The sequence below is a fragment of the Pan paniscus genome, chromosome 9 (assembly GCF_029289425.2).
Source record: "Pan paniscus chromosome 9, NHGRI_mPanPan1-v2.0_pri, whole genome shotgun sequence".
In the NCBI taxonomy this organism is placed as follows: domain Eukaryota; kingdom Metazoa; phylum Chordata; class Mammalia; order Primates; family Hominidae; genus Pan; species Pan paniscus.
The window spans coordinates 7931182-8215366 of record NC_073258.2 but is presented as its reverse complement, the minus strand read 5'-3'; the positions used below and the strand labels follow the sequence as shown (position 1 = coordinate 8215366).

General features: G+C 39.7%; 13 protein-coding genes and 2 pseudogenes across 42 annotated transcripts; 5 read left to right on the top strand and 10 right to left on the bottom strand.

Moving 5' to 3' along the window:
• Window positions 1-10874: 10874 nt before the first annotated feature.
• LOC100984329 (putative olfactory receptor 56B2) lies at window positions 10875-11962 on the bottom strand. Its single transcript, XM_055093873.2, has 2 exons — window positions 11950-11962; window positions 10875-11824 (listed from the first exon to the last, which is right to left on the bottom strand). The coding sequence occupies exons 1-2, from the start codon at window positions 11960-11962 to the stop codon at window positions 10875-10877; spliced, it is 963 nt and encodes a 320-aa protein (XP_054949848.1).
• An 8965-nt stretch (window positions 11963-20927) lies between these two features.
• LOC100985441 (olfactory receptor 52N4) lies at window positions 20928-25558 on the bottom strand. Its single transcript, XM_003819049.6, has 2 exons — window positions 22577-25558; window positions 20928-22193 (listed from the first exon to the last, which is right to left on the bottom strand). Exon 2 carries the CDS (start codon window positions 22143-22145, stop codon window positions 21180-21182), a length of 966 nt encoding a protein of 321 aa, XP_003819097.2. The 5' UTR covers window positions 22146-22193; window positions 22577-25558; the 3' UTR covers window positions 20928-21179.
• A 5687-nt stretch (window positions 25559-31245) lies between these two features.
• On the bottom strand, window positions 31246-40794 carry LOC100987113 (olfactory receptor 56B1). Its single transcript, XM_057299078.2, has one exon. The coding sequence runs from the start codon at window positions 40723-40725 to the stop codon at window positions 39751-39753; it is 975 nt and encodes a 324-aa protein (XP_057155061.1). The 5' UTR covers window positions 40726-40794; the 3' UTR covers window positions 31246-39750.
• An 8993-nt stretch (window positions 40795-49787) lies between these two features.
• LOC100986442 (olfactory receptor 52P1) lies at window positions 49788-50777 on the bottom strand. Its single transcript, XM_003819052.3, has one exon. It carries the CDS (start codon window positions 50775-50777, stop codon window positions 49788-49790), a length of 990 nt encoding a protein of 329 aa, XP_003819100.3.
• Window positions 50778-57010: 6233 nt separating this feature from the next.
• On the bottom strand, window positions 57011-57955 carry LOC100983988 (olfactory receptor 52P1-like; annotated as a pseudogene).
• Window positions 57956-66329: 8374 nt separating this feature from the next.
• Window positions 66330-87330, bottom strand: TRIM22 (tripartite motif containing 22). The gene is made up of 8 exons (XM_003819047.4): window positions 87017-87330; window positions 80255-80743; window positions 79567-79662; window positions 78357-78587; window positions 70584-70606; window positions 68931-69031; window positions 68601-68627; window positions 66330-68148 (listed from the first exon to the last, which is right to left on the bottom strand). Exons 2-8 carry the CDS (start codon window positions 80675-80677, stop codon window positions 67553-67555), a joined length of 1497 nt encoding a protein of 498 aa, XP_003819095.3. The 5' UTR covers window positions 80678-80743; window positions 87017-87330; the 3' UTR covers window positions 66330-67552.
• Window positions 87331-91453: 4123 nt separating this feature from the next.
• On the top strand, window positions 91454-131756 carry TRIM5 (tripartite motif containing 5). Of its 22 annotated transcripts, none has more exons than XM_063608335.1 (9): window positions 91458-91548; window positions 92055-92143; window positions 96330-96807; window positions 97399-97494; window positions 98134-98364; window positions 108838-108860; window positions 110478-110578; window positions 110877-110903; window positions 112389-113005. In XM_063608335.1, exons 3-9 carry the CDS (start codon window positions 96391-96393, stop codon window positions 112472-112474), a joined length of 981 nt encoding a protein of 326 aa, XP_063464405.1. In that variant the 5' UTR covers window positions 91458-91548; window positions 92055-92143; window positions 96330-96390; the 3' UTR covers window positions 112475-113005. The 22 variants fall into 22 exon arrangements, 20 of the variants coding, with proteins under 20 accessions (XP_057155058.1, XP_008970682.1, XP_063464408.1 ...); XM_008972436.5 differs by having other exon boundaries at window positions 111164-113005; XM_063608334.1 differs by having other exon boundaries at window positions 91460-91696.
• A 123-nt stretch (window positions 131757-131879) lies between these two features.
• On the bottom strand, window positions 131880-156504 carry TRIM34 (tripartite motif containing 34). Of its 3 annotated transcripts, XM_057299076.2 has the most exons (9): window positions 154627-156504; window positions 151163-151293; window positions 143487-143986; window positions 142351-142446; window positions 141402-141632; window positions 135091-135113; window positions 133769-133869; window positions 133433-133459; window positions 131880-133134 (listed from the first exon to the last, which is right to left on the bottom strand). In XM_057299076.2, the coding sequence occupies exons 3-9, from the start codon at window positions 143907-143909 to the stop codon at window positions 132569-132571; spliced, it is 1467 nt and encodes a 488-aa protein (XP_057155059.1). In that variant the 5' UTR covers window positions 143910-143986; window positions 151163-151293; window positions 154627-156504; the 3' UTR covers window positions 131880-132568. The 3 variants fall into 3 exon arrangements, with proteins under 3 accessions (XP_057155059.1, XP_034787921.1, XP_057155060.1); XM_034932030.4 differs by having other exon boundaries at window positions 151163-156504; XM_057299077.2 differs by having other exon boundaries at window positions 143739-143986; window positions 151163-156504.
• A 6763-nt stretch (window positions 156505-163267) lies between these two features.
• Window positions 163268-180547, bottom strand: TRIM6 (tripartite motif containing 6). 5 transcript variants are annotated; one of them, XM_008972428.4, is made up of 8 exons: window positions 179975-180547; window positions 172475-172964; window positions 171578-171673; window positions 170640-170870; window positions 167822-167844; window positions 165977-166077; window positions 165661-165687; window positions 163268-165445 (listed from the first exon to the last, which is right to left on the bottom strand). In XM_008972428.4, the coding sequence occupies exons 1-8, from the start codon at window positions 180118-180120 to the stop codon at window positions 164880-164882; spliced, it is 1680 nt and encodes a 559-aa protein (XP_008970676.2). In that variant the 5' UTR covers window positions 180121-180547; the 3' UTR covers window positions 163268-164879. The 5 variants fall into 5 exon arrangements, with proteins under 5 accessions (XP_008970676.2, XP_008970675.1, XP_008970677.1 ...); XM_008972427.3 differs by lacking the exon at window positions 179975-180547 and adding an exon at window positions 179257-179931; XM_008972429.3 differs by lacking the exon at window positions 172475-172964 and having other exon boundaries at window positions 179975-180042.
• On the top strand, window positions 179407-222400 carry LOC100983089 (olfactory receptor 52H1). Its single transcript, XM_003819043.6, has 4 exons — window positions 179407-179495; window positions 185135-185201; window positions 218449-218501; window positions 221426-222400. The coding sequence occupies exons 2-4, from the start codon at window positions 185135-185137 to the stop codon at window positions 222398-222400; spliced, it is 1095 nt and encodes a 364-aa protein (XP_003819091.4). The 5' UTR covers window positions 179407-179495.
• Window positions 194282-197645, bottom strand: LOC100983779 (olfactory receptor 52B6). Its single transcript, XM_003819044.4, has one exon. The coding sequence runs from the start codon at window positions 195287-195289 to the stop codon at window positions 194282-194284; it is 1008 nt and encodes a 335-aa protein (XP_003819092.2). The 5' UTR covers window positions 195290-197645.
• Window positions 214340-215279, top strand: LOC100983424 (olfactory receptor 52H1-like; annotated as a pseudogene).
• A 28045-nt stretch (window positions 222401-250445) lies between the features above and the next one.
• Window positions 250446-251873, top strand: UBQLNL (ubiquilin like). Its single transcript, XM_003845943.5, is given in 1 exon segment — window positions 250446-251873. A coding segment is annotated over 1 exon segment (1428 nt).
• A 3776-nt stretch (window positions 251874-255649) lies between these two features.
• Window positions 255650-278847, top strand: UBQLN3 (ubiquilin 3). Of its 3 annotated transcripts, none has more exons than XR_008620140.2 (3): window positions 255650-257009; window positions 257289-259881; window positions 276943-278847. XR_008620140.2 is itself a non-coding variant. In XM_003819042.4 (2 exons), the coding sequence occupies exon 2, from the start codon at window positions 257325-257327 to the stop codon at window positions 259290-259292; it is 1968 nt and encodes a 655-aa protein (XP_003819090.4). In that variant the 5' UTR covers window positions 255650-257009; window positions 257289-257324; the 3' UTR covers window positions 259293-261739. The 3 variants fall into 3 exon arrangements, 1 of the variants encoding a protein (XP_003819090.4); XR_008620141.2 differs by having other exon boundaries at window positions 257289-259720; window positions 276943-278320; XM_003819042.4 differs by lacking the exon at window positions 276943-278847 and having other exon boundaries at window positions 257289-261739.
• LOC100978488 (olfactory receptor 52D1) lies at window positions 277140-280765 on the bottom strand. Its single transcript, XM_063608332.1, has one exon. It carries the CDS (start codon window positions 278217-278219, stop codon window positions 277263-277265), a length of 957 nt encoding a protein of 318 aa, XP_063464402.1. The 5' UTR covers window positions 278220-280765; the 3' UTR covers window positions 277140-277262.
• Between the last annotated feature and the right edge of the window lie 3420 nt (window positions 280766-284185).

Below are 284185 nucleotides of genomic sequence, written 5' to 3'. Positions count from 1 at the left end.
ATATCCAAAAAAGAAAAACAATATGTTGAAGAGATACCAGATACCTGCACTCCCATGTTTGTTGCAACATTGTTCACAATAGCCAAGACATGAAATCAACCTGTGTCCATCAACAGAGAAGTGGATAAGGAAAATGTGGCATCATAAAAAATGATGAAATTCTGTAATTTGCAGCATCATGGATGAAGCTGGAAATTAGCATGTTAAATGAAATAAGCCAGCCACAGAAAGACAAAAGTTACATTGCCCGTTTTAATCAAGTCATTGGTATGAATTCACACAACTTTTATCTAATATATTCATCTTGGATATATTCTTAAACTTTGAAAGAGTCCTTAAGTGTCTTGTCTACATTGATAATCTTTCCTATAGAACATTTTCCAGCCCAGTCAGTCTTTGAAGCTAAAATTAGGTTTATGAATTAATTTTGAGAAATATTTTTATGTATATATTAGAATGGACAGACAAGTCTTATTTACCTCAAGGCTTGCGTACACCAGAAGTCAATGCAGGAGCTAGTTGGTATATGGTATGGCTTTCCCAGTTAAATGTCAACCAATTGTTGAAATGATTGATTAAATCATTGATTCATTGATTCATTCATTCATGCTTCATTTGTTAGTTATTTCATTTCCCATATTTCTGAATATTTTTATCAACTCAGCTAAATCTTAAAATAGAACTTATCATTACCTCTTCCTGGTTGTCACACACACTATATTATCACAACACTCTTATAATAAGTTTATTTATTTACACATCTGTTCATTGTATACTACAACATGTTGTATTTGAAAGCACTAGGTATGTATTTGTCTTTGTATTTCAGGCTCTGACAAAATGCAACTCAAAGGTATAAATAAAACAAATATTCATTAAATGACTAGATGAATGAGTCTACATTAGTTAGGCCTTATGTTAGATATTAACCATTAGAAAAATATAAACATTCTCCTTGTTACAAAGAAGCCCACAGTCTAGCTAAGGGGTGAAATATTAATTAAAATGTGTTGAATTCAGTGCTATGCTAATCATCTTAACGGAAAGCAGGGTGATAGAGTCAAATAGTCTATTCAAACTAAAAAAGAAAAGGAGTGATCATGTTAACTGGAACATTTTAGTAGGAGATGAATAAAAGAGTAAATGAAAATTTAATCTCTCAAGTAAACATATACATTCAATTAAACTATAGTTTAGAGGAGCATTATAATAGAGTTTGCACAAGTGCTGAAACAGCACAGAAAATGATCCTCTAACCTTGAGAGAATAAGAGAGTCACAGAGAGATGGTATTTAAACCAGAATATAAATCTTGAAAAAAAAAACCCTATACTAGGGAGACAAAGAGTTCTGTTTTTTTCTTCACCAAGGCTATTTCTTGCCTGGTGGTATAATTCCTTCCAGCTAAATGTATTCCATTTATAAAAACCTTTATAATGAAATATTTATGTACCTATTATCTTAAAAATTTTGTAAATCAGCAAATATAACAGAAGAGGTATTAAAAGCAGGTACATATTTGCTCATGGTTGAATAAAAGATTATGCTGGGCTGGGCACAGTGGCTCATGCCTGTAATCCCAGCACTTTGGGAGGGCGAGGCAGGTGGATCACCTGAGGTCAGGAGTTCGAGACCAGCCTGACCAACATGATGAAACCCCGTCTCTACTAAAAATACAAAAACTTAGCTGGGCATGGTGGTGGGCGCATGCAATCCCAGTTACTTGGGAGGCTTAAGCAGGAGAATTGCTTGAATCCAGGAAGTGGAGGTTGCAGTGAGCCAAGATTGTGACACCACACTCCAGCCTAGGCAACAAGAGTGAAACTCCTTCTCAAAAAAAAAAAAAGAAAAAGAATTATGCTGATAATATACAGGTAAAAATAGCATTCATGGATTTATTGAAAATGGCCTTTAGTAAATGTCATACTGTAAAACGGTCTGCAGGCCAATTTACTCAGGGAATAAGGAATACATATAATATACATGTTAGGCCTCAAAAATAATAAATGCAGAATATGACTCAAAACACATACTGTTTTTAAATATTGATTTATTTTTGATCAGTCATTTACTAATTTTATGACATTTTCTCTATTGAATAAAATAGCCTATTAAGAATATTCATACCTTAATACATAAAGCTCACAACTACCGGATGTGTAAAAAAGTCTTGAATATACTTTCTCCACTATAATCTCTAAGTTGTATATCTCTTTCCTGGCTCATTGCTCATTAGTGATTTATCACCTGTTCCCTCCACTTTTACCTCTGGAATATCTAATGCAACAGTTGTTGAGGTGTTATCCATGGATTGTTGAGGGCTTCATGTTCATTTGTGTAGACATATGCAGTCACAACAATTTTCATAGTAATACTAAGGCATTATTTGCCTTTTTCAGTTTCATTCTCTTACCAATATATAAAAAATACACCAATATATTTACATGATTTATGTAACCACTTTCCTATTCTTAGACATCTGTGGATTTTTATTTTACAAGAAGTGATGCAGCAAATGTATATGTAGAGAACATTTTAAATACAACTTTTTCTTTTTTGTGATAGAAGCTACATAACATAAAATTAACCTTTCTAACCATTTTAAAAATATACAGTTGACACTTAGGTTGCTTCCAAATCTTAGCTGTTGTCAACGGTGCTGCAACAAACATAAGAGTGCAGATATCCCTTCAATATATACTGATTTACTTTCTTTTGATCATCAATAGATGAATGGATAAATAAAATAAAATGTGTTACATATGCACAGTGGGGTACTATTCTACCATAAAAAAAAGTGATACTGTCATTTGCAACAACATAGATGGAACTGGAGATCATTATGTTAAGTGATATAAGCCCGGCACAGAAAGACAAACATCTCATATTCTTACTTATTAGTGGGATCTAAAATCAAAGCAGTTGAACTCATGGACACAGTAGAAGGACGGTTACCAGAGGCTGGCAAGTGTAGCGAAGGTCTGGGCATGGGAGGTGGAGACAGTACAAAAAATAGTTAGAAAGAATGAATTAAAAAATAGAAAGAATGGGTACAAAAATAGAAAGAATGAATAAAAGTTACTATTTGATAGCACAACACAGTGACTATTATCAATAATAATTGTACATTTTTTAATAACTTAAATAGTGAATTGGATTGTCACTCAAAGGATAAATACTTGAAGGAATGGATACCCCATTCTCCATGATGTGCTTATCTCACACTGCATGTCTAGAGCAAAACATCTCATTTATCAAATAATAAATACCTACTATGCATCCACAAAATTTAAAAATAATAAAATTAAGTGTACAATTGAGTGGCTTTAAATATGGTTACAATGCTGTGCAACCATCACCTGTATGTAAGCCCAGAATACTTTCATCATCTCAAAAGGAAACTCCGTAACCATTAGTCAGTCTGTCCTTATCATCCTGTCCCCCTTGGCTCTGACAGCAATTCATTTGCTTTCTGTTTCTATGGACTATTGTAGGTATTCATATAAATGGAATCACACAAGAGATGGGCAACTGAGTCTAACTTTTTCACTTAATATGTTTTCAATAGTTATATATGTTGCAACATGTACCATACTTCACTTCTTCTGGTGACAGAATAATAATTCCATAATAATTCCTTTTATGGGTATACTTTATTTTGCTTATCCTTTCAGCAATCAATGGATATATACGTCATTTCTACTTTTTGATTAATAATGATGTAAAAAATATTCCTGGAAAAATCCTAGGGAAAACAAAGGATAACCCCAAAAGGTAAAATAAATAAATAAGTAAATAAGGTGGCAAACCAAACAAATATTTTGGTTTGGGAGGTAAAGGTTAATTATTTAATCTCTACCACAAGTTGATCCTATTTCACAGGGCTAGGATATATATATATATATATATATATATATATACACACACATACACACACACATATACATACATACACATACATACATACATATGCAATAAAAAAGTACAAAGGCAAAACTATATACAATATATGCACAAAGAGTTTCATAGAAATAGAAACTAAACATACTAAAAACCTTCCCCAAAATTTTTTGAGGAAATATTAAAGTCAAAGTAGAAACCAAAGAAAGTAAGTACTGGGTAGAGACAACTTTCGATAAACAATAGATGAAATGCATGACACCATGCAATTAAAGCTGATTGCAGCACTGTTCAGAATAGCCAAGATTTGGAAGCAACCTGTGTCCATCAACAGATGAATGGATAAAGAAAATGTGGTACATATACACGGTGGAGTACTATTCAGCCACAGTAAAGAATGAGATCCTGTCATTTGCAACAACAGGGATGGAACTGGAGATTATTATGTGAAGTAAAATACCATAATAATTATGTTCAGGCAAGAAAGACAAACATCACATGTTCTCACTTATTTGTGGTATCTAAAAACCAAAACAATTGAACTTATGATCATTGAGAATAGAAGGATAATTACTAGAGGCCAGGAAGGGTAGTGGGTTGGGGTGGGAGCTGGCGGGGAAGGTGGTGATGGTTAATGAGTACAAAAAAAAAAGTTATAAAGAATGAATAAGACCTAGTATTTGATAGCACAACAGGGTGACTATAGTCAATAATAACTTAATTGTACATTTAAGAGTAAGTAGTATAATTAGATTGTTTGTAACACCAAAGATAAATGCTTGTAGGAATGGATAACCCATCCTCCATGATGTGATTATTATGCATTGTATGCCTGTATAAAAACATCTCATATACCCCATAAATATATACATGTAATATGTACCCACAAAAAATTGAAAATAAAAAAAAAATCAAACTGATTGAACCAAATTGTTTCATTTTCCTGTCTGACACAGTTTCCCTCAAGCAAAATAATGGAAAACACTGAAGTTATTTTTCTCACATTATTAGTACACAATGAAAATTTTAAAATGGGGAATCCACTTACATTAACACAACTTCTTGGCTGATCTTCAATTTTCGACTTAGCAACACTGGTATGGATTTACACAAATAATTTCAAGGCTAAGAAAAGCTTTGTAATTAGTATTCTGGTTATAAGAAAAATATGTGCTTACAAAATGAGAAAGTGTTTCCTTGTATAACACAATTATCAGTTTTCTTTCTGTGAAGCTTGTAAATTTGTTCTTCATGTTTGTGTATTATATTTTTCAAATTTCCTTTACAATTTATTATTAAGGAAACAAAATTAATAATTTATACACATACATACATAATTGTATAGATTACTGTGAAAATAAGCTAGATTTTCTAATGTAGTTTGATAAATATTTGACTAATATATGCCAAGTTCTCATAAATATTTGAAAAATATTGAATTATTGCTTGCTTTTCCTTATCGATTCATTTAAGCAGTCAACTCTTAACTCTATATGTCTGTAACAGAAGCAAGTAGAGAAATTAGAGAACGTAAAGATACCTCTAGGTTGAAAATAAAAAATATATCTTTAGGATGAGTTATGCTGTCTTTATCTCACATTGCATATTTATCTTATGTTACATATATAATATCTCACATTATATATTTAATATATATTACATTATATCTCACATTATATATATTTAATATACATTATATTAATATATATTAAAACTGTAACTATAAAAGGGAAACACATAAATATCCTATTTATGTCTCTTGTGTTTCCTTTTTATATAGTTTTAATTACTAAAACTGGCTTTATTGTTACATGAGAAGTTTAGTTCTCATCTCAATTACATTTATAAGCATCTCAGTTAAAGATCTTGCTGATACAAAATAATATAGCACTAAGCACAAGTTATATAATACTTTCTCCAAAACAAATTAAAAACGCTTTTTTTAAAGTTAGCAAAAATTTATTTTACTTTGTTAATTCTCTCTTCTTTTAATACAGCAGCTACATTTTAATTTTATCTTACATGCCGCTTTCTGTATTTCTCTAATTTGTGCTTCCCGAGAGTCAAAGGGAAAGAGATTTCGGTTGAGAAAGATGTCTGTTTGAACTGTACTATAAATTGCCTCTGAGAATGATATTTATACTTGCTGGAAACTCAGCTGGGCAATGTGACTGCTGTGGCAATGTAAATTTACACAAATCTATATAATTGCTGGTGATGAAAGAAAGATAATTCAGCTTTATATTTTATGAAAAAGGGAAATTATAATACCTTCTAGTCCCCAATACGCTGAGTTCCCAGTTATCAGGATTTGAAGCTGAGGGCCACAACTTTTTTAAAAAAGTGATGAGTCTCATCATGAAATATAAGCTTATAAAATGCTTTTAATGCTATATTACCTTATAATTCTGCAAGAATAATAGATTTGTATTATGCTGTGAGTGAGTAGGTCTATTAAGTGATAACATTAAAAACAAATACCACCATTTATAAAGTATGATTTTGATATCATCGGTTGTGTATTTTCACCCCAAACTCTGTAAATAGTAACTTTGTTTCCTCACTGGAGCATGCTCAATCTTTACAGACCATGCTCTTCTCTCAAAATGACTGTAGGTTCATCCAAGTATGTTTGCTATCCAAAATCAATGAAACACAGTCACAACTATGTCTGTCTAGGAATAAAGCCAGTTAATTAGATTCTTATTTTAAGGAATAAGAGGAGGGCAGGTAAGAACTTGATTATGGAAGAATTCTGACCATAATCAAGAATTGTTTTCTATTTTTTCTCCATGTTGTTGGGTGGTTCATACCTGACTTTCATCATTTCCAATGATTCCTGTTTGCTTTGTTTATAAATATTCAAAATCATCATAAAAATTTCACTGAATGAAAACCTGAAAATTGGGGAAATAAACATTCTGCAAAACAAATGTCTGCAACACTTCTACCTTCAAACTAAGTGGATGAAATCAAGTCTGAATTTCTGAGAATAATCAATAGTATACACTCAAAGATTCTGTACACTTTGGCAAAACATCTCTCCAATTTATCTACTATGAACTACAACAAGAAAAATCCTGTCACTACCCCTGTCTCCTTTTTATGTCCTTTAATACCTAATTTCCGGATGCCAATAGAATGAGCTGAATGCGGTTTGGCCCAGATGTTCAGAATCTTGGTCAAAGAACACATGAGAATCCTACAATATATGTACATGTACTCCCCTCAACATTAAAATCCCTTGATACCTTTACTACTGATATGAGCCTTTAAAGAAAATTATGTGTTATATGTCCCAAGGGGATATTTCATATAATTAGGGTCACACTGTTGGAATTAAGACAATGCTCACAGGAGATGAAAGGGTGGAAACACTCCATGCTCATCACCTATATGATGCCACATAAGTAACTAGTGAATACTTTCCTATGAATGTATCTGTACATGTGCTTATGTGTGGCCATGTATATGTGGGGGGAAGCGAGAAAGAAGACAGGATGTTATTATTTTTTAAATTATGTTATTAATAAGATTGCAGAGTTGTTTCTTTTTGCTTAAGGCCTTGTGGCATACAAATTGGAAGCAAGCACAGAATGTGTTAATTGCTCACACAGACACCTTTGCATCTTCCTTTTTTTATGTTTTCATGTGTTAAGTAACATCACTGAGTGCTTCATACTCTCAGAGTTAGTCTAGGAACTTTGAAAAAAGCATCAGAAAACATGGGCCTCGGTTTTCAAGCAATTTGTTTCCAAGGAAGATTGGTGATGAATATTATGGAATTGTAAAAATTAATCAAAAGTTCAGACTTATTACATATAAATATTAAACTAGCAATGAATAGATGCCTTAACTTTGAGGTAATAATAGTGATGCAAATAAATGCAATAATAAAAGACAATAATTAATCTAATTTTATGTATTTTTATTTAGAAGAAAAATGTTTATTTTTATTAAGTGTAAAAATAAAAATGAGCACATCACAGAGATAATTAGAACCTAATTCTATAATGTAGAGGTAACTTCTGATACTTTTTCTTTTATATACAATTGCTATATATGCTTTTGACAAACGTTTGGATAACATCAAATTTTAAACAAAAATTCTATCATTTTCAGTTAATGTTTATATTAAGCACATTCAAAAAAGGATTGTTCAGTATTATGATTAAATAAAGGCACATTATGTGTTTTGCACACTTCCTTAAGTATTTTCCTGTTCTCAGACATCTATGTTCTTTTATTTTACAGAAAGTTATATAACAAATATACATGTAGAGAATAATTTTTGCAGTTTTTTTATATTGTTTTATATTGAATGTGAGTTAGTACAACCTCTATGGAAAACAGTACGGAAATATTCAAGAAACTAAAACTAGAACTACCATTCCATCCAGCAATGCCAATCCTAGGTATCTACCCAAAAGAAGATAATTGCATTTAAAATAATTACACTTAAAAATATTGGCACTAGTATGTTTATCACAGGGAAAGATATGGAATCAACCTGTGTCCATCAACAGATGACTGGATAAAGAAAATGTGGTATGATATACAATGGAATACTCCTCAGTCATGAAAACAAATGAAATAATGTTTTTTGCAGCAACGTGCGTAGATTATGAGGCCATTATTTTAAGTGAAATAACTCAGAAACAGAAAAGCAAATACCACATTTTCTCACTTTTAAGTGGGAACTACCTAATATGTACACATAGGCATAGAGTGTGAAATAGATAAATATTGGAGATTTGGGGGATGGGCGGATGGAAGGGGAATGAGGAATGAGAAATTCCTTAGTAGGTACAATATACACTATGCTGGTGGTACCCACTATGGTGGGTACACTACAAGCCCAGACTTCACCACAGCCAGGCTATACATGGATATACATCCATGTATCAAAAAGCAGTTGTACCCCTTAATTTTATATAAAATGAAAAAAGAAAACGTACAATTGGGTGACTTTCACTACATTCATTATGCTATGCAACCATTGCCACTATCTAATTTCACAATATTTCCATTACCTCAAAAGGAAACTTCATAACTATTAGTTAGTCTCTCATTATTGCCTGGAGTCTCCATTCCCTACTAACAACTAATTTGCTTTTTTTTTCTATAGACTTAACCTATTCTGGATATTCATACAAATGGAATCAGATACTAGGTAGCCTTTTGTGTTTGGCTTTCTTCACTAACCTCAGCATAATGTTTTCAAAGTTCATGTATGCTGCAGATTGTACGAGTACTTTATTTACTTTTGTTTGTTTGTTGTTGGGAGAATTTATTCTTTTTATATTTTTCCTCTTTACTATACAAAATTTTCCATATCATTTTGTTAAATTTAGCAATTTTTAATTCAATCAAGTTGAATTTTTGTAAGATAAGTTTTATTCTATACATATTTGAGGTTTACAGCATAAAATTATGGGATAGGGACAGCAAAATAATTATTATAGTGAAGCTGATTAGTATATCTATCATCTCATATAGGTACTTTTTATTAAATAATAATTCCTAGTATAGATACACTTAATTTTGTTTATCCAGTAGCTGCTATGGTGGGGATAGGGTTTGCTTGTCTCCACCAAAAATCAGGTTGAAATTTGATCCCCATTGTAGTGGTATTGGGAAGTGGGGCCCAGTAAGAGATGTTTGGGTCCTGGGGATGGATTCCTCATGAATGACTTGGTGCTATTCTTGTGGCAGTTACTGAGTTTTCTCCGTTACATAACTGGATCAGTTCTCTGGGAGATGGAGTAGTCATGACAGTGAGTTGTTATAAAGCTGGGAAGCCCGTTGGGTTTTGTCTCTTTGCACATGTCTGTTTTCCCTTTGACCTTGTCTGCCATGTTATGAGGCAACACCAAAGTCCTCACGTGAAGCCAGGGACATGTCCTTGAAGTACCCTGCCTGCAGAACTATGAGCTAAATAAACCTATATTTCTAACTCAGTATTAGGTATTCTGTTGTAACAACACAAAACAGAACAAGACACAGCTTATAGATATATAGGTTGTTTCTACTTTTTGGCTAATAATGCTACTGTAAACATTTGTGTACAGGTTTTTGTATTACTATTTTTTTCAATTATGTTGGGTGTATTATTAAAAGTTGGGTCCTGGGTCATATGTTAATGGCACTGAAGTTTCTGAGTAATTGCCAAACTCTTCCACAGCCACTGTGCCATTTTTACTTCCCAACAATGTATTGAGATTTCAGTGTATCCATATACTTGCAAACACTAATCTCTTATTGCAAAAAATAAATTTGTAGTACATTTATACGTATAATATAGGGGGTAAAGGGGTGTGTTATTGTGGTGTTGTATAATATAGGGGGTAAAGGGGTGTGTTATTGTGGTGTATAATATAGGGGTAAAAGGGTGTGTTATTGTGGTTTTGATTGAATTTGCCTAATGATTAATGACTAGTTATGTTGAGCATCTTTTCATGTATTTTTTGGACATTTGCATATAATCTTAGAGAAATGTCTATTCAAGTCCTTTGCAAATTAAAAATATAAGACACATAATAAAGCAAATCATGAAAATGCAGAAGTATCTCCTATTTTATCAATTATTACATCAAATGTAAAATATTAAGCTCTTCAATTAAAAGGAATAGATTGACACAATATCTGCTCTCACTACTTCTATTCAACACTGTCTGGAAGGTTTAGCTAAGACAAGTGGGTAAGAACATGAAATGTAGATTACATTAGTCTTTTCTTTGAATTCCTTGAGACAAATAGCATCACTGTTACCCTTTGTGATGAAGATTTTTGCTTGACTCCCAAATATTTCAAATATTACTTTTATCTCCTTTGTTCTAAAGTGTCAGTTGTTGCCACCAATTCTTTATGCTATTTCTTTGTTGTTCTGCCATTTGCAGCAATTGGAGACTATGATATAAAAACATGTGAAGAAAATTTTCAAAAAATGAATATCTTTTCCATATCAGTTGCCCTTCACTCCAGTCTAAGTACCTTGTATAAGCCTTGCCTGAGTTCCTTGTTCTTGAGTGCATACACCATGGGGTTCAGGGCAGGGGGAATGACATTGTGTAGCACATTGAGTAGAACTGGAATAAGGGGAACTCTCATTCCTGTACTATGAGTAATGGAAATCACAATGATGACTGTGTAGAAGAAAAGGATTAAGATGAGGTGGGAGGTGCAGGTACTTAAGGCCTTGGATGCAGCTTCTGGAGAGTTCAGCTTCAGGACAGAGTGAAGTATTAAAGCATATGATAAAATAATCAAACCCAGGTCACTTCCCATGAGTGTCCAAGCCAGAAGGACCTGGTTAATGCTATTGATTTTTCGATCATCACAAGATAGGCTAGTGACTCCAAGGTTAGAACAAAGACAGTGCTCAATTTGATTCTGGGAGCAGTAATGCCTCTGGGCAGCCAACACAGGCACTGAGATGAGACACAGGCTGTTTCTCAGTGCCATGAACCCAGTTGCTTTGAAAACAAAAGATTCAGTGACGATTGATGGATATCGTAGCGGTTGACAAATGGCTACATATCTATCAATAGCCATGCAGACAAAGGTACTTGATTCCATGGCCACAAAGCAATGTATGGCATACATCTGAGCAAAGCACTCCAGGAGACTGATGGTCTTAGCATTGAACCATAAGATGGCCAAAATCTTAGGCATGATGGTGGTAGCCAGGCCTATGTCTGCTACAGCCAAGATGCCCAGGAAATAGTACATAGGCTGGTGCAGTGCTGCCTCTTTGTTGATGATGATCAGGATAAGGATGTTGGCACTGAGAGCTAAGAGGTAGAGCAGAGCCAGGGGCAGGGAGAGCCAGTGCTGCCAACTGTGAATGCCAGGGAATCCCATCAGGATAAACTCAGAGACCTGGAACTTAGAGCTGTTGGAATCTCTGAGCTCCTGGAGCACCACTAAGGGGAAAAATATTTGATATTAGTATTTCTAATAATCTCTATGAAACTATTGAGAAAATAATTACCTAGCATCATGATACTGAGGTGTGACTGAGCCTCGTTAATCTCATGTTGTCACTTACATCTATTGGACATGTATTATCCTATGTGATATTAGGTATATTCTCTGCGATAACTCAGTTAATCATCTGTAATACTCTATAAGGTAGGTCATATTTTTTCCATTTTCTCATATCTAAGGTATACGACATTATAAAATCAGGACCTTGTTTAAGAGCTTCCATACAGTAAGTCACAGGAGCAGGACAAGTTGAAAGTGATCTGGTATTGCAGCCCAGTTTCCTAAGTTTGTCTTTGTTAACGAGTTGGTTTCTTTAGAGACCTAATGTATAAACTCAGAGTAGTGGTTTTTTATGCATGGAGGCCTTTTAGGTAAGATATTTGATGATAGAGTATATAGAAGTGAACTATTTTTTGTTCACGTACTTAAACATTTATGAAGTATTGATGTATATTATTTACTTTTTATTAAAATGTATGAGCTAAGTTAGTATACCCATTTTATAGTCATGTAATTGATGTGTAAGCATTCTAATAACGTGTATAAATCCATGCAAATATGAAAGAGTTTAATGTGGTTTGGAAATACCAGTGTTCTGTAAATTCAGTTGGTTGTAGTTTTGTGTTACTTATTTCTACTTGCGTATATTTTTGGTTTTTGGAGCATTCTAATGGCCATATGGCCATGATGACTGGCGTAGAAGTTAAAAACATGCACGCACATGCACACACAAACATAGACATGCATGCAAATCAGTGATTTTGAGAGCAATGCTTTGGCATAAGGCCTCCTAATATCTAATCTCTCTGTATCTGACACCTCCTTTCTATATTCTTTTGTTAATATTTGAATTAAAATATTCAGAACAAATTTTCATGAAATGTTTTACTTGTGCTACTCTGCACTATTTATTTCTTCTTTCCTTTTAAGTATTGAAAATATTAAGGATACAATATAAAGGCAAAAAATTATTTTTAAAATTTGTGCGCTAAAATTATAGAGTCTACAGAGGAGGCAATGTTATGTTGACTTGGTCGATATATTCACTTTACTCTAGGTAATAACATCTTATACTACTTGTAACAAAATAAGGTTAATTGATGAAATTGTTTCTACAAATTTTAATGCTTAATTAAAATGTGGCTTGGGGAATACCGTATTGTGTCTAACTGCCCAAAGAAGGAAAAATATATATCAGTGTGTAGGTCATTGAGTTGATATACGTATCTCCCATAGAAACCTAAAGGCGTGGGATATTCGTTATTTATGTCACTGTTTTTCCCCAAGAGACAGACACTTAAGAAGCACTCAATTTATATTATGTGAATGAATACTGAAGCAGAAATAAGCAGTTTTATGTCCATGAGTCTTGTATTGTTGATGAGGAGGTTAGGGCTATTGACATATTAGCACGTTAAAAATATAATGGAGGCCAGGCGCAGTGGCTCACGCCTGTAATCCCAGCACTTTGGGAGGCCAGGCAGGCGGATCAGGAGGTCAAGAGATTGAGACCATCCTGGCCAACATGGTGAAACTCCTTCCCTACTGAAAATACAAAAATTAGCCGGGCATGGTGGCACGTGCCTGTAGTCCCAGTTACTCAGGAGGCTGAGGTAGGAGAATCGCTTGAACCCAGGAGGCGGAGGTTGCGGTGAGCTGAGATGGTACCACTGCACTCCAGCCTGGGCAACATGAGTGAAACTCCGTCTCAAAAATAAATAAATAAATATAATGGAATGGAAGGAGACAGGGATTGAAAGGAGAATCATGTTGAAACAATCAAGGGGTAGAAGAGTATAGCGGATATCTCATCAAGACAAGATGAAAACTAAAAATAAAATTATACATATTATAAAACATGAAAGAGGTAATTCATATGCATCTGTAAACATACTGATTCTTATAGATTATAATTGCTAATTAAAAAAGAGACTCTCAGGTTACATTTTTTAAAACTGTACTATTTTTGAAAGAAACTTTAATACAAAATTTGAAAGCAGAATAAATCGGATATTCTTAGGTAAGAAAACCAGTGCAACAATGTCATATATAAAATTAGTAATTCAGTTAAAATAATAATTATGAAATGATAATAACATTATAATAAACATTAACAGGATAATATAGTATTTGTGACTAGCCTGACCCCAAACACATAACCTAAACTTGAAATTCTAGTAGAAAATGACAAAGTATGGTTATGGTAAAGTATATTTAAATATATTTCTTTAAATAAATATGTAAACAAAAACTGGCAGTGATATAGATTTTTTCTTGAATTATTTGTTTTTGTCTTTTTTTATTAATACATAAATGTACAGATGTTCAGTGTACATGTGATACTTTGATGCTAGGAACATTTAAATTATTCTCTCCCAGCTATTTTGAAATGTACAATAGATTATTGTTAACTTTAATCAGTCTACTGATCTATCAGATACTAGGTTTTATTTATTCTGTATAACTGTATGTTTGTACCAAAGGAGTTAAATGTAAATCTCTTGCAAAAAGTAAGAGATTACCGATCATAAATACATAAAGAAGATGCATGAATATGAGTGATGCTTTGGGTAATGAGTGAGAAGTAACAAAGAATATCATAAATTTCATAAAACAACATGTAAAATTATCAAAAGCCATAAAAAACAAATGACATTCATATATTTAGAAAAATTTAGCAAGGGTATTAAACGATAAATGAATCAAATATAAAATAGTATTGGACATGGCCTCCAGAGAAAAATTGTTTAAATTGCCAGAGAGTATAGTAAATCAATTATTTTTCTTCAATGAAGTAAGGGTCCACTGTTCAATAGATTAGTAAAGAAAAAATAATACATGTGGCATCTATCTTAGAAAATACAGTGATCTAGCTTGAAATACCAGGAAAACTTAAGATAAATCTTTTATAATGAAAAACTGCTTAGAAGAAAACTGTACAATTTATTCTTACAGTGGATTATATTTATATATTGATGATTGCTAAACATTAATATTACTTCTTGGCAGGTGTATGTGAGACTCTGTCTTTCCAATTCTAGTATTTCCAATTGAAAGACACACATGTAAATATATTATTCTCACAGTTCAGCAAAAATTCTAATACTTTGGGTGAAAATGAAATTCTGTGTGGCCCTATGAACTTCAACAAAAGTCTTAGCCTCTAGGATTCTTGATTCTATTCTATGAAATATAATAATTCATTTCTAGATTCTGGAGTGTGTTAAGAATTCTATTAAAATGCCTAATTAAAATTCTTGCAAGATGGGATAATTAATATTTATGTGGTAAATTTAAATGAGGGCCTTTGATGCCTAATACCATGAAACTGGTACCAGGTATTATGTGTCAGCAAGCTAAGAAAGACATGTGCAGGAATATGCATAAAAACTCAATGGAGCTGGAGAGTTACAGTGTCTAATACAAAAGCTCAATATTGAGCTTGAAAAAATTTTGTGAAGAATTACAAAGCTCCAAAGTATCTAATAAAATAAAATATGCCTAAACAATAAATAAACAAGAAATATCATTCTAAAAATGCTGGTGGTAATATACTTTTATTTTTACATATTAAGACATAATGGTTATGAAATATCTAACATTTTGTTGTATTAGGTTCCATAAAGTTTTCCAATATTCAGATTAATTTGACATGAAGTGTATTTCATGGTTTCTACACAGTCATTAAAGAAGCATTATGTAGATGCCTCCATCATAGCTGAGGCTTACTCTTCTATATGACATTCCCAAATCTCCGCAAAGATTAAAAAGACTGACTCTGGCCCCAGCTATGTACTTACTGTGGCGTCCTGTGAAAGACTTGTCATATGTAGTGATCTTCAGTATACCCAGAGCTGGTTTACAGCCACTGAAGATGGACTAGGATATTATGACCAGTGCAGAGAAACTCAGGGACCTGCTTAAGTGGAGGAAAAGTCTATTCCCTAGGGTTGTAAAACCCAATTAGCCTGAAGCAAGTCAAATCTAGGGCGTGGATGTAATTAGGAACAAGTCACATCATTTTGCTAAAAATCTTAATTTGGTATGGTAGAGCTAGCTTTTATTAAATATAGGCATAAAAGGGTTAAATATCTAAATTTTATGATAATTTTCTCTTTGAGGAAGGCTTTGGGAAAGTTTTTTTTTTTTTTTTAAGGAAAAGCACAATACAAAACCTCTTCCTACATTTTTAAGTTTTATACATACAGAAATTTCAGAGGGATTTTCTGTCAATTTGTATCTCTAGGACTTGTACAATATTGAGGAAAGCACTCCAGAAATAATTCCGGTAGTGAGATCTAGAGGTCAAATAATACTAAGTAATTGATGAACAACCATAGGATAGAGGCTTAAAATTCTTGCATCCTCTTGTATTCAGCTTAGGTAGTCTGAGCTTCATTACACAAAAGGAAGGGAAGATGAGGTGCTTAGCTCTCTGATAGGATGTAGAATAGCCTGATTCTCTCTGGGTAACCCTAGAAATAGTTTGCAGAAGAATTCAATTTGTCAACTCCATCCTACCTGTCCCCTCTTCTAACCTCACACAAACATATGCAAATAAGAAATCCATATGATTTTATAATATTCCATAGTCTAAGCTTATCAGTGCATATGCATAGTGTACACAGCACGCCTTCCCCAACCATGTCACACAATTAACAGAAAACTTTCCCTTAATGCAAGGTAGATTCAGAACTACTTTATCTATTTCATAACAAAAATAGCAAACACTTATATAGTACTTCTTATATGACAGAAATCATTCCTTGTGCCTTACATATTTTAAAAATTATCATTCATAATAACCTCCATTGTGTTAGGCATCAGTATCTTAACATCTTATAGATAAAGAAACTGATGCACATAAATTGTAAGAAACTTGCCTGATATCACACAGTATATGTTATAGCGGAACTTGGAATTCTCACGCTCCCATTGATCCTATCTACACAATTCCGAGGCTTTTTCATATCTCTAAATGAATCAGACAGATGACTGTATTGTGAGAAATTATAAATTTTATTGATTTTTTCAGGGAAGCAGCTCCATGCCTTATTGATTTTTTCTATTATTTTTCTGTTTTCAGTTTTATTGATTTCACTCTTATCTTTGTTGTTTTCTTTTTTCTACTTGCTTTGGATTTATAGTCTGACTTTTTCTGTACTCTTGAAGTGGTAGCTGAGCTTATTGATCTGAGACTTTTAATTCTGCTAATATAATTATTTAATTTTATGAATTTCCCTCTTGGTAATACTTTCGCAGTGTCCCACACATTTTGATATGTTGAATTGTCATTTTTCTTCAATATAATTTTTTTTTGAGACACAGTCTTACTCTGCTGCCCCGGCTGACGTGCAGTGGCATGATCTCGGATCACTGCAAACTCTGCCTCCCGGGTTCAAGGGATTCTCCTGCCTCAGCCTCACAAGTAGCTGGGATTACAGGCAGGGGCCACTATGCCCGGCTAATTTTTTTTTTTTTTTAATTTTTAGTAGCGGGTTTCACCATGTCAGTTAGGCTGGTCTCGAACTTCTGACCTCAGGTGATCCACCTGCCTCGGCCTCCCAAAGTGCTGGGATTACAGGCATGGGCCACTGTGACCGGCAATATATTTTTTAAAATATCCCTGACACTTCCTTTTTGACCCAAAGATTATTTAGAAATGTGCTGTTTAGTTTTCTACTGTTTGGAGATTTTCATTACATATATATGCTACCGTTATATATATATTATATATATACTACCATTATATACATATTATATATATAATGAATAATTATTTATTTCCAGTTTTACTTCATTTTATGTGGAAAATACACTCTGTATGCTTGAAATTATTTTTAAAAGTTTGGGTTTCTTTCATTATTCAGTACAATTTAGGGGTATGTTCTATGAGCACTTGAAAAAAAAATGTATTCTCCTCTTGTTGAGTAGCATGTTCTTGAAGTGTTTTTCAGATTATGTTGATTGATTGTGTTATAAGTTCTTATATATCATTGCTAACTTTCTGTATAATTTTTTTTATTGTTAAGAGAAGTGAGTTAAAGTCTGTCCCTGAAGTTGCAGATTTTATATTCTTACTGTCATACAGAACGTACTGTGGGAATGTACTGTGGGAATGTACCAAAATTCATTTAACCCATCTGATGGTGATGGACATTTAGATATTTCCAGTTTTAAGTTTTATTCTACAAATCATCTTGCAGTAAGCATTCTAATTGATGGGTTCTGGTAATTATATATTTACAGTTTTGTGTGAAATGGACCTGATGGTTATGCGTATCTTTATCATTACAAGATATGCAAAAAATAATTAGTTAAATTTACATACCTGCCAGTAGTGTGACAGATATACTACAGAACAGGTAGAACAATTTTAAAAGAGTAATAAAAAAGAGAAAACAATCTTTCCAATACTCATAGTCTCACCAATTTTTTGCTGTTGATTTTTGGAAGTTCTTTATATGTTTTAGATTTTAATCTTTTATCAGATATATGGTTTGCAAATATTATTTCCCATTCTGTAAGTTGCTCTTTTACTCTATTGATTGTTTTCTTTGCTGTGCAAAAGCTTTTCAGTTTGATATAGTCCCATTTGCCTATTTTTCCTATTTTTCCTTGTGTTTTTAATGTCCTAACTAAGAAATCATAGCCAAGACCAATGTTATGAAATATTTCTATTTTGTTTTCTTCTAGGAGTTTTGTGGTTTTAGTTCTTTGGTTTAAGTCTTTGATCTACTTTGAATCTATTTTTGTATGTGGTGTAAGATAAGAGTCCAATTTCATTCTTTTGCATATGGATATTCAGTTTTCCCAAATTCATTTGTTGACAAGAATGTCTTTCCCCATTGTGTTTTCTTGCCACCCTTGTTGAACATCCATTAACCGTATGTGCATGGGTTTATTTCTGAGCTCTCTATTCCATTGGTCTATGTGTCTTAATACTGTGCTGTTTTAATTTATTACACTTATTTATACATACTGTTTCAATTGTTGTCGTTTTATAATATGTTTTTAAATAATGAGGTGCGAGGCCTTCCACTTTGTTCTTTCTTAAGATTGTTTTGGTTATTTATAGTCCTTTGTGGTTCCACATGAATATTAGCACTGCTTTTTTATTTCTATAAAAATTTTCATTGGGAATTAAATAAGGATTGCACTAAGTTCATAGTTACCTCATGCAGTATGAGAATTTTAACAGTAGCAAGTCTTCTAAAATGTGAACATAAAATATCTTTCCATTTATTTGCATCTTCTTTAAAAAAAAAGTTTTGTAGTTTTCAGTGCATAAATGTTTGCCTTCTTGGTTAAATTTATTCCAAAGTGTTATATTCTTTTTTATATTATCACTGTAAAAAAGATTGTTTTCTTAATTTCCATTTCACATTGTTCAAGATAGTGTATGGAAGCACAAGTGATTTTTGTGTGTTGTGAAGTTAGTAGATGCAAATTTTTTATCAAAACTGTATCTAGCCAACTGAACAATTTTGAAATAAGTAATATACATTACATTGACAAGTATAAAATATAAATACATGTTCCAAGATAAATATTTAAGATAAATACATCTTAAAGTATTGAGTGAGAAATTAGCAGATTAAGTTGTTTAGCACAATAAAATGTATTTAAATTAAAACACATAAAATCACTGAATAATAACATCTATTTTTAAGGAAACTAAAATATAACAAACGTTATGCCAAAATCACTGGGAGATAAACTGGAGGAGCAGGACATGGAAAATTGGAGTAGACCTGGAGAATGCAGGGGGAAAAAGGAGATATTGACCTGTCTAAGAAAGATAGTATGCCATGAAGAATAAGTACGTGGAAAACAGTTCTCTGAACCTTAGCTTCGTTTGGGGAATCATTAGTTTTATAGCCAATACTTAAGACCATGACACTAAAGGAGAACACCTAGGAAGAGAATGTAGAAAACAAATCAAAGTTAAACAAAGTGTGTTACATAAATGAAATATGTAGTGTCTCTGAAGTAAATAAAAATGATATAGTGTTTCAAGATATTGGAAATACTGAGTTGAAATCAATATTCCTGAGAGAGTGTGAGATGAGCAAAGAAGGAGGACTATTTAGTTTGTTAACATGGAAAAAAGCATTGGTGAAGTTGACAATAGCAATTTCAGATAACAACTGGGATAAGAGAAAGACAAACTAGGAGAAGAGTGATGTCAGGTTGAGGAAGTAAAGAGAATCCTGACGACTTTTAGCTTTAGGGTAGCAAATATTGAAATAGGGCGATACATGGAGGATAATAATATTTTAGTGGGTACTGCTGTTTGGCCAGCTTGTAAAATGCAACATAGTCAAGAAGGATTCACTAAGTGAATAAATGCAATTTGATGACTATAGTTAACTAAATTTCAGGGAAGTACATGTTTTCTTGTCAGTTGGACACAGAAAAATAACAGTAAAAGTTGAGTTTATATTCCTTATATAATTGACTTAGTTTATGAGACATTAATATGAAAGTACTATGTTCTATAGTTTCTCACTTGTTTTTTAATTTAGATAAATCTTAAATATTAGAAATATATACCTAATTTTCCTTATTAGATTCACAATTAGAGATAAAATGAAACAAGTAGATTTTGATCCCCTTTCATACAGGTCTTAGAAAAAAATTATACTGTTTTTTATTTTTGGTTAAGATCTCTACCTCTCTTTCCAGGCTCTGTGCTTTTTAAAAAGCCCCTTTAAAGAAAATGAAATATCCAATTATTCTGTTGTGAAATAATTATGTGACCTATTCAGCCTAATAATATTTTAGCTAGATGCTTAGAGACTTAAAACTCATTTTAGACTTTATGGCATACACTCTAGATTCTCCTTCAGGAAAATGTCATTGAAGAAACAGGTTTTTGGTAGTTATGAGAAATATATAGCACATGTTTTCTAGACAAAAGTAATAACTGGCTATTAATCTGAAATATTAATCTGAAAATTGTGATCATTGAAAAGAGGACTCACATCATCTCCTTCTACTTAGATTTGTCTTTTCATAAAAAATGGACTCATTAGGTTTTGTCGAATAAAATATGGTTTAATTATTAGACTGGTCCTTCACATGAGTGAGAAGGTAAAAAATTTATAGAAATGTTGGTGGGCCTTCCAGTGATGTTGAGATTCCCAAGGTACTTATTGAGAATGCACCAGTAAACAAACTCCATTTTGTGATCAATACAGTACTTCCAGAAAGATTTTATGAACTCCTGCATAAGAGGCAAATAGAAGTAATTCTTTCCTTCTCTTCTCACTCCTGGCAAGTGTTCATTCACATGCTGTAGGATTTGGTATCCTTAGAACCTGAAAGGATCCTTATGACACAGTCTCGTATCTGTTTGGTTTTCACCCCATAGACAATAGGGTTCATAGTGGGTGGTAGGAGCAGATAAATATTGGCTACAATGATGTGGCAAGAAGGGGGGATTATGTGTTCCCCAAAGCGGTGGGAAAAGAAGGAGAAGAAAGCTGGAGTATAGGAGAAAACAATGGCACAAATGTGGGCAATGCAGGTATTAAAGGCCTTCTGCCGAGCATCTGCTGAGGAGAGGCTGACCACTGCCTGGAGAATCATGGTATAGGAGATGGTGATACACAGTATGTCAAAGCCCCCAATCAGGAGGGCAACCATCAGACCATAGATGGCATTGACCTTGACATTACCACAGGACAATTTGGCTACAGACATGTGGTCACAGTAGGTATGGGGAAGTATATTGCCTCTGCAGTAGGGCAGGCGCTTGGTGAGGAAAGTAAAGGGAATAATGAGTAATACCCCTCTCAGGAAGGTGGCAGTCCCAACCTTTGCAATTACAGGATTGGTGAGGATAGTTGAATAGCGTAAGGGGTAGCAGATGGCCACATAGCGATCCAGGGCCATAAGCATAAGCACCCCAGACTCCATCCCTGTGAAGGTGTGGATGAAGAACATCTGGACAAGGCATTCATCAAATCCAATGTCCTTGAGATGAAACCAGAAGATGCAGAGGGCTTTAGGGATTGTACTAGAGCACATAACAAGGTCAGTAAAGGAAAGCATGGCCAAGAAGTAGTACATGGGTTTGTGCAGGGCATCCTCATAGTGAATGAGGTAGAGGAGTCCACAATTCCCTACCATAGCCACAACATACATAGAGCAGAATGGGAAGGAAATCCAGAGTTGTGTGTCTTCCAGTCCTGGGACTCCATTCAGAATAAATGAAGCTGGTATTAGTTCTGTTTTATTCAGTGTTAGCATGATAAGTCTGGTAGGTTATGAAATAGCTCAAAATTTGTCTGGGCTTTCCTAGAGTTAAAAAAAAAAACAAGAGAAAATATAGGTTATTTTTACTGTCTCCCTCTCCCCCAACTTTTAAAAATTCCATAATGCATTTTAATGGTCCAACAACCAAATTTCTGAGTGCCAAGAAATAATTTTGTCTGTCTGTTTAGTTTTATTGATTAATTTATTGATTCAGTAAAAAATTCTTATTGGGCAGTCTAAGTTTTCAACACAGATGCCAATCAAACATCAATTATTTTATAAAAAGACATATTCCCAATCTCATAGATTTATAATCAAGTATAATTCTGACTTTTCAAATGGTATTTTTATTAGAATATCTTATTTAACTATAACTATACTCATCTCAATATAGATATAATTTTAAAGAAGAGTCATTTGATTACCTCACTGATGATCTGAGAGATGAGATGTTGACTTTTTAATTTTTATTCTTAATGACTGACTGATATTTATTCTTGGGTACTCAGGCACTGTTCAAAGAATTTTGAAATTTTAATTAAATTATTACTCAATGAAGCTTGGGGTCTCAAAAATTAGTAAATTTATTGGGTGTCTATAGTCAATAATAATTTAATTGTATATTTTAAAATAACTAAAATAATATAATTCGGTTGTCTGTAACACAAAGGATAAATGTTTGAGATGATGGATACCCCTATTTACTTTACTGGGATTTTTTTTTTTTTTTGAGACAGAGTCTTGCTTTGTTGCCCAGGCTGGAGTGCAGTGGCGCAATCTTGGCTGCAACCTCCACCTCCCGGATTCAAGCAATTCTCCTGTCTTAGCCTCCCGAGTAGCTGGGACTACAGGCACATGCCACCACGCCCAGCTAATTTTTGTATTTTTAGCAGAGATGGGGTTTCACTATATTGGTCAGGTTGGTCTCCAACTCCTGACCTCAGGTAATCCACCCACATCAGGCTCCCAAAGTGCTGGGATTACAGGCATGAGCCACTGTGCCCGGCCCTTTAAAGGGATTATTACACATTGTATGCTTCTATCAAAATATCTCATCCACCCATAAATATATACACCTACTATGTGCCCACAAAGATTTAAAATTTAAAAAGTCAATGAAGTTTTGATTCAATATTTTCACTTTTCAAGATATCTTTCTTGTTCTTTATGTATCTAGTCAACACAAACTAGAAGATATCCAAATGCATACATACACAAAATATATAAAGTACTTCAACAACATCAGTAAGAAAAAGTTGCAGGAAGAAACATACACTTCAAAAGAGAAATAAAAGTGCCAATGAACAGGTAAATAGGCACAAACTTTTATATTAATCAGAAAAATAAGTAAAAATTGTACCTCTCATGACAAAGCACCTTTTTTTGGTATGTAGTGACATACCAAACAGGACAGCTAAAATGAAAAGAACTAAAAATACCAAGCATTGGCAAAGATGTAGAACAACTGGAACTCTCATTTACTGCTGGTAGACATGTAAATTAGAACAACTGTTTATTAGATATCTCATAATGATAAACATACACATGACCACCATTGCCATTTCCAACAAAACTATGTATATATATTTACTAGAATACATCAATTAGAATGCTTATTGAAACATGATTTGTAGTATAGCCTAAAACTGGAAAAAACCTAAACGTTCATCAACATCAAATGGGTAAATAAATTTTGGTACATTCCCACAATGAAATACCACGTAACAGTAAGAGTAAACAATCTATGACTATATGCATAATATAGACGAATCTCACAATATGTGTTAATTTTTTTTAGAAAGACTTAAAATAGATGTAACATCTTGTGATCTTTAAATGAAATACAAAAACGGATCAAATTATTCTGTGCTATTAGAAATAGAAAAATCTTTTTAAAAAGTGAGAGAGAGTGATAACTGAAAGGCAGTATGTGGTAGAAGGGTCCTGTTAGTTGCTGGTCATATTCTCTTACTTGATTTGGTTGTGAGATATACAAGACTCAGGTTGTAAAAATCAATCAACATGTAATTGGATTAATTGTAAAATTGCATATGTATGTTAGAATTTATAATAACAAAAGTTAAATTGCCAAGAGGATTAAAGGACGCAATATGTTAAAACATGCTACCACATTTTAAGGGCTCAATACCCATATTTGTAGTTTCTTCTCAGGCTGGCAGCCATTTTGGCAATGCTTACAAAAATTAACACCGTAGGAATCATGAGTGCCACCAAATGAACTCTCTTTTGTGCCCCATCAGAGGAGGTATTCATCCTAACCTCCATTAATAAAATACACTGTTTTAAGATTAGCATCTGATAGGAAGTACAGTCACATGTTCTGCCTTATTGGGTAAGATGAAGAGGACAGATCAGATTTATCAAAAGGCAACTTGTTTTGAAAATAGTAGAAAAACACAGGTTAAACTTGTTAATAGGCATGCTCCTCAAAGATATGTCCTCAAGTCATTACAAAATGTTAGAGTTATACTGGGTGTCACAGGAGCACCTGTGTGTCTAACCTAGCCTCAGGAGATGCTCCTAGAGAAGAGGACAGATGCTTCCAGACCTGGAGCATCATTAGAATTCTGACAGGTCAAAGTGGTAGGAACAGCATTTTCTTCTGTTGCTGTTTGCTGTTTCCTACTCATATCGCACTGACATTCTCAGCTTTGTGATAGGCAAACCTCTATCGCCTTGGTGCTCCCTTTGCCCACTCCCCTCAAATGTAGCTAATCCCTATACATTCTTCAAGCAGAACCATCATCAGGAGATCTCAAATGTCCTTTGGACATGATAGCGACCCATCCTTTAAATTATTTTAAGATAATGTAGCTACCAGTAGCCTTGACTATGGGTAAGAAATTGATTGGTTCAAACAATTATTCTCTTTAATTATATTTCCCTCATGATATTATGAAAATCAACTTATATTTAGGAATTCTCCAAAATTCAGTGAAATCACCGATGTAAGGACAGTGTCTGGTAAAGCATCCTCAGAGCCGAGCAAATCAAATCTCTCATATTAGATACTCAATAAATGTCAATTTTAAAATAAATAAATAAACAAATAAGTAAATGAAAAAGTGAATGACTCACCTGAAACACTTTATTCTGATAATTATTAAATTATAATCTAAGTATTATTAGATTGGTGCAAACATAATTGCGGTTTTTACCATTAAAAGTAATGGCAAAGCCACAATTACTTTTGCACCAACCTAATATTAATTGGAATGTATAAAAGAAACCACTAGAAGGAAAAAAAAGAGAAAGTTTTACTTAAGATTACTAGAAAAGATAAACAACATAAGGCATCTCTCTCATAAAGTAGAGAAACAGAGAATACAAAGTGGAAAAAAAATAAGATGACAAAGGCAGAGCAAACATTGGTTTTGGATATAAAAATAATTTAAACTTCCCATCAAGTTGAAATAATTCCAACTAATTTTTAAAAATTATATATGCAGTATAAGATTTCATCAGAATGAAAATTATACACAAAGGTTTAAAAATATATACAAACATAATATTTTTAGATGAACAGTATACCTCATACTTAGGATATACTAATACTAGAAAAAAGAATTCAAAGCTGAAACACTCAAGTCAAGATCACTGTGAGAAGACAAAACGCTTAGCATTGTGTAATTAAAGGTAATTGTACCACATTGTTTTTTTTCCCAAGTTTGATAAGGTTTTTCTATAACACAAATAACGAAAAGCACTTAAATTCACATTCTCACTCTGTTGATATGGAGGGACAATGTTAATATGAGGACCTCCCAAAGTTACACCTACATTACATAGCAGCTTATAAACTCATTTTAAAATTTTTAATTAAGGTAAGTGAATGGTTCAAAAATTGAAATTTTAGCTTTGGAATTTTCAGAAGTATGTTAATTATTATTTTGTAAAAGCATAAAAGATAGTCTTCAATACATGAAATGTTTTTCTGTGAACATCAAAATTACAGGATTCTGCCTTTCAGACAGAATTTATAAACTATGAATTTATATTTTATATTTGTAGTCACCATTATATTTTTCAGATTTTTTACACATACCTCATTTTTCAGATGTTTTACAATATATTATTAAGCAAAATAACTGACAGTGACAGTGGCAATAATCCATTTATAAAACTACTCTTTCAATAATTTATAAAAATTTAGTATAAACTATTCAATAGTGTCACGATTCTTTTCTCCATCTCACTTTAATATATTGAACAGTGTCTTATTAAATGTGATGCTCAGTGCTTGTTTTGGGCTATACATTGCTTTGTAAATAGCAGCTCAGGATGCACTTTTGCAGCTTTTCTTGGAGTTAAAGTGACCATTTTAAGTAATGGAAAATGCTATTTTTAATGTCTTAATGAATTATGTGCGGAAAGAACAATTACCTGGGTGGAGAAAAATATACTTGTAGATCTATATTGAACCTGCACATATCCAAGTACGTGTTCATGGTTCCACTGCATGTGAAATAAGTATCCATGTGTTAGAAGTAGGTAGAGAAATTAGGGGAAGCATAAATATCTCCTAAACCGAAAATAGAATAATTTGCTTCTGAGATTACATGCACACTTGTATCTAAATACTAGATAAATATTTTATTAGTATTTCCTATATTTTCTTGTTTTCGGCATACCTTTAGTCACTAAAACTAGCTTTATGCTTACACAACAATTTAGGTCCCATCTTCAACACATTTACAAAGCTCTCCAAGAACTACATAACTATCTAAGTATTATTAATAAGTACAAACGTATGCAATTTTCTTTCTAAAACATTTAAAATAGTTTGTACACATCAAAGTTTAATTTCTTCTGCAAAGAAATTTGACTTTGCTATGCTGGGGTGTGGAAAGAGTCATTGGAAAAGTAATATTGATACATGTTATCTTCTATTTAACCTCATTCTTAAACTCTGTAGGCCAATAAATTTGTTTTGTTTTGTTTTTGATCAACCATCTCCAATCTAGTAGACCCAGCTTCTCATATGAGGGTTGCTTGCTCCATGTAGATTAGATTTTGCTACTGCAAACACATGAAACAAAAGTCCTATCTCCGTCTTTCCAGGAAATAACCAAGGAAAATTAGACTATGATTTGGGGGAAGTAAAGGAGAGCAAGTAAGAAGCAAGAGTAATGGGTAAATATTCTCTAGCTAGTCTTTCATTTCTCCTTGTTGTGGGGGTAATCCACACTTGACTTCCACCACTAGTAAAAAAGGATTCCCATTTAAATAGAGAAATACACAGATAATCATAATCATTATAATTCACACTGAATTTTAATGCTTGATTTGGGAAAATAAATGTTTTCCAAAAGAACTCAACCTCACACAATGCTTCTTCCTTCCAACTACGTGATTGGAATCAATGACTTAGCTGGATAAATGATAAACAACTGAGATATACCCAAAGCTCCTCTTCACTTTATCTTGCCAACTACAGAAAATAAATTTTGTCACTATCCCCTCTTTTGCATAATTTTAGTACCTTCATTTCTGGATAGCAGAACAGTGATCTGTAAACGCAATCTACTCCAGGTGTTAACAATCTTGGTCAAAAAAAAATCACAATCCTAGAATTAATATATATATCCACAGTCATCAGCCTATAAATTCCTTTATGTCTGAACTATTGAACTGAGCCTTAAAGAGAAATACATGTTATGTGTCCCAAGGGGATATTTAAGAATCTCAGAGACACAGATGTTGGTGTGAGAATCAAGATAACCTCTATGGGAAGAGGAGAAAGAACAAGAACTTTCCATTCTGTGTCCAAATAATGATACGTATATAAGCAAATAATCCCATATGTGTGTGTTTGTGTATTAGAGTGTATATATGAGTCAGGGAGAGAATGAAAATGAACATAAGTTATTTTAATAAAGACTGGGATTTAATACTTACTGCAGATTAATGTTTTCTTCTTCTCGACTGCCCTGTGGGAAAGATATCAAAAGCACAGAAGTAGAGAATGTTTTGTTCATTCATAAACTAATCTATTTTTAAATTTTTTTTATATTAATGTATCATTTTACTTCTTTCAATTAACGTTTATTTAGAACTTTCTGCTTTCCAAAGCAGGCTGGGAACTATGCAAATATGGCCCCTGGTTCAAAAAGTTTATTTTATTATTATTTTTTTTTCTTTTTTTTTATTATACTTTAAGTTTTAGGGTACATGTGCACATTGTGCAGGTTAGTTACATATGTATACATGTGCCATGCTGGTGCGCTGCACCCACTAACTCGTCATCTAGCATTAGGTATATCTCCCAATGCTATCCCTCCCTCCTCCCCCCACCCCACCACAGTCCCCAGAGTGTGATAAAATGACCATAAATCATGCTGCTATAAAGACACATGCACACGTATGTTTATTGCGGCATTATTCACAATAGCAAAGACTTGGAACCAACCCAAATGTCCAACAATGATAGACTGGATTAAGAAAATGTGGCACATATACACCATGGAATACTATGCAGCCGTAAAAAAGTTTATTTTTTAAATAAAATTTTTACTTTTTCAAGTGAGAGAAATGAATTATGTATAGTTGGGTGTTCTAAAATGTAATCAAAAGTTTAAACTTATTACACTTATATATTAAAGTAGGAAAAATTAGAGGAATATACAAACCTTGAAATAATCATCATGATACAATAATTAAAAATAATTATTATTGCTAAAAATAACTGATTATAAATTATATCCATTTTATGAAAATAAAAATAATATATGCTAACTTGAAAAAACATAACGGTATTTATAAGGAAATTAAAAAGCACTCATAGTTCTAACACTTGAAGTTATGGTATAGATTTACCTTAATTAAAATCCTATATATGTATTGCCATGCATTAACTATATATGTTTTAACAAAAATCATCATGTTGCATTATAGCATAAATATTACAATTTTAATTTAACATTATAAAACTAGTCCATTTCAAAACAGAATTACTATAGCTGATTAAAAGTTCATGTTAGATGTGTGTAATTTATGTAACATAGCTTGATCTTATATATGTAGATCCTTTCAAAAGAAAAATATGATAAATGAACATGGGTATGAAATTGCTGTGACATTTCTTACCTGATATTTTCCTCAAAATAGATTTTTATTATGTATTAGGGTCCCCATTTATTCATGACAATAGTTATGTGCCAAGTTGATAAGATACAGTTGTCTAATTGTCATTTAACTATGCTACCTTAGTAAGTACACTGTATTTAAAAATTTTATATTATTGGTTTTAATGCATTGTGACAGTAGTTACTTGTAGTATTTTCCTTTATTTTTCTTTACAGAACTTGTTGATGGTATTGAGTGATCTCATTAACAAGAATAAGATCTGGATTGGTTTAATGTTTTACACGTGATTGAGAAGAATAAATATTGTCTACGACTGGGGTATAGGCTCAGTATATATTCACAAGAAATGCCTCATTTATTAGGTTTACCGATTTTTTGTATTCCTTTTTTAATTGTTGTATAAATTGTAGATGTTTATCATGTACAACACGATGTTTTGAAATATAATATATATATACTATATATACACATACATTGTGGAAAGGCTAAATCAAACTAATTAACATATATGTTAACTCAATTGTCATTTTTGTGGTGAGGACATTTGAAATCTCCCTTATTGCCCAAGAATACACTACATTTCTATTACCTGTAGATATGATGCTGTACAATAAATTTCTTGAACTTATTCCTCCTATATAACTGCATTTTTGTTTTATTTTATTTTATTTATTTTTTTAGATAGGAGGTCTGTCTATTTTGCAAAGGCTGGTTGGCCTTGAAGTCCTGGTCACAAGCGATTCCTTCCCCTCGGAATTCCAAATAGCTGGAACTAATTTTGTTACCTTTGACCGGTGTATTTCAAATCCTCTCTCTCACCACTAACTCAGCTTCCCCAGTAGCTGGGACTACAGGCTTAGCACCACCATGCCCCATATTTTTTTTTTTTTTTTTTTTTGGTATTTTTACTAGAGACAGGTTTCACCATGTTGACCAGGCTGGTCTCCAACTCCTGGTTTCAAGTGATCCTCCCATCTCGGCCTCCCAAAGTGCTGGCATTATAGGCATGAGCCACTGTGCCCAGCCTATCTCACATTTTCTTTATCCTGTCATCCATTGGTGTACATTTAGTCTGATTCGCTATCTTTGCTATTATGAATAGTGCTGAGATAATCATACAAATGCAGATATCTTTTTTATGTAATGATTCATTTCCCTTATGGTAAATACAGAGTAGTGCAATTGCTGGTGGTTCTAATGGTTCAAATTGTGGTTCTAATTTTATTTATTTGAAAAATCTCCATACTGTTTTCCATAAAGGTTTCCTAATTTACATTCCCGCTCACAGTATATAAGTTTTCTGCATGACAAAATCTGTTGTTTATACACATTTTAATGACAGATATTCTGACTGGTGTAAGACAATATCTCACTGTGGTTTTAATTTGCATTTCTCTGATGATAAGCAGTATTCAGTATTTTTTCATATGTTTGTTGGCCACTTGCATATTTTCTTTTGAAAAGAAAGAACATATACATATGTTTGTGTCCTTTGCCCACTTTGGAATGGTGTTATTTGTGTTCTTGTTGAGTTGCTTGAGTTCCTTGTAGATGATGGATTTACTCCTTTGTTAGATGCATACTTTGCCAATATTTTCTCCCATTCTGTAGGTTGTCAGCTTACTCTCTTGATTGTTTCTTTTGCTTTGCAGAAGCTTTTTAGTTTAATTATGCCTCATTCATCTATTTTTGTTTTGATTGCATTTCCTTTCAACAACTTACTCATAAATTCTTTGCCTAAATATCCAGAAGAATTTTTCCTAGGTTTTCTTCTAGGATATTTATAGTTTTAGATCTCATGATTAAGTCTTTAACCTATCTTAAATTAGTTTTGGCATATAATGAGAGATAGAGGTTCAGGCTCATTCTTCTACCTACAGCTATCCAATTGTTCAGCACCATTTATTGAATAGTGTGACCTTTCCCTAGTGTTTATTTTAGTGACTTTGTCGAAGATCAGTTGGTCATAAGTGTGTGGCTTCATTTCTGAGTACTCTATTCTGTTTTACTGATCTATGTGTCTTTATTTATACCAAAGCTGGGTAAGGACACAACAAAAAAGAAAATGTTGTTACCATGCATTTTGGTTACTATGCTGTTTTGGTTAATATAGCATTGTAGTTGAAGTCAAGTAATGTGATGTTACCTGATACCATGCTGTTTTGGTTACTATAGCATTTTAGTTGCGGTCAGGTAATGTGATGCTTCCAGATTTTTTTCTTTTTACTTAAGATTGCTTTGATTATTTGGCTCTTTTTTGGTTCCATGTGAATTTTAGAATTGCTTATTCTAATTCTGTGAAAAATGATATTGGTAATTTGATAGGGATCACATTGACTGTGTAGATTGCTTTGGGTAGTATGGTCATTATAACAATATTGATTCTTCCAATTCATGAGCATGAGGTGATTTTTCATATTTGCATCATCTAAAATTACTTTCATCAGTGTATCATAGTTCTCCTTGTAGAGATCTTTCACCAGCATAGTTACATGTATTCCTAGGTATTGTATATTTTTTTCTAGATATTGTTAATGAAACTGAGTTCTTGATTTTGTTCTCTGCTTGATTGTTATTGGTGTATAACAATGCTACTGATCTTTGTACTTTGATTTTATATCCTGAAATGCTACCGATGTCACTTTTCAAGTCTAGGAGCCTTTTGGATGAGTCTTTAGGGTTTTCTACATATAAGATCATATCATCAGCAAATAGAGATAGTTTGACTTTCTGTTGTTAAATTTGGATGCCTTTTATTTATTTCTTTTCCCTGATTGCTCTAGAGAGAGCTTCCAATATCATGTTGAATAGGAGTGGTGAACATGGGCATCTTTGGCTTGTTCCAGTTGCTGGGAGAAATGATTTCAACTTTTGCCCATTCAATATGATGTTGACTGTTGGTTTGATGTATATGGCTTTTACTATTTTTTAAGTATGTTCCCTCAGTGCCTAGTTTGTTAACAGTTTTTATCATGAAGAGATGATGAGTTTTGTCAAAAGCTTTTTCCACGTGTATTAAAATGATTATATGTTTTTTGTTTGTTTCTTTGTTTTTGAGATGGAGTCTCACTCTGTTGCCCAGGTTGGAGTGCAGTGGCACAATCTTGACTCACTGCAACTTCTGCCTCCCAGGTTCAAGAGATCCTCCAATCCTCCTGTCTCAGCTCCCCTAGTAGCTGGGATTACAGGCATGTGCCACCATGCCCAGCTAATTTTTGTATTTTTAGTAGAGACGGGGTTTCGTCATGGTGGCCAGGCTGGTCTCGAACTCCTGACCTCAGGTAATTCACCCGCCTCAGCCTCTCAAAGTGCTGGGATTACAGGCGTGAACCACCACGCCCAGCCTTTTGTTTTTAATTGTGTTATGCCCGTATGTTAGGCCTCAGGGGCATATGGGCATGCATTTGTTGAACCACTTTTGCATTTGTTGAACTACCTTTGCACCACTGGAATATGACCCACTTGATTGTGGTGCATTATCTTTTTAATATCCTGTTGGATTGTCTTGTAGTATTTCGCTGAAGATTTTTGTATCAATTCTCATCAGGAAGATTGACCTGTAATTTTCTTTTTTGTTGCGTCCTTACCCAGCTTTGGAATCAGGGTGAAACAAGCATCATAGAACCAGTTAAGGAGGATTCCCTCCTCTTCAATTTTTTGAAACAGTGTCAGTATGATTATGACTAAATCTTCTTTATATGTCTGGTAGAATTTGATTGTGAATGCCTCTGGTCCTAGGCATTTTTTGTTAGAAGATTCAGTTGCACTACTTGTTATTGGTCTGGTCAGTATTTCTACTTTTTCTTGATTGAATCTTAGGAGGTTGTATGTTAACCAGAATTTATCCGTCTTTTTTAGGCTTGCTAGTTTGTACCCTCAGAGATGTTCATTATAGTCTCTAATAATCTTTTATATTTCTGTGGCATCATTTGTCATATCATTTTTATTGTTTCTGATTTTGTTTGTTCAAATTTTCTTTTTCCTTCATTAATCTTGCTGTGGTCTATCAATTTTGTTTATCTTTTCAAAGAACCAACTTTCCATTTTCTTTATCTTTGTATTTTTCTGTTTCAATTTCATTTATCTCTTCTCTGATATTTGTTCTTTATTTTCTTATCCTAGCTTTTGGTTTTAGTTGTTCTTATTTGTCTGGTTCCTTGAGGTACAATGTTAGAGTTTTAAATTAAAATATTTCTATATTTTTAATGTCTGCATTTAATGCTATAGACTTCCCACTTAAAACAGCTTTTGCCATTTCCCAAATGATTTAGTATATTGTGTCTCTATTTCATGTGTTTCAATGTTTAAAAAATTTCTGCCTTGATTTTGTTGTTTATCCAAAGATTATTCAGAAGCAGGTTGTTTGATTTCCAAGTATTCGTATATTTTTGAGACTTCCTTTTGGTATTCATTTTTAGTTTAATCCACTGTGGTCTAAGAATATGCTTGATATTATTTAAGTTTTTAAAAGTTTATGGAGACTGGCCTAGCATTTGAGCAATTTTTGAGACTGTTTCATGTGCCAATAGAAATATACAGAAATGTATGTTCTGTGGTTGTTGGGTAGAATGTTCTGTATATGTCTGTTTAGCATTTAATCTAGAGGGCAATTTAAGTTCAGAAGGTTTTTTTGGTTGATTTTTTTGCCACAGTGATCTGTCTAGGGTGGTCACTGGTGTATTGTAGTCCCCTCCTGTTATTGTGTTGTTTCTACCACTTTACTTAGGTCCAATAGTATTTGTTTTATGAAACTGGTTGCTCTGATGTTGGATGCATATATGTTCAGAATTGTCACATTTTATTCTTGAATTGATTTCTTTAACATTGCACAATGTCTTTCTTTGTCTTATTTCACTGTTGTTTATATAAAGTCTGGCTTATATAAGTGTAGCTAACTACTCCTGCTTGCTATTGTTTTCCATTTGTGTGAAACATCTTTTTATACCTTTTTGCTTTGAGCCTGTGAATGTCTGTGCTCATTGGGTGCATTTTAATAGGCAGCACATGGTTGAATATTGTTTTTAATCCATTTTCTCAGTTTACATGTTTTAAGTGGAGCATTTAGTACATTCATGTTCAAGCTTAATATTAATACATGAGATTTTGTTCTTGTCATGATGTTCATTGTTACCTAATTGCTTTGTAGTCCCATTTTTGTGGTTGCTTTAGAAGATCTATGAGTTTTTTACTTTCACTTGTTTTTTTATTGTGGCAAGTATCACCCTTTTATTTTCTTGTTTAGAACTCCTTTGTGAATTTCTTGTAGGGCCAGTAGAGTGGTGACACATTTCCTTAGTGTTTGCTTACCTGGGAAAGACTTATTTCTCCTTCATTTACAAAGCTCAATTTAGCAGAACACAAAATGTTTAGCTGGTAGTACTTCTGTTAAAGAAGACTAAAAATAGGACCCCAGTCCCTTCTGGCTTGTAAGATTTCTGTTGAGGAGTACTTTGTTACTCTGACGAGGTTTATTTTATAGGTGTTTTGATGTGCCTCTTTTGCTGCTTTCAGGATCTTTTCCTTCATATTGGCTTTAGATAGTCTGATGCCTATATGCCTTGGTGATATTCATCTTGCAAAGAATTTTTCAGGTGTTCTCTGAGTTTCTTGTGTCTGGATATCTACACCTCTAGCAAGACTAGAGAAATTTTCCTAATTATTTCCTCAAATAAGTTTTCCGAACTTTTTATTTATTTCTCTTCTCCCTCAGGAATGCCTATACCTCAGAGGTTTTATCATTTTACATAAACCTGTTTCTCAAAGGCTTTGTTCATTTTTTAAATTTTCCTTCCTTCCTTTTTTCTTTTTTTCTTTCTTCCTCTCTTTCTTTTCTTTCTTTCTTTCTCTTTCTCTCTCTCTTTCTCTTTCTCTCTCTTTCGTTCTTGTTTGCTTGCTTTCTTCTAGGTTAATTTAAAAACCCGACTTCAGTCTCTGAAATGTACTATTCTGCTTGGTCTCATTTAAAGCTTTCAACTGTATTTTGTAATTCCTTCAGTGAATTTTTGGTTTCAGAAATTCTGTATTTTTAAAAATATCATCTACCTGTTTTTCAGCTCCTCCATTCCTGCTTTCTTGTGATTGCAGATGTTAGGCATCACCCTTGTTGGCTGCCTATTAATTTGCTCTTAAGGACACCATTTCCATCACTCCCTACAAGTGAAGCCTCTTTGGCAGCTAGTTTACCCTTGCTGGTTTTTAAGTAATTGCTGTCCCCTGGCTTCTGGCAGTTATTTGCCTCAACTTGCTATCTGTTACTTCAAAGTTCTATCACCCCCACAACTACTAGACAATCCAGCTCTTTGACTGTCTCTCCTATCCTCACACCTGCTCTGAAAAGGAGAGCCATAGCTGAACATTTTAGTAATACTGGTGCCCCCACTCATTTGTGCATTCATTGGTGAATGCTGTGTTTTCTGGGGCGTTCCATAGAACATACTTCTCTGGTGACTCTTTTGGCCTCATATAATATGTCGATTTCAGCATCCCCAGCTGCTTCATGTTTGCATTGCCCAAGTGCAATGCAATGCCCAACTGCCAGGGCAACTCAGGCATTACCACTTGACTCATCATCGTCCATCACATTCTCCAGGCTTCTAAGAGTCACTGTCACAGTGAGTCTGACCCATCTCCAGGAATTCTGACCAGGGTGTTCAATACAGTGTCCACAATAATTTTCCCAAGTCAAAAAATTATTGCTTATTCTCTATGTTCTTATGTCCTAAGATCTTATCCTCTTGATTAAGCTCCCTTAATTTTCAGTCCCCTGGATTCTTGCAGCTTGTTCATGCTGTAATCATACTGGAATTTAACCTTAGTTACCAGCCTGACAATCTAGAGAGGGCAGTAACCATAGTCTTGTATGAGAGAAACTTCTTTATTATCTTCCTGCATAAACTCCTTTATTATCTTCCTGCATAAACTTCTTTATTATCTTCCTGCATGAGAGTGTTAGCTCTCATGTTATAAATAAAGGGGTGAGCTAGTTTGCAAAATACATCTTCAAGGCCATCCATTCAGATATCCACATCCCGTGTTTCATTGCCCCAGATTTTCTCAACCAGAATGCACACCTTGGTATAATAGTTCTGCCTTGTTAAGCATTAAACAGTCATGGAGTTCTGAGACGCAATTTTCTTTTTCTTCTTTTCTTTCCTTTTATTTCTTTCTTTTAATACAGTGGTTCCATCTTGGCTCACTGTACGCTCCACTAGGCTGGAGTGCAGTGGCACTGTCTTGGCTCACTGCAAGCTCCACCTCCCATGCTCAAGCGATTCTCCCACCTCAGCCTCCTGAGTAGCTGGAACTATAGGCACGCGCCACCACACCTGGCTAATTTTTGTATTTTTTGTAGAGACGGGGTTTCCCTCGCTGCCCAGGCTGGTCTCAATCCTGGGCTCAAGAGACCTCCCTTCCTCAACCTCCCAGAATACTAGGATTAGAGGCATGAGCCACTGCACCCAGCTGAGACTCAAATTTCATGCCCAAGTGTACTCCCCAGCTGTTGTTACCGTTTTTACTTCAGGAGATAAGAGCACCTTTTCAAGCTTTGCAATCTATCACACTTCATTTTTACTATTTGTTAACTGCCTTCATTTTGTCATTATTACTCTACGTGGTTTCCATATAGCATAGCAGTAATCAGTCGACTCCACTATCTTTCCTGCCATTGTCCACCCCTCCACATACCTTTCAAATGCCTTAAAGAGTTGAACCAGCCAGGGCATTTCCCTCCACAAGGGTGTTTTGTCACATTACGATTGGTAAAATTTTCAACAATTGAGTCAATTCCTTGTACTACGGGATTAAATGTGTCCCGTATTGTATCATTTCACTCCTATTATGATCTGTGTTGGGTTTAGTCCTCTACAAAGCAGACAACTAGATAGGACTAGTCATCAGATAGGTTTATTGGGGGGAAAATGTGAAATGTAAAGGATAAGAAGGGAGGAAAAGATTAAGAGAATCTTTAAACCATGATGCAGCTCTGACAACCAAGAAAAGAGAAAGAGAAGGAAAGATTGCCTAAGAAAAGTATCCGCCCTCAGTGCAGCTCTGAGAAAGTCTTAGCCGGGCCAGTTCAGAGTCCTCATGCAAAAGTTGACCATTAAAGGAGTTTCATTTCTGGCCAGAATGGCCTAGCTCTCGTCCTCTTACTGTGTCTGGTCATTGTCTGGGAGCAGCCAAGGGAAGCATGAGCTTTGTGTGAAGGTGCAGATGCATCTAATGGTGTAGAAGCCAGAGGATGTCAGTCAACAATGCTACTTATATCAGGTTCCCTTGAAGGGACGTGTGAAAGGTGCACACACATTTTTAAATTTTTTAATTTTTCTTGGCTGTAATATGTAAGTTATTCCTGCTGGAATAACATGTCATCTCATTTAATTTCATTGAACTGCCCACTTATCATGGTTTTTTTTTTTTTTTTTGAGTCAGAGTCTCACTCTTTCACCTAGGTTGGAGTGCAATGGTGTGATCACAGCTCACTGCAGCCTCAAATTCCTGGGATCAGGCAGTCCTCCCACCTCAGCCTCCCGAGATCTGGGACTGTCAGCATGAGCCACCATGCCTGCCTAATTTTATTTTTATTTATTTGTATTTTTTATAGAGATAGGTTCTCACTATGTTGCCCAGGCTGGTCTCAAACTCCTGGCCTCAAGTGATCCTCCTACTTTGGCCTCCCAAAGTGCTAGGATTACAAGTGTAAGCCACTGTGCCCAGCTGATGATTCTTATTTAATATGAACACTATCTTCTTGTAACTTTATAGAAAATGTCAAACATAAATTTTCTTAAATTATCTTAATGTTCTCAACTATATTGTTAGTAAAAAAAAGGAGTCTTATGAATACAAAGGGCATGGAGTCTTTTCTCTTTATTAATTTTTAAATGAAAAAAATTGAAGTTTGTGTGAAAGGCCAGACTAATAAGAAAGATACATTATATTATTTTCATTTTACCTGAAAACTGATAGGATTTACTTTTGAAATCTAACTGGAAGAGGAGTTGACATTATATAATGTATAACAGACTTTCTAGCAACTGGTATTCCTGCACCCAAAATTAATACTCATATTTCAAGGAATGTCCTAACTATTTAATGGCATTAATCTGAGCATGTGTTTAATGGAAAGTAGCCTGGAAAAGATTGAAATACAAGACAATAATAGATTAAGCCTTATTTTGCCCATTCATTGTTTAGGACTATTTAAAAAAAAAGAAAGAAAAGAAAACTCTCAAAGTAAAAATTTCACAGGGAAAAATTTCTATATCGACCTCCTGCCTGCAGTGTCTTTATATCTGATCATCTGAAGATTTTGCTGAAGCTGCCTACATTCTTATGTGGGTGTGGTAGTAGTAGTGGATGAGTAGCTATGGTAGAGATAGATGCTGGTGATATAAATAAAGCCAGTGAGTCAGTCAGGGTCTCAGAAAGGGGAAAAAAAAAAGGCACAAAGAAATGTGAGTTTGAAGACAATTTAATGAAGTTGGTATTGAGTAGTAGGTTGTTTTAAGAAAACAAGTGGATATTAAAAAATAATGGATGCTGGGCACTCAGAGACTACTATCAGGAAGCCTTTATCAGCCCCTTGGCCTGAAGAAAGAAGGCAAGACAAGCCTGTTACTATATTTCCATAAAAGCTGTAGCTGTAGCAGGTGGGTGGCCAGAGAAGGGACATATCCAGTGAAAACCCTAATGTCAAAGCAGGCTGGGAGTAGAACAATAAATAGCCCAAATGCTGTCTCCTCTTGAACTATAATCTGTCACGCATCACATTGGCTCAATTCAACTGAACACCGAAAGACAAAGGAGTCTGGGCTTACAATATGTGAAAGTCAGCCCTCCAGTTTACAGAGCAGTGCACAAAGGGCAGAGAGCAAATCTGGGGAGGCAAACGGCGTAAGCACCAGATCCTTCTAGCTAGATGAATCTTTTGGGTTCTGTCTGTCCAAGCTGAGTCGTCTCATATTCCACCTAAATCCTCATCATTGACTGATTTGGCTTTATCTGAATTATTTTCTTTTCCGACCTCTGTATTTCATATTACTGGAGTAATGCTTGTTTAGGCAGACTGACTTTGCTCCCAAGTTACAGCTCCCAAGTTACAGCTAACAATGCGCAAGCATGACCTGTGATTCATGTCCCAATCACTCATTTGTCTGATTGAATGTATGTGTGTCTGTGTGTGTATTTGTGGGTGTGTGATTATATTCATTTTTATTTTAAGAGATAGATATCAATCATTAAGTTCTTTAAATCCAATTTGATTTGGCAGAAATTTCTTCCATATTCTCAAATATATTTAAATATTTAGCTTTTGTCAATATTTTAGGCTACTGTGATTTTTTGTATCTTTTCTGAAGCTTTCACAATTATTTACATACAAATATAAAAAGGGAATCCCAGAGGTATTCACTTACTCATTTATCCTCTTTGAAATTTTACTTTCCAGTTTAGGAGAAGCTGAGGTTCATGTACATCACAGAGAAGGTCTCTAAGATCTTATTTCTTTTGTAAGGGCAAACAGCACCTTTTGGAAGGCTGCCCTAAGTTCTTTGGTCTGAAGTGCATAAACTATAGGGTTGAGGGATGGGGGGATGATGTTGTGCAACACATTAAGTAGAACTGGAATCAAAGTAGCCTTCATCTCTGTCAGATGAGTCACTGAAATCACTACAACAATAGTGTAAAAGAAAAGGATGAGGGTGAGATGTGAACTACAAGTGCTCAGGGCCTTGGCTGCAGCTTCAGCTGAGTTCAGTCTAAGTACAGAGTACAGAATCAAAATATATGACAGTATAATAAGACTTAGATCACTCCCCATTCCAAGCCATGCCAGAACCAACTGGCAAATGCTGTTTGGCCTCCTGTCATCACAAGCCAGGCTTGTGACCCCAAGGTTAGAGCACAGGCAGTGTTCAATTTCATTCCTGGAGCAATAATCACGCTGTGCTGCAAGCACAGGCACTGGCGTGACAAATAAGCCATTTCTCAGCACCATGAACAGGGTAGCTTTTAAGATTAAGGAACTGGTGACAATTGATGGATAGCGAAGAGGGTGACAAATAGCCACATATCTATCAAAAGCCATGCAGAGGAGGATACCAGACTCCATGCCCACAAAGAAGTGAATGGCATAAATCTGAGCAAAGCACTCAGGGAGGCTAATAACCTTGGCATCAAACCAGAAGATGGCCAGGATCTTAGGGACGATAGTAGTGGCCAGACCCATGTCTACCATACAGAGGATGCCAAGGAAAATATACATGGGCTGCTGTAAAGAAGGGTTCTGCCAGATGATGATGAGGATGAGGGTGTTTGCAGCAAGTGCTGAGAGATACAGTAGTGCCAGGGGCAGAGATAACCAGTGTTGCCAGCTGTGAATGCCCGGGAATCCCAGCAGGATGAACTCAGAGACCTGGAATTTGGAGCTATTGGAGATTTTGAGAGATGCAGACATATGATTCATGATTCAACATGAATTTCAAATCTCTATTTGTATTGTTCTCAGTTATCACAGGTTGGAACCACCACAGAAATAAAATTGTAGTATTTTTCTAAGCCTTTCTTCATCTCTTTAGAAATTATATAGATTAAATGGATGTGCTTGTTTTCTTCATATTTATCTCAGTGTTACTTGACTTGATGCAGAGGTTTATTAACTAATAATAACTAGATTTTTTAAATGAAGAATTATGGGAGATGAAATTTATAGCTACATCATTTCAAGTTGATATAGATGTCCATTAACGTCTTACATAGCCTTTCAAAATTTTGATATCATGGACTTGTAAAGGTTTCCAGAAATAAATCATATTGAGGATTTGGGGATAGTTTTCTTTCATGTTCTACTTTGTATGCACTTCTGAGGAGGTTGCAAAAGAGTAGCTTAAAAGGAAGTTAGTGATTATGGCTGAATTTCTCCATATGAGAAGTCATATAATGAAGACATACCTTAGTAAGTTGTTTTATAGTTGAATCTTAGAGAACCTATAAAGACATAAATACAGGAATTAGGTAAAACTAATAAGAAGCTTTTAAAGATTACTGTGGTAACAACACAATATTAGATCAACTCTATTCATTTTTTAGTGAATACAGGCACAATGTTGTACAGCTGGTCTCTAGAACTTATTCATCTTGTACAACTAAAACCTTCTAACCATTGAACAGTAATTTTAACTTATTTAATAAACAAGAATTATTTGTCCATAATGTTGAAGGAATTGCCATTCAATGCTCAAAAATCATGGTTAAAATTAGACTCATTATCTTTTCTACAACTTTGTTGTTATCCATTTACTTTTTATTCTGCATGGTGGCTCGACCAGACAAGCTTGAATCTAGAAAACTAACCTTCCCTTACTGCAAATAATTGCTTATCATATTGTTGATTTCTTTTCTTTACTTCATTCATATGCACTCTTTTTTTTCAGTATGCTTTCTGCAACCTGCCTGGAGCAAATGTTTCTCATTTTCCATAATTCTTTCTTTCTGCTAGCAATCTGATCTTTCAAACACTGGTATTCCTTTGCTTAAAATAATTCATGGTTTCACATTTTCTTTCAAATACAATACTTTATTATTACAATCCTTTATTTATTTACCATTTATTATTTACTATTACAATCCTTTATTTTGCGTAAAACACTCTCAGATATGACTCAAACCGAAGTGAATATAATCTCTTGCTTTGAACTTCTTTGTATTCTACACTGCAGATACATATAATACTTACTGTATGCTAAAATTAGTAATTTTTCAAGGCATTTTACTTCCAATATTTTTGCCAAGGTGGAAGCTATTGCAGGTTTATGAGCAAGAAACAAAAACTGGAAAGCTATGTTCAAAGTTTAAAATGTTATTTTTAATATATTAGTTATGGGTTTATTTTTGATATAATTATTGTTAAATACCAAAAAAATCTGGAAGAAAATAAAATTCTTTTGTTGTATCAATTCTTATTAAAAACTAAATGTATTTCCTTTCAGAGGTTTCTTATTGCCTGTATGTTTGAATAAACATATACTCCCAAATGATGGAGTAAATCATCCTTCTTTAATGGTGAATGTAATTTGATAAAGACTAAAATTATCTAAATGTATCTACAGAAAATTTCAATGACTGAAGAGCACAAACAATAATGGAGATAAAGCTAGTTTGACTTTGAGCTTTTAGAGGAGAATTCTGAAGCGGTTCAACACAATAGTTTTATCCTGGATGCATGGAAGTATGTAACCCATTTGATGTACAAGGCCTGGCATTTTTACTTAATACTCATTTATTACTTTACATCCTAATGTCACATAACATTTTATCTTTGATGTTTTCTCTATTAAAACTTTTTTCTGATTTGTATATGTGTGATACAATTAAGAGAAGTAGTATGTTTGAGCTCACAGAAAAAGAATTGTTTTTAATTTTTTTTACAATTATATTCTAGCATGACATAGAATACGATTCTGCTATATAAAACAGTTAATATATTAACCCTGAAGATAATCTGGCAGTGTTGTTTTTTGATTACAGACAAGGTAACTTCTAGTGCACCATGTGAGCCTTAATATTTTCTAATTCTGACTTCAACCTTTTTTGCAAAGGCCCTCCAATCCTCTGTATGCTACTAAAGCAGAGAGAAATGTCAATCTTTTTGCAGAATGTTGACAAAACAACATAATGTTTAGGATAAGCCGTTGAACTCTCTGGAATTTAGCCAAAGTGACCATGAGAAGATTTTATCACTTACCTTGCTTATGAACACAGACTCACAGTCTGGGATCCTAGGCGTGGCAGAAGTTTTCTACTGGGCAAAGACAGAACTTTATGAGAAAGATGCTTTAACACAAGATAAAAATGTGTTGTCAGCTAAGATGTGGCACAGAAATTATAAACTTCTGAAATTTATGGAGAGTAGTTAAGCAGCTCAGTGACCTAAGCATAATAGATCTCCTTTGCAGACATGATGAAAGACCTATAGAGAAAGCTGAATTCCTAGGATGTTAAATCCCACTAGAATAGAAAGCAGATTAACTCAAAAACATGTATCCTATTAATGTTACCTAAGAATTTACATGAATAGAAGAATATCTTCATTTATTAAATCAAAATGGACCTATAAAGGTGAGAAATTTTAGAGTGTTTGAATGGTTTTTAAGCACACAAACTCTGGGTGTTCTAAATTCTGTGGCTAGGAGATTTATTTAAACATTTTTAAAGGAGAAAGCTTTCATTCAAAAATACATATTTAGTTCTGTCTGTGTTTGAAAAACATGTTAGGCATAAAGTGTTCAATAGAACAGTCATCGTTCCTGTTCTCATTGAAATTGTGGTCTAGTTGAGGTTGGGGGAGAGAATAATAACAACAAAATCAAGCAAATATATAATAATAGACTGGGATTAGTGCTTTAAAGCAAAAGTACCAAGTGATAAGAGTTCACATGAAGAAAAAAATAATCTCTTGTTGTCAGAGAGGATATCCTGAAAAAATGTTTGTTCTGAGGGCAATTGTTTGAGTAGAAGATAACTATGGTGTGTGTGTTGGGGTGGGGATAAAAAATACTTTTTATCCAGGAATCTTTGAATGTTAAAATGAGAGGGATCAAGGCATAGTCAAGGTAACAACAGAGTGTTACAACAATGTGTCTCGTAATCTCAGTGTAACAACAAGGTAACCTCAAGGTGACAAAAATGTGTCTGGAAACCTCAAGGTGTGGTGGAACATGGGAGGTGATGTGAGATGGTGCTGTTGAGGTCATAGTGGTCAGATAATTTTAAGCAAATTTATGCTAAAGCAATATGGAGCCACTGAAAAGGTTTAGGATAATTTAGGCATGGCAGCAATGTGAAGACCAGATTGTACATGGCAAGAATAAATATAAGTACGTTGGATGAGCATTGACAACAGTACTTCAAGGGTGAGACAGCTTTATTTTAAGCTATGAAGATATAGAGAAATGGATGGATATAGAAGTTATACTGGATGTAAATTTTATAATATTTATGACCCCAAAATAACTCTAAGTTTCTCATACATGCACTGGAATGGAATATGTCATTCATGTACCTAAGGATGACTGGAGAAGAACCAGATTATGAGGGAAGAGAATGAGTTCAAATGAGGTCATGACCAATATGAGGTGCCTACCTTTGAAGCATCCAAGAGATTATTATTTAGCAAAGAGAGGAAAAAGTAGTTCCAGAGAGCAAAGGAACAATTTGAAAAAAACTGGAGTGACTAGTATTTTATTTGGAAATTACTGGAATATTTGAATTAATGCTATTAGCACAAATAGATGTTTTAGCAAGTGAGGATAGTGACAGAAAGAAGGTGGTCTAGCATGTAGTTTCTAGAAACTCATCATGATGTCTAGGTAAATGTTGAGAAAGAAAAAGAGACCGAAAATAACCTATATAGGAAAAGACAGATTGATTTTTAAAGAAGAAGGCAAAGAAATTGATTCATAATTTTACTGTACTGACAGATCTAATGAAACATAGTTTAAAGTAATATTGATGGAATCAGTCTCTTGGAGGTTACCAATGACTTTTTGAAAAGAACTGTCTATATTTGGAGTGCATAAGAAAAAGTCATATTGGAGTGGGCTAAAGAGTAAGTTAAAGGCTAGGAAATAGAAAAATTTATGCACATAACATTTTAAAGAAGTTTGTACAAGCAAGAAAATGTAGGGCAGAAGTTGGAAGTTTAGAGTTGGAAGTTGGGGTTTAGAGTAATTTGTAGTAGAAAGTAGAATGGTGGTTACCAGATGCTGAAAAGGATAAAAGGTGGGGAACTGGGGGATGGGGAGATGTTGACTAAAGTGTATAAAGGTTCAGTTAGACAGGAAGAGTAAATTTTCAAGAACTATTGTACAACGTGGTGACCACAGTCAATAGTAATATATGGTATGTTTCAAAATTGCGAAAGAATAAATGTAAAATGTTCTTACTGCAAAAAAAAAATAACTTTATGAGGTGATAGTTATGTTAATTAGACTGATATAATCATTCCACAAAGTATACATATATCACAATATCACATTGCATCCCTTATATATATTAGTCAATTAAAAATGAAAATATACATCAAAAATAAAAATTAAATTTTAAAAAGCATTTCTTGTTTTAAAATCGGGAAAAATAATGCATCTTTGGAGGTTGGTATGAACTATTTGGTAGAGAGAAAAATAGATTGTTGATAAGTCAGAGAGAATTGGATAAATAAGAGCATATGGTTGCTGAAAAAAGGAGGGGTGATGAGAGCCACTTTCCATGGCTCACATGGCAGGGACCTACCTCAAATTGGCAGAATGGTACCTGTCAATTAACCTTAGAAAATGTGGTTAAATGTTTGCCTATGTAGGTAGCTGTGATATAATACATTTGTTATGTTTAGTTAGAGGAAATTAAGAGCTACCATTTGGTAATGTTTTAGGGAAATGTTTGGACCAAGAACAGGAAGGAAGCTGCAGATTAATGAGAAACTTATTTTTAATGTAGAGAAAAGGTTTACAATTCTGAGACGTACATAACAATTCTGGAGGTGCCAGAAAACCCTTTACTGTATTACATCAAATAATAATTCGATATTATCACAATTCTTGCCTCCCCTGCTGGTTTCTCTGCTTTCTTCCAGTAAACTTCTTGAACATACAAAATGCTTAAAGAATCTCATTTACAATGAATGAGAAGTGGATAAGATGTAGGAACTTATCCGACCCTCAGCAACTTAGAGCGCTTAGACTGCAGAATATGAAGTAATTGAGCAGTAATTCCTCAATGTCCTTTTCATAATCTGCCAAATATGCGAGTCCATTAGTCCAGTGCTCACTTAGAAGATGATTCTTCCTGAAAGTTTTTAGTTTTCATTGCTCTTCAAATTAGACACTATGACTAAATTCTCTATTAACTGAACAGTATACACGAATGGAAGGGATGAGGCTGTACCTTTTGACCATCCTACATTGCTTACTCTTACAAGGAACAGATTCCAAATACTAATATATACTAATATAATTTGAAGTCTGCTTATAGTCAAGGTGAGTTCAAGATGATATCATCAGAAGCAAGAAATAATGACAGTGGGAAGGAATTAGTTAAGCACACCATCAGTCATAATTGAAAGAAACAAAAAGGCAAGAGAAGTTTCCTAATGCAATGAAGAGCACAGTGTTTTCTGCATAGACATCTAGTTGCTGTCTCCTGCAGGAAGCCCTCTGCCTTGACACTGTTCTGGATTTTCAGCTCTTCCTTTCATGTTCCCCATTGCTATGGACTTAGATTGGAATGAGTGAGAAGTTAGCCAAAGATGGATCTCTGAGAAACACCAACATTTAAAATTCAGGTTCATTAAAAATAAAATAAGGGGAAGAGGATGAAAAACATTAGAGACATGAAAGAAAAGCTGGGATTGTGTGGGATCATAGAAATCACAGTGGATAGATTTTGGAGAAGTAAGTCATAATTTAACACAATTTAAGGTAGTTCTGTTAAAAATGGTTACTGCTGGCCGGGCGTGGTGGCTCACGCCTGTAATCGCAGCACTTTGGGAGGCTGAGGCGGGTGGATCACGAGGTCAGAAGATCGAGACCATCCTGGCTAACACAGTGAAACCCCATCTCTACAAAAAATACAAAAAATTAGCCAAGCATGGTGGCGGGCGCCTGTAGTCCCAGCTACTCAGGAGGCTGAGGCAGGAGAATGGCATGAACCCGGGAGGCGGAGCTGGTAGTGAGCTGAGATTGTGCCACTGCACTCCAGCCTGGGCACCAGAGTGAGACTCCATCTCAAAAAAAAAAAAAAAAAAAAAGTTACTGCTGGCTTTGATGACAGGTATTTCTCTGGAAACATCAACTTCTGGTTGAAGTTAGATTGTAATATAAGAAAAGAATAGGACATAAGAATGCAGCAATAATTAGTTCCAAAAATATTTTTCATGAACTTTCATTTAAAAAAAATCACTAAGGTTATGAGAAATTTTTCTATGGGGCAAATGTGCCAGTAAATTCAAATGGGTTATAAACAGGAGAAATGCAAGAAGTAACTGATAGTCTGGGATCCCAAAGGCATATTATAAGAGGCTTTCTTGAGAAGAAAAAGAAATTGGCAATAAATAAATATAGCAAGAAAGGAGGAAATAATGGCTATACACATCAAAAGTTTATATGAGGATTATAATTGGAGACAGTTTATTCCTTGTCATTTCATTTTTTATGGAATTGAAATTAATGTAATATTACAAACATGAGTGGCCGGAGGTGTATAAGGGGTTGATCATGATATAAACTTATTATTGCAAATCATAAAAGGTGAACACATAGACATCTAGCATTGAGATTCACGTTAAAGAGAGAAGTTATGAACAAGCAGTGCTTATAAGTATATTGCTTACACTACACTTTAGAAACGTTCTACAAAGTATAGAAACCCATGATACAATATAAGATTGTTACACAGTTGGGGTTGTAGGTTTCTGTGCTAGAAAAATGGTCAATTTGGAGAACACAAAAGTAATTTTGTTGATAAACTGTAGTGTTAGAATTGTATATAAATCTTAAAAATCTATTAAGAATATCTCGGCCGGGCATGGTGGCTCACGCCTGTAATCCCAGCACTTTGGGAGGCCGAGGCGGGTGGATCACAAGGTCAGAAGATCGCGACCATCCTGGCTAACATGGTGAAACCCCGTCTCTACTAAAAAATACAAAAAATTAGCCGGGTGTGTTGGCGGGTGCCTGTAGTCCCAGCTACTTGGGAGGCTGAGGCAGGAGAATGGTGTGAACCTGGGAGGTGGAGCTGGTAGTGAGCTGAGATCATGCCACTGCACTCCAGCCTGGGTGACAGAGCGAGACTCTGCCTCAAAAAAAAAAAAAAAAAAAAAAAAAGAATATCTCAATTTAAGGATTAGATACATGGACACAGGAAGGGGAACATCACACACCGGGGCCTGTTGTGGGGTGGGGGTGAGGGGAGGGATAGCATTAGGAGATATACCTAATATAAAGGACGAGTTAATGGGTGCAGCACACCAACATGGCTCATGTATACATATGTAACAAACCTGCAAGTTGTGCACATGTACCCTAGAACTTAAAGTATAATAAAAAAAAATTGAGGGTTAGAATAAAAAAATTCAAACCAGTGACAGCCCATATACTAGTACTCTCCCTATAAAAAGTGATTATTTTTTCTCTGAAAAATGGATAGTGCTCAGCCTACTTCATTGAGTTTCACTATTTGTGCACTGTTTATCCCAACATATTTGAAGTGTCCCAATAAAACACTTATATTCCTGACAGAGACAGAGCTTTGAAGAGCTGGGCATTGGCTTTCTACCTCAGGACTGATACTTTCCCAGGACAGGAGTGTCTGTGAACTTCCACAAGGGAGTTTTGTGTTCCCTCCACCTAACAGGGTAGGATGGCATATAAGCGGATGACAAGCAAAAAATGTGTACTATTGGCGAACTCAAAATTGAAAATGCTAATTTGTTAAGAGAATGTGTTTGATAAATTGTCTGAAGCTATTTGGTGAGGAGTGGACAGAAAGCTCAGTATGTACAGTAACTGGTTTCCAATCTTAGTTTCATGGATATAGTTAGGAACTTTCCATCATCACATGGAGTTACTAGAATCAAGCTTAATCTTCTTTTCATTATAAATAAATAGAAGAATTAATAAATACAGACTAATTTCATAATTAAGAATTCCCATTCTGAGTGGTTTGGGTAAGTGACCATTTCTTATAGGTTCAGGAGATAAGTCAATGACTTCTGAAAGGTCCTCCCATTGTATGTATGTACAAGAATAATTGGAAACTGCTTGTGAGGGATGATATCCAAGGTCATTCAGACTTAGGTTACTTCCTGAGAGGCTGGAGACAAGAGTGTACCTGTGAGATAAATTGAAAATGTCTAGAAATGAAGAGTTATTCCTAACCTCTCTTGTGCCCTCATTCATAGAAGTCCTAAAGGATTCTAGTTTTCACGGCTTTGTTCTGCCACTAAGTAACATTGTGGATGCTGGTGGATCTTTTTCTCCTCTTGGTTTGAAGCTCTAATGGAGAAATACAGGGTTTATGGAAAAGCATGATAAATTTTTTGCGGCTTTAAGTTCTTTATCTGTGGCTATATTGTCCTATCTTCTGATTCTTGCAGCTGGTAAGATAGCTGCTATATCCTAAGGTATGAAATTAGAAATCCATGCCTGGAATATTGGAAGGGTGCCAGGAAATGAGATCTTATGGCTATGCAGGGACTCTTCTAAACTGCAGCAGGGTAGAAGCCCTCCAGAACGCAGTGGGTTGTTTTCAATGTCTGCACGTTACCCAGGTTGCAAGAATCTTCCCGTGTTTACACTTCTCTGAAAGGAAAGAAAGAATGCCCTTCTCTGTGATTTATCATTCTTGGAAATGGTCTAGAAAGTTCTGCAGAAGACATTATCCCCCTCTTAAAAGCTCTTTCTGGTCTCACATACTGAGGATTATCTTGAAAAGGTTTTTTTTAAATTTTGGATTAAGTCCCTCTATACTCCAGGGTCACTCAGATGCCTTGATGCCCATTCCCTGCCCACTTTGAAACACCCTGACAACTCTTTTACGGATCTGTTTGGTCTTAACTCCATATACCACAGGATTAAGAGCAGGTGGCAAAAGCAGATAAACATTGGCCAAAAGAATGTGAATATGGACTGGAACGTGATGGCCAAAGCGGTGTGTAAAAAAGGAGAAGAGGGCTGGTGTATAAGAGATGAGGATGACACAGACATGGGAACCACAGGTCCCTAGGGCCTTGGACCGAGCTTCATGGGATGAGAGGCGAAGGACAGCTTGTGCAATTAGGGCATAGGAGAGACCAATGCAAAACAAGTCAACCCCAATGACCAACAGTGCAGCTGTCAGCCCATACACACGGTTAGGCCTGGTGTCTCCACAGGCCAGCTTCACCACAGCCATGTGCTCACAGTACGTGTGTAGGATCACATGGCTTTGGCAGAAGTTCAAACGCCCAATAAGGAAGGGACATGGGAGCATGAGCAGGGAGCCTCGCACTACAGCTGCCACCCCTATGCGGGCAATGATGGTGTCAGTGAGGATTGTGGCATAGCGGAGTGGGTGGCAGATGGCCACGTAGCGATCAAAGGCCATGGCCAGTAGCACAGTGGACTCCATCATGCAGAAGGCATGAATGAAGAACATCTGTGCCAGGCAGGCAGAGGCAGATATATGTCCGGCTCCACACCAGAAGATAGCCAGTAGCTTGGGAACTGTGGAGACAGAGGCAGCCAAGTCGATGGTTGAGAGCATGCACAGAAAAAGGTACACAGGCTTGTGCAAGACTGGTTCAGTGGCAACAACAACCAGAATAGTTATATTGCCCACAATTGTGGCTGTGCCTAAGCCACACACAGGGAGTGAGAGCCACAAATGAAATTGTTCCAGACCTGGGATGCCCAGGAGGAAGAAGACAGAAGGGTCAACATCAGTGTGATTAGGAGATTCCATGTTGTGGCCAAGAGTGCTGGACATTCTCTGTGGTCAGAAACCTCCACATAGTATCACATTATCTGGAGGAACAAGATAGAACAGAGATAGAAATGAGAGAATAGTAACACTTACTGGCTATATCATGTTTAGAAAGCTTCATCATCCATAAAATAGCAATAATAATCATATCTATTCCCTATAGAGAAGAGAATTATATGGGTTAATATGTCTAAAGATTTCTAAAGAGCTTTGAATAATACCTGATATATAATGCTTATTAAATAAAATAAATGAACGTGAGAAAGAGCTCAAATAAGCCTTTAGATAAACTAGAATTGTCTCCTAGCTAAGGCTATACAAATATACCTGAATACATACATACACACAAAGAAACACACACACATACATACACACTGTCTTTTATGGAGTATAAGAAGAAATTAGGCGTGACTATCAGTTTGGTGACACAAACTACAAACATAGTTCACTGGGTAATCTTGGACGTTTTTTTCTTGTCCTTTAAGTTGGAATAGATTCTAATTTGGGACCCTGTACTTAGTAATTATTTTTGAACTTAATATTACTCTAGTCGCTTCCACTCTTTTTACTAAGCTATAGATATATTTTCACATATATCTGCTCAATCTTCATCTGAAATTTCATAAGATGCTTCAGCTATCCTTTCCCCAAAATGTTGAAGGTAACCCTTTTGGACTTCATTCTATTTATGAAACTGAAAATTCCAAGCTTTTTCAGCCCACATCTTGGTCAATCCTTTCTTCACATTCCATCTGCTGTACCTGGTAATTTCTAAGAAAGGGCATAGTCAAATCCTTCTCAATGTTACCATTCCACAGTGGCAAGAAGTGATTTTACAAGAGTACTTTGACTTTACCTGGACAGTGATGACTAATGTGCCTGATGTCAGAATTAGGGGCAAAAAAAGCTCAAGGAAATCTAAGGTTCTGCTGATTCCCTCTGCCTAGGTTCATGCTGTTCATCTTTATAGCATCTGTCCATCTCACTAGGCACACAAATTCCCCCTTCCGTGCTTCATGAGAAATTACTGCTTGTTAGTAATTTCAGGAATATTATAGTGAATGCCATAAACTTTCTTCACAATGCCTCGCATGTCTTTCATCTGGTTAACGTATCACTTGCTTCTTCCTTTCCAGGTAGTTCCCCACTGTGTTCCCCTTTCCAACTACTCAGCTTAACGCCAAACTATAATTTCTGTTTCAGGATGCCTGCTAACTAAAATTCCAAATCAGACTCTGCAGAGGTGTTACTCGGGGAAATTTCCTTTCCTGGATATTCTCCATGCTTTCAAGCAAATCTTTAAATCTTTATTTTAAATCTTATTCTCCATGCTTTCAAGCAAACTTTCCATAACCAGTTTGCACAGAAAAACTTCTCTTGAGGGCTAAGAAATGCCTTTTCCAGAGTCTTTTCCTAGCCAAACTCACAGGATTCCAGGAGAGCAGAAAAGAGAAGGCACCACAGTGTAGAAGCATCCTCAGAAGATTGCAAGAACATTACAAGTCTCTGCTCACCCTCAACTATCTGAAATACATTTCACAGCCCCCTGGGAGTGTACTGGCTTGCACTGAGTTTAAGGCTAGAGTTGCCTAGGGAGCCTCTGTGTTCCCTAGGAAATTGGGCATTCACGCCCTACTCTTCTGAATGCAGTCCAGATCAGAATGTGAAGGTGAAGCCAGAGGCTTTTGTTAAAGATTCAGGGAAGACATATTTGTAGTCTGTTCCCTTGGAGTTCTTTTCCTGTTGTTTTGGTTTGGTTTTAACTCCCCACATATCAGTACTGGCACCATTTCCATAAGGGCAGCTAACATTTTAGAGTCATTGAGGATACAAATACTGTGGTTACTTGAAGGCAGCTCTACCACCCAAAGGATTCCAGGACATGCTTTCTTTCCCTTCCACTCTTTTCTGTGATTATCTCTGGCGCATTCTGCTATGTTTACTTTTTCCTAAGACTCTAATACTGTAGAGAATTTACTACACATGTTCCCAGACTTGCTGACTGGCTTTGTAAAATGCTCTGCTGATTTTTTTATATTGCCTGTGAATGATGTGGCAAGATGGTAATGAAACTCAATAGGAAATTGTACCCATACATGATATCTAGGAGGTGTGACTTTTTAAAGACAATTTTTCACCATATAAAGTAATTATCTTACGAACTGAGCACACCAGAGAAGACATGCATTAAGCATTACCAAACCTATATCTCCTGGTGGCCTTTGCTGAAAACATGTCCACTGTACTTATTTCAGTAAACTATATTGTCAAAGAGCTCGTTTGCATTAAACCTAAAACCTAATTTTTTTATGGACTAACTTACTCTTGGTACCAATACTCTAATACTCAAATATTTATTTGGTATAGCCCTACCACTACTGTAATTTACTCCACCATGCATCCCTGACCTTCTTCAAGTTATGAATGAGTGTCTTAAACCTCTCAGAAAAGTAGCTCCTGCCATGATCTGGATTCCACATTATGCAGGGAGAGTTTGGAGAATTGTCAATGTAGAATTGTAGTCTTTTTCCACAGTTTATGGCAGTTGGACTCCTTATCATCTTTACTTAAGTTGGTCTCCTTATTCTCTTTCCAAAAGCTCCCCTGGTTATTTTCTCCTTCAGCCACACCCTATCTAAAGAGATCTATCCTTACCATGAACAGTGCCCACACCTGGACTGGATCTGAATTCTGCTGATCATACTCTATCTTAGCTCCTGAGAGGCTCTCTAAGCCAGTGGTTTGAAAATGTTCTTGTACTTCTAAACTACTTACCACTCCTGTTAAGCAGATTGCTAGTCCACATCCCCAGAGTTTCTAATTCAGTGAGTTTGGAGCAAGACCTCAAAATTTCCTTTACTAACAAATTTCCAATTAAAGGGAATGCTGTTGGTCAAGAGATCATACTTTAAAGAAACACCACCCCCCAAAAAAATTTTTTTAAAGTTTTTTGATTGAGTTTTTCTCCCCAAACTGCTATCTGGTCTGCACTCTTCGTGAGTTCTACTGGACAATTTGGCTACCACAAATATCCTTAATAAGTCATGTTAAAAATCTAGAGCAGAATAGGCTTGCAGCAACTTTCCTTTCCTAGAATCTTGACCTGAAAATTTTTACCTTTCTAGAGCTAAAGATGCCTCCAAAAGCCTTCAACCCACTGGGAATTTTTTTGTTCATCCCACAAAACAAGTCTACCTCTCAGCAACTTCTGGGAAAATTTGTGAATAATGCATTCTATGGAGAATGTAATAGCCCTGCGGAGTGTCAACTTGCATAGGCAAAACTATATTCCCTGGAATTCACTTTCTATTATCTTTTCAGATAAGTGGACTACTAGAAATAATCTCTTGTGAGACTTAAGATGGAAGGGAAATAACAGCCATTGCATTGCACACACACCACTCTCAGTTATTCAAACACGAATACAGGTGTTGCTGCAAAGTTGTTGCAGAGATATACCAGAATACCCTAATCAGTTGGCTTTAAGTTAGGTGAATTATCTGGGGTGGGCCTGACTTAATCGGTTAAAAGGCCTTAAAAGGGGGCTTAGGCCTTCGTTGGAAAAAGAAAGACTCATACCTCTAGAAACCAGCTTCATCCCATGCCTGGGCAGATTCCAGCATGCTCGTGATTTTTACTTTCTGACTGTCCACTCTGTGAACTTTGGACTTGCCTAGCCAGCCTCCGCAATTATGTAAGCCAATCCCTACAATGTGTATGTGTATATATATATCTCTCCTAATGGTTTTGTGTTTGTGATTGAATCTTGACTAATAAAGAAACCAATGTGTTTTCTCCATTTATTTTACTATGTCATTATTGTATTCTGCAAGGAATTTGGGGTGTTAGCAATAAGCACTAGAAATGGAAATAAGACACAAATCAGACACTGCAAAAATGAAAATATAATATGATGTTACTACAGAAGCCCAGTGAAAATCTGTATGTAATCTTAGACTGACTATATTACTTTTTAAGAAAATATGAGACACAAGTAGTATGAGATATTGGTGAACTAAAAAATTAGAAATGTGTAATAAATGGTAAAAAAGTTAGAAGCATTTCTAAATGCTTCTAAAGCAAGAATAAAAAGGAGTACGCAATCCCCCTGCTCCTTCCATATTGAGTATTGTACCAAAGGTCACAGCCATGCAATAAGAAGAAAAGATAATTAAAAAATAGGAAGCATGAATGGTATTACAATTTGCATAGAAAGTATAAGAGAATCTACAGAGAATTTGTTAGTCTATAAAGATTTCAACAAGATTGATAGATACAAGTTCAAAATAAAGAGATAAGCAAAAATTATAAAAAATTATGGAATTTTTTATGAATATAAAATGATGAGTTCATGCCCTTTGTAGGGACATGGATGAAGCTGGAAATCATCTTTCTTAGTAAACTATCGCAAGGACAAAAAACCAAACACCGCATGTTCTCACTCATAGGTGGGAATTGAACAATGAGAACACATGGACACAGGAAGGGGAACATCACACTCTGGGGACTGTTGTGGGGTGGGGGGAGGGGGGAGGGATAGCATTAGGAGATGTACCTAATGCTAAATGACAAGTTAATGGGTGCAGCACACCAACATGGCACATGTATACATATGTAACTAACCTGCACATTGTGCACATGTACCCTAAAACTTAAAGTATAATCATAATAAAATAAAATAAAAATAAAAATAAAAAATTGTTAAGCACAACATTTTGCTGACGACTTTTTTTTCTTTGTAGGTTTGTAGTGGCTTAAATATGTGCTTAGTACTTATTTCAGACAAGCAGTACTCTGTTCTTCAGCCATTAATGCTCCTGCAAATTTTCCTTGATCTCTGGTCTTCCATTTATAGAAAAGGCACTTCCTAGTTAGTTCTCTCTCTTTTTTTTTTCTCCTGAAGGTTGGACTGTTTGTTTCAAGCTCTGAAATATCCCACCTTTCTGAGCCTATGTTATTAAATTTTTTGTTTACTTCAAGCCTTAATTATTAGTATAACTAGAACAACACTCTGGAAAAGTTGCATTTATTTTCCTGACATTTTAAGAGTCTCATTTAAATAGTGGTCATGTGGCTTTTAAAGTAGGTGTCTTTTTCACTGAATTCTGTCTTTACATATTAGCTATACAATATGATGAAAAATCCTAAAATATTTCAGGCTACAAACTTCATGAGTCTTAAAATATTTGCCACTATATTCCAAATCAATGTCTGGAAGTGATAAACAATATCTCCTGAACTTAATGTATTCACATATCTTGGCACACGATCTGAACTCTACACACCACTCCAAGTGCTTGTTCATGATTTCTTCCTTGATTTCCAGAGAAATGGCCTGGCAGAATTCTGTAACCAAGACTTCCAATATAACACTGACTTTTATAACTATGACCCTTCACAGAACATTCTCAGAATTTTCTCTTTGCTAGAGATTCTTGTCATATGCTGGAATTAGTTGAGACAAGCAGAACAGTTGACTCTAGGAATTTTTATAAATATAAAATTTGTTAGAATGCATATCCACCTTCTAAGTGTAAGAGTTTCCCATTTTCTCCTTTTCCTTTGAAATTTCTCTGGGAATTTCAGATTATGTTTTCTGTACATATTCCCTAGGCTTATAAGGAAGCAACCAGTTCTGTTGCTCAAGTGTAAGTCTTCTGCAGCAAGGATAACATAGTGACTAAATTCAATTTTGAACATTCATTGTCCTTCTTGACTCCTCCTAAGCAATCTTCTCCATTTTACCTTCCCCTTGAACACACAAATACACACACACACACCTACACACACAGCTTAGCCTTATCTTGGCAAAGTAAGTAGCATTCTACAACTCATTGATTTGATGCTGGGCAAGTTATTGGGTGCCCATATGTTCTCTCCATATGGAAACATTCTACCTCATCTTATGTGTGTTCAGCATGTGTTGTTCAAAATGCTTTTACAGACATGATAACATGTAATTTGTCCAACCCCTCTGTCAAGTATAGAAAGCAGATGTCATTATTTTCATTTCACAGTGGGGATAATTTCCTTGCTTTGGAATTACTGAGATCAAGAAGGTCTCCTGTCCCTTAGCTTCTCTGACCAAGGATAAACATCTTGTCGGCTAAATCTGCCAACATAACGTATTTCTACCACTAGCTGATTCCCCCAGGAATTGCATCTACTTAACATTCCTTCCTCATACTCACAGCTGCTGGATTACCAGACAAGTTTCTGACCATGGTCAGTGGTTGTGGGTTCTTTTTTCCAGCAACCCTATTTGGTCACTTTGTCCCAGAACTCCTTAGTTTTCACTCCATAAATTATAGGACTGAGCATTGGAGGTACAAGGAAGTAAAGGTTGCCAAGAATGATGTGGACGTGGGGTGGAATGCCTTGGCCAAAGCGGTGAGCGAGAGAAGAGAAAAGTGAGGGAGTATAAGAAATAAGCATGACACAGATGTGTGTGGTGCAGGTGTTGACTGCTTTGTGGTGGGCTTCCTTAGAAGAGAGACGCATTATAGCCTGGATGATTAGCACATAAGATGAAGCAATAGCTGAGAGATCTAGCCAGCAACCAACAAGGCCACCACCAGGCCATATATCCTGTTGACTGTAGTATCTACACAAACCATCTTCACCACAGCCATGTGCTCACAGTAGGTGGTGGGGATGACACGATTGGCATGATAGGGCATTTGCTGAAGGAGGATGGGCATGGGGAGAATAAAGAGGATAGCTCTCACCAAACTCACTAAGCCAATGAGTCCAGTGCAACTATTGGAAAGGATGGTGGCCTAGCACAAGGGCTTGCAGATGGCCACATAGCGATCAAAGGCCATGGTCATCAGGACAGCTGACTGCATGGCAGAGATGGAGTGGATGAAGAACAGCTGAACCAGGCATCCTTCATAGCTGATCTCACTCTGGCCAAACCAGAAAATGCACAGCACCTTGGGAATGGTGGTTGTAGACATGCCCAGGTCTGTGAGGGCCAACAGACAGAGGAGCAGGAACATGGGTTTGTGCAGGGAGCGCTCTGTGGAGATGGTGAGGAGGATGGTGCAGTTCCCAAGCACCATAACGGAATACATGGAGGAGAAGGGGATAGATATCCATCTGTGTTTGTCCTCCATGCCAGGAATTCCTTGGAGAATGAAGAAAGAAGGGTGGCCCTGTGAGGCATTGCAAGCAGTCATGGTGGCACCCTGCCGAAGTACCTGTGGAGAACAATAAAGAGGCTACATGAGCTTCAATTTAAAAAATGAGCTTCAACATGGAAAACAAAGATTGAAATGTTATACACACAAATGATTCTGAAATCATGATGCTATGTATCATAGGGTATAGTTGTAATAGTACAGTAGCAATAATGAAGTATAACTGCATTCATATCCAAGAGGATATATTTTATGCTAAATGTTTTTATTAAGGACAAAATGATTCATTATTAATAAAATATTAAATAAATTTTAATATATTAAGAAATAAACATGCATCAACTTAAAGAACAGAACTTGAAGTATGTACAGCAAAAATGCATGGCATACAAAGAGAAGCTGACAAAATGCAATATACCCCTTTCGGAAACCAAAAGATGAAATGTATTCAACACAACAGATTTTTTTTAATTAAGATGACTTAAAAGCTTATAATAGAATTATGCATCCAAAAATTAAAGAATACACATTTTCAGCAGATACAGAATATGAGGGAGTGGGAACCTTATTGATGAGAATGGTGCAATGATGATGAAGAATGAAGTAGACAACGGGGTGCTGGACAGCTGAGGCTCACCAGAATATGAACATAAAGCCCACCCTCATCAAGAACACTTACCTGAAAGAGAAGCAGTGAGAGGATAGGCAGCTGGTCCCAGACACCTCCTGAGAATGTGTATGTGTGAGTGTGTACATAGGTATGTAGGTATATCTTAAACACCCATATGACTCTTGGAGAGCACACCCGTGGCCTTTCATCTCTCCATACTTCACTTCTGGGCACCCAGAATCCATGGTGTGGTCTTTTAAGTAACCTAAGTAAAGGCCCTCAGGGTGCCCAGCATTAGCTCTTTGCTTACTTCTGCCAACCCCAACCTTCCACCTCCCAACACACAAGGCACAACTATTATTATGTGTAAAACTGACCCTGGAGGTTGCCTGAGCTCCCAAGAGATGAGGATAATTAGTCTTAGGAATTCAGGAAATGTTCCAGACTTTGCCAATCTTGGAGGAGTTTGAAGAGAGAGAGGGTGAAGTTAAAACTGAATCAATGGATGGATGCATAAATAAGCAAACTGTGGAGTATATGTAGAATGCGAATATTGTTCAGGCTTAAAAAAGGAGGATATCCTGCCATTTGACGTAACATAAATGGACCCGGAGGAGATGATACTAAATTAAATAAGCCCATCACAGAGAGACAAATACCACATGACCTCACTTACATGTGAAATTTGGAAAAAGGGGGGGTCAAACATATAGAGAATAAAACGATTACCAGGGTCGGGGTCACAGAGAGGAAATAGAGATATTAGTCAAAAGATACAAAATAGCAAACATGCAGAATGAACAAGTCAAAACACCTAATGTACAACATGGGCACTATAGTTAATAACAGTATATTGTATCAGGATTTTTGTGGAATGAGTAGATTGTAGCTGCTTTTGCTACATGAGGAAAAATGGATAACTATGTGAGATGATGAATATGTTAATTTGTTCCACTACAGTGGAACATATATATACTACAGATATAGATATGTTATAACATCGTGTTGTATACCTTAAATATACACAATAAAATTTATTTTTAAAACAAAGTTGAATCTGGTACTAGATTGGGGACTAGCAGTTTGGGCATTCTTTGTTTTTTTTCTGTAAAAAGAAAACAATCCAATTTTTATTTTTTAATTTTTTTTATTATTATTATACTTTAAATTTTAGGGTACATGTGCACAATGTGCAGGTTAGTTACATATGTATACATGTGCCATGCTGGTGTGCTGCACCCACTAACTCATCATTTAGCATTAGGTATATCACCTAATGCTATCCCTCCCCCCTCCCCCCACCCGACAACAGTCCCCAGAGTGTGATGTTCCCCTTCCTGTGTCCATGTGTTCTCATTGTTCAATTCCCACCTATGAGTGAGAATATGTGGTGTTTGGTTTTTTGTCCTTCGATAGTTTACTGAGAATGATGATTTCCAATTTCATCCATGTCCCTACAAAGGCCATGAACTCATCATTTTTTATGGCTGCATAGTGTTCCATGGTGTATATGTGCCACATTTTCTTAATCCAGTCTATCATTGTTGGACATTTGGGTTGGTTCCAAGTCTTTGCTGTTGTGAATAGTGCCGCAATAAACATACGTGTGCATGTGTCTTTATAGCAGCATGATTTATAGTCCTTTGGGTATATACCCAGTAGTGGGATGGCTGGGTCAAATGGTATTTCTAGTTCTAGATCCCTGAGGAATCACCACACTGACTTCCACAATGGTTGAACTAGTTTACAGTTCAGTACTGTAAACTACTGTTTCAGTACTGTTTACCAACAGTGTAAAAGTGTTCCTATTTCTCCACATCCTCTCCAGCACCTGTTGTTTCCTGACTTTTTAATGATTGCTATTCTAACTGGTGTGAGATGGTATCTCATTGTGGTTTTGATTTGCATTTCTCTGATGGCCAGTGATGGTGAGCAATTTTTTCATATGTTTTTTGGCTGCATAAATGTCTTCTTTTGAGAAGTGCCTGTTCATGTCCTTCGCCCACTTTTTGATGGGGTTGTTTGTTTTTTTCTTGTAAATTTGTTTGAGTTCATTGTAGATTCTGGATATTAGCCCTTTGTCAGATGGGTAGGTTGCAAAAATTTTCTCCCATTTTGTAGGTTGCCTGTTCACTCTGATGGTAGTTTCTTTTGCTGTGCAGAAGCTCTTTAGTTTAATTGGATCCCATTTGTCAGTTTTGCCTTTTGTTGCCATTGCTTTTGGTGTTTTACACATGAAGTCTTTGCCTATGCCTATGTCCTGAATGGTAATGCCTAGGTTTTCTTCTAGGGTTTTTATGGTTTTAGGTCTAACATTTAAGTCTTTAATCCATCTTGAATTAATTTTTGTATAAGGTGTAAGGAAGAGATCCAGTTTCAGCTTTCTACATATGGCTAGCCAGTTTTCCCAGCACCATTTATTAAATAGGGAATCCTTTCCCCATTGCTTGCTTTTCTCAGGTTTGTCAAAGATCAGATAGTTGCAGATATGTGGCGTTATTTCTGAGGGCTCTGTTCTGTTCTATTGGTCTATATCTCTGTTTTGCTACCAGTACCATGCTGTTTTGGTTACTGTAGCCTTGTAGTATAGTTTGAAATCAGGTAGCGTGATGCCTCCAGCTTTGTTCTTTTGGCTTAGGATTGAGACTTGGTGATGTGGGCTCTTTTTTGGTTCCATATGAACTTTAAAGTAGTTTTTCCAATTCTGTGAAGAAAGTCATTGGTAGCTTGATGGGGATGGCATTGAATCTATAAATTACCTTGGGCAGTATGGCCATTGTCACAATATTGATTCTTCCTACCCATGAGCATGGAATGTTCTTCCATTTGTTTGGGTCCTCTTATTTCATTGGGCAGTGGTTTGTAGTTCTCCTTGAAGAGGTCCTTCATGTCCCTTGTAAGTTGGTTTCCTAGGTATTTTATTCTCTTTGAAGCAATTGTGAATGGGAGTTCACTCATGATTTGGCTCTCTGTTTGTCTGTTATTGGTGTATAAGAATGCTTGTGATTTTTGTACATTGATTTTGTATCCTGAGACTTTACTGAAGTTGCTTATCAGCTTAAGGAGATTTTGGGCTGAGACAATGGGGTTTTCTAGATATACAATCATGTCATCTGCAAACAGGGACAATTTGACTTCCTCTTTTCCTAATTGAATACCCTTTATTTCCTTCTCCTGCGTAATTGCCCTGGCCAGAACTTCCAACACTATGTTGAATAGGAGTGGTGAGAGAGGGCATCCCTGTCTTGTGCCAGTTTTCAAAGGGAATGCTTCCAGTTTTTGCCCATTCAGTATGATATTGGCTGTGGGTTTGTCATAGATAGCTCTTATTATTTTGAGATACATCCTATCAATACCTAATTATTGAGAGTTTTTAGCATGAAGGTTGTTGAATTTTGTCAAAGGCCTTTTCTGCATCTATTGAGATAATCATGTGGTTTTTGTCTTTGGTTCTGTTTATATGCTGGATTACATTTATTGATTTGCATATATTGAACCAGCCTCGCATCCCAGGGATGAAGCCCCTTGATCATGGTGGATAAGCTTTTTGATGTGCTGCTGGATTTGGTTTGCCAGTATTTCATTGAGGATTTTTGCATCAATGTTCATCAAGGATATTGGTCTAAAATTCTCTTTTTTGGTTGTGTCTCTGCCCGGCTTTGGTATCAGCATGATACTGGCCTCATAAAATGAGTTAGGGAGGTTTCCCTCTTTTTCTATTGATTGGAATAGTTTCAGAAGGAATGGTACCAGTTCCTCCTTGTACCTCTGGTAGAATTCGGCTGTGAATCCTTCTGGTCCTGGACTGTTTTTGGTTGGTAAGGTATTGATTATTGCCACAATTTCAGAGCCTGTTATTGGTCTTTTCAGAGATTCAACTTCTTCCTGGTTTAGTCTTGGGAGGGTGTATGTGTCGAGGAATTTATCCATTTCTTCTAGATTTTCTAGTTTATTTCCATAGAGGTGTTTGTAGTATTCTCTGATGGTAGACTGCTGGGTACATAATGAAATGAAGACAGAAATAAAGATGTTGTTTGAAACCAACAAGAACAAAGACACAACATACCAGAATCTCTGGGACACATTCAAGGCAGTGTGTAGAGGGAAATTTATGGCACTAAATGCCCACAAGAGAAAGTAGGAAAGATCCAAAATTGACACCCTGACATCACAATTAAAAGAACTAGAAAAGCAAGAGCAAACACATTCAAAAGCTAGCAGAAGGCAAGAAATAACTAAAATCAGAGCAGAACTGAAGGAAATAGAGACCAAAAAATCCCTTCAAAAAATTAATGAATCCAGGAGCTGGTTTTTTGAAAGGATCAACAAAATTGATAGACCGTTAGCAAGACTAACAAAGAAAAAAAGAAGAATCAAATAGACACAATAAAAAATGATAAAGGGGATATCACCACCGATCCCACAGAAATGCAAACTACTATCAGTTTTGTTTATTTCTGCAAGCTGAGAAATCTGGGCAAAACAGGGCCCTCTAACTCACCCCCAGACCCACTGAGAGAGGCAGGGGAAAAGCACCCTAGATGAGTCACAGAGGCTGTCTATAAAGATTTAGACATGTTTTCTGGGGTGCAGGAAGAGATTGGAGAGCTGAGTGGAGCGGTGGCCCAGGTAGATGGCTGTTTTATGGCCAGAACTTCTGGGAACCATGCAGGGATGGCTGATTTGAGCTCAGCTCAGGCTTCCCACAGGCTTTCTGGCACTGCCCAGAAGAATGTGGTTGCTGCTGCTGCTTATGCGCTGTTATCAAGGCAGCAGCCGCTGTCAGGGCACTCTAAAGAATGAGGTCTGTAATAAGTCACCCTATACTGTGCTAGTCTTGCTTACTAACTATAGCAAGATTACCTCTGGAGGGCATTTACGTAAGTCTCTAAGGTCTCTTTAGGGCTGCTGGGCAAAGTGATCTCGAGGAGCTCTACACCTCTTTTCTTTCCTATGAAATTGCAACAACTTGCTGCACTACAGGGTGTTTATCAGGGCCAGAGACCTGAGTAGAGTTACGCCGCTTGCAGAAGCCCACTGCCCATTCCCATTGACAGAGGGCCCTAAGCAGTGGCTAGAGAACTGTTTCACTAGCTTTCTCCAAACCCCTCTGTAACGAACAGACACCCACTAATTTCCACCTCTTTATACTCATGCCTTTATAAAATTTCTTCCTTTTTAGAGTAGGCAGAATTTCTGAATTCCTTATAATCAACATTATGTGGCAAAAGTGATGGGATGTTACTACCATGGTTGTCTTATATTATGTAAGGCCTTCTCACTAAAATAGTCTTCTTCTCCTGTTGGGCTTGAAGAGGCAACAACCATGGTATGAACTACCTGTTGAGAGGTTCACGTAGCAAGAAACTTCAGGCAGTCTTCAGGATCAGAGGGCCTAGGTCCTACACGAGCAAGGAACTGAATTCTACTAATAACCTAAGTTAGCTTGGAAATAGATCCTTCCCTACTCTGACCTCCACATGAAAACTCATCCCAGATGGCACTGTCAGTTCATTATGGAGAGATCGTGAAGGAGAAAACCCATCTAAGCTGGATCCAGACTTCTGATCCACAGATACTGTAACATAACAAATGTTATCTTACATTTATCTTGCTACTAAATTTGCAATAGCCTATTTTTATGCAGCAAAGAAAGCTAATGCAGCTTTTATCTGCATGGGTAAAATACTGTACATTAATATAATATTTATTAATAATTCAATGGAAAAATGTTAAGGACTGTGATTCTTTACTCAGATTATTCTATTTCTTAAAACAGTTAATTATTTCAAAACTAAATTAGTATGCATTCTTAAAATTATTTTTCTCAAGTCAGAGAAAAGAATCCAAGAAAAAAAATAACATATACCACTCTGTGTCAGTGCATATGTTCCATGAAATAGCAAAAGTTATTACAAATATGCTATTATTTAATTCTCATAATATCACTGCCAGGTAGGTCTTAAAAGGGCCACTAGGTGGCTATGTCATCATTATGTAAAATTCCACCTGTTTTCAGAATGCAAGTTTGTAACCATTCAATTATAAAGTTCATCCTCTACACCAAGAGGAGGGAACATTTTCATCATGTCATCTGCAGTAGCATACCTGTCATAAAGTTCTTCCATGTCCTTCTTCCTCATTTATGGCTATACGTATTCAGATTATCAATTTACATTTGATGGCACCTAAAGTTTTTCTTAAAACTCCTGCAGATCAGCATTTCCTGGGCTCTCCCTTCTGTCCCCATCTCCTGGGAAATTGGCTGCGGCCTTCTCCATGGTGGTGTGGTGCAGAGGAGTGAGCACAGGTGCTTAGTAACACAGGCCTGGTATTAATCCTGCGTCTTCTACTCAATAGCTTTGGGACCATCAGGAAAACTCTAACAGTTTATCGACTCCTTCAACCCCTTTATATAAATTTCTCTTTGGCCAGGCACGGTAGCTCACGCCTGTAATCCCAGCACTTTGGGAGGCCAAGACAGGCAGATCACCTGAGGTCAGGAGTTCGAGATCAGCCTGGCCAACATGGCGAAGCCCCATCTCTACTAAAAATACAAAAAAAATTAGCCGGGCATGGTGGCACGTGCCTGTAATCCCAGCTACTTGGGAGGCTGAGGCAGGAGAATTGCTTGAACCCAGGAGGCAGAGGTTGCAGTGAGCCGAGATTGTGCCATTGCAGTGAGCCGAGATCGTCCCATTGCACTCCAGCCTGGGCAACAACAGCAAAATTCCGTCTCAGAAAAAAAAAAATCTCCTTTTTATGATATTTGTACAGATTATCTTGGATAATGTTCATGTGTGTATCTATAATATATTTATACATATTATATGTATATATACCTATATGTATAGATATATGAATGAGTGTGTATACATGTCTATATCATTCTCAAGCCAGGCACTTTCACACTATTCCTTTCTTCAAAGTCCTACAAATCTTGATGTGAATTCTGTACAGTGGCATAACCTGCCCTAATTTATAATGCATACATGATGGTTAATTTTACATGCTAATTTGACTGGTCATAGATTGCCCGGATTAAGCATTATTTCTGATGGTATTTGTAAGGGTATTTCTGGTTGTATTTGTAAGGGTGTTTCTGGTTGTATTTGTAAGGGTGTTTCTGAAAAAGATTAGCACCTGAATAGCTGGACTCAGTAATGTCTACCTCTTCAAAGCTTGCCCTCCCCCAAGTTGCTGGACATCATCTAATCCATAAAGGATCTGAGTAGGAGAAACGGTTGAGGAAGAAGATATTTGCTTCTTTTCCTGCCGCAGTACTTGAGCTGAGACATGTCACCTCATCTTTTTCTGCCTTTGTACTGGCATTTATACCATCAGCTCCCTGGTTCTTAGGGCTTCAGAGACACACTGACTTATATCACCAGCTTTTGGGTCTCTGGTTTCCAAATGGCAGATAATGGGAAGTCTTAGCCTCCATAATCAAGTAAGCCAATTCCTCATAATAAATACATATCTCTTATTGTTCTGTTTCTCTGGAGAACCCCGACTAATACAATATATTTCTTCAAGAATGTTTTGTGTCTTTGCTATCCTAGGTAGTTCTACTACTCATCCTGTGTTTGAAAAAAGACTTAAAAAAAAAAAAAAAAAGGAAAGTACCTAGGATGGTAAATGCAGTGGTACACACAAGTGTTTCATTACGAGAAAAAGATCTGAACAGCATAAGGTCGTCTCTCATCAAGGACAGCTGAGCCTAGACATGACCTTCTTTACTGGACATATGGAAACTCATATTATCTGCAGCAAGATTTTGGAAACTGAAGAATGAGACTTCAGTAGAGCCAGCTATTGTTTTATTGAAGCAAAAAGAAAACAGAACAAAAACAAAAAATTGTTTCCCAAGACATTGAAATGGCTGACATTTTTTCAGTAATAATCAGAACAATATTTATTTTTATATTTAAAATTCATAGAAAAGTGCCTTACATTTAATAAAAGTTTGTTTCTCAAAGTGATCAGAGGAATTAGATACAGTCTTGAACACCAATATTAATTTGAGGAAAATACACCAAAATACATTAAGTAAATTATTTAAGATCATAGAGCTTGTAAGTGAAAAGATAAAATTTGACCTCAGAAACTCTGAGCATTAAAAATCCACTATTAGCAAATAAATTACTATGGACTTCTTGCTTTAATTTTGTGATGAATATGGGGTGTCACTGGTAAACCAACACATTCTGAAGGATACATTACTTAGTGATAGATTCTTATGTACTTTGCTAGATAACGTGGATATGAGTTGACAAGTTTCTCTTTCTTCAGTCTTTTAAGGGGCAGAGGAAATGAGGAAGAAAAGAGATTACAAAGGAATTACAGCAATACTGTTCTTTCTATAGGAAGGATTAGATATGTTTCCTTTGCAAATATAAAAAAATAATAATAATGTTTACTACTAGTGAAACCAAGGTATTAGGAAAATAATGTACAAGCATCTCTTGCAAGAAAGGGTAAGATTGTTATGAGTGAAATCGTGACTTCCTCAAATTTATATGTTGGAGTTTTTATTCCCAATACCTCCAAATATTATCTTATTTGGAAATAAGGTCTTTGTAGAGAATATAATGTTAAAATGATTTCATTAAGGCATTAGCAGTGGGCCCTGAGCCAGTATGACTGATGTCTTAATAAAAAGGGAAAACTCGGGCACAGAGACGTACATAAAGACAATGTGAAGAGTCATAGGGGCAAGATGCCTTCTACAAGCCAAGGAGAGAGGCATGGAAGAGAGCCCTTCCTTGCAGACCTCAGAAAGAACCAACTCTGCTGGAATCTAGATTTGGGATTTCCAGCCCACAGTACGGCAATACAATTACAGTTTAAATCAGCAGTCTACGATGCTTTGTTATGGAAGCCCTAGCAAATGAATACAAAGACATTCTAAGTAAAAGAAGGGGAAAGAAAGGAAGAGATGGTCTCAGTAGAGATGAACTCAGGTGCAGAATCTGAGTCTCAGCACAAGGGCTACTATGCAGAAGTGGGTAAAGGAATGAGAACACTCAGGAGCTCGGTGGGCACACAGTCATGGGGACTAGGCAGTTCCAAGGATTGAAATACGGATAAGCAGGTCGAGAAAAGTGACATCCAGAGAACTTGTAGATGAGTGCTCCGTGGTTTGTGACATTGAAAAATGAGACAATGCCTGCCTCATAGTCTAGGAAAACCCCAATACGACAGGGAGGCACAGCCATAAAGAGAGTCAAAACCTTGGGATCAGAAGAGGAGGAGTCCTCAAAAGCATTATATTCACATGTATTCTGTAATCCTATAACCCAGTAGCCATATTGAGGTCTATATTTGGAGTAAACTTTTGAATAATTTACACTTGGATCAAAAGCAAACCCAGAGCTCTTCCTTTTATTCAGACTACTTATTTTACTGTGTACGCCCAGGATCCAGGCAATCTTTCCAGACACATCTACTTCCCAGTAATATTTCCCCGAAGAGAAATATTGGCAGCCGAAGACACCAAAAGCAGAAAAATCACATGGATTTGAATTCTTAAATGTGCAGGTGCGTACAGTTTTCACTTGTCTCTGATCCACAGAAATAGCAACATTCGAAGTGGCACTGCCTGGATTCAGCATCACATCCACTGTAGAAAAAATTACCAAGTCAAGTGAAGGATACGGGATAGGTGTGTCTTACAGTATTGAGAAGAGACATATTGAAAATGAAACTTGTGTCGATATCAAATGGAACTTCTGTTGATAGTCAGAGGTTAGTAGGACACTTAAGAAATACAGGGTGTAAGACTATAAAAATTAGCCAAGCATGGTGGCACACGCCTGTAATCCCAGCTACTTGGGAGGCTGAGGCAGCAGAATCGCTTGAACCCAGGAGGCAGAGGTTGCAGTGAGCCGAGACCGCACCATTGCACTCCAGCCTGGGCAACAATAGCAAAAATCTATCTTAAAAAAAAAAAAAAAAAAAAGAACTACATGGTGTAAGCATGTTTGGGGAGGAACACATGAGACTCAGATTATGAGATCTAATAGTAACCACAATTCTGAAAGGAAGTGATTTGAAAACCCCATATCATCTTACCCCAGTAGTACTGGACATCTGTCAGCTCTGAAACGACAAAAGTTTCAGTGATGTTGTTAGAAGCAAATAAGTAAGTACTGACACCTGTCTCTTCTCCAGAGTAGGGAAAGGAAAGGGGGAATACTGGGATTCTATGCACTGGTGAATGAGAGGATGAATCAGACACCTGGTGATTCCCCCTAAGACAGGACCACATCTACAGCACAGGATTTTCCTCCTTCTCTGGCCCACCTCCTCTCCTATATCCTAACCTAAAAAAACCTCCCGCTTCCCTATTGAGCCTTGATACTAAGAAATCCACATTCACAGCCTTCCCCTGAATCCCCTTACCTTTAAGAACTTGCAGCATCCCACTCAGATCTGGTACTCGGAATACACTCTTTAGTTTCTTGGAAACAGATTTTGGCTTCTTCAATGTCCAGCTTTCACTCCTAGTGATAACAAAAATTGATAACCTTTACACCTTTGCCCTATTTCTCTCCATCCAAGATCACTGTCTCTTTCACCTTTCACCATACTTGCTGATGCACTTGGACCCTCTTCCCTGAGGACAGTAGAGGGGAGATGCCTGACACTGGAGCCCAGAGAAATGTGCTCATGTCTACCTGTCTGTGTGTAATCTTGGGAAGGTCTTCCCCTCTGTGTAATCTTGGGAAGGTTTTCACTTCAATGATGTTCGCTTTCTTACTTTTAAAATGCAATAATTAACCCCATGCTTTCTACCTCTTAAAAATGAATATAAAATTAGATAAAATAATAATGCTTTTGTTTGTTTGTTTGTTTGTTTTGAGATGGGGTCTCACTCTGTCATCCAGGCTGGAGTATAGTGGCGCGACCTCGGCTCACTGCAACCTCTGCCTCCCAGGTTCAAGCCATTCTCCTGCCTCAGCCTCCCAAGTAGCTGGGATTACAGTTGCCTGCTACCACATCCGGCTAATTTTTTTGTACTTTTAGTAGAGACAGGGTTTCACCATGTTGGCCAGGCTGGTTTTGAACTTCTGACCTCAAGTGATCCGCCTGCCTCGGCTTCCCAAAGTGCTAGCATTGTAGGTGTGACCCACTGCACCCAGCCAATAATGCTTTTAAAAGATATTCAGTGCCTCTAAAAAACTTATTTAATATTTAGAAAAGTCATTGCCATCTCAGTGGGTCCACCAGGAAGAGGCCAGAGATGTGGGTTCCTAGACAGGTGGTCATTAAGGAGGCCATAGAATCTGTCTCCTGAGTTGTTGAGAGATATCAAAGTAGGATCCTATATTGAAGAGCTAAAGGGTTTCCAAAATCTGTTATCCCAATATGAGACCTAGAGAATAACGTCTGAGGTTTCAAGTTATTTGGGGAAAGACAAATTATGATGACTAAATTAATTAATAGTGGTCTGATTTTCATGTGTTTAAAAAAACTTTGATGTTGCCAAGTAGGTGGGCAACTTTAGACACAAGAATATTATTTTTTCCTACAAGACGGTAAAGTATGTGAGCAAGAAAAGGTTATGCTAGCACCAGGACCAAAGCCACTATTCCTCAAGACTTGAATCTATTTTTCTAGAAATCTAAAAAGCACCACCTAGAAAGTTATTGTTTATTTTATTCTCACGGAGGAAAACAAACATAAAGGCGCCGTCTCTGAAAAATTTGGAGTCTGGCATATAAAAAGGGCAGAGCCTCACTGCAATAAGACAGGCATCTATGCAATATGGAAACAACAGAGACAGAGGTTTGAATAAAGTGAGTGAAGTCATGGGGTTCTGATATTGCAAACTCTTATTCCTAAGGCCTCCGTCGACCCTAACTCTGTGATCTCCCAACACCAAAATTTCTTACAATTGAAAACTTTAATCTGTGACTAGCAATTTGGGACAATTTAATACACAAATTTCCCAGCCTTTTGATTTTTTAAGTTGTTCTGATTGAAGGAAGATATCTCTCAGGACTACAATTCTCTTTTCAGACAAATAAGACCACATCTCTCTTCCACATATACCTTTTCATGACGTCAATCACATCCTGGGGAAAAGATAGAAAACATGAGTCAAGATAGGGTTGCCAGATTTCGAACATAAAAGTGGCTAGTTCAATTAGAATTTGGGATAAACAATATATTTTTTGTTATATATATGACCCTTGTAATATTTAAGATATTCTTATACTAAAAATATTACATTTCTTTTATCTGAAATTAAACTTTAACTGAGCATCCTGTATTTTGTCTAGCAATGCTCAAAAAAGTAATAGGCCCTTCTATCTTACAAAGTTTTATCCACCTTCCCACACTCTTACTATCCCTGGATATGGTGGGAATAAATAGATGGTCACAGACTGGGGACAAAGTGTGGAGATAAGATTCAGACTGACCACTGCAGAGGACTAAGATGAGGGTGTTAGGAAGATGCTTCAAGTATCTCAAGAAGGAATATATTTTAAAAAGAGGGAGGAGCTCTAATATTTTTATACATTTTTAATGAGATAACCTCATTAATTCATTGTGTTTTTATTTTATACATCAACAGACACAAAACAGCTAAATATGTTTGCCCTATATTTTTTCAGGCTTTAGGGATTTAATGATGAAAATTAATAATAAAAGTCCTTAAGAAGTGTACTGTTGCCGTGAGCAAAAGCAAGCAAGCATTTCAACTAAAAGTTTGTCTGGCCTCCATGTACTCACCGTATATGCTGACTAAACTCCACTGTAGGTGATCTCACCCATTTTTCAGTATGAAACAAGCCACAGGACCAAGTAACTGAGTAGGTCTTAAATGTAACTTACTATTTCCCAACTATTTACACCCCACTGTCCCGAATAGTGTCAATTTCCACTTAGTCATCATCTTTGAAACTATAAAATTTTATCCTGGATTCCAACATTTTATTAACCTAGACTAGTTTACATTTTTAACTGTTTTTAGCTATCTTTTCTTTCTCACCATAACCATTATTTCCTTTATTTTTTTGAACAAGTATGTACCAATATATTTGGTCTCCCGCTGTCTGATCTGACCCCCTTTATACCAACAAAGAATTGACCTCCAGTTGACTTCACACCCTCAGAAATAGTTTCACTGCCTGTATTAGCTTTTTTGTTGTTGTAATATCTGACAAAACCAACTAAAACTGGTTTAAATTTTTAAAAAACAAATTCAAGGGGTCAAGTATAATTTTACTCATAGCTACATGTTTAAAATCTTGCCATCAGAATCTGGTTTTTCTTCTAAGAATTATATTTTATACCTATTATATTGACTTGTTTTCAGATTAATTATGGCATCAGCTTGACTCTCCCAGTTTAAATTATTATCCCTGATATGATACCCATCAGAAAAGACAACGGCTCCTTTTACTCATGACAGTAAAATTCTAAGGCATGCAAACCATCGACTCCAATTGAGTCAAGTATATATCTTAAAATAATTACTGTAAAGTTGGTAAAAATGTAAGGGTTGGATATAATGATTTGCCAGAACTGAGTAACATATACATGCCTAATGCTACTAATTTTGTCTACTTTAACCAACTACAGGGAATGAGACAGGGTAGGGATGGTTCCTCAAAAGTTATTATAAAGAAATAATCAAAAGGAATAGAGGTTAGACAGACAAACAAATATTGTCCTCTATGGTCCATTCCTCAGCTGTCTGCCACTTCTTCAGCCTTATTACCAAACTGTTTGCAAAAAAGTCACATTCCTCAGCTCTCTGCCACCTCTTCACCCTTATTACCAAACTGTTTGCAAAACATGGCACAATATAATACAATGGCTACAATAACATTAAAAATAGATAACTTATACCGTATAACCACTATAACTAAAAATAAATCAAAGACCTAAAGATATAAAACTCCTAGAAGAAAAGGGGAAAATTGCATGACATTGGATTTGGTAGTGATTTGTTGGCTATGATACAAAAAGTAAAGGCAATGTGAGAAAAAAATAAATAAACAGATCTTTACCAAAATTAAACTTTAAAAAAATCACTTTTAAGTTATGAAGAACACTATGAAGAGAGCGAAAAGGCAATCTACAGAATGGGAAAGCATATTTACAAATTATATGTCTGATAAGGTATTAATATCCAGAATCTATAAATGACTCCTAAACTTCAACAAGAAAATCAACATCCATTCAGATAAAACCCCTCAACAAACTGATAATAAAAGAGAACATCCTGAAAACTGATAAGAAACATGTATAAGTAATATACAACTAATAATTAATAGTGAAAGTCTGAATTACTTCCTCCTAAAATCAAGAAAAAGACTAGCGTGTGTGGTTTCACCACTACGGTCAACATTGTATTGGAAGTTTTATCAAGTGCAATAAAGAAAAAAAAAAAGAAAGATAAAGAAGAAAAGAGTAAAAATAAAAAGAAATAAGACATCTAGCATGAAAGAGAAGTAAAACTATATTTGGTTTGGTAGAATGATTTATTTTCCTTTGGGTATATACCCAGCAGGGGGATTGCTGGGTCTAACAGTAGCTCTGTTTTAAGTTCTTTTAGAAACCTCCAGACTGCTTTCTACAATGGCTGAAATAATTTACATTTCTACCAACAGAGTACATGTTCCCATTACTCTGTAGCCTTACTAGCATCTGTTAATTTTTGACTTTATAATAATAGCCATTCTGACTATTGTGAGATGGTATCTCGTTGTGGTTTTGATTTGCATTTCTCAGGTTATTAGCAATGATGAGCATTTTTTCATATGTTTGTTGGCCACCTGTATGTCTTCTTTGGATAAATGTCTGTTCATGACTTTTGCCCATTTTTAATGGGGTTCTTTGTTTTCTTGCTTGTAGCAAAGACATGGAATCAACCCAGGTATCCATCAATAGTAGACTGGATAAACAAAATGTGGTACATATACACCATGGAATACTACATAGCCATAAAAAAAATAAAATTTCCGGGCACGGTGGCTCACGCCTGTAGTCCCAGCACTTTGGGAGGCCGAGGTGGGCAGATCACGAGGTCAGGAGATCGAGACTGTCCTGGCTAACAAGGTGAAACCCCGTCTCTACTAAAAATACAAAAAATTAGCCGGGCATGGTTGCAGGCGCCTGTAGTCCCAGCTACTCGGGAGGATGCAGCAGGAGAATAGCCTGAACCCGGGAAGCAGAGCTTGCAGTGAGCCGAGATCGCGCCACTGCACTCCAGCCTGGGTGACAGAGCAAGACTCCATCTCAAAAAAAAAAAGAAAAAAAAGAATAAAATTATGTCCTTTGCAACAACATGGATGCAGCTGGAGGCCACAATCCTAAGCACATTAACACGGGAACTGAAAATCAAGCACTGCATGTTCTCACTTATAAGTGGAAGCTAACTATTGAGCATACGTGGACATAAATATGGAAATAATAGACACTGCAGACTACACTAGGGGAGGGAGGAGGGTGTGTGAGTTGAAAAACTACTGATTAGGTAATATGCTCATTACCTGGGTGATGGGATCTGTATCCCAAACCTCAGCATCACACAATATTCCCATGTAACAAACCTGCACATATACTCCCTGTATCTAAAATAAAAGTTGCAGTTTTAAAATTAACTATATTTATTTACAGACAGCATGATTCAGTATGTAAATGATCTCAAAGAATATACACACACAAACACACAACTACTAAAACTAGTAAAAGTTCAGCATGTGGAATAAATATTAAAGTTTTGAAAGAATAACACCCATGACTCAAGAATTTTATATTCAGAAATTTTGTCCCGCAATAATGAAGGAAATACTTTGCCATAGATGTTAAAAGACATTATTGAGGGGGAAGAAGAGTATATGTCTGAAATTCAGATCTTCACAAAGAGAGAAAGAGCACTGAAAAAGAAGTAAAGGTAAAATAAAATATTTTGTTTTTCTGATTCTCAACTAATATATAAGATAATGGCTTAAAGTAATAATATCAACAATGTAGTGGGTGATTACAGCTTATGGATAAGTGAAATGAATGACAGCAACGTTACTCAAGATTGAGGATACTCTGCTCTAAGGTACCTGCACTACATGTGAAGGGGTATAGTGTTATTTGTAATTAGACTTAGATTAGTTGTAAATGCATATTGCAAACTCCAGGGAAACCACTAAGCCTTTATATATATATGTATAGTGTTATTTATATTTTTAATATATATTTTTATATATTTATAAAAAGTTTATATTTTAAAAATATTTTTATATTTCAAATATATATGTATGTTTGTTTTATATTTATATATATACCTTTAGGCATATTAGTTATATTATTATTAGTTATATTAGTTATATTATTAGGCATATTAGTTATATTTATATATATACCTTTAGGCATATTAGTTATATATAACTATATATAATATATATTAGTTATGTATACTAGTTATGTATATGTAATATATAACTAATATATATTATGTATATGTAATATATAACTAATATATATTATGTATATGTAATATATAACTAATATATATTATGTATATGTAATATATAACTAATATATATTAGTTATGTATATGTAATATATAACTAATATATATTAGTTATGTATATTAGTTACGTATATTATATATAACTAATATAGCTATATTTGTTATGTATATTAGTAATATATAACTAATAAGCTAAGAGGAAAGAAAATTGAATAATATAAAATAATCAATTGAATAATACAAAATAGTTAAAAGTAAAAGAGGGCAGAAAAAGAGAGGAAGGGGAAAAAAAGCAAAGAACAAGTACGGTGAATAGAAAACAGTCAAAAATGGTAGGCGTTTTAATTTTCTGGGGTTGCTGTAACAACGTAGCACAAACTGTATGGTTTTTAAACAACTGAGATTTAGTCTCTCACAGTTCTTGAGGCTAGGTTCAAAATGAGGATATTGGTAATGTTGGTCCTTGCTGTAATCTGTTCCATGCTTCCCTATTAGCTTCTGGTGGTTGCTGGTACACTGATTTTGGGCTCTGAGCTTTCAGAACTATGAGACAATTTTTTTGTATGAGGTTTTAAGTTACAAAGTTTGTGACAATTTCTTACAGCAACCGCAGGAAATGATTACCACTACAGCTGTACCTGAACAGCACACTATATATCAACTGATTTAAATGGCATTCATAGAATATTCCATCTAAAGGCAAATACATATTCTTCTCAAGCTCACATTGAAAATTAACCAAGCTATAACACATTCTATACCACAAAATACACTTTAACAAATGTAAACAATTGAACTCATACAAAATGTTTTCTTACACAATAGAATTTAACTAGTAATCACTAACAGACAGCTGTAATACTCCAAAATATTAAGCAACACTTTAAAAATAGGCTTAGTGGGTTTTATTGGTAAACTGATGAATTCTACCAAAAGTTGGAGAAGGAAATTATCAAAATTCTCCCCAAATTTGTTTCAGAAAATGAAAGGAGATGGACTATTTTGTAACACATTCTATGAGGTCAGTATTACCCTAATCCAGAGCCAAGTAAAGACATTATGAGAAAGGAAAACCAGAAACCAGTATCTCTCATGAACACAGATGCAAAAATTCTCAACAGTACGTTAGTAAAACAAATCCAACAAAATATATATAAAAATTGTGCACCACAAGTAAGTGGGATTTATTCAAGGTATGCAAGCTGGTTCAATCTTTGAAAATTGATTAATGTAATCTCCCATATCAATAAAGAAGAAAAATCATATGATTATATCAACTGAGGCAGAAAAGCTATTTGACAAAATTCACACCATTCATGATAAAAACTCTCAGCAAACTAGGAATAAAGAGGAAGTTTCTCGGCCAGGTGCATCTGAGGTCAGGAGTTCAAAACCAGCCTGCCCAACATGGCAAAACCCTGTCTCTACTAAAAATACAAAAATTAGCTGGATGTGGTGGTGGGCGGCCTGCAGTCCCAGCTGAGGCAGGAGAATCGCTTGAACCCGGGAGGCAGAGTTTGCAGTGAGCCGAGATCGTGCCACTGCACTCCAGTCTGGGTGACAGAACGAGACTGCGTCTCAAAAAAAAGAAAAAAAGAGGAAGTTTCTCAACTTCATTACAAATCTGGAAAAAAAAAAAAAAAAAAAGACTCCTATAGCTAACATCATACTTACAAGTGAGAGACTGAGTACTTTCCCCCTAAGGTCAGAAAAAAGGAAAGGATATCCCCTCTCACCATCCCTACTGAACATTGTACTAGAAGTCCTAGCTAGTGTAATAAAACAAGCAAAGACAAATGAAAACTATACAAACTGCTGGCCGGGCGCAGTGGCTCACGCCTGTAATCCTAGCACTTTGGGAGGCCAAGGCGGGCAGATTGCCTGAGCTCAAGAGTTCAAGACAAGCCTGGGCAACACAGTGAATCCCTGTCTTTACTAAAATACAAAAAAAATGTAGCCAGATGTGGCGGTGTGCGCTAGTCCTGGGAGGCTGAGGCAGGAGAATTATTTGAACCTGAGAGGTGAAGGTTGCAGTGAGGTGAGATCGTGCCACCACATTCTAGCCTGGGTAACAGTACGAGACTCCGTCTCCAAAAAAATACACCAAAAAAAAAAAAACCATACAAACTGCAGAGTATGAAACAATTAACTTTATTCTCAGATGACATGATTCTCCATGTAGAAAATGCCAAAGAATTGATATTAAAAAAAAAACTCTTCTATGACTAATAAGTAATTATAGCAAGGTTGCAATATACAAGATTAAAATACTAAAGTCAGTTTCCTTTCTATGTGCCAGCAATGAAGAATTGAAATTTGAAATAAAAAAAAAATTACAATAGCACCAAAAGCAAAACAGAAAAAACTCTTAAAAAAGGTACAGAATCTACATGTGGAAATAATAAGCTTTTCAGCAGTGTTAGTTATTAGGAAAAAGCAAATCAAAACTGCATTGAGATACCATTACGTTCCCACTAGAAAGGCTGTAACTAAAAAAAAAAAAAAAGAAGGAAATAATCAAGTATTAACAAGGATGTGAAGAACCTAGAAACTTTTTATATTGCTTTTTATAAGCTTTTATATTGTTACTCATATAAAATGAGTAACAACTTTGGAAAATAGTACGACAACTTAAAACTTATACATAAACAACATACAACACTCTTAAAATCTACTCAAGATAAATGAAAACATGTTTGTATGAGGACATGTAAGTGAATGTTTACTGTAGCATTATTCATAATAGTCCCTAACTGGAAAATATTCATATAGCCACCAACTGGTGAATACATAAACATAATATGATATATTCAGATAATGGAATAGTATTAGCAATAAGAGCAAAATGCTGATACATACTGCAATATAAATAAACCTCAAAATATTATGCTAAGTTAAAGACGCCGATGCAAAAGACTACTTGTTTTATAATTCAATTCATATTGAAAGGTCCAGAGAAGCCAATTCTATACAGACAGAAAACAGATAGGCTGCCAGGAGGTGGAGGTAGAAACAGATATTGACTGCAAACAGGCATGAGAAATGTTTTTGATGTGATGGGAAAGTTCTAAAACTGATTTGCTCATGGTACAAAGAATCCTCTCCAAGCTCAAATTTTTACACTGCTCTCATAAGTGAATAATAATGGGAATTTCCCTTGCCATTCATACACTTAATGATCTCTGTGACCCCTGAAATGATGGGCATAAAAGGGGCATGCCGGGCCAAAGGAACCATTTAATGTCACCACACAGAAGAAAGCCTAGAGACTAGGAAGGGAAGGAAAATCAGCCTCTGTGTTTTTCCCCTAGTCTCTTATGTAGGTGCTCCATCCCAAGTCTTACCTGCAGCATCTCTACTGACGATCCCCTCAACCTCCGCTGGAGGTCTGAGATGAGCGTGCTGGCATCCTGCCTCTGCTGGACCAGCTGGTCTGTAGCTGCTGCCAGGTTATCCAGCACATTCACCTCACCTTCCTCCAGCTTTTGCAGCTCTCTCTGCTCCTCATTGTCCAAGATGACTCTCATTTCATTGAACCCTTTCAGAATCTTCTGTCTCTCGATCTGGATATAATTCTTGGGAATGAAAAGAGAAAGAGGCAGTCAGTCTGGCTGGTTGAAGGCCTGCTTTGTATGAGCCTGGGAGACAGGATAAGAACTGTTTTCCTCAGGGAGTTCTCAAAAGGAATAGGAGGCAAAAGCCAATACACAATTTCTGGTGAAGCCATGTTTTTCTACTTTTTAACCTGAGCTCCTCCCAAAGCAATACACTCAAGTCAGTTTTATTGAGGCCTAATCTGAGACAAAATGTGATGCCTGGGTGAGGCTTGGATTGTAGACACCTGTCCTGAACAACTTTGCCTTTCTGTGTCTTAAATCCCTCTACCTGGCCGGGCACAGTGGCTCATGCCTGTAATCCCAGCACTTTGGGAGGCTGAGATGGGTGGATCACAAGGTCAGGAGATTGAGACCATCCTGGCTAACATGATGAAACCCCATCTCTACTAAAAAAACAAAAAATTAGCCGGGCATGGTGGCACATGCCTGTAGTCCCAGCTACTCGGGAGGCTGACGCAGGAGCATCGTTTGAACCAGGGAGGCAGAGGTTGCAGTGAGCCAAGATCGCGCCACTACACTCCAGCCTGGATGACAGAGACTCTGTCTCAAAAAACAAACAAACAAACAAACAAACAAACAAACAAATCCCTCTACTGAAACCCCCTAAACAGGGAATCCTGGGTCTTTCTCCAGGGTGTTTACTGGAAGGATTGGAGCCTCAAACCTGATGACACAAATGGAACACAGGATTCACAGGAAGCGTTTTCACAGATATTTCCCTCCATGCCTTCACTTCCAAATATAGTGTTGATTTATGATATGTCTACTCTCCAGCCCCTAAACTCCAACAGGGAAGGAATTAAATTGAGACCTAATCAAATGACTTCTATGCTTGTTAATTCTAGCACAGCAAAGAGGAAGGGGTCTCCTTGTGATAGAGCCCAGGGTCCTGCCCAGATTCCTGTCTAATTATCCCTTAGGAGGTGTCTCCTCCTGCCTTCCAGGCGGTTCTCTCTTGTCTGATGTCATCTTCCAGCTTCTCAGCCTCTTGATCCTCCTTTATCAGCCTCTGCAGGGCTACCTGCAGCTTTTCCTGTAAGAAAGAAATTATACCAGAGTAAAGTTATGAGCTTTCTCAGCACCTGAATAGAGGACAGCAAGGAAGAAATTGGATGGCTCTCAGAAGAAACTAGTTTACAGAAACAGTGAGGCTGGTGATTAGAACCTATGGCATGGGGGAAAATCTGAGGAGATGAATGTATTCTTTATTCCTGGATGATGGAAGTCACCATCCTCTTATCAAGAGTAGCCTGATTCTTTTCCTAGAGAAAAAGCAGACCCTGCAGTAAGGAAAGACTTCCTTTCATTGCCACTCTTCCCACATCTAACCAGACGTGTTCCCAAAAACACTGTTCTTCTCGGAGGGGCAATGAAAGCTTATCTTACAAAGCAATTCTCCATTCATTCAACTTTTCCTTGCTAAAAATTTGTACTGTTTTTTAAATAAAACAATGTGCAGCAGTGTCCTTTAGGCATCAGAAACTAAGCAAAGAGTATGGAAAGAGATCACAGGGCTCTCCGTTCTATGGTGACAAGGGGAATAAAGCAGGACAAAAAAAGTGGAGATTTCACATTAGGTACCATCTTCTGCTCTCTGCTCTCTCTTCCTCTATCTTGGAGCCTACCTGACATTCCTTGACCACCTCGTTTATGCGGAATGTTTGGTGACCTTGGTGTTCCGGAGACAGTTCACAAACCCAGCAAATGACTTTTCCATCCTCCTTACAGAAGATCTGGAGTTTTTTTCCATGGTGCTCACAGACATCTCTCTTCTGCCCCTCCTGTGGGCTCATCTTGACCTCTTTGACTCTCTCAACTATGTTGGCCAGATGCCGATTAGGTCGGAGGTTCCCAGGCTGGAATCTGGTCTGACACACAGGACAGCTGCTTTCCCCTCTTGAGATGATCACTGACTCCTTGATCTTTGTAGTGATGCAGGCTTGGCAGAAGCTGTGGCCACAATCTAGGCTCAGAGGTTCTGTCAGGAGCTCCAGGCAGATGGGGCAGGTCACCTCCTTCTCTATGTCTACCTTTACTGAGAAATCCATTGCACTACTCCCTTGGCTTCCTTCTGTCTTGACTCTTGAAGTTCTTGGTCACAAACTCCTGCAGTGCTGAGAATGTTGAAGGGGACAAGGTAAGAAAAGAAAGAATAGAAAGAATACTGCTTTTACAGAGATTTAGAACAGGACAAAACATTAATATTTAACAGAGAAAGGAGAAAAGAAAGGCATGAAGAATAAACCAATGACAGAATAAAATGGACTTTGTAGTAATTTCAAACACTTTATTCTTAATTTTTGTCTCAGGACAAATTTCACCCCATCAAGGCAATTATTGTTATTTTCTCTTCTACTGGAGAGGACAAACTGAGGCTCTTCTACCAAGAGCTTCGTGTAACCCATCATTTGTCCTGCCTTTTGTTCCCCAACCCAAAACACATTTTCCATGTTAAATGCACTAAACACACCCCTGCCCCTGGGCTTGCACACAGGCTTTTCTCTCTGAATGGCATGATTGTATCCCCAATATTTGCATGATTCATGAATATTTGCATATTTTTAAGCTATTGAATTGTATTTACATAGCATCAAACACTGCATCAAACATCATTTTTAAGTGTATCATGCGATAATTTCCAGTAAATTTGTGGAACTATATAACTATTACTGTAACCCAATTTAAAATTATTTTTATCACCTGAAAAAAAAAAAAACCCTAATGCCATCACTCCTATTCTGATCCCAAGCTCCAGGCAACCACTACTAATATCCTTTGGGTTTTTAATCAATTGATAAAAATAGAATCATAATATATGTCTTTGGTGTCTGAATTATTTTACTTATACTGTTAAGGTTTATCTCCTCTGACTTTTTTCCCCATGTAAAAAATACCTCCTCAATTAAACTATCAAATCTGTGGCTCCTCAAGGCTTTTGCACTTGCTCCTCTCTCTGCATAAAATGATCCTCCCCCTGATGTTAGCAAGACTCACTCTTACATTTAATTCAATCTCCTCTTAGATGTCCTCTTCTTGGAAGGACATACTATAATTTACTTATAGCAAAACCACCAGTACTGTCACTCACTGCACATTTAGCTTCTTATTTGTACTATGTAATATATAAGATTGTTCTGTAAATGTCTACTTCTTCCTCCTGAAAAGGAATCCGTTCATAGACCTGGGACTGTTTTTGTTCACTGATATATCCTCTATACCTAGAAAAGTGAATCACATACAGGAATAAAACATTTAACGAATATATAAAGCCACAACTTCCTTATCCCTCCATAGATGATTAGACCTTTTAATCAGATTTTCATCTTTTCTTTCCATCAATTAGCAGTTTCCCAATAGCTGACCTTTGGGACCACAATTATGGTTTCCAGTGAAGAAGTGTTTACATCCTAACACATCTACCCATAGCAAGTCCTCCCGTGACCTCACACTCCATCCCCAAAGACATACACACACACCCACACACCACTGCCACCAACACCATAATAGGAAAATAATTTTATCAGGAACAATTTTATAAGCAGTTACAATTTAGAAATCATTTTGACTTCTTTATTCTTCATACAAAACCCTTGAGAAATAAGAATACTCCCTTTCTTCAGGTGTGTCAGTAGAATCAGGTGACTTACAAAGATCACTCATTCTAATCTAATAGGTAGAGTAAGAGTGAATGTACTGTCCCCAAGGTCCTCCTTCAGAGTTCTCTCCACTGCAGCACAGATTTAAACAGACAACAAAGGTAAAGGCTACAAGAGCTATACTGATACCCAGTGCTATTGGGGGTATAGAAATGGAGAGATCCAGACCAGCTATGTAGTTCTGGGGCATGCTGTGGTTTTAAATGTTGAAATTTCACCTTGGCCTGGACATATGGCAAGGATGGTGATAGGAACCTAAAGATGTATATATTTTGGGAAGAGGAAAAGAGGCTAAAATAGTTATAGGATCACACACATGATATAGACTCAATATACATTTCAAAGAAACATCTGTTGGTCATGGGAGAAAAGTCTCAATCCATAAAGGAGGCCCAGTATATTGAGAATATGTAGCAGAGAGATAAAGTCTGTCCTGTTTCTCCCCAAATGATGTTGAAATCCTAATGTGTGAATGTGCTCTTATTTGAAACTAGTATATTTAAATACTATTTAGTTACCATGTGCTCATTAGGGTAGACCCTTATCCAACATGACTGTGTCCTTATCAAAAAGGGACATTTATACACAAGGAATATGCCAGGGTGAAGAAGAAAGCAGAGATCAGGGTGATGCACCTATAAGCCAAGGAATGCTAAAGGTTTCCAGGAAACTATTAGAAGCTAGAAGAGAGGCATGGACCAGAGGCCTCCTTCATAGCCTTCAGAAGGAACCAGCCCTGTCAACACATTTTATCTTGGATAACTAGCCTCCAGAATTGTAAGGCAATATATTTCTGCTATTTAAGCCAACCACTTTTGGTACTTTTTCTATGACAGCTCTAGAAAACTAATACAAGTGCTTACTTTTCTTGATGTATTCATTCTTTTTTTTTTTTTTTTTTTGAGACGGAGTCTCACTCTGTCACCCAGGCTGGAGTGCAGTGGTGCGATCTCGGCTCCCTTGCCAGCTCCGCCTCCCGGGTTCACGCCATTCTCCTGCCTCAGCCTCCAAGTAGCTGGGACTACAGGCGCCCGTCACCACACCCGGCTGATTTTTTTGTATCTTTTTAGTAGAGACGGGGTTTCACTGTGTTAGCCGGGATGGTCTCGATCTCCTGACCTCATGATCTGCCCGCCTCGGCCTCCCAAAGTGCTGGGATTACTGGCGTGAGCCAACGCGCCCGGCCTATTCATTCTTTATTCTAACATTGAAGAAATGTAGCCCCATTGAAACCCTTCCGACCTAAGACAGGTAGACAGACAGACACATAAACAAAATGCATGCTCCCCTTTGAAGGTGGTGCGAATGTAGGAGTTTCTACGACACGGTGAAGGCTAACTAGGTCCATAGCTTCCTTATTTCAGAATACTCTGATTACCTGCACAGAAGCTTTCTTTATCTGTACAATTTAAATCAAAAAAAAAAAAAAAAAAGATGGCCGGGCGCTGTGGCTCAAGCCTGTAATCCCAGCACTTTGGGAGGCGGAGGCGGGCAGATTACCTGAGGTCAGGAGTTTGAGGCCAGCCTGGCCACTATGGTGAGACCCCGTATCTACTAAAAAATATATATATATACAAACATTAGCCAGGTTTGACAGCAGTTGCTTGTAGTCCCCGCTACTCTGGAGGCTGAGGCAGGAGAATCACTTGAACCCGGGAGGCGGAGGTTGCACTGAGCTGAGATCACACCACTGCACTCCAGCCTGGTGACAGAGCAAGACTCCGTCAAAAAAAAAAAAAAAAAAAGATTAAATTAAATTAGTGTGGCTACACAATAAGGAGAAAAACTATAAGGGGTTTAGCCACCAATATCTTTTTTTTTTTTTTTTTTTTTTTTTTGAGACAAGGTCTCACTGCGTTGCCCAGGCTGGTCTCAAACTCCTGAACTGAAGCAGTCCTCCAGTCTTGGCTTCCCAAAGTGCTGGGATTTTTGGCTAGGCATTGGCACAAGCCACCAGGTGCCTGGCCTAGCCAACATCTTTTAAATTTCCCCTGTTCCTTGGGTCAGGAACTACCAATGGAGAAAACAGGTCCTGTTCTTGGCATGCAGAAACCTGGAGAACTCAGAAACATCGTTACCACTTCTTATTTGTCTAAACTCAGAGTTCCTTTTTCAATGACCCACTAAAATGTCCAAGGTTTAGTTTTCCCCACAGTAATGTCCCTTTTTCCAAGAGTTCTAACTCTCTGGTCAATATGTTTCAGATAAGTCATTTTGTAACAGAGGACAAATTTCATAAAGCTACCCCAGTGTCATCTCTTTCTCTCACAGTTAGTTCATCAGTTCTTAAATCCATCATTTTATTGAAGACTGCTCAAAATCATTTTCTCACAGTGAGACCTAATGTGATATCTATTTAAAGTTGCAAAGCCCTTGACAAGAGCACTACAGATACCACATCCTATTGCAGCCCTTTTACTTTGTTGCTTTTGTTTTATTGGTTTTACATTTATCCCGTAGTAACTGCTACCTTTTTGCTACATTAAAACTGCTGGTTTACTTCCTTTTTTTGACTGCGTGTTTACTTCCTTTTCCCTAGTCCAGAGCATAATCTCTTACCGGTATTTAATGTTGATTATATATCGAATAGATAGTTTTTTTTGTTTTTGTTTTTGTTTTTTACTATACCTGTATGCTTTTGTTTTGTGAATTTAGTCAAAAATATTTTTCAAAAATTAAAAGTACAGTTTTATTTATTGGGTCCTGTACTAGACTTGACAATGAATAAATACTAGATATGGACCTTGACAAGATGTACCGCACAGACACACAAGGAGACGGTTACCTGGACCTCTGAAGAGTGAAACAAAGAAAAGGACACATCAGAATATGAGTGACATAGGCATCAAGGTACAAAATGCTCAGAGATAAGATCAAGATAAGACTCAGGAGAAATTACCAACTCCTTGCCTTAACTCTGTGCAAGGGAAAATTGAATAGGGAGTTGAGGTAACTCATGATGAAAAGGTGTACCTAGAATAATAGCAACTTCTAAAACAGGAGTGGATACCAGAGGTTCATTGGGTGCTGCAGAAGTTAAGGGAGACCACCTCTCATATTGTCTTATGCCCAATTTCTGCCTCCAAAGAAAGAAAAAGTAAAAACTAAAAGGCAGAAATGAAATCCACAAGCAGACAGCCCGGGGCCACACCCTGGGCCTGGTAGTTAAAGATGGACCCCTGACCTAATCGGTTTGTTATCTATAGATTCCAGACATTGTATAGAAAAGCACTGTGAAAATCCCTACTCTGTTTTGTTCCGATCTAATTACCGGTGTATGCAGCCCCCAGTCACGTACCCCCTGCTTGCTCAATCGATCACGACCCTCTCACGCGGACCCCCTTAGAGTTGTGAGCCTTAAAAGGGATAGGAATTGCTCACTCGAGGAGCTCGGCTCTTGAGACAGGAGTCTTGCCGATGCCCCTGGCCGAATAAACCCCTTCCTTCTTTAACTCGGTGTCTGAGGAGTTTTTTCTGTGGCCCGTCCTGCTACAAAGGAAGAGTAAGCTGTGGGTACTCAGAAGAACAAGTTCCCTGTGACTGGACCTTCAGAGACAAGAGACCAAAGTGGAGCTGCAGAGATGAGCAGCAGTCTGCCCGTCCTGCGGCCTCTCTCCTCGGACTAACCAGAGGGCTGCTAATTTATCAGGAAAGCTATGGACAGCATCCAAAAAGTTACCAGAAGGCAAGTAAAAGGATACGCTTCAAAAGGGCCTTACTTCTGAAGAGTGAGTACCTAAGACTCCTTCGCCTCATACCCAGATCCAGATAAGGGCTCTCATCCCTGCTGAACCTCATCATGAGGTTGCTTTATGAAAAGTGAAAATAAAGCTTCATTGCACAGGCTTCTTCGGGAGAAAGGAGGAAGGAATTTGCTGCCTCTGAATAAAAGAATATTCTGATCCACGTTGGCAAAATGGAAAAATCAAAATGACAGAATAGGAATGTGGGGTATGATAAGGTTTCTCTTCAAATAGCCGGATCAATCCTTTATTCTTTAATTCACAGTGCCCCCCTCCCCACTTCACTTGTCTTCTCTTTTCTTTCTTTTCTGCTTTTGCTACATGCCCAGACATGTCACAGTACCAGGCGTTATCAGTACCAACTCACATTCCTTTCCTTATTTTGGAAGAAAATTAGTTCTCTAGCTCATCACACACACCCCTTCCCCATCTCCCCTCTCTCCCTCACGTGCCCACCTTATCTAAAGAAAGTTAAAATGTTTAGCCAACTGAGTATAGTTTAGATTGTGTGGCCGACTCCAGCCAATGGGGAAAGGGCACAGGGGTAGGATTTGCGTCAGGAATAAAAACTTTCTTCCTCCTTTGTTCTAGTGCGCTCTCATGGCGACTGGCAAAGAAGAAGCACCCCTCTGCACAGAAATAAAATTGCTTTGCTGAGAAATCCTTTGTTTGAGTGCTCGTCTCCCTTAAGATTCTGAGCTTTATTTCCAACAAGGAAGGTGATGGAGGTACCTAGATTGAAGAAATGAATGGTACCTCTAGGAAACAAGCAAGGCTTTTTGCTTTTGCAAACCTCTCTTCTTTAAAGGTTACCCCTCTCCCAGACTCAGTGCTTTCTTCCTCTGCCATCTCAGCAGACAGTTCACAAGCTGCCTCTTTTTGTTTATGCAGAGCAGCTTCAGAACTACAAATTAAACTCACCCAGACACAATCAATCTATTCTTCTCAAAGCCTCCCATTCTATGCTCCCACAAATTGCTCCACTCACCTTCAGTCCAAAGCAGAGGAGTCTTGAATCAGGGGAGAAGAGTGAAGGCAGGGCAGGAGCTGGTGTAAACCAGATTCACTCACCAAGCCAGAGGGCTGGTCTCCACAAATGAGTTTCCCCACAGGAGCTGAGTGAGAAACGAAAGTTAAGTTCTCAGAAGTGAAAGAAAACAAAGGAAGCTGAACGAGAACTTACATAACAATAAACCCTGGGGAATAGTAATGCTACATTATGTTCTAGCATCTGCTGTACTGGCAAGGCACTCAGTCACTACTTCCTTATTCTTAGTGTGGTTTACTCAAGCAAGAATACTTGAATAAAAAGAATGTGAATTACAGTTATACAGCTTGCCTGAATACTTAGAATTCCAATGCAGTCCTATAATTATTAGTCGAATTTATCTTATATTTAAGACCTAAGCAAGGAAAATAAAGATCCAGAGACTTGGGACCTAGCTTCTTGAAATGCAGTCTGACGAGGAAGATACTCAGTTATAAAGCTCTACAAATTTGGGCTGACAAGATGCGTATTAGCAGCTGACATTGTGAATGGTAAAAAAATTATTTTTATAAATAAAAGGATCTTTAGTGTGAGCCCATTGAAAAAAATGTTCTCAAAATGTCATTAAATCTTAAGAGTCCATCAATTAATTATCACTTCCTGCTCCTAATCCAGACAGACCAGATGAGGATGGATTCCAGAGAAGAATAGAGGTAAAACTGTGTCAGTGTCATGTTACCCAGCCACTGAGGCAGGTGAGAACATGGAAGTTAACAGATGATGCTGTTTAATTATAATAATTCATTGAGTTACTCTCATGCCTTCATAATTTTTCCACTTTTCCCTGCTTCTCTAAGAAAAGTTTGGTCATTTTTACACAATCAATTAAAAAGCAGCACTGAAACATGTTATACGTCATGCACATACTTCTGTACCCTGTTGTCTATCGTATTCTTGTTTAACTGCATGTGCCAGATAATGCCATCAAAAACTGATGGAGGCCCGTGGTGTCTCATGCCTGTAATCCCAGCACTCTGGGAGGCCCAGGTGGGTGGATCACTTGAGTCCAGGACTTCAACACCAGCCTGGGCAACATGGTGAAATCCCATCTCTAAGAAAAATTAAAAAAAAAAAATAGCTGGGTGTGGTGATGTGCACCTGTAGTCCCAGCTACTCAGGAAACTGAGATGGGAGGATGGCTTGAGCCCAGGAGGTGGAGGTTGCATTGAGCCAAGATTGCATCATTGCACCATAGCACTGCAGCCTGGGTGACATAGTAAGACCCTGTCTCTACAAAAAACAAACAAACACCACACAACACACACACACACACCCCCCCAAAAAAAGAAAAAAAAAGGCAACTCATGGAGCTTCCATAACATGGATCCCTGACTGACACTATGGAGCATGGCCATCTTCATACTTTAATCAATGATACACATGTAGGATGACTGAGAAATCAATGTTTATTATTTCAATAATAGATATTTTGGTATTATTTGTTGCTCACAGAATAATGAGCTAATCCTGGCTATAAATTCTTTCCTACTCACTTATATCTATGAGGACCTTATTCAATCAGTTGAAAGCCAGAATAGAAGAAAAAACTGACTTCTCCCTGAGAAGAGGGAATATTACCAGCAGGCAAACTTCAGGTGTGAGCTATAACATTGACTCCTTCTTGGATCCAGAGCCTCTTGGCCTACCTTGCAGACTTTGGATTTGCCAGTCTCCAAAATCACCTGAGACATTTCTCAAGTTTCTTTCCAAATAAATTCATAGTTTAGTGGTTCTATTGCTATGATGAACTTGACTAAGACAGGCATGAAATTTTCTTATTTCTTCTTGCAGATAAATAAGCAAGAGATGTAATTTTAGGTATATTCCATGTTTGAATAGAATATCTTGTTGACATTTGTAGGGGAGTGAGCGCTCAGTGAGTGAATGTGTTTTTTTTGGAGTGCACAGAGTGGAGTCCGAGTGTCAACCACAATGGACAAAGTGAATGAACTTATTTATCCAGAGACCTGTTCTCTGTCCATTATTTCTTCCCTTCTCAGCACTTCCATAGATCTCATAGCCATCCTTTTATTCTCGTCTGGCTTTGAACATCTGAAGTGAACTTTCATCCTGGTCTGATTTATCTCATGAAGTATTAATTGCAGCTGAGAGAAAACAGTAGGAATATTAGGTCCTGACAAGATACCACAAAACCTTGGCCAACAGAAAACCTGAATGCACCACACACAATTTATCACCAGAGTTGAGCATGTTGGCAGGCTCCATATTCTAACCTATGGTCTAAATTGTAGAAAAAATAAATTATTGTTGGAGCTCTGTGTTTTCTCTGTAAACCTTATATATCCTGCTTTCCTGCTTGAAGAGGAATCAAATGAAATATCTCTACCTTTGGGTCCATGGATATTTAACATTTTTCTCTTCAAAAAAAAAGAGCAAAATAAGAGTAAATATGGTTAGAGTCTGAATAATACTTAGGAAGAAAACAGAGAGGATATTTTAAAAAATCGTTTAAAATTTGTTAAAAAATTTACATAATTATTACTTTTTTTTTTTTTTTTGAGACAGAGTCTCACGCTATTGCCCAGGCTGGAGTGCAGTGGCATGATCTCGGCTCACTTCAACCTCCACCTCCCGGGTTCACGCAATTCTCCTTCCTCACCCTCCTGAGTAGCTGGGATTACAGGCATCTGCCATTACACCTGGCTAATTTTTGTATTTTTCGTAGAGATGAGGTTTCACCATGTTGGTCAGGCTGGTCTCAAATTCCTGACCTCAAGTGATCCACCCGCCTTGGTCTCCCGAAGTGCGAGGATTACAGGTGTGAGCCACTGCAAATGTAATCATTACATAATTATTACTAATGCCACATAATATTACTAATTAACAATTAGTAATATTAATTATAATTGTAACTATTAATAATTGTAATTATTAATAATACTAATTATTATAATTATTACTATAATTATTACTGCCACATAATTATTACTAATGCCGGAAGAATATTTGAATTAAACTAGGTGACACAGCAGTTATCTTTACAGCAAGAATGGAACAGAAATGTGACATCAAGATATTCAATTAAAATTAGATTAATAGCTATATATCTTCATATCTATTTAAATATTACTCCTTATATACACCATATTCTAGTAAATCTGAGACAATAAAGAACAAAATGCAAAAGCCCCCTACCTGATTTCATGAAACTGAAAGCTGCGGGGGTACAGTGTGGAGGGGGTATGAGGTTACTGATGATGGAATTAAGTGATAACAAGCTGCCCACTGCAGTGCTCCCCATTGCCTTCTCCTCAGGCATTTTCATTTTCAAACTAAATACTCCTCTCTACCAATGATCCTAGTTCCAGTGTGGACTTCCTGAGATGTTCCAGTAAGGGAAAGCTTAGAAGGGAGGCTATGGTACATGGACCACAGTTCAGCCTTTTGGACCAGTTTTGCATAGTAACCAGAAGTGAAGAGAGAGGAAGGCCTGGCCCTGCTCAGGGATGCAATAGATACTTTGGAAAAGACAACAGCGGGAAGTTGGAGAGTTCTTTGAAAGTGAATAGTTGAAAGAAATAATGTGGTATTTCTTTATCGCTCTCCAGATAAACCTCTTTTTTTTTTTTTTTTTTTTTTTTTTTGAGACGGAGTCTCACTCTGTCGCCCAGGCTGGAGTGCAGTGGCGCGATCTCTGCTCACTGCAAGCTCCGCCTCCCGGGTTCACGCCATTCTGCTGCCTCAGCCTCCGGAATAGCTGGGACCACAGGCACCCGCCACCATGCCCGGCTAATTTTTAATTTAATTTAATTTAATTTTATTGGAGATGGGTTTTCACCGTGGTAGCCAAGATGGTCTCGATCTCCTGACGTTGTGATCCGCCCGCCTCAGCCTCCCAAAGTGCTGGGATTACAGGCGTGAGCCACCGCACCCGGCCCTCTCCAGATAAATTTCTAGCATCCTGTCCTCTCTGGGTTTCGGAGTCTTAATAATATGACATCTCTCCTACCTGCAGCTCCTTTTCTGTTCATAGGTCCTATAAGATTTTTAAGTCCAGACCAGAAATCTACTGCAATTCTCTAAAAATCATTAACTTTGTTCTTCCTTCTCTTTGGGCCATATCTGTCACCCAGAAGCAGAACTCAGCTGTGAGATCAGGAGCAAGAGGAGCACATTGGAAGAATTTCGAAAAAGGGCACCTTTTCTAATTTTTAATACTTGGCTGGGTTAATCTGAAACTATGTCAGAAGAAGTGGCATGATAACAAGATCCTGAGACTCAAGAGAAAAGGGAGATTGGGTGGGAATGCCTCTAGTTCCCATGGCTCCTCCTGTGAACAGCACAGCTACACGGCCGGCTGATTCATTCAGAGGGCGGGACTCAGCAGGCCCTACGTGGAGAAATGCCATTGGCCCATAGTTTATCTTTCACTTTCCTGCCCTGGCTGTGAGCAAGAATTTGCTGCGGTTCCTCTAGGAAAATTCCTTTGTGCAGATCAGGCCCGTGGATTGGTGAGTGAATCCTAACCACGTCTTCCCTGGCCTGTCTTCACTCTTCTCCCCAGAATCACCACTTCTGCACTGGTGTCTGAAGGTGTATTGAGTGATTTTGTGGAGGGCAGAAGTAGGAAGTCTTTGGGACAAAACTGAATTTACCTTGGTGAGTTTAACTTATCTGAAAAGCTGTGCGGGGGTGGGGAAAAGACACAGTTCACAGACTTCTTGCTGCCAGAGCTGACTGAGGGGAACACAGCCGCCTGGCGGGCAGGCAGATTTGAAAGAAGGGAGAGCTTTAAAGTGAAGGGCTTTGTTTCCGGAAGGCTGGTTATTTTTCCATGCTGACTCTCTCCCCATCCCCTCCCTACTCTATACTTTTTAATTGAACTTTGCTGTACAGAGCCAGAATTCTCTCTTTCAGTGTCTTCTCCCAACAACAAGGGCAAAGACAGGGGCCTTGGAATCCTAATGATTTAATGCCTATTAGTTTACTAATATAGTGTTTCTGCATAACTCTACAGGTCAATTCTCATCACCTTGGCCTGGATCTGTGACATCAGCCTTAATGGTGTGACAGCTGTCCAGCTCTGTAGTCCTGTCATTGTCACTGGTAAATGGAGTTCTTTCTCTAGTTCATATTGGTTACAAAGATAATGGGAAAAAAGGCAAGCAGGTTTTATTTCTTGCTAGGAGTGGAGAGTAAGAGAGCTCCTTCTCTAAAGCCCCCTCCCCCAAAACAGTGGAAAGCATTGGCTTTAAAAGAACTGAGTACGGGGAGAGAAAGGAGTGTTAGCCTATAGGGTGGAACTCCAGTTGTGCCACCTCTGTTTATAAACACATGTCTTCATACTGTGTCCGGAATTGGTGGGTTCTTGGTCTCACTGACTTCAAGAATGAAGCCGCGGACGCTTGCGGTGAGTGTTAACAGTTCTTAAAGGCGGCGTGTCCGGAGTTTGTTCCTTCTGATGTTCGGATGTGTTCAGAGTTTCTTCTTTCTGGTGGGTTCGCGGTCTCGCTGGCTCAGGAGTGAAGCTGCAGACCTTCGCGGTGAGTGTTACAGCTCATAAAGGCAGTGTGGACCCAAAGAGTGAGCAGTATCAAGATTTATTGCAAAGAGCAAAATAACAAAGCTTCCATAGTGTGGAAGGGGACCAGCGCAGGTTGCCACTGCTGGCTCAGGCAGCCTGCTTTTATTCTCTTATCTGGCCCCACCCACATCCTCCTGATTGGTCCATTTTACAGAGAGCCGAGTGGTCTGTTTTGACAGGGCACTGATTGGTGCATTTACAATCCCTGAGCTAGACACAAAAGTTCTCCAGTCCCCACTAGATTAGCTAGATACAGAGTGTAGACACAAAGATTCTCTACATCCCCACCAGAGTAGCTAGATACAGAGTGTCGATTGGTGCATTCACAAACCCCGAGCTAGACACAGGGTGCTGATTGGTGTGTTTACAAACCTTGAGCTAGATACAGAGTGCCGATTGGTGTATTTACAATCCCTTAGCTAGACATAAAGTTTCTCCAAGTCCCCACCAGAGTAGCTAGATACAGAGTGTCGATTGGTGCATTCACAAACCCTGAGCTAGACACAGGGTGCTGATTGGTGCATTTACAATCCCTTAGCTAAACATAGAGGTTCTGCAAGTCCCCACCAGACTCAGGAGCCCCACTGGCTTCACCCAGTGGATCCTGCACCAGGCCGCAGGTGGAGCTGCCTGCCAGTCCTGCACCATGCCACGCACCTGCACTCCTCAGCCCTTGGGTGGTCGATGGGACTGGGCGCCGTGGAGCAGGGGGCGGTGCTCGTCAGGGAGGCTCGTGCAGCACAGGAGCCCAAGGGGTCGTGGGGAGGCTCAGGCATGGCAGGCTGCAGGTCCCGAGCTCTGCCCCGCGGGGAGGCAGCTAAGGCCCGGCGAGAAATTGAGCACAGCAGCTGCTGGCCCAGGTGCTAAGCTGCTCACTGCCCGGGGCAGCCGGGCCGGCCGGCCACTCCGAGTGCGGGGCCCACCAAGCCCACGCCCACCCGGAACTCCAGCTGGCCCACAAGTGCCGCGCGCAGCCCCGGTTCCCGCTCGCCCCTCTCCCTCCACACCTCCCTGCAAGCTGAGGGAGCCAGCTCCGGCCTTGGCCAGCCCAGAAAGGGGCTCCCACAGTGCAGCGGTGGGCTGAAGAGCTCCTCAAGTGCCGCCAAAGTGGGAGCCCAGGCAGAGGAGGCGCCGAGAGCAAGTGAGGGCTGCAAGGGCTGCCAGCATGCTGTCACCTCTCAATACAACCCAGGCACACAAAATGGTGGAGATTTTCTTGTTTGGTGTCGTGTGGGGGAGGGGGTAACTTAACACTCTAGTGATATGTTAATGATCTAAAGGCAATTAGGGATTGTCAGTTCCAGTTTTTACGCTGGTTTAGGGGTCTAATTTCCCCCTTGGATCTGGTCAGGGGTCAAGATCTGGACCATGCTGGGCAGTCTGGCTTCTTCTTAAGCAACTTTGTCTATAAATAAAGGGAATAAAGAAAAACGTTAAGAAAAATAACTTTCCCAGTTATTTCATCAGGGCTTCCCTGGTGACAGCATCTGTTTGCCTCTACTAGGGCACCAAGTCCAGACTCAGGGAACTACTGGATTTTCTTAAAAATCATTAACCTTGCTCCTCCCTCTCCATGGGCCGTATCTGCCCCCCAAAAGCAGAGCTTAGGTGAGATACGAAGAGCAGGAGAAGCATGTGGAAAGAATACCCAAGTAGCTGGGATTACAGGCACCTGTCACCAAGCCCAGCTCATTTTGTATTTTTAGTAGAGACAGAATTTCACCATGTTGGCCAGGCTGGTCTTGAACTCCCAGCCTCAGGTGATCCGCCTGCCTTGGCCTCCCAAAGTGCTAGGATTACAAGCGTGAGCCACCACACCCGTCTGGTTAAGTTAAATATTAAAAGCTGAAGCCGGGCACGGTGGCTCACGCCTGTAATCCCAGCACTTTAGGAGGCCGAGGCAGGTGGATCACAAGGTCAGGAGTTGGAGACCAGACTGGCCAATATGGTGAAACCCCATCTGTACCAAAAATACAAAAATTAGCCGGGTGTGGTGGTGCGTGCCTGTGCCCAGCTGCTTGGGAGGCTGGGGCAGAGGAGTCACTGGAACCTGGGAGGCGGAGGTTGTGGTGAGCCGAGATTGTGCCATTGCACTCCAGCCTGGGCAACAGAGCAAGACTCCGTCTCAAAAAAGAAAAAAAAATATTAAAAGCTGATAGAGCCAGTGCCCTTATACAAAGGCTGGAATGTAACAGAAGCCCACTGAGAGTTTTGCCCAGGCCTTTCCTGGGCCTTGAAGCATGACAAGATAACGAAGGAATCGATTAGGACCTGTTTAGGATTAAACAAGTTTTATGGGGGTCTGAAGGAACTCCCAGGCCTCCACAAACAAGTTTATTGAGGGTCTGAAGGAACTCCCCAAACCTTAATGATTTAGCAGGAGAGACAAGATAAGGGTAATCACCCCAGCACCCGGACCCATCTAGATTAAGTAAATTTACTGAGGCGCCAGAGGAAGGTCTTTAAAACTCAGACCTTAGTTATAGATTAGAAGAAGTTAATCACTTATGTTTTTAGATGAATAATGCACACCTATACGTAGACATATAGCTTAGAAGGTATATAAGCTCTGGAAAACTTTGTAATTTTGAGTTGGTCTGGAGATATTTTCCAGGCCTTCTCCCTGTACGCAGAAATAAAAATTCCCTTCTTTCCCAGTAAATCTGCATCTCGTTATTGGGCCGCGAGAAGAAGCAGCCGACCCTCCGTTTGGTCCGGGAACAAAATCATCTCATCTAATATTTTGAGACTTCTCTCTCAAGACTGATATCCATTGCCTCTGTGTTTCTAGTTTTCAAGTCTCCGACATGTGTGGTCCACTGAGTATTTCTCTATCATCACTCTCTACACCATGTCTATACCTTTAGGCTCCAATAAATGTCCTTGGCAAACTTTCAGGATGAGACTCCTCAGAACCTCCCAGCTGTTGTGGATTCCTCTACTTCCACACCCCAATTGCTCTGAGTATTAATTGGATATATGCTGTTATCTCCATTTGTCATTGATTAACCAAAAGAGTGGCAAAGAGGCCAGTGAAAGAGGACCCTGAATACGAGGTCATCTCAGGTCACCATATTGAAGATAAATAATTTTTGTAAATCACTTATTATGTCTATTTATACATTTGATGAAACAGTCATTCACTCTGCTGATAATAAGAGCAATCATTGCAAATGTACAGTGAGTGGTGAGATTTGTTACACTGCACATAAGGTAGTCAGAGCAGGTATTTTTGATAATATAACATGTAAGGAGAGAATTTAATAAAATCATACTAACATCAGAGAAACATTTCATGCTGAGAGAAGAGCAAATGTGAAAGCCCTGAGGCATAAGCTGTTTGGTGATTTTAATATTGAGGATGTGTTTTGGCGTGGGAAAGAAAAGCCAGGAGAGATGATGGGTCACACAAAGATCTTGGTAGAAAAGACCTCAGTCTGTTTTCTATTCATTGAAAGTAAAGAAAAATGATAACCAATGCACAGATAAGAACAGAATTTGTCATATGACATGAACTGGCAGTAAAGTATTTAAGGTGATTATGAAAAGCCCTTATTACCAGGTAACCAAACACCTTTTCTTATTTCTCCCCTTTTTTTTTGTCCTTAATTATTTTCATCTTGCCCATTTTCTAATTGTGCACAATCAATATCCTTTCTATTTCTACCTTTCTTACTTGGTCCCATTTTAACCTTCCCAATCATGCAGGGATCTGTGAACAAGAGGAACCTCAGCAGCCAGGACAGGCAGGAGCAGTGGAATAGCTACTATGGCTTCTGGAATCCTGGTTAATGTAAAGGAGGAGGTGACCTGCCCCATCTGCCTGGAACTCCTGACACAACCCCTGAGCCTGGACTGCGGCCACAGCTTCTGCCAAGCATGCCTCACTGCAAACCACAAGAAGTCCATGCTAGACAAAGGAGAGAGTAGCTGCCCTGTGTGCCGGATCAGTTACCAGCCTGAGAACATACGGCCTAATCGGCATGTAGCCAACATAGTGGAGAAGCTCAGGGAGGTCAAGTTGAGCCCAGAGGGGCAGAAAGTTGATCATTGTGCACACCATGGAGAGAAACTTCTACTCTTCTGTCAGGAGGACGGGAAGGTCATTTGCTGGCTTTGTGAGCGGTCTCAGGAGCACCGTGGTCACCACACGTTCCTCACAGAGGAGGTTGCCCGGGAGTACCAAGTAAGAGACTGGGATGGAAGGAAGAGAGGGCAGAAAATGGGACCAGATGGAAAATTTTCACTTTGCCTTTGACATTAACTGCCTTGTCATGATAGACCTGAGACCGGGGATTATTTTTTTCATGCTATGCTTAACTTCTGAGGCTTTAAGGATGGTTTTTTGCATTTCACCCAATTACAGGAGAATAATCCTAGAGTATATATTCCTGGCCGGGAGTAAATATTTTGTACCGTGGGTTAGATGGGTAGAGATTTGGTGTCCAAGAAAAGCTCTGATTACCCCTTTCAGCAGGAGAGTAACTGGAGTGGGTTGAGATGTAAGTTTTTTCCTTGCTGCAGGATCAGTTTTTTCTTCTAGGACAAAAAGAATCAGTCTACTCATGGTGAGGAGATGGGGAGGTCTATTACCTGAGATGTAGGGAACACATTCACCAATGTAAGTTTTCTTCCAAGTCATGGATTCTCATTGCCATTCTCACAGTTTCTGCAAATTTGTTTCTTCTGAGATCAACCTGATTTATTTCATGTTTATACTCTATCTAGGTGCTGGAAAACCTCATAGCTTGACTATGGTGTGATTCCTTTCTCACAGGTGAAGCTCCAGGCAGCTCTGGAGATGCTGAGGCAGAAGCAGCAGGAAGCTGAAGAGTTGGAAGCTGACATCAGAGAAGAGAAAGCTTCCTGGAAGGCAAGAGGATGTGGTTCCCGAAGGCGTTAGCTAGAAATCTGGGCAGGACCATGGGAAGGAGCTTTCTTCCTCTTTATTCCCTGACACTTCATAAGTCCAGAAGTCATTTGATTAGTCCTCTTCATCCTTTCCCTGATGGGGTGTGGTGGCTGGGGAGTGAATATGTCACAATGAACACAGTAGGGAGCTATTTACATGAAGGATCTCTCTGGTGAGGATGGCTAGTGAATCCTGCATTCTATTTTTGTGCTACTTTTTGAGTCCGTGACTCTACTTGGGGAAGACATTTGGCAATGGCTCATGATTCTGTCCTCAGTGTTCAACTTTTGGCAGGGAGTTTGAGCTTGGGCTGAGAAGTAATACAGGCAGGCATGAGTGTCCTGCATAGCTGTGTGAAAGGTAAGCTACATCCAGGTAACCCATTTTGATGCAGGATGAACCTCAATATACCCATTCAAGGTCATTGTTTTAAAATGTCACGAAGGAAAAGAAATAGGAAAAGTCAGCTTTCCTAAGACCTACTCTCCTGCTACTATGTCCCCTCCTTGTGAGAACTCCCCAAAAGAAACAGCTCTTTTTCTGGCTAACAGCCTCTGCCTGGTAGACTGAGTGCCCCTTTCTCTTCTCTTATCTCTGAAGACTCAAATACAGTATGACAAAACCAACGTCTTGGCAGATTTTGAGCAACTGAGAGACATCCTGGACTGGGAGGAGAGCAATGAGCTGCAAAACCTGGAGAAGGAGGAGGAAGACATTCTGAAAAGCCTTACGAAGTCTGAAACTGAGATGGTGCAGCAGACCCAGTCCGTGAGAGAGCTCATCTCAGATCTGGAGCGTCGGCTGCAGGGGTCAGTGATGGAGCTGCTTCAGGTAAAAAGTGGAAAGAAGCCTGAGCACTGAGATTAAAGAAAAGTGAAGGCTATTTCCTTCTCTGCGTTGCTGTGCTTTTTCTAATATTAACAATGTTCTCTGCAGGACCGCTTTTCTGAATCAATTGCTGAAATTATAAGAATAATTGAATGTAGAAGTAGCAAGAGATAATCCCATTTTTATTAATTTATCCAGAGCAGTAGAAAAATTTGACGTAGTAGAGATGATCAGTTAGCTCTAGTCATGTTTGATAGGTTCCTATTCTCTGTATTCTAGTGTTGAGACTTATCAGTGCAGCTTTTCATTGCTCAGCTTAGCCACTGGCAAACAAATACACGTCAAAATACAAGATGCTTTTTATTTTTTTCCTTCATGGAATTAATTGAGACTTTTTCCTCTTTTTTAATTTTCTGAAAAGAATTAAATAACTGCTATCATTTCTTCTTTATATGCTCAATAGAATTCACTAGTAAAGGCCGGGCGCGGTGGCTCACGCCTGTAATCCCAGCACTTTGGGAGGCCCAGGCGGGCCAGTCATCAGGTCAGGAGATTGAGACCATCCTGGCTAACATGGAGAAACCCCGTCTCTACTAAAAATACAAAAAATTCTAGATCCCTGAGGAATCGCCACACTGACTTCCACAATGGTTGAACTAGTTTACAGTCCCACCAACAGTGTAAAAGTGTTCCTATTTCTCCACATCCTCTCCAGCACCTGTTGTTTCCAGACTTTTTAATGATTGCCATTCTAACTGGTGTGAGATGGTATCTCATTGTGGTTTTGATTTGCATTTCTCTGATGGCCAGTGATGATGAGCATTTTTTCATGTGTTTTTTGGCTGCATAAATGTCTTCTTTTGAGAAGTGTCTGTTCATGTCCTTCGCCCACTTTTTGATGGGGTTGTTTGTTTTTTTCTTGTAAATTTGTTTGAGTTCATTGTAGATTCCGGATATTAGCCCTTTGTCAGATGAGTAGGTTGTGAAAATTTTCTCCCATTTTGTAGGTTGCCTGTTCACTCTGATGGTAGTTTCTTTTGCTGTGCAGAAGCTCTTGAGTTTAATTAGATCCTATTTGTCAATTTTGGCTTTTGTTGCCATTGCTTTTGGTGTTTTAGACATGAAGTCCTTGCCCATGCCTATGTCCTGAATGGTACTGCCTAGGTTTTCTTCTAGGGTTTTTATGGTTTTAGGTCTAACATTTAAGTCTTTAATCCATCTTGAATTGATTTTTGTATAAGGTGTAAGGAAGGGATCCAGTTTCAGCTTTCTACATATGGCTAGCCAGTTTTCCCAGCACCATTTATTAAATAGGGAATCCTTTCCCCATTGCTTGTTTTTCTCAGGTTTGTCAAAGATCAGATAGTTGTAGATATGCGGCATTATTTCTGAGGGCTCTGTTCTGTTCCATTGATCTATATCTCTGTTTTGGTACCGGTACCATGCTGTTTTGGTTACTGTAGCCTTGTAGTATAGTTTGAAGTCAGGTAGCGTGATGCCTCCAGCTTTGTTCTTTTGGCTTAGGATTGCCTTGGCGATGCGGGCTCTTTTTTGGTTCCATATGAACTTTAAAGTAGTTTTTTCCAATTCTGTGAAGAAGGTCATTGGTAGCTTTATGGGGATGGCATTGAATCTGTAAATTACCTTGGGCAGTATGGCCATTTTCATGATATTGATTCTTCCTACCCATGAGCATGGAATGTTCTTCCATTTGTTTGTATCGTCTTTTATTTCCTTGAGTAGTGGTTTGTAGTTCTCCTTGAAGAGGTCCTTCACGTCCCTTGTAAGTTGGATTCCTAGGTATTTTATTCTCTTTGAAGCAATTGTGAATGGGAGTTCACTCATGATTTGGCTCTCTGTTTGTCTGTTGGTGGTGTATAAGAATGCTTGTGATTTTTGCACATTGATTTTGTATCCTGAGACTTTGCTGAAGTATACCATTTGACCCAGCCATCCCATTACTGGGTATATATCCAAAGGACTATAAATCATGCTGCTATAAAGACACATGCACACGTATGTTTATTGTGGCATTATTCACAATAGCAAAGACTTGGAACCAACCCAAATGTCCAACAATGATAGACTGGATTAAGAAAATGTGGCACGTATACACCATGGAATACTATGCAGCCATAAAAAATGATGAGTTCATGTCCTTTGCAGGGACATGGATGAAATTGGAAATCATCATTCTCAGTAAACTATCGCAAGAACAAAAAACCAAACACCGCATATTCTCACTCATAGGTGGGAATTGAACAATGAGATCACATGGACACAGGAAGGGGAATATCACACTCTGGGGACTGTGGAGGGGTGGGGGGAGGGGGGAGGGATAGCATTGGGAGATATACCTAATGCTGCATGACGAGTTAGTGGGTGCAGCACACCAGCATGCCACATGTATACATATGTAACTAACCTGCACAATGTGCACATGTACCCTAAAACTTAAAGTATAATTAAAAAAAAAAAAGCACAACAGAAGAAAAAAAAAAAGAAATGCAATAAAGCTAGCACCCCCAGGGGCATCCTTCAACCAATGGGGTTGGGAGTTGATGGAGAAATGCCTCAGCTCTCAGTGTTTCGGGCAGAGATTCTGGGGCATTCCCAGGAGGTTTGGTGGGATCATGATCCCATAATGCCCAGAAACAACCCCAACAGCTTACTCGTACATTGGCTTCTCCTCCTCCCTGTCTCACCTCCCTGCTCCCTCATTCCTGCTTCCTGGGGTCAGGTAAATGACCTGGACCCAGGTCCTTGTCTCAGGCTCTACGTTCAGTGTTTTTCATGCTGTATTCCTCGGAACCCCAGGGCACCTTAGGATGTGTCTACCCCTCTCTCACCTGCATTTGATTTAATGCTCTGTTGTCATCATCTTGAAATGTTTAATAAATTTTGAACAAGGTGCCGCATATTTTCATTTTGCATTGTACCCCACAAATGAAAAAAAAAAAAATACAAAAAATTAGCCGGGCGTGGTGGCGGGCAGCTGTAATCCCAGCTACTTGGGAGGCTGAGGCAGGAGGATAGTGTGAACCCGGGAGGCGGAGCTTGCAGTGAGCCAAGACTGCGCCACTGCACTCCAGCCTGGGCAACAGTGCGAGTCTCCATCTCAAAAAAAAAAAGAAAACTGCTCTCATCCCAATTTTCAAGAATACAATACATTGTTAACTATAATTGCCACATTCTGCAATAGATCTCTTGAAGATAGTCACCTTTTCATTCTCAAGTTGGTATCCTTTTACCAATATCGGCCTCAACTCTCCCTATACCCCAGCTCCTGGAAACCCCTCTTCCACTCTCTACTTTTATGAGCTCAACTATTTTTTACATCTACATACTAAGTGATATTATACAGTATTTGTCTTTCTGTTCCTGACTTACTTTACTTAAAGTCCTCCATGGTGTGAGATAGTCTTCTGCATATGGCTATCCAGTTGTTCCAACACAACTGAGAATGGTCCTACCACTGAGGGCAACCTGGCATTTAGATGGCTCGTCGACTGAGTCCACTGCACAGATCTAGAGCCTAGGCTGTGAGATACGGCCTGGAGGCTTATCCATAGATACCAGTCTGGAGTCTGGTGTCTTCAGACCTGCCAGGCTGGGTTTTACTAGGTTGAGCCCAGTGTTAGGGTCTGAGGTAACGTTTGGTGCTCATTTTCCCCTCTTTCTCCTTGTGGAGGGTACCTCTCACACGCTATGCTGCCTAGAGTTGTAAGAGGGGTGAAATGGAAAATGTAAAACTGTCCTTCCTACATTCTTCCATGAGTCTTTTTCTTCTTTCTGTGTTATACCCAGATGCTGTATGCTCCCACCCTATTTCTTAGTTCTGGTGAGGTGTTTTAGTTCTTGGATGGTTGTTTAAATTGTTTTTGGGGGGAGACAACTGCTAGAGACTCCTATGATACTATTTTGCTGACATCCATCTGCAATTCCTTTCATTTCTATCTACGGCACACACACTTATGTCTCCTCTTTTATTCCTGATTTTGGTGATTTGTTTTCTCTCCCTTTTTTTGTCCTTTTAGTTATATTTGGTCAATTTTGTTAACTTTTACGAAATTAAAAAGGCTTTTTGCTACATTGATTTTATCTTTTTTTTAACCTTTCTGTATCGTTTCTGCTCTGATCTTTATTATTTCATCTTTTTTGTTGAGTTTTTTGTTGTTCCTTTTCTAATTTTTCTAAGGTGAAATCTTAGATGCTGTGAAATCTTTTTTTTTCTGATATAGTGTTTAATAAATGAATTGCTTTAACTATATTTCATACATTTTAATTTTTGAGTTTTCATTTGGCTCAATGTATTTTCTAATTTTCTTTGTGATTTTTTGGTTTACTCTTGGGTTATTCAGAAAAGTAGTGTTTAATTTTAAAGCATTTAAGAATTTTTTTAATGTTTCTTCTGCTGTGGATTTCAAATCCCATTCCTTGGTAATCAGATAACTTATTTTATCATTTGTTAATGTATTGAAACTTATCTTATGGTATGGAACATTACATGAGCAGGAAAATGTTTTATATGCATTTGAAAAGAATATGTATTCTGCATTCATTTGGTGAAATAATCTAAAGATGTCCATTAGGTCAAGCTAACTGATAGTGTTAGTCTTCTATATCCTTTATGGTTTTTATACTAGTTTTTCTATTAATTACTGAGAGTAAATTATTGAAATCTTCGCCAGTTGTTATTGAGTTGTCAGTTTTCCTTTTCTTAATTCTTTATGTATTGTTTTCAGTATTTTGAAGCTTTGTTGTTAGGTGAAGATACACTAATATTGTTATTTCTTCTTGACATATTGAACCTTTCTTTCATTATGAAATATTCCTGTTATTCTCACATAGCAATTCTTGCCTTAAAGTATCTTTGGTCTAATATTAATATATCTACTTGAGTTGTCTTATGGTTACTGCTTGCATAGTATATATATTTTTATTTCTACTTTGGGTTTATTTATGCTTTGAATCTAATATATGCTCTCCTATAGGTAGTGATAACCGAATCTTCTTCTTTACCCAGTCTGTCTGACAGTCTCTGACTTTTCATTTGGGTTTTCATTATAACATTTAATGCAATTATTGGTATAGTTTTACTTAAATTTACCATTTTGCTATTTGTTTTCTATATTTCTCCTGTCTTTTTTGATGTTGTTATTTTCTGCATCCTTAACTGGCTTCCTTTGTGTTAAATAAATATTTTCCAATGTAGATTTTTAGTTTTTCTCTTTTTCAGCTGTATGACATTAGTACTCTTCCTAGTGCTTGCTCTAATGATTACAATATGCATCTTGTCCTATCATAGCCACCTTCTGATTAATAGTAACTCAATTCCAGTAAAATACAGAAACTTTCCTTCAATATTGCTTCATTTTCCTCATCTTTGGTTATCATTTTGTCATATATCTCACATGCATATATGTTATAACCTATTAATATAGTATTGAATTACTTTGTAATAAACAATGTCTTTTGAAGTTATTAAGAAAATACTTGGGGAAATAAACTATAGATTCTTTTATCTTAACTCACATTTTATAGTATTTCCATTTTGTTTAGGTTTATTATGAATTTGGGTAAATCTTTGGAGGAAATTAATTTCAACTGAAGAAATGTTAAAAAATATTTTTGGGAAGAAATATTTATGGGAAGAAATATTTTGCAGGGGCTCACACCTGTAATCTCAGCAATTTGGGAGGCTGAGGCAGTGGATCACCTGAGGTCAGGAGTTCAAGACCAGCTGGCCAACATGCAGAAACCCCATCTCTACTAAAAATACAAAAATTAGCTGGGCATGGTGGCACGTGCCTATAATCCTACCTACTTGAGAAACTGAGGCAGGAGAATCGCTTGAACCTGGGAGGCAGAGGTTATATTGAGTCGAGATGGCACCACTGCACTCCAGCCTGGGCAACAGAGTCAGACTCTGTCTCAAAAAAAGAAAGAAAAAAAGGAAAAAACATTTTTTCTCCATCTTCCAGCAACAAATTCTCTCAGTCTTCATCTGAGAATATTTTTTTCTTCATATTTGAAGAAAATTTTTGCTTTATATGGAGTTTGGAGTTGACAGTTTCTTTTAGTGCTTTCAATAAGTCACTCTAGTCTTTTCTCTCATCTATTATTTCAGATGAGAAGTCAGCTATTAATCATGTTGAAAGCATTCCTTATATAATGATTAATTTTTCTCTTGCTGCTTTAATTTTTTCTTTGCTTTGATTGTAGCCTTTGGAAGTTTTTCTATGATATGTGGGTCTCATATTAGTTATTTAACTTGGGGTTCATTGAACATAGATTTAGATATTAATATAGATGAAATATTAATTTTTATAGAATGTAAACAATTTTTCCCCAATTATTTTTTTCTACTTGAAAATGTAGCAACATACATGTAATAGATCTTAAAACAGGTTTTAAAAACCTTTTCCTCTCTTCTTTCCTTCTGGAAGACCTATTACATGTACATTGCTACATTGTGACATCTGACATGTCTTTGAGGCTCTTTTTATTTCTTAAGTCTTTTTTCCCTCTGTTCTTTAAATCAGAAAATTTTTATTGATGCAGCTTTTCAGGTTCAATGATCTTTTTGTGTGCTGTGGAGCACTTTTAGCAAATATTTCATTATTGTTATTTTACTTACAATTTTCAGAATTTTTATTTCCTTATCATTTCTATCTCTCGAGCATATCTATTTTTTGAGTCATTGTTTTTATACTTCAATTCTTTAAGCATAGTTCTCCTTAGTTTTTTAACCTATTTGCAATAGTTGCTTTGAAGTCTTTATCTTCTAGCTCCAACATCTGGGGTCACTTGGGGATATTTTCTATTTATTGTTTTGTGCGGTTTTTTTGTGTTTTTTTTTAATCCCCCTGAGCTGTGGTATTCTATCTTGTTTCTTTGTATGTGTACACATTTCTTTTGTAAATAACATATATATATTTTAGACAGAGTCTCACTCTGTTGCCCATGCTAGTATGTAGTGGTGCGATCTTGACTCACTATAGCCTCGAAATCCTGAACTCAAGCAATCCCCTCACCTCAGACCCCAGAGTAGCTGGGACTACAGCTCCGCACTACCATGCTCACCTAATTTTTGTATTTTTTGTAGAGATGGGATTTCACCATGTTGCCCAGGCTGGTCTCAATCCACTTGCCTCAGCCTCCCAGAGTCCTGGGATTACAGGAATGAGCCACTGCAGCTGGCCAAAACATACATTTTTGTTACTTTGTTGTTTCTGAGAATTCCCATCCTCTAGTCTCTACCCAGCAAGAAGTGTTTCTGTATCTTCGTTTAGTTACTTCCCTGTGGTTGCTAATGTCTCTGCTGTGTTTAAAGAAAGCTAAAATATAATTTTTAAGTGTGGCATCCTAGCTTTGCCTTGTGTGTCCATGTATCTTTGGTTTGCCTCTAATCTCAAATATAAGTTACGTTCAATCCCCTCAAGGCAGTAAAGCTTCTGTCGTCTCCTGATAAATCTATGCTTGGGTAAGTGAGATTGCCCAAATTAATTCAAAGTTAAGGCTGTTAAAAAATCTGCTACAATTTACTCACTGATATGTTGTTTCACTTATCCTTTCCATATGTGTGTGTCTTTAGCATGGCCAGGGTTGCATATAACTTACTTAATATATGTAATTCCTGTTGTTTCCAGCCACAGTGCAGTAGTGCTTTTAAGATGGGCATCTGGGCTGGGCGCAGTGGCTCATGCCTGTAATCCTAGCACTTTGGGAGACCGAGGCGGGCGGATCGAGACCATCCTGGCTAACACAGTGAAACCCCATCTCTACTAAAAATACAAAAGAAAAAAAAAATTAGCTGGGTGTGGTGGTGGGAGCCTGTAGTCCCAGCTACTCGGGAGGCTGAAACAGGAGAATGGCATGAACCCAGGAGGCAGAGCTTGCAGTGAGCTGAGATCGCACCACTGCACTCCAGCCTGGGTGACAGAGTGAGACTCCATCTCAAAAAAAAAAAAAAAAAAAAAAAGATGGGCATCTGATCCAACACAGACAAATGCCATGCAAGCCTAAAAGTTTTTTATGTTAAAACTTAGAAGTTCTCCTTTCTGCTGGGGTTTATATCAGGAGAGTTACATTTCCTTCATGTACAGAGAATAAACTCAATGTAGAGGAATAGGGAGAATTTGGAGAAGGACATTGATCATATTTTTGTTTTTTGTTTTCAGATGAAGTCTCACTCTGTTGCCCTGGCTGGAGTGCAGTGGTGTGATCTTGGATAACTGCAACCTCCGCCTCCTGGGTTCAAACAATTCTTGTGCCTCAGCCTCCTGAGTAGCTGGGATTATAGGCATGCGTACGTTTTGAAGAGACGGGATTTCACCAGATTGGCCAGGCTGGTCTTGAACTCCTGACCTCAAGTGATCTGCTCACCTTAGCCTCCCAAAGTGCTGGGATCACAGGCAGGAGTCACTGCGCCCAGCCCATAGACCAGATCTTGATGACAAGGTTTGAGTTTCAAAATTCAGCTGTGACTGAAATTGTAATTACCCTTTCCAAAATTTTTTTCACCACTTAATCCAGTTTTATTTGGTTTATGTTACATACGACATAAAAGTACTAATACAAAAAGCAAAACTATTTGATTGTATGTGTAGATCCAGCTATTGGCTTTGTTCTTGAAAAAAAATCTATGTGGAAAAATTGTGTCTGGCATAAAGGAGACCAAAGACATTGCATTGGTACATATCTGCTAAAACAAAACAGTATTTGTGGTGATAAAGAGGAGTAGATAAAGAGGTGATAAAGAGGAGTGGTTTTAGTAGATTCCTAAAACCATTAAGAATGTAAACTAGCTGGGTGCGGTGGCTCACGCCTGTAATCCCAGCACTTTGGGAGGCTGAGGCAGGCGGATTGCCTGAGGTTGGGAGTTCGAGACCAGCCCGACCAACATGGAGAAACCCTGTCTCTACTAAAAATACAAAAATTAGCCAGGCGTGGTGGCGCACACCTATAATCCCAGCTACTCAGGAGGCTGAGGCAGGAGAATCGCTTGAACCCAGGAGGTGGAGGTTGCGGTGAGCTGAGATCGCGCCATTGCACTCCAGCCTGGGAAACGAGCGAAACCCCGTATCAAAAAAAAAAAAAAAAAAGAATGTAGACCAAACTGTCCTGTTAGAGACTAGAGTTCAGAGTAAATGTAGTTTTTAGGACAATGACTGAGTAGATATTAGTAATATTATGGACAATGTGGTATAAGAGAGAAGACAGTATGGTTGGTGTTACATAATAAAAATTCGTAGTTGTTGGTCCTTGTTGCTCCTTCACTACTGAATGTATTAAACTGCATTTAAGTGACAAACTTGGGTAAAAGTAGGGAATTGGAAATCAGTTGCACATATGTGTGTCAAACTTAAGGAAGTGAATGAAGTCAGTTACAGTTAATGTCTAAAATGAAAAGAGAGCAACCTTAAGAAGTATGTAGGCCGGGTGTCGTGGCACATGCCTGTAATCTCAGCACTTTGGGAGGCCAAGGCAGGTGGATCACTTGAGGTCAGGAGTTCAAGACCAGCCTGACCAACATGGTGAAACCCCATTTCTACTAAAAATACAAAAAATTAGCCGGGTGTGGTGGCGGGTGCCTGCAGTCCCAGCTACTCGGGAGGTTGAGGCAGGAGAATGGCTTGAACCCGGGAGGCGGAGGTTACAGTGAGCCGAGATCACGCCACTGCACTCCTGGGCAACAAAGTGAGACTCCTTCTTAAAAAAAAAGAAAGAAAGAAAAATATCTATACTTGTTTAGTACACTTGTTTGCTTATACCCTCAGCAAAGGCCGCGTAAACATCTTGAGCACTATTATTCATTCATCTTTGATTCTTCAAAATGTGACATAATGCCTGGAGAATAAGTTTATATATATATGTTTTGTTGTTTATTTTTGTGATTTTGTTTTTGTTTAGAAATGGGGTCTTACTCTGAAACCCAGACTGGAGTGCAGTAGTGTGATCCTAGCTCAGTGCAGCCTCAGTCAAACTTCTGGGCTCAAATTCTCCCACCTCAGCTTCCCAAGTAGTTGGAACTACAGGCTCATGCCACCATGCTTGGCTAATTTTTTTTTATTTTATTTTTTGTAGAGATGCGGTCATGCTATGTTGCTTAGGCTGTACATCTGTTTAATAAATCAAAGAAGCACTAATTATTTAAATCATTTCATGGAGAGCCATATACGTTTGGAGAAAAACAAATTGTCAGTCACTTCTTTTCCTTCTAAACATGTCCCATCTGCAGAAACCAGGAGCCTCTTCCACAGGGATGAAAGCTATTTCTACTTTAAGGGAACTTGGAAATCTCACATGAGTCTTCTGGGATGATTGCCTTGAGTCTTATCTTTGCTTTTTTGTCTTTCACACTGTCACCATCTCCATTCTCAGCACATTAGGAACTGGGGGAAATGTGATGAAGCTTTATAAGTGAGGAGAGACTCTTTCTTTCTTAATTGATGTTTTCTCTCTTCTTCCTAGGGTGTGGATGGCGTCATAAAAAGGTATGTGTGGGAGGACAGAGATGGTCCTTTTGTGCAGTGAGGAGAGATTTATAGCCATTAGAATTGTCCTGGGTTTAATTAGAATAAAACATCTCCCAGGGCAGAAAAATTTCGATATTGTTTTATCATAAATTTCTGGTCATAAATCAGCATTCGAATGTTCTATAACTACTAAGAATAGACCAGATTTGGCCACGTGTGGTGGCTCAAGCCTATAATCCCAGCACTTTGGGACGCCGAGTCAGGAAGATCAGGAGTTTGAGACCAGCCTGGCCAACGTGGCAAAACCCTGTCTCTATCAAAAAAATACAAAAATTAGGGGGGCGTGGTGGCACACGCCTGTAATCCCAGCTATTCGGGAGGCTGAGGCATGAGAATTGCTTGAATCCAGGAGGCAGAGGTTGCAGTGAGCCGAGACCATGCCACTGCACTCCAGTCTGGGCGACAAAGTGAGACTCTGTCTTAGAAAAATCAATAAAATTAAATAAAATTAAAAAAAAAAAGGAATAGACCAGATTCTATGGTAGAAAATTTGGGTGGTGGAGACTCAGAGTGTGGGTCAGTAGTGGTTTCAGGGATAAGGTGTTGCAGTGTTGGACCCCTGTGCCATCACCATTTTATTACCTACATCTAGTTCTGTTTCTGTATTTAATAGGTTCTTGATTTATTTTGGATGGGCCATATCTTCTTTTTCTCTTATATGCCCCTAATTGTCCATTGGGACAATTCCCACATGTTTATATTTTCCTCCTGGAAAAAGACCATTTCCTCTTCATTTATATTTAGATTTCCAAAATCAGATGTTTATTTCCGGAATAATATTTCAAAATAATATTCTGGATAATATGTGGTCATGGTACAAAGAATTGATCCACCTCAGCTGCGTTCTTTAGAAGAGCATAAAAAGGTGCTATTCTTGTGTCTAAAATCGCACACCTCGCACACCTACATGGTGGTGTCAAGTTCTTTCTAACCACATGATATTCAGGCCAGTAATAGTTTAGTGCACATAATTTCTCATTCGCCAAGTGTTTGTAATTTTTCCCAGAAATCTGAAACCTTAGATGTTATCTGAGTACCTCCCTGCTGGGAATAGCTTTGAAGGTCTTAGGCCTCTCCAAACAGGATTCCTCTCTTGATATGTGTCAAACACCCAGGAGCCAGGTTCTGCAACCTCACTTTCTAACCATCTCCCTGGGAACTCAACATACATAGCGATGATGTTTCCACCCATTAAATGTTAGGGTTTCTTTTGTAAGGCACCAAAGTTTTGTTTTGTTTTGTTTTGTTTTGTTTTAAAATCCTTTTTTTTTTTTTATGTCCTATGAGTTTAAGAATGTAGACAGGGAGAGGTTAATTATTTCATTTTAGAAGGAAGAAACTGTGCTTCTGAGAGGTTAAGATCTTCCCACGTTCTCACAGAAAGTAAGTGGGAAGGCAAACATGAGAACATTTTGTTTGCCTCCAGGGTCAAGAGTTTGCACTCTCCTTTCTCAGGATCCCCAAGAAGAGAGTTCAAGTGCCTCAATGGGCTGAAATGATAGGAAGTCAGGGGTGTTCCACGGACACAAGGTCAAAGGTTTGGAAGTTTTTTTTTTTTTTTTTTTTAATTCTTAGGATGGAGAACGTGACCTTGAAGAAGCCAGAAACTTTTCCAAAAAATCAAAGGAGAGTGTTTCGAGCTCCTGATCTGAAAGGAATGCTAGAAGTGTTTAGAGGTGAGGAGAGCTAGATCAACAACAGGGTTATGGAATTCAAGTGGTGTTAGGGTGCTAAATAGGGAAGAGGGTGCAGTTTCCAAATATGGATAGAGGGGATAGGGGAGGATAGATATTGTCTGCTGCTGATGGGATTATATTTAATGGGAAATGGCTAGGTGGCTGTTTCATCTCGTCATTCAGCAATTTACTGCCCTACCATAGGGCATACCTACTCTTTCCCTAATCTGGAGAGAAAATGAATTTCAGTGCTGACTCCTTTGTTTGTATTCAATATTGTGCATTTTTATCATTTCAGAGCTGACAGATGTCCGACGCTACTGGGGTAAGGAGAAGTCACATTATCATAAGCCACCCTGCGGCTTATCATTATTATTATCTTTATCTTTTAGAATTTTATGTTCTCTATTAGGCTCATGTTTTAAGATTTATGATTCTCCTTCCAAGACACACATAACTTACCCCTCCTTATAACTTCTAAACAAGGTTCCTCCCAGTTTTCTCTCAAGTCTTCATCAAGATCTCTCTCGTATCACAAATAAAGTTACATTATATCCCTTAGCTGACCTGTTAATTTTTCTACAGTTGATGTGACAGTGGCTCCAAACAACATTTCATGTGCTGTCATTTCTGAAGATATGAGACAAGTGAGCTCTCCGAAACCACAGATAATATATGGGGCACGAGGGACAAGATATCAGACATTTATGAATTTCAATTATTGTACTGGCATCCTGGGCTCTCAAAGTATCACATCAGGGAAACATTACTGGGAGGTAGACGTGTCCAAGAAAAGTGCTTGGATCCTGGGGGTATGTGCTGGCTTCCAACCTGATGCAATGTGTAATATTGAAAAAAATGAAAATTATCAACCTAAATATGGCTACTGGGTTATAGGGTTAGAGGAAGGAGTTAAATGTAGTGCTTTCCAGGATGGTTCCTTCCATACTCCTTCTGCTCCTTTCATTGTGCCCCTCTCTGTGATTATTTGTCCTGATCGTGTTGGAGTTTTCCTAGACTATGAGGCTTGCACTGTCTCATTCTTCAATATCACAAACCATGGATCTCTCATCTATAAGTTTTCTCACTGTTCTTTTTCTCAGCCTGTATTTCCATATTTAAATCCTAGAAAATGTGGAGTCCCCATGACTCTGTGCTCACCAAGCTCTTGAACCTTCTTACACACTCAGCCCCTTCTGTACAGCACCTCTTGTCCAGGTGCATCTCATACACCTGAACTCATTTGCATCATTTTAACCATCTTTTCCTTGCTGTCTCCCTTCTTTCTATTTGAACGTCCTTCACTCATCAGTAAAATGTAATAATTGCCTTGTGCCATATTGTCCCCAATATTTTATTGACATTTGATAGCAATTTTTTTCATCATTTTCCGTACTCCTAAGGAAAACTGACCTATACCTCATAAAATGAGACCACTATTTAGGTATTACTTCTGCCAGATATTTATCACCCAATTGCCTCTGACACTGACTGAGAAGATGAAGAAAAGCTTTTCAACAGCCTTTCTATATCATCGTGTGATAATTGTTCACCAATGAATGAGTCCTTAGCCCTGTGTCAGTTTACCCTCGATGCCCTTATTTGTGAGTTAAAGAGAAATTATCATAAATGGTATACTTTTAAGTATAGAGGTTTTGTATCTAGAGGGTCTGAGTTCAACTCCTGTCTCTCCATATACTAGCAGTGTAACTGTGAATAACATACTTAAATGGCTGTGCTTATTTCCTTTTCTTTTCTTTTTTTTTTCTTTTTTTTTTTTTTGAGATGAAGTTTTGCTCTTGTTCCCCAGGCTGGAGTGCAATGGCACGATCTCGGTTCACTGCAACCTCCACCTCTCAGATTCAAGCAATTCTCCTGCCTCAGCCTCCCAAGTAGCTGGGATTACAGGTGCCCACCACCACCCCTGGCTAAATTTGTATTTTCAGTAGAGACGGGGTTTCCCCATGTTGGTTAGGCTCGTCTAGAACTTCTGACCTCAGGCGATCCGCCCGCCTCTGCCTCCCAAAGTGCTGGGATTACAGGCGTGAGCCACGGCACCCAGCCTGTGCTTATTTTCTTAAAATAATTTTTGTATTAAAAACTTCACATTAAATAAGTGCTAATGTTTTATTGCATAGTAGGGTGACTAGAGTTAACAATAACCTATTGCATATATTTTGAAATAGCTAGAAGAGAGGATTTTGAAAGTTCTCAACACAAAGAAATGACACGTATTTGAGGTGATGGATATGCTAATTACCCTGGTTTGGTTATTACACAATGTATACATGTATCAAAACATCACACTGTACCACATAAATATGTACATTTATTATTTGTCAATTAAAAGCAAAATAAAACAAAAAACCTTCAAATAATACTTTGGATCATTGTGAAAAAATAAATTCCTGAAGTATAAAGCATCTATCTAAGTGTCTCGATCTAATAAGTACTTGTTCTACAAATTATTGAAAAACATAAACTCTGTTAATGTCTCATGGAACAGGTTGTGCCTTCAGGGAAACTAGGATTGGATTTACTAAATTCTCATTTTTTAGATCTCAGATACTACTGTCAAAATGACTTCAATTCTGCCTTCTATACATAATACACACATATATTTAGGATTTTATTATAATTCTAGTGTTGCTACATATTAGTCTTTATCAAACAAACTGAATTATGTGGGAATCAGTTTATTAATTGTAAAAAATAATTATAATAAAATTAGCTGATGTAGTTTTTTAAAAGTTTAACAGAGTTTTTTAAATAACTTCACTCATTTCTAGCACGTAAGTGGTAATCCATTATGGTGTTGGGCTTTTTTGTTTGTTTGTTTGTTTTGAGACAGGGTTTGTCTCTGTCACCCAAGCTGGAGTGCAATGGCACGATCTCGGCTCACTGCAACCTCCATCTCCAGGGTTCATCCTCCCACCTCAGCCTCCTGAGTAGCTGGGACTACAGTCACGCACCACCACGCCCTGGTTATTTTTTGTATTTTTGGTAGAGACGGGGTTTCACTATGTTGCCCAGGCTGGTCCCGAAGCCCTGGGCTCAAGCGATCTGCCCACTTTACCTCCCAAAGTGCTAGGATTATAGGTGTGAGCCACCATGCCCGGCCTCATTATGGTGTCTATTAATTTTTGGTTCCCTCTCACTGTGACTGAAAGGAATAATTTTTAACAATATGTAATAGTTCTTTTCAAAATTATCTTTCTCCCTTCGTTTGAAGAAGTATAAGAACTAAATTAAAAATCACAGATTTTTCTTGTAGAAAGTTTTAAAATAAGTGTTTATAAATGGGAAAAAAATCTTTGTTCTTAATTTCATAGCTGCCTAGTCTTAAGCTGTTTTGAGTATTTCTGAGTACTCTAATTTCATTGTAAATTTTTCCTGTTTGCCAAGTAGTAAAAACGTATTTTGCACAGTGATGCAGATAAAGTCAGAAGTACATGTGGCATTTCTCAACAATGGTATCGATAAGTGAATTGTGAGCCCAGGTTAGCCTGACTCTTTTCATTAAAGTAACAAAGGCATGGTAATTTTCATAAATGACAAAAAAATACTTGTTCTCCTTGTTCAGTGAGGAGAATTATTTTTGCAACGGATGTTTATGAAGGGCATGGTAGGATCCCTATGTCTATTGGCATTTTTATTTCCAACTCTTTCCCAAGTTTTGAGCTGAAGTTTTTGTTTTGTTTTAATGGTCTACCTCATCAAATAGTCTCTGCTCTTCAACCTGCTTCGCCACAGAAATTTTAAGGTCTCTATCTTTGTGGTAACTTTAGTCAGAGAAGGGATTCCAAGGTGAATATTTTCAGTAACTATGTGTGTGCACACATCTCTACCTCAGCACCATCCAGGGAAACCGAGGAGGTTGATGCTATAAATTTTCCCTTTTACCTCTGCTTTCCTGTCACCCAATGCTATGAAGATTGAGGCTTTCACTCACTGGGAACAGTCTGGACTAGCTTGAATTATTGGCAAGTGACTCTCCAGGGACATTAATGCCTTTTCATTTCCTGGAAAGCCAAGTCCCACAGCTCAGGATGAAGTACCCATTTACACAACAATAAAGACCTGAATTTGTATATACAACAGAAAAGATCTGCACACTGAAGGATTTTTTTCAAACAGATGCTCCTGGCCCTAGTAATGAATCTCTCCGCTGAAAAGAATATGCAGCTTATGAATTGCTCTGAGCTACACTCCGTCTTCTCAGTAAAAGGCTGAAGAAGGCAACCTGTGCTCAAAAAGGCTAATGGACATCAACTGTGGATTTTCTCTCTGCCTATGTATCAGTTCTAGGATGTTCCCTCCCCATCACTTCTGAACCTCTGAGTAACAATTATGTCATCTTCTATTCTGAGACTTCAGATCTATGCTGGGCCATTAATTAGGCATATCTGGCTAGAATTTTGGTACAATCTGGGGAGAAGCACAGAGAAAAGAGGTTGTAAAAAAAAACAGGGATTGCTTGAAGACTGTTCTGCAGGACACTGAGTAAAGAATGGGAGCAGGCCTCAAGCAGAAACCAGTGGGAGGACAAAGAATACGAAGAAGCAGAATGAGAGTTCGTAGGGGCTAAAGAGAAGGTGCCCTGATGAAGAGCCAATTCTAAGATTCAAAGGGAGAGAAAAGTAAAAGAACGTTTATAGGATGTGTTGGAGGGTTGGGATGGAATAAGCATCGGGCAGAGGAGAGCTCTTTGGAAAAGAGATCTCTTTGGTTTTTTTCTTTGGACATTGCAACCAATACTCCTTCTTGATGCTATACTTGTCACAAGGTAACAATTATGTTCTGAGCTCCTTGATCCCCTTCAGTATCAATAAGATACATAAGTTAAATCTCATAATATGCCTAAACATATATCTAATCTTTTTTTTTTTTTTGAGACGGAGTCTCTCTCTGTCGCCCAGGCTGGAGTGCAGTGGCGCGATTTCGGCTCACTGCAAGCTCCGCCTCCCGGGTTCACGCCATTCTCCTGCCTCAGTCTCCCGAGTAGCTGGCACTACAGGCACCTGCCACCACGCCCAGCTAATTTTTGGTATTTTTAGTAGAGTCAGGGTTTCACCGTGTTAGCCAGGATGGTCCCGATCTCCTGACCTCAAGATCCGCCCGCCTCGGCCTCCGAAAGTGCTGGGATTACAGGCGTGAGCCACTGCGCCCGGCCTATCTAATCTTAATAATATCTTTGTATTAACCACCATACTCCAACACCACCATTATTTTCTTTCTGAATTATGTGGCAGTGCAAAACGTTACAACCACACTGAAAAAAAAAATCCGGCAGTTTGGTAGAGAAAGAAAGCGTAAAATCGATCAATTTAACGTATAGTTAAAGATTGTCTAGAGTGAGCAAAACTGAGGTTCTATTTCCATTAATGAAGGTATATATTCTAATAAAACTGCATGCCCTCACCCACAGATCCAACATTAGAAACCTTGGACAAAATGTAAAAATCAAACCTGAAGGCACTAGAAAGTGACAAGCAATCAGAATATTCAGGGTAACAGACACTTAGAAAAAGACAACAGTATTGGGGGAGTTTCCTGTTTCTGTGGCTTTTCACTTGAAGGCAGACCTCAGTTGTTACTGGGTAGAACACTAAAAACTCAGTTAACAATATATGTACTTGTTGCTTTGAAAAACAAGAATGAGCCGGATGCGGTGGCTTACGCTTGTAATCCCAGCACTTTGGGAGGCTGAGGTGGGCAGATCACAAGGTCAGGATTTCGAGACCAGCTAGGCCAATATGGTGAAACCCCATCTCTACTAAAAACACAAAAATTAGCCGGGCATGGTGGCGGGCGCCTGTAGTCCCAGCTACTCAGGAGGCTGAGGCAGGAGAATCGCTTGAACCCAGGAGGCAGAGGTTGCAGTGAGCCGAGATCTCGCCACTGCACGTCAGCCTGGGCGACAGAGCGAGACTCCGTTTCAAAAAAAAAGAATGATTTGTGCCTGCCATAGCAACTAGAAAATGATGGTAGAGTACCTGTAAAGAAGAGATATAGAGGAATAAATACCAAATTGTATAAACTCTGATCAAGTCTCTAAAGTACATGTTTGAGACAGATGTGAAGCAGCCCAAAATAGGCTAAAGATTTCAGCTGCTGTATGTAGCAGGGAAAAATTAAGAATTTAATTTCAATCAAATTAACTACCTGAAAAAAAAAAAAAAGGCTTCAGAGAATTATACAGAATCCAGAACAGGAGCTTACAAAACAATAAACCCTGGGGATGGTAATGTTTCAGTATGTTCTACGGTCTGTACCATCTAGGCACTCAGTCACTACAGTTTTATTCTTAGTGCAGTTTACTACAGCAAGAATATTTGAATTAAAAGAATATGAATTACAGTTATACATTCTACAGCTTTGAATATACAGTGCTTTACCTGAGTACTTAGAATTTCCATGCAATTCTATAATTATTAGTTGAAGTTATCTTATACCTAAGCTCTAAGCATGTAGAATAATGACCCAGAACAACTTGGCACCTAGCATCTTGAAATGCAATCTGATGGGGAAGACACTCAGTTATAAAGCTCTGCAAATTTGGGCTGACAAAATGAGTTATTAGTGAAATGAGAAAAGTTCCCTTGTTCCTTTGCAGGGCATGCGACAGGGGGAATGGCTCGCTTCAGTGCCCTGCTGCTCAAACCTCTAGGGGAGAATGCAGACGGGCAGGTTGTGGGGCTCTAACCCCACAGCAACCTCTAGGGGTGAGTGTTTACAACTCCTATGGGCCCCGTGGACATGTGTTACACTGTACTCTTTTTTTTTTTTTTTATACTTTAAGTTCTAGGGTACATGTGCACAATGTGCAGGTTTGTTACATATGTATACATGTGCCGTGTTGGTTTGGTGCACCCATTAACTCATCATTTACATTAGGTATTTCTCCTAATACTATCCCTCCCCCAGGTGCCCACCCTACCACAGACCTCAGTGTGTGATGTTCCCCACCCTGTGTCCAAGTGTTCTCATTGTTCAATTCCTACCTACAAGTGAGAACATGCGGTGTTTGGTTTTCTGTCCTTGTGATAGTTTGCTGAGAATGATGGTTTCCAGCTTCATCCATGTCCCTGCAAAGGACAAGAACTCATCCTTTTTTGTAGCTGCATAGTATTCCATGGTGTATAGTGCCACATTTGACCCAGTGATCCCATTACTGGGTATGTGCCCAGAGGATTATAAATCATGCTACTATAAAGACACATGCACACACTGTACTCTTTCTAACAAAACTGCATGTCCTCACCCATAGATCAACATTAGAAACCTTGCACAAAATGTGAAAATCAAGTAAACCTGAAGGCACTAGAAAGTGACAAAAGCAGTCAGAATATTCAGGGTAATAGACACTTAGAAAAATACAACAGTATTGGAGGAGTTTCCTCTTTGCTGCCTGCAAGTGGCTTGTGTTTATCTGCTCTGACCCTCTGCCTTATTGCAAGGACAGAGGGCTTTCTGTATCCCAGGTTCTTGCCTTAACGTATCAGAAAAATTGGATCACACATGGGCTTGGAGAATGAGTGCAAGGTTTTTTATCGAGTGGTAGTAGCTCTCAGCGAGGTGGATGAAGAGGCCAGAAGGAAGATGGAATAGGAAGGTGGATTTCCCTGGAGTTGGGCCACCCAGCAGCCAGGCTCTCCTCTGACAGCCCCGACCAATCTCTGCATCGGTCCGTCGGTCGCTGGCCTTCCAGCATGTGCTGGTGCCTGTTGGTGTGTTCTTCTACCAATTTGCTACTCTTAACATTCAGTTGCTTGTGTCTCTTCCCGCTATAGGCACAGGATGGAGGCATAGCAGGCCAGGGTGATCTTGGAAAATGCAACATTTGGGCACAAAAACAGAAATTCCTGTCCTCACCTAAGTCTGTGGGCCCAGGCCCCAGGAGTGGAGGCTTTGTCAGGGACCATGCCTTTCTCTTTTCAGCACTTCCCTGCACCCCTCTCATATAATTAGCAGCTGTCATTCTGAATGGGAAAAATAAACTTATTTTTCTAAATAAAAGGATTTTGCCAGACATAGTGGCTCAGGCCTGTAATCCCAGCACTTTGGGAGGCCGAGGTTCTCAGATCACTTGAGGTCAGGAGTTAGAGACCAGCCTGGCCAACATGGTGAAACTCCGTCTCTACTAAAAATACAAAAATTTGCCGGGCATGGTGGTGCAGGCCTGTAGTCCCAGCTATTCCGGAATATAATACAATATAATATATATTTATTTATTTATTTTATATTATATTATAAATATATATTATATATAATATATAAATAATATATATAAATGCATTATATATATAAATATTTTATATATATATACACTTTAAGTTCTGGGATACATGTGCAGAACGTGCAGGTTTGTTACAGAGGTATACACGTACCATGGTGGTTTGCTGCACCCATTAACCTGTCATCTAAATTAGGTATTTATCCTAATGTGATCCCTTCCCTAGTCCCCCACCCATCGAAGGCCCTGGTGTGTGATGTTCCCCTCCCTGTGTCCATGTGTTCGCATTGTTCAACTCCCACTTATAAGTGAGAACATGCAGTGTTTGGTTTTCTGTTCCTGTGTTAGTTTGCTCAGAATGATGGTTTCCAGCTTCATCCATGTCCCTGCAAAGGACATGAACTCATCCTTTTTTGTAGCTGCATAGTATTCCATGATGTATATGTGCCACATTTTCTTTATCCAGTCTATCTTTGATAGGCATTTGGGTTGGTTCCAAATCTTTGCTATTGTGAATAGTGCTGCAATAAACATATGTGTGCATGTGTCTTTGTAGTAGAATGATTTACAATCCTTTGAGTATATACCCAGTAATGGGATTACTGTGTCAAATGGTATTTCTGGTTCTAGATACTTGAGGAATCGCCACACTATCTTCCACAATGGTCGAACCAATTTATACTCCCACCTACAGTGTAAAAGTGTTCCTATTTCTCCACATCATCTCCAGCATCTGTTGTTTCCTGACTTTTTAATGATCGCCATTCTAACTGGAGTGAGATGGTATCTCATTGTGGTTTTGATTTGCATTTCTCTAGTGACCAGTGATGATGGGTTTTTTTTCAAATGTTTGTTGGCCACATAAATGTCTTCTTTTAAGAAGTGTCTGTTCATGGCCTGGCATAGTGGCTCACGCCTATAATCCCAGTACTTTGGGAGGCCGAGGTGGGCGGATCACCTAAGGTTGGGAGTTCGAGACCAGCCTGACCAACATGGAGAAACTCCATCTCTACTAAAAATACAAAACTAGCCGGGCATGGTGGTGCATGCCTGTAATCCCAGCTACTTGGGAGGCTGAGGCAGGAAGAATTGCTTGAACCTGGGAGGCAGAGGTTGCAGTAAGCCAAGATCACACCACTGCACTCTGGTGTGGGCAACAAGAGCAAAACTCTGTCTCAAAAAAAAAAAAAAAAGTGTCTGTTCATATCCTTCGCTCACTTTTTGATGGGGTTGTTTTTTTCTTGTAAATTTGTTTAAGTTTTTTGTAGATTCTGGATTTTAGCCCTTTGTCAGATAGATAGATTGCAAAAATGTTCTCTCATTCTGTAGGTTGCCTGTTCACTCTGATGATAGTTTCTTTTGCTGTGCAGAAACGCTTTTGTTTAATTAGATCCCATTTGTCAGTTTTGGCTTTTGTTGCCATTGCTTTTGGTGTTTTAGTCATGAAGTCTTTGCCCATGCCTATGTCCTGAATGGTATTGCCTAGGTTTTCTTCTAGGATTTGTATGGTTTTAGGTCTTATGTTTAAGTCTTTAATCCATCTTGAGTTAATTTTTCTATAAGGTATAAGGAAGGGGTCCAGTTTCAGTTTTCTGCATATGGCTAGCCAGTTTTCCCAACACCATTTATTAAATAGAGAATCCTTTCCCCATTGCTTTTGTCAGGTTTGTCAAAGATCAGATGGTTGTAGATGTGTGGCATTATTTCTGAGGCCTCTGCTCTGTAGATATATAGACCAATGGAAGTTTGCTCATTTTTACACAATTAATTAAAATGTAGCACTGAATGATTTTATATGTCCTGCACATACTTTTGTGCCTGGTTATCTATCTTATTCTTTTTTTGACTGCATATGCCAGATGACGTCACTAAAAACTGATGAAGCCTCCATAACATTGGTTCCTTACTGACGCTGAGGAGCATGGCAATCTTCACACCTTAACCAATGCTATTCATGTAGGATGACCAAGAAATGAATGTTTCTTACAGAAATAATACATATTTTGGCATCTTTTGTTACCCATAGACTAATAAACTAATCCTGGCTTATAAAATCCTTTTTACCTACTTATTTCTATTTGGAGGAACTCAAAATCATATTGGTATAATGATCCACATAACAATTTCAGTTTTTTGGTTGAGTGAAGTTTGCTCTAACAAACAATAAATTCATCATGTTTCTCAAATTAAATGATAATTATTTAAATTGTAGATAAATATTATTCTGGGAGGCAGGAAGTCTTTTTCTTTATTTATCACATACTACTATCATTGAATATTGTTCCCACCCAGCTCTACAACCAATGGTAAGTTTCCTAAAGGCAAAAAAAGGCCATTTCCTTTTTTTTTTTTAGATGGAGTTTCGCTCTTGTTACCCAAGCTGGAGTGCAATGGCGTGATCTCTGCTCACTGCAACCTCCACCTCCCAGGTTCAAGCCATTCTCCTGCCTCAGCCTCCCAAAGTAGCTGGATTACAGGTGCCCGCCACCACGCCCAGATAATTTTTTTGTATTTTTAGTTGAGACCATGTTTCACCATGTTAGCCAGGCTGATCTTGAACTCCTGACCTCAGGTGATCCACCCACCTCAGCCTTCCAAAGTGCTGGGATTACAGGCAGGAGCTACCGTGCCCGGCCAGAAACAGGCCATTTCTTATATTGCAGTCAACATAAATGCTGTGGTACATAATGAAATTCTGCTATTTTTGTGGTATTATTAACATTTAGGTAATCCTTTTTGACAAATTTTAACCTACAATTTTTCACATCTCCATTTTATTCCTGTAGTTTATCTGGATACTTACCTCAATGCATGTGGTTAATCTATCCACAACACAACACTCTAAGCACATTTTTCCTGTGCTGCATAGTGTTTGAAACTAGAAATAGTCAAAAGTGATTGGTACAAACCCACACTCACCCCCATCTGCCACCACCAGCTCCCATGTATGCTGCCCAGGTGTTCGAAGACTAGCATGCCTGGCCCCTGGCACCACCACTGGTACTCACACGTGCTACCCAGGGTCACAAGGAACATCCTGCCTGACATCCCCAGCAAAGCCTTACCATAGCCTCCACTAACAACCACAGCCTAAGCAATTGAGAAATTTGCACTCTACTGATGTTGAATACAGCCAAATAAATTACATGAACACTATACCACTGTGCCTACCCAGTCAAAGCCTCAGTACCCTACTCAATCAAAACTGTAGAGTTATCTGAAGCAAAAAGTATTTTTCTATGAAAATCTGTAAAACTGGAAGAAATGACTATTAACCAGATGTGTAGATATCAATGTAAGAACAAAAGAAACAAAAAAAGCAAGAAAACATGATACCTCCAAAGGAACACAATTCTTCAATAAAAGGTTTCAAGGAAAAAATATCTATGAAATGCCTGAAAAATTATTCAAAATCATGATTTTATGGAAACTCAGTGAGATGCAAGACAATACAGGTAGGCAATAAAAAGAAATCAGGAAAACAATTCATGATCTGAATGAGAAATTCAACAAAGAGACAGACACCATAAAAAGAGCCAAACAGAAATGTTAGAACTGAAGAACTCAAGGAATGAAATAAAAAAATATACACTCTAGAGCATTAACAATAGACTAAATCAAGCAGAAGAAATAATTTCTGAATTGACACAGGTCTTTTAAAGTAATTTACTCAGATAACAAAAACAAAAAACAATACTAAAAATAAAGACTACAGGACATATGGAACTGTATTAAATAAAACAGTTTTAGCAGGGCGTGGTGGCTCACACCTGTAATCCCCACACTTTGGGAGGCCGAGGCAGGTGGATCACGATGTCAGGAGTTCGAGACCAGCCTGACCAACACGGTAAAAACCCCGTCTCTACCAAAAATACAAAAATTAGTCGGGCATGGTGGTGCGCACTTGTAATCCCAGCCACTCAGGAGGCTGAGGCAGGAGAATCGCTTGAACCCAGGAGGCGGATGTTGCAGTGAGTCGAGATCACTCCACTGCACTCCAGCCTGGGTGATAGAGCAAGACTCCATCTCAAAAAAAAAAAAAAAGGGAAAAAACAGTTTGCCATTTTGGAAATTCCAGAAGGAGGATAGATGAGAGAAAGCAAGGAAAATCTATTTAATGAAATAATTGATGAAAAATTCCCAAGTCTTGCAACAGATATAGATATCCAGATATAGGAAGCCCAAGGACTAACACATATGTTCAACCCAAAAAGTCTTCTTCAAGGCACATTAGATTCAAACTATCAGGAGTGCAATCCCATTCACAACAGCCACAAAAAGAAGAAAATACCTAGGAATACAGTTACGCAGGGAGATGAAGGATATCTACAATGAGAATTTGAAAACACTGCTCAAAGAAATCAGAGATGGCTGGGTACAGTGGCTCATGCCTGTAATCCCAGCACTTTGGGAGGCTGAGGCGGGCAGATCACAAGGTCAGGAGATCGAGACCATCCTGGCTAACATGGTGAAATCTCGTCCCTACCAAAAATACAAAAAATTAGCCGGGTATGGTGGTGGGCACCTGTAGTCCCAGCTACTTGAGAGGCTGAGGCAGGAGAATGGCATGAACCCAGGAGGCTGGAGCTTGCAGTGAGCTGAGATCACGCCACTGTACTTCAGCCTAGGCAACAGAGCGAGACTCTGCCTCAAAAAAAAAAAAAAAAAAAAAGAGAAAAAGAAATCAGAGATTAACAAAACAAATGGAAAAACATTCTATGCTCATGGATTGGAAGAATCAATATTGGTAAAATGGCCATACTACCCAAAGCACTTTACAAATTCAGTGCTATTCCTATCAAACTACCAAGGACATTCTTCACAGGACTAGAAAAAAACTATTCTAAAATTCATATGAAATAAAAAAAGGAACCCAAATAGCCAAGGAATTAGAATGCAAAAAGAACAAAGCTGGAGGCATCAATTACCTGACTTCAAACCATACTACAAAGCTACAGTAACCAAAACAGTATGGTACTGGTTTAAAAGCAGACATATAGACTGATGGAATAGAACACAGAGCCCGGAAATAATGCTACAAGCCTGCAACCATCTGATCTTAAACCAAGTTGACAAAAGCAAGAAATGGAAAAAGGACCCCTTATTCAATGAATGGGCTGAGATACCTCGCTTGCCATATGCAGAAGATTGAAACTGGACCCCTTCCTTATATCATATACAAAAGTCAACTCAAGATGGATTAAAGAATTAAATATAAAACCTAAAACTTATAAAAACCCTGGAAGATTACCTAGGTAATACCATTCTGGACACAGGCCCTGGCAAAGATGTCATGACAAAGACTCCAAAAGTAATTGCAACAAAAACAAATGTTGACAAATGGGATCTAATTAAACTAAAGAGCCTCTGCACAGCAAAACAAAAACAAAAACAAAAAACGGAGAAAATACACAACCTACAAAATGGGAGAAAATATTTGTAAATGATCCACCTGACAAACGGTTAATTATAGGTTCTATAAGTAACTTCAATAAATTTACAAGCAGAAAACAAACAACCCCATTAAAATATGGGCACAGAACATGAACAGACACTTCTCAAAAGAAGACATACACGTGGCCAACAAGCATGTGAAAAAATGCTCAACATCACTAGTCATTAGAGAAATGAATATCAAAACCATAATGAGATACCATCTCCCACCAGTCTAAATGGCTATTATTAAAAAGTAAAAAAATAATAGATGCTGGTGAGGTTGCAGAGAAAAGAGAATGCTTACACACTACTGGTGGGCATGTAAATTAGTTTAGCCACTGTGGAAAGCAGTTTGGCAATTTCTCAAAGTACTCAAAGCAGAATTACCATTAGACCCAGCAATCCCATTACTGGGTATATACACAAAGGAATATAAATCATTCTACCATAAAGACACATGCACATGTACATTCATCACAGCACCATTCACAATAACAAATACATGGAAACAACCTAAATGGCCATCAGTGATAGACTAGATAAAGGAAATGTGGTACCTATACACCATGGAATGCTAGATGTTCTTACTTATAAGTGGAAGCAAAACATTGAGTAGATATAGATACAAAGAAGGGAACAACAGACATCGGGGCCTACTTGAGGGTGGAGGTTTAGAGGAGGGTAAGAATTGAAAAACTACCTACTGGGTACTATGCTTATTACCCAGGTGATGAAACAATCTGTACACCAAATCCCAAAGCACACAGTTTACTTATATAAGAAATCTGCACATGTACCCCTGAACCTAAATTAATTAAAAAACTGCAGGGATCTTCTCAGTGAAATTTCCAGGGATCCGGTGGTGTGAGGTGTATGGAAATATCCCTTTTAAAGTGAAAAGGAAATTGTTGCATCTGGCCATGCCTACAACCAAAAGAGAGGCACAAGACCTAGTGAGCCTCTTTGGATTTTGGAGGCAACATGTTCCTCATTTTGAGGTGTCACTCCAGTCCATTTACTAAGTTACTTGAAAAGAGTAAGATTTGAGTGGAAGCTGGAATAAGATAATGCTCTGCAGTTGATACAGGCGTTGCTAAATCTGCCCTGCCACTGGGACCATATATCAAGCCAATACAATGGTGCTTGAAATGTCTGTGGCAGATAAGGAAGATTTTGGAGTATTTGGCAGGACCCTGTAGGTGCTGTCTTCTGTAGATACCTACTATCTTTTTCAAGGAACAGCTTTTGGCTTTCTATTGAGCCTTGGTGAAGACTGAACATTGAACTATGGACCACGAAGTTACTATGTGACCCTACCTGGCCATCATGAACTAGGTATTAGCTGATCCATCAAAGAACAAATTTGGATGTGCACAGTAGCGCTCCAACAAAAAACGGAAGTGTTATCTACATGATTGGCCATAAGCAGGCCCTAAAACAAAATACAAGTCACACAAAGAAGTGGCTTAAATGTGCATGGTCTTCACTTCTGCTGCACTATCTACTCTCACCCAGCCTGCAGGTATGTCCTCATGGAAAATTATCTACAATCAGTTGATGAAGAAAGAAAAAACTCAGATCCAGTTTACAGATGGTTCTGTACGATATGAAGGTATCACCTGGAGGAGACAGCTACAGCACTAAAGCTTTTTTCTGGGATATCCCTGAAGTACCCCGTGAAGGAAAGCCCTCCCAATAGGCAGAACTTTAAAAAGTAATGCAACCAATTGTTCATATTGCTTAGAAAGAGAAATAGCCAGATGTATGTTATATACTGAATCACGGGCAATGGCCAATGGTTTGAATAGATGGTGAAGGAATTGGGAAGCTACCTAGTTGCACATTGACTACATACTGCATTCATCATGGAAAAGTCAGCATTTTCTCCTCACTGGAATAGACATTTACTCTGGATACAGATTTGCTTTATATACACACAACGTTTCTCCAAGAACTACCATCCTCAGACTTACAGAATGCCTCATTTTCCACCATGGTATTCCACACAGCATTGATTCCAATCAAGGAACTCACTTCATAGGAAATAAAGTGTAGCAAAGGGCCCATGTTTATGGAATTTACTGAACTTGCTATGTTCCCCATCATCCCGAGCAGCTGGCTTGATAGAAAAGTGGCCCTTACAAGACAAACTAAAAGCACCAGTTAAGTGGCAGTATCTTCCTGGATTGGAGCAAAGTTCTTCAGGAGGGCATATATCCTCTAAATCAGTGTCCAACATATGGTGTTATTTTTCCCATGACTAGGATTCATGGGACTATAAATCAAGGGGTGGATAGGGGAGAGATACCACTCACTACTATTCCTAGTGCTCCACTAGCAAATTTTGCCTTCTACTTCTGCAACATTACGCTTTGCTGCCTTAGCGATCTTAGTTCCAAAAGGAAGAATGCTTTCACCAGTAGACATGACAATGATTTCACTGAACTAGAAGTTAAGACAGCCACCCAGCCACTTTGGGTGCTCATGCCTCTGAACCAACAGGCAAAGACAGGAATTACTGTACTTGCTAGGATGATTAACCCTGACTATCAAGGACACTTAGAACAACTACTCCACAATGTAGGTTAAGAAAATGTATGTCTGGAGATCCCTTAGGGTATCTCTTAGTATTATTGTGCCCTGTGATTAAAGTCAATAAAAAAAGACAACAACTCATCTCAGGCAAGATGACGAATGGCCAAGCCCCTTCAGAAATGAAAGTTTGGGTCACTCCATCAGGTAAAAATCGCTATCACTCAAGGTGCTTGCTGAGAGTAAAGAGAATATGGAATGGTTAGTGGAAGAAGGGGTACGATGAATAGATATTGGTAACATTTTATAGATAATCTGGTATAAGAAAACAGTGTGGTTGGTGTTACATAATAGACATCCTGAATTGCTGGTCCTCGTGGCTCCTTCACTACTGAATATATTAAACTGCATTTAAGTGAAAACTGAGTAAAAATAGAGAGTTGGAAATCAAGTACAGATATGTATATGTTGATCTTAAGGAAATGAATGAGGTCAGTTACAGTTTATATCTAAAATGAAGAGAGGGGCTTGAGAAACAAACACCTATACTTGTTTAGTACACTTGTTTGCTTATACTCTCAGCAAAGCCATGTAAACTTCTTGAGGACTTTTTATTTATTTTTGATTCTTTGAATCCTGGCATAATATCTGACAAATAATTTTGCAAATTTGTTGAATAAATCAAAGAAACACTAATTATTTAACGTTTTAAAACATTTCATGGGGAGTCATACATGTTTGGAGAAAAATAATTGTAGGTCTCTTCTTTTCCTTATAAACACGTCCCATCTGCAGATACCAAAAGCCTCTTCCACAAGGGTGAAAACTGTTTCTACTTTTTAGAGAACTTGACAGCCTCACATGACTCTACTGGAATGATTGCTCTGGGTCTTATGCTTATTTTTTTTGTCTTTCACACTGGCCCTATCTCCATTCTCAGCACCTCAGGGACTGGGGGAAATGTGATGAAGCCTCATGTGTGAGGAGAAGCTGTTATTTATTTTATTTTATTTATTTATTTATTTTTTGAGACGGAGTCTCCCTCTGTCGCCCAGGCTGGAGTGCAGTGGCGCGATCTCGGCTCACTGCAACCTCCACCTCCCAGGTTCACGCTATTCTCCCGCCTCAGCCAACTGAGTAGCTGGGATTACAGGCACCCACCACCATGCCCGGCTAATTTTTTGTATTTTTAGTAGAGATGGGGTTTCTCCGTGTTAGCCAGGATGGTCTCGATCTCCTGACCTCGTGATCCACCTGCCTCGGCCTCCCAAAGTGCTGGGATTACAGGTGTAAGCCACCGCGCCTGGCCCCGAAGCTGTTATTTCTTAATTTATGTTTTCTTTCTTCTTCCTAGAATGTGGATGGCATCATAAAGTGGTATATGTGGGAGAACAGAGATTGTCCTTTTGTGTTGTGAGAAAAGATGTGTAGCCATTAGAATTGCCCGGGGTTCAATCAGAATAAAACATCTCCCAGGACAGGAAATTTAGATATAATAGTATTGTAAATTTCTGGTCACAATTCAGGGTTTGAGCGTTCTAAAACTACTGAGAATAAATCGCATTCTATGGTATAAAATGTGGGTGGTGGAGAGTCACAGAGTGTGTGGATCAGTAGTGGTTTTAGGGATAAGGTGTTGCAGTATCAGACCCCCGTGACATCACCATTGCATTACCTCCATCTAGCTCTGGTTTTGTATTTAATAGGTGTCTCAGCCGGGTGTGGTGGTTCACGCTTATAATCCCAGCACTTTGGGAGGCCAAGGCAGGTGGATCACGAGGTCAGGAGTTCAAAACCAGCCTGGCCAACATAGTGGAATCCCCTCTTTACTAAAAATACAAAAATTAGCCAGGCATGGTGGCGTGCGCCTGTAGTCCTAGCTACTCAGGAGGCTGAGGCAGGAGAACTGCTTGAACCCGGGAGGTGGAGGTTGCAGTGAGCCAAGATCGCACCACTGAACTCCAGCTTGGGTAACAGAGTGAGACTTTGTCTCAAAAAAATGATGTCTCATTTGCTATAACAGAATTATATCTTGTCTGCCAAGCACCCCAAATTTTTCATTCAGACAACTCCTATATATTTATATTTTTCCTGTGGGTATAGAAGAGAACAGATCCTTCCTTGTGATTCTATTTAGATTGAAAAAAAGAGATATGCATTTCTGGAATAGTTTTTTTCCTTGGTGTAAACAATTGATTCATCTCAGTCAGATATTTTAGAAGAGTATGAAAAGGTGACATCTTTGTGTCTAAAATTGTACACCTACTTGACAATATAGAGCTTTTCTAAACACACAAAATTCAGACCACAATTAGTTTGGTATCCATAAAATCCCCTTTGCCAAGTATTGGTAATTTTCCCCAAAAAACATGGAACCTCAGATATTATCTGAGCACTTCTCTAGTGGAAATAGGCTTTGAAGGTCTTAGGCCTCTCCAGACAGGATTCCTCTCCTGATATGTCTCAAACACCCAGGAGCCAGGTTCTGCAACCTCACTGTCTAACCATCTTTCTGGTAACCCACATCCATAGCAATGATGTTTCCACACATTAAATCATTTTGTTAAGGCACCAAAGTTTTTTTGTTTGTTTGTTTTAAAATCCATTATTTCTTCATGTCCTATAAGCTCAAGAAGGTACAGAGGGAGAGATTAATTATTTCATTTTGGAAGGAAGAAACTGTGCTTCTGAGAGGTTAAGACCATCCCATGGTCATACAGAGAGTAAGGGAGAAAGTGGACATGAGTACATTTTGTCTGGTTCTAGGGTCAAGAGTCTGCCCTCTCCCTTCTCAGGGAACAGAGTTCAAGTACATCAATGGGGTGAAATGATAGGAAATCAGTGGTGTCCAAGGGTTACAAAGTCAGAGGTTTGGGAGTCAATTTTTTTTCATTCCTAGGGGTGAGAATTTGACTTAAGCTAAAAACGTTTCCCAAAGAATAAAGGGAAGTGTGTTGAGCTTCTCATATAAGAGGAATGCTTCAAGTGTGTAAAGATGAGAAGAGCTAGAACAACTAGATCTGCAGTAGTCTAGTGGTGGCAGGTGCTAGACAGGGAAGAGAGCAGTTTCTAGGCGTAGATGGAAGAGATAAGGGAGGATGGACATTGTGTGCTGATGATGTGGTCATATTTGATGGAGAATAGCCAAGAGACTGTTCATGCTATTATTCGCAAATTCAGTGCCCTAACATAGTCCCCTCCTCTTTCTCTGTTCTGGAGAAAAAATTGACGTCAGTCTGCCTCCTTTGCATATAGTCAATATTATGAATTTTTATGATTTCAGAGTGGACAGACATCCAGTGCTACTGTGGTAAAATGATATTTCCAGATAAGCTGTGCCTCTGGTGGTTGGAATTCTGGGAAGAAACATGAGGGTGGTTGGTGTATTTGGGGATATGTGTGTGTGTACGTGTGTATATGTATATTTATATAATATACATGTATATTAAAATGTATACATTTGTATGTATTATACATATATAATCTAATATATTTATGTGTATTATACATATGTATATATGTATTATATATAATTATAAATTACACATATGTTATAAATACATACACATATTAATATACATTTAATATACATGTTTTATATATCTATATCTATTTTTATATATATATATATTTATTTATTTATTTATTTATTTTTCCAGAAGACTAGATGTGATGAAGAGAGCAGTTGTCACATCTGGGTAAAAGTCTCATCATCAGGGCAAAGAACAGGTGGGAATGTATCCAGAGAATCAACATACAATGAGCAAAAGTGAAGCTTTTCCTCGACTTGACCCTCATCAAGTCTCCTCTGTCCCCACTCTCTTCTGAAGAAGGAAAGGTAGGCCTGTCTTTTTTTCTTCCTGATTGTAGAAGTACTCTCATTCTATGCACTTGAACACATATAATTTTATAATGTTTACATCATTTTATTATTGTGGTTCTACGGAATTTTCTGCTTCTTCCTGATTGTAAGATTGTTAATTTTAACCTATTCATTTTACAGAGATTTAAAACCTAGCATTGAATTGTATGACAATGTTTCATAATTTTTTGGTGATCTATATAACAAACCACTTTTTTCACACTTTTTTTTTTTTTTTTTGAGACAGAGTTTTGCTCTTGTTGCCCAGGCTGGAGTGCAGTGGTGCAATCTCGGCTCACTGCAACCTCCGCCTCCCAGGTTCAAGCGATTCTCATGCCTTAGCCTCCCAAGTAGGTGGGATTACAGGGGCTCGCCACCACGTCCAGCTAATTTTTGTATTTTTAGTAGAGACAGGGTTTTGCAATTTTGGCCAGGCCAGTCTTGAACTCCTGACCTCGCGTGATCCTCTCTTCTCGGCCTCCCAAAGTGCTGGCTGGGATCCCAAAGTGCTGGCTGGGATTACCGGCATGAGCCAAGGCACCCAGCCTATCGTACTTTTTTATTGTTGTACTAACTTAAATTTTTTTTGTCAAATATAATCACTTTTTTATCCTAACATTAGCAGGAACAGGAACATCTCTGGCAAGAGTGGGAACAATACAGAGACAGGAGGAAGTGCCACACTCTTAAATAACCAGATCTCCCATGAACTCACAGCAAGAATGTATTCATTACCATGGGGATGGTGCTAGGCCCTCCATGAGGCCCCCATGATCCAATCACCTCCCACCAGGCCCCACCTCCAACACTGGGGATTACATTTCAACATGAGATTTGGGCAGGACAAAAATCCCAACTATTTCAAGGATTCTAGTTAATATTGTATTGTATACTGGGAATTTGCTAAGAAAGATTTTAAATGCACTTACCACCACCCGCCCACACACACGGTAACTATATGATACAGTGGATGTATAATTTACTTGGCTGTAGTAATCACTTTACCATGTAAGTGTATATCAAAACATCATAGTATATATATCTTAAATATGTACAATAAAAAAGAAAAAAAACAGTCCCACTCTCAGTATAAAAAGTTCTATAAAACAAAACTAAAATTGGAGTGGTCTTAACAGTGGAGTCTGGGAACTTGAAAAATGAGACTTCAGTAAAATCAACTACTATTCCTCTGAAGGCCACAAAACTATTGCACAGGACATTACTACAGCTCACACTTTTTAGCAATCATGAGAGCAAATATTTATTATGTTCCAGACACTAAATCGATGCACTACATTTAGAGACACTTAGTTTTACACAGTGATCTTAATAGTTAGGTACAGTCTTAAATCCCAATTTATATTTCAGGAAAAAGAAACTGAGAAAGTATTCATCATGATTAGAAAACAAGAGACAAGGTTTGAGCTCAAATACTCTGGACATAAAATCTTCACTCTGAATACACATATTGCTCATATTTTCCTCTCCTTGATTCCTTGATGTACCTGGGGTATCCTGAGCAACACACTGACATACCCTCCAAGAACCTTTAGTTGATGTTGGTGGTGGTCATGGGGGTGGTTCCTATGGACTACCTAGGTAGCATGGATGGTGGCTAACAGGCTTTGGGCCTCTTCACATCAGTGATAAAGTGAAACATGGATAAATGGGAAGGCAAGGATGTTATACCCATACTGCTGTGTCTTTAGGAGGGATTAGGTAACTTTCTCTGAAAATATGAAAAAGAGTAAATGAATAAATAAGCATCTCTCATAACTCAAGCCAAATACACCGTACATCTCAAGGATGAGTAAAAGTTCTAAAGAAGGGAAACCACAAGGAAGCAATGGTCTGAATGTTGCAGATGAGTCAGTTGCAGGAGATAAGTCGAGACAAAGAGTTGTAGGTGAAGAAATGAGAAAATTCAAGAGCTTGGTGGGCATAGAGTCATGGGAGCTGGGCAGTTCCAAGGATTGAAATATGGATAAACAGGCTGAGAAAAGCAACATTTAGAGAACTGGTAAATGAGGGAGCCATGGCTTGTGACATTGAAAAATGAGACAATGCCTGCTTCATAGTCGAGGAAAACCCCAACACGGCAGGGAGGCACAGCCATGGAGAGAGTCAAAACCTCGGGATCAGAGGACAAAGACTCCTCAAAGACACCATACTTACATTTATTCTGTAACCCTATAACCCAGTAGCCAAACAGAGGTCTGTATTTGGAGTAAAGATTTTGACGATTTGCACATCTTCTAACAACATACTTCATATGGCGGGAATATGTTCTACAGTATACCCCCAGGATCCAGGCAGTTTTCTTGGACACGTCCACTTCCCAGTAATGTTTCCCAGAGGAGAAATATTGGGATCCCAAGACACCATAATTATAACACTGAAAAGGCCAAATTGGCACAGATATCACTTGTCTCTGATCTTCTGAAAGGACAAGATTCAAATTTAGGTTGACTGAATTCAGTGTGACATCCACTGCAAGAAAAAAAAATATATATATATGTATATGAATATAATCATCTGTGTGATATATATGATTAGGTGACAGATATGGAGTAGGTTTATCTAGTGACATTGTGATGAATGAACTTGGGAAGTGACTGAAAAACTTGCACTGATGAATTGGAGGGGTAAAACACTGGAGAAATGTATTTAGCAAATGTTTTGGGAGGTGCTGAGAACGCATGAGGCTAAGATCAGAAGATATCATTGAAACCATAAACTTCTGAAAGGTAATTGGAAAACAGTTATTTAAAGACTAACTTTTTCTTACCCCAGTAGCACCGGACAGCTGTCAGTTCTGAAATAATAAAAGATTCAGTGATGCTGATTAGAAACAAAGGAGTAAGCACTGATACCTATCTATTCTTTAGAGTAGGGACAGGGGAAGGGAATACCATGAAGCTGTGAGCTAGTGAATTAAAAGATAAACCAGAGACCTAGCCATTTTTCCTTACATAGAAATGCATCCTCTTCACCACAGAATATTCCTTATTCTCTGACCTCCCTCCTCTCTTCTGTCCTCAATTTTAAGTTATCCCACCTAGACAGTTTATTACCTGACACCACAACAATCCCACATCCACAGTCTTTGTCTGCTTCTCCTCACCTCTAAACATTTGCAGCATCCTACTCAGATCTGGAGCATGGAATACAGTCTTCAGTTTCTTGGAAACCGTTTTTGGCTTTTTCAGCCTCCAGATCTCACTCCTAGGGATAAAAAAAATTTTTTGACCCCCACATCTCTCATCCTGTGTCCATCCCTCCCACATCACTGGTTTCATCTCCTTCACATCACTGATGCACTTGAACCCTTCTCCCTGAGCCTGAGGAGGGGGAGAAGGGAGAGCCGGACCCTGGATCCAGAAGAAATGTGACTGTGTCTACTTTCCCTCTTATCCTCTGGGTGACCTTGAGAAGGTCTTCATTTGTTGAAAGCACTGTTTCTTCCTTAAAAAAGAAATAATTAAGCCCTCCTTTGATATCTAATGGAAATAATAAAAAATTGGATAAAACAATAGATAGGAAAAGACTTTGCTACCTGTAGAAATGGTATGTGATATGTGGAAAACTCACTGCATCTCAGTGGGTCTTCTGGGAGGGGCCAGAGGTGTAGTAGTCTGAGTTGTAGATCCTGACTGTGATTATGGGGCTCTGTAGGGAAATCCTGTCAGCCTGTGCCCGAGTTCAAAGCCTGAACTGCAGTGGAATGGCCCATATTTGAGATTTCAGATTCCTGGGAAACACGAACACTCGGCAAAGGAGAAGTTATGACAACCTAACTAAAAATGGTTAGAATTTTATGTCTTTGTAAGAAACTTGATGTTTCCAAGTGGGATGGCAATGGTAGACACAAGGAACAAGGACTACACTTTTCCATAGGAGCTTCTAAAGTGTGTGAACTGGCAGAGATTAATTATCATCACCAGAGTCACAGCTATCGTTCTGAGGCTCGAGTCTACTTTTGGAAATCTAAAGAGAACCTTGCATAATGATCCGGTACCTTCTATTTCTAAGTAAGCAAAGTAAATATAAAGAAGCTGTCTCCATGCCCTATTTTAGGATTTGACAAGGCCCTCCATGTGTATGACAAACACATATAAAATAAAAGATCCAGGGCTGGATGCAGGGACAGAGGATGAATTAAATGAGTGAAGTCACCGAAGTCTGACAGTAAAAGCTCTCATCCTTAATATCCTTTTTGGCTGTAGCTCTGAACTTCAACCACTGAATTTACTACCATAGGATCGAGTCCATTAATAGTAATGGAACACTCAAATACTCATCGGGGACCAGCAATTTAAGATAACGACACATCCAAATTTTACTACTCTGGGAGATTTTTTATTCCAATTGACCACCAAATAACTCTAATAGCTACAAACACTTCTTTATAACTCACAAGCACCACTCCTGGCCACCCATACGCACCATTTCATGATTCCACTCATGTCCTAGAAAGAAAAGAGAAAACATGAGTCAAAGTGTATAAAGACTGGTGTAAGACTAATGAAAGAAAGAAGAACAGTAGAAAAAAAATGGAAAAATCAGAAGTGAGTTATATGAAAATGTCAATAAAATTGGCAAACATTTAGCTAGACACACCAAGAAAAAAAATCAGGAATGAAAGATGGGATATTACTACTGACCTTAAGGAAATTAAAAGGATTATAAAATGATGAACAACTGTATGCCAACAAATTAGATAATCTTAATGAAACAGACAAATTCCTAGAAATACAGAAACTATCAATACACATTAAAGAACGCATAGAAAATATGAATAGGCCTAAAACATGTTAAGAGATTAAGTTGGAATTCAAAGACTTCCTACAGAGAAAAGGCCTCACCCAGATGGCTTCACTGGCAAATTCTGCTAAAGGTTTAAAAAGAAATAATATCAAAACTTCATAAATTATTTCAAAAATATAGAAGAGCAGGGAACACTTCCTAATTGATTACATGAGGCTCATCCTACCCTGATAAAGGACCCTGATAAAAGAACCAAAGACATCACAAGAAAAGAAAACCATAGACCAATATCTCTTATAAATATAAATATAAAATTCTTCAACAAAAATACAAGAAAATCAAATCTGGCAATCCAGCAAAAAGATTATACCTGATGGCCAAGTAGAATTTATCCCAGAAATGCAAGGTTGGTTCAACATAAAAAAAAAATCAATTGATGTAATATACCATATTAATAAAATAAAGGATGAAAACCACATGATGATCTCAATAGACATGAAAAAAAGCATTCAGCAAAATTCAGCACACTTTCATAAAAAAAAAAAAAAAAACAGGAATGGTAACAAACTTGGAATAGAAGAGAGGTCCCTCAGCCTGATAAAACACATCTATGAAAAACCTACAGCTAACATCATACTTTGTGGTGAAAAACTGAATGCTTTTTCCCGAAGATCAGAAAAGACAAGGATGTTTGCTCTCACTACTTCTATTTAACATGGTATTGGAGGTTCTAGTCAGGGCAGTTAGTCACAGAAAACAAATAAAAGGCTCTATGTTGGCAGTTAGATAGAATGAATAAGATTTAGTATTTGATACCACAACAGTGTGACTATAGTCAACAATAATTTATTATGCATTTAAAATAATTAAAATAGTATAATCTGAATGTTGGCAACACAAACAAATGATAAATGCTTGAGGTGATGGATACATCATTTACTCTGATGTACTGATGTAATTATTATGCATTGTATACCTGTGCCAAAATCTATGTACCCTATAAATATGTATACTTATTAAGTACCAGTAAAAACTAATTTTTTAAAAAGCTTCTATATTGGAAAGAAAATAGTAAATCTGTCTCTTTTTACAGATGACATAGTCTTATGTACAGTCAGAAAAGTCCTGTTCTATCCACCGCCTATAGGCAACCTCTTCCAATCTTTTTTTTTTTTTTTTTTTTTTTTGAAATAGAGTCTCACTCTGTCACCCAGGCTGGAGTGCAGTGGTGTGAACTTGGCTCGCTGCAACCTCCACCTCCCCGGTTCAAGTGATTCTTCTGCCTCAGCCTCCCAAGTACCTGGGACTACAGGTATGTGCCACCATGCCCGGCTAATTTTTTATATTTTTAGTAGAGACGGGGTTTCACTGTGTTAGCCAAGATGGTCTTGATCTCCTGACCTCATGATCCGCCCGCCTCGGTCTCCCAAAGTGCTGGGATTACAGGTGTGAGCCACTGCGCCCGGCCTCCAATCTTAATTTTAGCTCACACATAGGTGCTGTTTTTTGTCAACCTTTACATATCTAATCATTGTCTTTTGTCTGTAATCATGTTTCTATAATACTGTGGCAGGTCAGGTTTCCATTAGCAACCAGAACAATCAGTTTCCCTTAACCTTTTACTATAATTTTGATGAATGCGTAAGTTAAACATTAAAGAACTGGAAAAGCTGGTGCCTGAGTACCAGGGCTGAAATGCGAAAACAAACCCTTTAAAGACCCTGCCTGGGTTTTCTCATACCCTAAAGTCTGATCGAATAATAAAAGCATTCTTACACATACAACTTGTACCAGGGCCCATTTAAGATTAAGAAACTTTCCAAGACTCTAGACCCCAGACCCTAGTTAAAGATAGATGTAGATTGAATGAAACACTCCTGCATGTAGGTGCACTCCCATGTGAAGGCATAGAGCTTAAAATGTATATTAGCACCAGGAAAAAAAAACTTTGTAACTCTGAGTTGGTCTGATAAGTTACTCTGACCTTCTCCCTGTAACCAGTTGCAAAAATAAACTCCCTTCTTTTCCAAGACTGTCTGCATCTCATTGGACTGTGAAAAAAAGCAGCTAGACTTCATTCTGTACAGGTACAATACTACATCCCACAAAGAAGAAAAAACGGCACCAGTAACTAAGAATATCTAAAACATAAGCTGTTCTCCAACCATATTGTTTCCTTTCTTATGCTGTATTGTCAAAATGGTATCAATATTCACTCAGTCCCTGTCCCAGACACTAAAACATTTTATCAAGCCAGTCCATCCTTAACTTCTGTTAGTCATCTGCATTCCCCCATCATCACCACTATGGGTTAATTTGTTTTGAGCAAGATGTACCAATATATTTGGCTTTACTCTTTCATGACACCAGCTGGTGTACAACCAAATAAATGGTTTTGCTCTCTATATTAGCATAGTTTTGTTGTTCAACAACTAAAATTGCCTTAACTGGGAAGAAAGTAAGGGTTGTGGCCAGAGAGGTATTACTTTAGTCACAGATGGCTCTGAAAGCTCAAACCTCTGTCACAATTCTGGCCTCTCTGTGCCTATTAATTCTCATTTCTTCCCTATATTTTGACTGTATTCTCAGATTTTAGTTGATAGCAACTTGAATCTCTTTATTTGAATTATCTTCCTGATATTATTTTCTGCTGAAAAGGAGAACTTCCCTTCACTGCAATGACAGTACAATTTTGTCACCCACAAGCATTCAGGATTGGGTCAGATGTCCAACTTAAAATAATCACTGTGTGGCTGGTAGGGATGTAAGGATTGGATACGCTGATTTACATATAATTAACTCATTCATTCTTGATAGTGCTGATTTTCTCAGGTCTAAACAAGTACAAGGATGGAAATAGACATGCTAATCTTTCTTCCAAGAGTAATTCCAGGTGTTATTACCAGAAAAACGGGGAATGGAGATTGACGAAACAAAAATAATGAGTACCATGTAGCCCAAACCCTAGCATTACGCAATAGACCCTTATAAGAAACCTGTAGGACAAGTATTCTATGATTCCACTTATATGAGGTACTTAGAATAGGCAAAGTCATAGAGACAGAAAGTAGAATAGTGGTTATCGAAGTAGAGCAGTGGTGACCAAAGGGAATGGGGAGCTGTTTTTTAATGGGTACAGTTTCAGTTTGGGATGGTGAAAAAGTCCAGAGAGGGATCCCACTTAATGGTTGCACAGCAATCTGAATGTACTAAATGCCACTGAATTGAATGTGCCCCTGAATCTAAAATTTTAAGAAACCTGGAAAAAAAATTTTAAATAATAGTAACTGCCATCTTCTTTCTCTCATTTAGCTACCTACCATTCCATCCTTTCAAAAATAAAAATGGCCAAATGTAATAAAACTATTACAGAAAGCATTAAAAATCAAAGTATCTCCTTTATAAGGGAAACAACCTAAAATCTCGTCTAATTTTTGCATCAGTTTTCAAGTTTAGCGTCTTTCTGTCTAGATCGTTCTTTGGCAGTAAGTGTTGAATGTAGCTCTTACGAAATGAATATCAGTCCCTCTAGCAAACAAACAATGGATATTTGATAACACCATCCATCCCGATCGCCATCATGAGAATCCATATAGAAAGAAAGCTGTTACAGGGACTCTCAGGAGATGGGATTGTGGAGGAGACATACCACAAATACAACAGCACATATCTTTTTTTTTTTAGACTGAGTCTCGCTCTGTCGCCCAGGCCGGAGTGCAGTGGCGCCATCTTGGCTCACTGCAAGCTCCGCCTCCTGGGTTCACACCATCCTCCTGCCTCAGCCTCCCGAGTAGCTGGGACTACAGGCAGCCGCCATCACCAGCTAATTTTTTGTATATTATAAAATGCCCGGCTAATTTTTTGTATTTTTAGTAGAGACGGGGTTTCACTGTGTTAGCCGGGATGATCTCGATCTCCTGACCTCGTGATCCACCCGCCTCGGCCTCCCAAAGTGCTGGGATTACAGGCGTGAGCCACCGCGCCTGGCAACAGATTATATCTTAACATATTGGAGAGGAATAGCCAAAGTCCCTACTCAGATAAAAGAATAAGTTCCTAAGTTTTCCATTTGCCATTCTTTGAAGCTAACATCTAGAAGTGAAATGCTAATCCCACAGCATTTATAATTTTTGATCTACCAATATTTTTTTAAATTCCAAGTGACCAAATAGCAACTAAGACTGACTTAAATAGGACAAATGCCTGGACAAATGACATAAACACAGTGTTCTTTTGTGAAGGTGGCGATTCAAAGGGTTGTGAAGAGCTTAAGGAAGAACCATAAAAAAGGGCCTACGGAACCTTTTTGTTTTTGTTTTTACTGAGATGTAGTTCAAATACCGTAAGATTTGCCCTTTACAGTGCACAATTTAACAGGTTTTAAAATATTCACAATGTAGTGCAACCATCATTGCACAGTAAATCCAGATCATTTTCATCACTACAAATAGAAATTGTACACTAATTAGCAATGACTTCCTATTCTTCCCCAGAGCCCTGGCAACCACTAATCTAGTTTCTATATTATGGATTTGCTACTCACAGACTTTCATATACATGGAATCATACAAAAAAGAACTTGTGTTTGCCTTCTTTCAATTATAATGTTTTCAAGGTGCATCCATGTCATAGCATGTATTATTAATTCATTATTTTTCACAGCTAAACAATATTACATTGTTTGGATATAACACATTTTGCTTATCCAATCATCAGTTAAGGAGATACGAGTTGTTTTTATTTATGAACAATACTGCTGTGAACTTTCATATATAAGTTTATGCACAAATATATGTATTCAGTTCTTCTAGGTATATAGGTAGGAATGGAATGGCTAGGCCACATGAGAACTCTCTTCACATTTCTGAGCAACTGCCAAGCAGTTTTTCCTAAGAAGCTTTACTATTTTACATCTCCACTAGCAATTCAAGAAGGTTTCAATTTCTTCACATCTTCCCAAACACTTGGTATTGTCCATCTTTTTTTATTATAGCCATACTAATGAGTGTAAAATACGTTTAGGAACCTCTGTTCCAGAGTAATCTTAAATTTAAACAAAAAAAGAAGACAAAAGGAAAAAGGAGTTTAAAAAAAGCTGGGATATAAGCACTAGAGACAAAGCAAACAATTCAACAAATGAAAATCAGTTACTCTCCTGCTTCGTTCCAAATCTTAAAAAGGAAATATTTGGAAATTCAGCAAAGAAAGGAGAGCACTGTCTGTCTATATATTTGTCCATCTTTCTCCCCAAAAGGCTCAATATTCTATCACTTTATGTTTTAAAAAAAGTAACAGGGGGCTGGGTGCGGTGGGTCAGGCCTGTAATCCCAGCATTTTGGGAGGCCGAGGCAGGCGGACCACGAGGTCAGGAGATTAAGACCATACTGGCTAGCACGGTGAAACCCCATGTTTACTAAAAATACAAAAAAAATTAGCCAGACGTGGTGGTGGGTGCCTGTAGTCCCAGCTACTCGGGATACTGGGCAGGAGAATGGCGTGAACCTGGGAGGCGGAGCTTGCAGTGAGCCGAGATCGCACCACTGCCCTCCAGCCTGGGAGACAGAGCGAGACTCCGTCTCAAAAAAAAAAAAAAAAAATTAACAGGGAACATTTGCATAACAAATAAGCATATTTTAAACTTAAATAGAACACATTTCTTAAATGTGTATGCTCTTAAACCTGAAAATGCATGTGTTTACCTGTGACTAACCTGAGTAAAGAGAAGTCTGATGAATGCTTGACACTAGATCACATATAACAGGGGCCTAGAGACTATAACTAGATATAATGGATCTTTTCTGCAAGGTAAAATGTATTCCCTTACTTCATAAATTAATAAAAATGTTATTCATGTCCATGACATCTAGAATGGATGACAAGGCGGCACTGCAAGGCCAAAGAAACCCCTTAGTGTCACCACCAGGATGAGAACGCAAGGACACAGGAGGGAACTGTGTTCCCAGAATCTCAGATTGAGCGAACCTTCTTACCTGCAGCAGCTCCATTGTTGACCACTGACTCCGACACTCCACATCTGAGATGAGCTCTCTCACCAACTGCTTCTGCTGAACTAGCTCATCCTCAGCCTCTGCAAACTTATCCAGCGTCTTCTTTTCTTCTTCTTCCAATCTTTGCAGCTCTCTCTGCTCCTCATTATTTAGGATGCTTCTAAGCTGATCAAATTCTGTTTGTATCCTTTGTCTCTCAGTTTGTACCTGATACTGCAAGGATGGACAAGAGAGAGTTGTAGTAAGTTTGTCAGGCTAAGGGCCTATTGTGCAAGGGATTAGGAGCCAGTAGGGAAATATATATATGTGTGTGTGTGTGTGTGTGTGTGTGTGTGTGTGTATTTATATTATCTGTATATATATATTTGTATTATCTATATATCGATTTTTTTTCAGGGAGTTCAAATCAGCAAGGGAGTAGAAGCAATAGAGGTACTTGGAGGGAAGCTATTTTTTCCTACTATTTTCCTTTCAGTACCTACCAAAACAATGACCTCGAACTGTCTTATCTAGGCCAACCCTGAGACAAAATATAAAACATAAGGCTTAGCTTCTAGATAGCTTTCCTGGATATTCATGACTGCCTGCCTTACCACACTCCTAATTTGAATCTTGAGGAAAACCATAGTCCTTTATGTAGTGTCTTCCACCAGAAGTAGTAGAGCCCCATTGGAAAAGAGCAATGGAACACAGTATTTGCTAGCCTTCCTCATCATAGAGTCTATCTTTGTGCTCAGTTCCAGGTATGTGTGTGTGATTGTAACATGTCTGCTTTCTAGCCTCCACCCCCAACAGGGACAGGACAGAGAAGAGAACTAATCAAATGGCTTCAGGACTCATGCAATGTCAAGTAACAAAAAGGGCGAGGCCTCCTTGGATTAAGGTCCTGTCGAGATTCCTGTCTCAGAAATCCTTCAGAATCTCCTCTTGCCTTCCAGGAAGTTTTCTCTTCTCTGATGTCAGCTTCCAGCTTCTCAGCTTCCTCCTCTTCCTTCTTCAGCCTCTTGAGGACTGCCTGGAGTTTCTCCTATGAGAAGGGAATCACACTAGAGTCAAGCTATAAGCTTTCTTAGTATCTGGATAGAGGACAAACAGGGAAAAAATCAAGTTGATCCCAGAAAAAAGCAATTTACAGAAACTGTGAAGCTGGTGATTAGAATCTATGACATGGGGAAAAATTTGAGGAGATGAATGTATTGTTCATTCACTGTGATGAAAATCAATACCCCTCAAAAGGAGTAGCCTGATTCTGTCTTTCCTTAGAGTAAGTATTTACCCTGCAGAAAGTCCTTTCCTCTTATCAATGCTCTTTCCTCGTTCAATCCACAATGTTCCTTAGCAATTATCCTGCTTAGAGAAGCAAGAGAGCTAACTTTGGGAAGGAATTTATCACTTATACAATGAAAAAGGAAAAAACAAGACAAAAATCTCTCATTCTTGGCTAAGAGACTGTACTCTAGGATCATCTGTTATGTAAATGAAAGGAATACACAGGCGTGTACCCCAGGCATTGGAAGCTGAGCATAGTGTGAAAGATGTACATGGAGAAGATCACGGGACTCAGAATTATGGTTCCACAAGGGGTAAAGAAGGATGAAAAGGGCTGACTCCTTTTTCAGACTCAGTCCACCTGCACCCAGGTGATTAAAAAGCTTTATTGCTCAAAAAAAAAAAAAAAAGAAAGAAAGAAAAGGCCAGGCATGGTGGCTCACACCTGTAATCCCAGCACTTTGGGAGGCCGAGGTGGGTGGATCACAAGATTAGGAGTTCAAGACCAGCCTGGCCAAGATGGTGAAATCCCGTCTCTACTAAAAATACAAAAAAAAAAAAAAATTAGCCAGGCGCGGTGGCAGGTGCCTGTAATCCCAGCTACTTGGGAGGCTGAGGCAGGAAAATTGCTTGAACTCAGAGGGCAGAGGTTGCAGTGAGCCGAGAGCACGCCACTGCACTCCAGCCTGGGTGACAGAGTGAGACTCTGTCTCAAAAAAAAAAAAAAAAAGGATGAAAAGGTGAGATTTTCCACCAACTACCATCTTCTGCCCCATCTCCCTCCATCTAGGGCTCTACCTGACATTCCTTGAATACTTCCTCCGTGAGGACTGTGTGGTGACCACGGTGCTCCTGAGACCGCTCACAAAGCCAGCAAATGACTTTCCTATCCTCCTTACAGAAGAGTAAGAGTTTCTCTCCATGATGATCACAGAGATCTCTCTTCTTCCCATTGTCTGGGCTCAACTTGACCTCCTTGAGTCTCTCCACTATGTTGGCCAGATGCTGATTAGCCTGTAGATGTTCAAATGAGTAACTAATACCACACACAGGACAGCTGCTTTTTCCTCCCACGCTGGTCACTGCCTCCTTGTTGCTCACAGTGATGCAGGCTCGGCAGAGGCTGTGGCCACAGTCTAGACTCAAGGGTTCTGTCAACAGCTCCAGGCAGATGGGACAGGTCACCTCCTCTTGTACGTTAAGCAAGATTTTTGAAGCCATTGCACTGCTTCCCTGGCTTCTTCTGGTCCTAACTCCTGAGGCTCTCCTCTCTCTTCTGGTTAAAGACCCCTGGATGGCTGAGAAGATTGAAAGGGGATGGTATAAGAATGGTACAAATAAAAAGCATTCTAATTGCACAGACATCAAAGACTGGCCGAGACTGCAATATCAAAGAACAAAGAAGATGAGGAAGAGAAACCAAAAGTGGCTGAAAGTGGTCTGGGCGAGCTGTTAATGCCTCAAGGCTTTTGCACTTGTTCATTACTCAGCCTAGAATTACCATCCTGCTGCTATTTGCATGACTTTCGTTTATACTTTTTTCAACTTTCTCCTTACATGTCCCTTCATTAGAAGGGCTGCTAAGACAAACTTAAGTACAGCACAACCACAAACTCATCATTCAGTGTACATTTGCCATCTTTCTTTTATTATCATTATCTATTTTTAAATGTCCACCTCTTCTTTCTAAAACATAATCTACACGTAGATTAGGCACTTTTGTCTTTTTACTGCTATAGCCTCAGTGTTTAGAACACAGAGAAGCACAATGTTTGATAAACATATAAAAAAAAACTTCCCTGTCTCTCCATAGATGACTAAAACTTCATCATTGTTTCATTATCTTCCTTCCATTATTTGGAAATTCTTCAATAGCTGAACTTTAGAACCCCAGATGTGGTTTCCAGTGAAGACGTGCTCGCCTCCTAACACATCTACCCACACAAAATCCTCCCATGCCCTCACAGACTTTCCAGAGATACCGACAGAAACAGCAATGACCACAATATGGAGATTTCATTACCAGTTACAATTTAAAAATCACTTTGGCCTGTTTGTTCCTCCTTCCAAAATTCTTGAGAAATAAGAGTACTCCCTTTCTTCAGATGAATAAATAAAATTAAATGCTTTACAAAGATCACCCAATTCGATAGGTAGAATTGGAGTGAACCTAATACCCTCAGAGTTCTCTTTCAGAGCTCTCCATGCTACTCCACTTATTTAAACAAAGAAAAGCCGAGGTAAAGCCTGAAAGAAGTAGATTGGGATCCAGGGTTATGAGAGTGTAGAAATGGAGGAAACCACATAAGTTGGGAATTTCTGGGGGGTCTTGTGTTTGTAGATGGTAGGATTTCTTCTTGGCCTGAAGGATGTTACAGAGGTTGATAGGAACCCAAAGGTGTGTATTTGTTGGGGGAGGGGTGTAACCAGCTGAATTACACATAGATCACAGATTCATACCAATGTCAGATCATCGAGGAATAGAAATACCAAGGAGATGGCTGTTGGCCATGAGAGAGATGTCCCAATACATAAGGGGAGCGATGAAGTTCTGTCTGTGTTAAATCCACATCCACTAATTGAATGCCAATTATTCATGTGTTTATTTTGGAAATTCTCACTGAAGACATATTATCTTCCGTGATTAAAATTCAGGAAATGGATTAAAATCCAAAGTTGAGTATGAACAGATGGTATTAGCCAGAATAAAGTAAACAGTCAGATAGAAGCTAATTATATAATCATTCATAAAATGTAAAATGGTAGGTGTAAAAAACACCATCATAGAGAGGTATAGGTTTTTAGAAGATCAAATAATGTGCTAAATAGAGAACTATCCAAGATATCTTGCTTGGATAAGTAAGAGTTTAATGAAAGCTGAATAATGAGAAAGGAATACAGAATGAGAAAGAAAACAAATATTTTAGGCAGAAGGAATCATGGAAGTGAATGCCCCGTTCATGGAGGATATAGCATCATAACATCTTCGAAAGTTTTTAAATGTGTGGCTGGTATGCAAAAAGCCCTAGACCTTGGCATCACATGAGCCTAGAGGAACCTGGGTATGTGACACTTCCTAAATGAAGTAAAAGTGACAGTCTCTTTCCATTGAATAGGAGGTGGGGGCAGGGATGGGAGGTTGCAGGACAAGTTAACAGAGAGAAGCAGATGAGGGTGGGAAGTAGGGTAAGGTAAAGGAAATAAGATTGGAAGTCAGACTAGACATGAGGGGGAAAAAAAGGTTATCATTAGGCTTAAGTCCTTTCTTCCTATAAAAAACACATCGCCATCACCATCCCCTGGTATATTATTTTATTTTTATTCTTTTTGGTAAGCACAGACCTCATTTTCCGTAAGAGGATTGAGACTCTTGTAACAAAATATTCTCTGTAGGGCCCTGGAAGCTATGTTCATGGTCTTTACAAGGGAATCAATCCGTTGATGTAAGATTTACCTAAGCTACGTTAGTTTCACACACATCCACATGGTCACATGGTCTTGTACCACCGTAGGAATCCTCACTGAGGCCGGGTGCGGTGGCTGACGCCTGTAATCTCAGCACTTTGGGAGGCCGAGGCAGGCGGATCACGAGGTCAGGAGATCAACACCATCCTGGCTAACAAGGTGAAACCCCATCTCTACTAAAAATACAAAAATTAGCCAGGGGTGGCGGCGGGCGCCTGTAGTCCCAGCTACTCGGGAGGCTAAGGCAGGAGAATGGCGTGAACTCGGGAGGCAGAGCTTCCAGTGAGCCGAGATCGCGCCACTGCACTCCAGCCCGGGCGGCAGAGCGAGACTCCGTCTCAAAAAGCAAAACAAAACAAAAGAATCCTCACGGAGAGCTCACCTGAAGCGGCCCTGTCTGCATGCTCTATCTCCTGTCCTGTACTCCCCCTGTGGAGTTAAGCTGCATGAGTGCAAATGGCAAAACAAACCTGCAATTATTGCTTGTGGTCAGCCAGAGGGTGTACCACAGAGTAGTGGCATGATGATACAATGCCAATTCTCAGAACCTGAGGTCCGTTTAGACAAGAAACTGTGAGGCAAAGGGAAAAAGGGTGGCTCTCAGTAGGCAGTAACGTTTTGATACTTGTTCTAGTAGATAGATTTATACCCTCCACAAAAATTGTTCACTTATGTGAATGTGACCTTATTTGAAAATCACATCTTCGCAGGTGTAATCAAGTTAAGGTGAGGCCATACTGGATAAAGACAGGCCCTAAATTCAATGACCTGTAGTTTTTGTTTTTTTCTGAGATGGAGTTTCGCTCTGTCGCCCAGGCTGGAGTGCAATGGTACAATCTCAGCTTACTGCAACCCCCGCCTCCCAGGTTCAAGCGATTCTCCTGCCTCAGTCTCCTGAGTAGCTGGGATTACAGGTGTATGCCACCATGCCCAACTAATTTTTAGATTTTTAGTAGAGACGGGGTTTCACCATGTTGGCCAGGCTGGTCTTGAACTCCTGACCTCAGGTGATCCACCTGTCTCGGCCTCCCAAAGTGCCGGGATTACAGGTGTGAGCCACTGCACCTGGCCTTGACCTGTGTTTTTATAAGAGGAGAAGACATACAGACACACGGGAAAGAAAGCCATGTGACAATAGAGGCAGAGATGGGAATAGCACAGATATAAGCCAAAGAATGCCGAGGTTTGCTAGAAACCACCAGAAGCTAGGAGAGAGGAATAGAACCGATTTTCACATAGAGCCTTCTGAAAAAAAAATCAAGTTTGCCGCCATCTTGGTTTTGGATTTCTGGGCTCCTGAGCTGTGATACAAATTCCTGTTGTTTTAAGTCATCTAGTTTGTGATAATTGGTTACAACACTGCTAGGAATCTAATATAATTGAACAGGTTTGATAGTGAAAGAAAGATCTGTGATGTGTGACAACCTAGGAATCTTTCCCACGCTTGGCAAAAGGATGGGGTACAATAAAAGCTGTATGGAGATAAACCTAGGCCTCGAGACCTGTCTACTCCTCTAACCATCCATCAAAAGACCTTAAGGAGGAAAAAAAGCTGAAAGTTGGCTGGCGAGTGTCATCCAGCCAATGGTACAGATACTAAAAATCATACAAAAGAGATATACTGGTAGCCCCTGGCTACCATGACCATTGGTCAGACCAGGATCTGATGACTAGTAAGACAAGGAGTTTATATGATATGATAATATTCACCCCTGTTTATGGCTAAAGCCATGAGCCAACCACAGAGGTGGGGTTCTTTGTTATCTTTTATTCCAATCAGTATCCAACCAATAGTTAGAAATACCGGGGGGCTCCAGGAGAGGAAGTAGTAGAACATGCATTCTGCCACGGGCTGTGACTTCATGGTCACAGTGAGGATGCATGTTGATGCCAAAGTTGCTGCCACCATAATGGCAAAAGAATGAGAAAAGTGCAGAGTAACCACGGTCCCACGTGTGAGAAATGACCCCACCACTTCCCAGTGTGGCTCAAGCCCAGCAGCAGTCAGGGAGGTAGAGAAGGGAACATGAGTGCCATTGGCCTGACAGAACTCCCAGGTTACCTGGTTACCATAGCTGCCAGGTGATTATACCCTTCATTTGAGTCTTCTCCTAACATCTGGACTCCTAACATCTGGATATGATAATGCAAACTTTAAGTCTCTCTGCAGGTAGATAGTAAAATTAGAGTGTCTCTAGGAGTGACTTTTAGGGAAGGATGTCTTTTGAAGTTTCTAGACAATGTCCTAGACACTTCTTCTGGATTCTTGGTCAGAAACTGCCAATAAGGAAAGTAGAGCCTGTTCTGACATCCAGAGGCCCTGAGAGCTCAGAAACATTGTAACATCTCCTCCCCATTCCTCTGTGCACTGAGTTCTTGCTTCAGCTACTCCTTAGAGTCCAGGGCCCAATCTATACCACATTAATGACTCTCTCCCCAAGAGCTGTAGTGTTCTGGTCAATATATCTCCAAAAAGTGATTTTTTAACATAGAATCATTTTCATTAAGCAATCCCTAATGTCTTTTTCTGTCTGTTACTTCATGAGAATATGCTGAAAGAGTTTTTTTTCAAATTAGTTTCCAACCACCTCAACTGCCACCACTCTGGTAGAAACCACCTGAATTCAGGAAATTATTCTTCCACTAGTCTTGCCGATACTATCATTGCCCTTCCTTTTTTTTTTGAGACGGAGTTTTGCTCTTGTTACCCAGGTTGGAGTGTGGTGGCATGATCTCGGCTCACTGCAACCTCTGCTTGCTGGGTTCAAGCGCTTCTCTTGCCTCAGCCTCCCGAGTAGCTGGGATTACAGGTGCCTGCCACAACGCCCAGCTAATTTTTGTATTTTTAGTAGAGAGAGTTTCACCATGTTGGCCAGGCTGGTCTCAAACTCATGATCCACCTCAGGTGATCCACCCGCTTTGGCCTCCCACAGTGCTGGGATTATAGGTGTGAGCTACTGTGCCCACCCATCCTTGTCCTTCTTCACTCTGCTCTCATCTCTGTTCTTACATCAGTAGACAGAGTGATCACCTTAAAGCAGATGTCAATCATGTCACTCTCCTATTCAAACCCATGCTACCCAGAGCGAGGCCAGACTTCATAATGGTCCAGTTAGGTCCACATCACACATGCCTTCCCACTGCCTCAATCCTCAGAGCTCACCATATTTTTTTTTTTTTTTTTTTTTTGAGACAGAGTCTTGCTCTTTTCCCCCAGGCTGGAGTACAATGGCGAGATCTTGGCTCACTGCAGCCTCCACCTCCTGGGTTCAACTGATTCTCCTGCCTCAGCCTCCCGAGTAGCTGGGACTACAGGCATCCGCCACCACACCCGGCTAATTTTTGCATTTTTTTAGTAGAGACACAGTTTCACCACATTGGCCAGGCTGGTCTTGAACTCCTGATCTCTGGTGATCCTCCCGCCTTGTCCTCCCTAAGTGCTGGGATTACGAGCGTGAACCACCGCGCCTGGTCAGAGCTCACCTTTTATTCCTCTCCAGGCACACTCCCATCTTAATCTTCCACACTGTTCTCCTTTTAAGCCCGTGGGAAAAACCATTAAAGCCTTTAATTTCCTCGCATTCTTAAGATTCTACTCAAATGTGTTCTTACAATGAAAACTATTTAAAACTTTCATAAAAACTATTCAAAGTTGCAAGGCCTTCATGAGGTCTTTACAGAGTCATTACCCTGATGTAACTTCTTGAAGATGTTACTCCATAGTATTAGTCATCTTCTTGTGTACTCTAACATTCATTGATATGGTCTATGATGACTTTCTATTTAGGATGTAGGCTTCCATGTATATTTCATATTTATTGAATGTTAAATGGATGCTAATTGCACATTTTTACATTAGCAGCCTGCTTTATAATCAATTTTATCCCATATGTTGGGTCTTGTGCCTGACTAGATGCCTCTGGGAGACAGTCAGTATGTAGGCAGACATGGATTCTACCCAGGAGTAAGGCAGAGACACAGGATGGCAGTTACAGTGAACTCTGAAGGGTGACAGCAGAGGCCAGAATGGCATGTGTCAGAATATCTGTAACATATCAATCAAGGTGCAAATTGCTCACAAGTGAGCTTAAGATAGGACATACTCTATGTCAAATTCTTAACAAGAAGATGAAATCTGTGGGCTCCTTCTGAGCCCACAATGAACAACTTCTGTTAAGTAATTGTAAGCAAAGAAAAGCAATAACAAATTGAGGTTACAAATCAATGCCAAGGCGTGTCTAAGAGGAAGAATGATGAGGAGCAAGTTCTGAGACAGGTGAAGACGCTGGTGGCACATGGGTTACTGAAGTAAACAGGTATGTTCAGGGATGTGCAAGGAGAACCCTGAGACAACCTGCAGAAAGACATAGGATAAGAGGGAACAGAGCGGTGTGCAGCAGTCAGATCACTCAACCTGCTATTGTTAGGGAGGCCAAGGACTAAGAATACGTGAGGATGGCCACAGAGAGCCCCTTAGTGGTTGCCAGGAGGGCAGCAAAAGAACCCGCTTCAACCCCTGGCCATGCTCCCATGGCTCCATTCTATCTGACGCCACATACTAGGAGCTAAGCCCTGCACACGCTTGGAAAACAGAGACCTCCTTTCACCAACTTCTCTTTTGAGGAGGGAGTAGGAGGTGGAAAATAAGAGATCTTCTGTTCATCTCTTTGAGAGAGAGAAAGAGAGAGAGAGAATTGTTTCCTTTGCAAGGTAGAAAATCAAAATTATACAATAGGAAGGGAATGGAAATAGATTCAGCCTGGAGGAAAAAAAGACACCCCAGAAAACAAAGGCGGCCTTCTGCCTCTTTAACACTGCTTTCAAGGCTGTCCCTCCCCAGACTCTAGGCTGCTATCAGTGTGCACTCAAAGCAGGAAGCCTGCAAGCTAGCCTTTGCTCCCGACAGAGCAGGGGAGACTTGGGGCCATAAATCAAATTCCCCTAACTTCATTGAGAACTTTTCTCCTGGAGTCTCATACCCTCTACCCCCCACAAACCTCCCCACACACCTTCAGAGCAACAGAAATCTCGGCTCCTGGTTGAAGAGGTGAAGAAAAGCCAGGGTGGGTGTGGTCAGGATTCATTCAACAAATGAGGTTCCTCTGTGTGAAGAAGTCCCTCCCTCCTGAGGAGGAACTGCCTGAGAAATGAAAGTGAAATTTTTGGGGCTGTCAGGAAGAGAAAAGGGGAAGGAGCGTCTAGGTGAAATGAGCTGTGTAGTCCTTTAGAGCCTCTGGACAGAAGGTAATGCTCTTAATCCAGTGATTCTCGAGGGCAGAATGGAGGATTTGCACAAGATGGCACATTTGGCAATGTCTGAAGAGATATTTGGTTGTTAACTAGGGGAATGCTACTGGCATCTTAGTGGGTACAGGTCACAGATGCTGCTAAGCATTCTACAATGTATGGGACAGCTCCCACAACAAAGAATGATCCATTCCAAAACATCAATAGTGCTGTGTTTGAAAAGCCCTGTTTTAACCTTCCCTGCCTCCCAGGCCGGCTAAACACCCAACTCCCCTTCTCCTACCACTTTCATGGTTGCACATGGTCCCTCGAATCAGTTTACCAATTTGAATTATCCTTCAGCTCCAACTATCCACTTGCGTGCTACCTACCAAAGTACCATGTCACCCGCTAGGAGATGGAGGATGGGTGGCGGAGAGGTGGATGGTGCTGAGAAAAGTCGGCTACAAAGGACCTGGGGAACTTTTGGGAGTGTTGGAAATGCTCTAAATCTTTAAAAGGGGTAAAACGTTTTCAAAACTCATCAAACTGTGCACAGTAAATGGGTGCATATTATTGCATATAACATATATATCAGTAACATTATTTACAAATGAAAAGTCTTCCAGGGAATTTTTACGCGAATCTGAGGCTGAGAACCACTAGTTGTAAGTAGTAAATCAGGAGTTTTGTGCCCTGGACAGGAAGGGCTGCTTTGAAACTGAGGTAACCTTGAAATCAAACCGAACGAGGAGGAAACTTGAACAAGAGTTGCTACTCGTTTGGTCCCAGGATGACCCCAGATTGTGCCTCCACAAACAGCATGCTCCATTTTCATGAGGAATATAAGTTGATAGATTCATTTTCTGTGCTGTATGCATCAAAACAATCCTAGTCTACCTCCTGTAGAGCACATTACATAATAAAAGGTGCCACCTTTGGAAACCACCTGGCAAGGTACAATTTTCATTTTTGCCCTCTCCATCTGACTCATGCATGGTGATCAAGGACAATTATAAACTTGTTGGAAGTTTAACAACTTTCCCATAAAAATGTATCCACATTCAATACCTTGGGAATATGCTTTGACTACTTTTAAGGGAGTCAATTACTATCGGGTTAGTGCAAAAGTAATTGCGGCTTTTGAAATTAAAAGTATTATAAAGCCAACTGTGGTGGCTCACGCCTGTAATCCCAGAACTTTGGGAGGTTGAGGCGGGCGGATCACAAGGTCAGGAGTTCGAGATCACCCTGGCTAACATGGTGAAACCCCCGTCTCTACTAAAATTATAAAAAAAAAAAATTAGCCGGGCATGGTGGCATGCGCCTCTAATCCCAGCTACTCAGGAGGCTGAGGCAGGAGATTGCTTGAACCTGGGAGGCGGAGGTTGCAGTGAGCCGAGATCGCACCACTGCACTCCAGCCTGGGTGTCAGAGCAAGACTCTGTCTCAAAAAATAAAAAATAAAACAAAATAAATAAAAGTATTATAATAGCAAGAACCGCGATTACTTTTGTACCAACCTAATACTTTCAGATTTCTTTTCCTTATTTCAATATTGGTAACTAATACATTTAGATAGTGTAAAAGGGAAGAAAATCTCGAGACCCAAAAATCACTAAGCCAAAGGGAAAAGTCAGGTTGAGAACTGGTTAGGGCAAACCTGGCTCCCATTCTATTCCAAAAAAAAGACAGCTACTAAGATAAAAAAAAAAAAAAAAGCTCCAGACAGAACTCAAAGTCACCCCTTTGCTCAGGTGAGATAAATGAATATCTGGTTACTTCCTTTGCCCTATTGCTTAATGCAACCTGTTTGTCTTTTATCTACCTATGACCTGGAAACCCCCTCCCGGACTCAGTTGTCCCGCCTTTGCGGACATATATTGATTGATGTCTCACATCTCCCTCAAATGTATAAAACCAAGCTGTGCCCTGACCACCTTGGGTACATGTTGTCAGAACCTCCTGAGGCTGTCATGGGTGCATCCTTAACCTTGGCAAAATAAACTTCCTAAATTGATTGAGAGTTTTCTCAGATACTCTTTCATTTACAATAGTAAAGCATCAGACAGATTTGTTAAAGCATGAGTTGAGATGTGTATATTACCTTAGCCCATCAGTTCAGTGTGGATGACATTCAATTTTTCATCATTCATTTTGTTCACTTGAGTTTTTTCCGGTTTTTTTGTTTGTTTGTTTGTTTTTTTGAGATGGAGTTTCGCTCTTGTCGCCCAGACTGGAGTGCAATGGCATGATCTTGGCTCACCGCAACCTCCGCCTCCCAGGTTCGATTCTCCTACCTCAGCCTCCTGAGTAGCTGGGATTACAGGCATGCGCCACCACGTCCAGCTAATTTTTCTTTTTCTTTTTTTTTTTTTTTTGAGAGGTAGTCTCGCTGTCGCCCAGGCTGGAGTGCAGTGGTGTGATCTCGGCTCACTACAAGCTCCGCCTCCCGGGTTCACGCCATTCTCCTTCCTCAGCCTCCCAAGTAGCCAGGACTACAGGCGCCCGCCACCAGGCCCAGCTAATTTTCTGTATTTTTAATAGAGGCAGGGTTTCACCATGTTGGCCAGGATGGTCTCAAACTCTTGACCTCATGATCTGCTTGCCTCGGCCTCCCGAAGTCCTGGGATTACAGGTGTGAGCCACCGCGCCCAGCTGAGTTTTTTCCTTTTTAAAAAACTCATTTCTCTGAGTTCAATGGACATGCAACTATGCTATGTCTTTAATGTCTTTTTGTTATTTTCTTAACAACTGTCTAGTCTGAACCCCGAAAATCTGAGACAGATCTCAGATAATTTAGAAAGTTTATTTTACCAAGGTTGAAGACATGTGTCCCTGACAGCCTCAGGAGGTCCTGACAACATGTGCCCAAGGTGATCAGAGCACAACTTGGTTGTATACATTTTAGAGAGACATGAGACATCAATCAATAAATGTGAGATGTACATTGTTTCCATCTGAAAAGGCAGGATAACTCAAGCAGGGAAGGGGCTTCCAGGTCACAGGTTGGTGAAGGATAACCTGTTGCATTCTTTTGAGTTTCTGATTAGCTTTTTCAAAGGAGTCAATCAGATATGCATTTATGTCAGTGAGCAGAGGGATGACTTTGAATAGAATGGGAGGCAGGTTTGCCCTAAGCAGTTCCCAGCTTGACTTTTCTATTTGGCCTAGTGATGTTGAAGCTCCAAGATTTATTTTCCTTTCATACTACCAACATATAATATATTAATGGTAGAAAAATCACCACTTTTGGAAACTCTTAGGCATTCTTCTGGTGCCTCATTCTCAGCTGAGCTGTGCTTCTGGATAGCAGAAATGACCTGGACAGAAAAATGAGCAAGTTTAGTCATTCAAGAATATGCAGCTATTTCCATGGGCATGTACTTAGAGCTCTATGTAAACAGAGGAGTGGCTAACAAGAGTTGGCAAGGGTCATATCCTCAAGGCTTGTTTACACAGGCAGAGAGAGCCAGCTGGGAAATTATCTAGAGACACCAGTGCAGGAGTAAAGTATCTGTCTTCTCAGATCCCTCTGGCTTTACTCACACCATTCTCCCAGGTCCCAAAGCCCTGAAAATGAAAGTCATAAATATCCCAAAAGAGTTACCTGGAATTTAAGAGAGTGCAGCAGACTGTAGTGATCCAGAGCCTCGGGCATTGCAATAAAGGGGTGACTGGGATGCAGGGGTTAAAGGAAAATGGATAGAAGTGGATTTCCTCCAGTTGCTATGGATGAGTGCTGGAGATAGGAATGTGTGTCTACACATAGAGAAACTGCCTGTATCTAACTTGGAATCCCTTCCCCCACCAAAGGTCACCAAGATATGGGGACTAAAAATATTCTAGTAAAGCTGGGACCAGAACAGTAACTGCTTTACTAGTTTAGAAGCAGAGAAAGGATAGTTGGCAACAAAAATGCCAGAAGACACAGGGACTCTACCATATATACTATGTGAACACTGCACAGCAGCTTTTGCCTTGCTATCTCACTGTAGGAGCAGAACAGGCTTTGCTTCATTCCTGAGGACTGCCAGAGCCTCTCACTTAATGGAAAGAAGAAGCTAATCTGGAGGAAGAGAACACTGACAAACACCCTTGCAGAGGGAGCCCATGACAGTACTTCTGCCCCTCCCACTGTAAGGCATAATGTGCACCCATAACCTGAAAAATGGAGACTTAGCTGGGCAGACAGAGAAAGTGATTTCCAAAGAAAGAGAATTACTACAGAAGTAGAAAAGAATACCAGGAACTTCCAGTTTTAGTTCCAACATGTAAAGAGCTTGAGACTCATTACTCCAACCCTCACAAGAGAAAAAAAGCTTGGCTGGACGCAGTGGCTCACGCCTGTAATCCCAGCACTATAGGAGGCTGAGGCGGGCGGATCACGAGTTCAGGAGTTAGAGACCAGTCTGGCCAAGGAATTCGAGACCAATCTGGCCAACAGTGTGAAACCCCGTCTCTACTAAAAATACAAAAGCTTAGCTGGGTGCAGTGGCGCGCGCCTGTAGTCCCAGTTACTTGGGAGGTTGAGGCAGGAGAATCCATAGAACCCACGAGGCGGAGGTTGCAGTGAGCCGAGATCCCGCCGCCGCACTCCAGCCTGGGCGACAGAGTGAGACTCAGTCTCAACAACAACAACAAAAAAAAAAAAAAAAAAAAAAAAGAAGAAGAAGAAAAGGAAAAAAATGCTAAACCAACTAAAAATCAATGACTTTCCTAAGACTCATCAGATAAAGTCACAGGAAAAAAACTGCCACCCCAAAATGTAGAGACAGGTAAACACAGAATAAACAGCCTAAATCTGCTTACCTGAAGCAGAAGTTGCATGAGTCAGGACGGGCGCAGTGGCTCACACCTGTAATCCCAGCACTTTGGGAGGCTGAGGCGGGTGGATCACTTGAGGTCAGGAGTTTGAGACCAGCCTGGCCAACATGTCGAAACCCTGTCTACAAAAATACAAAAATTAGCCGGGCATGGTGGTGGGCGCCTGTAATCCCAGTTACTCGGGAGGCTGAGACAGGAGGATCGCTTGAACCCAGGAGACAGAGGTTGCAGTGAGCCGAGATCACACCACTACTCTAGCCTGGGCAACAGAGTGAGGCTCAGTCTCAAAAAAAAAAAAAAAAAAAAATATATATATATATATATATATATTTTAAACAGGAGTTGCCTGAGTCATATACTGGTAGGAACACTTAAATAGTAGTTCTGACAAATTGCCGCAGGCTGATTATGGACTAGCTTGAGAGAGAGAAACTCCTAGCACCTAGACTTAGAGCCCCGCCCCCGCCCCACTTTCTTGGAATTTACCTCCAAAAACCAAAGTGAGTTCCCATAGCGGAAAGCCAAGAAGAAGATCCTTTCTTTTCTGGCAGAGAGAGAGTAAAAGAACCATTCTGAAATATGTTCACAGCATCCCCCATAACAAAGGCCTACTCTCCACTGGAAAAGACTGGAAAGCAGAATGCTTTCTCCAAATGAGACAAAGAACTGAAGATTCCTGTACTTCTCTGGCAACAGAATGAAGGAGGTGTATTCTTGTACGATCATGTGGTTACCACTGAAACTGTTTTGGGGACATCAAAATATTGATAATGGCAATCTGTTGGCCTTTATGGTACAAAATGCCTGAGAGGCAGGGACAGCTATTCCATATGCAGAGTAGATGTCAACTTTTGTCAATAAGTACTTGCAGAGGCTCTTCTTAGGTAATAGGAGTACCAAGTCCACTTGCTACATACACAAAGTTGGTCGTTTTTCCCAGGGAGTTCATATGACTCAGGCTACCCTCACATCACCGTTTGCACACAATACATTGATTCACACATTCTTCATTTTCTCCAGGATTACTGTGAATTTTTACCCAATGACATGAAGCCTGCTCATGTGAGTGATTTAAAATGGCTTGTCCTTATCATGCTACACTGATGTTTCCCAAATAAGTCACGGTTTTAGCTTTGTCACTGTTTCTCTCCCAAATCTGCCCTTAATGAGATTTGTGTCCTCCTTATGTCTTATAATTGTACAAAGCTTAAAATAGAATTTCCTCTCATAGTCCAATCTTTTCTCCCCCAGAGTATACTACATTTGATGCTATCTATAATCAATCAAGGTTCAAGAATCAAAACAATCATGTACTTGTGCCATTGTTTTATAGTAGATTAATCAATATGCAATGTATACAGTTTATCATCTAGGCTAATTTTCTCTCTTCTTTTACCCTGTATATCCATTGACATTCCTGACTGTGGTGTTAAAATTTGCATATGAAATGATTTTATTTTGTTTTTCAACATAAGCTTTCAACTTAAAGTTTTCATCATTATCTTGGTCACGTAAGCTAGACCCCAACTTTAATATTACTTATATCATTTATGAGTAATATAGGAGTCTATTCCTTCATTAGGCCTAAGATTACATTTTGAGCATTATACATTACTTTGACTATTTGTTTTTTGTTTTTTTTTTTTTTTGAGATGGAGTCTCACTCTGTTGCCCAGGCTGGAGTGCAGTGGTGTGATCTCGGCTCACTGCAATCTTTGCCTCCTGGGTTCAAGCGATTCCCCTGCCTCAGCCTCCCAAGTAGCTGGAATTACAGGTGCGGGCCACCATGCCCGGCTAATTTTTGTATTTTTAGTAGAGATGGGGTTTCACCATGTTGGTCAGACTGGTCAAACAGTAAATATTTTAGGATTTGCAGGTCAAGCAGTCTCTGTTGCAACCAGTCAACACTGCTGTTGTAACTTGAAAGCAGTCACAGATGATACATAAATAAGCATGGTGATATTCCAATAAAGTACATTTACAAAAATAGGTATCAAAGTAGGATTTGACTCACACACTGACCTTTTCAGATTTCTAACAGACAGAAATGAATAAAAATGTTGCCTCTGAATTTTGCTGCCCTGTTTTGTAGGTCAATTCTGCCACTTCATATGTGTCCAACTTTGAGCAAATTCTTTCATCTCACTGTACCTCCATTTTCTCATTTTTTTAAAAAAAAGGATAATGACAGTACCTATTTTCATAGGACCACTATAAAGATTGAGCCCAGGCCATGCGCGGTGGCTCAAGCCTGTAATTCCAGCACTTTGGGAGGCTGAGGCAGGTGGATCACCTGAGGTCAGGAGTTTGAGACCAGCCTGGCTAACATGGCGAAACCCCGTCTCTACTAAAAAACACAAAAATTAGACAGGCGTGGTGGTTGATGCCTGTAATCCCAGCTACTCGGGAGGCCGAGGCTGGTGAATCGCTTGAACCTGGGAGGCGAAGGTTGCAGTGAGCCGAGATCGTGCCATTGCACTCCAGCCTGGGCAACAAGAGCAAAACTCTGCCTGAAAAAAAAAAAAAAAAAAAAAAAAGATTGAGTCCATATATATAATGTGTAGAAACGTGATTGACACAGAGGAAGCGATATAGAAAACTCAGTTGCTGTCTTCATACAAGTACCCTCAGTGGTCAGGTGGAAATGTGTGTGATTCAAATGTATGTGTTGACTTTCAGTTCAAAAATGTGAGGGTTTCCTTCAATCTCTTGAAATAAAGGCCAATGCTTAGCTGAGATAGGCAATAATGCCCTAAACTTGCAGTTCTATCTTCATTTCTCTCCTAACATTTCTCCTCTGCTTTTTCAAAGATTCCAAAATAGACTCCATTTCCCTAATTGTTTTTCATATTTTAATTATTTGCCCTTCAAATACTAGTATGTTTTCAAGATGGATAAAAATGAATCAATATTTTATTTCTTTGTTGATTCCTTATTTGACATGAGCCTGTACCTAAGCTTGCATTTATTTAAAAAAAAAAAAAAAAAAAAGCTGGGCGTGGTGGCTTATGCCTGTAATCCCAGCACTTTGAGAGGCCGAGGCAGGTGGATCACCTGAGGCTGAGAGTTTGAGATCAGCCTGGCCAACATGGTGAAACCCTGTCTCTACTAAAAATACAAAAATTAGCCGAAGGTGGCAGGCACCTTTCATCCCAGGTACTTGGGAGGCTGAGGCAGGAGAATCGCTTGAACCCAGGAGGCAGAGGTTGCAGTGAGCCGAGATCGTGCCACTGCACTCCAGCGTGGGCAACAGGAGGGAGACTCCATCTCAAGGAAAAAAAAAAAAAAAAGGTTATTCTCGGCCTCAAACATCAACCCCATGAGAACCTGAGAACTAGCCCTTCACCAATCAAATGTAATGTTTCAAATCTTGGAACCCTAAAACCCCAAATTTATCTTCTAAAAGATGGTTGAAATAAACCTTGCACAGAATATGCCTTTGTTTTATCCCCTAACTGACTGAGTCTCTGTGAAGGCAAGGGCTAGACTGTATGCACAAAGCAGTTATACAGCAAATGTTTAAAAAACTGAGAGTCCCATGGAATCAAGATCATTTCTGACAAAAGGTAAAGTAGCAAAATATTTAAATTTTAATTAAAACTAAGTTAAAATGCCAACTCAAGCAGTAACTTGTTGGGAAAAATGAAGATAACTATATTATTTACCTAGAGCAACTACATGCCACTTACATACTTTTCGTTTTTTTGAGACAGCGTTTCACTCTTGTTGCCCAGGCTGGAGTACAAAGACACAAATAGTTTAAAAGTAAAAAGATGGGGCCGGGCTAGGTGGCTCACGCCTGTAATCCCAGCACTTTAGGAGGCCGAGGTGGGTGGATCACGAGGTCAGGAGATCGAGACCATCCTGGCCAACCCGGTGAAACCCCGCCTCTACTAAAAATACAAAAAAATTAGCCGGGCGTGGTGGCGGGCGCCGGTAGTCCCAGCTACTGGGGAGGCTGTTGCAGGAGAATGGCATGAACCCGGGAGGCAGAGCTTGCAGTGAGCCGAGATCGCGCCACGTCACTCAATTGCGCCATGTCACTCCAGCCTGGGAGACAGAGCGAGACTCCGTCTCAAAAAAAAAAAAAAAGTGAAAAGATATGTTACGAAAACAATAATCAAAAGAAAGCTGGGCTGGGCACGGTGGCTCACGCCGGTAATTCCAGCACTTTGGGAGGCCGAGGCGGGTGGATCACCTGAGGTCAAGAGTTCGAGACCAATATGACCAACATGGTGAAACCCCATCTCTACTAAAAATACAATATTAGCCGGACGTGGTGGCAGGTGCCTGTAATCCCAGCTACTCGGGAGGCTGAGGCAGGAGAATCGCTTAAACCCAGGAGGCAGAGGTTGCAGTTAGCCAAGATCATGCCACTGCACTCCAGCCTGGATGACAGAACGAGACTCCATCTCAAACAAACAAACAAACAACAACAACAAAAAAAAACAAGAAAGCTGGAGTAGCTAAATTAATACCTAACAAAGTAGAATTTGGAGAAAAAGATATTAGTAGAGATAGAGGGTCATTCCATAATGAGAAAGGGGTCAGTTCATCAACAGGATGTAACATTCCTAAATGTGTATGCTCCTTACAAAAGAGCTTCAAAAATCAGAAAGCAAAATCTGATAGAATTGCAGGAGAAATAGGCAAATCCACAAATATAGTTGTAAATTTCAACACCCCTCTCTCATAGAAAATCAGTAAGGATACAGAAGATTTGAATAATATCAACTAACATGATGTTTATTGAACACTGTACCCCAGGACAACAGAATACACATTTCTTTCAAGTGCAAATGAAACATTTACCAATATAGATCATATCCTTTACCGTAAAACAAGTCTCAATACAATTAAAAAGGATTCAAGTCATATAAAGTCTGTATCTGGACCATTTAAAATTAAATTATAAGCCAATAACAAAAAGATATATGAACATCCTCATAGATTTGGGAAAAAATATAATTTTAAATAATTCAACGGTCAAAGAAGAAATCAAAAGGGAAAATAGAATCTTGAATAGAATGGAGAATATATCAAAATTTGTGAGATGCATTTAAAGCCACAGAAGGAAATGTATAGCTCTAAGTGCTATATATACAAAAAAGAACCCCATCTGATTTATTGCCTTGATGGTGATGAGTTTCACAAGTCAAAATGTATCAAGTTATATACTTTATGAAATGTATTATATGTCAGTTATATCACAATAATAATGTTAAGACAGTCCTCTTCCCCTAAAAAGATTATTTTTAAGTTAGAATCAAACTTACATGCCAGCTCTAACAAGCACTCACTTGTTGGGAAATATTAGGATAACTATACCACATGTCTAGCACTTTAGTGACAATACAGTTCTCTTTTACAAACTTTAGGCTATAGAATGGAATTAACATAGTTCCAGAAAAAAGCTGAGATCCTGAGTCCTCTATAATGGGAAAAAGGATTACTTAGGGTTCCAGGCAGTTTCCACCAAAATCCGAGTTTTCTTTCCCTTGAAATTTGATTGTACATGATTGCATACAGCTAGACATTTAAAAAATCTTTACAGTTAGGTTTAGCCCTATGGCTATTCTCCTTAATAGAAAATGAGCAGATATTGCGAATCCCATCTATGAACTAAGGATTTAAAAAGCACGTTTTCTCCCCTAAGTTTTCTTCACCTTTCTGCCAGCTTCATGCTGTTACTATTCTGGGGTACAGCAAGTGCCACAAGATGAAAGCAAGCTTGGTGCATGAATCCCACATGGAACAGTGCCACTCACCACCAGTTACATACACTCATGACCGATTGTTTTACATTAACAAGAAGTACATTTCTTTAGTATTTGATCCATTATGTATTTTTAGAGTTCTTTTTCATAGCAGTTGAGCCTACTCTATCACATGTCAAGAACAGAAGGCCTCTGTCAAGCCCCCATAACCCCTCAAGAAAAGGTCAGAGCTGTGAACTTACCCTAATAATTGTCCCCAAGTCTCAGATTGAGCAACCTTCCCCAGGTCTTACCTATAGAATTCCAGCAAGTACTTAGTTTGGCTTTCACTATTATCTAAAGTCATTCACTGGACAATACTTTGGGTTCTCCAAGTGAATTTACTTATAAAGTAAATATCACAATAAAGATGTTAAGAAAGTCCCTCTCCCTTCCAAAATCTTCTTTTTAAGTTAGCATCAAACTTAAATATCGGCTCTAGCAAGCACTCACATTTTGGGAAATATTAGGATAACTATACCACATCCCTAGAACTCTGGTGACAAAAAAGAAAAATTACTTATAAAGTAAATTCACTTGGAAAGTAAATTTACTTGTAAAGTGAGTTTACAGAAGAGAGCTGGGCTAACTCTTTTGCCTAGAACTTATTGTATGGGAAAATTAGTGGGAAGGGGATAACTACTCCAGCAGATCTTTCTCTTTCCTGAACTTCCACCAGCCCCATAGGTCCCAGTCAGCTGGCCCTATCTCCTTTTATATCTATCTCTTCCAATTGAAATGCAGACCAGGATAAGGAGTTTGCATCCAGCCTCTGGGCTTCCACAGATATGATCTCCCAAATATTATAAAACGGTACCTTAGAACAAACCAGTAGTGAGCTTTTACTATAATCTGCACTGCTTTATCTCACCATAGACACCCAAGCTGAGACTTGATAACAAATCAGTGTTTCATCAAACCATGAAGGAGCTTCAAGTGCCCAACAGACTGAGGACTAACGGCAGGGGCCAGAGTCTGCAGAATCATTCTCTGGTCATGAGCCCTTTCTATGATCTTCCAAATTTCTACACTTCTAGATATGTTGAGATCTTCTTTTCTCTGGCATTACCTTCCACAAAAATGCCTCAGGGCAGCTGGGAAGGTGCAGGTTCTGTAGAGATAAACATATGTGCCTTGAAACCTCCTCTGTATCCTGAGTCCATAGGCTTTTACACTAGGGCTCACTTAGGGACAGAAATTTCATTATAGGATCTACTCCAGAGTTGTCCAATAGGAATACAATGTAAGCCACATATGTAATTTTAGGTTTCTAGTATCCACATTAAAAAAGTAAAATGAAACAGGTAAAATGAATAACATATTTTATTTAATCCAATACAGCCGACATATTATCATTGCAATACACAAAGGAAAAGTTATTCGTGAGATATTTTACATTATTTTTTGAAGTAGATATTTGAAATCTGGTATATATTTTATACTTTGAGCACATCTCAATTCAGACTAGTCATGTATGAAGTACTCAACAGACATTGGTGGCTCCTGGATACCATATGGGACAGCCAGTGCCATTCTCATCCTTGATATTTGTTTCTACCCTCACATGTACCTCTTAATTTCTTTTATAGCTGGTTCAAAAAACATATTGCACCTCTCTACCAAAGTCCTAGCAGCTCACTCAACAGCTGTTTGTTCCTGCGCATAAAGAGAGTGTGGAAAAGCTGGAAGAAATCATCTTCTTCCTTTAAGTGCTTTATATTGTTCATATTTTCTCTTTGTATTTTCTTTCTATTCTGAGAGAAAAATATGTATTGGATTGTTTTTCTCTCCCCACTACCCTTTTGTTTTTACTGCAATTAATTTGAAAGACGTATTTTTTTTTTTATTGTTCTATTGCTACTCTTAAATGTAGAGAGGAAGGCCAAAGGTTGTAGTGAAGATTGTAGTGAAGACTCTCTTCAATCTGAGTTTGAAGCTACCCAAATTATCATTATAATGGTTTGGTTTTAGAGCTCAATCCTATACATACTTATACAAAAACAAAGTAATTTATTTGCTTATTATTGCATTTTATAGAACCTGGCAAAGATATTATAAGAATGTAAAAATACAGGCCAATTTCTTTCATTAACATAGATGAGAACAGAATCTAAACAATACGTTATCAAAATAAATCCAATATTGCATACAACAAATAATAATGGTGTATTTCAGCAAGTCGTGGTAACAAATTGAAGTAAATCAATGTACTAAGCCACATTAACAGAACAAAAATGATACACAATTGTCTCAATAATTTACAGAAAAGACATAGGTAGAATACGAGTTTTCATTTTATAGAAAAACTTGTAGTAAATTAACAGATCAGAACTTCCTAAATTTGATCCCCTGCATCAATCAAAAAACACCTGCATCAAATACTATGCTTAATGGCAAAATACTGAAAGCGCCCCCTATCCACTTCAAGACCTGTCATCAGTCAGAGATGCTTACTTTCACCACTGGGTGCATCCTAGTACTGAGTAACTGTTTAAAACAAAAGAACTGTCCGGGCATGGTGGCTCACATCTGTAATCCCAGCACTTTGGGAGACCGAGGCGGGTGGATCACTTGCGGTCAGGAGTTCGAGATCAGCCTGGCCAACACGGTGAAACCCTATCTCTATAAAAATACAAAAATTAATTGGGCATGGTGGTGGGTGCCTATAATCCCAGCTACTTGGGATGCTGAGGCGGGAGGTTCGCTTGAACCCAGGAGGCAGAGGTTGCAGTGAGCCGAGATTGCGCCACTGCACTCCAGCCTGGGCGACAGAGCGAGATTCCGTCTCAAAAAAGATTCAAAAACCAAAAAACAACAAAAGAATTGAGAACACAGAAAAACAGAAGATCAGAAGGGAGAATCACATGCTGATAAGCCTCAGGGTACTTATCAGAAGTGGGTGGGAACAGAAGAATATTCAAGAGCTTGGACGACGCAGGGTCATAGGAATTACACAGTTGCAAGGATTAAAATATGGACAAAGAGTAGTGGGAAAGTAATATTTAGAGAAAGTGTAGATGGGGAAGCCATGGTTTGTGACATTATAAAAGGAGACAGTACCAGCCTCATAATCTAAGAAAACCCCAACACGGCGAGGGGGCACTGTCATGGAGAGAAGCAGGGAAGGGGAAGAATCCTCATAGGCCCTATATTCATGGTTATGCTGTAACCCAATCACCCAGTATCCACTCTGAGGCTGATACCTGGAGTAAGCACTGTGATTTTGAGCATAATGGTTGAAAGAGAATGTAGGTCCCAGTGAATTGCTGCATACCCCCAGGATCCAGGCAGTCTTCTTGGCCACATCTACCTCCCAGTAATGCTTACCAGAGGAGAAGTGCTGGGAGCCCAGGACACTACAGTCATAATGCTTTTCCAGACAGGAAGGTCCAGATACTTTAGCTCCCACAAACCTCACTTGTCTCCGGTTTTTAGCCAGGACAAGATTTAAATTAGCTGTGTGTGGATTCAGGGTCACGTCAACTGTAGGAAAAGGTACAACATCAGCAGATGAGAATGGGGACATGGGTCTCATTATGCTGAGAAGAGGAAACACAGGAAGTGGTTGGAGGAACTGGAACTGTATGGCGGGGATAGGGGAGGCATCAACACCTAGGACCTGTGTGGCTATGTCTGGGGAGGGCATGTGAAAGGCGATCAGAATGTGCCAGCCCAAAGAGGCCATGGCTTCTACTTACCCCAGTAGCTTTGGACATCTGTCAGCTCTGTAATGATGAAAAGAGTCAATAATGTTGAATAGGACCAATTGTCTCATGTCTGGTATCTCTCTCCTTACTACATTGAGGGGAATGGTGAGGAATCCTGTGAGGATGTCACCTGACCATTTCATCTCCCCTTAAATACAAACCGCGTCTTCTTCAGCACACTATGTCCCTCCCTCTGGGGCCTCCCTCTTTGCCACTGTGCTCAAATACCGACTATAGCCTCTATCCCGTTTATTTCTTCCCACGACAGTAATTTCACATCCAAACTCTTTCCCCTGAATCTCCTTACCTCTAAACACTCGCAGCATCCTTTTCAGATCTGGGGCTCGGAACATACTTCTCAGCTTTGTAGGGAGAGCTTCTGGCTTCCTCAGGGTCCAGAACTCACTCCTAGAAAGGACAGGACTTCTGAGTTCCCACACTGCTGACTGTGGGTTCCTCCACCACCCATCTCCCTTACCTCCCAAGCCTCCTGATGAATTCCAATCCTCCTTTCTGAATACACTTAGCATCATTCTGCAAACAGCCCTGGCACTGGAGCCAGAAGAGCTAGACTAGAAACTATCATCTCACCATCTGCATAAACTTGTGTAAGATTTAACTTTTTTTTTGAGAAGGCATCTCGCTCTGTCACCCAGGCTGGAGTGCAGTGGCACGATCTCGGCTCACTGCAACCTCCACCTCCCAGGTTCAAGCGATTCTCCTGCCTCAGCCTTCTGAGTAGCTGGGACTACAGGCGCGTGCCACCACGCCTGGCTAATTTTCTTGTATATTTAGTAGAGATAGGGTTTCATCATGTTAGCCAGGATGGTTTTCATCTCCTGACCTCGTGATCTGCCCTCCTCAGCCTCCCAAAGTGCTGGGATTACAGGTGCAAGTCACTGCGCCTGTCCAAGATTTAACTTCTTAAAATCTCATTTTGTTTTTCTGTTGTTGTTTTTAGAAAATACTATAATTTTCCTTTTTCTGTGTCCTAGAGATGTTATGCAGTTCAGTAAAATAATGGCTTGGAAATCTTTTGCTACCTCTAAAAAAAGATATAAAATATTTAAAATCAGAGGGGTTGAAGATGTCTGGGTTGACAGGCAGAACACCAGGGGCCTATTGCTGGGGCTTTGAAAGTATCAAGTGAAGGGGTTTCTTCAGAAGAGTCTGTGGGCTTAGGCCCTGGGATTTCTCAGAAAACCTTCAAAACAGCATTTTAGGATTTGCTGTCTCTGGGAATGTTATGCCACTAGCTGGAGAAAAGATGTCCTCACCTCCAAACGGAGAGTACAGATTTCAGAAGGGACGATAGGGTTCCTATTTCATGTGTCTGTGAGGAGCATGGAGGAACCAAGTGTGCAAGCAGCTTGACATGTCACCTTGTTGGATGAGACTCTGGAGTATGTGACAGAGAACATGTTTGATTCCCAGGCTAAGTTATTATCCTCCAGAGCTCGAGTTTACGTTTTTACTGGAATTGAGACAAAAGAAAATCTACTAGGGAGCAAGGCCTGGGAGAAAGAAAAACTTAAGGCAGATGTGCCAAGACCAAATTCTTAGACCTTGAGAAATAATGCAGATGGGAATGTCACTCTGATAAAATTCACGGGCAGGAAGTTGAAGTGAGCCGAGATCACACCACTGCACTCCAGCCTGGGCGACAGAGTGAAACTCTGTCTCAAAAAAAAAAAAAAAAATTTATGGGCAAAGAAAATTCCTGTGTATTTTGAGGTAACTATAAACTTAAGAATCAGGGATGAAAGCAGGCACAGAGGTTTATGGAAAAGTACACTAACAGGGTACTTGGGGAGTCACTGATACTGCAACTCTTTATTCATTTTTTTTGTTTGTTTGAGGCAGAGTCTCCCTTTGTCTCTCAGGCTGGAGTGCAGTGGCGCAATACTGCAACTCTTTATTCTAAATAACAGTACTGTCCCCACCTACTGACCTCCCATCACCCACATTTTCCTACCAGAGAGGCCAGTTCATCCCCTTTATTTGGGGATGCCAAAACTCTCATGTGATGCGCGATTCAAGACTACTCTCTTGAATCTTCCCCACTCTGATTCTTCTTCCCTTTCCCACTGATCATGGGTAAAGGAATCATTTGTCAATCCAGGGGAACTACCTCATGTTCTCCTACACATACCTTTCTGTGACATCACTCACATCCTAGGAAGGAAAAAGACAGGTTAAGTCAAGGAGTAACAGGTCATGCCCTTATCCACATTTCTCCTTCCATGTCCACTACCCCATGATATGATACAAATAAAGATAATCCTAATGTGGAGGCCACAAAGTAGAGAAAAAACTCAGGGCAGACTGTCCCTAAGAACCCATATGAAGACATCAAAAAATTACTCAATTGACTCATCAGTGTCTTGATTTTTACAACATTGTGTGTGTGCATATGTGTGTGTAATGTTATGTATGTATAGCATGTATTATTTGTCAGGCATTGTGCCTGGCCTAGAGAACCTCAGATGATGAAGTCATAATTTCTATCCTTGAGTAGCTTACATCCTGTTCTGGTTGCTGAAGATACAGGCTCATGGACTTTAAATATGGTTGTTTCTCAAACTTCACCTTCTCTAACCCTCTACCCTACCTTTGCTGACTTCATCCATTTCCTTCATTTTAATGTACACATGTTGATGTTTCTCAAATCTGTACTTCTGCTCAGCCCCCTTTCCTTATGATTTTGATTAATATATACACCAGCAAATGAGTCACAGGTACCTCAGATGCAAGATGTTTAAAAGAACTTATTTCGGCAACTCTTGTCTCCCTTCCATCCTACTGAATCACACTAGCAACCACTTAAGTCACCAAATTTAAACAAAATAGGAAATAACTACCATATATTCACCCTGGCATCCTATCTTTGCCCAAGTCAGTCCACTTCACATCCTTAATTTCATTTGGTCACCAGTTGTTCACCTTTATTACTGCCACTGCTAGTCTCATTTCTGTGGAATTGGCCTGTTCCTTTCTATTTGCTCTTTTTATCTTGTGCTCCATACATCTCAATGACCCCGAAGAAAAGCTTAAGTTTGGTCCACATAATACAGGATTAACTATTTTCTCTGTATTAGGGCTGTTTATGGTGGCATTTCATAGAGACACAACTCAAACTGGCTTGAACACAGAATGTGGTAGAGGTGCTGTCTGTGTCAATTTGCAGTAAATATCCAGGATTGTATCAATCTTACATTGTGGCTGTACTGAGGAACTGAAATGATCAAATCGATGTGCTATTTCATGTGGCTACTTCTCTTATGTTGGCTTTATGTCCATATTTTGAAGCTTTTATCTTGGCTATAAAATATTTTTTTTTTTTTGAGATGGAGTCTCGCTCTGTCCCCCAGGCTGGAGTGCAGTGGTGCGATCTCGGCTCACTGCACGCTCCGCCTCCTGGGTTCGCGCCATTCTCCTGCCTCAGCCTCCCGAGTAGCTGGGACTACAGGCGCCCGCCATCGCGCCCGGCTAATTTTTTTGTGTTTTTAGTACAGACAGGGTTTCACCGTGTTAGCCAGGATGGTCTCAATCTCCTGACCTCTTGATCCACCTGCCTTGGCCTCCCAAAGTGCTGGGGTTACAGGCGTGAGCCACCGCGCTCGGCCTTGGCTATAAAATCTTAATGGGCAACAATTCACACAGATATGGAAAAGAGAAAGAACAATGTCTGTGATGGGAAAATTCTAGAAAGTTTATTTTTAGAAAAGACTACTCAAGTTTAAATGTCCATGGGGCAGTCATACTAATGAATGTGGAAGTGTCTAAACTAGCAATATGAACTGACGATTCATTTGCATTTAAAAAATATTTACAGTTTGAGCGCTGTTGAGGAGCCAGAACAAAAGGTGAAGGAGAAAGTGTCAGGGTAATAATATCAATGATGAGGACAAAAAGGCAAGAAGAATAAAATGAAGATGCAAAGCAGGAAGCAGTGAATGAGAAAAAGCTGTAACAGGCAGAAAGTAGCCACCCACGGCTCTAATACTAAGACCCAAGAATATGTAAATAAACAATTATTCCACCAAGAAAGAAAGAGCAAGAGGAAAGCACGAAGACAAACAAAATATAAAGAATATCTTACACTCTGAAGGTTACAGAATATCACAAGCTACATCATGCCTCAAATTCACAACCACACTACTCATTCTATGCAGAAAATAGCTGCTAGAATTTCAACCTCAGTTCAAGTCCCTCCATCAAATCTCTCTAGGCTTGATACCTTGTAATCTGCGAACTACACACATACAGACCAGAGCCCAGACCCCCAAAACCAGTTCAAATATCAATTGCTACAGTATGTTAAATGATTCTGCTCTAGAGAAGAGAGTGAAAACAAAGAAGGGCTGGTAAGACATCATCTCTAAGAATTTAGCTTGGCCTGTGACTAAGCTGGGTAAGAAGCACTTGGCAAATTCCCAACACAGCATCAGAGACGAGAGGTGCCTAATGAACAGTGGTTCTCAACTGGGAGAGCACTGTGTTCACCCTGGGGCTATCGTGGCAATGTCTGAAGAAATTTGGGGTTGTCACATCTGGGGTGGTGCTGCTGACATCTAGTGAGCAGAGGCCAGAGACGCTGCTAAGCATCCTACGATGTACAGGAGAATCCCACGCAGCAAAGAATTATCCAGCCAGAAATGTAAATAGTGCCAAGACTGAGAAAGAAAGAACAACATCACTGGGTACAACAGATCTTCTCCACAGCATCAGATAAACTTTTAGACAACCCTTTATAAATAAAAATGGGACTTTCCCTTGCATTTGTACTCTGAATTATCTTACGCTTTACTCCATACCTCTAAACAGTTTAATAGGGGATAGGCACTATAGCGCCAAAGGAATGTTTTTTCTTGTCCCCGCAACGATGGTAGTCTGATGTCCCAGAAAGGAAGGAAAGTTCGTTTCTCTTTTCCTTGACTCTCAGATCTGGGCTCCTTCACAAGCCTTACCTGCAGCAGCTCCATTGCTGACCCCTGACATCGACGCTCCAGATCCGAGATGAGCTCTCGCAGCGACTGGGTCTGGTGGACCAGATCATTCTCAGCCTCTTCTATAATTCGTAGCCCCTTCTTCTCTTCCTGTTCCAGCTTCTTCAGCTCCCGCTGCTCCACTCTGTCTAGGATATTTCGCAGCTGATTAAACTCTGTCTGGATCCTGCATCTCTCAGGCTCCATCTGATTCTTCAGGAACAGGGAAGAAAAAGAGGCTGCTAGTCGGTCACACTGAGGGTCTCCTCTATTAAAAGCGGGGGAGTTGGGCTCAGGACTGCTTTCCTGGGCCAAGCCTCCCAGGGAGAGGGAGGGTAAATGCTGCAGGAGAAAGCCTTTGTAGCCTGTTCTTTCCTTCTTTTCTCCCTTCAGCTCTGCCCCGACCATTGGCCCCGGGCTGCTTTATCTAGGCCATCTAGACATCAACTGTGATTCCTGGGTGACGTTTAGATTCCAGGAAGCCTCCCTCACCTCTGCATCAGCCTCCTCTTCCAATTTTGAGTACTGAGGTGGAAATTACTGGCCTGTGACTAACCTGTCTCAGATCTGGGCTTCTTCACAAGCCTTACCTGCATTTTCCCTTGCATTTGTACTCTGAATGCGAGGGAAAAGCCAAAGAGACTGAAACTGTAGAGCAAGACCCAGAATTATGAATTGGGGCGACCCCTAGCCATGGTTCCTCTGCTATGTGATTGTCTCCTAGGTTCAGTTTTGATATATTTGCTATTTACCTCCTCTCCTCCCCCTGTTTGGAAGGAATATAGTGGAGGACCAGGCAAAGGGAAGCTCTTCTAGTCATGGCATCAGAGGACAGACAGGACAAGGACTCCTTTGCCCTCAGCTCCTATGACCTGCCATGATTCCTGCCCCAGGACATCTTCAGAAAAAGTCTCCCTTGCCTTCCAGGATGTCTTCTTCTCTCTGATAAAAGCTGTTAGCTTCTCAGCTTCCTGCTCCTCGTTCTTCAGCTTCTTTAGAGACTCCTGAAACTTCTCCTGGAAGAAACAAATCAGGTCAAGCAGGATCAAGCCTTCAGTTGACTCAGTACCCAGACACAGAATGAATGGGACAGAGATTCTGCTAACCTCAAAAGAAGCCTGTCCTAACCTAGGATGAAAACTTGACAGGGCCAACAAATCTTTTATATATACACGGGATGAAAACCAACAGGGATAGGCTGATTCTCCATCCCCCTTGGGAAGGTGCCTGACCACAAAGCACCTGTGGCTCACGCCTGTAATCCCAGCACTTTGGGAGGCTGAGGCGGGTGGATTGCCTGAGCTCAGGAGTTTGAGATCAGCCTGGGCAACATGGCAAAACCCCATCTCTACTAAACACACACACACACACACACACGCACACACACACAATTAGCTGGGCATGGTGGTGCACACCTACAGTCCTAGCTACTTGGGAGGCCAGGCACGAGAACTGCTTGAACCCGGGAGGCGGAGGTTGCAGTGAGCCGGGATCGCACCACTGCACTCCAACCTGGGCGACAGAGCGAGACGCCTTCTCAAAATAAATACATGAGGAAATAAATTCCTTTACCTTCCCTGCCAACATATCTCCACACTCAATCAACCAAGTACCCCTTTTACCCCGAGCAGCTCTATCTACTCAATCTGGAATAGCAAGTAAATGATAAAGAATCTATTCTTAATCAGGGAGGCAGTTTCCAGGTTCATTCTCTAGGTAAATAAAGACTACAAAGAGATTAGATCAGAGCATGATAAAACGTTAAAACCTGCCAAAGACCCTGTTTCTCTGTCTCCCCTTCCATCCTGGGGTCTCACCTGGTACTCCCGGGCAACCTCCTCCACGAGGAACGTGTGGTGACCACGGTGCTCCTGAGACCGCTCACAAAGCCAGCAAATGACCTTCCCATCCTCCTGACAGAAGAGCTGCAGTTTTTCTCCATGGTCTGCACAAAGAACTGCTTTCAGCTGCTTCCCAGGGCCCAATACTACCTCTCTGAGCCGCCTCACTATGTTGGCCAGATGCCGATTAGGCCGCAGGTTCCCTGGCTGGTAGCTGGTCTGGCACACAGGGCAGCTTCTTTCCCCTTCTTGACCAATCACTGATTCCCTGCTATTTGGTGTGATGCAGGCTTGGCAGAAGCTGTGGCCACAGTCTATGCTCAGGGGTTCTGTTAGGAGCTCCAGGCAGATAGGGCAGGTCACCTCTTCTCGTATGTCCACCAGTACTGGTGAAGTCATTGTAGCTACTCTCCTGGCTCCTGCCTGCCCAACCCTGATTTCTAAGATGTTTCCTGCCTGTAGAATCCTAGGTAGATGAACAAACAAAAAAAGGATCAGGGTAAGAAAGGAGGGAGAATAAAGGAATACTGACTGCCCAGTCCTGGATAAAGAGGTCAGACACCTGGGGTAACAAGGGCTTCTCATTCTCATATCCAATACGTTCTTTATCCCGGCTCATACAAGGCACCAATTTCTCCCCATATTAAAGCAGTGATAATTTCCTCTTGCTCCTATTGAATGGAGACAAACTGAGGCCCTGGAAAGGAGGGGCCTGTGTGAGTCACTGTCTGTGTGATCTTTTCTTTTTTTTCTTTTTTGAGATGGAGACTCACTCTGTCACCCAGGCTGGAATGCAGTGGTACAATCTCAGCTCACTGCAATCTCCGCCTCCCAGGTTCAAGCAATTCTCCTGCCTCAGCCTCCCGAGTAGCTGGGATTACAGGCACGTGCCACAACACCTGGCTAGTTTTTGTATTTTTAGTAGAGACGGAGTTTCACCATGTTAGCCAGGGTGGTCTTGAACTCCTGACCTTAAGTGATGCTCCTGCCTTGGCCTCTCAAAGTGCTGGAATTACAGGCATGAGCCACCGCACCTGGAGACTGTGTGACCTTTTCTCACCCAAAACATATCCTCAATGTTAAAAGCACCTAAAACACACTGCTGCCTCAGGATTTTTGCATTTGTTGTTCGTGATATAAAGATGACCCTTTACTCTGCTATCTGCATGACTTACTAGCTTCCTACCTATTCCCTTATCAGAAGGGTCTGCTCTGACTAGTCTATTTAGAGCACAGCCACCATACAATCACTCTCCATATATTTACCTCATTAGGGAGTCTTGCTCTGTTGCCCAGGCTGGAGTGCAGTGGCGCGATCTCAACTTACTGCAAGCTCCGCCTCCTGGGTTCAAGCCATTCTCCTGCCTCAGCCTCCCGAGTAGGTGGGATTACAGGTGCCTGCCACTATGTCCGGCTAATTTTTTTTGTATTTTTTAGTAGAGATGGGGTTTCACTGTGTTAGCCAGGATGGTCTTGATCTCCTGACCTCGTGATCCGCCCGCCTTGGCCTCCCAAAGGGTTGGGATTACAGGCATGAGCCACCGCACCCGGTCTATTTTACTTCTTACACCACTTAATGTAGATCTTTACTTGTTTGAATCCTCGCAGTGAAATGTAAGCTCCATGAGATCTGAGACTTTTTGTTCATGGTTGTATCTTCGGCAGCTAGCATAGAGCCTGACATACAGGTCCTCAACTTTGGATGAATGAGGGGGTCAGAACCCCCTCATCCTCTACAGTGATCATCTGTGACCTTTCCATGAGCTCTTTCACCTCTCTGCCATCACCTTTGCATCACTCTCTGGTATCTGATCTCTAAGACTGTGAAAACACTTCCACTTCTTAACGGCCCTGCTCCACATAGAGCCCTCTCACCACATGCTCGCCTTCTCAGAAAAAAACCAAAGAAACAGCAATGGCCACAATAAGGGGTGGTAATTTTTTTGTTGTTGTTGAAACTGAGTCTTGCTCTATCGCCCAGGCTGGAGGGCAGTGGCACTATCTCGGCTCACTGCAACCTCTGCCTCTCAGGTTCAAGTGATTCTCATGCCTCAGCCTCCTGAGTAGCTGGGATTACAGGTGAGCGCCACCATGCCCAGCTAATTTTTGTATTTTTAGTAGAGACAGGGTTTTACCATGTTGGCCAGGCTGGTCTCGAACTCCTGACCTCAAGTGATCTGCCTGCCTTGGCCTCCCAAAGTGCTGGGATTACAGGCGTGAGCCACTGCGCCCAGCCTGGGGAGGTAATATTTTTACAACTCATGATTCTATAACCAGTTGTGATTTAGAAATCACATTCTCTTGCCTTCTTTATCCCTCATGGACAACTCTGCATAAATAAGAGTATTCTCCGTTCTTTAATAAGAAGAGACATTAAGTGACTTTACACAATCATGCACCTTGTAAGTTGTAGAATTGGCATAACCTAACCTTTCCAGGGTGCTAGTTCAAAGCTTCGTCCTCAAACTCATAACTTTGACCAAAGACAGTCAGTAGAAAAGGCTGTGAAAGTCAGGCATGGACCAAGTGCTTTCGAAGTATGGAAATGAGAGAGATCCTATCTGATGATGGGATTTTGCCAGGGCCTGTCTTAAACTTCAGCAGGATCCTAAGGGGGTCCATATGTAAGGAGAGGTGGCCGGTAAGGCAGTTGAGGCCTTTATATCCTCATTGAGAAATATGACCTTTATTCTCTATTTTTCTTGGAAGAGTTGTTGATAAATTACATTACCATTGTTTAAAATCACACTGAGAATACTCTTTAGAAAATTTTTAAAACTGTTTCCAGCACTGAGTTATTTTCATTGGGAGCCATTTGTTCTGCTTGTCTACCTGGAGTTGTGTTTGGGCCACCAAAGAAGAGCCAGCTAACACTGGCTATGTGAAGCTCTGGCCCTGGTTCCAGGCGTGACCTCGCTGTTCTGAACAGGCCACAGTGCGTAGGGAGCAGGCGGGATTCTCTAACTTGTCTTTGGCTGGTTTCCCAGCAAAAGTAAATGTACATTGATGTAAAAAACATAGTCCGTGTGGGCCTAAACACAAGGCCCTGTAAATTGTACCAATTTACCCCCATCTTGAGGACCTGGTGGATTTAAAAAGTATATCAAACTGCCTCCCAATAACAACACTCCCCTTAGAAGAAAGGGCCTGAGAAAGTGTCTCAGATAAGGGTAAGAAAAAGTCATGGGACATAAGCATAAGCCTCCTAGCGGCCCTGCTGGGGGATCTAGCGAGCCGAAAACAGGTTCTTGGTGCTGCCATCTAGTGTTCGGTGGTGCTTCTGCAAGTACTGGCCTGGCTCTTCAGCTTTGCCATGCTTAGCAGCAGCAATGCTCACAGCAAATATTTACAGAAAGCCCATTAGGTATTCAGCAAGAATTTAATTATTTTGTACATAATAACTCAGTAATTCCACATAACAACATTATGAATGTCCCTTAAATCTCATCTCATAGTTGTATAAACTGGTATTTAGTAGATCCTTCAAGTGGCGGGGCCGGTGTTGAATGCAGATACGCAGGCTGCAGAGCTGGAGCTCTTATTACTCCCTTATATTCCTCATCTCCATAAAGGGTGCAAAATATAATTAACAAATTAATGAACTCTGTGCATCTAACTGGTAGTACTAATTGGTGTTACAGATGTATTTACCTATCATCTGAGAGTCTGTTTAACCAAATAAATCACACCTGTGGGAACTGCACTATTATTTCCTTTGTTAATATCTCCTACCATACCCACATCATCTCACTTAGCACACTGCACTATAAAGCTCTATTGCCTTTGATAATAGAGGCAATAGAGGCTCTATTTATCTTCCAGGTGCCCCAGACCTTAGCACTGCAGCTAACACAGGAAATGATCAATTAACTTTATAATGGATTGAAAATTATAACTTACTGCTGAGCTTATAGTTGGCCTTGATGTTGGCACTAGAGTATAGAAATAAATGTGCTATCTTATGAAAGTGTTACTGTTAAAAAATAATTGCATTGGCCGGGCGCGGTGGCCCAAGCCTGTAATCCCAGCACTTTGGGAGGCTGAGGCAGGCGGATCACAAGGTCAGGAGATCGAGACCATCCTGGCTAACACGGTGAAACCCTGTCTCTACTAAAAATACAAAAATTTAGCTGGGTGTGGGGGCGGATGCCTGTAGTCCCAGCTACTCGGGAGGCTGAGGCAGGAGAATGGCATGAACCCGGAAGGTGGAGCTTGCAGTGAGTCGAGATCGTGCCACTGCACTCCAGCCTGGGCGACAGAGCGAGACTCCGTCTCAAAATAAATAAATAAATAAATAATAATAATAATTGTGTTGGTATTATATTTTAATTGAAAGTCCAATTCCAATTCATCTTCCCCAACAAACACATGCACACTTTCATTTCAGGCAAAACTGTATTTAGCGTACCCAATTCTCTTGAAGGAGAACTACTGCCTCATAAATGCAATGTAGTAATAGTCCCAAACTGAAAAGAATCCATGACATCACTAACTGGTAAATGAACAAACTGTGGTGTATCCATACAGTGGCATATTACCAAACAATTAAACTGTTAATATATACAACAAGATAAATCTCAAAAGCATGCAAAGTGAAAGAACCCAAACATCAAATTTAAGTTATTGTATGATGCTATTTATGTGAAATCCTAGAAAAGAGAAAGCTATGGTATTTGAAAGTACATCAGTGGAAGCCAGGGCCCAGGAGTGGGAGAAAAGTTTGAACTGCAAAGGGCATAAGGAAATTTGAAGGGTGACGGAAATGCCCTTTATGTATCATGATCATGGTGGTGGTTACACAGCTGACTGCAACTGTGAAAATTCACAGAACTGTATGCTTAAAATTTGTAACTTACTAGATAGAACTCAATAAACTGACAGAAACAAAAAAATACAAGAAAAATTAAAAGCTTGGTTTCTGATCTTCTAAGCATAATGGAACTGTGTTGTCAAACATGTAGCCAGATATGGCTATTGAGCATTTGAAGTGTGGCTACTCAGAAATGGGTTGCTTTAGGTACAAAATACACATTGGATTTTGAAGATTTAGTTTAAAAAAGTTAAAGGAGCTTATTAATTTTTTTATATTGATCACATGTCCTAATTGTATTTTGCATGTATTGGGTTAAATGAAATATATTAAAATTAATTTCACCCGCTTATTTTTAATGAGGCTACTTGAGTATGTAACATTACATATGTGGCTTCATTCTACTTCTAGTTTATTATATGTCTTTTTTTCCTATCTAATATGCGCTGTAGATATTCATCTAATACTCTCTTTAGACAGAGAAAAATTCTTGAGCAGAAAAAAGATTTGTAAGAGTTGAGGTCTCTTGTCAAAGCTGAGGCCTGGGAAAGAAATTGTGAAGGAGGGGAGCATACAGTTAGCATAGGTTGGAGTGACCCTTGCCCACACACCAGCAAGCCCTGACTGCCCACTGCAGCTAAGTGCAGCCCAAGGGAGATATGGCAGGCTGCCAGTTTCCAACTGAGGCCAAGTCTCCAGAGCAGTGTGGATGGGCTGAGAGAAGGCATTCTGACTGTGAAGAGTGCAGACGAGAAGAGCCTGCAGTCCCAGAGCCCAGTGCATCAAATTAGCAGAAGAAAGAGCCCAAATTCACAACCAGGTGGGACCAATTAAATCAGAACCAGACACCTGAAAAAGGTCTGCTAACTAGCAACACTGCAAGCACTTGGAGTTCTTCATGCAGAATCTCAGTCTTTCTTGGAATGATTCAGAATCTGCACTTTAATATTAAAGTTCTCTAGGTGATTCTTATGCACATTAAGGCTTCAGAAGCACTGCCTTAGATAAAGGACCTTCTTTCCCAGGTGGATACAATTTAGGGTGCAAAACAGCTAGAAGAGGGAGGGGTACAGAGAATGGCCTGCTATTTAGATATGAAGCATCTTTTAGAATGGAAGCTTGCATCGATATGAAAATGGCTTTCAGAATAAAAATCAGTGACTCAGCAGGGGATACTGGGGCTGGTGTAGGCTGGGGGTTCAGAGTTAGGAATGACAGAGCGGGCCTGTCCACCAGCTGGGAGCCCTAGTGAAAGTGGAATAAAATAGGTGGCAGTTGCATTTATAAGTGAGTTGGGCTTGAGTTCTTGCACTTTAGGAATAACATTTTTTTTTATCTTTGTGTAGGGTTATATTTAACCTATTATCTGCAATTGAAGGGAATATTGAATTGGAACATAATCAGTTTCAAAACAAAAAATTTAATTTCCACTTCAAAAGAATTTCTACCCCCTGCATTTCAGAAACCTATAATTTAAAAATTGTTTTGATTGTGCATTTTTTTAAAGCTAGGCATGGAGTTTGCCAGTAATAATGACCATAATTTGTGTCAGGCAGCCTCCTACGTGTTTAAATCTGTCTCACTTAATCCTCACCAAAACTCTAAGATATACATATTACTCCGTCCATCTTATAGATGGAAGAAACTAAAGCTCAAAGAAGTCAAGTTAACAGTCTTCGGGCACACAGCCAGTGTCTGTCAGAGTCAGGATTTGAACACATGCAGTCTGGCTGCGGCATCTCTGCTCCTAACCACACATTTCTGTCTCTATTGACTGACTGATTAAAAATAAAATGTCTCTAACCTCAGTGGGGTCATTTGCAGTGAGAAAGAAAAAGAAATAAAGATATAATGAGTTCCGAAAGGGAAAGGACCTTATCTCTTTCACTGCCCTGTCACCTCTGCCAGAAGTGACAATAAGAGCCAGTCAACAGAACGGTAGACATACCTCTCTGACCCGCACATCTGGGGAATGAGAAGCCAAGAAGTTCCAGATGTAAGCAATATCAGGTGGTCAAAGCTCTTCAGAGCAATCCAAGGCACCTTAAACTAATCTTAAGGAACAGAGCGCGCTCACTCGGCTTTTATCTAAACTCAACCACGCATGACTCCGCTCCGTTCCGTTCCGAGAAAGGCAGGGGATCCCTCCTCCGCCAGCCTTTGGCCGTTGAACGGACAGACCCACAGGTCAGGAGTCTGCGGAACGCTCATCTCCCAACTCCTTCTGGGAGGAGTCGGGCCGCCTGGGGTGGGGGATAAATGGTGCTCACTTCCTGGAGCGGCCAGGCTGGAGATGGGGGAGGGGATGGGGGAAGGGGGAAGGGGGAACGGGGAAGGGGGGGAAGGGGGGAAGGGATGCTGACTCTGAATCCACGCCTGACAAAATGGTTTGCAGTGATTCCCTAAAGCAGTTTCCAGAGCTGCCTCCTCTACATACTTTAGCTTGTAGAATAGAGGTTTAACTCTCTTTACACGGCCTATTCCCAGCTGCAAAGGTGCCTCTTCTGTGCTCCCTTCCCAAACTTGAGTTAACTTGAAAATGCAGAAGTCTCCCTCATTCTTCTTTCACCCGTGAACCACCCCCAACCCGACCTGCAGAGCGGGTCAAACTCTCCAGACAAGTGGGGACGGCGGTAGCTGGCCAGAAAATAAACTTGCTCACTAACCTGGAATCTGCGGCCTGGATCAGAGCCAAGGACTTGAAGCAGCCGCGTCCTCCACCCAGGCCGAAAGACTCAGGGGGGAAGGGGCGGGGCCTGGGGAGGAGGAGGGTCAAATTGTCCAGCCCCGCAGGAGATCCAGCCGGTTCCATGGGTGTGGTCACCAGTGACCCCCTCAGGTGGTAAGGGAGATGGAGATAGTTTCTGAGGCCAGGCGCGGTGGTTCACCCCTGTAATCCCAGCACTTTGGGAGGCCGAGGGGGGCGGATAACGAGGTCAGGAGATTGAGACCATCCCGGCCAACGTGATGAAACCCTGTCTCTACTAAAAATACAAAAATTAGCTGGGCGCGCCTGTAGTCCTAGCTACCCGGGAGGCTGAGGCAGGAGAATCGCTTGAACCCGGGAGGTGGAGGTTGCACTCCAGCCTGGAGACAGAGCGAGACTCTCTCTCAAAAAAAATAAAAAAGAATTTTTGAAGGTAGCAACGCAAAGCTGTTCATCTTCCCTGATGAACGGCAAATCCGGAGGCCTTTGAGAACACCAGGCCAGAGATGAGCCTTGTAAATTGTCTGCAGTGTACTGTAGCTTTCTAATATCATATCAGAGTTTAATTACACTGATAATACGCCTGTACTCCATATAGACGTATTAATTTAAATATCTAAATAAACACATAAAGTTATACGAGTAAAAGATAGCCCCTTCGCATAATGGCATGTTTTGCCAAACGATCATTAAAATTCATCAGTTTAAAATTACACGTATGTATGTATAAAGCTGTGTGTGTGTATCTGTAATTTTGACCTATATAACTAGAAGACAATCTTTGTTTTTATTTAGGTCTGATGAATACATGTAAAGCTTATTGAGCCTCAGAACTCTAACTACAGGGTTTCAATAGCACAGAAACTCTGAGAAGAAAAAGAATGTCAAAGTTCCTCCCTAAGGAGACTGATTAGATGAGTATTAGCTTGCCTTAGAAGGTGGCTTGGGGAGGGAGGTATAGAGAAAGAAGGGACTGGGGTGTCCATATGAAAGTCTGGACGGAGGATTGGGCAATAGGGAGAGAGCTGGGTTAAGTATCAAGAGATTTCTCTGAACAGTCCCCAGGCAAATGAAAGGTCATTGGAATCTCATAAGTGCAGACATGTGTCACTATTTCAGTGAGTACCTCATGTCTGCAGGCTTAAGAAGCCACGCAAAGGTTATTTCAGATCACCCTTTGTGTAGCTTTCTTCACAACGGTTTTAGGTATGGCTGCCTCCATATTGCCCCTGGATGACGCTTCAGGTCAAAGCCTGCTTATGCTCTGAAATTCTCCTGACCCCACCCAAACTGCCCAGTATGGACACCACCCTGCCACTGGCCCAGCCAACATTTAAGTCCCTTGGAATACAAAATGGTTTGATTGACACCCAGAGGGTTAGACATATTGGAAAAGGGATGGAGAAGCCCAACCCAGAGTCCCTTCTCAGGCCATTTTCTAAGAGCTGATATAAATGGAAGTAACTTATAGGCTCCATAGTCTTGTCAGCATAGGGCTTCATTTCTGGGGCTAGTAGGCTCAGTTAAAAAAAAGGATGTTGGCTGGGCATGTTGCTCGCTTGTAATCCCAGCATTTTGGGAGGCCGAGGTGGAAGGATAGCTTGAATCCACGATTTTGAGGCCAACCTGGGCAACATAGTAAGACCCTGTCTAAAAAAAAAAAAATAAATTGCCAGGCATAGTGGTACGTGCCTGTAGTCCCAATTACTTGGGAGACTGAGAGGTGGGAGGATCACTTGAGCCCGGAAGGTTGAGGCTGCAGTGAGCCATGATCCTGCTACTGCTCTCCAGCCTGGGCAACACAGTGATAACCAGTCTCAAAACAAAAAAGAAAACAAAAAACAGAATAAAAGACTGTTTCTCAGTGTGCAGAATTTTTCCTTTTTGTTTGCTAACCAAGGCAGTTTTTATTTTCTCTATAATTTCTCATCTTGAACAGGGAGATTGGGCATTCTGATGGTTGAGAAGAAATGAAGGTACTTGGCAATAATTCAAGGGGTCTCGAAAAGTTAGATATAAATTTACCATATAATCCATCAAATCCACTCGTAGGAATCTACTCAAAAGAAATGAAAACATATCCGTGCAAAGATTTGTACACAAATGTCCATAGCAGTTTTACTCATATTAAAAAATGGAATCAACCCAACTGTTCAAGTATTAAATGGATTGAAAAACAAGTGGTATACCCAATACAGTGGAATACCGTTAGTGTTAAAAGGGAACCAAGTATGTGGGATCCAGAGGTTTGGTGGGGTAATATGATGCATCCAGTAGGACAGGTTTGAAGGTAAAGAGGGCACAGATTTGCTGACAGCCCCAAGTTCCTGAATACTCAGAGTACTTGCAGTTCTAGACTCAGGACCCACTGCTGCAGTTCTAGACTCAGGGTGGTATCAACAGAGCCAGCCTGTTATTATTACAATACTCAATATTAAATACTCAGTATATACCAGGAATATTGTTTAGTGCACAGGTTGAGGTGTCAAGATTTCTTAATAGCAATAAGTGGATATTAACATTTGATAGGAAAGAGGTTTCAGGAAAAGCAAACAGGACCATGACAGGGGTCACAGAACATTCTCATAGCCAAATAGTGATAAAAAATACAAACTCAGGAGATAGATTTCCTGTGAGTAAATCTCTAATATGCTTGAATATATTTTCTTTGAGGAAATCTCTAATATATTCACAGGAGAGAGACTTCCTGTGAAAAAAATCTCTAGTATATTTTTTCAGTACAACTTGTTTGAAAGCAGTGTTAGATGATACCTGTGGTCAGAAATGTTTCTGCCCCTCTCATGGAAAACCCTTCTTAACTCATTACTATCAGCTGGGAGCTGATGGGAACAAAAGAAAAGAAAAAAGTAGATATTGCAAGGCTAAGATTAAGAATCAGGGTAGTTTATGCTTGAGAATTCAGGATAGGCCTAACTGGATTTTCTGAAAGATAATTGTTAACATCTGATTACAGGAAGAACTTCAGTAAAACCAAATGAAAACAAATTTCAGGGAGAAACACTTCTTGTTCCAGAGGCTTAGGGATGTAGTAGAAACAAGCCACCAATTGTGTTTTCAGATGCTTCTGATCATCAAACATGGACCTAATTAATGCATTTTTTTGGTCCTTTCCTCCCTCTCTTTTTTCCATCCTTCTTGTTTTCCCTACTTTCCTCTCATTTTTTCTTCTTTTTTTCTTTTCTTTTTCTTTTTCTTTTTCTTTTTTTCTTTTTTTTGAGACAGTCTCACTCTGTTACCCAGGCTGGCATGTAGTAGCACAATCTCAGCTCACTTCAGCCACAAACTCTCGGGCTCAAGCGATCTTCCCACTTCAGCCTCTCAAGTAGCTGAGACTAAGGGCACACACCACCGTGCCAGGTAAATTTTTGTGTATTTTGTAGAGACAGGATTTCATTATGTTGCCCAGGCTGGTCTCAAACTCCTGGACTCAAGCGATCCACCCACTTCAGTCTCCCAAAGTGCTGGGATTACAGGTGTGAGCCACCACGCCTGGCCCCATCTTTCCTTTGATATTTTATATTTTCTTCCTTCCTTCTTTTTAAAAATTTGTTTTCTTCTTTCTTTTCAGCAGACACATATTAAACTATATATGTCATATAGCACGGTATTTAAGATGGTATTTAAGATGATGGACTCTGGAACCAGTTTTGCCAAGATTCAGATCCTAGCTCATTTACTTACCATCTGTATGATTTGGGGCAAGTTACTTAACCTCTCTTGGGCCTCAGTTTCCCTCTCTGTAAAATACCTACTGCATAGAGTTATTGTGAAGACTAAATATGCAAGTATATGTGGAGTACTTAGGACAGTCCCTGAAACACAATAGATCGTCAGTGAGTGATAGGTAGCATTATTAACTATAATGAAGTACCAAGCATTTGGCAGGGCTCTGGAGTAATACCGATGAATAAAACATGAATTTTGCTGTGCATATATTCACATTCTAGTCAATTTGAAGAAAATCAAGCTAGTCACTTAAATATAGCTTTTTGTTTGTTTCTTTCCTATTATCTCATTTTCTCTAAATCCCCTTCCTAGATAATCCCATCCACTTTCCTAGCTGACAAAGTCCTAACATTAACTATAGATCAGACCTCTTTTGGGCTCCAGAGTCCATGTGAGTAACTAACTCACAGGTAGAACAAAAACAAGATGTTATAACCTCAGCGGACTCATCTCGTTCAACTTTTAAGTGTCATAGTTGTGAGCTGTTTTTCAATTGCCACAGCCCCCTGGGCTAAAGGTCACATAGCCTGAACATGCCTAGATAAACCAAGCATGCAACCACAGGTGGAACCCAAATGCTCAGACTGAGGAGTAGGGACTGAATTAAGAAGGAACCTCACATGGCAGAATTCAGGATCTAATCAGATGAGCCCTTGCATCACCCCATGGCAGGATCCAATCAGATCATGTCTCCCAGCATCACCTCATTGCAAGATCCAATCAGATCATACCTCATTAATTTTTTTGAGGTGGAGTTTTTGCCCTTTTTGCCCAGGCTGGAGTGCAATGGCACGATCATGGCTCACCGCAACCTCCGCCTCCCAGGTTCAAGCGATTCTCCTGCCTCAGCCTCCCGAGTAGCTGGGATTACAGGCATGTGCCAACACGCCCAGCTAATTTTGTATTTTTAGTAGAGACAGGGTTTCTCCATGTTGGTCAGGCTGGTCTCCAACTCTTGACCTTAGGTGATCTGCCCGCCTCGGCCTCCCAAAGTGCTAGGATTACAGGTGTGAGCCACCGTGCCCGGCTAACCATTTCTTCTGTCTCCTTGCCAGTCTACTTGCAATAAAGCTTTGCTTTTCTCAAAAGGTGCCATGGTATTGGCTTGTATGTCAAGAGGCAAGCCCATTGATTGCTCAGTAACAGTATATAATATTAGTGTTTATTTGCCCACCAATTTGTTTATTCTCCTTTATTACTTATCTTGATGAATGGTACAACTAGCCTTTTTAGTTTCCTCAGAAACAATGAACTCCTAAATTCTTTCCTCTTCCTCATCCCAACATTCAATTTTTGTCCTTTTAATTTCTCCTTTTGAAGAAGTTTCATCCATTTGATTTATTTCTCTCCATCTTTACTGTTACTATCTTAGATGCAAGTGTGTCCGGAATTGGTGGGTTCTTGGTCTGACTTCAAGAATGAAGCCGCGGACCCTCGCGGTGAGTATTACAGTTCTTGAAGACTGCGTGTCCGGAGTTTGTTCCTTCTGATGTTCAGATGTGTTTGGAGTTTTTTCCTTCTGGTGGGTTCGTGGTCTCGCTAGCTCAGGAGTGAAGCTGCATACCTTCGCGGTGAGTGTTACAGCTCATAAAAGCAGTGTGGACCCAAAGAGTGAGCAGTAACAAAATTTATTGCAAAGAGCAAAAGAACAAAGCTTCCACAGTGTGGAAGGTGACCCCAGTGGGTTGCCACTGCTGGCTCAGGCAGCCTGCTTTTATTCTCTTATCTGGCCCCACCAACATCCTGCTGATTGGTAGAGCCCAGTGGTCTGTTTTGACAGGGCGCTGATTGGTGCATTTACAATCCCTGAGCTAGATACAAAGCTTCTCCACGTCCCCATCAGATTAGTTAGATACAGAGTGTCCATACAAAGGTTCTCCAAGGCCCCACCAGAGCAGCTAGATACAGAATATCTATTGGTGCACTCACAAACCCTGAGCTAGACACAGGGTGCTGATTGGTGTGTTTACCTTGAGCTAGATACAGACTGCCGATTGGTGTATTTACAATCCCTGAGCTAGACATAAAGGTTCTCCAAGTCCCCACCAGACTTAGGAGCCCAGCTGGCTTCACCTAGTGGATCCCACACAGGGGCTGCAGGTGGAGTTGCCTGCCAGTCCTGCTTCATGCACCCGCACTCCTCAGCCCTTGGGTGGTCGATGGGACTGGGCGCCCTGGAGCAGGGGGTGGCACTCGTTGGGGAGGCTCCAGCCACACAGGAGCCCATGGAGGCGGGGGAAGGCTCACGCATCGCGGGCTGCAGTCCCGAGGCCTGCCCCGCGGGAAGGCAGCTAAGGCCCGGCAAGAAATCGAGCGCAGTGCCGGTGGGCTGGCACTGCTGGGGGACCCAGTACACCCTCCGCAGCCGCTAGCCTGGGTGCTAAGCCCCTCGTTGCCCAGGCCGGCAGGGCAGGCCGCCTGCTCCTAGTGCGGGGCCCGCCAAGCCCACGCCCACCCGGAACTCCAGCTGGCCCGCAAGTGCCGCGCGCAGACCCGGTTCCCACTCGCGCCTCTCCCTCCACACCTCCCTGCAAGCTGAGGGAGCCGGCTCTGGCCTTGGCCAGCCCAGAAAGGGGCTCCCACAGTGCAGCAGTGGGCTGAAGGGCTCCTCAAGTGCCACCAAAGTGGGAGCCCAGGCAGAGGAGGCACCGAGAGCGAGGGAGGGCTGTGAGGACTGCCAGCACGCTGTCACCTCTCACAAGTAGACCATTCCTATAGTCCACTAATTTGTCTTTTTTGTTTTAGCCTGATTTCTGTTAAAAGATGTTTTCTTTTTAAAAAAAAATGAGAGTTTATGGACATATAAAATGAACACATGCCGAAGATTTATTTAGTTAATTAAGGAGAGAATCAGCAAGATGGTGTAACCAACCCAAAGGAGAATTTAAAAACACACATAAATACAAGTGATCAGAAAAACTTGCAATGAATTTACAAAGAGATGAAAACAAGTCAACATCCACAATAGAATCATCAAATACATGTCTATTTGAGACAATTAATTTGCATTTCTATGGGCAAAATCACTTGCATGATTTTCAGCTCAATATAATTTCCATAATAAATTATATTAACCTCAAAGACGATACAAAGCTAAGAAAACTCAGAAGAGGACACTAGATGAGTAAGCATTTTTTTATTTTAAATTCTTTCATAATTTTTCCTCTAAGATTCCATCTACAGTGACTCTTTGACCAGTTTAGAATACAAATAAATATGCTCCACTGTATTTATTATAACCTCTCAGCTTGGATTTTTGAGGAAAAGAAAAACTTCAATTGTCTGAGATAGGTATGATAAAAATGTGTGACAGGGGGCCCTGGCTCACGTCTGTAAATCCAGCACTTTGGGAGGCCGAGGCGGGCGGATCATCTGAGGTCAGGAGTTCAAGACCAGCCTGGCCAACATGGTGAAGCCCTGCCTCTACTAAAAATATAAAAAAATTAGCCAGGTGTGGTGACATGTGCCTGTAATCCCAGCTACATGGGAGGCTGAGGCAGGAGAATCACTTGAACCCAGGAGGCAGAGGTCACAGTGGGATGAGATGGCACCACTGCACTCCAGCCTGGGCAACAAAGCGACACTCCATCTCAAAAAAGAAAAAAAAGAAAAAATCTGTGGGCAGGTAGAAGGAGTTACCAAAAGCTAAAATGGAACATACACCCTAGGATTGTTTAATTCTAATCACAGTTGATGTGAACATAGACATGTAAACAAGTGCTTTTTAAAAAGCTTCTCATTAATAAAATTAGTATAAAGAAAGAAAGAAGGTGACCATCTAGGTTGTGACACCTGAAACTCAAAAAAAAAAAAAAAACAACCAAAAAGGTCTTCATATGGTCTTGTTTGGGGTTAAGGATTAAAATAATAAGGGGATTGAGGACCATAAGTTTTGAAAAACTTCAAGTGGCCAGGCGTAGTGGCTCACGCATGTAATCCCAGCACTTGGGAGGCTGAGGCAGGCAGATCACGAAGTCAGGAGATCAAGACCATCCTGGCTAACATGGTGAAACCCCATCTCTACTAAACATACAAAAAATTAGCAGAGGGTGGTGGTGTGCGCCTGTAGTCCCAGCTACTTGGGAGGTTGAGGCAGGAGAATCGCTTGAACCTGGGAGGTGGAGGTTGCAGTGAGCTGAGATCACGCCATTGCACTCCAGCCTGGGTGACAGAGTGAGACTCTGTCTCAAAAAAAAAAAAAAAAAAAAAAAAAGAAGAAAAGGAAAACTGCAAGTGAGATGGGGAAGAAACTGTTCCACCTTTTTCTTCTTATTGCTCCTTCAATTAAAATTATTTTAGGCCAGTCGCGGAGGCTCATGCCTGTAATTTCAGCACTTTGGGAGGCCGAGGTGGGTGGATCACCTGAAGTCAGGAGTTCGAGACCAGCCTGGCCAACATGGTGAAACCTCATCTCTACTAAAAATACAAAAAATTAGCCAGGAGTGGTGGCCGGCACCTGTAATCCCAGCTACTTGGGAGGCTGAGGCAGGAGAATTGCTTGAACCCTGGAGGTGGCGGTTGCAGTGAGCAAAGACGGTGCCATTGCACTCCAGCCTGGGAAGTAAGAGCAAAACTCCACCTAAACAAAAAGAAAAAAAAAAATTTTAAAACATCTGTCCAGTTGAAATGGTAAAGCTGTTGAAGGGATTCTACTATGGTCTAACAGTTTGTGCTGCACCCTTTCCCCACAAAATTTATACATTTAAACCTCATCACCATTGCAATAGTATTATGAGGTGGAGCCTTTGGGAAGTGGCTAGGTCATGAGGCTAGAGCCCTCATGAACGGATTAGTGGCCTTATAAAAGAGACCCAAGAGAGACCTTCTCGTCCCTTTCTCCATGTGAAGACACAGCTAGAAGGCACCATCTATGAATCAGAAAGTGGGCCTTTACCAGATGCCGAATCTGCTGGCACCTTGTTTTGTACTCCCCAGCCTCCAGATATTTGAGCAGTAAATTTCTGTTGTTTATAAGTTATCTAGTTTCTGATATTTTGTTGTAACAGCCCAAATGGACTGAGATAGGTTTAGAATATGCTACTCCAAAATGTACCACTGTGGCATAAGAATCCTTTTAAGCTGAAGGTAATTGAGAAAAAGCAGACACAGGATGAGCTCTCTGCCCTCCTCCTAGCTGCCCAAAAGCTAAACACAAATTCCTCTTGTGATGGTGACCGCCTCCCCTTGACTCATACTTCTCCGTTATTACCAGAAAGGGAATAACAACCTATCACCACAGACAATATGGCATTGAGAAAGAGCCTACACAAACCTTACTAATTAGCCCTTATCCTCCATTAGTTTCCACCACATTTTTACTTTCCTACAGTTTGCTACCCTTAGAAGCCTGAAACTTTTTTTTGTCACTTTTTAAAAATCTATTGTTCTTTTGTTAAGATGTTATGTAAGCCAATGTTCTAACCACCCCTTTGAGTTAGTTATCAATAGGTTTCTCCCATGTTAATGCACATATTAATAAATGTGTTTGTTTTTCTCTTATTAATCTGTCTTTTGTCAGTCTAATTTTCAGGGCCCTAGCTGGAGAATCTAGGAGGGTAGAAAAAAGGTTTTTCTTGCACTATGCCTTCATTCATTTGAGCATTCTCAGGGATAACTGAGAGTAACTCTCTAGGTAATGTTAGGGGAAGATTCAGACGGAGACTTGGGAGAGTGTTAGGAACTCAGTGAAAAGAAATGTCTCAAATTCCTTGATATTTTTTCCTATAAATTTAGTTACACCCTGTAAGATAAATCTCCCTTATTTAATCTCTCACTCAGGGTCTCAGCCTTCAATCTATAAGAGGAGGCCCTTTTGCGGTATCTCTTACATGAAACTGCTTCTTACATAAAAAATGACAGATTCTTCCTTTGATTCTAAACAAGTACACATTACCTTTGTGGAGATAGCATCAGGAAATTATATTTTTCAATTTTTATTTTATACTAACAGAATGTGTTAATTTTGTAATCAAACTATAATAACAAAAGAAGCTATAGAAGAAAATCTTGACCTTGAAATAAAGAGAAACATAATGAAACTAATTTTATAAATATGGAGACTGGCAAACACAAAAATTAAAAATTTCTCTTGAAATTGCTTGTTGACTTTTCTATTGAAAAGCAAACTGGAAAATATATTTTTGGTATATGCTTCTATATTTTGCATATATTCTGCTATATTTTTTATTTTGTAAAGGATTAATATAATTTATATATCAAATATTAAAATCAGATCAAGAAAACTAGAGAAAAATGAACAAAGATAATTCAAAGAAGATAACATGTAGATACGAATTATTAAAAGATAGTCTTTTTTTAAATTCCAAGTAAAAGAACAATGTGATAATATCACAAGTGATACTGTTCAATTGCTATGAATTTACCTAGCTAATATTTACAGACAATTTGGCAGCATCTATCAAAATTTTAAATATGCATGATCTATGATCTAGATGTTCCACTTTTAGGCATTCAGCTAGTGGAAATACAGTTCTACCAGAGGTGCACACAAATATACCTGCAATAAAGCATATTCTAGCTATTTTATATTAGTTAAAATTTTGATAGCAATAAAGTATCTATTAATATGCCAGTTATTTATTTCTTATATCTAGCTAATCTCATTAATAAACAAAACAACCCCTGAAGCAGGTATTATTACTCTTTTTTTACAGAGAAGGTAACTGAGGCTTAAAGAGGATAATTACCAAATTGCCCGGTGACAAACAGTTAGGTAGTATGTACTGAATATGGTGACTGCAATCTAACCCGTCTATGTGATTATAACACCTTTTTGTAACTTGGTAAATGTTAACAAGTTTTTATACTTTAGTAAGCATGAGGGGGTGGATTTGAAACCTAGGAATTCAGACTGTATTTAGGTTGTTTCAAATATTTATGTGTTACAAAAATTTTGTCATAATCTTTAACCTTGTACACATCATTTTGTACATAAGGAGGCATATATGAAATGTAACTCCTATAAATGTGATTTCTGGATCAAATAATAAATTCATACACATTTTGTTAGGTGTTTAAAAATTCTATTGTATGGTATATCCATAAGCAAAGTATGAGAGGCTCTGTTTTCTAACATTATGGCCAGCACGAGGTTAATCCTTTCAACTTTTACTAATCTGACAGGTAAGAAATGGTATCTTGGTGTAGTTTTTATTGTATTTTCTCTTATTAATAGTAAGCAAAGCATATTCTAATGATGTATCTGTTCTTTATGTTTATCAGGCTTTTGATCATTTTTTTCCTCTACATTTTGAGGAACTTATAAGTATTAGGAAAAGCAAGCGTCTTATCTACAATATAACTTGAAAAGATTTCAGTTTGTCATTGACTTTTGTCTCTTTGCTTATGATGGTTTTTTTTCCCCGTGAAAGAAATGGAGGTATATGTCTTATTAGAAAATCATAGAGAAATTCCTGTGGAAGAGACATATAAACAGGGAAATGCAGGAAAGGTGGGAATGAGTCATGTAAAGATACAGGAAAAGGATGTTTCAGGAAACAGGAATAACAAGCACAAAAGCCTGAAGAAGGAAATGAGCTTGGTGTATCTGTAAAACAGCAGTCAAGTTTATGTGTCTTCAGTGGCATAGTTGATTTAAATAGTAGATTTACATGCTGCTATAGAGACACATGCACATGTATGTTCATTGCGGCACTATTCACAATAGCAAAGACTTGGAACCAACCCAAATGTCCATCAATGATAGACTGGATTAAGAAAATGTGGCACATATACACCATGGAATACTATGCAGCCATAAAAAAGGATGAGTTCATGTCCTTTGTAGGGACATGGATGAAGCTGGAAACCATCATTCTCAGCAAACTATTGCAGGGACAAAAAACCAAACATCGCATGTTCTCACTCATAGGTGGGAATTGAACGATGAGAACGCCCGTAAGGGGAACATCACACACCGGGGCCTGTAGTGTGGTGGGGGGAGTGGGGAGGGATAGCATTAGGAGATATAACTAATATAAATGACCAGTTAATGGGTGCAGCACACCAACATGGCTCATGTATACGTATGTAACAAACCTGCATGTTGTGCACATGTACCCTAGAACTTAAAGTATGATAATAAAAAATAAATAAAGAAAAAATTTTAAAAAATAGTAGATTTAAAGAAATCTCTACAATTCTTTAAAGAATACATTTAATTTTGACATGTTAGAATTATATTTGATTGAATTTAGTTACTGTAAATATTAGATTAAAATATTTTTGTTTTATTCTTGTTTTCTTTTTCCTAGTCCTCCTGGTAGAAACAAAGTTTGAGTATGATACACAATCTGGTTAGGTCTCAGAACAACCATTATGATGTTGGATGAGCCATTCATTAATAATAATTGAAACAATAATACAAATAAAGCTATCCTTTATAGAGCACTTATTTATTTGCAAAGTGCTGTTATAAGATGGATATATATTTATTTCTCACTAAATCATTAAGAGAAAGTTACTATTATTATTTCCCTTTTAAAGATGAGAAAGTTGCTGGGTGCGAGAGCTCAGGTCTGTAATCCCAGCACTTCAGGAGGCTGAAGCAGGCGGATTACCTGAGGTCAGGAGTTCGAGACCAGCCTGGGCAACATGACAAAACCCCACTTCTACTAAAATATGTAAATTAGCCAGGTGTGGTGGTGCATACATGTAGCACCAGCTGCTGGGGAGGCTGAAGCACAAGAATCACTGGAACCTTTTAGGTGGAGGTTGCAGTGAGCTGACAGCAGGTCACTACACTCCAGCCTGGGCAACAAAGCAATGCTCTGTCTCAAAAAAAAAAAAAAAAGAAAAGAAAAAGAAAAAGAAAAAGAAAGTTGAGATACAGAGAAGTAAAGTAACTTGCCCAGACTCACACAGTGAGTAAATGGAACAGTCATTTCCAACAGAGTCAATTTCAAAAAGATCTAGAACTCAAAACTTGATCACCACATCTTACAGTTTTCTTTTCCACATAATAAGGATGCTAATGACTCCTCTCTCTAATTTTTATTATCATTGTCTTGAGGATAGAGAGCTACGTGGAAAGAAAAAGGTGGAAATGAACTGAACATTCATTGAATGCTTATTTGCAATAGATACTTAATGTTATATTATTCTCATCTTCTTCAAAGATGAGCAGAAAATTAAGTTCATGGATATTATGCAGACTCTCAAGCTTATTGACCAAGTAGTACATCTAACTTTTAAATCCATGTCTCCTGGCACCTAGCACAATTCTCTCCTCTACGTGACATTAAGTCCCAGTGTCTCCCAGGGGGAAGAACTCCCGCAGAGAAGAATGAGTCTAGAGCAGAAAAGTGATGTTAAATTTTTTTAAAGAAGAATTTTCTACACATATACTCATATTACGTATTCGCTATGAGAGGGTTCTCATGCTTTGGGGCAATATGATAAAAAGCCTTCAAAATAATCTTTTCTTTCTCAAGAAGTGTACACTCTAGACAGGGAGTTAAGACACAAAGATGAGATTTCTAATAAAACGAGAAGCAATATACTAATGATCCAACAAAATAGTGATTTAGATGAAAAGTGGGGCAGAATCTCAAATGATGGCTCTTTCACTGTGGGCTGAGTATAGGAGTGGGCAGGGTTGAGATGTGAACTGTTTTCAAGAATAGTTTGGTCTTGGGCTAAAATTCAGGTTGAGTTGCTCTTCTCAATCTTAGAGAACATCAGCCTAGGCTAATTCCTGATGTTAGTAGTTATAATTGAGCAAGTTATTAAATAACATATAGATGTTTATATTTCTTTAACTATTTATTAAATAATATATCCATCCATAGGTATCAGATATGAGTAGGTATTTTTATTTCTAATTTTAATGATGAATATAACTTTTAAATACAAAGCATATTTGGATGGAAAAGAGTCCTATACAATTGTCTACATTTCAGGGAAAACTTTGTCCAGAACAGGTAATGGTTAGTTCAGAATTATTTGATAAAAGTTGATAAATGGATATGTCCACCTATTTATGCTGCTGCTGCATTAGTATCTCTGAACATGGGTATATACATGTATGTGATTGTGAATTTGTGCAACTGGTAAGAAAAATATCATTCCATGAGACTATAAATTCTTAGACATGACAGTTCTCAGGGGTTCCCGTCATGAGAAAGATGTTGAACTGGCAAATGTCAAAATTATATACAAGTGATTAAGAACACATTAGGAAGCCAACGTAAGCAGTTAGAAAAAGGTTTCACTTAGAACGTAAACTTGGTTCTTACATTTCCCCTAACTAGCTAGTTTTTCTTGAGGTGATGGGAAATCAGATTGCATTTCAATAGTAAGAGTAAGAGAATGAGACAGATTTTACTAAAGATTTCCAATAAAAGAAATCAGAGGTGGGTTTGAATAGGTGACATATTTAAATAAATCGGGAGATCGATGAGAATAACACACGGATAACTGGAAGATGTAGAGGTGAGAATGTGTTAAATACGGGACAATTGATAGGTGTAGAAAAGGGTTGAGACTAAGTTGAAAGCATTTATTTAGATCCTTTGGCAAGATTTGAAAACATCTGCTTAGCCCCTTCCAGTATCTGCTTAGTCCTCACTCCATAAATAACGGGATTGAGCATAGGAGGAATGACAACGTAGAGGTTGGCCAGGAGAATATGGACATAGCATGGGATGCTTCTCCCACCAAACCTGTAGGCAAAGACAGAAAAAAGGGCAGGGACATAGAAGAGTAGGATGCCACAGATATGGGATCCACAGGTACTCAGGGCCTTGGAGCGGGCATCTTGAGAAAGGAGACGGAAGACTGCTTGCAGGATGTGGATGTAGGAAACGGTAATAAGCATGATGTCCAGGCCTGTGGAGAGAAGAGCAGCTGCCAACCCATACCAGACATTGATGGACATATCAGAACAGGACAGATGGGCAATGCCCATATGCTCACAAAATGTGTGTGCAATGATGTTGATCTGGCAATAGCGCAGGTGCTCAAGGAGAAAGATGGATGGAAACGTAATGATGAAGCTGCGGCTCAGGGCGGCAGTGACGATCTTCCCAATGACCTTGCTTGTGAGGATTGTGACATATCGCAGGGGGGAGCAGATGGCCACATAGCGGTCAAAGGCCATGGCCAGCAGGACAGCAGAGTGAATGAAGAGGAAGTGAATGAAGAACATCTGAGTGAGGCAGCCATCAAAGGAAATGTGGCTATAACCTAGCCACAAATTGGCCAGGGCCTTAGGCATGGTGGTGGTAGAGAGCAAGACATCAGCACTGGCCAGCATAGATAAGAATATGTACATGGGCTCATGCAGGATTGCCTGGGAGAGGATGACACAAATTAGGATGCCATTGCCTGCCAGGGCAGCGATGTACATGATGCAGAAGGGGATGGACAGCCAGATATGTAGTTGCTCCAGCCCAGGGATGCCAGTGAGGAAGCAGCCTGCTATGCGAGTGTCAGAGTTGTTCATAGCAGCTATGCTGTTAGCAGAAAAAAGGGCCATGATTTTATGCAGCGCCCTCACCTGTGCCATAGGGAAAAAAGAGCTTCAGATTTTTGAACACATTAGTAGACTTTCCATATGCACAAGGCCTGCATATACTTACAGGCCCAATGACAGTTATGGCCTCTGCACACAGGCATATCTCTACAGATAATCACACACAGGCTCTGCACACAGCCATATTCTCCGTAAATAATTACACATAGGCTCTGCACAGTTACAGGACCTGCCCACAGACAGGCTCAGTGTTCTTACTCAGAAGCTCTCCACACAGCTTTAAGAATTTCAGGAAACTAGGCCGGGCGCAGTGGCTCACGCCTGTAATCGCAGCACTTTGGGAGGCTGAGGCTGGTGGATCACGAGGTCAGGAGTTCAAGACCAGCCTGGTGAAGATGGTGAAACCCTGTCTCTACTGAAAATACAAAAAATCAGCCGGGTGTGGTAGCAGGCGCCTGTAATCCCAGCTACTCGGGAGGGCGAGGCAGGAGAATCACTTGAACTTAGAGGGCGGAGGTTGCAGTGAGCCGAGATCGCGCCACTGCACTCCAGCCTGGGCGACAGAGTGAGTCTCCGTCTCAAAAAAAAAAAAAAAAAAAAAATTTTTTTTCAGGAAACTAAAGGGCTCAAAAACATTGCCAGACTCAGCACAGTGCCATAGGTCCAGAAAAGAACAGGGATAGGTAGAACATCAAAACCAATCTGTACAATCTCTTTGGGCATGTGAACTGTAATGAGCTCTGCAAAAGCCCCAGGCCCTACAGAGAGGACTGCAGTCCTACAACAACAGGACTAAACGACAATTTGCTTAGCAGATTATGTGAAAGAGTAGGGTTGGGGGTGGTGGGCACTGCCAACCCTACACCCATTTTTCCCTAGGCACAGATGCGCTAAGTATGAAGGCAATTAAGGTAGCTATGGCATTTAGAAAGAACACCGGAGAGGGTGTGAAGAAACCTGGGTCAGAGGTCTGCCCTGTTAACTATTGGCTGCTTGATCTGGGACAAGTCACTGTCTTCTTTGAGTAACAATTTTCTTTCTTTCTTTTTTTTTTTTTCTTGAGACGGAGTCTCGCTCTGTCACCCAGGCTGGAGTGCAGTGGCGCAATCTCGGCTCACTGCAAGCTCCGCCTCTCGGGTTCACGCCATTCTCCTGCCTCAGCCTCCCAAGGAGCTGGGACTACAGGCGCCCGCCACCACGCCTGGCTAATTTTTTTGTATTTTTAGTAGAGACGGGGTTTCACCGTGTTAGCCAGGATAGTCTTATTCTCCTGACCTCGTGATCCACCCGCCTGGGCCTCCCAAAGTGCTGGGATTACAGGAGTGAGCAATTTTCTAATTTTTAAAATGAGCATAATTGTTGTTTTGTTGGTATATTAAGCTAAATTTTCTCTGAGGAAAGCTTATTAAATTGCGTGTGACTTCCTGAGTCACCTCTGTGGCTGTGAAATGTGGCACTGTCATCCAGAGCAGAAAGGAAGGCGTAGAACAATGCTTCTGAAGCTTGGTCTCCACAGCACCGTCAGGGAACTTGTAAATTCTTCGGCCCTACCACAAACCTACGGATGAGAAAACCTAGAGTTGGGATAACATTCTGTGTTTTGGCAAGCTCTCTAGGTGATTCTGATTCATGCTGAAGTTTGTGAGCCACTGATGTAAGAACTTTTTGAACTTTCTTCCCTATCTACTCTAGATGTCTATCACTTCCACCAGGATCATTACCTTTTAGTATCCATTGGTTTCTGCTGCATCTGTAAATTCTCAGACTTCAACTAAATCTAACTAGTGTTATCCTCAGCTCACATAGTCAGGATGTGAAAAAATGACACAATCACATAAGTAGTCTTTAGTACATATTAGGACACATGATTCCTCCTCAGTCCTATTAAACTATTCTCACAATGAATATACGACTTTTTTTTTTTTTGAGATGGAGTCTCACTCTGTCGCCCTGCCTAGAGTGCAATGACATGATATCCGCTCACTGCAACCTCTGCCTCCTGGGTTCAAGTGATTCTCCTGTCTCAGCCTCCCAAATAACTGGGATTACAGGCGCCCACAACCATGCCCAGCTGATTTTTTTTTGTATTTTTAGTAGAGATGGGGTTTCATCATGTTGGCCAGGCTGGTCTTGAACTCCTGACCTCAAGTGATTCAGCTGCCTTGGCCTCCCAAAGTGCTGGGATTGGCCTCCCAAAGTGCTGGTGGCTCCCATGTGTGAGCCACCACACCTGGCATATACGACTTTTATCACTGCCCAAATTCTGTTTTTCTCTCTCCACTGAATGTTTCTCTTTTGTAACTCACATTTCAGGACTATCAGGAACATATCCCTCATATTATTCCTTTCCTGTACATTTATTTATCTCTGCATCCATCCTCCCCTCATTTCCTCCAGTCCCAGAGAAAGAGGTGCCAGTATCTTTCCTATTTTCCAACGTTTCTTTTGTCATAGCTGGAACATATTTTACTTTACCTAAATATAAGACAAGTTTCTTGAGTTATTATTTGAGGTGCTGGGAAATGAACCTAGGGCCTCGTGTATGAATATTTAACATATTAGATTGTTTTTAAAACAACCTTATACACACACAAACATACATATGCATACTTACATGCATGCATTCATATGTGTACTTATATACATATCCATGTATATACATGTATTTATGTGTATGAATGTATGTAGCTGTATCGTCAAGAATAATTTCCCCATCTATTCTCTGAATTACCTTTCTTTCCTACCAATTCAGGGACTTTGTTTCATCAATTATTCTCTGTCTTTATCTTCAGCTTCTCCTGATTTCCTGGATCTTTATTAAAGAATATTCAAATCTTTTTAACTTGAAGACAAGCAAAAAATTAACAACAGCTATAATAAAAACATTTTATTCTACTAAACTCTCTTTTAAATTACTGTTTTGTCTCTCTTCTTTCCTTTAAAAATCATTCTTCCATGAAAGACCACTTTTGACTTTGATTTCTCTACCTTCCACCAGTTCTTCTCTTGTACCCTGGTCTGATCCTGCTCTCATTAAAGTCATCTCTCTCCCTGCAGAATGGTTTACTGTTTGTGTTTCCTAATGGTCTGTAGCAATCCTCTTCTCACTCTTTCCTCTCTCTGACCGATCTTGTCTACTACCTTGGCTCCATTTAGCCTTCATGTGCTAATATCTCCCAAATCTACATTGCCATTTATGTTGCTTTCCAGGCTCTAGATCCACTTATCCAAAGCCCTCCCAACTGGTCTCCTAGTCTGCAGTTCTTCTAGTCTCTAAACCATTCCTCATAATTAAACAATGTTCCCAAAAGATAATTTTGCATATGCACTATCTTGATTAAGGATAATAACCGCCCGTTGCCTGAAAGATTCATGCAACTAACACACACACACACACACACACACACACACACTCACTCTCTCTCTCTCTCTCTCTCTCTCTCTCTCTCCCTCTCTCTCCCTCTCTCTCCCTCTCCCTCTCCCCCTCCCTGCTTTCTCTTTTCTCTGCTCATACTGGAAAGCATGTATGCCCCTGAAGCTACTCTTTTTTTCCTGTGGTCTTTTATACATTCTGCTTCTTCTACTTCCATCCTCCTCTTTAACATAGCCAGTCTATATTTCTCATCCAGAAAGATTTTTCTCATCCCTCCAAATGGCTGGATCAGCAACTTTCTCTGTACTATTGCATTCCCCTGCAGCCATCTCTCTTTCTCCCTATCTGTACTTACTGCACTAAAATATTTTCAGTCCCATTATATTGTGAGCTCTCTGTGAGCCAGGACTGTGCCTCATTTGCTATTGACTGGGTTAGAATTTACACTTAATGAATGTTCAAAAGAAGGTGGAGGAGGTACATTCCCACTTACTCAGCCATGTAAGTTTACACTGACAACAACACACACCAGTACCACAAAAATCACAGGTTTCTTATCATAGATCTTCTGTTCTCATGTTCTCTTCGTGTCTGTAGTTGGTGCCACCATTGTGCTCCTTCTTCCCACAGCACCCATCACTCACCACGTTCATCCTCTGCTACATGTTCCCACCTTTGTGGGTGACATCAGCGCTTGCAAACATCTTTCTTCTCCAACTTGACTTCAGTTCTCCTCCTAAATAATGAACCTCCAAGGTAGCCTGTGTCCATCTGGTGTCTCCCTATTCTCCATCCCAGTAATTTCTGTTTTCACTCCAATTCAGGCATCCGTTAAAGTCTTCACACCTCAAAACTGAGCAACTCCACTTTAAGTGTCCATCTGGCAGCTCTTTGTAAAAAAAACCTTCCACTCCGTATATACTTAACCCCCTTGTCCACGAGTTCCTCCTTCAGATATCTTTGGAACCTCCTATCTTTTCTAATATATCTTTTCCAATTAAACATCTCTTGGCCACCTTGGAAATTTACATGTTTTAGAGTAGAATCAGGTCAGAGATAGACTATTCAAAGTTAAATACAAAAGTAAATACATTAACTACAAGAATGGAAGCAGATTTTATTTACTTTCACTTGGCTTTAGGCTTCAACTCTGCAAGCCTGAGTTCCTTGGTTAGAAACTTGAATAATACTGACCACATTTAATTCCCTCAGTCACTAACAATTCCTTATCCTGGCTTGTATTCCTAGTTTTCATTCTTAGGCAGTATACTTTGTTTGATAAATTCATATATACGATCTATTACAAATCTAGGCAGTTTCTATTAGAACTTTTTTTGTCATCTGTTGACTTATCCCTTATTGGGTTCCCAAAATATGAATGTTAGTTCCAAACCTTCTCTTCCTTCCTCTCCTCTAAGACCCAATACAGCAGATGGGCTAATCTCTGCAATGACGGAGAAATCTAGACCATCAAGCAAACATTCCTTTATCTTCTTTTCTCTGTACTCTGGCAATCCTCCTTCATCCTCTAATTCTCTTTCATTTTTTTTTAATGGGAGAAATTATCCCTTCTGCTATTTCAGTAAATTTCTACCACCTGTTTTTGAATCCTTTACCTGACTCCTCTGTCCAGGGACTTGACCCATTTATCCCTTATGCATGATCTCCCATATGCTGTAGTTTTCTTTCCACTGTTCCTCAATGTCTCAGGACATAATCTATCTGTAATTTATGATTCTTGCATCCTCCTTGAGAGCAAAGGATTATTTACTCATCCAGTCTCTCCAACCTTACCTAGAAAGTGTCCCTCCAAACTGCCCTTCTTCCACTCCACCCCTCAGGAAAACACAATTCATTCCAGCTACCCATTATTCTCTCTGCCCCTCTTTGAACATTGCCCATTTCTCATCCTATTCCTCCATATTAATACTTCCTCTTCATCCTAAAAATATCTGACCCAGACTTACCTCCCTGATGTCACCTGCTCAGATTCACGGCTTCTCAATTCCACAATTCATACACAGCACAGTCTTCCTTAATATATAGAATCGAATCTCAGGTCTTGCCTCATACAGTGTTTATTCCCTCCTCTCCTCTGGGAGCAGGGATTCTCCTGCCTCTGTGTATCTTTCCCTTTCTCAGCTCCAATTCCCTCCCCCGCCATCAGGGCTGATTTCCCCCTCCCATTCAACGCAAGGACCTAAGGCACATGGTATATGCTTTGGCATAGAGCCAGATAGAAGAGATTATTGATAGACACTCTTAATATCTGAAGAAGGGAAGGGCTTAGCAACAACTCAGAGGCTCTTGGCCTGACAGTGTTCATTAAATTTGTTTTTGCATTTCCTGTTCCATCACTAGTTCTTTTCCATGTCTTCAATTCCACCTTTGTTTCTCTCTTCCTAGTGTCCTTCGTAAAGTCTTTTTCTCTTGGGGTTTTTAAATTTGTCACCTTCTTTGTGTCTGTCTGAAAACCCATGTTTCTTTTTTACCTTAGAGCTTTTAATTTACCCCTCCACTGCCCCTAAACATCTATTACATTCATATATTATTCTAAAGGGAGGGAGGTACAGGGATTATTACCCCTGTCTTGCTCACTGGAACATTTGACAATTCTTGATTGATCCCTTCATTGGGTCAGCATTTGAGGTCAATAGTTGAAGAAATCATGTCTCCTTACCATGAACAGTTACCATTAATCACAATACAGCAGTGAGTGCAACTTGCTGTGAGTCCAGAATCCAGATAAATAATTCATCTGGTATAGCTAGGGGAGGCTTCGAAGAGTATCAAATTGTAGTTAGTACTAGAGAGAGAGAGAGTATGTAAGGTTATTGTGAGTGCTTAATTGAAACAATGAATATGAAAGGACTTTAAAGATGAAATAAATGACAATGGCAGTGCTTTCAAGAATATAGATTAAGGGGTAAGAAGAAAATAATAACACTAGAACCAGGGCAGAAATAGTAAAGACTAGTATTCAGGGTACAATAAAATGTATCAATCTGTCTCAGAATCTTTCAAAATTAAGATGACTCATTTTTCTGGGCCAGGCTTAACTTAGTTTTTCTTTCTTTTTTTTTTAAATAATTCGCTCACCATAAAATTTACTTTTTTAAAGTGTTAAATTCAGTGGCTTCTGGTTTATTCACTAGGTTTTTCAACTATTACTACTAATTCCAGATCATTTTTATACCCCAAAGAGAATCTCCCTGCTTATTAGCAGTCACACCACATACTTCCCTCCCCATTGGCCTCTGGAAACCACTAATACATTATCTGTCTCTATAGATTTTCCTATTCTGGACATTTCATATAAATCAAATCACACAATTGTGATCTTTCAATGTGGTTTCTTTAACTCAGCAACCTGTTTTCAATGTTCACCTATTTTGAAGCATGTGTCAGTACTTCATTCCTTTGTATGGCCAAATATCTGACTGCATGGATATAATGCATTTTATTGATCCACCCTTGGATTGATGAACATTTGGTTTATTTTCATTTGGGGGTTACTATTATAAATTGTGATGCCATAAAACATTTGTGTGCCAGTTTCTGTGTGGATATGTTTTTATGTCTCCCGGGTATAGATCTAGAAGTGGAATTGCTGAATTATATGTTAACTCGAATTGAGTTTAATTGTTTGAGGAATGCTAGACTGTTTTTAAAAGTGGCTATACCATTCTACCTTCCCACCAACACTGTATGAGGATTATAATTTCTCCACATCCTCACCAACACCTGCTGTTACCTGACACTTTAAATCTAGATCTCTTAGTAAGTGTGAGGTGATATCTCATTGTGGTTTTCATTTGCATTTCTTTGATCATCTGTTTATGGCTTCACTTGTCATTTCCATACCTGCTTTGAGAAATATCTATGCAAATTTTTTGCTTATTTTGGATATTTGCCTTTTTATTATTGAATTTTAAAGATGGCAAAGATTGCTTATTAATTCTAGATATAAGATCCTTATCAAATATATGATTTGCAATTTTTTTTTCATTCTGTCATTTTTTTTCACTTTCTTAGTGGTGTCCCTTGAAGAACAATTTATTTTTTAATTTTGATGAAGTACAATTTATATTTTCTTTTGTTGCTTATGCTTTTGGTGTCATATCTAAGAATACTTTGCCAAATCCAAGGTCATGATGGTCTCCCATTATGTTTTCTTGTAAGAGTTTTATAATTTTTGCTCTTTGTTTTGTGTATTGACTGAGTGTTATATATTGATCTGCAACATTGTTGGACTCATTTATTAGTTCTAATAGTATTTTTTAAGTGTATCATTTAGCACTTTCTTTTTTTTTTTTTTTTTTTTTTTTGAGACGGAGTCTCGCTCTGTCGCCCAGGCTTGAGTGCAGTGGCACGATCTCAGCTCACTGCAAGCTCTGCCTCCTGGGTTCACGCCATTCTCCTGCCTCAGCCTCCCTAGTAGCTGGGACTACAGGCGCCCGCCACCATGCCTGGCTATTTTTGTATTTTTAGTAGAGATGGGGTTTCTCCATGTTGGTCAGGCTGGTCTCAATCTCCTGACATCGTGATCCACCCAACTTGGCCTCCCAAAGTGCTGGGATTACAGGCGTGAGCCACCGCACCTGGCCAGCACTTTCTATATATAAGATCAGGCCATCTGTGAGTAGAGATAATCTTATTTACTATTTTCAATTCTTGGTGTCTTTTATTTTCTTTTATTTGAGCTGTTAATTTTTCTTTGCTCACGAAAGCCAGAGAGAATATTCCCTAGACCCACCCCCACACACATACCTCCCTCCTTCCCAGAATGTTTCCTTAGATATTACCAGGGTATAAATATTCCAGAAAAAAATAAGACCGTTCTCACAAGCTTCACAACCCAGAAATGTCTCCACACTTCTGGAGTTCTCTCAGTATCTATGTAGTTGTAAATTCAATTTCCAAGGCTTGCTGTTAGCCAAGCATCCCAAGTTTTTGGCAAAATTAATCCAAACATCCCCAACACAGGACAAACACAAAAGTAATTTCTCTACACCCTGCAAGATGCCAAGAGTCTGAACAGACAACTGAGAAGAAGGAGGTCCCATAGTTCTGGAGCAAGGTAAAATTTCTTTGAAAATCCTTACAGGGGTTTCTGGAGGATGGGAAGTGCAAAGAGGCATCAGCCAGTCACACCACTTGGTATAGTAGCAGTGCAGATAGAGCAGCCAATTAGTGTGTTGTCATCCTCCATTCAGAGTCAACTGATAGGGAAAAGCTGCAGGAGGACACTTCACCATAGCTAAGTGATCCCTGGTGGGAAAAGAAAGAAGGAGGGTGATAGGAGGACTTGGCTGTAGACAAAGGATAAGGTTTTTGCTGTTTTACATTAAACTTTTTATTTTTATTTTTTTATTTTTGAGACTGAGTCTTGCTCTGTGGCTTAGGCTGGAGTGCAGTGGCATGATCTGGGCTCACTGCAACCTCCGCCTCCTGGGTTTGAGCATTTCTCCTGCCTCAGCCTCCCAAATAGCTGGCACTACAGGTGCACGTCACCATGCCCAGCTAATTTTTGTATTTCTAGTAGAGATGAGGTTTCACCATGTTGGCCAGGCTGGTCTGGAACTCCTGACCTCAGGTGATCTACCCGCCTCGGCCTTCCAAAGTGCTGGGATTACAGGCGTGAGCCACTGCACCTGGCCTGCATTTAACTTTTGACCATAATGAGAATGAAACCTCATACCAGGAAACATAATCACACTAATAATAATGACACAGCACATTTATAAAAAAGTGATACAATTTTATAACTTCTAAAGCGCTTTAATATTCACTTTCTCATTGGATTTTCAAACAACCCTGTGAGAAAGATGTTAAGGAGTTAAAGAAGAGGGGATGCTTAATGCTTAGGAAACTCTCTTAGAACACCTAGCACTCAGGGCAGTTTATATCTCAAAAATAATTGATCTAATTATGTGATCTTTTTTCTCCCAAATCATATATTTATAACACTGTAATATTATATCATATATGTGAATGGCACTATCTAGTATTATCAGATATTCTCATTTGTTTGCAAATAAAGTTAGATAGAAGGGGAAGCCTCTACCTTTGCCCTATTTTTATCCAATTTGGGGGTTCACTATTTCTAATTGTATTTATAATAGCTGTTCGGGAGGACACAGAGATATCTAAAATTTAAATATTAGAGAAGTGTTATATGTTGATTTTACATTTGTTTGGTAGAAGTAGAAATATTATGTTGTCATTAAATACTAAAAAAACCTATCGATATTTAAAATAATAATGTTTATCTCTGTGAATAACAAACCTTCGAGAACCTACTTCCCTTTGAAATAAGAGACTTATATAATTTGGGTCCTCCCTATTTCATGAAAAAATACATGGCAAACGTTTCTTATCATCTAATAGGACCCTCCTCCTCTTCTTTAAAAAGCCACAGTAAGATCCAGTCACCCTCAGCAACATTTTCCTTTTGGAGAAAACACAAGGGCCACCCCTTTCTGAATCTGTTTAGTCTTTACTCCATAGATAATTGGGTTCATCATGGGGGGAAAAAGAACATAGAGATTGGCCAGCAAGATGTGGACATACTTGGGAAATTTTCAGGCAAAGCGCTGAGCAATGACAGTGAAAATTCCTGGAAAGCAGAGCATGAGGATGACACTGCCATGGGAACCACAGGTGCTGAGTGCTTTCATCCAAGCACCAAGGGAGGGCAGCCTGAAGACTGCTTGAACAATGAGCCCCTAGGAGATGACTATTGTCACCATATCTAACGTAACACTGAGTAGTGGTACAGAGATTCCATACCAAATATTGATGGTGATTTCAGAACAACCTAGCTTTGCCAGCCCCATGTGTTCACAGAAGGTGTGGGCAATGATGTTTGTCCGGCAGAAGGGCAGACGCTTCACAAGGAAGACGATGGAGAAGACAGTTGCAAAACTCCTGAACACCACGACACCCCCAATTTTGCCAATAACACTGTGGCTAAGGATGGTGCTATACCTCAGTGGGTAGCAGATGGCCACATAGCGGTTGAAAGCCGTGGTCAAGAGAATGCCTGACTCCACTACAAAGGCAAAATGCATAAAAAAGAGCTGAGTGACACAGCCACCAAAGGAGATGTCCACATCATCAAACCAGAAAATGCTCAAGGCTTTGGGTACTGTGGATGTGGATAGAATCAGATCCCAAAATGCCAGCATGGAGAGGAAGAGGTACATAGGTTCATGAAGACTGCGCTCCACTGCCACCACACAGACAAGGAGACCATTTCCTGACACAGCCACCAGGTACATCAGCCAGAAGGGGATGGAGATCCACACGTGCAGCTCCTTCAGGCCAGGAACGCCAATGAGGACAAACATATCATGATTGGCAGTGGAGTGGTTGGGAGCTGACATGCCAGAATTATGGTATGGAACTTTCACCACTTTTCTGTCTAATGTGAAAGAAAGTAGAGAGTCAAATGGTCATAATCAATTAGCATATATTTATTAGCCCTCAATGAGCTCAGGTTAACAAGTCTTACCTACTCAGTTCTGTTAACTACTGACCTAAATATGTGTAGTATTCAGCCTTGAAGAGAAATATTCTAAAAATTTAAAATAAGGTCACATAATTTTAAACAGATGCTTCAAAAGAAAATCCTGAAGCCAGTACTATTTTCTCATAAAATTGACATAAAATTAAAATCATGACCATCCAAAATTGTAAAATCTTTAATAATAATTGTAGTCTGCAACTAAACATTTTGAGAGAAAATTATTAATTTTTATAAAGAATATCAAGAAAAAACAGAAACCAAAAGGTTTTTTCTTATTGAATTAAACAATTCTGTTATCTAGCACACACATTTACCTAATCAACTATTAATTGATTAAGCATTTATTGATCATCTATAATATGTACAGAAAAATCAACATGGGCAGGAAAGGGAAAAATGAATGTAAAAGCTTTCAAAACAGAAATCCTTCACGTAGAAGTATAATGTATGAAAACCATAGTTCTACAATATAGTTGTCTGTTTCTCTATATAATAAATGAGTATCCATTAATTAAAAATGAATTTTTTTGAAATATCTTATTACATTATTAAGAACTACGAGTACACTTGGGGATGCTGCTATTTGAGAATGGGTGGAGCTGCAGCAGTGGCACAAGATGATTATCTTTCCTGAAATGCAGGATGAGATTCTGAACCAAAGTCTACCCAGACTTTTAAAAACTATTATTTGTATTTCAGTTTTACTTGTTAATACATCTAAACTTCATGACTTTAAAGAAACACTGTCAGAAGTAAGTAGCTTGAGCAATTATCAAAATATAAGTTGTCAGTATAATTGGATACATATATCAACCACTTATTTAAACTCTTCTTACTTAAAATACATTTAATAATTTCTTTGTTAGTTTTTAATTATGTAAAGGTTTCGTGTGTGTGTGTGCCAGAACCAAATTCGTTTGTTTTACCTTTATTACACTCATATTCCTGTAGTAGGAGAAGATCTTAACAATCACATCCAGGCCCCTGCATTAAATCCAGGCTTCAAGTGGTTTTTGTTTTGTTTTGGGGTTTATTTTTTTAGGCTAGCAGAATTATGGTTAAAATATTTATTGCCTTCCCCAACACAAGTAAATTAGGTTTCCGGTTTTCTTTATATCTGCAGAACTGAATTTGAATGAAAAGTGTAAACCAATTTTTTTTTTTTTTTTGAGACGGAGTCTCGCTCTGTCGCCCAGGCTCTCGTGGCTGGCTGCAAGCTCCGCCGCTCGGGTTCACGCCATTCTCCAGCTTCAGCCTCCTGAGTAACTGGGACTACAGGCGCCTGACACTACGCCTGGCTAATTTTTTGTATAGTTAGTAGAGACGGGGTTTCACCGTGTTAGCCAGGATGGTCTCGATCTCCTGACCTCGTGATCCACCCGCCTCGGCCTCCCAAAGTGCTGGGATTACAGGCGTGAGCCACCGCGCCTGGCAATTTTTTTTTTTTTTTCCTTTAAGGAGCATAGTGTGATTGACTTTCTTCAAATCTTCCCTCCCAGTAATTTTTGTGCAACCACACCCACGCTAAATGGGTTTTATCCCTGAAAAGGGGCCATATAATGAAATACTCTCTAAAGAAGAAAAATAAATCCCCAACCCAGCCATTATTTTAAATAGCTAATTATGTTCATTAAAAAGAAAATTATTGATCATTAGCGAAATGCAAATCAAAACCACAATAAGACACCATCTAACACCAGTCAGAATGGCTTTTATTAAAAAGTCAAGAAATAGCAGATGCTGGCAAGGTTGTGGAGAAAAAGGAACACTTACACCCTGTTGGTGGGAGTGTAAATTAGTTCAGTCAGTGGCGATTCCTCAAAGGCCTAAAGACAGAAATACCATTTGACTCAGCAATGCCATCACTGGGTATATACCAAAGGAATAAAAATTGTTCTATTATAGGGACACATGCATGTGTATGTTTATTCCATCACTATTAACAATAGCAAAGCCATGAAATCAACCTAAATGTCCTTCAATAATAGATTGGATAAAGAAAATATACACCATGGAATGCTATGCAGCCATAATAAAGAATGAGATCATGTTTTTGCAGGGACATGGATAGAACTGGAGGCTATTATCCTTAGCAAACTAACACAGGAACAAAACTCCAAATACTGTTATTACATATTCTCACTTATAATTGGGAGGTAAACGATAAGAACACAGAGAGGAACAACACACACTGGGGTCTGCCAGAGGGTGGAGAGAGGGAAAAATAATAGCTAATCGGTACTAGGCTTAATATCTGGTTGAGGAAATAATCTGTACAACAAACCCACATGACACAAGTTTACCTCTGTAACAAACCTGCACTTGTACCCTTGAACGTAAAACAGAAGTTAGAAAAAAAGAAAACTAATTTTCTCATTAACAAATTATCCTGTATCAGGAGAGACTGATTTATATACAAAGGTAGTTTATTTTTATGTAAAATAAATATCATCTAATATTTACCATTTATTGCTAAATTAAAAAATAGGCTAAACACTTTTCCACAGTATCACCTGTATGTGTTGAACAATAGCAATAATGTATATACACATACATGCATAGATAGGATGTCTGGTAGAGAAAACATGGAAATATTAGCTATTATTATATCTAAGTAGTAAACTAACAGGTGATATTACTTTTTTTTTACTATCTGATAGTTTCTATTTTTCTAATAGAAATTTATTATTTTACTATTTTACTATTACCAAATATATGACAGTAATTTGATGGAATTCATTTTGTTATTAAAGAGAGTGATGAAAATTTTAGACTTTCATTAGAACCACTTTAATTAATATCCCCAACTTCTAGAGGAGTTTACTCAGTATCTTCTAATGAATAACTAAGAATCTAGTTTTTTCTGTTGGACCAGTTCCAGGCTCATGAATCACCTGGAGTTGTCCTTTGATTTTTAAAAATAAGCTGGGCAGTCTGCTATTGATTACTATCACTTGAAATATTGGTTGGTGCCATAAATTGGCATAGCAGCAATTACGGAGTTACATTTACCAAAGAATAGAAATGTGTGCACAACAATATGTGATTGTCCTTCATTCCATATTAAAACATTTCCCTAATATTTCTTAAAGAGCCAAGGCATTTTTCCTATTCACGAAGATCAGCTTGGCAAATAATATCTCTGATGTGATGTCTCAAGCTTTTAAAATGGAAGAAGTTATGTGTGTGAGCTCAGACTTCATAGACAAGCAACCAAGAAGTCTAGATCAACATCTAGCTACCCACAGAGGATAAGATTTGAGAAGTACCCATAGGGTCCCTGTGTTCTCTATCAAGAGCACTGATTCCCCAGACCACTTACTTGGGAGCATCTCTGATCTGGAGTCCTACCTTGAGTTAGAAGACTAGAGCCCCTCTTGAATAGACCCTATTAAAAGCCTGTGTCATTCAGGAGCCCCTGGATGCTGGCATTTTCATCATGCATGGTTCGGTGAATTAGATAATTACAGCTGCAAAATGTCACTGGAGAAGACTCAGAGAGCAAGGTACAGAGGTGGGCATTATTCCTGGGAAAGGGCACAAGAAGGCTGAAAGTTGGAGAAATGTTGCAGGGGACCTGTGGGGAAATTCAGATTCAGAGACTTGAAATCCTGGGTAAAGGTAGCCAAAAATTACACTCTGAAATAAAGTTACTTATTTTACTCCTGCCCACTTGGCTAGCCCACAAAGGAAAGGTTTCTTGCAATCTAGGTGGTTACAGTAACTTCCACGTGTCTGTGTGTCCAAGTTCACCAGAAATGTTCTGCTTGCTATCTGTGCAATCTAGCTCACACACTTCCATCCATTCCTTCAACCACAGATGGGAGACCCCCACTGCGCTGCAGACACGATGAGCCTGAGAGCATTTATGGCTCCTAAGAAAGTCCCAGTGGAGTGACCTCTAGGACTTGTTTCCTGCCCCTGTCTCCAGCTAAACAGCACACAGGGACAAGTGAGCAAAGAAGAAAACAGTAAACTTCTTTTCTGTTTGACTGGCAATAACACCTTGAGTGTCTGTGTACTGAGCAGTGAGCCCCATAGAGGTGCCTAGGATGCAACATTAAAGGAAGCACTTAAAACCCTTAGAGTGAGTCCTTTGTTCCTTAAATGTTGCACTCTAGGCATTTCCCCCAATTCCAGCCCTGGAGGAAGCATTATTTAATTCATCCCTTTTAGCATGTATCATCATTTCTCCCTGGACTACAGGGAAATTCTCAAACTTATTCTACCGTTTCTAAAACTTCATTTCAATTGCATCTTACTTCATTCCAACAGCAAGTCTACACAGCAGCCAGAATGCAGTTTTCAATATGTCAATTTCATTCTGTCACACTCCCAAGTAAAATCCTCTATCAGCCCCCTCCCTCCCTTAGTCTTCAGGATAAGATTCAAGTTCTGAATCAGAAAGTACAAGTTCTTGTTTACTTCTCCAAACTCATCTGACCTTCCTCTTCTTTTCTCTCAGTCTCAGCATATCTAGGGTGCTGTCCATATCAGGGTGCATACAATTCCCCAAATCTCACAATATTCTCACTTAATCCTTCACATTTGAAATAATGTCTTCTCTGCCTAGCGTATCCCTATTCCCGTCATTTGCCTTGAGAATTTCTTTTTCCTTCAAAACACAGCTCCAATATAAGATTCTTGACCATCCTGCCCTCTTTCCTAATTGCTTAGTATCTTCTCTGTGCCCACACAGATCCTTGTGCTTTTTGAGGTTACATATTATTTGTCACTCTGCAGTGGAATTGCCTCCTTCTGTGTGTATTTCCCTACTAATCCGTGATCTCCTTGAGGACAGTTAAAAAAAAAAAGTCTTAGTCATATCTGCATCCACAGTGCTTGTTACACAGTAGAATAAAATACAAAATTAAATTAAAACTTAAAAAAAGATCACTATGTAATGTACTAAACAATGTGCAAAGTGCATTGCTTATAACATTGCAATCAGTCCTCAAACCCTGTGAGGTAGCTTAGATCTTCATACACACATGAGGAAACTGAATCTTGGAGTGGTTAAATAAATTTCCCAATTTCATCTGAAGAGAACTGATGGAGTTGGTGTATGGCAGCCAGGAGTGTCTGGCCTCCAGCTCTTTCCTCGTAACCGTCTACACTGTCCTGTAGACTGCCTCAACAAATGGTGGTTGGACAAATGCATAAATATAAGAATAGCAAACTGGGACAGGGTGCATCCTTTTATGCTGGTTATACTTAGGGTTTATGTCATAACCAATGCATCCAGATGAATGCCACCTTTCCAGATGAATGTCTCTTGAAGAGGCTAGGTGCCTGCTAAAAATGTTTCCTATTTTTCATAATTTTGATGTTTTCATTAGGCTTCCTTCCTTCCTTCTTTCCTTCCTCTCTCTCCCTTCTCTCTCTCTCCCTTTCTCTTTCTTTCTTTCTTTCTCTTTCTCTTTTTCTTTTCATTTTTAGCATATGAGCCACATATATTAAAACACACATAACAACCACCACCACCACCACCAAGTACCTGCTGCTTTCAAGGAGCTTATTTCCACATCTAGCTCCTTCTTACCTGAGGGACTTTACACACACTTTTCTTTCTATATAAAATGCTTTCCCTTCTGTTTTAGCCTACTGAAAATAATATAGTGTAAAGTGGAGTCGAAGAAAAGATCTGAGGTCAAACTACCTGTTAGGAATTTGGCTTTTCCACTTAACAGCTGAACAAATTTGGATATACTTTCTGTGTATCATCTTTTTTCTTGTCTGTAATATGGAAACAATAAGGGGGACCCACCTCTCTGGGAGGGAGGAAGGGCTAAATTCAATTGACTTACAGGTAGAATTCAATAAGTATTATTTATTTTATTATATTTTTGTTAAAATCAACCTCATTTTACAATATCTTCCTCCAAGAATCCTTTCCTATCTCCTGCAGGTCCAATCGTCTTTGTTATTGATTCTCATGATAACCTATATATTTCCATAACATACATCGCAGGTAATAATTATTCTTATACATATAACTTACTGCTTATTTGAATAGTGTCTGTCTTCCTCAATAAATTATCTCCACCAGGAGAGGCATTGCATCTGTTTTATACACACTATGTTTCCAGGACCTATTACATGCTTACATCTTTATTGACTGATTGGCTGCTACCCATTTCCCAGCACTCCACTAAATATACCTAGATGATGTAAATTTACCAAAATATATCATAACTTCATGCCTCTAAGCCTTTGTATATGTTGCTTTCTCTGCCTGAAATGTTTTTTCTCTGTCTTCTTGAGTAATCTGCATCATCCTCAAGACTCACATTGTTTCACCTATTTCTCAAGATCTTCTCTGATGCTACAGGTTTTGATAATACCTCTCCACTCAGTTTCCATAGGCATCTTTGAATTCCCTATGACTTTCATTCTGCATTGAAATTTTCTTTTACAAATCTGTTGGCTTTAGCAGGTAATGTTCTCTTAAGAATAGACTGATATGTGTTTCTGAATATCTAAGGTCTAGCATCATGTCTGGTTTCCTGCGCCTGGCAAATTATTTGTAGTATTAATAAACATTTGTTCCTTTTAACTGTGCAAACTACCTTTTGTCCTGTTTAATGCTTTCTAAGTTAAATTTTACTTTTTATGCTTTCCATTTTGCTAGACTTGCTTCCATCACATTTAAATTTGTCAGAAACACACTTGTCTATCCTTTTTATCCTTGTTTATTCACACTTGTTTATCCTTTCTGCATCATTTTGTTTTAGATCTTACTCATATAAGTGACATATAATTGAATTTTTAAACTTTATTTATCTTTGTGCTTTTTGATAGAGGAATTCCAGCAATCTACATTTATAAGCATAAATGATGTATTTGGTTTTATGTTGTTAACTTGTTTTATATTTTTAGTTTTCTATATATTGGTTAATTTTGTATCTTTTGTATGCAGATATTATACGTGTTATTTGCCATACAGACTCTGTAGATAATTTTGGTTATACACAGGGGAGTCTAGGAAAAGACTCGTGGGTCTGATTCCCAGCACTACCATTTCCTTCTTGTGTGACTTTTGACAAATCACTTTTCTCTGCATCCTTAAAATGTGGATAATATTATTACCTGTCTCATAGAATTGTTAAGAAAATTACAAAAGTGGTCTCAGGTAGTATATTAAAGGTTTTCAAAAAATATTAGCTTCTGTTATAAAGTTTATTTGCTTTTAGCTTGACCTAGGGTTTAGAATATATAAATCGTATTTTTCTTCCACTAGAGGTCCTCTCTGTATTTGTAAAAAGCACACAAACCAATTTTCTCTGATTCTTAAACAAGATTTCCTCATAAGGGTGGACTGAGATTGAGCCTCATACCCTTTCTCATTTCATTCATATAGGAGGCATCAAACATCACAATCTCAGAGAACATTCTGGTCTACAAGCCTTAAGTCTCTCTATGTAGTGTCTGGGATATCAGAACAGTCATTGAAATTGGGGTAGGGTCAGTGTGTGGGACAAATTACAGTTCCAGTGATCCGTTTCTTTCATCCTTTGCTACACATCCACGCCTCTTCTGAATTCTTGGCATCTCACAGTGAGTTGAAGCAGTTACCTGGTGTAACAGCAACATGAAAGAGTAGTGGCTGCGGAATCTAATGACCTTGGCTCTGCTAGTTACTAAAGGTGAGATGTTAGGTAAGATTATGTTCAGTTTCAGTTTCTGTAAAAAAAAAAATGAGGTGGATAAAAATACATATCTCAGAAGGTTGTTCTAAATAAGATAATATTTTTCAAGAAACTGGCATGTACTAGGAGTCTGTAATTGTTAATTATCTCATTTTCCCAACTGTGACCCAGTATTTTTCAGTTTCTTTCTATCCCTGCATGTAGTTAGACTACTTTTCTCTATACTCATATTTATATAGCAGCAACTTACATTGACCCAGGGAGAACTCTGTCATTCAAATGGGAACAGCAGTTTATGCAGTTTGAAGAAGATTCTAGAGTAACTGGATGATTAGTATCAGAAGTATTGGGTCTGAGAGTCTTTCTTCAAGTGATGAACATTGCTCTTAATATCAATGAGAGGTTTTTTCTTGGAATATAGGAAAGAGGCGGACCAGCCCCTAGGAAGCAGTGGAGGAAGAATTACCATACAATTTCCTCATGTTCATTATAAACAATTTGTTTTTAGGACACAGAAGCTATTGATCTTAATGGCCATGTACAACATGAGTGACCATGGTACAGGCCTGTTCATCCTTTTGGGCATCCCTGGACTTGAGCAGTACCACGTCTGGATCAGCATCCCATTCTGCTTAATCTATCTCATGGCTGTCGTGGCCAATAGTATCCTTCTCTACCTCATGGTGGTAGAGCACAGTCTTCACGCACCCATGTTCTTTTTCCTTTCCATGCTGGCCATTACTGATCTCATATCATCCACCACATGTGTCCCCAGAACACTTAGCATCTTCTGGTTTGGTCCCCAAACAGTTTCCCTGGCTGTCTCACCCAATTATTCTTTCTGCACTATAGCTTTGTGTTGGACTCAGCTATGCTGCTGGCCATGGCATTTGACCACTATATGGCCATTTGCTCACTCTTGAGATACACTACTATTCTGACTTCCAAAACCATTGTCAAAATTGCTGTGGGAATATGTTTCCGAAGTTCTGTGTTTTCGTCCCATGTGTTTTCCTTGTGAATCGTTTACCCTTCTGCAGGACACATATCATTTCTCACACCTACTGTGAGCACGTAGGTGTTGCCCAGCTTGCCTGTGCTGATATCTCCATCAATATCTGGTATGGATTTTGTGTTCCCATCATGACGGTGATGACAGACGTGATCCTTATTGCTGTCTCCTACACCCTCATCCTCTGTGCTGTCTTTTGCCTCCCCTCCAGAGATGCCCGTCAGAAGGCCCTTTGCACCTGTGGTTCCCATGTCTGTGTTATCCTCATATTCTGTATACCAGCATTCTTCTCCATCCTTGCCCATCGCTTTGGGCATAATGTCCCTCATACCTTTCATATTATGTTTGCCAACCTTTATGTAATCATTCCACCTGCTCTCAACCCTATTGTCTACAGAATAAAGACCAAGCAAATCCAGAACAGAATCCTTTTGCTCTTTCCCAAGGGGTCCCAGTGATAGGTGCCTGAGCTCTTGGAGGTAGGGACAAGTTCCTAGTGTGTGTTAGGTCAAAGACTGAACCTGTGTTCAGACGCCCAAGAGAAAGGACAGACTAAAATTTATTAACGAAAACTTGAGTTTTGCTTTCTTTGTGATTTGAGGCAGAAGTCTACTCAATCATTTCAGTTATAGCAAAGTAAGTTCTGAATCTAGGAAATAATAAATATTTTTTGACTTCTAGAAACAAGAACTTTTGTAATTCCTTATGATTGTTCTAAAGTGATTATAAAACTTTTAATGAAGACAATGTAATGATTGGCAAATCTGAATGGTTTTTCAGATTTATTTATCATAGTAGTTTATTTATACATCATAGCAAGGCAGGAAAATTACCTCTTTGATGACTCTGCAGGGTTCTGGGTTTTTACTTTGTTCACTCCTATTAATTTCTAGACAACATCAAGTATAATACCTAGCACACACTAGGGACATAGGCAACATTTATCAAATAAATAAATGGCAAATAATCATAAAATTATTAATTTAAGAGTGCAGGTGTTTATATTAAGCAAAGGGATAAGGCAATGATAAAACTCAATGTTTAACTCAACCTTGAGGAAGCCAAATGAGTTGTGGGTGGGTGGAGTTTTCCACAAGGAATAAAAGGAGGAAGGCAAATTCCTATGGCTAGTAAAATGGTAAAGCACGTACAGACTAAGAAGTGGGTTTAAGACTTGACCAATTGGAAGCACTGGTGGTCTCAATTTTTTTTTCATGTTTGTATCTCCATAGAGATGTAGTCACAAGCCAAAAATGTACCTCTGTATGATTCATTATCTCTTCAAATCCAGTATGCATAACTTGGTCATAGTGAGTCATTCAGTCACTTGGTCAGTAATACTTATTTTTAGGTGTCTGCCAGGCAGCAATGATAATCAATGTCTTATTTCCCTTTCAAATCTGATACGTCCTCAAAACCTGTGGCTTTTTTCTAAATAACCTCTTGGATTCCCCAGCTGAGTGCAGGCACCCTCCTCCCCTACCCCAGTAGTTCAAACCCTCACTGCTTTCACTTGACTCAAAATATCAGAGTTGTTCATGGTCTCTTTACCTTGAGACTACTTTCCCATCCCCATGCTACTACCCTTTTCACATGTCATTGAATTTTTATTTCTACAATGGCTCTCAACATATAGTTTTAATAGAAAAGAATGTCCTTTGGACTCAGAGAATTGTGTTTGAATTTATATTCTATCTCTTAACATGTGACAATAGCTACATGCATTGTTTCCAAAATTACTTGACGTATTTTGCATACCATAAATAAAAATATAGTCAGGTGCCACTTAACAATGAGGATAGAGTCTCATAAATGTGTTGTTAGGTGATTTTATTATTGTGCAAATATCATAGAGTGTACTTACACAAACCTGTGTGATACAGCCTTGGCTCTATATTATATTCTATAGCTCCTAGGCTACAAAACTGTACATCATGTTACTATACCGAATATTGTAGGGAAGTATAATATAATGGTATTTGTGCATCTAAACATGTCTAAACATAGACAAGGTACTCTAAAATATGGTATTGTAATCTTATGGGACCATTGTTCAGGAACATTGTTATATGGCATATTACAAAGTATAAATAGAAAAGGCAAAAAGAAAAGTAGAAAGATTTTTAAAAATTAAGACAAAAAATAGGCCGAAAATACACTTTCCACCTGCTATGAATTTTTGTTCTCTTATTATATGTGGGTCAGAAATTCAGCTGTAAGCTTTCTAACAGTCTATGTGAGAGTTAAACATGATTAGCTACATAATTCATGATGGCTATAAGTTACAGACAGTTAATTGTTAGAGAAGCAAAACTACTTCTTGATATGAAGAACGGAGAAATATCTTCAGAAAGCTCTTAAAGAATAGGCAGTAAGTGATGCAATTAATCACATTCTTACAGAATACACAAGTTCTTGTGACTCTTCAGTCCCTTATCCTAGTATAGAGAGGTGAAGCAACCTCAATTTTTATTCAGCGAAAGGTAAAAATTCTGTTGGGAGCCAATACAATACTAATCTCATTAGTTCTGGTTTATTCCAGATATTCTAGAACATTCAGAGTACTGAGTGGACTCCTGACAATCTTTATTAATTAACACATTCAACAATATTTAGCAAACGTTTGACAAACATTGACAAAAACTGACTTGGCTTTCAGAATTGTGGGGTAAAAGCCACTTAGGTAAAAATTGATATCTGGACTTGCAGAAATTCCTGACAGTACCAGCTGGTAGACTTAACAGTTTTTCCATAAGAATATATTTTATTTGCTCATATTGTTTTTACCAATAAAAATGTTTAATGAAGTTTAATGTTTTAAAAATTATAAGTGGGAGATAAGCTATAGGTATGCAAGGGCACACACAGTAGTATAATGGACATTGGAGACCCAGAAGAGGAGAAGCTAGGAGAGGGGTGAGGGATGAAACATCACCTATTGAGTACAATCTACGCAATATGGGTGACAGGTACGCTAGAAACCCAGACTTCAACCTTATACAATTCACCCATGTAATCAAAAAACACTTGTACCCCTAAAGCCACTGGAATTTTTAAAAGATAATATTAGAATTATTTCATGTGGGCCATATAATTTTCATTTTAACAGGTGCCCTACGTTATTCCTTTACACTATGAGTTTGCCAATATGTTAAGCGTTTTCACGAGCAGTATCCTATTAATTTGTCAATCCTTATAAAATCTTGAGAGACAGGTACTAATATGACCACCTTTTAATGGAAATTAAGTAACTCATCCAAAGTCCTTTATCTGGTAAGTGAGGGCATGAATTTGAAACCTGGGTGATATGATAGGCACATACACACAGCTTTCCACCCACATACACATCAGCTTACAAATAAATAAATAAATAAATAAATAAAGCACTCTAAGACAGTGTTAACTCAAAGGCATGAACAAGGTTAATAGAGTCTTTTTCATCTTCTTCCCTTGAGGATGAGAAGAGGGCATGTCAGAGTCCCTAATCCCCTAACTACCTACCTTTTCCCCACAAGGAGCAGTGAGTGATCAGAGAAAATAAATGGACACGGAATCAACCTCTCTAACGTCCTTCCTTTTCCTTCCACTCATGTTTTTTTTTTGGTTGGTGTGTCTGCTCTCTTGTAGATTTTGTCAACACACTCTTTCTTCTTTCCCTTTGGCCTGATCCCCAAGATTTGGTGAGTATTGGCTGTTTGAAGGGGTTTGATTGGGACAAGACTTAGAGAAAGTGAGTGAAAAGCCAGGGCTCTATTTCTTAGGGGCCATGGGCTGGGCACTATAATTTTCTTTCCTGAGCAACTCCCATTTATAAACTGAGGTCCTGATCTCCAATACTTGTGTATATGCTCCACTGAGTAAGCATCAAAAGATCAGAACAGATGGACAATTATACAGCTGGGTTAAGTATGACCACAGTTAGCAGTGTTAGGAAATTTCTGTTTCAGACATGTGACAAGAGTCCATAACTCTAACTTAAAATGTAGGATTAAGTGTGCTGGTATGTGTGTATGCCTAGGGGTGCTCCTGTTAATTTTTATCCATCTTGCAATTTCTGTTCTCTTCTCCACTGTGTGGTCTGGTTGTTAATGATAATACTAATGACATAAAATATAACCTAATATAAAGAAGTAAAACTTGTTACATGCTTACTATGTTTCAGGTACTATATTAAAGAATATTTTTCGGCTGGGCGTGGTGGCTCACGCCTATAATCCCAGCACTTTGGGAGGCTGAGACAGGTGGATCACAAGGTCAGGAGTTCAAGACTAGCCTGGCCAACATAGTGAAACCCGTCTCTACTAAAAATACAAAAAAATTAGCCGGGCATAGTGGCAGGCACCTGTAATCCCAGCTACTCGGGAGTCTGAGACAGGAGAATCACTTGAACCATGGAGGTGGAGGTTGCAGTGAGCCAAGATTGTGCCACTGCACTCCATCCTGGGCAACAGTGCAAGACTCTGTCTCAAAAAAAAAATTCTTTTTTCAGTGCATATCATTTTGTCCTAATAATAATTATAAAAATTAGAAATATTAATTTCTTTTAAAAACATAGGAACCCAAATATCATATAGTTTAAATAGCTTGCCCAGATTGACATAGCTAGTAAATTGTGGAACCAGGATTAAATTGTGAAACCTAGCTTTCTGAGGCTCCAGAGTACATGCTCTGTGCCAATATTTTGCTAACATACTGTGGATGCCTGAGAGTATGTATGTGTATCTACCATAATACCACAATTATTGCTGATAAAATTAACACTAGTTCCTTTATATCACTCAATACCTAGTCCATATTTAAGTTTCCCTAACTATTCATTAATTGAATTCAATACCTGGTTTGTTTAAACAGAATTCAATCAAGAACTACACTGCAGGCCGAGCGTGGTGGCTCACGCCTGTAATCCCAGCACTTTGGGAGGCTGAGGTGGGTGGATCACCTGAGGTCAGGAGTTCGAGACCAGCCTGGCCAACATGGTGAAAGCCCGTCTCTACTAAAAATATAAAAATTAGCCGGGGGTGGTGGCGGGCGCCTGTAATCCCAGCAACTCGGGAAGCTGAGGCAGGAGAATCGCTTGAACCGGGGAGGCGGAGGTTGCAGTGAGCCGAGATCGTGCCACAGCACTCCAGCCTGGGTGACAGAGTGAGACTCTGTCTCAATAAAATAAATAAATAAATAACCACACTGCATTTATTTGTTTTTCTCTTAAATGTACTTTAGTCTGGAAATGGATTTTCCTTATCTAATATTCCCCTTCCCCCTTTAATGGCATTGACTTGAAAAAAGAAAACAGATTGTTGTAGATTTTTCCACATTGTGGATTTGTCTGATTGTTAAATGAGAACCCTGAGAGTTAACCATCTGTGCACCCGTGTGTGTTTGTGAACGCTTTTGGATGACTTCATGAACATCTGTTGTATTTGAGTTCATGGAAATACAAAAACTTGAGAAAACCTTTCCTCACATATGTATGAATAAAGGATGACCTCAGACAAGTTGGGAGTGCTGTGAGTCGTTATAGAGGCATTACTGGGGAAGAAGGTATAGGACCAGTGGAGAGGTTTTAGGAATTTACAAAGCCTGTGACAGTGACAAAATCTAATTGTGAAACATTTTGTTTATATTGTCAGCACATGTGTCGGGGGAAGATGGGAGGACAGGGGGCTTGTAATTGTGTAAGATTATGTATGGGTAAATATATGGTGGCAAAATATATGACAGAATGTAAGTGTAGGTCTGGATATGCCTGAGAATGTAAGTATTAAGGGTCTGTGTTTGAGAGAGTATGTGTCTTGGGTCGATGTGTCTCTCTAATAGATGTATGTTCACAAAAAAGCAGTCCTTCTTTTGGACAGAAACCTTGACTGATAGTGTCACTAAGTCCACAGTATTAGAATATTATTCACTTACGTAGTATATAAAGTGTTGGAAAACTATTGAATTTTTTTTTTTTTTTTTGAGGAGAAAGGCTAGTGAACCTCAGCTATAAGGGAATTTTTTAGTTTAAATCTGACTTACACATGTTATCCAGCATAGTGTAGGAACTCATCTGGTGTTTGCTGAACTGAATTAGGTTTTTAGATGGCAATAAAGGGGTGCTGATCTTACAAATGTAAGAGCCACAGTCATCAGGTAGCTTTAAGAGAAGCAAACGGTTGTCTTGGGGGCAGAGACAGATAATTCACAATGACAGAGCAAGCAGATCCTAAACAATGATGTCCATAAGGTCATATGAGCTATAATCCACTATGAAAAAGTGTATTCTGTACTTTGTTAACTTGTATGGGAGAACAGTGTATAACGAAGAGTGTAACCAGTCTGGAAGGCTTCCTGTAGAAGCTGTGTAAACCACTGGGGGAGGTCAGAAGAAAGAAAAGATTCTCTTCAGGTAGTTTAATAATGTATCTATTTGTATCTGGAACAATCTTGGTTTTTGCATGTTGCTACCATTATTACTAATTTTAACCTTTGTTCATTTCAAACGGGTTCTATTTTGGATGACAAATTATATGGTCACTTTATCTTCAGGAGGCAATAATGATAATTAGTTGAAAGTTTGAGAGTTACTCAAGTTTCTCTATCCTTAATCACCCTCTGTCTTTAGGGGCTGAGATTTATGCCATCTGCCTCTGCCATGATCATTTTCAACCTGAGCAGTTACAATCCAGGACCCTTCATTCTGGTAGGGATCCCAGGCCTGGAGCAATTCCATGTGTGGATTGGAATTCCCTTCTGTATCATCTACATTGTAGCTGTTGTGGGAAACTGCATCCTTCTCTACCTCATTGTGGTGGAGCATAGTCTTCATGAACCCATGTTCTTCTTTCTCTCCATGCTGGCCATGACTGACCTCATCTTGTCCACAGCTGGTGTGCCTAATACACTCAGTATCTTTTGGCTAGGGGCTCGCGAAATCACATTCCCAGGATGCCTTACACAAATGTTCTTCCTTCACTATAGCTTTGTCCTGGATTCAGCCATTCTGATGGCCATGGCATTTGATCGCTATGTAGCTATCTGTTCTCCCTTGAGATATACCACCATCTTGACTCCCAAGACCATCATCAAGAGTGCTATGGGCATCTCCTTTCGAAGCTTCTGCATCATCCTGCCAGATGTATTCTTGCTGACACGCCTGCCTTTCTGCAGGACACACAACATACCCCACACATACTGTGAGCATATAGGTGTTGCCCGGCTCGCCTGTGCTGATATCTCCATCAACATCTGGTATGGCTTTTGTGTTCCCATCATGACGGTCATCTCAGATGTGATTCTCATTGCTGTTTCCTACGCCCTCATCCTCTGTGCTGTCTTTCGCCTTCCCTCCCAAGATGCCCGCCAGAAAGCCCTCGGCACTTGTGGTTCTCATGTCTGTGTCATCCTCATGTTTTATACACCTGCCTTTTTCTCCATCCTTGCCCATCGCTTTGGACACAATGTCTCTCGCACCTTCCACATCATGTTTGCCAATCTCTACATTGTTATCCCACCTGCACTCAACCCCATGGTTTACGGAGTGAAGACCAAGCAGATCAGAGATAAGGTTATACTTTTGTTTTCCAAGGGTACAGGATGATGTTTTACTAGGATAAGTTTATAGTGTACAGAAATGTAGAAAGAGTGAAATGGCAAATGCTCTTTAAAGCAAGAACTACCTGAAGCTGCTTTCATGTGCCAAGAGTGTGGCATGATCTGTATGAAAATGATGGTCCTATGTATAAAATAAAATCCTTGATGACCTCTTTGCTTGTGAAATAGGGGGCTGTACAGAATATGATCAGGAAGAAGGAGATGAAAACGCAGAGCCAAATTACTCTAAATTGAAAAAGAGATAAAAATTTGGAAATTGAGATTTGCAGCTATTATAAGTGAGTTTGTTAAGTAAAACAGAAACACTGAGGAAGAGGGAATGAAAGTAAAAAGATCAGTGAGAAATTTCTCAGTGAGAGGATTACCAGGTGGATATTTAGGACATTAATGATAACATTTGATTCTAATTATCTTCCTTTTATGTTTCACTGTAATTCCCTTTAAATGTTTCCTCCCTATACACACACAATATGAAAAATTGAAGAGCCTTCAGTACAAGCCTGCTAAAATAATGTTATATCAGCAGTGCTATGAAGGGAATGAGTGAATTAGCATATTGATCAATGAATGGCAGGGTTGCTGGCTTTGGTGCTGGGAGCGGAGAGTCGGTTCTAGGCCCGAAGATGCATTGAGAAAGTGAGCTGCAGAGGTAGTACTGGGAGAACATAACCCCTCAAAATAGTTGGAGATTTGAGTCAAGAGCTGGACTTCTCACAGTACACAGATTAGACTTCTGTACATTTAGAAACTAAAGTAAAAATGGAACCATACTAGTTAGAGGATCTGTGGAACACTGTTCTATATACTGCAGTTCCTTGATTGCAAGACACATTTTTACAGTGAGGAGAGGGAATGAGGATGGGAAAACTACAATAAAGTAACATATCCATGGAAAAATGCATCCAAATTTTGTAAGCATTGGAACTGAGAAAATACTGTATGTTGAGATCAAAGAAGGAAATTAGAAGCATAATCATAAACTGCTATGAAATGTAGAGTTGATCTATGCCAGTGGTTTCCGAGGTAATCCTAAAGAGCTGGATTCTGAGAGGTTGCTTTAAGGTGCATCTCAAGGCTTATGTGAAGGAAGTTTCTTGTCTTATTTTTCCACAATCACAGCAGATCTGATATTATCTAGTTTTGCTTGTGTATCAAGCACTTAGGTAAGATTCTACTTGAACAATAAAGTTTCTCCAATAAATCCTGTTTTGAAAATCATCCATTCTTTGGCTGTTATTAAAATGTGAAAAGAAAAACAGGTGCTGGTGAGGTTATGGAGAAAAAGGAACACTTATACATTGAGAGTGGGAGTGTAAATTAGTTCAACCATTGTAGAAGACAGTGTGGCAATTTCTCAAAGACCTAAAGACAGAAATATCATTTGACCCAGCAATCCCATTACTGGGTATATACAAAGGAATATAAATGGTTCTATTATAAAGACACATGCATGCATATGTTCATTGCATCAATATTTACAATAGCAAAGACATGGAATCAACCCAAATGCCCATCAGTGTTACACTGGATAAAAAAACGTGGTACATATACACCATGGAACACTATGCAGCCATAAAAAACAATGAGATCATGTCCTGTGCAGGAACATGGATGGAGCTGGAGGCCATTATCCTTAGCAAACTAACACAGGAACAGAAAACCAAATACTGTATGTTCTTACTTGTAAGTGGGAACTAAATGATGAGAACACAAGGACACATAGAGGGGAACAGCACACACTGGGGCCTATCAGAGGGTAGAGGATGAGAGGAGGGAGAGGATTAGGAAAAATAACTAATGGGTACTAGGCTTAATATCCGGGTGATGAAATAATCTGTACAACAAACCCCCATGACACAAGTTTACCTACGTAACAAACCTGCACATGCATCCTAGAACTTAAAAGCAAAAGTAAAATTATAAAAAAGAAAATCATCCATTCATTTGGAAACTATTTATTGAGGACCTTCTATATTTTAGATAGTGTTCTAAGCATTTGGGATTATGAGGCGTCTCTGCCTTGCTTCCATGGATTTTATATTCTTGGGAGAGTGATAAGCAATAAAACAAAGAAATTAGTTCATTGCTTAAAAATATTAATATAATAAATGAAAAAAATAAAAGTTGAATAAGATGATGGACTAAAACTGGCCTGGAGGACAATGGCAGAGAGGACAGCAAATGAAAATACTCTCAGGCTGAAAAGAGCTTGACATGAATTGAGGATAGAAACAAGGCCAGAGCGGCTGCAGCAGAGTGATCCAGGGAGGGGATAGGGCATGAGGGATGGGGAGGGGTAGGGCCAGATCCTGTGGAACTGAAACTATCCAAATCTCATTCTCAGAAGAGGAAACTGAAGATCAAAAAGTATAAATAACTTTTCCAAGGCACACAGCAAGGAAGTTATTAATATGGAGCTAGAATACAATCTGCTAACTCCCAGTTCAGTGATATTCTCATTAAACACGGCCTCATGCTTATGAAAATAGACTCCAAAGGAAGGGAAAAAAATCTGGGAAGATCAGAGCTTACTTTTATGGTTTTTAAAAACTCTAGTTCTGTTTTAAAGTTTTAATTAATTTACATTTCAGTTATTTTTAAATTTTTAATTGACAAACATAAATTGTATATATTATGGGGTCACATGTGACGTGATTATACATGTATACATTGTAGAATGATTAAATCAGGCTAATTAAGTTATTCGTCACCTTATATACTTATTTCTTTATGGTAAGAACATTTAACATCTATTCTTTTAGAAAGTTTGAAGTATTCAATACATTATTATTAACTATAGCCACCATAGGGTACAATAGATCACTAGAACATATTCCTCTAGTCTAACTGAAACTTTGAACACTGGCTAATATCTTCCCTTTTCCTGTCCACTCCCCAGTCTGGTAACCACCATTGTACCATCTGCTTCAATGTGAACTCTAGTTACTTAAAATTAAGCCACATCTGACTGTATGAGAGTTCTGCTCTCTGTGCCAATTTACAAAAGTGCCCACAGATACCAGAAGATTTTCTAGTATTCTGTTATTCTCTTCTGGTTATTACCATGTTGCTGAGAACACGGATTGACCAAGATATAATATTTTTTAAGTTTATGAAAGGAATAATAAATTGATACAGAGTTGAGATAATTTAAAAGTACACACTCCTTTCATCCTGGTAGGTGTTGAAACCCATGATTATTCACTAATACACATGAATGGCTCTCATGAAAGACAAACAGCCCAAGCAACCCCAGTGAAAAAGAAACTGATGTCTATATAGTCTCCTATTCCTCCTTCCACCCTCTATCTCTGGCTCAATCATCTGCTGTTATTTTTCTACCCTCTTCCCCAGGACGGTTCATTTATTTCTATGACTATATAAACTTTTTGCTTGTTATGCTATACTTTAGTTTTTATATGTGATCTTTCTCAGCTCATAGGATGACTAGGATTAAGAAATGTAGATAAATGTGCTTTGCAGATTGCAAAAGGCTATTTTAATATTAGCTGCTATGTTAGTATTTTTTTGTTTGTATAAATTCAAAGGGTACAAGTGCAGTTTTATTACATGGACATATTGCATAGTGGTGAAGTATGGGCTTTTAGTGTATCCATCAATTCTAATAATATTAATTCTTCCGATCCATGAGCATGGGTTATTTTTTCATTTGTTTGTGTCATCTACAATTTCTTTCATCAGTGCTTTGTAGTTCCTCTTGTAGAGATATTTAACCTCCTTGGTTAAATGTATTCCTAGGCATGTTTTTTGGTAGTTAGTGTAAGTGAGATTGCCTTCTTGATTTGATTCTCTGCTTTATTGTTATTGGTATATAGAAATGCTACTGATTATTGTATGTTGGTTTGTATCTTGAAACTTTACTGAATTCATTTATTAAATCTAGAGTTTTTTGACAGAATTTTGGGGTTTTCTATATATAAAATCGTGTTGTTAGCATAAAGAGATAATTTGACTTCTTCCTTTCTGATTTGGATGGCTTTTATTTCTTTCTCCTGCCTGATTTTTCTGCCTATGACTTCCAGTACTATGTTGAATAGGAGTAGTAAAAATTGGCATCCTTGTCTTGTTCCAGTTCTTAGAGGGAATGCTTTAAAATTTTCTCTGTTCGGTATGTGGTTGGCTATGGGTTTCTCATATGTGCCCTTTATTATTTTGAGGTAAATATCTCTAATGAACATAGACACAAAAATCCTCACGCAAATACTAGCAAAATGAATCCAACAGCACATCAAAAACAAAACATCGTGACCAAGTGGGTTCTATTCCTGGGGTGCAATGATGTTTCAACATACACAAAATGATAAAGGTGATTCATTACATAAACAGAATTAAGGACAGAACAATAGATGTAGAAAAAGCATTTGATAAAATTTAGCATCCCTTCACAATAAAAGAAAAACCCTTAACAAGCTAGGTATAAGAATATACTTCACAATAATATGTTAGTGTCTTTACTAATTAGTGCTGTCATTCTCACCTCAGACCCATTGTGTTTAAACCTGAGCTTATCAGTTTGTCATTTAAAATCCTCCCACATTTTTATGGTTTATAGGAGTAGAAAACAGGTTAGGCTCAGTTTTGCTTCCCACAAGTTCACATTTACCACCCTAGGTGACAATTATTCTTTCTGGTCAGGAAGGTTGCAAGTTTTCCGTCCCATTCTTAGACCATGAATGAAATTACAAGTTCTGGTTTGGACTAAAACATAGTAATTATCTAAAAATCAGTAGGTAACTTTACAACACACAAATGATCTTATCCTATATATCTTCCCTTTGTGCAAATTCCCAATTTCTTACACTGGAGACTCCATCCGTAGGGGAATTGTGACTTACTTTATCTTCTCATCCACAGAATCTAGTATGGTATTCTACAAATTGTAAGAATCAATGAACAAGTTCCTAACATCTTCTCTTCTGGACTTTCCACATCTAACCATTCTTTAGATATTTATTATTCCATTTCAGTAGCCCCTGGGATTTTAGTCTTACTCACCCCTCAGTCCCATTTGCCCTTATGTTAACCCAGATACCTGCAACTTGTATCTAGGCCAAATATTGAATATATGCTTTTTTTTTTTTTTTTTTTTTTTTTTTTTAAGACGGAGTCTCGCTTTGTTGCCCAGGCTGGAGTGCAGTGGCGCGATCTCCGCTCACTGCAAGCTCCGCCTCCCAGGTTAACACCATTCTCCTGCCTCAGCCTCCCAAGTAGCTGGGAGTACAGGTGCCCACCACCACGCCCAGCTAATTTTTTTGTATTTTTAGTAAAGACGGGGTTTCACCATGTTAGCCAGGATGGTCTTGATCTCCTGACCATATGCTTTATGTTATATATCAATGACAATAGAGGTAACATCTGTGTTCAGAAGAATAATGTGAGGCTTACAAAGAATCAACAAAATCAAAATTTGGTTATTTGGAGGATAAACAGGATTAATAGACTGTTAGCTAGATTTAAAAAGAAAAAAAGAGAGATTCAAATAAACATAACCAGAAACAAAAGTGGCATTATAACCAATCCCATAGAAATACAAAAGTTCCTCAGAGACTCTTATGAACACCTCCACACACACAAACTAGAAAATCTAGAGGAAATGGATAAGTTTCCTGGAAACACGCCATCTCTCAAGATTGAATCAGGAAGTAGTTGAAACACTGAACCAACCAATGTCAAGTTGCAAAATTGAATCAGTGATTAAAAAACACCCTACCGACCAAGAAAAGCCCTAGGCCAGATGGATTTATAGCCAAATTCTACCAGACATACAATGGAGAGCTGATATTTATTCAACTGGAACTATTCCAAAAAATCAAGAAGATACACCTTTCTGACTAATTCTATGAAACCACATTTCCTTGATACCAAAACCTGGCAAAGATACAACAACAACAAAAAACTGTGGGCCTATATCCCTGATTAACATAGATGCAAAAATCCTCAACAAAATATTAGCAAGTGAAAACCAATACTACGTCAAGAGTTTCATTCACCATGATCAAGTACACTTAATTCCTGGGATGCAAGGTTGCTTCAGCATATGCAAATCAATCATATGCCTAAACATATGACATAAACAGAATTAAAACCAAAAATTGTATAGTCATCTCAATAGATGCAGAAATAGCTTTCAACAAAATCCAACATTTCTCCATGATAAAAACCCTTGAGAAACTAGGCATTGAAGGAATATACCTCAAAATGACAGAGCCATCTAAGACAAACCCACAGCCAACATCATACTGAACAGAAAAAAGCTGGAAGCATTTTCCTGGGGATCTAGAGCAAGAAGAAGAATGCTACTCTGACCGCTTCTATTCAACATAGTACTGGAAGTCTTAGCCAGAGCAATTAGGCAAGAGAAAAAAATAAAGGCATCCAAAGAGAAAAAAAAAAGTCAAACTATCTCTCCTTGATGATATGTGTTTTTTTTTTAATCTAGAAAACCCCAAAGACTACACCAAAAGGATCCTGGAACTGAAAAATAACATCTTAAAGTTTCAGAATACAAAATTAATGTGCAAAAATCAGTAGCATTTCTACATACTGATAATGTCCAAGCTGAGAGCCAAAGCAAGAACACAATCCCATTTATATTAGCCACACGTGCACACACGCACACACACACACACACACACCTAGAAATACAACCAATGAAGGAGTTGAAAGATCTTTAAAAGAACAACTACAAGGCTGGGCGTGGTGGCTCACGCCTGTAATCCCAGCACTTTGTGAGGCTGAGGCGGGTGGATCACCAGGTCAGGAGATCGAGACCATCCTGGCTGCAGAGATGGTGAAACCCGGTCTCTACTAAAAATACAAAAACGAAATTAGCCAGGCGTGGTGGTGGGCGCCTGTAGTACCAGCTACTCGGGAGGCTGAGGCAGGAGAATTGTGTGAACCCGGGAGGTGGAGCTTGCAGTGAGCAGCGATCATGCCACTGCGCTCCAGCCTGGGTGACAGAGTGAGACTCTGTCTCAAAAAAAAAAAAAAAAAAAAAAGAAGAACTACAAACAGTGCGGAAAGAAAGCACAGACGATACAAACAAATCGAAAAACATTCCATGCTTATGGATTGAAAGAATCAATATTGTTAAAATGGTCATACTGACCAAAGCAACGTACAGATTTGATGATATTTCTGTCAAATTACTAATTTAATTTTTCACAGAATTAGAAAAAACTCTTCTGAAATTCATGTGGCACTAAAAAAAAGCCTGAATAGTCAAATCAATCCTAAGGAGAAAGAACAAATCTGGAGACATCACATTATTTTACTTCAAACTATACTATAAGGCTACAGTAACAAAACCAGCATTGTATTGGTATAAAAACAGACACATAGACCAATGGAACAGAATACAGAAACCAGAAATAATGCCACATATCTACAGTCATCTGATCTTCAACAAAGTTGACAAAAATAAGTAACAGGAAAAAGACACCCTATTTAATAAGTGGTGCTGGGATAACTGGCTAGCCATATGCAGAAGAATGAAACTGGAACCCTACATTTTACTATATACAAAAATTAAGTCAAGATGAATTTAAAATTTAAATGTAAGACCTCAAACTATAAGAATCCTAAAAGAGTACATAGAAAACACCATCTGGACATGGGCCTTGGGAAAGAATTTATGTCTAAGTCCTCAAAAACAATTGCAACAAAACCCAGAATTGACAAGTAGGATCTAATTATGCCAAATAGATTATTCACAGTAAAAGAAACTATCAATAGTGCAAACAAACAGCCTGGGAGAAAATATTTGAAACAATGCATCTGACCAAAGTCTAACATCCAGGTTGTATAAGAAACTTAAACAATTGAACAAGCATAAACTCAAAAAACTCCATTAAAAATGGGCAAAAGATATGAACAAGCATTTCCCAAAAGAAGATATATGAGTGTCCAGCAAACATATGAAAAAATGCTTATCATAATTAATCACTACAGAGTTGCAAAAAAATTCAAGCCTTGCTTTTACTATTACATTTGAAAGACATAGAAAGCTTTCAATAAGTATAACCAGTATAAGAAAACATAGAAAATAATTAAAATACTCCCCAAAATTGCATACATTGTTCTTTGAAAGTGTGCATATGGGCGATTAATGTAAAGGACTTAGATTTTATATTAGACACATGAGATTTTGTCATTCTACAATTATAGTTAAACAAAAAAGTTTTAAGTAAAATAGTGAAAGCCCCATCTTAAAAGTCTAGACACACAGGTGGAAGAATACAAATTATGTCAACCTTTAAAATTATGTCAAGTGAACTTGCATCTTGCTTGTTAATTTATCTAATTCAGGTTGAACTGATGGCAATGCTACTTGCAGGCAATAATTTATAATTTATAATTAAACTATTTTTGTGTGTGTTTGTGTTAGCTTTTGCTTTTCTAATGTTTGTAGTAGGATAACTTGTCTCCCAAAGGTCTGTTAATAGGAATAAAAGAAATGATTTTAGAGAAATTTTGTCATTTTCAAGACAATTATTTTTATATTTTTTAAAAAATTAGCCAAGCAGGCTATATTTTTAAAATTTATCTTCAATGCTTAATTAGTGGCCAGTTTCAACAATTTATCCTATACATTTATAGTTAAATTTAATTCATTTTTTCTTTTCTTTTTTCTTTTCTTTTCTCTTATTTATTTTTTTTTTTTGAGATGGAGTCTCGCTCTGTCACCCAGGCTGGAGTGCAGTGGCATAATCTCAGCTCACGGCAACCTCCCCCTCCCGGGTTCAAGCGATTGGCTGTCTCATTCCCCTGAGTACCTGGGATTACAGGCGCACACCACCACACCTGGTTAACTTTTCTATTTTTAGTAGAGACAGGGTTTCGCTATGTTGGCCGGGCTGGTCTCAAACTCCTGACCTCAAGTGATCCACCCACCTCAGCCTCCCAAAGTGCTGGGATTACAGGCATGAGCCACCATGCCTGGCCAAACTCATTTTTTTTTCTTCAATGAAAAATTAGATTCTGAATTCATGAACTTCCTATGTGTGGATTTTTTTGGGTAGGAAATAAAATTCAAACATTCTATTAAATTAGCAAGGGGTATAGTGATAACTTTTTACAGATATGTAATATAAGCTCATCAATTATTTTACTGAAAATTTTTATTATAAAAATATGTTAATTGTTCTACACAAATTCTGTTCTTCCAAACTTCTAACTTCAATATGTGCCTCTAAAACTTACTTACTGTGAAAGAACATGTTACATGACATATTAAGAATATTGAAAATAACAGAGATAGCCAGGTAAGAAAATCTGGCAGAACCAAACAGGTTTCTGATTCTGTAGAAACACTAAAAGTTCATCCCACAGTGCAAACATCTCAATAGAAACGTTCACCTTCATAGCTATTGCTCCTCATCAGGCGGCAACTCCATGTTTCTGATCAGTTTCCATGTTACCACACAATAAAGAGAATAATCTAGTATTTACCACATTAAGCTAGTTATAATCCCATTCTTATTACAGCACTAAATATATTATTCAGTTTAATTGTCTTTTTTTCCCCTTGAAAACCTTTTGATTTACATTTGTGTAAGTTCTTTAATTTTGCAAACTAGCTGTTTTACTTTTGCTAAGTAATATTTACCTGTCTGTTACTATTCCACCGGAACATGCTTTTACACCAAACTTAAACCCTAAACTGTGTTTGTTGATATTGTATTTTTCACAATTTTATGTAAGGTTGAGAGTTAGGTTTGTCATCAAGAAAGTCGAAAAAATAATTCTTCCTTCACGTCACTGTCATGTTCTAATCACACATTTAAAAAATAATTATCACGTTAGCAATGTCTGTGTATTCATCAAGTTGCAATGAAAAACACTTTGTGAGCTTTATTTGTTCTGTGAGTTGGACTTCCTTATCATTAACTAGTTTCTAAATATGCAAAGTTATGTTGTTGGAAAATGGGCAACCTGTTCTGGGTAGAGGCTACCAGTAACAAGAGGGAGTGAATGCTGGATTCCTCACTGAGGAAGGCCAGAACTAAGTCATGACATTTGAACAGTGGGCCGGTTGTTGTTTATTGGACCATACCATAATTACCACTTGGAAAAGCTCAATATGAGAGGGGGTTAATGTACTATTCTGGAATATCAAAACACATGACCACGACTTTATAATAATATGTTTGTTGTTGCTTTTCATAAGTTGTGAATTTGTTCTGTGATTGTATACAAAGAAGTTCATTCAAACTAAGGACTAAAAACAAACATAAACCATGGGTGATTGTGAAAGAGTTGCCATTACTACATTCTACTATATTGCCCTAAATGGGAGAGTGTGCATTTTTTTGAGGAAGGGAAGGTATTGTGTAAACAGTAATGTGTATAAGGGAGAAACAGTTTCTCTGTGTGGCTCCAGCAGGCATCTCAGATAGGCAGAGTGTGTCTTCTAACCGACTCTAAGTCACTTACCTTGTATAATGTTGTGTCAATTCTACTGAGCTCAAGGGACCCCAATAGGTGCTTTATGAATGTTACACTAATCTTTACAACCACTTTTTGGGGAAGATAGCCTAATCTTCATTGTACAGGGAAAAAACTCAGTGTAGAAGAGTTAAGGAGAGTGCTCAAGAGGGCTCTTCTGCACTGAGTTTTGTCCCTGTAAAAAACACAGTAGCGCAGCATTATTCAAAAGTCTACACTCTTTCCACCAAGCTGCTTTGCCTCTTTATACAGCTAAGAGGCAGAAACAATACTAAAGAATGACAGCTGTCAATTTCCGGATGGTGACTTGGTTTGTCATTTGTTTACAACAAAGCACTTGTATATTTGAGTTTGCTGCTGCCCCATCCAGTGGTTCTGCAAAGACCTCCCTGCTCGGTCTCCACTTTTCCCCAGGTCCTGAGAATGCCAGGCATGTAAATCTGGAGTCCAGAAAAATCCATAGAGATGTAACTTCAACTGTCTGCTAATTCCTCATTAACAGTTCACAGCTGAGACTAGCAGATCATCAATCTGCCTGGGGCTCAGAGTCCATCCCCTCTGAAGTGCTCACAGAAGAGACCCATAAATTCTTCTCACCCATATTTGCCCTCTCTCAGCCTTTCCAAAGGAGCATCTTGGAGTGCCTTAGTTCCCAGGTGCTCTATTAGCTGAATGGCGATGTTGAGGCAGTAGGGACTGAAGCAGGGTTGGATGGGATGGAGACGGGATGCTCATTCCTCGTTTTTAATCTCACCTCCAACAGCAGAGAGGTGAGAAGCCCCTGTCCCAGCAGCAACAGGAATTCCTCAGCCAAGACCAGTTACACCCTAAACACAGTTTGGGGCTTCTGCAAAGTCTCTTCAGCTAACCCCACTGGATTTGTTCCACACTGAGCCAAACACTGAAGGTTAAACGTGCCAAAACCCCAGGAAATGTCCCAGGAAACCTCTCTGAACTGATGAAAATGAGTTTCTCAGACTTTTTTTCAGAGAGCAACTTTGGAGTGCAAAAGAGAGCATGTAGTTGAGGACAAGTGCAGAAATTAAGCTTGAGAACTGGGGCTGAGGTGTCACCTCTCCCTCATCCCAGGTCAGAGTGATGTAGAAAGCTGGGGCTTGGGAACAATGACACCACATTTCCCATTTCATTTAGAAGTAGTCTTTTAACCAGACTAATTCCTGTGGCTCTATTGGCAAAGAAAGTTCTTTTTTTGATCAAACTGAATCTTTCATCTTGCCTTTCAACCATTTTTTTGAAGTTGGGACTATTCTGCTTCCAAATATTCTAGTTCAGTTCCCAAATCATCTTAAAAAAATTAAGATATATTAAAAGACTAAGGCCGAGTGCAGGGGCTCATGCCTGTAACCCTAGCATTTTGGGAGGCCGAGGCGGAGGGATCACTTGAGGTCAGGAGTTCGAGACCAGCGTGGTCAATGTGATGAAACCCCACCTCTATTAAAAATACAAAAATTAGCTGGGCCTATGACGGGCATCTGTAATCCCAGCTACTTGGGAGGCTGAGGTAGGAGAATTGCTCGAACCTGGGAAGCAGAGGTTGCAGTGAGCCAAGATTGCGCCACTGCACTTCAGCCTGGGCAACAGAGCAAGACTCTGTCTCAGAAAAAAAAAAAAAAAAAAAGAGACTATCAGATTATGAAACTCAGAATTAAGAATGCAGTGGAAAGAGGCTTTAAAGGGACGAATTCAAGGAGTGATAGAACACTGCTAATGATAATAATGATAACATTTAATGTGCTGGACATTTACTGTGTTACAGGCACTGTTGTGTCCTATGTAATTGTTTTACATATGTCATTTTATTTAATCCTTACAATGTTCCATATAAAGCAGATGCATTTGTTTTTATACCAAATTTAGAGATAAGGAGATTGAGGCACAAAGAAGTTGAGAATTTTGTCCAAAGTCGCACAGTTTACATGTGGCAGATCTAGGATTTGAACCTAGATGATCTGACTTTAGAGTCTGCCCTGGATTTTACGCCTGTGCTGAAGTGGGAATAAACAGGAATAGGAAAAAATGTAGCATTTTGCTGTTTCCCTTTCACCTCTATCTTCCAAAATCAGGGTAACGACCATGTATTCTGATTAAACGATGGTTCTAAGTTGTTAATTTATCCATCCCATATCACACAGCACACCTACACTGAACATAGGGTGTTCAAATTCATTTCTTGAACTGATACTATGCCCTTTTTTTTCCTCTAGAGCATCCATCTGCACTTAATATGTATCTTGATGTTCTTCTCTAACCTGGAGGGGATGCCTTGTCCCTCAAGCCTCTTAGACAAATTGTAGTATGTGAACCCCTCTTAGCAGAATGGGCCCTAGAAGCCAGGGTCACCCTGAGAAGGATCAACAGAACAAAGATGAGGGAGGTGGTGACCTCAGTGTGAGCTCTAGCCTGGAACCCTATGGGGGAGCTCTACCCTGGAATCCTATGGTAACAGTCTCAGTCTGAAGCTGGTTTGTGCAGGTCTCTTCACCACTGAGGCCCCAGGAGCATGCGTGGATGAATAAAGTCAGGACAAGCACACCCTTAGAGTAGGAATGGAAACCCAGAAAGAAATGGAGCTTTAGAATCTGGGTGAGTGGCACAGGCAGCTCCTTCCAGCAAGAAGAAAACTACTGTCAATGAAACAGGAATTAAAAGAAATTAAAGAATGTGTAAGCAAAAACCCAGTTGTATGTAAGAAAACCCAATTCCCCCTGAGGAAGAGAAAGAGCTGAAGTCCCTTAAAAAGTAACTGCCTGTTTTTCTGTGGCTAGTGAGCCTTATCTCTCCCTTTCCCAGGCATTGTGAAGACCCTGTTTCTCTAGCTGTGCAGCTGCAAGGACACTAGGCAGATAAACTCAAGTCGAAAGACATGTTTTTCCTTGAAAAGTAACAAATGATGTAATGCATGTCTCAATTGAATAACTATTTTTGTTTTTTGCTTCTATAATATGCTTCCCCCTGCACAGATCTCCCCCTGCCCCAAAAAATGCTTAAAAGGTAACCAGACTCTTTGTTCAGGACTCAGTCTTTTTGGATGTTAATCTGACTGGGCTGGTGCACCTAAATAATAAATAATAAGTATCCTCCTCAACCCCTCGGTCTCTCTGATTGCTAAATTATCCTGCTGCATCAAGAGAGGAACAACGCTAAGAATGCGGGAGAAGAAACAATCTCGGACTAGCATTCAGAAAATCTGGTTCCTAACCCCAGATCTATGTAACATTTTCCTTTTTACACATGGGTTTCCTGATCCTAGAAAGAAGCACAAGATAGTGTAATGTCTCTGCAGTAGCATCACCCCCAATAAGATGCTCCAGAACTCTGAGCCACACCCAGGCCAGAGCCAGGCCAGTGCATGGAAACTCAGGCAGAATAGAGATGCCACTTTACTTCTCCCTCTGCATGTCCTTTGCTAAATTCTCAACTTGCAGAAGAAGCTGAGCTGATGTGGCTAGGATATGGGGCCAGGGGCTGGGAAGACGAGAGAGCAGAACACGCAGGTGGCAGATGAGAAGGGTGCGGCTATTCCTGCTAAGAACAAGATACAGGGCAGAGGCTGAGGTGGGAGAGTGGGGGTACAAAGGGATCCTCAGCTTCCTCTTCCTACCCTTTATGTAGCTTATGGGAGGAAATGGAAAGAGAAATATTTGTTGTGGACATGGATGATCTGGGGGAGTTGTCCCTGAAACTTGTTCAAGAGGAAATGTGCTAGTAAAGCCCACAACTTGAGTACAAGAATTTCTTGTGTTTCTTAAGTGTCTTCTTAAGGTACGTGTTGTGCGTGCCCTGTGGTTTTGGGAGAGACGTTCCCAGATCCTGAGACAGTTGACACCCTTCTTGCATTGTAAAGACTAGGCCTGCCTTGTGGTAAGTTGTGCCCTGGCAGGATGTTCCCAGGGTCCAGAGAAGCCGTTAGGGCCCCATTTTGAGGGGGGTAGGGTCAAGCTCCGCAACTTGACAAAGCCTCATCCTTCAGAAGGAAGTTCTGGCTCCTAAGCCAATATGACTCCCATGTGAGAAAGTCTGGTTTGCTTTCTTTTTTTTTTTTTTTTTTGAGATGGAGTCTTGCTCTGTCACCCAGGCTGGAGTGCAGTGGCGCGATCTTGGCTCACTGCAACCTCCGCCTTCCGGGTTCAAGTGATTCTCCTGCCTCAGCCTCCTGAGTAGCTGGGATTACAGGCGTGTGCCACCCCACCCGACTAATTTCTTGTGTGTGTATTTTTAGTAGAGATGGGGTTTCACCATGTTGGTCAGGCTGGTCTCGAACTCCTGACCTCATGATCCGTCCACCTCGGCCTCCCAAAGTGCTGGGATTACAGGTGTGAGCCACTGCACCTGGCTTGGTCTGCTTTATTGCCTGTCTCTGCTCTGCAGGAGTCAGGGTGTGGGGATGTGAGAGAAGCTCCAGGAGGCAGTGCTGCCGAGGGGGCTGCATGGGAAGCTTGAGATCTCACGCAGGGCCAGACATTCTAGTCTCTGCACACCTGCTGGGTTCCTCAGTCTCCAGGACAGGTTAGGATATCAGATTCTATCTCTCATTAAGTTCAAGGAGACAACTCTGGTCCTCAGGTGGAGCATGGAAAGCCCACCTTAGCTTAGAGCTTTCTTTCAGGCTGTTATTTGTCCACTTAAATCCAGGTAAGCAAAGTGTTCCCTTGCCTCCCCTTGTTACCACTTTCACCGGACCATCAGTTGCACTGTCACCATGGTATCTAATCCCAGTCCCTTCCACTGCAGCCCAGCCCTGATGCTCTTCTACGTCCTTAGTGGCCTCGGATGTTCTCATACTGAGTTCCATAGAACCCAACATATATTTTTCTTTTTTTTTTAACTTTTAAAATTCAGGGGTGCAAGTGTAAGTTTGTTACATAGGTAAACTTGTGTCATGGGTTTTGCTGTGCAGATTATTTCATCACCCAGGTATTAAGCCTAGTACCCATTAGTTATTTTTCCTGATCCCTCCCTCCTCCCACCCTTCACCCTCTAAAAGGCCCCATTGTGGGGAACCCAACATATCTTCTCATGGAAAAAGGGTGGAGGAAAGAAGAACCACAAAGTCGAGTCAAGGGATGGATAATCATGCTGGTTATAGAACAAATTAAGTTCCATCAACCAGATGCCTAGAGCTCTTGTGGACCAGAGCTGGAGAAAGAGGTGTCAGAAGCCATGAGCAGATGGAAAAATGTACTAGACAGCCTGGGAGGAATGAAATGTTTTGGAGAGTTTGGGGTCTGAGCTTAAAAAGTGGCTTCTGGAAATGGATCATGAAACAGGAACTTTGAGCATCTGTCAGTGAATGGAGTAGAAAATAGCCATTCTATTAATATGTTTCCTTCCTCCTGGCTTACATATTTCCTAGGGTGGAGGGAACACAGAGGCTGTACTGTAGTTGGAAGGATTTGGTGTAGAGAACACGAATTACTTCCTCTGGCACAAGTGATGAGTGAAAACATACCCCAGTGTTTCCTTGTGCCTGGGCTGATGAAGGGACGTTATATCCAGAGGAGAGGGCTGTTAGAAGAATATGGTCTTTAGACAGATGAGTTTAGATTCGAATCCTAGCTCTTTTGTTTACCAGCTGTGTGACCTACAGTAAGTTTATTAACCTCTCAGGAACAAAATTCTTTGATCTGTCGTATGGCAATGTTAGCAAACACACTAGACTGTTAGGGAATTCATAGTTCACTCTATGCTGAATCCTCAGAAAAGTGCCTCACACAGAGAGGGCATTTGGCAAACGCTCTAGCATCCTAAGCCCGAGCGTCACCCCCACTCATCTAAAATCTCTGTACAATTGCTGGTTGCCTCTCACAGGCCCCATTTATTTCCTGCAGGGACACAGCCAGATGGAGGCAGGAGATGAGGCTGGATCCTGCACTGCCAGCTTTCAGTGAGAACTTGCTGATCTCTGGGTCTGGGTCCTTTGTCCTGCTGGGGATGCTGGGACTGGAGGCTCTGCATGCCTGGCTCTCTGTGCCTGTGTGCCTGCTCTACATGGCAGCTTTGGTAGGGAATGCCGTTCTAGTGGGGCTGGTGGTCGCTGACAAGGCACTCTGGGCACCCATGTACCAGCTGCTGTGGCTTCTGGCAGCTGCTGATTTTGTTCTGGCCACATCCACAGTGCCCAAAGCTCTGGCTGTACTTTGGGGCTTGTCTAGTGAGGTATCATTTGGAGGCTGCTTGGCTCAACTCTTTGTTGCCCATGTGTCAATCATTGCCACATTGCTGAGTCCTCAGTGCTGCTGTCCATGGCCGTAGACTGCCAGCCTTTGCGCTATGGGGCGTTGCTGGCCCAGTTTGTGGTAGGTCTAGTGGCTCTGGCTACCATGACCCGTGATGTCTGTGTCATGTACACCCTGTGATCCTGCTCAAGAAACTGCCTTACTTTGGACAGCGGGCCCTGCCCCACACCTACTGCGAACACATGGGTGTGGCTTGCCTGGCATGTGGAGATACGTGCCCCATCATCTGGTATGGACTGGCCACCACACTGCTCTCCCCAGCCCTGGACCTAGGGCTCATAGGTGCTTCCTATGCCCTCATTTTCCGTGCTGTCTGCCGTCTGCCATCCCATGTTGCCTGCCACAAGGCTCTGGGTAACTGTGGGGCCCATACTAGCATCATTGGTCTCTTCTACACACCTGCCCTCTTCTCCTTCCTTGCTCACTGTTTTGGGTGTCACACAGTGCCCAACCATATTCACATCCTACTGGCTAACCTCTATGCAGTGGTGTTCCCAGCTTTCAATCCTGTGGTCTATGGAGTGCAGACTCAGCAGAGCTCAGAGGCTCAGGAACTTGCTTCAACTTTTCTGGGCAGGAGCAGTGAAGAAGGTTGGCCCTGAGAGGGCCTCCCCACAGGAATAAATGTGATCCGTATTTTCTTCAGCGTGCATGCCCAGATGACCAAGTGATGCTGCAGGACCCATCTGGGTAGAGCTCTGACTAAAGCATCTCCATTGTCTGCCGTCAGGTGGCCCTATGCCCACTCCAGCCCTATTTTATCACCCATTATGTAGGCAGAATATAGTGAACTGACCTCTCTCTGCCCAGCTCTACAGTGCCCACTCTATTCCTGATATTTCTAAGTCTGTATTGATCCCCATAGAGGGATTACACACGTATAGAAGTGGTTGGTCCTAGACTGTGACAGTCTAGGAGGTCTAGGACACGTCCTGAGGACTAGGATCTTATCTTTTCTCCATCAGTTTATCCAGCCAAAACCAGATGAATGAAACATGTCTCTGAGTTGGGTCCCTTGTACAATGTCTGACACTAAGCAGGAACTCTATTTGCTAAGGGGATGAAGTCAGGAGGAGCTGGGGAAATGGCATGATGTGAATAAAATAGAGCACAGCTCTGGAAATGGACATGGTTTCTGACCTTGGTGATAATACCTAGAGCTTGGAAGACCTGTTGGCTTTGGATGGGAAGAGAGTGCACAATACTGTGGCTTCCTCCCTAAGCTCTTTCCCTACGTTAATCAGATACTAAGGCTACTCTTGTGTTTTTCAACTTGTGCTAATGGCTATTTGTAGACGGCAAAATATGGGGACGACAACTCCAGCAGCAGTTGTTATGCTTCATGCTCTATCTTCATGCTCTTTCGTTTTTCCTTTCCTACATTCCTTCTTCCATAAGATGCCTTAGTTCTACTGTCACTCATCTGGATATTGATCCCAGACAGGTTTCTTGCTTCATGCAGCTTAGGTTTCCCAACCTATTCCTCTCTTATTATCCTAACTTCTGTGCTCCTCTGGACCCCATGGCTGAGGCAAGGCCAGGCTAGAGAAGCTAATGAAGAATGGATCTCTGGCCTTGAGCATGGAGTAAGAGGGTGAGAATCTGTAAAGTAAGAAAAGGATATGACCTCTCAGCAAGGATTGTCCAACAAAGCTCTGGGCATGTCTTCCTGGAGTTGTACATCCACAAAACTTCTCAAATCTTTTCCCAGAAGGGAAGTTGCAGTTTCATATACCTTTCTCTACTAGGTATATGCCAGGGCAAGGATTCTAAAGGATGAGATGAGTAAGCAGAGGATCTTTATACTAAGCAGCCTATAATCTAAAGTTAAGGGTCTGTGAAAGATAAAGAAACAATAAAGGATAGAGGTAGTAGAGCTACAGAGACAAAATTCCTCAATGGAAAAATGGGGCAACACACTCTTCATAGGAAATCTGACATTCTCCTAGGCACTTGGGCAAATGTGAGAGTCCCCACTGTCTGAGAAATACTCAAGAGAGATAGCAGAAGGAAAGAGAATAATTTTGGGTGGCTGGCACTAAGAGCACTGAGCTTTGCGACTCCTTCTCCAGGCTCAGGAACTACACTCTTCCTTTTCTATAGGGATAACGGCAGTTCAGAGGCCAGAAGACTTGAGGCTCCACAGCATCATGTGGCAGGTTAGGAAATATTGGGAGGGAGCTTTCTTGACGGACAGGCAGTAGAGGCAGCTGGCATTAAGACCAGAGGAACTGGGGGAAGCATTTAAATAGTGGAATGGATGTAAAAGTTTACAGTACCTGGCATAGTGCAGGAGGCAAACTCCTCGGGGTGAAGGAAGATATATAACAGAGGAGTCCAGTACAGTGTCGCTGAAGCGATCACCCCAGATATACACTTTGGCCCTCATCCAAGTGCACCCAGTTAAGTAAATGCTTCTGTTCTTGAGATTGAACAGATAGAATTGCGTTTCCTTCTTGAGCCTTCCCTTTGTCAAAGTTGAGGGAAACACCATAATCACTCCTGAAAGGGACCCATCCCAGGGCCCCTGCAGGATGTTTCAGGTTTACCTTAATCTGTTTAGACAAGAGGGCCCAGCAGGGTGGAGGAAGATCTAAGCCTAGGGATGGATGCGGAAGACGCTGTTTATCATAATACACTCACTACCACCATGTTTAGAGGCACCAGTCTGTCTCAACCCTCTTCTCCACCTTTCCATACCCTCTCCACACCCCCTTCATCCTCTCGGCCCTTTCAAATGTCAAAATGTATACCCCTCCTACTGAGACTATTTACTTACACAGAAATAAAAGCCCAGGGGAGCCCCAAGTACTTACTGCGCTCTTGTAGTTGATGCAAGATGCCACCTGTTGCAGCTCTTCTGACCACTCTACAGCTGCTGCCCCTGGTGCTCCCAGGAAGAGTCTCGGGTACAGGCAGAGGGTGGAGGGATCACAGTAGCAGGTGGAGATAGTTTTGTGCTTTGGGCTGGCTTCCTTCACCACTCTGATTCTGTTCAAGAACCTCCAGGTTTTGGGAGAGAGTGAGGGTAGACAGAAACAGGGAGGAAGAAAAGAAAGATGGGATACCCTGCATGTTCTGATTTTCCCTTTGCTTGTATGTATGGGTACAGGGGGAGCGAGGAAAGACAAAGGTGAAGGCAATAGAGGAAGGAACTCTGGGCTGTATTCCCTGCTCAGTTATGAGGCCCTGTTTTCTGCAAAAATCTGCCACCTTCTTCCTGTGCTCAGGGTGTAGGAGCTCATGGTGGCTATAAAAGGCTATGCAATCTTTATTTTATTATCCTTCAAAAGCTAAACTATTGGGCCGGAGTTGCAAGCTGAAGGCATAACCAGATTAAGCTATGATGCCAAAGCCAGAAAAGCTATGAGTGAGACATCTCAGAGAAGGACAGGGGCCACAGACATTTTTATTCAAAAAGATTTTGTAAGGAAACCTCAGTGGGTGTTGCATGCACAATAAAAAAATTGGGAAGGAGTCTTGATTGAATCTAGCGCTGGTTTATCCAGCTCCAAAATGGGACTAAGAGATGGATTTAGAGAAATATAACTAATATAAAGACTCTTACCAGAGGCAGGCCAGGCACTGCTTTAAGTACTTTACAAATATTCTATCTATCTGTCTGTCTATCTATCTATCTAGCTATCTATCATCTATCATCTCTATAACTCTATCTATAATTCTTAAAACAATAAGATAAACACCACATTTTCCCCCATTATACATATTAAGACAATGGGGCACAGAGAAATTAAGTAATTTGCCCAATGTCCCAGAGTCAGGATTAGAACTCAGGAAATATGGCTATGGGATCAGTGGGTTTGGGCTCTGAGTATGGAAGTAATATGATAGGCATATGACAGGGGAGAAGAAATCAAATTATGCATCTCTCTAGAAACTTTCCCTCTCTCTCTATCTAGCTGAGGCAAGGGAGTTGCCTCCCAGCCTTACCCTTTTGTCCTGTGCTGCATGTCCACCCCAACATAACTTGGATCTCTGCCACTTCCTTAGTTGCCAGAGCATAGGATCTAGAACAAAGACGGGACCTGGGAGAAGCTTGAAGCATTGTCACTTATTAGTCATGTAACTTAGCAAAATATTTTTAGACTCTCAGACCCTCATGTTTTTCAACTATAAAATGTGGATTACAATTCACCCTCTGTTATGTCTTGTGAATGCTAAATATCCAACCATACTGGTGCATTATGGTATTGTTACTGCTAATGTTCCTTTGATGATTTGCAACTCTCTGTCCCTGCTGTCTTCAATACAAGGTAAAGTTGTAGGAATCTGCCAGATCTCTAGAGTGGGGATACTGTAGACAACTGAGGCTTCCTAAGCCTATCCCCTAACACATCTCTGTAGACCAGCTTTGCTCTCTCCCACAGGGCCTTGAAGAAAAATCAGCTTCCAGTAGTGTGAACTGCAGCCAGATCCAGCCAGTGCATGAGGTAGGGTGAGGTAGGCCCCATCAGTAGGTTCTGGAAGGGACCTGCAGCTTCAATTCTGGGAAATCAAGAGAAACATAACTCAATCCCCTAACAGAGGGGTGCCCTAACAGACAGTCAAGAAGAAACCCCTGGGCAGAGGCAATGCTTCTCTGGCACTCCAAAGTAGGCTCAGCCTCTTCTCTTGCTTCATGTTTGTGAACAGTCCAGGGTGCTCCAACATGCTTCATTATGTTTACTGTGCCTGTGGCCATGGTTTGCAGCTGGTGAGAAATGTGTCAAGCTCTGTGGATAAAGGAGGCACATGCCATTGTATGGTTCACCTACCCAACAACCCCATCCCCTTGGAGCAGCTGGAACAGCTACAAAGTACAGCTCAGGAGCTCATTTGCAAGTATGAGCAGAAGCTGTCTAGAGTGAGTGCTTGATCTGTGGGCTGGGGCTGGGGCTGGGAGTTATTCAAGCATAGTCTCTACTGGACACAGCATGGGGATGAGTCCTGGAAGCAGAAAATGTTTGAAGGAAGTGGCACAGCCCTCATCTTTGAGATGAATCTTTAGAATGAAGGGGAAATTCTGTACTATCCTTGGGATCTCCAGTGATAGTAACAGACTATAGAGAGGCTTGTGTAGGGGGTGCCTCCCATAGTAATGGATGAATTAATGGGTATGGTTCCACTGGAAGATGCAAACAGGGCAATTTTGGCCTGGGAGGATGCAACTGAATGGGAGAAGCCACAGGTGTTGACATTTGGGGCAACTTCCTGTTCATCCCCTGCATGCTGATGTCAGTGAGTATGCACGCGCCATTGAAGGTAAAGACAATGACGTTCTGGAAATGAGTCACATGCTGAAGTCCTGGAATCCCAGTGCCCTTGCTTCTCCCTGTGAGAACCCAGGCTTCAACCTGCTGTGCCTGGAGCTGGAGGGAGCACAGGAGTTGGTGACTCAACTTAAAGCCATGGGAGGTGTTAGTGTGGCTGGGGACCTCCTCCAGCAACTTCAGAGCCAGGTATGTGGATAAGTTAAAGAATACTCCTCCCTAGGCTGAGTGCGGTGGCTCACACCTGTAATTCCAGCACTTTGGGAGGCTGAGGCAGGTGGGTCACCTGGGATCAGGAGTTCGAGACAAGCCTGGCCAACATGGTGAAACTCCGTCTCTACTAAAAATACAAAAATTAGCCAAGTGTGGTGGTGGGCACCTGTAATCCCAGCTACTTGGGAGGCTGAGGCAAGAGAATTGCTTGAACCCAGGAGATGGAGGTTGAAGTGAGCTGAGATCACGCCACTTCACTCCAGCCTGGGCAACAGAGCAAGACTCTGTCTCATCCTGTCACAGCCTCCTGTCTTCTCTAACCTCATGTATTGGACAATTTCCAACATTACTTCTTTCTGGGGAAGAAAACTCTGAGTTGAGGAATATGACAGCCAGAGTTCAGTTTTTAAGAACACTCTGCAGCCCACTTCTCGGGCGTCTCATTTCCATAGGTGACTAACGCCAGTCTCACACTCAAGCTTTTGGCTGACTCTGACCAGTGCAGCTTTGGTGCTCTCCAGCAGGAGGTGGATGTCCTTGAGAGTCAACTAAGTGAATGTGAGAGAGAAAAGGAGAAAGAACAGGCCTTTGGACACCCTGGACCACCCCTCCCCCCGGTGAGTGCACAGACTGAATTTCTCAAGGTCTTATCTCTCCAGAGACCAGGTTGGGAGTGCATGTTGGCTATGGTAAACTGAGGAGAACGAATTACAAATCTTTTTTTTTTTTTTTGAGATGGAGTCTTGCTCTGTCGCCCAGGCTGGAATGCAATGGTGCAATCTCAGCTCACTGCAACCTCTGCTTCCTGGGTTCAAGTGATTCTCCCACCTCAGGCTCCCAGGTATCTGGGATTACAGGTGCATACCACGATGCCCTGCTAAGTTTTTTTATTTTTAGTAGAGACAGAGTTTTGCGATGTTGGCCAGGCTGGTCTTGAACTCCTGACCTCATGTGATCTGCCCACCTTGGCCTCCCAAGGTGCTGGGATTACAGGTGTGAGCCACCACGCCCAGCCCAAGTACAAATCTTGATAGAGAATAAATCTTTCATTTTTTTTGTTTTGTGTGTCACTGAAAAATGCAGACCAAGATTGATATATTCTCATACATGAGCATACATATACACAGACATATGAACACCCCATAATCATACATACAAAATAATCTATGTTTATGCAAAGTCAACCTGCTGATATGCTTGTATATGCACTCAGGTGCATGGATACACACTCAAACCCACACATGGTTATTATACTTTCACACTCAGCTACCTGTGGGTTGTGTGCTTTAAACTTGGCTCATATATTGCCTGCTTTTTCTCCTAGCTTCTTGTGCCCATGGAGGCCTCCAGGAAGTTAGCAAACCCCTTGTGGTGCAGCTCACTCGGAGAGGCTTCTCATATAAGGCAGGTGCCTGGGGCCGAGACTCAGCACCCAATCCAGCCTCTTCCCTTTACTGGGTTGCTCCTCTATGTACAGATGGCAGATGAGCCCTGAGTGACTTCTGTTCTGCAATCAGATTAATTCCAAATGTCCCCTACCCATACCCAAACAGGGTTCTTTATAGCCCCACGCCGGTTTCTTCTATTTTAAGTATGCCCCAAAGCAAACCTAGCCTAGGCCTGACAGGTCACCTCCTAACGCTCTTCTCATGAGACAAGCATGACCTAGACTGCCCTGAGTTTCCTTCACAAATCCACTGCCTACAAATTTTAATCCCATAGTAACTCAAAGACGGTTCTACTTCTACTCTGATTCTATGTAAAGAACAAACTCTTCTACACCTGGGCCTCAAAATTCTAACTTCCTGCTTAGAAGTTCAGAGCATGTCTCTGGCCAAGCTTGAGACTTGGAATTAAGCCAATCTGTGTTTGAAACTCTATACTGCCATTTAAGCTAAGGGACCTTGGGAAAATCAATTAACATCTCAGAACCTTTCTTAGCCATATGTAAAATGAGGATAATTATACATATATGAGAAGATCAAATAAGATTACATAGAAAAGTATGTAAAACATAGGTGCTGATATGTATTTATTAGACGAAAGAATGGCTAAAGGAGTCAATAAATAGATGAATAAGACCTTCAATACATTGTCAACCTTGCTAGGGAGGTAGGCCCAACACACAGAATGTTAAAAGTCAGTGTGTGTGAAAATGTGATATAGACCTGTTGCGAGAGAGAGACATGAATCTAGGTTGAACCAGTCATTGAAGAGCTCCAGTTGAAGCTCAACTCAGAAAGATCAGTGTTACTGAAAATTAGTATTACTGAAAATAATATTCCCCACATTCTATGCTTATATAAAATGTATTGTATAGGCCACAATTTGTAGCATATAACTCATATATGCTACACTTTGTAGCATATAACTCATATGTGCTATACTTTGTAGCCTATAAAATACATTTACATGCCTTGGAACCCTCTCAAAATCTATGGGTAATCAGGACTTACAGAACAATGTTAAGAGATAAGATTACTCATAACTCAGAGATAATTTAAGGAACTTTCCAATGTGACCTCATGAGAACAAATCTCCCTGAATCCAGCTCCAGAAATATGTCCTGTTACAGGACCCTTGCATCTTGAGGACAGGTGGAAGGCAGTGGAGAGTAGATACAGTAGAATCTCCATAAGGAAGAAAAAATAATAGCTACCATTTTTTGATTGCTTATTGAAACAAATGCTGTACTAATTGTTTTCTTTGCTTTATTTTGGACAGTCCTAACAGTCAATAAAGTAGCTTGTTACTTTTGTTTACAGTTTTTACTTATAAGCTGTGTGACCTTGAGCAAATGACTCAACCTTTCTAAGACTTAGTCTCTTCATCTGTAAGGATAAAACCTACCTTACAGTGCTGTTATTATAATTAAATAAGATTATGCATATATAGTGTCTAATAGGCACTGTAGCTATTGGTGTTTTATTATTACTGTTACTTTTAAAAATAATTGTTTAGTTTGTCATGGTTGAGTAAGTGAAAGATGAACTAAAGTCAATTGTTTGATAGCAAAGCCCCTGCTCTTAATTAGCAAACTGATCTGCCCATTTTTGTAGCTCTTTGTTACCTTAGTTATGGCTGTCACCCAATAATTCTGAATGCAGGGACTTGGCCTAGGTACTTTGACTACTATCGGCTGTACAAATCCTATAATGACCTCGCACTGCTGAAAAACTATGAAGAGAGGAAGATGGGCTATGGTGATGGCAGTGGAAACGTTGTGTACAAGAACTTTATGTACTTTAACTACTGTAGCACAAGTGACATGGCCAAAATGGACCTTTCCTCCAACACACTGGTGCTGTGGCGTCTGCCGCCTGGTGCCACCTATAACAACCGCTTTTCCTATGCTGGTGTGCCCTGGAAGGACTTAGATTTTGCTGGTGATGAGAAGGGGCTGTGGGTTCTCTATGCCACTGAGGAGAGCAAGGGCAACCTGGTTGTGAGTCGTCTCAACACTAGCACCCTAGAAGTGGAGAAAACCTGGCGTACCAGCCAGTACAAGCCAGCCCTGTCAGGGGCCTTCATGGCCTGTGGGGTGCTCTATGCCTTACACTCACTGAACGCCCACCAAGAGGAGATCTTCTATGCTTTTGACACCACCACCGGGCTGGAGCGCCGCCTCAGCATCCTGTTGGACAAGATGCTGGAAAAGCTGCAGGGCATCAACTACTGCCCCTCAGACCACAAGCTGTACGTCTTCAACGATGGTTACCTGATAAATTATGACCTCACCTTCCTGACAATGAAGACCAGGCTACCAAGACCACCCACCAGGAGGCCCTCTGGGGCTCATGCTCCACCAAAACCTGTCAAACCTAACAAGGCTTCCAGACCCTGAGACCCAGGGCTAGGCAGAGCATTGGTAGAAGTGTGCCCTCTTCCTTACCTCCAGGAGGCCCACATCCCGAAGTGGCCATTGGTCCTAATGATTGGAAGACTGATTATATCTAGTGAGTTCTTTATGTAATTAATATCTCAATCAGTACATTAAGGTTCCCTTTAATAATGGTCTAGGTGGATTTGATAGGGAAAAAATAAAATATTAGCTAAGAAAATGGTACCCTCTCTTTCTGATGCTTTGGCATCTCATATTCCTTTTTTCATAAATCCAGCTCCCGGAACTCAAGAGTTCTGTGATCTAGAACTGTCAGTCTCAGGTTGGGAACATCTGATTCCAGTGCAGAAGCTGCAGGGCAGCTGGTCATTAGAGTAGGATATGAAAGTTCCCTTTCTTATCTCCACCTTCCTGTGAGGTCCCTGGGGAGAAAAGGGGCAAGATCTTGGTCTGGTAATCAATTTTTCATTGTCCTGGATCGATCTCACTTTTGAGTGCAATTGCAAGAGAATAGGCCTGAGTCTTGCTGTAGTAAGTTAGCAACTGGCCTTATAGCATGATGAGGATCTGACATGGATGGTGCTGGGGGTCTAGATATTCTCAATAAAGAATCATTGGTTTGATAGCAGAAGGTCTCCTGGCCAACGGCCTATCATCCCTTTGCTTGTCTTCAACACACTGGAAACATATGGGCTCGAGCTTTTTGCTTGTTCCTTAGCTATCTGTGTGGTGCTCCTCCCTCTCCAGGCAGGTGGATGGAATATATAAAATCCAGACCCTGAAGTCTTCCTAGTAACACAGAATATGCATACAATTTCATATATACATTCGATAAGACATGTACACTCTCACTCATATAAATAATTATTTCCATCTGCATCTAAATAAAAACCAAACACAATTCTCCAAATTTACATGGGACCAAGAATCCAGCTTTTTAGTTGCCTGTATTTGTCCCCTTAAGAATTTTACTACTAACCACCTCCTCTCCCACCTCTTGATTTACAGACGACATTCCCCCTTAATGCTTTGACATAAAGGTGGGCACACAAGAGTGGGTTAGGACATTGAAACAAATCATTCTAAAACTTCTGTTATATTGACATGTAGAAGAGACCAAGTGATATGTGAATAAAAGGCATATTATAAAAAAGAGCTAATTCACATTTAGTTTGGCATGTGCCTATGAAGAGCCTTCCTGGTTAGCCCTACTCCTGCTCCCTAGGACAGAGGAAAATTTTCCCCACCACATGGGAGCACAATTAAATATAGAATCCCAAAATCTAGACTCTATATAAGACCCAAATTTCCAGATCATTAAAAAAATTAATGCACTTCTTCCTATGGGAGAGACTGCATTCTTATAGGAATGTGGCTTTATCTATGGCTTCAGTAGACCCAACTTTTCATACAAGTCTAACATCCCTATAAGGAACATACACACAGCATCACACAGAAACACACATCCCACATTTAAAAATATGGTTTTTATTTACTTTTTTGTTTTCTTACTAGTTCCATCCAGAGAACTTTGTCCCTGTTTTCTGGAAAATTATTTTATTTTATTGTAGAGCCCTGGACCCCTAAATATGTCCTCCTTCCCCAGCTGGCCCAGGGTGACTGCGAGGATAGAGTTGACATCACAATATCCCTTTTCTGAGGATTCATGCCCTTGGTGGGTGGGGTAGGAGGAGGGGTAGCCCTAGGAGAAGTCATCACCACTTTGTCCACCATGGGTGAAGTATGAATCAGTAGCTATGCCAGGCCTCAGCTGGGCCACATCTGGAGAACAGGGGTGAGGGCACAACATCACAAAATATCTGGCCCCAGTCTGGTCACTCATCCCTTTTAGGGCAACAAGGAAACTATCCTGTGGCCTGAGAGCACAATACCTGAGACAAAGGCCAGCAGAAACATTTGTCTGCCCTCACGCTTTCTGCCCCAGCTTCCACCTGCTCCCCATCTGCCCACCCACTAAAGCCCATGTCGCATGCCATCTCTCGAACATCCAGGATGTCCCAGAGTGGATGTCCATCAGGTCTGCTGGCAGACAAAAATATCTCTTCAAGTGCCACTCGAGTGATAGTGAAGACTGCAGGCAACCAGAAAGACTTTATGGTAGCTGATGACATCTCGGTAAGGCAGTTCAAGGAGATGCTATTGGCTCACTTCCAATGCCAGATGGACCAACTAGTGCCGGTCTTCATGGGTTGCCTTCTCAAAGACCATGACACACTGAGCCAGAGGGGCATCATGGATGGCCACACCATCTACTTGGTCATCAAGTCCAAGCAGGGCTCCAGATCTCTAGCCCATTCCTTCCGGGACCTGCCAACGAATGATCCCTGCCACCGGGACAGAAACCCCAAAGGAAACAGCAGCAGAGTGCACCAACCAACTGGTATGAATCAAGCTCCAGTGGAACTGGCCCACTTTGTGGGGTCTGATGCACCCAAAGTGCATACCCAAAACTTGGAAGTGAGCCACCCAGAGCGCAGAGCACAGATGCTGGAGAATCCTAGCATCCAGCGGCTTCTGTCCAACATGGAGTTCATGTGGCAGTTCATTTCAGAACATCTAGACACGCAACAATTGATGCAGCAGAACCCAGAAGTTTCCCGCCTTCTTCTTGATAATTCTGAGACCCTATTGCAGACTCTGTAGCTGGCCAGGAACCTTGCTATGATCCAAGAGATAATGCAGATCCAACAACCTTCACAAAACCTTGAGTATCCACTGAACCCACAGCCATATCTGGGCTTAGAGACAATGCCAGGTGGGAATAATGCCCTGGGTCAGAACTATGCTGATATCAATGATCAAATGCTGAACAGCATGCAAGATCCTTTTGGAGGAAACCCTTTCACAGCTCTCCTGGCAGGACAAGTGCTAGAACAAGTCCAGTCTTCACCCCCACCTCCACCGCCATCACAGGAACAACAAGACCAGCTCACACAGCATCCTGCAACCCGAGTCATCTATAATAGCTCTGGTGGTTTCTCTTCAAACACCTCAGCCAATGACACCCCTAACAAGGTCAACCACACTTCCAAAGCCAACACTGCTATGATCTCCACCAAGGGCCAGAGCCATATCTGTGCCACTAGGCAGCCAGCTGGGATACCAGCCTTACCTAGCATAGAGCTTACCCAGCAGCTTCAAGAAGAATACAAGGATGCCACTGTTTCTCTAAGTAGCTCCAGACAGACATTAAAGGGTGATCTCCAGCTGTCAGATGAGCAGACCAGCTCCCAGATCACAGGAGGCATGATGCAGTTGCTTATGAACAACCCCTACCTGGCAGCTCAGATTATGTTGTTCACAAGTATGCCCCAGCTGAGTGAAGAGTGGAGGCAGCAGCTGCCCACATTCCTGCAGCAGACACAGATTTCTGATCTGCTTAGTGCTTAGGCAACCCTAAAGCATTCCAAGCAATATTGCAGATTGAGCAGGCCCTCCAGCTGCTGGCCACAGAGGCTCCTGTTCTTCTGCCTTGGGTTGCACCCTACCTATGGGGCCTGGGTTGGCTTCCTGCCCCCAGCTGCAGCTATCCTGACACAGTGCCCTGTTCCTGGAATGTTTCAGATACAGCTGAGCCCAAGGGACCTGAGTGCTGCCACAAGCCTGGAACAGTCCTGCAGAGGCTACAATCCCCGGATGGGGACCCTTCCCACCCTCTGCAAGCTCCTGAGATTCGTTTTAGCAAACAGATGGATTCTCTCCAGGCCATGGGATTTGGGAACCACCATGCCAGTCTACAGGCACTCATTGCTACTGAAGGGGACACCAATGCTGCTATCCGCAAGCTCAAGAGATCCCAGAGATTCTAACCACCATGCCTACTTGTTTGCTTGCTACCTGCCTGCTGACCCACCTGACCATCTCATTTGCCTTTTGCACCTTTCCTGATGCTTCCAGCCAGGAGAAGTCCTGGAATAAGAGTTATCAACCAATGTGTCTTGTACTGAATAATAGATCATTGGCCATGGCTGAAACATCTGTCAATAAAATGGCTACACTCACTTGCTGCGATCTGAGGTTTGGCTTTACCTCTTTTGCAAAAAAAAAAAAAGAAAAAACTAGCTGTGTGAGATTTTTGTCTCACCTACTATATGTACATTAACACACAAACCACATGCATATATTAATATAGAGATAAAAATAATGTTTTTATCTCTAAAACGTGAGCATTTTGAGCATGGTATATGAAACTTGAGCATGGTATATGAAACTGATTATTTTGAGCATGTCACCTTGGACAGGTGTGTGTATGTACACAAGCTCACATAGTAAGAAATTCACATATACAGGCATATAGAGTCCACATATGAGTACACACAGCCATGTGCAAACACAGATGCAAATACCTAGAGACACATAAATAGACCCATATGTAGGGAAAACAATCATAACATGCTCAAACAGAAAGGGAAACATTTTACATAGATAGGCCCAGATATTTAGTCATAAAGACTGCCTGAATTTCTCAAACCCAAATTGTTCAAGTTTGAAAGTGGAACAGGAATAATATGTGGGCCAGAGTAGGGTGAATTCACATATTAACCAAGTCCGGATGAATAGTTATCGTCATTGGAGCCTCCTGCTCGTTGATTTTGCCACCATTATAAGATGGTGATGGGCTGTCTCTACTTTCTCTTTAGCACACAGAGATGCAGCTGCTGCCATCTCCACTGTATATCCCAGTCACCACAAATCCAGCCCTCCATGGGGCACAGCACCTTCCAAGAATATCACCTCCTTCAGTATATCTTATGTTTGTAGTTTACATTTTCCATGGTTGCCAATGCCCCACCTTTTTCTCTTTCTGCCTCACCTAGAGTATCCCAGCATGGCCGGATATGCAATTATTTGTGTTTTAATGATTCCATGATTAAATAATTTAAAACACTTTTACCGTAATAATTCAATGTTGTTTTAGGCATTGAAAAAAATAGCAGTGAAAAAAACAAAGATCCTTGATTTATTGACTTTACTTTCTTTTGTGGAGATACAAGTTATGTTAAGTGGTAAGTGCTGTGAAGAAAAATGAATCAGAATAAGATATTCTACATAGGGTGATGAGGGAAGGCCTCTCTGAAAAGGTGACATTTGAGCAGAAATCAGAAGTAACTACGAGAACTGAACATGTAATTCACTGGGAGAAGGAAGATCCAGGTGCTGTCTGAAAGTAAAAGCCCCAAGGTAGCAGTATTCCTGCTATGTTTTAAGAATAACAAGGAGGTGATGTAGCTGAAATGGACAAAAAGGAGCGGGGAATGGGGAGGAAGTCAGAGAGATTGTGAAAAGTTTTATAGGTCTGGCGAAAACTTTGGATTTTACTGTGAATGTAATAGTCACTGGTGAGTTTTGAGCAAAGAAATCAAGTAATTCAATTTATCAGTCTGGCTTCAGAGTGGAGAATGGACTGTGGTAGAGGAAAACCAGGGAAGCAGGGAAACCAGTTAGGAGGCTTTTATGATAGAGCAGTTGAGAAACAGTAGTTTCTTGCACTAGGGTGGGAGCAGGGGAGGTGTTGAGAAGTAGATTCTGGACTCTAAAGGGGACCCATCCACAGAGATTTGTGTGCTCAACAGACCACCCCTTCTGAGCCCCAACATGGCCATCAGTAAGAGTGAAGGGCGGGCCTACAAACTTCCAAGTGTTTCTAGAAAGCTCACTGCCAAAGACCCCTACTTCATGTCTACACCCACCAAAAAGATAAGTCTCAATAAATAAATTACAGTGAAAATGGATTTTTTTACCTCCCCATTTAATATGATTAAGCTTCATACCCTCTTTGCTACAGCTTGCCTAAAAAGCTCAGGCTATCCAGGTCATCTTTTTTATTTTCATCACAATATGCTCTGAAAATTCCTCACTTGACTCATTTTTCTACTCGTCACCAGTTTTCCAGCCTCTTCATCCTACCATTTAGAAGTCATAATTTAGCAATAGAAAAACCCACATATCTACAACCTTCTTTCTAAAGATGACTACACCTTTTTGCTATAATGGAGATCTGAATGTCTAGTGAAGACACTGCTTCTCCAGCAGTGGCTACATCTGTGTTTCCCTTGGACTTGGAAGTGGATAGATGTCATTCTTGCACCATCTTGCTGCTTCTCAGCCCAGTTTTCTGGCTCCAAGATTATTTCATGAGGCATGAAGATAATAATTGTGGCATAATACTTGCCTAGTTAACTTATCATGGTGATACTCAACTCTTCACCTAGTCTCTGTTTAGGCAAAAAACGGCATACAGCTGTGCTGACTAGTTTCATTTAAACTTATTACCAAAAGATTTAATTACCGTCTTAGTAATCCTAACTGCATTTTCCCAGTCCAGTGATTCTCACCAGAATCTGCACCAGGATCACCTGGAGGGTGTGTTAAAACACAGATTTCTGCCCGACATTCCAAGGGTGTTAGATTCAGTAGGTCTACCGTAGGGTTAAAATCTCTAACTTCTAATAAGTTTCCAGGTGATGCTAATGCTGTCAGTTTGGAGATCATACCTGGAAATCCACTATCCTAGTTAATTCACTACGTTATTGTTAGTCCAAACTGCACCATTTTGTAAACTTCCCACTATTTTGCCGACCTTGGTCAAAGTGAAACATTTCACGGGGTTTCAGGCTGTGAGAAACATCCTGCCTAACCACCTGACCACAAGGCAGACAAAGGTCCGACTAAAGTAACATCCCTATCATATCTTGCTGCGCAAAGGTCCATTGAACACCACGATGACATCCTACAGAAACAAGGACCAAACTGCCTCATCATGAGAACATCTTATCAATATCCTGCCAGGCAGCAAGCCATACTGCTCAGACCCCTCCCTCCCATACCTATAAATTACCCCAGCCTGTAAGCAGTGGTAGGCTCTGGCATTAGGCTGGTCTCACACTTCTCTAGGTTTTATGCTAGACATAAACCCTGCATTTGCTGTGTGTGTGTCTTTCTTTAACCCTTGCCTTCCTTTCAAAACCTAACACTTATTCTTTCAGATGATCAATTCATATCTTGTTTTCTCTTCTCAGATCTTCAATATCCATTTCTTATTCTAAATCTTAAAGTTGTGCTTATTTCAACAAGAAAGACAGTAATAATCAGAAGGGACTTCTACCTGTGTCTACCATGAAATCAACCAACTAGCTTACAACTGTCCCAATACACTCTGCCTCCCATTCATTCTGCTATCATGAATAAACTTCATATTCCTAAATCAAGCTCTCCACATAGGCACTTGCTCCCAGTCTCTCTAACTTATCTATTCAAGAACTTAATAGTTTTCCCTTTCTCATGCATCAATTTTTTCTACTCACTGGATTGTTTCTATCACAATATAAACATCATTACACTATTCTTAAGAAAAAAATCTAAAAAGCCTTTAACCCCACATCCCCACATAGCCGTCATCCCCTTTCTTGCATTTAAAATGCCCTAACTGGATCTACTTTTTCCCAAACCATTTGCTTTTAAACACACTCTGATTAGGCTTCCTGCCTCTACTATCCTTCCAAAGCTAGTCTCATCATGGTCTCCAATTCTTTATTTTTTCAAATCCAGTGGCCAATTCTCAATCCTCATCCTCCTGACCTAGCAGCATCATTTCACATGATTGGTTACTCTCTCCTTTTTGAAACTCTTCTTCCTTTGGCCTTTCTCTTTTCTCTCTCTTTTTTCTACCTTACTCTTTTATTTTTTCTCAGTTTCCTTTGCCAAATTCTTCTGATCTTCCAGATTTCTAAATGTTATAGAGCCACAAAACTCAGATTTTAAAATCTCTATCATTTTGCCTGTATGCACTAACTAGCTAATCTAAACCAGTCCATGATGTTAAGTACCCTTTGAATGCCAATAAACTCTGGACTTATAATATTAAACTACAATACTACATCTCCATTTGTATGTAAAATAGACATCTCAAATGTATGTAAAACCGTTTAACAACCTGCTAATTTAGACAAAGTGCTTATTCCCAATCTTTGTCTTAGTAAATATTCAATCCTTTGAGTTCCTTTGGGGATAACAATTTCTTTTAAAGTAAAAAAAAAGTTATCTCATGCTTGACTCCTCCCTTATACCCCAAATCCTATCCATCAGTGAATCAATACTTTGAAAATACGTAAAGAATTCATGGTTAATGTTGAATAAGACAGAAAACTGGGACATAGGATACCAGGAAGAAGCCCCTGGACCAGGAAGTAGCTGAATGTGGGTCTGAATGGAGACAGAGAGGACTGAGAGATGTTTTATAACATTCCAATCCCAGTCTGAGCCTCCACAGAAGTCTCCACAGGAAGGCACTTGAGGTGGAGGAAGTAGAAGTGGTAAAAGATGGGAGAGCAAGAGTTCCCAGGGATCCAGAGCTCCTTAGAGAAGTCTCAAGAATCTTCTGTGTGAGGCTGTGATGTCAGCACTGAGGTCACAGAAGGGACCTGACAGTGCGGGTTCTGGCCCAGAAGGCCTCAGGGGTGGCTGTGTAGCAAGATGAGGGAGGTTTGGAGCCCTGCATAAAGAGAAGGACGGGACCACAGCTGACTGGTATGTACACCCCAGCTGGGCCCTTCCTTCTACCTTTGTCCCTGTATTCATCAACTACAGACCTCTTTCCCAGGGCCCTGCATTTCCCTCCCCTGATTCCAACATATCTCAATCCCGCAATCTTCCTAAAGCATCCTGCCCCAGAAACCTCATGGCCCCTTTCATGTAGACCCTGCAGCTTTCCCTATCCTGATATTCAAGCCCCTTTTCATACTCACCCTTCCTACTTTTGCCATTGCCTGAAAGGATGATCTTGGTCTCCCATCCCCGTGCCCCTAGCTGTGTCCCCACAGATCTGGGCCTCCTGCTGCCACCATGGCCAAAGGTGGAGAAGCCCTGCCACAGGGCAGCCCAGCACCAGTCCAGGATCCCCACCTCATCAAGGTGACAGTGAAGACGCCCAAAGACAAGGAGGATTTCTCAGTTACAGATACATGCACCATCCAGCAGCTGAAGGAAGAGATATCTCAGCGCTTTAAGGCCCACCCCGATCAGCTTGTTCTAATCTTTGCTGGCAAAATCCTCAAGGATCCTGACTCACTGGCACAGTGTGGAGTGCGAGATGGCCTCACTGTCCACCTGGTCATCAAGATGCAGCGCCGTGCCATGGGCAATGAGTGCCCAGCTGCCTCTGTCCCTACCCAGGGCCCAAGTCCTGGATCACTCCCTCAGCCAAGCTCCATTTACCCAGCAGATGGGCCCCCTGCCTTTAGCTTAGGTCTCCTCAGAGGCCTCAGTAGGCTGGGCTTGGCCTATCGTGGCTTCCCTGACCAGCCAAGCTCCCTAATGCGGCAGCATGTGTCTGTGCCTGAGTTTGTGACTCAGCTCATTGATGACCCCTTCATCCAGGGTCTGCTGTCCAACACAGGCCTAGTACGCCAGCTGGTTCTTGACAACCCCCATATGCAGCAGCTGATCCAGCACAACCCTGAGATTGGGCATATTCTTAACAACCCAGAAATTATGCGGCAGACACTGGAGTTTTTACGTAACCCTGCCATGATGCAGGAGATGATACGTAGCCAGGACCGGGTGCTCAGTAACTTGGAGAGCATTCCTGGTGGCTACAATGTGCTTCGCACTATGTACACAGATATTATGGACCCAATGCTTAACGCAGTCCAGGAGCAGTTTGGTGGCAATCCCTTTGCCACTGCCACTACTGATAATGCCACCACCACCACCAGCCAACCTTCAAGGATGGAGAATTGTGACCCTCTCCCCAACCCCTGGACTTCTACACATGGAGGCTCAGGTAGCAGGCAAGGAAGGCAGGATGGGGATCAGGATGCACCTGACATTAGAAACAGGTTTCCAAACTTTCTGGGTATTATAAGGCTCTATGACTATCTCCAGCAATTACACGAGAACCCCCAGTCCCTAGGAACTTATCTACAGGGGACTGCATCTGCCCTCAGCCAAAGCCAGGAACCACCACCATCAGTAAACAGAGTTCCCCCATCATCACCCTCATCTCAGGAGCCTGGGTCAGGCCAGCCTCTCCCCAAGGAGTCAGTAGCAATCAAAGGAAGGTCCTCCTGCCCAGCTTTCCTGAGATACCCCACAGAGAACAGTACTGGACAAGGTGGAGACCAAGATGGTGCAGGGAAAAGCTCTACTGGACATAGCACAAACTTGCCTGATCTTGTCTCGGGGCTGGGAGATTCTGCCAACAGGGTTCCATTTGCTCCCTTATCTTTTTCCCCCATGGCAGCCATTCCTGGAATCCCTGAGCCTCCCTGGCTGCCATCCCCAGCTTATCCAAGATCTCTGAGGCCAGATGGCATGAATCCAGCTCCACAGTTACAGGATGAGATACAACCACAGCTGCCACTGCTGATGCACCTTCAGGCAGCCATGGCAAACCCCCGTGCCCTGCAAGCCCTGCGGCAGATTGAGCAGGGTCTACAGGTCCTAGCTACTGAAGCACCTCGCCTCCTACTCTGGTTCATGCCTTGCCTAGCAGGGACGGGTAGTGTGGCAGGAGGTATGGAGTCTAGAGAAGATCCCCATCTGTCTGAGGATCCTCTCCCAAATCCACCTCCTGAGGTGTTCCCAGCACTGGACTCTGCAGAGCCGGGCTTCCATTCCCCTCCCTTTCTCCATATGCTGCAAGATTTAGTTAGTACAAATCCCCAGCAGCTGCAGCCTGAGGCTCACTTTCAGGTGCAGCTGGAGCAACTGCGGTCCATGGGCTTTCTCAATCGTGAAGCCAATCTTCAGGCCCTCATTGCTACGGGGGGCGACGTGGATGCTGCTGTGGAGAAGCTGAGACAGTCATAGGAGCCTTAGTCATTCAGACCATACGTTTTCCTCTGTGCCTTTTTCCCATATCCTATTTCCCTAGCTCTCCCATTTTTGAATACAGCTGCATTATAAACCAAATTTACTACGATGCCCTTTGCTGTGGAGGCAATGTTGTTCCAGAGTCAACGAGGAAGACTAATGGCCAAAACATAGTGGAGGTGCTGTGTGTGAGTCAACCACTTGTACCACTATACCACTGGGGGGCCCCAGTCTAAGCTCTGCTTATGCCTATCTTGAGATGCAATTACACGCAATTTCCAATGTGAACTCTTGCCTGAGTCTCATTCATTTGGGCTATGAGAAAAAGGATGGATATGGGAGAAGAAGTAGTGATAAGGGCTGTCTCTACGTGGATGGAAGGACTTGGAGGGAAACTAAAAGATCTGAAGTTAGAAGACTCACAGGTATCAAGAACAGAGGAGGAAATGTTGCTGCAACCTTTTGAAGGTCGAGGCCTGCAACTTTCCCAGTGTTCTTTCAGCGTTTCTTCAGATTTTGTGTCCTGTAGTAGCTGCTACCAGGTGCTCTGGTTTTCCGAGCTCCCTACCACTAGCCTGACTTAAAAGTGGGTATAGTTTCTTATTTTTATCTCGCCTGAAGACTATCCCCCAAGCAGCTTTCACTTCCAGGATTTGATGCTGATCTCTAAGCAGATAGAGATAGAGCAGCAAAGGAGTCGGGGTGACTTCTCAGATTCCTGAATCTTACCGACTTTATACAGTCCCTTGTAGCCAGATCCAGAGAGTTAATTTTTTGCAACTTCAAGCTCAAAACTGAAGACATACTTTGTGTATGGCATTTTGCTAGCTATTAGGAATTCAATATGAGCAAAAGAGTTTTACTCACTGCCCTGCCTCAATGAATTTATGATCTTATAGCAAGAATTGTGCAAATTGTGACTATATAATTCACATTATATATAATTACAAACTATGAGAAATGGTGTAAAGAAAAAGATGAGGAGCTGTGAAATAGCATGAACAGGGTCTTGATCTAGTCTGGGGAGACAGGAAAGGCTTCTGTGAGTGTGTACTGCAAACTAGAATCCAAAAAGTGGTAAGAATTAAGTAGGTAAAGCTTTCAAGGAGGAGGGAAGAGCTTTCCTGCAGAAGAGCTATTATGTACAAAGGCACTGAGGTAGGAGGTGCATAACACATAGAAGATGCCCTTGGGATCTCAGACTAGATCCTTGTTTGCATTCAAGGATGCCTTCCATTAACCATGTACTTCTAGGGTAAAAGTGTTACAATTCATAAATCAAGCCAGTAAATAATGCTTTCCAGTCCATATGCACACAAATGTGTCAGGTAAACCCACTGTAGAGAAACGCACAAACACACAATACACATCCACTTAAATATGTCTTCACATGGGTATATTCTATGTACACATGTACAAGCATACATACAAAACACAGTCTGTTAAATCAGAGTTTCATCGCAAAATGGAAGTGTAAACCTAAGAAACATTCACAGTATTTTCCTATCAAGGAAGTAAAGAGGTCTTGATGGGGGATACCTAAAAGTGGCTGTGGTGTGTGTTTAGATGTCAGAGACTCAGTACTGGGAGAGAGGGAACCTCTACTTGGAGCTCAGGATATTTTGATCAGCCTGTGTAACTTAGAGCTGCTAGCACACGGTTTAAAGGAGATAAAAGCAGCCTTTGGGAAAACATTTATTCTAGCGATTTAGGTTTCAATGTTTAGGTGGAGCACAAGGTTCCTGATATGATTTGTCTCTGTGGCCCCACCCAAATCTCATCTTGTAGCTCCCATAATTCCCACCTGTTGTGGGAGGGACCTGGTGTGAGATGATTGAATCAGGGGGGTGGGTCTTTCCCATGCTGTTCTCGTGACAGTGAATGGGTCTCGCGAGATCTGATGGTTTTAAAAACCGGAGTTGCTCTACACAAGCTCTCTTTTTGCCTGCTGCCATTTCGGTAGGATGTGACTTGCTTCTCCTGGCCATGGTTGTGAGGCCTCCCCGGCTATGTGGAACTGTAAGTCCGGTAAACCTCTTTCTTTTATAAATTGCCCAGTCTCGGGTATATCTTCATTAGCAGCGTGAAAACGGGCAAATACAGCTTCAATTTCCCCTCACTCCACTCCCCATTAGGGGATAGTTTTTGTCCAGATTAAAGAAAAACCTATTGTTTATGGTGGTGCTGGGGGAAATGAAGAGGAAAGTCTTGCCTCTCCATTTTCTTCAGTTCATGAGGTGAGTTCTCTGGGTCTGCCTCTGACTGGGGAAGATATACATTGAACCCCAAATTTCCATCCTTGGAAGTCCAGATAGGTCTGAGGGAAAAAACAAAAAACCTAATAGCAATGTTACTGCATTTATCTGCCTTCCATTTGAGCCAAAGAAAGCCTGAGGGTCATGTGAAGTGAAGCCCTGTTAATTGGAAGGCCAGGTGGGTCTGAGGAAAAAAGAAAAAACAAAACAAAGAAACACCTAATGGGAAGAAATGTTACTGTTTTTATCTGCCTTTCATCTGGGCCAAAGAAAGCCTGAGGCTCATTTGAAGTGAAGCCCTGCTCATCAGGGAAGACACCAGGTGAATTGGGTCTAAAAGTCTTAGCTAGGGAGAAGAGTGTTCATTCAGTGGATAATTCTCTTGCCATAACCTCTTAGAGCTCTTCACAATTGACTGGGTGCTTGGAATCCTTGCTCTAGCTTCATTAAAGAGTAAACTCATCAGCCTCATGCCTGGCTCCAAGGTGGTGAATCCAGGAGGAGGAGGCTTCTGGGGCAGGGAGGGTCACTGTCTTCTACCTAGCAGCTAAGGTAGGGCCTGGTACGTGGAAAGTGTGCAATCAATGATTGAAGGAGTGTTAAACAGTGAGTGACTAAGTTAGCAAACAAATGAGAAAGTGATTGGGGACACTGGATAGATACAAATCAAATTTAAGATGTCACAGGACCAAAGCTTGTGCTTGGGAAAATAAAGGCTATGAGAATTTTAGAGGGAGGAGGTCCCTGTAGGCTGATGTTGCTGAAAGAGCAGGCCTCCTAGGACTTCCCGTCTGCTGTCCCGGTTCTTACACTCTATCAGCCATGGCCCAAGATCAAATCTGAGTTGTGGAAGGACATGACAAGGGGGTTATACAGGTGGCGAAGAGAAGATAGAGTCACAGAGTTTTGGTCATTCTGGGCCTACTGCCTGGCCCTTTCCAAAGAAATTGTACTCTTTCTTCAGACCAAGAGATTTGCTAGAAAGCAGAAAAACAAGCCGTGTTAAAGTCTGCAGTACTGAGAGCTGATTTGGATAACAATTAGCCAGGAAAGTAGACAGCAGTTAAGGAGAAAGGTATCCAAACCATAAAAAGTGCTTTTAAGCATCAATGTTATTTTTTTTTTCTTTAAAAAAACAAAACAAAACTAATATCTTCATCATAAACACATGCCCATTTTTTTTTCTATATGTTTTAGGGCTTCATTACTTGTATTTATTTAATATTAATAATAGCTAACACTTATTGAGGCTTTACTATATGTCAGGCTCTGTTCCAAGCTTTTACCATCGGATTCCACACAATAGTCCTTTAGCGCAGATATTAGTAGTATCCCTAGTTTATGGATGAGGGCAGCTGAGGCAAATGAAGAGGGGAAGTACATCACTTAAAGCTATAAAGCACTTCATATTACAGCCAGGATTAGACAGTCTAATTCCAGAGCCCATACTCTTAATCACTGCAATAAATCAAGTTAATTTAATTTATGCTTTAATCCTTACCCCTCAAAAAGTAGAGCAGGGCAGAATTTGTGATATTGAAATTTTTACCCCCCTGAGTCCTGCGAGTATCTACACTAGACTGAAATGTCGTCATTACCATAGCCTACATATGCATAGATGTTTTTGTTTCTTTGCTTTTTATTTTATCTAATACTACACTTCCTCAATTATTTTAACTTTGAAATATTTAATGACAAAAAGAATAATGCCTGACATTGCAAAATACCATTGGCTAATTTTGTCTGTTTTTCCAAGTACACTTTATAGCAGATGTCAAATTTCAGAAAAGGCCAAATGAGATTTTGATTGGCTTTCTATTATAAATTGGAACATGTTGAGGAATTTGCAATAGGCAGTCTTTCCTTTTAAAATAGGGAATATTTCTATTTAAACTTTATTTCTTTGTAAAAAAAGGTGTAGTTTCTTCAATTAAGTTTTACACATTTGGGTTTATTTACACATGACATTTTTTGATTGTTATTTTGAATGACAATTTTTTCATTATATTTTCTGGGTGAATTAGACTGTGATGAAACTGTGCTATTACCAGTTACTGTATTATTACTTCAGATCTTTGTTAATAGATGCTCATGCAATCGAGTGTATGCATCTTTGATAAACAGTTGCAAAGCCTCTACTCTTCTAATAATTTGTATGTATGTAAGTTGTACATAAGATGGGTAAAATAAGAATATAGAAAAATTCACTACACAGATAGCACTACCAATACTATGATGTTTGTACTTTTATATATTTTAATACAACTATGATTGTACTGTACATAGTTTCATAACCTACCTTTTTAACTTGGTAATATATCATGAATTTTTCCAAGTTATTACCCTTTGACACTCACAGTTCAATAAATATTTCCTGCACATATTCTATGTAAGAAATGATGTTTGGTGCTAGGAATACAATGGCGAACAAGATTAGATATGTTTCCTACCCTAAGGAGTTTAAAATATAGTGGCAACGACATATTTCAGTTAACTCTTAAAGAGATCTCACGGAAAACTAGGCACTGTTCTATAGCCTGTGCATATATTCGTTTAATTCTTACAGAAACCCTGTAAAGTAGGCTCTATAATTACACCTATTTTTACAGGTAAGTAAACTAAGGCATAAGAAGGTAAAGTGTCTAGTCCAAGATTAGTAGCAAGTGAATGAATGGTTGAGCTGGAGTTGGAATTTGAACCAGTCTTTCTAGAGACCACATTGTCCACTCACTTCTATTACATAAATGATTATTGGTTTATAATTACAACAAATTTCATGCAGGAAATTGTTAGTGCATATGGCAGGAGGAGGGATGTATTTTTAGAACGATGGTCAGAATCTCTGTGGAGGAAGTATTTATACAGAGATTTGAAAGGTGAAAGGAAGCCAGACATTCAAAGAGCTAGGGGAAAAATGTCTCATGCAAAGGAGAAAGGATAAAAGAGAATCCTGATTTTGACTGGAGCTCGATACATTCATGGAAAAATTAAACAAGGCCAGTGGATCTGGAGTACAGAGAATGAGAGGGAGAGTGCTTCAAGGTGATGTGGGAAAGACAGGTGAGTGCAAGATCAAGAAGGCTTTGTCACCCATGTAGAGACATTCATTCTCAACTTACACAGAGAATGAATGAGAGAGTGACAAGCGGAGAAGCAGAGTCAATCTGAAGACCCCTGTAGTCATTCAAGTGAGAGATGGTACTGGCTTAGAATAGGGTTCCTGACGTGTGTATGACAAGAAGTGGACAAATGAGAACATATTTTGGAGATAGAGTTTACAAAGCTTTCTGATGAGATTAAATGTGCAAGATTAAAGAAAGGGAGAAATTCACTCACAGGTGGGAGTTGAACAATGAGAACACATGGACACAGGGTGGGGAACATCACACACTGGGCCTGTCGGGGGTTGGGGGCGCTGGGGGAGGGATAGCAGTAGAAGAAATACCTAATGTAAATGACCAGTTCATGGGTGCAGCAAACCAACATGGAGCATGTATACCTATGTAACAAACCTGCACGTTGTGCACATGTACCCTAGAACTTAAAGTATAATAATAAACAGGGAGAAATTAATAAGCAAAGAAGAAAATATCACACAATGGTAAATTCTATGCATATAATCAAAATATAGTGATAGGATAGTGAATTAGAACGTGATCTGAATAATTAAAAGGGACAATCTTGTTATAAAGTCTTAGGAAACAGCTACTGTGGCAGCTTTAAGGGTAAGTTGGGCACTTGGTGTGTTCTAGAAGGAGAAGAGAAGCCAGCGTGGTCAAGCTTCTTAGACAAGAGGAAAACTCTCAGCAAAAGGAAGTCAAGGAAACAGGCAGGAGTCCAACTATGTGAGGCTTTAGAGCTAGTCAAGGAACTTGGATTTTATCCTAAGTATAATAAGAAGGTAACTTTTGCTACTCCCATCAGGATTTTATTTGATTTATTTAAATAAACTTTTAAGACTATCGTAAGCCACATTTAGCCTGAATCTACTCAAAGGACACAGGAAACAAAGCAAAAATCACCAGTAGGGCAGAATCAGGCATTCCTCATTTGGTGGGAGTTCTTATTGTAGCCCAGGCATAGGTTAGTATAGCCACCCAGAAGTCATTTTCTCCCAGGTGTAAGGAGTCAAAATCTGTATCAGGCAAGTCAGAGAGAGGCTGCAGGTTAAGTCCTGGTGCCCCATAGTAGCTAATAGGCTTTTCAGCCCTCCATACACCTATGTTCTAGACTCTGCAAGAAATGCCTTATTATAATTTCCCCAAACTCAGGGCTGCCCAAAGTATGGAATCTCCAACAGGTATTTATGATTCATTATGACTTCTTCCCATTCAGTCAAGTTTGCCAATCAAGGGTCATTTCTATCACAGGCAATGCTGCCTAGTGTCAACCTAAAATAATGGCAGAGAGACAAGCTTCCCAAATAAATTACTTTGTTCAGGAATAAACAGGACTATAACCTGGGATATGCATGCTATGACAGATCATAGGCATATTCAGGGAGGTGGAGGCAAGGGGAAACTTTTAAAGGCAAAAAGGAGAAGTATATGAAGGTCGTTTTGAAACAAAAGTTCATTGGTCATAGGGGCTTCCCACAGGTGGTGACATGTGCACTGACCATAGTAGGAGTGGGTCTTCATAGAAGTGACATGACTACAGGGTTGTGGTTTAGTAAAGCTACTTGCAAGGCCGCAATTAGGACTATTACTGGAAAGATGTCCTCGTCGAAGTGGCTTAATTGCAAGGTGTGGTTTTGGCAGAGTCTGTTATGACAGTTCTTGTTATCAGGCAAATATACATGAGGACCCTCCTTTTATGAAGGTCCCAAACTAAATGGATCTTCTGGCTCCATTTAGTTTGATTTTGACATGAATGACTCCATTTTGGTACCGACAGTTTTCACACTAGCAATATAATTGGTATTTTACAGTTGTCTGTTTTTCAGGGAAACAGAGCCAGTAAGTTTAACTGAAAATCAGATTCTCATGCAACAGAGGAGTTTTGTTAATCCTTTTACTTATATACTTCAGATCACATAGGGCACTATGGTCTGAGATATTAGCGAGCATGGTGATTTAGAATGGTTTCAAGTAGCTTTCAGTTGGGTTTACTACTGCAAGAGCAAAGAAGCAGGGCAAAAGATATGTGAAATTAAATACACAGAAGAGTAGGTGGGCGTAGATCCTCATTGCTTCCATAATTCTCACAAAGGTGCACATAATTTGGTCACTGTGTCCTTTGCAAAATGGTCTAGCAGGTCAAAGGGCCGGGATTGTGAGCTCACTGTCTCTTACACCACTAGGCTAGGCAGGGATCACATCAGCACTCTAGAGCCTATTTGCCAAAATAAAAGGCAATTCTTTGCAGAGTAGATTACATATTCCATGTTCTCATTACTGTATTATCAGGACCACGGGAGTCCTAGTCACAGATGGGAATTTAATTAAGATAGTGAAATGAACTCATTTCCCTTGGCTGTTAAGTTGGCAGTTGGTGGTGAGGGTAAGAGTGGAAGCTGACAAGCTAGTACTTGGATCTGCAGAAGTCCAGGGAAGAGATTGTTTAGACTTGTGTCATAATAGTACTGATAGGGTGATAGATTCAGGACATATTTTTAAGGCTTGGTAGAAAGGGCTTGCTGATGGAATTAACATGGGACAGAAGGCTTTTTGACTTGTGCAGTTAAGAGGATAGTGGTCTTTAAGAAGGAGAATAACTGGAGGAAGATGCTTTTCAGAGGAATATAAAAAATACTGTTTTGACCCTGCTAGTTGAGGTCCCTGTTAGACTTCAAGTGGAGATGACAAGTTTAAGTTCTGGGCATATTCAGAGGAATATAAAAAATACTGGATTATTTGTCTAACCCAGCGATGTAGAGTTGCTGCTCCTAAGTATCTGTGGGTGTTACTGAAAGCCATGAATGGTATCATCCAGGTCTACTGTGCAGACAGAAACAAGAGTGGGGCCCAGAGCTGATCCAAATTTATAAATCCTGTTTTCATAAATTCACAGAGATAGAATTATTCACAGAAATAGGTCAAAGAGTAACCAAAGGCTTGAGCTTAACAATTTAAATGCTATTTTGAATGGCTGTACTATCATATCTCCACATTAAAACAGGATAGGGAGGCACTGGGGCCAATTTTTCATACACATCATTTAAGAAAACCTAGGTCAGAAGGTCAAGCAGTTGAACTTTGTGCCCTGTCATCCCCTAATTTCCCTGTCAACTTGAACTTCATTCTAGAAGTTCAGTCCCTGCCTTTGCAGCCTTGTACTTTCTTGGAAAGTTTTATGTTCAAATGTGTCCCATGTCGGAATAATAGCTCCCTGACCTGTGGGACAATCTATGATTAATGCATCCCAGGAGAGTACATGCCCTTCATCTGGCCTCCAGCCCTTATTGAATGGGGGTGAGATTGAAAATTTATAAAGATAGGATAAGGCCTGTGGCAAAACAGAAACTCATTTAGAGGCTTATTGGTCAGACTGGAATTTAAAGAGGAGATTTTTCAGGAGGTCATCATGTTTGTCTATTAAATCTGTTACCTGGGACCTGTCAGGAACACGAAAGTTCTATTGAATGCCTTTCCCAAGGACCCAGCATGCATGGTGTATCTTAAGAAGTAAAGGGTGTATCTTGGTTACAATTAGTAATGTCTGTAACTCTGAAGGGAATGAGGGTTTTGGCAAGGCCTTGTATTGTGACCTTGGTATATAAGGAGATATACTGAAACTAATATCGTTTTGACTTACATTTTGGGTATATTCGTGAGCAAGAGATTCTAATATGTTGATTTTTTTTTACCTTGAAGAAGACAATTTGTAGGTAATGGCCCAATAATTTATAATACATATGAAGACAGGACCATTTGTTGGCCAGGGCATCCAGTGTTAAGGTGACTGCCTTAAGATTAAGATTACGTGTGATGTTTCTTGGGTCCTGTCCTTTGTTAGGGACATCCTGGCTAATGGATGGAAAGCAGCAACATTCCACTAAGCTCTATCACCTGTCATGGTTAGCAGTGCCATTGGCATAGTCCAGGAACTACCACTGCTGTTCACTCAGTTAATCCCAAGGATCACCAAAGATAGCTAAGGGGTTTAGGGAAGGGTGACCTCCTCCAGCACCATGGCATTTGGCAAGGAACTGAGAACAGGGGAAGCTACCTCTTCTGCTGGTGGAGTATCCTATAGGGCTCAAGTTTGGTTCCATACTGTCTTAGGGAGGCCTCACTAGCTGTGCCAAGGTTGTGAAGGTTAGTTTTTAAAACCCAAAACATAATGGGCAGGTGGGAGTGGAAGACCACATGCTAAGAGTTTGTAAGAGCCCCTGTTTCCTGGAGAGTCCAGTAGGTAGCCAGTCATTAGTTGTTTCATGCCATTAATAAACGTGTCAAATGCATTTCCTTGGAAGAGGATACTATGAATGTGATGTCATACCTATGCTCCTGGAGAAAGGTGTGTATAGTTAAGAGCCTCTCTGCTAAGACTGTGTGTGATGGCAAAGCTGCTGAGAAACTCCATGGGTAGCTGGCAAAAGGTGTATTGAGTTCTTTTGAAGGTGGAGGCAAACGTGGTGAGAGATTGTTAAAATAGGAGTTTAGCCACCTATAGTTGTCTTTATATTCTGTCTTTGACTGGTAAGAGAAAAAGGAAGGGACCCAGTGTCTCTAGGCAGCAACCTTAACCACAGTTATACTCAGTCCTTCTACCCCTCAACTTGTTTTTTATTTTTAATCTCTGTTTTCTTTGAATGCTTACCTGAGGAGATCCTGGTAGTCCCAAGTGTTCTGATGGATACCCTCTCTAGAGTGTCCCAATCAACCTTAGAGAGCCTGGGGGTCTACATCACCAATAGTGGACTCAATTTTGTCTTTTAAATTATTTATTTTTTGACAATTTATTTATTTTGAGACGGAGTCTTGCTCTGTTGCCCAGGCTGGAGTGCAATGGAGTGATCTCAGCTCACTGCAACCTCTGCCTCCCAGGTGCAAGCGATTCTCCTGCCTCAGCCTCCGGAGTAGCTGGGATTACAGGCCTGCACTAATTTTTGTATTTTTAGTAGAGACGGGCTTTCACCATGTTGGTCAGGCTTTAAGGAAGAGATTATTAACATGTCAATATGTACCAGCACTTCAAAGTACTCAACGTATTTACCAGGTGAAGTGTAATTTACAATGAGCTGAGAAACATCTTCAAGTGTCTTAGGAGAAACAAGATCAAAGAGTTCCTTCTCCTCTCTTTCCTTTCCTCTCTCTCTCTTTTTTTTTTTTTAACATTGATTCACCATCTTCTGTGGATGGGATCTGTGATAACCCTTGGGGTTGGAGACCAATGAGCAATGGCTACAAGGATGCAGCAGAGAAGGTGCCACTGGTCCCAGCAGCATCGACTCTAATGAAGTGCTGTCTAGGACTGTCCTCGGGAGGAGGACCATTTGACTCTTGAAGGGAGGAGAGTGAATTATCTTCTTCTCCCAAGTGCTATTGAGAGCAGGCAGCATCACGTACGTCTACTGCAGCCTACTGGCTCCCTCACCTTTCCAGCTAGCATTCAGCAATATATACACCCATGACCCTATGACGGGGGAAACTCCACTTCTAGTGTCAGGGGATATTCCTCAAATTATAATCACTCAAAGGTGCACTGAAAAACAGCCAAGTCACATGGCCAGTTCAAAAGAGCCTCCCCCTCTTGCTGGGATCAAGTTGGAATGCAGTATCCTGGAGTGTGTTATCGGGATTGGGACAGGATCTAGACTTTAGGAAGGGGATTCTTGGCAGTATTCAGAAGAGGTAATACAAAGCCATGCAAGGCAGTACACAAGAATGTCATCGGAGTAGAAAGGCCTCCAAAACAGTACAGCCCTATCTAGTTAGGCAATTGAACCATGAGCGGTGAAAGGGCATCTCTGAGGGACATTTCACTGGAGTTTGGAATGATCCCATTTTTGTTGCCAATTCCAATTGTGTTTTAAATGAGGCGGTAAGTCCCTTTGTGGGGTCTTTAAAAATCATTACAACAAGGCATGGAAATCACACTCAGAAATGCATATGAGATAAAAATTTATTATCACAGTTTTTAGAGGGAACCGGAGGCATGCCATGCAAGGGGCCCTATGAGAAGAACTCCTAGGGAACAGTCTCCATCAAGCAGGAGAGCCAAGAGAGAATGTGAACCCATGGGCAGGTACCTCCATTGAGAGTCAACGTGGACTACACAAGCAAGAAGCATGAGGGGATTTTACTGGTACATTTGAATATCACTAGGTCACAATCAGGGAAGGCAAGAAGAGGAACTTGTGGCAGGAACCAGACTTATCACACAGGTGTACCTGGTAACTTGGTGAGGGGTGGGTTGCTCAGAGGCTGTTCATGGAGAGGTTAAGGTATCAGGAACATACGAAGTTAAAAAAAATTGCAATATGCCACCCTGCTACGCTGTATTTTGGTTACAAATTTTATGGAGAATAACTTTTCTATCTCTTCACTTTCAGCCTATGCGTGTCCTTAAAGCTAAAGTGAGTCTTTTGCAGGCGGTATATAGTTGGATCTTGTTTTATCCATTCAGTCACTCTATATGTTTTGATTGGAGAATGTAATCTATTTAATTTAAAGTGATTATTGATAGGCAAGGACTTACTATCATTATTTTGTTAATTGTTTTCTGACTGTGTTATAGCTCCTGGTTCTTCCTCTCTTCTTGTTTTCCTTTTTGATTTGATGATTTCTTTTGTAGTGATATGCATTGATCTCTTTATTTTTGTCTTCTGTGTATGTACTACAGATTTTTAGTTTGTAATTACCATAAAGCTTGCATAAAACATGAGTCTATTTTAAGCTGATAACCTAAGTTAAATTGCATACAAAAACTCCACATTTACTTACTTCTCCTCACCTACACATTTTGTGTTACTAATGTCACAATTTATAACTTAATACACTGTGTATCCCTTAGCAAATTATCATATAGATATTTTTAAAATTTGTTTTTTTAACTTTTATACTAAGATTAAAAGTGAGTTACACATTACCATTACACCATTATTCTGATGTTGACTTTATACTTACCTTTACCAGTGAGTTTCATGCTTTCATACATTTTCATGTTGCTAATTATAGTCCCGTCATTTCAACTCGAAGAACTGTTTTCAGCATTTCTTGTATGGCTGGTCTAGTGGTGATGAACTCGTTCAGTGCATCCACTCTTGAATATTTTTCTCCACTGTAGTGCTAGAACCTCTCATCTGGACTCCAGGGCTCCCACAAAGGTATTCTTGTTTATGGGTAGTTGACAAAATTGGTGTTTCTCTAGGGGGATAGCAGCTGGAAACTTCTACTTCATTATGTTGCTAATGTCCCTTCTGACAGAAGGTTTTTCTGGATACCATACTTTCTCCACTGGTATGTTTGGAGTTGTCCATATCACCTGCTGTTAAAAATGTCCCTGAACCTTTGGTCAGCCCTGACAGACCTATCTGTTCTCTGTTTCTCAATCCAGTTACCAACCTGACCACAAGATGTACCAAAGATTTTTTGTATTGAAATAATAATATTTAATAAACATCTGCTCTGTGCCAAGCATTTTGGCCTATACTTTATAGGAATAATCTCCTTAATCTTCAAAATAAATCTTTGAGAAAATATCATTTCATACATGATGAAACACAGTCTTAAAAAGGGAAAATGACTTGTTGAAGGTTATGAAGTGATGGCAGCGGGATTTAAACCAGGCTTGTTTCACTCCAGAAAGTCCAGACTCCTTTTTTATGTTCCTTAAATAGTTTATTGGCAAGTTGATTATTGTTACTTTATTTTATAACTCTAAAAGGAATATATACACGACGTAAAATATTCAGAAGATGTCAGCTCCTCCAGAAAGATAAAGTATGGTTCCTGTGCTGAATGAAGAACTCAGTGGGTAATGTGGACGGAGCTCCTGCCTTAAGAGAGACAAGTATGTAAGTGGACTGGGAAAGGCCGTCATGTGATGCTTGGGAAGGAGATATTCAGGTACTGACAATAAAGTCCACAGAGGAAGAGACAAAGAAATGGTTCACCTCAAAGTCTATGAGGGGGAAAATAATGCCTGGAACCATGAGACATGCAAAAGTGGTTCTGAATAATTGTTACCTGGAATAATGTTATTTCTTGCCACACATTAATGCATTTGCTAAAACAAAGCCAGAAACTTTAATTTGGATATCTGATCCCACTGGGGATGACCCAATGGGAATTTTCAGATGAATTGGTTTTGCTAGTAATACTTGTATGGTAGAAGTTATGCTGAGTCTGGCTGGCTGACAGCCAGCTATGAGGCTCAGTCTGTGAAGTATCCCCTGGCTGGGAAGTTCTTTCAAACTCAGAAATTACAAAGTATCAAGTCTTAATATTGGTTGTATCCTAGATATACTGGTTAAAACAAATTACAATGTAAAAATATATATGAATATATGATAAACAAGGTAATTGCAGAGGGATCTAAATGTCATGTCACTTATGTCTAACATCATCTTCTAGAGGTGTCATTCTAGGCAGCCAAATCCTAATTTTTTAGTCATTGAAAATTCTAGAATCAGAAAAGTTAAGTATATGGCAGCAGTTAATGGTTTAAACCTAAGATAGTCTGATGCATCCACCACCATAAAAATAATTGCTGCAGAGATATGACTTTACCCTAGGGCTCCTCTGGCCTGGAGTGGTCAACACAGTTCTTTGGAGACTTACTATTTTCTGCTTTTACAGTTGAAATATGTTTTCTCCTAAGTGACAAGTTTCCTTGTCAGGTATATTAATACCTTAAATCTAATAGTTGTTAAGTTTAACAGACCTAGACTCAAACTGTTACCTTCTTATGATTTCTCATGTCTCAGCTCTGATTCTCGGAGTTGAGATAATTCTTTATTTATCTGAGAGAAACTTTATAAGTTCTTGGGGAAAATAATGTCTTTTTAGAATGGTATAGATAGATTTCTCAAACTTGAGAGGGGAACATGATGATGACTTTTTAGAAAAAGGCAGATCGATTTCTCAACCTTGATATGGGGAACATGATGATGTCTCTTTAGAATCAGATAGATCGATTTCTCAAGCTTGAGGTCTCAGAAGTGCAAGCTGCCTTCAGACCCCAGTGAGATGGGGTGGACTAATTATACATATCTTCATTCTGTTCCTATATGAACAAGGACTCGAGGCCTTGGCTGGGCCATGGCCAGTGTACAGCAATTTAGTGGAAGATAGGTGACTGAAATCAATATTTCCTAAGCTAGCTCTTAGGATCAATGTCTTTTCCATTCAGCCATGTTCCTTTATCAAACTCAAATGGTAGGATTTTTCAACAGTGGATCAGACTGATGTGAAACATGTTTCCAGATAAAGACATTTATTTTGTTTCTGTTGCTATTTAAAGCAAATAACAAAGAGAGTCTGGCTGGGTGTGGTTGCTCATGCCTGTAATCTCAGCACTTTGGGAGGCCGAGGTGGGTGGATCACTTGAGGTCAGGAGTTCGAGATCAGCCTGGTCAACATGGTGAAACTCTGTCTCTACTAAAAATACAAAAATTAGCCATGTAGTGGGATGCACCTGTAATCCCAGTTACTCAGGAAGCTGAGGCAGGAGAATGGCTTGAACCTGGGAGGCAGAGGTTGCAGTAAGTCGAGATTGTGCCGCTGTACTCCCACCTGATTAACAAAGATGTAGGAACCAGAGCTCTTGGATTCCAGAGTTTGTAATCTTGGCTATATGCTACTCTGTAGTCAGAATCAATCAATTCCCTTGGAACAGGTGAACAGAAAGTGTGTCTTGTCTTGCCTTTACACAGAGAAAGGGACCAATTAAGTTCCAACTCTTTGGGAATTTAGAATCTCAGAGAGAAAAATTAAGAGAATAATCTAAATCACAATGAAGAAATTATCTATTAACATATTTATAATAAGAGCAAATTGAGTGTCTCTCTGCTGCTGAGAACCATTGTTAGCACATCACAATAAAGTCAAATAACATGGAGTGAGATGGAAGAAAGAGAAAACAGGGTGAGTTTCTTCAGAGCTCAGAGGGAAGAATTTATTTTTTGTTTTTTTGAATTCTACATATACAAGAAAATGTGTGTGTGTGAGTGTGTGTGTGTGTTTATTTTGTGAGAGAGACAGACTTGGTGGGGTGAGGTGAATTCTGGTTCTGGAGATGTGCTATGGAATTGGGGAGAACTTGGCAGGGTAGTTCTTCAGGGCCTTACCAGTGCTGAATTACTTCAAATTGAATTAAGAGAGTCTCCCTCAGCACAAACTGAAACAGCTAGACTTGGGGATAAAGGGACAAATTTACCTAATACGTCAAGATTCTGAGGTTAAGTCTTCTTTGCAATTTGGCAGTTGCACTGATTTATGTGCCAAACTGTGAACTCATTTCTCAAAGTGGTCCAGGAGAAGGACTGTTTAAGGCTCTAGCAGGATCAGGTTCATGCAGCAGTCTAAATGATTTGCACATGCTCTAGGGCTGGTGACATCTATCTATACTCAAAAGCTGAATTTCTTTTTAGTGCATAGGTAAAACCATATTTTATGCCTTTTTAGGGAAAGATGATGCTGTACACTGGGATTGGTAATCAGGGAAGTTTCACTTTGGGAAATTCTGCCTTTCTGTGTTAGTCATTTGCATTGCTTTACTTCAAACTTCAGTAACAATTGATTGAGATTGATCCATCACTATTTCAGTGGAGCCTGACTTATAAAATTTGTAAGGGCTGCCCGTGTCTTCTTATCTGGGCCTGGCTTTTGAGGCCCCCTCGAAATGTAATCACCCCCAGCTTCCTCAAGCTCTTTCAGTAATCCTCTTTGCTGTCTCCTTCCTGCACCATTGCCTGGTACCTCCTCCTCTTCCAATCTGTTCCACCCCTCTGATCATTCTCCTCTGAGCTTCTCTGGGCCAAGACATGACTGTCCCTGACCTGTGATAGCTCCTTGTGCATGAATTTACCTCCACAACTGGACTAGGAGCTCTCCATGGCCACAGCTGACACTTACCCTCTTGTCTTACCCATGAACTTGTGATACTTTTTCTTGTAATTGCTTTTCTAGGTAAAAATACTCTTCGTCGTGATTCTTGTGGATGTGACTATATCTGAACAGCCTCAGTGTAATATGAATAAACAAGAATCAAATTACTGAGTACCTACTGTGTGCCAGACACTGTGCTAGACATATATTTTCATTACCCAACACATTAGCGTAATGAAGACAGTATTTATTCATTAAATCAACTAAGACTATGATACATACCAGTATAATCTCTAACACTTTTCCCATAATATTTTGAGTGCTTATTAATTATGTGCAAGGCACAGATGAAATGCCTAGTCTGATGAAGTATTAAAATGGTTATCAATTCAAAAGCAAATAAATGAACACTGCAGATTAAGCCATGCAGCTATAAAATCTAGCATACCTTTATAAATTTAAGAATTAATAGCTGAATACTACCAACTGCCAGCAGTCAGAATTGAATGCTTGCTTTGTTCCTGAGATTATAATAAACACTTTACTAATGCTGAGGGCAGTAAAGTGGGATGCCCTAATTCTTGCAGCTAGTAGATAAGGAAGTCCATGGTCATCTGCACACAAATCTCATAATCTTCCCATAATAAAATACTGGACAGTGTATGAGATATTGTCAATAAATGCCATAACCTTAGGCTATTAGTCTCCCTGAATGACAGGCTTTTAATTTATAATGCAAGTAACAACAATCATCTCTTTGAACAGTTGGAAGGAGATGGCTGGACTTATTTATTTCAGAACTGAGATTACTAAAGCATTATTATTAAAAAAGGAACTTGGATTTGGGGCTGGCTCCCCTGAATTCTTAATAAGGGATAACCTTATAACTAAAAGGAAAGAGACCTCAAAATGGATGAGTGTGGGAGGAGTGAAAGAATATACAGTTGTATTAAGTACCAGTCATATCTCTAGCACTTTAAAAATATTATAGAATTGTTATCACAATAACCCTGTGATGTGAGGTAATGTAAAAAAAGTTTTATATAAGTTAAGTGTCTTTACTAGTAACGTTTAGAGAGGTTACATAACTTTCTCATTTTATATTCATTTATTGAGTACATGTTAGTCACTGTCTTAATTTTTCTAACTTATTTATTTCTCACTACAACATTCAAAGTTAGATGTTATTTTTATCCCCATTTAACAGTTGGCCAAACTGAGGCATAGAAACATTTCAAACATGCTCAAGGTCACAAGTAGAGGAGCCAGGATTCAAACGCAGGCACTCTGACTTTATACTTTGTGCTTTTAACCAATACATCAATATTCAAAGTGGTGGAATTCAGACTCAAATTCATTCCAAACCTTCTCTTTGTTTTTCACTTGGACTCACAGGAGAATATTCCTACCCTTAAATCCAGATGCCTCTGAAGACCAGGAATTGACTTTCTCCTTAGTAAGTCACAGACACTTTTAAGACAAGTGTGAGAATATTATCACCTTTCTGGGGTATTCAGAGTTCCCCAAGGAGCCTCAGGAAAATAGTATGTTCAGTGTGATAATTGATAGCTCTGATTCATCTGGCTATTCCTCTTCCTTCCAGAGTTTCCTGCCATGTCAAACCATTCCTTTCACATCATCACTGTGTGTCCATGTAAATGTATCTAGACAGCTATCCTACACTTTTTTTAAAATCTCCAACTTCTGCTCAGCATTCATATTGAAGTCTTCCCCAGGTGAAGCAGTTTTAGAAGTCGACTCCGAATCTCCTTGGTTCTAGCTCCATAGAGAATAGGATTGAGTACAGGAGGCACCAGCACATAGAGATTAGCCAGAAAGATGTGCACATGCTTGGGGACTTTGTGGTGACCAAAGCGGTGGGTGAGGAAGGAGAAGAAGGCAGGGATGTAGAAAACCAGGATGATGCCAATGTGGGAGCCACAGGTACTCAGAGCTTTGTGCTGGGCATCATGAGATGGAAGATGAAAGACTGCATGGAGGATAAAGCCATAGGAAATGGCAACGAGAATGGAATCCAGTCCCATGGCCAGCAGAGCCACAGTTAGCCCATAGACAATATTGACAGTGATGTTGGCACAGGCCAGTCGGGCAATGCCCATATGCTCACAGTATGTGTGTGTCATGACACGGTGACCACAGTAGGGGAGTCGCCTCAGCAAGAAGATGAAGGGGGAGACAATAGCCACATTACGGAATAACCCAACAAAGCCAATTCTGCCTATGACAGCATGGTTGAGAATGGTTGTGTACCTTAATGGGTTACAGATAGCCACATACCTATCAAAGGCCATGGCAAGTAGAATCGAGGACTCCAGAGCATAGATAGAATGGACACAAAACATCTGGGCCAGGCATCCACCAAAGGAAATCTCACCAGCATGGAGCCACAAAATGGCCAGCATCTTGGGCACAGTGGTAGAACTGAGAGCCAGGTCTGTGAGTGAGAGAAGGCAGAGGAAGAGGTACATAGGTGCATGAAGAGCATTGTCCATGGCAATGACCAGGATGAGGGCAGCATTTCCAACCAGTGCTACAAGATACATGGCACAGAAAGGGATGGCAATCCAGAAGTGGGCAGCCTCCAGCCCTGGGATCCCTGTTAAGAAGAAGGTATCTGGAAGATGGTTATCACTGAGGTTGGAATCTGACATTCTTCCTGGCAAATGAAGGGCTCTTTCTGAATAGTATTGTTATGCTTGCCCTGAAACATCAGATATTTGGTTGATTTATGCAAAACAAAGATCTTTCTGTGAAATAATCTTTTTTAGACTAAAAAATTTGTTTTTCACTTGTACAAACATCTGAAATACTACCACATATAATTCATTTTAAAACCTTCTGCTAATTTCTATATCGAACAATGATGTTTTGAGTTCTATATCCAAAGCACCAAGCTAAGTATTTATTAGTCTTCTCAAACTGACCTTTCCAGACTTATCTCCCTCCATATCCTGCACATCATTTATTGACCTCTAGTCCATCCACATCATGGGATATTTCTTACCTCTCATTCATGCCTTTTCTCTTACCTAGGGAGTCTCATTCCTTTATTTTCCTCCTCTCTATTAAGTTTTAATACAAGTTTCCCTGCTTCCCAGAGGCCTTCCCTTTCTAAACTGGTCTTGGTAATCTCTAATTTTATATTTTTCCTACTTCCACTATCTTACAAAATTCTGCTGGGTTAGAACTATGTCTTTATGCAACCATAACCTCTACGCTGCCCATGACTGTATTTGTACCTAGACATTTTGACAACTTCAATAAAGACTAAATTCTGATCATTCTTAGTAACATGGCATTGATGTTTTAAATTAATGATATAATGATGCATTAACTTTTTTTCTGCATTTGTTATGTGCCAAATATACACCAAGTCACTTTTGTATATATATATCATCTGAAGTGCCTATGAAGAGGCTAGGCAACCTGAATATGCTTTCATATCATGATTGAATATATACAGCAATTTGAGCATTCACATGGGTATACCAGAAGGAAGTGTGAGATAAATCAGATATGCTTGTTGAGGATACTGCACTCAACCATGGCAAAGCCAGCATATAGTCCTCCAATCCACCAGTATGATGGCTGGATGTGAGGTCAGATCAGAATGGCAAGTGCTATTACAGACAGATATAAAAAGTGAGGTATTCTGGATTTACCACCCATAAAGGGACTGGAAGGGGATTCTGTTCTTGCTGTAGAGGGATAGCTAGTATTATACACATTGTCTCAGTAACATGTATCCCTAAAAGAATTCTGAGTAGAAATGCCAGGAAATCTGAGTTTTAGCCCCGATTCTGTAACATTATTGATTTGTGACTTTGAACAAATCTCTTACTTATCTGGACAGTCTCAATTTAGAAAGGGCAATGAATGTAGTCATTCTCTGATTTTCTGTCTTATATTTTAACAACATATACTCTGGATAAAAGAGAGTACAGTTATCATTTACATCCCTAACCAATGAAAAGACCAATCCCAGAGAAGTGAACTGATATAATTTAGATCACGAGGCATTTTATTTGCAGAACTATGATTAGGTCTCATGTCTCTTGATTCAGAGTTTGGTGTTTTTGCCTCACCCTACTGTCCATTAATAAGTCCAATACTTGAATTCCTATCTCTTTCAAATGAGGCTAATATCTTTTTTGTCTAATATCAATTCCTAGTGCTGAAGTATCTTTAGTCTTTATCTGAGCTCCAAAGAGGTGGAATTAGGAAGTCCCCTTTATTTGCATTGAGATTTTTTTTTTTTTGTAAGAACAGGAGGCATCTTATTGATTCCTACCATAACAGAGCACCTAGGACTGTAATACAAAGAAACACATACATATTTTACTGCAGTAAAGATAACTGATGACCGATGGTGTTTAGGAAGTTATGAGACAAAAGATACAGAGCAAACAAAAAGTCATGGGCATCAGCCAGTGCAGGGCTGTGCTAGAGGTTCCTATCTAGCCCAGACGCTTAGCTCAACTGCCTTCCTACCCTCTGCTTTGGTTTAAAATGCAGAGGAGAGACTGGAAACAATGATGAATGCAGGGGCGGGGATGCCCATTGTGTGCTCTGTAGACGTCTTAGGCAAACTTAGAAGCTAAAGAGCTGCTTGTGGCTGCTCAATCTCAGAAGTGAGTCAAGAAGTTTCCAGAGAAGCTCTCCCAAAGCAGAGTCTTATCATTTTCGTGTCACATGCCCCCACATTTCTTCCCTCTCCTCCTCCTCAGGTCTCCAGTAACCCAACAGTATTTAGCGGGCACATACCATGGACCAGTCACTGTGTGGAACTGGGGTAACAGCAATGAACAATCAGACAAAAATCCCTGCCGTGAAAGAGCTTAGATTTTAGCAAAGGCAGATAAATAGCAAACAAAATGCAGAAGTAAAATATATGTTAGATAATGATAAGGACTTTGAAAAAATAAAACAGAAAAAAAAAGAGGTAGTGGGAGTGGGGTAAATTCTAATTAGGGCATTGTATTAGTTTGCTAGGGCTGTCACCACAAAGCACCACAGACTGAGAGGCTTAAATAACAGAAACATATTCTCTCACAGTTCTGGAGGCTAGAAGTCTGATATCGCGATGTTGGCAGGTTTGGTTCTTTCTGAGTCCTTTTTCCTTGCCTTGTAGATGACCCCCCTTTGTGTCTTCAGTTGGTCTTCCCTCTCTGCCTGTGCCCTCATCTCCCCTTGTTAAAAGGTCAACAGCCATATCGGATTAGGGCACATCCTAGTGACTACATTTTTTAAAAAAACTATCACATCTTTAAAGATCTTATCTTTAAATACAGTCACATTCTGAGATGCTGAGGGTTAATTAAGACCTTGACATATGAATTTGGGGGTGTGGAGACCAGCACAATTCAGCCTGTAACAGACATCCAGGGAAATCTTTGCTGGGAAGGTAGTATTTGAGAAAAGCCTTGAGTCAAAAGAGCTAGCCATGCAGATCTCAGAAGGAAGAACATTTCAGACAGGGGGACAGCAAGTGCAAAGGCTTTGAGACATAGGCCTGCCTGATGGGTTTGGAAGCAGCAAAGAGGCTTTTGTGCTGGAGGACTAGAAGTGGGGGTGCAAGGAGCATAGGCAAGATAGGCTAGATCCTTAGGCCACAGAAGGGACTTTGACTTTCACTCTGAGTTGGACGGGGATCTTTAAGGGAGAAATCACATTGCTGGTGATCTGCAAGTTCAGGATCAAATTCATTGCTCAGCCCAAGCAGAGTCCATCAGGTGCTTATGCTGACGGCACCAGGGATGCAAGGCTGAATACCTGGAGAAACAATTAACACATTTTTTGTGGGAAAGATACATCTATTTCTAGAGCTCTCACTATTAAAACTTCTGAACGTTGCCTCAATTCTTGATATTATTACTGTTAACCTTCTTTTTGATGCACTTAGAAAATGTGAGAGGAAGGTTATTTTTATGTCATGTGTGCTTTGGTAAAATTTTGCAGGATTTGTGTACTGTGCATTCTTTTATCCTTTTTCTTTTGCTGGGCTAAGAGTGAAGGGGAGAACAGCAGAGATCTACCTTCCATCACCTTTGGTGGAGGGGGTGCTATGATGGGCAATCTGCTTCTGACTTCTTTTTTTGAAATCATAGTTAGGGTACCATATTCTTTGCAGGTTATGTAGATGATGTACTTTTCATTGCCAGAGAAAGAGTAGCCAATCTGTATAATGCCAGTTTGTCAAATCTGAAAGTGCTAAAATCAACCAAAACCTATAAAGCTATGAAGAATATTGAGACTGTATAACATGTATTGGAGCATAAAAACTTCTTTAAAAGGCAGGTTTATTCTCACATTGCCCATAATAATATTTTGAAATAATACATATGTAATGTTTGTTTATTTAGCCAGAGGCAAGTTGGTTCTGTGGTGATACCATCGGGTTTGTTGTTCAAAGACAAGGGCCAAGGCCCAGGTTTGCTACTTCCTGGCTTTGTGTCCTTGGGCAGGTCATTTAACCTCTCCCATTGGTAAACCGAAGAAGACAAGTCCTCCTCTACTTCTGACAGAAGTATTGGGAAGATCAAGTGAACACATGTCTTTGTGAAGTACTATATAAAATTAGATATTATCATAATGCATTGCACTGATATTTTTTAGTGATGACACTAGATGGTTTTGGGCTCAGCGTTGGCACTGACCTGTGTTAATAGGGGAAACAAGCTTGGACGATAGTCTAGAGAGCTGGAATCACTACCATCTTCTTTTCTCCTTTCTTTCTGGCCTATTCTTGCCCTCTGAGGAAGCTTTAAAATAACTGTTTTAAGGTAACTGCTACTCTGTGATTATCTAAGGATGTGTGGACCAGAAAGATTGAGGCAGGAGCAGGTCCCATTTATTTCCCTTTAGAAAACAGTGGGAAAACGATATTGAACTTGAGTGTCATTTAGGTTCACAATACAGGCACCCTTCCTAACTTGTTGCAGGATCCTGTGTCTGGGTCCCCATCTTACACCTAGATGTCAGTAACTTAGTTGTGAGTTCATTGACTGAACATATTGCTGAGGAATCTGATTTGAAGAACTTACCTGCGCAAGAGACATGAGTTTGCAGGTGGAGCATGCAGAAGTTGGACCTCGGTGTAAAGGTGTGTGTATGAGGGTGAAACTGTGTGGGAGAAAGAGTGTGGTGGTGCAGTGGCTTTGGCAGGAGGTGTGTGTCTGGATGCAAAGTTTTGTTTAGGGAAGTGAAGGCTGTGTTTCTCTGCAGGTTCAAGGGAGTATGGTATGAGAGAGTGGAGGGTCTGAATGTGTAATTCGTGTTGAAATGCCTTGTCCTTTCTCAGTTTTCTGGGCTAATTAAATGTCTTCAGTTCAGCTCTGTATTTCTGCCTCCTCTAGTCAAGGGGATTGGTAAACGGGGTTATTTATTGACTTTCTGTGATGTGCAGGTGGGAAAACCCAGGTGGCATCCCCTAAGGATTTGATCTGTGGTCCATCTATTGAGGGAAAGAGACGAAGCAGTTGATAATTGAGAAAAAAATGAGCAAGGGAAATTTTCCAGTGAGTTTTCAAGGAAATTTGAAATTAAACACCTAGCCTGTCTTTTCCTCTATTCTGATCTCTTTTTCACTTCTTTCCTTGTCTTCCTTTTCTCTTTTTTTTTTTTTAGCTGTACTTTCTACTCTTTTTTTTTTTTAATTATACTTTAAGTTTTAGGGTACATGTGCACATTGTGCAGGTTAGTTACACATGTATACATGTGCCATGCTGGTGCGCTACACCCACTAACTTGTCATCTAGCGTTAGGTATATCTCCCAATGCTATCCCTCCCCCCTCCCCCCACCCCACCACAGTCCCCAGAGTGTGATATTCCCCTTCCTGTGTCCATGTGATCTCATTGTTCAGTTCCCACCTATGAGTGAGAATATGCGGTGTTTGGTTTTTTGTTCTTGTGATAGTTTACTGAGAATGATGATTTCCAATTTCATCCATGTCTCTACAAAGGACATGAACTCATCATTTTTTATGGCTGCATAGTATTCCATGGTGTATATATGCCACATTTTCTTAATCCAGTCTATCATTGTTGGACATTTGGGTTGGTTCCAAGTCTTTGCTATTGTGAATAATGCCACAATAAACATACGTGTGCATGTGTCTTTATAGCCCTTTGGGTATATACCCAGTAATGGGATGGCTGGGTCAAATGGTATTTCTAGTTCTAGATCCCTGAGGAATCGCCACACTGACTTCCACAATGGTTGAACTAGTTTACAGTCCCACCAACAGTGTAAAAGTGTTCCTATTTCTCCACATCCTCTCCAGCACCTGTTGTTTCCTGACTTTTTAATGATTGCCATTCTAACTGGTGTGAGATGGTATCTCATTGTGGTTTTGATTTGCATTTCTCTGATGGCCAGTGATGGTGAGCATTTTTTCATGTGTTTTTTGGCTGCATAAATGTCTTCTTTTGAGAAGTGTCTGTTCATGTCCTTCGCCCACTTTTTGATGGGGTTGTTTGTTTTTTTCCTGTAAATTTGTTTGAGTTCATTGTAGATTCTGGATATTAGCCCTTTGTCAGATGAGTAGGTTGCAAAAATTTTCTCCCATTTTGTAGGTTGCCTGTTCACTCTGATGGTAGTTTCTTTTGCTGTGCAGA

What these genes read in the sequence shown, in the direction of transcription:
- UBQLN3 (XM_003819042.4), top strand. Translation starts at nt 257,325, where the DNA reads ATGGCCAAAGGTGGAGAAGCCCTGCCACAGGGCAGCCCAGCACCAGTC.
- LOC100983089 (XM_003819043.6), top strand. Translation starts at nt 185,135, where the DNA reads ATGCAAGTGTGTCCGGAATTGGTGGGTTCTTGGTCTGACTTCAAGAAT. An exon ending in TGAAGCCGCGGACCCTCGCG is followed by an intron (nt 185,202 to 218,448) that starts GTGAGTATTACA and finishes GCTCTCTTGTAG; the next exon opens with ATTTTGTCAACACACTCTTT. An exon ending in GGCCTGATCCCCAAGATTTG is followed by an intron (nt 218,502 to 221,425) that starts GTGAGTATTGGC and finishes CTCTGTCTTTAG; the next exon opens with GGGCTGAGATTTATGCCATC.
- TRIM5 (XM_008972434.5), top strand. Translation starts at nt 96,391, where the DNA reads ATGGCTTCTGGAATCCTGGTTAATGTAAAGGAGGAGGTGACCTGCCCC. An exon ending in AGGTTGCCCGGGAGTACCAA is followed by an intron (nt 96,808 to 97,398) that starts GTAAGAGACTGG and finishes CCTTTCTCACAG; the next exon opens with GTGAAGCTCCAGGCAGCTCT. An exon ending in AATGCTAGAAGTGTTTAGAG is followed by an intron (nt 110,579 to 110,876) that starts GTGAGGAGAGCT and finishes TTATCATTTCAG; the next exon opens with AGCTGACAGATGTCCGACGC.
- LOC100983779 (XM_003819044.4), bottom strand. Translation starts at nt 195,289, where the DNA reads ATGGCACAGGTGAGGGCGCTGCATAAAATCATGGCCCTTTTTTCTGCT.
- TRIM22 (XM_003819047.4), bottom strand. Translation starts at nt 80,677, where the DNA reads ATGGATTTCTCAGTAAAGGTAGACATAGAGAAGGAGGTGACCTGCCCC. An exon ending in GTGATTGACGTCATGAAAAG is followed by an intron (nt 69,032 to 70,583) that starts GTATATGTGGAA and finishes TGTTATCACTAG; the next exon opens with GAGTGAAAGCTGGACATTGA. An exon ending in AGATGTCCAGTACTACTGGG is followed by an intron (nt 68,149 to 68,600) that starts GTAAGATGATAT and finishes TTTTTTCTACAG; the next exon opens with TGGATGTGATGCTGAATCCA.
- LOC100987113 (XM_057299078.2), bottom strand. Translation starts at nt 40,725, where the DNA reads ATGAATCATATGTCTGCATCTCTCAAAATCTCCAATAGCTCCAAATTC.
- LOC100985441 (XM_003819049.6), bottom strand. Translation starts at nt 22,145, where the DNA reads ATGCTAACACTGAATAAAACAGAACTAATACCAGCTTCATTTATTCTG.
- LOC100986442 (XM_003819052.3), bottom strand. Translation starts at nt 50,777, where the DNA reads ATGTCCAGCACTCTTGGCCACAACATGGAATCTCCTAATCACACTGAT.
- TRIM6 (XM_008972428.4), bottom strand. Translation starts at nt 180,120, where the DNA reads ATGGAACCGGCTGGATCTCCTGCGGGGCTGGACAATTTGACCCTCCTC. An exon ending in ATCCAGGCCGCAGATTCCAG is followed by an intron (nt 172,965 to 179,974) that starts GTTAGTGAGCAA and finishes TCATCTACCTAG; the next exon opens with GATTCTACAGGCAGGAAACA. An exon ending in AGAAGAAGACATCCTGGAAG is followed by an intron (nt 170,871 to 171,577) that starts GCAAGGGAGACT and finishes CTGTTCCTGAAG; the next exon opens with AATCAGATGGAGCCTGAGAG.
- LOC100978488 (XM_063608332.1), bottom strand. Translation starts at nt 278,219, where the DNA reads ATGTCAGATTCCAACCTCAGTGATAACCATCTTCCAGATACCTTCTTC.
- TRIM34 (XM_034932030.4), bottom strand. Translation starts at nt 143,909, where the DNA reads ATGGCTTCAAAAATCTTGCTTAACGTACAAGAGGAGGTGACCTGTCCC. An exon ending in AAGTATTCAAGGAATGTCAG is followed by an intron (nt 142,447 to 143,486) that starts GTAGAGCCCTAG and finishes CCCTTCTCATAG; the next exon opens with GAGAAACTCCAGGCAGTCCT. An exon ending in AGCTGTCCGGTGCTACTGGG is followed by an intron (nt 133,135 to 133,432) that starts GTAAGAAAAAGT and finishes TTTTTCTTGCAG; the next exon opens with TGGATGTCACACTGAATTCA.